At 39.3% G+C, this 288358-nt stretch overlaps 5 protein-coding genes and 1 long non-coding RNA gene across 6 annotated transcripts; 3 read left to right on the top strand and 3 right to left on the bottom strand.

Annotated features, from left to right (window-relative positions):
- The first annotated feature begins 111276 nt into the window (after positions 1 to 111276).
- On the top strand, positions 111277 to 220272 carry LOC115412490 (contactin-associated protein-like 5). The gene is made up of 24 exons (XM_030125023.1): positions 111277 to 111508; positions 155670 to 155780; positions 158204 to 158397; positions 172363 to 172510; positions 176980 to 177183; positions 180112 to 180296; positions 181599 to 181742; positions 182585 to 182858; positions 193328 to 193471; positions 195002 to 195161; positions 199100 to 199206; positions 200673 to 200792; positions 203388 to 203588; positions 204423 to 204579; positions 205139 to 205266; positions 208118 to 208288; positions 208783 to 209001; positions 209203 to 209442; positions 211606 to 211833; positions 212508 to 212641; positions 213393 to 213480; positions 215813 to 216016; positions 216511 to 216585; positions 218210 to 220272. The coding sequence occupies exons 1-24, from the start codon at positions 111445 to 111447 to the stop codon at positions 218431 to 218433; spliced, it is 3924 nt and encodes a 1307-aa protein (XP_029980883.1). The 5' UTR covers positions 111277 to 111444; the 3' UTR covers positions 218434 to 220272.
- On the top strand, positions 188936 to 189155 carry LOC115412524 (uncharacterized). The gene is made up of 2 exons (XR_003934348.1): positions 188936 to 189045; positions 189123 to 189155. It is a non-coding gene; the product is annotated as an uncharacterized LOC115412524 (long non-coding RNA).
- Positions 220273 to 228556: 8284 nt separating the features above from the next.
- Positions 228557 to 243439, top strand: sctr (secretin receptor). The gene is made up of 13 exons (XM_030125069.1): positions 228557 to 228754; positions 228833 to 228947; positions 233450 to 233545; positions 233724 to 233824; positions 234385 to 234494; positions 234568 to 234700; positions 236540 to 236693; positions 236845 to 236905; positions 236985 to 237054; positions 238457 to 238548; positions 240614 to 240752; positions 240884 to 240925; positions 242442 to 243439. Exons 1-13 carry the CDS (start codon positions 228698 to 228700, stop codon positions 242616 to 242618), a joined length of 1347 nt encoding a protein of 448 aa, XP_029980929.1. The 5' UTR covers positions 228557 to 228697; the 3' UTR covers positions 242619 to 243439.
- A 6094-nt stretch (positions 243440 to 249533) lies between these two features.
- LOC115412513 (hereditary hemochromatosis protein homolog) lies at positions 249534 to 254483 on the bottom strand. Its single transcript, XM_030125075.1, has 2 exons — positions 254343 to 254483; positions 249534 to 251560 (listed from the first exon to the last, which is right to left on the bottom strand). Exons 1-2 carry the CDS (start codon positions 254398 to 254400, stop codon positions 250578 to 250580), a joined length of 1041 nt encoding a protein of 346 aa, XP_029980935.1. The 5' UTR covers positions 254401 to 254483; the 3' UTR covers positions 249534 to 250577.
- Positions 254484 to 259761: 5278 nt separating this feature from the next.
- Positions 259762 to 260793, bottom strand: LOC115412822 (hereditary hemochromatosis protein homolog). Its single transcript, XM_030125480.1, has one exon. The coding sequence runs from the start codon at positions 260791 to 260793 to the stop codon at positions 259762 to 259764; it is 1032 nt and encodes a 343-aa protein (XP_029981340.1).
- Positions 260794 to 283562: 22769 nt separating this feature from the next.
- Positions 283563 to 287539, bottom strand: LOC115412514 (hereditary hemochromatosis protein homolog). The gene is made up of 2 exons (XM_030125076.1): positions 287355 to 287539; positions 283563 to 285549 (listed from the first exon to the last, which is right to left on the bottom strand). Exons 1-2 carry the CDS (start codon positions 287410 to 287412, stop codon positions 284573 to 284575), a joined length of 1035 nt encoding a protein of 344 aa, XP_029980936.1. The 5' UTR covers positions 287413 to 287539; the 3' UTR covers positions 283563 to 284572.
- Positions 287540 to 288358: the final 819 nt, after the last annotated feature.

The following is a 288358-nucleotide window of genomic DNA, read 5'->3' as shown; positions in this document are numbered from 1 at the left end:
TGTGTGGATTTTCATCGGTTGGATAAACAGGACGGACCGCCCTGGAGGACGTACACATAACATGGTGTCAGCTGACACAAACATGACAACACAACGGCGCCATTCTGTACTCAGCAGGTCCAAAGAGGCGTCCAGTGTGTCCAGTCCATCTGACGCAGTGTCATGAATGAGGTGTAATGAGCAGCGGTGGAGGAGGCTCACACCTGAAAGTGTCCCATATTATTTAAACAGAGGCTGTCTTTGTGTGTCACGGTGTAAAATTGCTTTTTCTTCTCATTTGCTGGGGTCATGTCTCCCATTTATCCTCCACCTGGAGACACGTCCTCTATTACTTACAACGACTGAAGGAGGACACGATGATTACATCTGAACATTCAGTCACAAGTAAATGATCAGAAATGATAAAAGTGAACAGGACGACGTACGACACAGGTAAACAACACCTGAAAGAAGGAGGAGGAGGAGGAAGAGGAGGAGGAGCAGGGGGAAGAGAGGAGGAAGAGGAGGAGGAGAGGAGGAGGAGAAGAGGAGCAGGGAGAAGAGAGGAGGAGGAGAAAGAGAAAAGGAGGAAGAGGAGGAGGAAGAGGAGGCAGAGGAGGAGAAGAGGAAGACGAAGAGGAGGAGGCAGAGGAGGAGGAGGAATAGGAGGAGGAGAGGAGGAAGAGGCGGAGGCAGAGGAGGAGAGGAAGAGGAGGAGGAGGAGAAGAAGAGGAGGAAGAAGAGAAGGAGGCAGAGGAGGAGGAGGGGGGAGGAGAAAGAGGAGGGGTAGGGGAAGAGGAGGAGTAGAAAAGGAGGAAGATGAGGAGGAGGGAGAGGGGGACATTAACATTAGCCACCATTAGCTCATTAGCTAATTACAGTTGATTGATGAAAACATGCATTTGGTTAAAATAACTTCTATCTAAAGTAACACATTAAGTAAAGAATAAAAACAAACAGAAACTTTAATTTTAAAAACTTTAAACTTTAAAAACTTTATTTAATTCAACATAAATGATGTGAAGAAGAGAAATGTTGAGGGTTTAAAGAGAGAAGGAGAACGATAAACCAGGTGAACAGTTCAGGATCCACACATGGAAGGATGGGAATCCATAAGAAGTTAATGATTCTGGTTCCATTATTGAATCTATTATGGATTTTCATTGGATTATGGAGGAACCTATAGAACAAATGGCTTCATTTGCATGAACCCTTTAATGTCAAATATGCACTAATGTTTAACATTTGATCCAAACTAAACTCATGAAAGGGTTTTAAGGGAAGTGTGACATCAGTTTATCATAAAACTAGTTATTCAATAGTATCTGAGTTAAATATGTTTGAAATGTGCTTAAGTTCAGGACTGAAAATGGGTTGTGGAATTATTTTTATTAATTTTCCAACTACCAGAGTCAAATATATAGAAATAATATGACATTTAAATTAGTTCCTGATCAACAAAGGTGGAAATGTTAATAAATGTTCACCTCAACAAAGCACTGTGAAATAACTACAACAGGCGTCAACTATAAAGACAGAAATGTCATGATCCACTCCAGGTTTTCCCTCCAGCCCAACAACCTGCAACTGGCTCCACACCTGGAACTCATCTGCCATGAAGTCACTCAGAAAAGCAGCTGCTCTTCCCCAGAGCATTACCCTCTCTCAGGAGGACTCATCTGCACCCCTGGAGTACTCTCCTTTTTCCCTGGAACCCTCTGTACCCTGTGAGTACTCTCCTGTTTCCCTGGGACTCTCCTGATTTTTGTGAGTTTGGGTCGTGAGGAGACACCAAATGTCTCTTTTGGTTTCGAGGTGTAAAAGTTAATGAATAAAAGTAAACCGAGGATATTCAGTGTGAAAATCACTCAGGGCTTTAATGAAAACAGAGCCTGGTCGTCATGGAGATTATTCATAAACAATAGTAAAGCAGGTTGACACAGTGAAACGACGCTAACATTAAAAGTACTGATAGAACGCAGACAGAGGACGCCTCGCTGTAGGCTCCGCCCTCAGAGACACCGCCCCCTTCGCTAAACAGCCAATCACAGTGTTCCATTTATGCAGTTTAACTGGATGCTGGGGTTAAATGTTTGTACATGTTGGAGGCGTTTAACCCTTTGCATCTGCTGTAAATGTACCTAGTGTTGTCTTTACTGGTCAAAAACAAACAGACTTTAGAGGAAACTGAACCTAAATACAGAAACGACCTGATGATGTCACAGAATCATTAATCAAACAGACGAACAATTCCAAGGAACCGATCTATTGGAAAGTGGTTCAATCCGATCCTTCCCACCTCCATCCACTGACACTGAAAACTATGTCACAGCTACGTTTTACAGTCTTATCATTAATAAAACATCCCTAATTAAACTGAATCACAAACTTCATTATCCATTAAACTCCTGCAAAATCACCGATGTTCTGTTTAACGCTGAATGCAGCACAAATGAATGCACATACTAATGATAATTATCATCATGTATTAGAATTAATTCTGAATAAATGTCAGTGATTATGTTCCTGGATTAAAGTGGAGTTTGTGGATTTCTGCGTCTTCAACCTGAGGCTTGGATGTGAACTCATTTATAATAAATTCAAATACTGTCCTGATCTCTACTCCCTGCCCTTGAATTAGAGCAGTTTTAATGTCTTCTCTCCTGTGTTTTTGTGGAGGTTTTACTTTATCTTGGTGGTGTCAAATGATTAAAAGTTTTAATCAGATTAATCACAGGGTTGCTGTGGATTAATTTCGATTAATCACAATTAAATATCATTCATTTTTAATCTATGTTAATCGTGTTTCATTTTGCATGAGCAAACAGACTCAAGAAAGAAGGGAATATATATGCACTGAACATGTTTATTAAACACCTTCAACAGTTTCAAAAAAACAACTTGAAACAACTGTTCTGTCTTGTTTTTGTTTTTGTCAGCGTGGCCAATGTGCTGTTTAGTGTCTTCCATCTTTACTTAGTACCAGATCAACTGCCCATTTGTTCATGTACGACATTAACTTTACTGGGACAAACTGCTCCAAATGCGTTGGCAGAGACGTTCAGAGTCATTCTGTGCTGCAGATGGTTTAATTGCATTAAAATTTTTAATCAGATTAATCATGATGATGGATTAATCCACATTAACGCATTTATTTTGACAGCCCTAGTTTATTACAAGAAACTGTGGCTCTGGGAATGAAACTGATTACCAAATGAAGGATTCAGGGTTCGACATCCATGGTTTTATGAGAACATCATCCTGCAAACCTAACTGATGGTGTGTGGAAACATCAGCCTTCGTCGTTGGTTTTAATGGTGGATTTGCCACACACACACACACACACACTGTATTATTATTCAGTGGGAACTATAGACCTGCATGGACTGAATATATTTGAACACAGCCAGTGAAACACACAAAGTTGTCAAACATAGGCCTAGACCTCTACTGTATCCTGTTGTTTCTCATTTTAAATGAAATGGAATTCAATGCCATAACTGAGTCCAACCTTATTAAAGCCATCTCTTTGCTTTGGTTCATAAACTGGTCACATTAGTGAGGTTAAACTGTATTCACTTTATTGGTATATGATAATAAAAAAAATATAGCTTCATGTGATTTGAACCATTTATAATGTTAATTTTGTTTTGCTTCACCCCCTTCAACCCCCACCAGAGCTCTAACCCCCACCCCCACCCCCACCCCACCACCACCACTTCCATTTTTTTCTGGATCCGCCACTGTCTTCTAACTTCCATTGTCTGGTTTCTGGATCTTCTGTGGAAACATCCTGACTCCAGTTTCTGGTGTCATGTCCTGGTTTGTTTGGGTTTAACTAGTGTCTCCAGTCTCTAAAACCTCCTGAAGTTTTACACTTAAATCCTGAAGGTGCAGACGTTCCACAAGCCTGTATTTCTGTGATTTAAACTCTGAAATTCTGCCTCCTCTCAGACCGACCGGGTCCTTGGTTCAACCTGTAAAAGTCATACGAGGTCACCTAAAGATCATCATTTCCATTTCGTAAAGGGAATATGCTCCATCTTGTTTCGTTTTCACTAATGATGCTGAAACTCGGGCGGCCCTCTCCTCTCTAATCACATCATCACCCTGGATTTTCATTGATTTTTTGGACAATAAGTGGGATGAGAAGGTCATTTATCATCAGGCAGTCTAGGTAATGCCATCAGCGGCTGGATCCGGGTTTTAATCACCCAATACTGAAAAGGTAGAGAACGGGTAGGTCCTGGTCCAGAATAAGGTCGGTTAAAGTCCGGTCAGGGACTGTGATAGATCTACAACAGAAAACCTGCAGAACCAGCAGCTCTTTAGACTCTGAATAAAAGCTGGTATTCACATCTCTTTTGGACTGTGGGGCCTTGGAGGAGGTAGTCTACAAGGAGTCCTTCTAGACTAGTTTCTGTTTCTTTTCTATAAGTATCTGATGTTGCACAAGGTGAAACCAGAGACACTTGGACAAAAGCAGCCAGTGCATTTAGACGTGAAATAACTATTAGAAAAAGAAGACGAGAAGATACAGGACTGGAGTGGGAATGAATAGAGGATGAATACAGACCGGTGTACAATAAAATCAGAGCAGCTGAGACCTCATACATTCACACTCTGTATTTTATTTAAAGATTGAACCACATCCTAACTGTCCTTCAGTCTGTTTGTCTGTCCACCAGAAGAAAAAAAGGCTAAAAACAGACGATGTTCAAGGTGAAAATGAGTCTGAAACGTGGGTAAATAAACAGTGAAACACAGCGACAATAGTAATGAACAGTTTAAAGACCTGAACCAGTTAGTTTCACCATCACTTTTGGATCAGACTGTGTCCTGTCGTCATCATCTATATGGAAATCTATTAAAGGTCCCGTATTATGTAAATCTCACTTTGTGAAAGTTTTCTTACAGTAGTGTGTGTTGCAGTAGCCTCATTATGAGGTTCGAATTTGAAAACTGTCTGTTTCCTCCCTGCCTTGCTACACCACATTTTGTGAAAATGCCTGCTCAAATGGCCGAGTTTGAGTTGGGTCCGCTTATGACGACATAAACGGATTTAACTCCTCCCCCTGACTGTGCCCCCACCCTGGCAAAGCGAGCCCCGCCCTGGTAAAGTACCTCTTGGACAACAAACATGGCGAAGGCGAGACACGCAAGTTGTGGTGTTGTTGGCTGCACACACCAACACGATAGTTTATTTTTGCTCCCCACTTCCGAGCCTCTCCGTAAAAAGTGGCTGGATTATATCTTTGATGGTCATGTACCAAACAACATTCCCAAACGCTTGTATGTGTGTGCCCGGCATTTCACGGACGAGTGTTTTTCGAACATAGGCCCATACAGCTCCGGCTTAGCACAAAGACTCCGAATCAAGAAGGACGCAGTACCAACGCTTCGTGACCCAAGTACAAGGGTGGAAGATGTAAGTTCTTATCATTTTTTTGTATTTTTACTGCATAACCCTACATTACGGATAAGCTGGTGGGTGTTGATGTGTACGTCTAACGTTAGCATGGCAGCTAACATAGCTCGGTTACTGCTGCTAACGTTTGCGTCCCCGTTAACATGCAAGAGCTGATAATATCGAGAGACATTCAACAGAACTACTTTGAACACGGGCCTTTTGTGGTTGGCATCAGTATAGTTAGCATCAAGCTTGTTAGTAGCTGCCTGCATTAGTGGCGGCAGGCGTCTTTCCGTGTCAGGTCCACGAACCCGACACAACACCGCCGTTTTCCGTCGGGGCTCAATCACGCTTCAAGGCAAAGAAAGCCAGTGTTTGGAAAGACGTTCTGTCTGAGACATGTGTATTGTAGACGAGAGAGCCATGGCTTCACACTCAACATTAGCGCGTAGTACCGCTAGCGGAAGCCGCGTCCTCTCCCAGAGAGGGGAGGGGGAGTGGGCGTGGACAGATGCGTTCATTTGCATACCCGGAAGCAGGCCCAGAAACAGCCTGTTCTGAGGAGGGCTGGTGAGAGTGACTTTTTCGACCGCTGAAACTCCGAAAAAAGGATGATTTTGGGGCGAACAAATTTAAATACTATGTTTTTGGGCTTCTGAGACCTATATGACGTGACTGAAAAATAGCATAATACGGGACCTTTAAATCACCTCCGTTTTCCCCCCTTTTTTTGCATGTTATTAAGGATACGTTTTACATGTACTTTAGAAAACAGATATTCCCCCCCTCCATTTTTCAAAAAAACCTTATGCACACATGACTATTTTCAGAAAAATCCTGGTTTCCATGGCCCCGTATGTCTACACTGTTAAGAGCCTGTAGATGGCAGTGCAGTGAGACCATCGAGTACAATTAACCAATCAGAATCCTGAGAAGAATCACAGCAAAATGATACTTCTGTTATGAACCAATAGTCGCACATATGATGCAAATGTACTGTAATTTCTGGTCTATAAGCTGCTACTTTTTTCCATACACTGTGAACCCGCGGCTCTAAAATGATGCGGCTAATTATGTTTTCTAACGATCGATCCCGCTGACGAAGAAGGAAATAGAGCTGGTGCGCGTAAGCTTGGCATCAATGAAGCAATGGTGAGATGTTCAAGACGGGGTGAGTGCGGCTTATAGTCCGGAAAGTACAGTATTTCCATTGAAAACTGTGATGTCCGTCCCAGATCTCTGTTTTCCTCTGTTTACACACAAACACCAAAACAGAGATCTGCCAGTTTCTCCAATTTGCCCGGAGTTTTTAGAAACTATAGTTTTTAGTGGGCGTGGCCACCATTGTTGTGTAAACAATAGGCACAAATGCAGAGAAAAATCTGTTTGGACAAATACTGGGTACGTGTCAACGCAGCCTCAGACAATGAATAAAAAAGCATCCAGGAGAATAACACAGATTTACATGTAATACAATACTGTCCCCTATGAGCACAAACACATGCCAATAAATAAATAAAAAAAAAACATTCAAATTAGTCAATAAAAATAGGAAGTGGTTAATGCGGAGACTTCCACAATGACAATAACAAAAAAAACAAACAAAAAAACGTAATTAAACACTGATTAACACGTTACTCGTTGCTAAAATAAATTCCAAGGCGTATGTTCTAAAGACCGTTCTGAGCAGCAGGTCAGTGAAGAATGAAGTAGAATAAAGTTTCATTATGTAAATGTTCTGAGTTCCTTTAACATCTGATAACTTCCACCTTTTTGTAAATTCTGTCTCTGTTATTATCCCGAGGCCTTCTGGGTAAACGGGTTTTTATCTGGACCAAGGCCGGCTTTAATGACGGCTCTGTGTCCACTTAACGAGTAAACAACAGGAGCCGTAACCTTCATTCTGCCGCTGCATCACTTCATAATGAACCATTCATCAGCGCTAATTCACACGGCTAATCTGAGCCCAGAGGAAATGAATGAGCAGGTTAAAGTCTGGAGCAATAACCGATGGAAGAAAGAGCGGACCTGTCAGCTGACGACTAAATGAAGGAGAAGAAACCGCATCCAGACACAATGAGCGGATGAGCTGTGGATACTGGTTGCCATGGAAACGGTGGGTTTCACCTCCAACCTTTCAGATTTAATGAGATTTTATTTTCTGGATGTGACAAAACAGGAATAAAAACACATGTAACAGCAGTAACGGAGTATCTCCTCATCCCTGAAGGTGTCCTGAAGGTCATCCCCAACAGGTGTGACTGCGGCGGAAAGGCCTCAGAGTGAATGCCCGGTGTAAAAATTAGCTGCTGTTAGCTCATTAGCTAACAGTTGGTGTTAGCTTGTGTTACTGTTGACTGTTGTTAGCTGCTGTTATCTCTGTGGCTAATGTTAGCCACTGCTAATAGGTTGTTTGCTAAAGTGGAAGCTCCATTAGATGTAAAGCCGTCAGAATAAAAGCCTTGTTGGAAAGTGAACAGTTTTTATCAACTGAAACATTAGAAGCTTTTAATTTGAAAGAGTTCCAGGAAGTGTTGAGTGTATTTTAGATCAAAATGAGGCTGTGAATATGTCGACCTCTGAGAATATACTGGATCATAAAGACCTGGTTCCGTGTCCTTTTGGGGACCAGTGTCCCGGTCAAACTGCCTCTGATTGGCCGGTCATCTTCCTGGAGGCGTTGACCTGTCCATCATGTGTCTCCATAGATCAGATAAGTGAAATAAAGCAGCCGTCAGTCATTCTCCATCCTGATGAGGCGTTTTGTGTCGACGCTGTTGTTTCAGAGTCAGATAAGAGCCAAGTGAAGGACGACGACAGCGATCCAATCTGCGCTGGCTTTAATTAAAAAAGTCCATCAGATCATTAACGGCTGAAAGTGATGGAGCGCAGAGTTTAATCAGGCCTATGTTTCAGAGCCAGTCAGAAACACTCATAAATCAACGCTTCGCATCGCGTTGTTTTCTGTACGATCAAAGCTGTTTATGAAAACCGTCTGTCAGCTGTTCATCATCACCACGGAGACGCGATTAAGGCGGGAGGACGAGGACCAGCCGGAGAACCAAGACTACAACATGTTCATCTGAGAATCCTGAAGAACCCGTCAACACTTTAAAGACTCAAAATGTTCTGGAGATGAATGAAATGGAACAATAAAACGACAAGAACCTGTTAGTAAAATGCTGAATAAATCAAAAAAAGAAAAACAAGGATCTAGAAATAGACGGAAGGAAATTGATGTGGTGTTATAGTGCCCCCTACAATTTTACTTTTACAAAAACTGCATCACTTCAGACATACGAACAGCGATTTGGTTCAAATTTGAATCGATTGTCATGTTATGTCAAGGCTGTGGGACAATGTCCATCCGAAGCCTGACAGCACATGTCCTCCGTTCACAGGGGTGGGGGGTGGCACCCACCAACATCTTTTGTTCCTATCACATTGTTTGTTTTTCAGACTTATGCCAGAATGTATCCATTTTCTTATTACAATTTGTCAATATTTCTAGCTTTATTTTCCGTATTTTTGTTGACCAAAAATCTTCTGTCCTCAGTAAAATGGAATGTCTGTTTGGTTAAAGGCTTCAATGTCCCATAATAATTTAATCATAAATAAGTGCTAATTCATCTGCCATGATTCATGGTAAAAAATAAATACAGGTACAGTTATTGTCCACATGTAGGCTTTAGAAGGGGAGTTTGACTACTGTAAGTTTGTGGGACTGATAAGTGCATTACCAGTGACTGTAAGTCTAAGTGCGTGAAATTGAATTAACATATAGGTTTTGTAGATGTCTGTGAGAGAATACCATGACAGCACCCCCTTGAAAAGTGGAAATACATCACGCCAATGGGACCTCGTCCCACGTAAAGTTTGTCGTAGAGCCACGAAAATCAGTACACAGCGTTAGGAGACAAACAAAAAATATTATTATGGCCACGCCCCTAAACAACCCGTAATTCAGCCATGTTGGATTGAAAATTCCAAAATGCTGAGTCAGTGTTTTTGCTGACGCTGTAAATTAACTATCTCCTCCTTGAGCGTTTGGCTAAATGAGCTCAAAATTGGTGAACATTATGTAGAGACATGGGCCATCAAAACATAGCCAATTTTTTGGGATAGGTATTACCATTTTTTTTGCGATGAGGTTGCAAAATTTGTGAAGTTTTTCACAAATTTACCATTACATAAATTGCTTCAGTTCGGACATACGAACACCAGTTTGGCTCAAATTTGACTCAGACGTCTAGCTCCCAGACCTACACCCATTAATTAGAAATATGTGAAATTTGGCACTATAGCGCCCCCTACGAATTTAATTTTACTAAAATTGTTCCAGTTTGAACATACAATCACCTATTCGGCTCACATTTAAATCAGATGTCAATCTCCCAGGCCTACACCTATTCATCATAAGACATTAAAATTTGATGCTAGAGCGCCACCTGTTTAATGATGGACATACTTGTACTGGACATGCACGTGGCGAAGGTGTTTCAATGCCGCTTGCGGCTTTAATTTGTTTTTCCTGCTGTGTTCGATCTATTCTCAGGTGAATATTTTTAGTTTGGTGTCATTTATTTGTTTCATAAAGGTTACATGTGATGTTAAGTCTCTGTATTTAATATTAGTGTGTTTTCCATCAGATTTATCCATTTTGTTCATAATTTGTGTTTTGGGTTTTTTTGTATCTTTGTGTTGGTCTTAGTGTCTGTTTTCATGTTAATGAGACGGAAATTTCACCTTTAAAGCTGATTTTTCACATTGCTTCCTCTGTGTTTGTCAGGTTTTTCATGGGATTTGTCTATTTTCATATTTTTGTGGACTTCATAACATTTTTATGGTCCCGTTTACATCTAAAACCATCTGAACTGTTGGTGTTTTGTCGTAAATGTAACTGGACTGGTTCATCCCTTGGTTTATTCTCCTGGTTTTTGTTTGTAAATGTGAAGCCGATAGTTTTCATGCTGATATTTTCCCTCCTCGTGTCGACGGCCAAATGCTCCCAGTGTTTAATGAATAAATTTCAATGTAGATGTGAAATCCAACAAAGCTTTTTGCATCTGAAAACAACTGTCAGTTAAAGCACAGGCTGGTGTTTTATCTCAGATGTCATTGGATGAGTTTATGAGGTTTTACTGAAGCAGCTGCTTCAGATTCTCAGGGAATTAAAGATGAAACATGTGACGGTTTTACCCATTTAACAGAGTCTGGATCTGTTTACAGACATTAAGGCTGATTATTAAACAGTTTCTTGAATTCACTAAAGACAAAACAAATTAAAGCCATTCAGACACGAGGATGATAAATTCAAAGCCTTACATGTCATGACTTTAACTGTTTCATGGGTTTATTAATCAATAGTTTGACGTCTGAGAATCATCTTTATTATTTATGGAAGCGACACATGAAAGAACTGAAGAATAAATGGTGAATTCAGATTATTTTCCTCCTAATCAGCACCGCTGTATAATTATGTGCAATAACCTTCTGTTCTGCAATAACTATGTAACATTTATTCAATATTTATCAAAATATAATATGCACTATTTTTATATAGACCTGGTTCATAGATATACATACTGGTTTTATAGGCATTTCATTTCAGTTTCATATCGGTAATAAATACTGTTAATATTGTTCATAGATACTGTCACATATTGTTAATACTGTAAATTTGTGTCTATTTATATTTTGTTCATTTTTATTTTTTATTCTACTTAGATCTATTGTTATGTTACTTTGTAAAATTGTAAAATTTATATTCTATCTTTTTCTTTATCTAATCTTTAGTTTTTGTAATTTTATATTCACTCTGTTTTAATGGCAGCAGAACGTGGACTAACCGGAACTTTAAATGTGATGATTGACCTCCATTTATTTATAGATTTAAAATATTTTACAACATTTCAGCCTGTGATGAAACATCTTTAAAAAAACTCCAAAAAAAGAGACATTTTAACAATTTACATGATAATTTTATTATGTCTAATTTATTTAATCAATTCACCCACATATTGATGTTGTAAATCATCAGTTGATTGAACTGATGTTTAATATTTACTACATTGACTTAAATTATGAAGCAGAACTTAACGTTCTCTTTTTAATTTAATTATAAAAGTGAAACCGTCATCTGTTCAGTTTGTGATCAGTTCATTAGAATCATCTGTTCTGTTTCTAATTATTTATGGAACATCTGCTCTGATAATCAGCTGATCAGATAAACAACAACAACAACGAGGCTGAAGGTCAAACTGAAGCTGAAGTTGACTTGATTTCCTGCTGGACGTTGTGGTTTTCTCTGCATCCTCGTTCTGGGGTGATTTTCAGTTGGTTAGTTTTGTGTCATAAATCCACCATGTGTTTGTTCTCGTCACATCTGGAACGTTCAGTGATGTCGAGTTGTTTCCAGATGTTTGTGTTTGTGACACATCTGTCCTTAAAACTTCCCTGAGGCGTAAATCTGTTAAAACTGTAGAGTTTATCTGGAGATGGAGACAGATCCGGATGAAGACCAGGACCAGGTCTAGGACCAGGACCAGGATCAGACCAGGTCCAGGACTGGGACCAGAACACGTCCATGATCAAACCAGGTTCAAGACTAGATCAGGTGCAGTACCAGGCCAGGTCCAGGACCAGACCATGTGATGGTTTATCTGTGAACAGGATCTGGGTTTGGGATCAGAACACAACATCTGGACTGGACCAGGACAGGTTTGGATCTGGTTCCTGTTGGACTAACTGGTCCAGGCTGAGTTGAACCCAGTTCTGTTTACACTGGTATAGTTTTAGTGCTTTTATTGGCTGATATTGTTTGTTTTCTAGTCAGGTTTGTATGATTGATGGACAGGTCTGTGGTTGTTCATCTGTTCATGTTCAGCTGTGACAGATTCTGATGGTTTTGTTGTAAATGTGAGGCCGTTAAACCAGGTCTTAGTGGTGTTTTCCTGTCCTCGGTCTGAAGGAGGTCCCTGGTGGATGTGGGTTTAATGCTTTACCTTTCAGAGCTTTCAACTGTGCACGTTCCAGCCACAGAAACTTTATCCTGACGGAACCACAAAGATTATCCATGATTGTTGAAATAGATTCCAATGAAAATTCACTCCAGGTATAATTTAAACTCAACTGCTTTTTCCAACACTTCATTTACATAAAACATAAAATCAGATTTCAACTGGTCCAACGTCCAGGTTCCTTCCTGGTGACGTTCTAAGGATGTGGACCCTCAGGGCTGGTTAACTACCCACAATCCTCTCCACTAGTCATTTAAAACCAGAAATAAATCCTCAAAGAAGAATAAATATGTGATTGTTTAATCATATAAAATGGATTAAATCTAATTATCAGGTTTAAAAAAGATGAGATTGGTTTATTTTTATTAAATAGAAAAATTCATACACAAACACAGAAATACTGAAGAAATTAGGCAGAGAATAAATGAACTCCTAATAAAGACAGAAATGTAATGACAATGTTTAACCACAGAAGAAAATATCTGTTCCAGACATTCAAAAATATAAAATAAAATGTTTTAGTTCAGAAAAAAATAACATTAAACATAAATCTACAAGATCTCTGCTGCATCTGTCAGTATAAAGACATAATAATAATAATGATGATGATAATAACAATAGTATTAATAATAATAATGATAATAGTAGTTTTAGTTGTGTAGATTGTGGTTCCGTGTGGTCCAGGTTCTCCTATAAATCAGAACAGACTGAAGGTTTTACATGAGAACCTTTTAGATTTATCGGTGAATAAAAGTGAGTGGAATGTAATTAATGGAACAGTTGGAGCAGATCATTAAACATTAACGTCAAAGACACGTTCATGATTCATGGGTTCCTCATGGTGGGGCTTCGGTCTGCTCCTAGGTCTGGGGTTTTCCTGGTTCTTTGGTGTGGGTTCCTGCTGTACATCTATGGTTTATAGGTCTGTGTTTCTTCTTGGTTCTATAGGTGAAGGGCCTTTATTTCCTCCTGTAAATCCCTGTGCATGTCTGTGCTTCCTGTTCATCCTGGTTTTTCCTGGTCACCATTCCACCGGTTCCACTGGTTCCACCTCACTGACCCCCTGCCGTCTGAACATGTGCTTCACCTTCTGCCTCCATGAACCTAATGCTCCATTTGAGCTGCTGAGGTGAGTCCAATTCAGTTCAACACGACGCCATCCCTCTGCTGACTTCCAACTACACAAACAACAACTACACAAACACAACAACTACACAAACACGACTCATTAGACCAGAGTACATGATGCCCTTTACACTGATCGCCACTGCTCTGTGGATTTATCACAAGTACACAACGTACAGGTTAAGCCAGTATTTCCACATAGAACGATTCATTCTATTAATGCTCTGTGGTTTATTGTGTCTTTAAATTAGTTTTTTTTTATCTTTAGGACCAAACGTTGATGCTGGATTTTAAAAGGCTGATATTAGAGATAATTTACAATGGAAAGCAGGTGATATTCCACTGTATTGCTCTTAAATATTCACTTCAGATGATTGGAACTTAATCGGAAGAAGAAAAATATTCAGTTTTTTCAGGTATTTTAATGTTCATTCACAGTGACAAAACTGTCTGGATTTTATCCACAAGAAGATCAAATTCACACCTTAAAACATCAGATATTTACAAAATCTCCAGTGCACAAAATGGTAGCAACTTAAATAAAATCTGAAAATAAAACTCAGTTCAGAGAAGAAACAAAGACTGAACAGACATGATAGAAGCTTTTCCTCCAAATGTCTGCCATTTAGTATAAGCAAATATGCTAGAATTGACAAGAAAATACATTTTATCATGAAGCAACGTGTCCTGCACATTCATCGAACTACAACATAAAGAGAAAAAATGTAAAACATTAATAAAACATAATGTGCTGCGCACCTTTAATCCCCCTCGGCCAAATATAGTATAAGATTCTGTTGAAAGTTACTGCCCTATAATTGAGATTAGATTGTCTTTGTGTAAAACTAATTACATATTAATATTTGAAAGTACTCTGATATTATAACTGCACAAGGCCATTTGACCTTCAAAAAGTAGGTCAAGGTCACCTATTTCAATATTCTTCTGCTCCACAACAAAATGCATCCACAGTATAAATTTGGTGCAGATATGTCCATGCACTCTTCAGATAATGCCATTATGTCGTTGAAAGGACAGACAGACGGACAGACGAGAAAACAATTACAATACCCCTTTCAGCCAGAAGTTGGCCGAGGGGTAAAAACTACCCAGAATGCTTAGAATCCTGAAGTATCTGAAGTGCCTTATATGTCTTTGGTTTGATGAGTTCATAAGTTTGCCACGTATATCTGTCCTGAGTTAAAGAGTTCAGTTCAGGAATGTTGGGGGTTGCCAATAGCTGTGAAGAACCGATATCCTTTAAGAGATACCAGATGTTTAGGCATGTAAACAACAGACATGTATAAGGGTATGTCATGTATAGAGGGGGACTTCATATTGGCTGATAGTTCACCAGGCAGACCATGGTGCCTGTATGATGACGGACTTTTTTGAATAAAATCTTTTTTTGTAAACTTAAGACGGCGTCAGCGAAGCCTTCTTCATCATCTCTCTTCTGATAAACGTCAATCCCATTTACATCTGGTTTTCACTCTAACTCTGTACTTTAACATCAAATAGAACTAAAATACTTTTATTTTGCTCCATGATTTATTATAATTCAACAATGTATTAGTTCAAATCTACATTTTGTTGGTGTCCTAGGTTTTAGTTCAGTCCTGTTACCTGAACACCCCCCTGAAGAAAAACTATGGTATGATCCATAATCACCTGTTCAGGAGCTGAAGGCCACGGGGAGGACAGTGAGTTTTTGTTTCCTGTGTTTTCTGTATTCCTTGGCTGTGACCTTCTGTACATGATCACTCATAATGTACAGTCCTGTTAACAGAATACATTTTTCAGTTCATTAGTTTATTATAACGGCACATTTTTTATAAATCACTGAAATGTTCTCAGTGTTCACATAGTGTTAGTGTGGATGCCATGTGGTTATATTTCATGTATTTAGGCAAGGCAAGGCAGGTTTATTTATATAGCACATTTCATGTACAAGACAATTCAAAGTGCTTTACATAAAACATAAAAGCATTACAGCAGGGGGTAGGGGAAGCAATAAAAAGTACTGGCAAAAAACAAACAAACACAGATGAAACAGATAAAAAATCACTTTTATGCTGAAAAACTCACTCATGTTACTCTTTCCATTAGTAACAGGGGTGAGAATCTTCATATAGTTAATTGTTTTACATGAATGAACATTATTTTCTCTTGTACCGTTCACCTGATATTTAATTTTTACAGGTGAAAGTACATATATTAACATTAAGGATTTTTTTTTTTTTGGATGTTTTGTGAATATGATGATCCAACACTATCGCAAATAGAATTAATAATTGCGAAATACTGAATTATATCAGTCACTTTCTGTATTTCTTTACTGTTAATATTGGACCTGCTGTTAATGACACCAGTTATAGTAACAGGACTAACATCGATTCTTCTGTGTTGAAACACTAATGAAGATGCAGGCAATGGAGCATTAGACACCCAAGAGTTAACTACATATGTCATTAGATTCAATGTTGGAAAAAGATAAGTAATGAAGTTTATTTTGGAAAAACAAACAGCATCCTTTCAGTGAAGACACTAATTTACAAAAAAAAATTACCAAGTCTTTGACAGTCATAGACCTCATTTACACAAACCACAAAAGTCACATTTCTGTCAAATCTGTGTTTTATTTAAGGTTTAAACACTGCTGATTTCTGTTGGTTTTAGCTTTTTTTTATGTATCATTGTCTGTTCTGATGAAACAGGTGGATGGATCATGTTCAGTGTTTGTTTAATGTAGTGAAACCAAACAGAAATGTGAGGAAAGTGGTATTCAGCTCTGTGTCTCTAATCCCCCCCCCCCCCCCCTCGGTTCAGTCTGCCTCAGTATTCATTACCTGCTGATGGTGATTATACAGTCTGGTCCAGGTCCCTGGGGGGTTTGTTGGGTCTCAGGGCAGCGACACGTCCTCTGTGGGGATCCAAACCCCCTCCCAAAAGCCCCCGCGGACCAGGTCTGACCCCATGGTGAGACCTGGTCATCATCTCTGTGGTGGGAGAGCATCATGGGACGAGGAGGAGGGATGGAGTGGTTTTATTTCTGCTCCACTCTTCAATCTTCTCTGGGTGAGTTTACTGTGAAACTAAACTGAACATCTGAGGGTCAAACACAGACGAGGGGGCGCTGAACCTGAACGCACCGCAGTGGGACATCTGGACCTCAGAGGAATTAGAAACTGAACAAGAGAGGAATGGAAAGTAGACCGGAGACGAATAACAGTGGTGTGTGATACTGCATATTTTGGTATCAGTCCAATACCTAGTAAATACAGGGCCAGTATCGCCGATATTGCTATGTTTCAATAATTAAGGTAGATGCATAATCAAACTGCTAAATCTCAATTAATTTTCATGACCGTTAAGTGTTTTGTGATGTTTCCTTTTTTATTATTAAAGAGTTAAAACACAGGACAGAATTAAGGCAAAGTTTATAAGTAAATAAAAAATACTTTATCATCAAAATAAGTTTTTTTTTTCAGAAACAACAGAACAGTAACAAAACAAATTTTCCCCATACATTGTCATATCTGGAATTTTTTTCTTAAATTAACAAAGTGCACAAAATGATCACCAGAAAATAAATTAAAAGAAATGATTTTTTTTTGAGGTAGTGTTCAGAAACTGCAAAAATGAAATCAAAATTATCTGTACGTTATAGCCTTTTTTTTTTACAAATTATTCAGCTTGCCGTCGTCTCATTTTCGGCCTGAAAATCTAACCCCATGGCGCTGCTCTTCCATGCCATTCTTCTGCTCCATGTCTCAGTCTGTGCATGTGTTGTGTGTGTGCTGGTGGGCGGGCACACCTGAGCCAGTGGTTTGTTTGCTTTGCGCTGCTGAGTCACATGACGGCACAACGTCGAAACACAAGAGGGGGGAGAAGAAGCAAAGTGTTCCTGCTCCGCACTAAGACAGAAGTGGCGAGTCCGGCGACCTGGCTATTGCCTCTTTGACAAAACCACAGCAATGCGTACAAGAGAAAAACTGAAACTAAAGTATCAATTTCACCACGCTAGTATCAATCTGATACCGGTACCGACTTGGTATAGATGCTATCAATATTTGGATCCATCCGCCCACCACTAACAAATAAAACGTGGACCAAAACAAATAAAAACTGAACCAAAAGAAATAAAAACTGAACCAAAACTAATAAAACCTGGACCAAAGCAAATAAAACTTGGACCAAAATGAAGAAAAACGAGACCAAAACAAGAAAAACTTAACCAAAACAGATAAAAACTGGATCAAAACAAATAAGAATTGCACCAAAATGAATAAAAACTGAACCAAAACAATAAAAACTGAACCAAAATGAATTAAAAACTGGATCAAAATGAATAAAAACTGGACCAAAACAAGAAATTGAAACAAAACAAGAAAAAATGAACCAAAACAGATAAAAACTGGACCAAAATGAATAAAAATTGAACCAAAATCAATAAAAACTGAACCAAAACAATAAAAACTAAACCAAAACAAATTAAAAACTGAACCAAAATGAATAAAAATTCAACCAAAATGATTAAAAAATGGACCAAAGATGAAGAAAAAACTGAACGGTTGACAGACAAGGGGGCGCTGAACCCTGAACACCTCATGGTGGAGAATCTGAACTGGACAGAAATGGAAAATGGACTAAAGACAAAGTAAAACAGGTTGAAGACCTGACACATTCTTCACTGGAACATCTGGATGGTTTTACTGGTTTAATTCCAGGTGTGCAGACTTTTAAATCTTCAGTCCTGAATTCATCCATCAGGTTGAATCTGTGGAAGGAGTTAAAATGGGACAGATGGAAAAATAGGTCAGAAATGTTTCGAAAACGTCTCCAGGAGGATTTGATTTTGGACTTTCAGAGGCTGATGAGAAAATGGAACGATGGAATCTCCTGTTGAGTTTTTTTTTTCCTTTCTTTCTTTTTCTCATCCATCCCCAAAATTTCTGAAACCTAAAATGTTTCATCACATCTGATGTTTTTCATCAGTTAATCCTGTAGAGTTTGGATTTTTTCAGTAAAATCTGATCTGAAACTGAATGTCATTTCCTTCTGCCGTTTCCACGGTGACGACGGTCCAGTCCATTGTGTCTTTTTCAGTCACTTGTTTGTCCCATTTTTCATCTCCTTTGTGCTTTGATGTGAGTGTTGGAGGTGTTTCTAATGATAAGGTGGGATTTCTTCGTGCTGCGTTTGGCCGTCAGACACCTTCAGATGTTTTCAAAGAGGCCGGTCGGTGAGATCAGCAGGAATATGAGGAGGTTAACTCTTCTCAAACTCTCTAAATCCATGTTATCTTCTGTGTAAATGTCAAGACATCCAGCTGTGAGCATCAGCGGCACCGTCAGACCCGTGAACGGCGCCGTCGGCCTCCGTCTGAGCCCAGTGAAGCGTGAAGGTCGACCACGGACGCACCTGTATCCTGTTCCCATCCTTCAGCGTCTGGAATCCATCCAAACCCGGATGAAGCCTTAAACGCTACCGGCTACACAGACCGACATCTGCACAGCATCAGCAATTAATCCAGATTTATCACCACGGCTCCAACTCCCACTGATTCCCCTTTAATCGCGTGTTCGTCGATGGAGAATAAATGGAAGAAGAATCACGGCGGCAGTCGATTGATTTTGATTTAATGCAAAAGTGTCGTGTGTCCGGTGGTCGGAGGCGGTGGACGGGTCAGTGATGGACCACACATAACCAGATTAGAAACTCTGTTCAATTAAATTAGTTCTGCAAGTCAGCGCGAACATAGAGTCGAGGTGATCGACAGCGAACGCCTCGTCACTGTCTGATTTCAGATCACTATCCGGCTTCGTCAAACACGCTTAATGGATGTAGGATTTATTTGAGGCTCAGAGCAGCTTCAGTAAATGAATGTGAAACTAGTTTTACATGTGGATGAACCCTACAGTTCTGTTTCTGCTAATGGGTTTGATAAAAGCATCCGTGGAAATGTTGGTTAATTGGCTGAGATTTGGACGACGATGGGAAGACATGTAAATGATTAATAATAATAATTAACTTGGACTCGGATTGGTCCAATTCAGTTTACATCATATTTAACAGGTTATTACAATAATTCATTAAATTACACCAAATAGTTTATGAGCAATAAGTTAAAGCAGCGTATGAATTTCATCACACATCTGGTCAAAAAAATGATTATGTGAAAACTCGCACAATACATCAGTACAAATACTTATTTATCTGAGAAATGCATTAAGACGTAATGAAACACCCGTTTCAGATATAAACTCACATCATTATCATGGTTTGAAAATCATGCCGTCTTCAATGTTTGTTTGTGAGCTGAAAAAAATCGAGTAGAGATGTGACGTGGTTTTTGAAAACAAGGATGAGATTTGGGGGACAACCAAAACAAACATGGCAACAACAAGCAACGGAGGTGTGTCCACTAACAGGTCAGAAGAGATGGAGGGCATCACTGTAAGTCAGCTGTCCTTTTATAAACTTATAATAATATAATCTGTGTTGCTGCTGCGTGGAATTCCCATTCCCACAATGCACTTCACAACAAAATTTCCGAAAAGGCCCGAGGGACATTTCGGTTTGTAAACAAGTGGACTGTGTTTATGATGGAGTCGTCTTGGAAGTTGTTCACCGTGAGGGAAGTGATTCAGGCGCATAAGCACGGAAAGACTAATGGATTAGTGATAATTAGGATATGACTGAGGTTTACAAATTTGAAAAAAAGAGTCAGTCAGACTTTGAGACCAATCACAGGAGGTTCTTTAAGGTCCATGAGGCCATGGCTAAAAAGAAGAAAGTTAACTGGGAAAGTTTCAGGTTACTGTTAATGGCCTCAGTTTACCGTTAACAGCTTCGGTTTACTGTCAAAGTTTCAGTTTACTATTAATGGCCTCAGTTTACCATTAACAGCCTCAGTTTACCGCTAACAGTTTCAGTTTACCGTTAACAGCCTCAGTTCACCGCTAACAGCTTTGGTTTACAGTGAAAGTTGTCAGTTTACCGTTAATGGCCTCAGTTTACCGTTAACAGCTTCGGTTTACTGTGAAAATTGTCAGTTTACCGTTAAGGATCTCAGTTTACTGCTAACTGTTTCAGTTTACCGTTAACGGCCTCAGTTTACTGCTAACAGTTTCAGTTTACCGTTAACGGCCTCAGTTTACCGCTAACAGTTTCTGTTTACCGTTAACAGCCTCAGTTTGCCGCTAACGGCTTCAGTTTAGCGTTAACAGCCTCAGTTTACTGCTAACGGCTTCGGTCTACTGTGAAAGTTGTCAGTTTACTGTTAACAGCCTCAGTTTACCGCTAACAGTTTCAGTTTACCCTTAACAGCCTCAGTTTACCGTTAACGGCCTCAGTTTACCGCTAATGGCTTCGGTTTACTGTGAAAGTTGTCAGTTTACCGTTAATGGCCTCAGTTTACCATTAACAGTTTCAGTTAACTGTGAAAGTTTCAGTTTACTGTTAATGGCCTCAGTTTACCGCTAACAGTTTCAGTTTACCGTTAACGGCCTCAGTTTACCATTAACAGCCTCAGTTTACCGCTAACAGTTTCAGTTTACTACTAATGGCCTCAGTTTACTGCTAACAGTTTCAGTTTACCGTTAACAGCCTCAGTTTACCGTTAACAGCCTCAGTTTACCGTTAACAGCCTCAGTTTACCGTTAACAGCTTCGGTTTACTGTCAAAGTTTCGGTTTACTGTTAACAGCCTCAGTTTACCGCTAACAGTTTCAATTTACCGTTAACAGCCTCAGTTCACCGCTAACTGCTTCGGTTTACAGTGAAAATTGTCAGTTTACCATTAATGGCCTCAGTTTACCATTAACAGCTTTGGTTTATTGTGAAAATTGTCAGTTTACCGTTAAGGGCCTCAGTTTACCATTAACTTCTTTCAGTTTACCATTAACGGCCTCAGTTTTCCTCTAACAGTTTCAGTTTACTGTTAACAACCTCAGTTTACCACTAACTGTTTCAGTTTACCGCTAACTGTTTCAGTTTACCATTAACGGCCTCAGTTTACCGCTAACAGTTTCAGTTTACCGCTAACGGCTTCGGTTTACAGTGAAAGTTGTCAGTTTACCGTTAACAGCCTCAGTTTACTGTTAACGTTCACTGGAGCCAAAGACGAGGTTATTAAATCCATTTTACTATAACATCTGAGGCTCGTTGTCCTTCCTGTTTGGTGATTAATGCTGAGCTTCGTCTTCTATAATTAATCTGAAATACTGTCCCTTTATGACGGAGGTGACATTTGGTAATCTGGTGTCGATGTCATAAAGTCTGACCTTTGAGCGGCCGTCGTTTATCTGTAAACTGTTTTTGTGTCAGAACGCCGGCGTTAACAGGTGAAGTGTCTCCGTGAGTTGGATCACATTCTGCACAAACATGGACTTGAATGAATCCAAAGCCTGTCAGACCTGGAGTCGACCTCATGTTGACATGGGCCTGGGGCTGAAGGGTTTCATATGTTTCATACAGACAGACAACAAACAGCCTGAGGACGGGATTCACTGTCAGACTTCATCTAATGGATGATCATGGCTGGTGTTAAAGAAAAAGGACAACGAGGCTGGAGCCGGGTTGTTAAAGTGAGTTTCAATGGTTTTCAGACAAAGAAAATAGTTCCAGTGTCCCTGTATGTCAGCGTCATGTTCTGTCTAAATCAATCCCCAGTTGAATTTGTGAGGTTGTCAGGTTCTGTCTCTATGTTCCAGTCCTGTGGTCTGAATGCAGGAGATCAATCTAACAACAGAAGTGGGTGGTACTTTCACTGGAGGAGAACTCAACTAATTCAAAGTCCACATATGGCTTCTATCAGTGATCAGTAGGAGCTATATTGATATCTGTAACCATTTACATGGTATAAACCACCAAAATATGGACCATTAGAAGGAAAGAAATATTCATAATATTCTAAAAAATTCAAAAATCAAAGTTTGTCAAAACTGTGAACAGACTTTGTCCCAAGGAAGATACATATAAAATCTGAAATGAATCCGACCAGTAGTTTTATCGGAGAAGATGTTTAAAGAAATTGCTAATGAAGACAACAATGAAGGCAACACCAGAAACAGCACCTTCTCAGTGGCTCATGGTTGATCGGCCGGTGTGATAATAAACCAGATTATACATCAGAATATCCATGGTAACATCTGGTCACATGACGAGTTTCCACAATGAACAGAAACACGGAGGTAGAAGAAATAAACACTCAATAATTTCTATGTGGAATATATGAAAACTCTTCCAAACTGGAAAAGCCGGTGAGATTTTGAAGATTCAGAAGTTTGTGGAGAAAACTGGGAGTTTATCAAACACTGAATCAGTGATGACGATGAGACATAATATCATTGTTGGTGATATTCTAATATTTCACCCCATTTTATGAAACTGTTATATTTCAGGTTTCTTTTCTTTGCGGTTTCATTTTGATTAAAACCTTTGAAAAGGTAAACATGGCATCATGAATCACTGAGAATTCATCTTCATGCAGATGATTCATTAATGTCTGAATCGGTCAATATCATTTAAAGCTGGTTCTTCATTCTAAGAGAACCACATTTATGATGTTCTGTAGAACTCAGAACAGAGATAAGTGTCATCTGGACCTAGAACCTACTGATGGACTGAAGTCTGATCCAATAAATACTTATGTTTTAGATCCAGACTGAACATCTAGTGAAGAACCTGAAGGTCAAGATGGGTTTGAAAACATACCCTTTATGTTGAAGAACCTGGTAGAACAGCGTTGTCTTGAAATATTCTGATGGTTTTGTCTCCATGGGTGAATTTAATATTTCATTTGTTATAATCTCTACATGTTTTTTTTAAATTTAATTAACCTTGTCTGGTGGTTTTATTCTTTAGGGATGTTCTGGTTAAATGTTAAATTAATAAAAAAAAAAAAAAAAGATCCATATCGTTGAATAACCAGTGTTTTCAGTTCATTTGTTTCTTATTTTTAATGTTTTTGACCTGATTTAACCAAATCTAACAATATAAACCAGATCTGACAATTACTTAATTTTAAAATGTAAAACTGTTAAAATAGGAAGTTTTTATGGGTTGCATTTAATTATTTCTTCCTATAATGTTCCATCTACATGAGATCGTTTTCATTTCTCTCTCAGCTCATGTGGAAGAGGCTGTATTTTTATTTTTCTATTTATAGAAGCTCCATTTTCCTATTTCCAGGTTTTTTTTCCGACTCATCAAACTCCTTCATTACGTCATTTTTCCCATGATCCCTTTATGCTGGTCAATAATTCAGAGGCTTTTCTTTCTTCTCGCTGTTTCTCCTCAGTATCTTTAAACCATGAATAATTAACAGTGATTAATTAATCATAATCACCTCTATTCTCTGCAGAGACTGAACGTCCAGGTTTGACTCAAACAGCTCCAATATAGGGTTTTTAATGTAGACGAGACGATGGTTTACAGCAGAACTGGTCCAGAACTGGTCCAGGTCCAGATGAGTCTGGGTCAGCTGACCCCGTTCTGCTGGTCCTATTGGTTCATCTCCTTCAGGTTCAGAAACAAAACACATTCATGAATCATTCAACTGCTGATGCTGCACTACTACTTCAACTTCATCTTCTTCAACTTCATTTTGTTGCCAATATTATTCATTTTTCTGCTACTTTTGTTCATTTTGTTGCAAATTTGTTCATTTTTCTTTTTCTGTTGCTAGTTTACTTAACTTTTCTTCATTTTGTTGCTGGTTTTATTAATTTTTCTTCATTTAGTTCAACTTCATCATCATCTTCATCTTATTTCAGTGATAGTTGTGTTCAGTTTTCTTCATTTTCTTGCTAGTTTTGTTCATTTCTCCATTTTCTTTCTGGTTTAGTTAATTTCTCTTCATTTTCTTGCTAGTTTTATTCATTTTTTTCCCTAATTTTGTAGGTAGTTTAGCTCATGTCATTGCTAGTGATGACAGTTTTAAGGGTATTTCTGTAGTTTTGTTCACCTGTCCTGGTATCGTCATCTGCTGACCTACAGGTCATTGTGTTTCCGTGTGGTTTAATATTATCTTGGGTGGATGTTTTTTTGTCTCCTCTGATGTATTTCGTCTTATTTCTGCTGCCGTCCTCATCCTTTTGTCGCTGTGGTGTAAATAGATGAATGTGTTGCTGTCGTCCTCAGTCTCTGGTTGTGACTGACGTGGGTTTTTCTCAGTGAAACGAAGCTGCAGCTGCTTTCTCTGTCTCTTCTCATTCATCACAGTAACAGGAGCATCGGTCTCTGAGGACCAGCTTCTCAAAGCACCTTAATAAGCTCCATTTAACCGAATGTGTGAGGACTGTTGGATCCACACTCGTCCCCTGTGGATGGAAGCTTTTCCCGCTCTGGAGGTTTCACCAAACACAAACACCAGGCTGTAAATCCTCCCATCGCCACCGGGTCCACACCCAGGGGAAAATGCCGCCGAGATGGGAACGCCGACCTTGTGGGGACGGCGAGAAGACGCTGGTCCGTGTGACTAAACTCAGAGGAATGATGTCATTTAAATGGAAATGAGCGGTTTGTGTTCGTCAGTCGGCACAGATCTACCTGAAGGACGAAACCCAAGCAATTATACGTCCGCCATCCCAGTAGATAGTTGCAGATACAAGGAGAAGCGACACAGCAGCGGGATGAGCATCGGACTGATGGAGGTGGAGCTAAATCTGTGACCCTGGGACTCCATTACAGGTTCAGAAACCTCCAGGTGAACAGAACACACGGATCCACGTCAAGCAGCGAGTGTTCGAGAATGTCACAGTGAAGGAATAACAACAGCTGGTCAACAACGGAACCACAACAGGTGAACAAAACTATGATTAAAACTACAAATGCTAACAATGACATGAGCAAAACTACAAACAAAATCAGGAAAAATTACCAAAACTAGCAACAAAGAGAAGATAAATGATGAAAACTAGCAAGAAAATGAACAGAAAGTAACTAACTAGCAACAAAATGAAGATAAATGAACAAAATTTGCAACAGAAAGAACAAAATTAGCAAGAACATGTACAAAACTAGCAAGGGAATGAAGAGAAAGTAGCAAAACTGGCAACAAAATGGAGATAAATTTATAAAACTAGCAACAAAATGAAGATAAATGATCAAAACTAGCAACAAAATGAAAAGAAATTAACAAAACTAGCAACAAAATGAAGATAAATTATCAAAATAAGCAACACAATGAACAAAACTAGCAAAAAAAATTTAAATTAATGTACAAAACTGGCAACAAAATGAAAAGAAATTAACAAAACTACCAAGAAAATGAAGATAAATAACCAAAAGTAGGAACAAAATGAACAAAAATAGCAACACGATGCAGTGGCAGGAACCAAAAAGACAACATGGGAACATATGTTACATACAAAGAAGTAAAATATAAGAGATTAAATGCATGATGACAGGGTTTGAAAATTTCATTTGACCTTCTTTCTCAGATTGACAGATTTACACTTTAAACCATGGGTGTCTAACATACGGCCCATGGGCCAAAACCGGCCACCAAAGGGTCCAATCCATCACAAATTACAGTGAAGATACTAACAATGAAGGATGTTAACATTATTTTAGTTCAGTAGTTCAGTTCCGCATTCAATATAATCCTAAGTAAAATACTATGATAATAATCAATAAATAATGACTCATAATTTTCTTTTTGGCTTAATGTGAAAAAAGTACCATTACGTGCAAATGTTTTCATATATAAACTATCCTTTAAGCAAATGCAAATAATCTGATCAACCTGAAATATCTTAATAGAAATAAGTGTAATTTTGATGAATATTCTCCCTGTTATTAAATGTTTTATGTATTCGTAGACATACTTTTCAAAAGAATTTTCAGGTTTTTCATGTTATTAACATTTTGGTAATATAACTTTACCTTTTTCACACTAAAATAAAGAGAAAAAAATGGACTATTATTTCTGATCCATCTGAGCTTAAATTGGGCTGAATGTGTAACCTGAACTAAAATGACTTTGACATCCCTGCGTTTAAGTATTTTCTCAGTGATTTCATGGATTTTCTAGTGTTTTTTCAGGAGTGAAGTGCTTCATTTTCATCTCATTTCTCGTCATCGTAGAATCACACACTGCAGGGTTTGGTCAACATTCCTCAGATTTACATGTTTCATTAGTTTCAGCTGAAACATTAGGATCAGTCGTATTTTATTTATCAGCTGAAACTGGAGAAAAGAAACAGACACAACACATGCAAATGAACAACGACTTCAACAGTTTGACATTGAATTCACTGTGAATATTCACAGCAAAAACGCACTGTAAACAGGACGTGATGACAGACGGTTCCACACAAAACAAAATGATGACGAACCGTCGGAGAACTTCTGTTCAAACGACTGAATCCACTGATGGAAAATGATCCAAAGGTTTTCTTTGTTTTAACATTTTATCATGACAGTTATATGATTGTTTTACAAAACTACGTTCACTAGAAAGTGGTTTCCGATCAGTCTCATTATATTTTTGGTTTGGTGATGGTGGTAAATATTAAAACCTTTGCTTTTTATTTTTCTCTTTATATTCCTATTATATACTATAAAATATACAACTTTAATATTAAACATAAAAATATGTATGATATTTTTTATATGAATATATATTATAATTTTTTCCATTTACTTTATTCAACAGGATGATATTAACCCTTTAGGTGCTGGAGTATTATTATTATTTTTTTTAAATATTCAATTTTGATATCAACATTTCAAAAAGCTGTCAATTTAATTCAGTTGTTTGTACCAATATTGCAATTTGTCACTTAGAGTATTATCAGATTACTGCTGTTATCTGATAAAGCAAATCAGATTATACTGTTTACCTGATCAATAATAATCAGATATTGATCAGAGTATTAGTGTGGATGTAAACAGGGTCAGTGTCATCAGTGTACATCTGTAGATCTACATCTGAAAATACATGAATGTAAACATATAAATGATGGGGCCTAAGACAATGCCTTGAGGGATCCCATTCTCCATTTAATGAAACAGAGATTTATCATCAATAATAATCAGATAACTCCACTAATCAGAGTATTAGTGTAGATGTAAACGGGTTCCGCTACTTATTTTTGACTTTCCCGTCTATTTTTGACAGACGTCTGAATATTTTCTGTTGATGACTTAACTGGCAACCAGATTGTTGTGTCTCCTTCTTCCTCTGATCCTCGTCCTTGTTTGTGCTGTGTTTTTTTTCCTGCTGTTTCGTCTGATTATTTGCGTCCTGTGTGAAGTGACAAAGTCGCCGTGTGCTGATTTTCCGTCAGCTGACACTCAGTCCTGGAAACACAGCGAGGCCCTGCAGCTCCACCTCATTACAAACAGCCCCGTGTTTATTCCCCCCGGTCCAACACTATTATCAACCATGTGCCATATTGTGGCCCTCGTCCACGCCGAGCGCAGTCGACTCCGCCCCCCTGAGGATGGACGCTATGACACGCCATCACTCATTTAACCTCCGCTGACCCGGAGCCACCACGGAGGCAGCTTCATCAAAGATGACAGGTCTGCAGGAGGAGGAGGAGGAAGAGGAAGAGCAGGAAGAGGAGACTGCTGTTCATACCAAAGAGTAAAACAATGCCACAGAGGGTCCAAGAGTACAAGCACACAAAGTCAACATTTAACAAAGCACAGATACACAAAGTCAACATTTAACAAAGTACAGATACACAAAGTCAACATTTAACAAAGTACAGATACACAAAGTCAACATTTAACAAAGTACAGATACACAAAGTCAACATTTAACAAAGTACAGATACACAAAGTCAACATTTAACAAAGTACAGATACACAAAGTCAACATTTAACAAAGTACAGATACACAAAGTCAACATTTAACAAAGTACAGATACACAAAGTCAACATTTAACAAAGTACAGATACACAAAGTCAACATTTAAGATGACCAAAAAAAATCCAATACTAGACAAACAACCAACTATGAACCAAACAAAGACGACTTTTCACAAACATTGACGACCAAACGTCTCCAACGCAGGTGTGTCCAGATGTGTCCACCTGGTCTGACTATGGTCTGACCCTGGTCTGAGACCTGGACCCTGCAGGTAGACCGGTGCATTTGGGGATACTCTGACCTGGTCAACGTGGTCCCTGAGGCCCAGACCTTCATTGTTCTTGTGGATCCACTGACAGGACCCGTTAGAACCACATAGTCCCCTCCAGACCGGCCTGCACCTGGTGTTTTGATTGTTCTAGCTGCTCCTTTGTTCTGTTCTGTTCAAACTGAGGTGGTCTTTTGTGGAACGTGTTGAATACTCGGGTGTTTCTGCCTGAAGCTGGATCAGATCCCGTCCCTGCATGAAGCTGTATTGAAGTTAAAACCCTATTAAACCTTGATCCGTGTGTTCTTTTTGTGTTCCGCAGAACATACGACCGATTTTAATTCACAGTTTCTTTTGATCTGACTAATTCCCATGTTTTATTAATGCAGAGGAGGAGGGATTTCACACATTACTGCGGTTTAATTTGCTCATTAATCAGAGGAACGTTCTCCGTTTGCCTCTTTGTTCCCTTTCATCTGCTTCAGATTAGACCTGAACCGGCGTGTTGGTTTAAAGTAACGGCCGGCGGCAGCGGTCTGATGTGAAATGGAGTCTATTGTTTATTTTAATCTGCCTTTCTCTACTGTGGACATTACTATTAATGAGGACAAACAGAGCCTCTGTCCTCGGGCAGTTGGACTGAAACTATGGACGGGTCTGTCAGTCCGTCAACTCATCAACCAACCGACCAGTCAGACGCAGTGATGATGACATGGACACAACAGTGAAGGTGTCGTTCACCCTGGACGGTCGTACATATATGATATGTACTGTTTTTTGTTCTAATGTTCAGAAACAGTGGCTGTGTTTTCCCTTGTAACATCTCTAAAGTGAGAAATCAGAAATCAGTCAGAAATCTAATGTTTTAATAGCCTTTCATTTGTCGAATTCGTAATGAGCTTAAAGTAAAGTTCCATTTCTTTTTGGAACACAATAAAGCAAGGTTTTTTTTTTATACTTTTACTTTTATGAATACTTTTTTTTTTTTTTTTTTCAAAAAACAAATTTATTTAAAAAATAGCAATTTCCTTCTCTTTTAGTGTAATTATAAAAACCAAAAACAACATTTTCCCAGAGTAAAATAAAATCTTTGGTCAGATGATCAATGATAAATCTGCTGAGGTCTGCCCATAGTTTTTTGTTTTAACAGCAATCCCAAAATAAATGAACAACTGTTTCTGGATGCGAGTTACAAAAAGAGCAGTTAATATTAGTGTCCATTTTAACTTTTCCATATGGTCATTAGCTAGGTCATATTTGTGTATAATTTTGTGAAATACCTCCTTAACCTTATTTGTGATTAAAAACTTGTGGGGGAGCAGCCAAAGTTTTTTCCATTTGATGTTATTGGTGAAGCAACTCCAATAAATAGTGGTATAAGGGGTAGTAACAATGGTTTTTTTGGGATAAAGGACATATTTTTTTATTATTTATTATTTTTGGGTGATGAGGAACATATTTTTCCTTCTAGAGTCAGCTGAATATGGGATAGATACATGTTGAGCTGAGGGCTTAAGACTGTTTTTAAAAAGCATTAAAGTGTCTGATGGAGTGGCGTTAGTGATGAATGAAAACTCCTCTGCAGTCACCTGGAGGTTGTGTCTACATAGAAAGTCTCTTTAACCTCCTGAGACCCAGGAAAGTACAAGTTTTGGCTTTTATTAATTTAATAATTGCCTATATTGGAAACATCATGATGCAACAGTTTTTTCAGATGCATTTTTTAAAAAAATTATGGAATGTCCTTTGCGGTGGACAGTTTTTTTTTTGTTTTGTTTTTGTTTTTGTTTTTTTGTATAGAGCTGTGAAACTCTTGTTCACAAACGTAGACAGAAAACCCTTAGCTGGGTCTTACGAGGATAAGCGAGCAGTACTCCCTCCTCATTTGCTTTCTTACTGAAGAGGCATTTTGACTGTACAGTATTCTCAAACTCAAACCAGATGGAAGGGGCCAAACCACGGATGAGGTAGTTATACACGTCAAGTTTTTTACATTGCAAACTTGCACTCTGTACGCCGCCATTGTTGTGTTGACGTCAATGTTTATTTGCAGTGAGGTGCGGGTAGTTCGATCTGGATCCACTTTGTAACTAGAACCAAAAGCCTCTTCCAATGTTGGACGTCTGAAACTTCCCACCCCCCAACACTTTGTAACGGGACATAAAACCTCCTCAGACCATGGAATGAATGAAGGGATGGTCCTAAAGAGGTGGTCTCAGTCTGGGTCAAACTGAACCATGGTCCAGTTTACGTACAGAGGTTCTGCCCAATCACAAATGAAGACAGAACAACATGTCAACATCAGATGTGTTTATGCACTTCCTCTGGTGTTGAAGATGACATGATGATGCAAGTTTTGGTTCAAACCCATTGAACTCTGACGAACACAGCAACAACACATCACCATGTGGATGATGGGTTTATTGACAGATTCTCCAGAACGGGGTTCGAAGTGTCCATTCCAGAGGCCAAATCCTTAGACATAAACCCGGTGGACATCCACATCTGAAATGACGTAGCCACATTATCTGATGAAGACGATGGGATGGACTCTTAAAAACCTGGACGTTAGTTTGGACAAAGATCAAGCACAACAAATCTGGATCTGGTCCAGACATTCATTGACTGGATTTAGAAGAGTCTCTATAACCTTCCTGTTAAATGGAGTAAAACCTGGACCAGGTTTTACTGAAGACGTAGAACCTTTTAAATCACTCCTGAAAACAGATTCACAAATACTTTTACTAAATATTTTGTTTTATTCTTTTCACTTTTCTTGTTCTGTCACATTTTAACAGATTTTATTCACTTTTATTTTCCTGGTCCTGTTTTCATTCCTCATTATTATTTTTTCTTTTGTGACAACATATGTCGTCACATCACATTTTGCATCTTTTCTTCCCTTATTTTTACCATCATCGTCACCACTTTCTTGTCTTTTATATTTCCTGTCCTTCCTCTGTTCTTCTTTTTTTTAAACTTTTTTTTAGGTATTTCATCAACTTGAGCCATTAACAAAAATACCAAATTCTCAATAATACCCTTTAAACAAAATATGTTTTTTGATGCAAAAACCACCAAAAAAAATTGCATTTTTTTGTTGCTGTTTTTTTTCAATATTGTACATAAAAAATTGGATTAGTTTATATATATATATATATATATATATATATATATATATATATATATATATATATATATATTTATGTATATATTTTCATCCTGGTATATGTCGATGGTTAACACCAACATTGGTTAATATACATTACTATTATTTGTGCTAGGTCAAATGTTAAATGCTGAAATACTCACTTGGTGGAAGGATGTTATTGTAATAATTTAACATTGTTTACAATGTGATGATTTTAGTGGCTGGGTCAGAATTTAAAAATTCACGTAAAAGTTAACTTTTGAATTCTGACCTAAAATAATTAGTGCAAAAGTATATGACATTTTATACAATGAAGTGCAGTGTGTGCATACTATGCTCACCTGGATACCAGAAGGTTAAAATAGAAAATGATGGAAAAAAAGCTAAAACTGAAGGACGTGCAACAGGAGAAAAAAAAAGAAGACGAAAGTGATTTAATAACCAACCCATGCTGATGTGTTCATCCTCCACCGTAATTTGACCTTTTATAACATGAAGTGTAAAGTGTGCATAATATGCTCACCCAGATACTGTAAGGTTAAAAATGCCATTTTCTCATTTATTTCAAGTCTTCTAATTAAGACGCTGCAGCTTCGTTAATGAGCATATCTAGTTTTAGTTTAGTACAGTGGAATTAAAGGAAACCATGGACCCCCCCCATTCTCCGTTACTGTGCCCCCCCCCAGGAAAGCCCTGCCTCCACCCAGGGCTGATGGAGCTGAATAAGTGGACAGACGTTTAACGATGACCAGGAGCACTGCGTATGTGATCCATCTCCTCATTTCCATTTGCTGATGAGTCGCTGACATTCATCACACTGCAGCTAATTGTCTGGAAACCATAATTATCACTGGATATTGTTAATTGCCCATTAATTAGAGCGTCACCTCCTCCTGCTTCGACCTTCACTTCTTCCTGTTTTTCAGATCGGGAAACCAGTCGCTCTTCCTCCCATCCTCGTCTCTCCGGGGGTTTGATCCTTTTCTTAAAAACCCTCAGAACCTCCATCCTGACGAGTCTAAAAATAAGCCCGTTTGCCGCCGCCGCCCTGTGAATACGAGACCGCCACTCACTTCCTCTTCCCATAACAATTAATCACCAGCGTCTGAGCTCCTTGTAAATGAAGTTACCTTTTCCCAGGTATCCCAGCAGCCCCCAGGAAATTACCTTTTGAGAAATGGCTGCACGACTTCTGCAGCATCGGAGCAGCTTGTTTCCCCGTTTCTGTTTTTAATGGATGAAGCTGCAGCGTTTCCTCCAGTCGAGGCCCAAAGAACACAGCGCTGTCATTTTAATGAAGCACTCGGTTAATGACTCCACCGTCACCGATGAATCTGACGCAGTTATTCAGTCAAAAAAACATCAAAATAAGGCAATCAATGGATGCAAAAGCCAAAGAATATCATAATAAACCAGGAATATGTGCATTTAGGGCATGTGTTTAACACTATCCATCCATTTAAGGTCAAACAGCGACTGTTCAGGGACTAAAATATGTTTGATTTATGGGAAATACTGTGGTCGTTTCACTTTCATGAGAACTGAGAAGAATATTCAACCAATAACATGCTCAAAAAGCCACTGACCATCACCAAAAAGCAACAACTTCTAGTCTATATCCAACATATATTGATGCTTAAACCTTTCTAAGACTATGTTGATCCTCTGAAAGCGTCTTAGGTTAAATAATGGACTTCAACTGAAACACTGTTCAACAAAGTTCATGTAAAATGGATGAAGTCTGGGAGCATTATCCTGCAAATAAACTAGAAACAGCATAAAATAAGACACTTAATGCATCAAACAGCTACAGAATATCATTAAAAAAAGTAAAAATGTGTGTTTTTATTGCACACGTTTGACAGATATTGACTGTTATAGACTTTACTTTAAAAATGTAACCTTGGAAAACTTCTAAGCTGCAGTAAAGGACAAAAATGTACTCAAAATGAAAACATTTGTCATAAAATAAGATTCAGTTAAGAATTATAAGATCTGAGATCATTATTATATAAGTAATTTATATAAAAGACAGAAAAAAGACAATCAATACATCAGAAGAAACACAGGATGTTATAAAGGTTCAGTTTCACAAGACAAATCCAACCTATATTAATATTATATAGACTAGAAACAAAGCAGCGTTAAAGGATTTATTTATGTAAAGGAAGTGGGTGGAGTCAAGGAAATGGGCGGAGTCACTGAAGTAGGTGGAGACACCAGGATCTCTCATTGGTTTCAACTCATTTTAAAGCCTGTAGTTTGCATTTCTGTCATTGCCATGTTAGCTTTTTAGTCAAAAGTGACCGTATTTGGTCAACAGGTGTGGCGTTGCAGGTGCTAATGCTAATTGCTAGTTTACTGACTTAGTAAAATGGTAAACATCATCAAACATCTGCATAAAAATAAGCAAGTGGCATTTTGTTGGTGTAACTTGACAACCACTGTCAACATGTTTGAGAAATAAAAAATATTTCGTTCAACAAACAGAAGCTCTGAGTTAACAGGAGAGTGAACTGTCAAGCAAAGCTTTGATACGTGATAAAATCTGATTGATTGATGGATCAGCCATCTATAGATGGACCAGATACTTGTGAGAGGATCTAGAAAAACCAATAACACCAGAATGAGTCCTGGAAAAAGCCTTTATAGAATTAGTATTTTTCGAGTCCATTCAGTGTAAGTCGATTGCAGTCAGGGCTTTATGGAGCCTCTAGTGGCCATCAGTGGTATTACACCTTAAATTACTGTTTAAACTGCTGTTTGAAGCTCTGTTTAGTTGCTGATGTTTCTGTTTTCCCTCTTGTCATCTTCTTTCTTTGTGTCAGATTGGTCTTAAGTGGATGTTGAAGTATCTAAATTGGTCTGGTTCTATCAGATCCAGACGTCGTAGTTTTAACCCTATAAAACCATTTGTATCATATTTGCTGCGCCAGGTTCTGAGACCTCTATCTAATCAACAGGATCAATACTTTCCTTAAAAACCTGTTGTATTTGACCTGATGTGTGTTTTCTGCCCCCTGGTGGATTATCATCCCACTGCAGCCAGTTTTTTTTTTTTTTTTTTTTTGCCTTTTTCAATATGGCAGCTATCATTAAATTACACACTTTTTGCAGGAAAGTCTTTGGTAATTTTCAAAAAGTCACATTAAGAAGAACATTTATATTGTTGTTTTTCATGTTCTGAAACAATGCATGTTATTTAATAATTGATTCTTTATAGTACAGTTAAATGGTGTTAAAAACGTGTGCATCAGGTTTGATACTGCAGCTATTAGGTACCCAATGTATCAAATGTGATACAAAAATATATCATAAACAAAATGATATGGTGAAATGTTTTGTTTGGATATTAAAAGGTCTAATAAACATTTAATCTAATTCCAAAAAAATTAGAAGTCGACTGATGGTGACGCTGAGGTGTGTTACGCCCCGGCCTAGGGGTTCACCAGGGCGAACATAATAGGCTCAACTTTTGTCCCCTCCCAGCTCCCAAGCACACACGTCAGTCAAAAACTAAGATTCACAATATTTATTATTACTACTTTTGTTTTAACAACTAAGGAAGGGTTAGGGGAGGGAGCGGCTAAAACAACAAACAAAATATCTGTAGAGTTTAAACTAACTTTCCTAATCCAAAATAAATGCAAGAAATAAAATACAGAAAACTTACCTAACTATCTAACCAAAAACAGGAGAAAATGGGAAAACAAAAGAGCCGACCTCCCCTACCAGAAAAAGGTTCGATTTAACAAAAACTATTTACAAATACAAACAATCGGAGTTTTCCACGAGCACGAAGACTGACGGTCACACACACGAACACAGGGTTGGGAGCTGACAAGAGGCAAGAGCGAGCAAGGATGGGAGCTCCAGGGCCATCTTTAAAGGGCCGGGCAATCATGCTCCACCAATCAGAAACCTGCAATAGACAGACACAAAAGGGCACAGCACACCTACAGGACGGGGGAGAACACACACACTAAACAGAAAACACATACATATAAATATAAATAGATAAATTATGACCCAGGGTCATCACAGGTGAGTGTGGTTGGCGCTCTTCAAACCATCACATGCCGTTAATCTTACAAACTGAGTGTTGTGGTTGAGATAATGTTGGGCTCAGACGATACCTTTAGTCCCTTTAGTCCCACAGTTGTTTGGTGTGTGTTTCCAGGCCATTTGCAGGTTGTGTTTCTGAGATCTGAGGCGTTATCGACTGTGATGTGGCTCCAAGTCTCTGATCAGACACAAACACAAACCAGGACGGTATCTTGTCATAACAGCAGCGACATGAGGTGTTTTTGTTGTCGTCTGAGTCAGATAACAACGATCTGAGATAAGGACTCCACCACCAATCACATCTGAGCTGCAGGTTTCATCTTCACATAACAAAAGCCAATTAGGTTTCATTAGCGTCGGCCTCAGTCTCCCTCCGTCGCCCTGGCAACCAGTCAGACTTCCACATCCGTGTGACTTGGACGTCTCTGACACGAACATGAGGTGGAGGGTCTGGGTTTGTCTTCAGTTTCTAAACCCACTGAGACGATGCATCATTTTAATGAAGCACTAATTCAGTCAATGAACAGTTCCAAATACAGAAAACAATACATCCAAATCAAAGAATATCATAAAAAAAGGGAATTTGTGCATTTAGGGCATGTTGTTAACACTATATATCCTACAGGTGTCAAACATGTGGCTCGGGGGTCAAATCTGGCCCACCAAAGGGTCCAGTCCAGCCCTATGGATGAATGTGTGAAATGCAAAAATTACACTATGATATTAACAACCATTTTAGTTCAGGTTCTACATTCAGACCAATATAATCTGAAGTGGGTTGGATCAGTAAAATACTATTGTAATAACCTACAAATACTCACAACTCCACTTTTTTTCTTTTTAAATGTAAGCATTTTCATGTATTTACATTAAAACAAAGTATAATTTTGCAAAAACTGTGAATAACCTGAAATGTCTTAAGAGAAGTAAGTGGAATTTTAACAATATTATGTCTGTAAATGATAAACTGAAGCATAATATTGTTAAAATTGCTTATTATTTATTCAGTTTGCTCATGTTATTCACATTGTTTTAAAGGAGAGTTTGTCAATGTAAACATTTTTGTAATGTAATTTTACTTGTTTCACTCTAAAACATAGAGGAAAGTTTGGAGTGGACATTATTTAAATATTATTCTGTTATTATTTCACTGGTCTGGCCCACTTCTGATCAAATTTAGCTGAATGTGGCCCCTGGACTAAAAGGAGTTTGACACCCCTGATCTATCCGATGAAACAGTTTACGATCAGACCATGGCTGTTTGACTTTCACCAGATCTGAGAAGAATATTCTATCAGTAAAATGCAGAGGCGTGTCATGGTTCAGGTGGTTTTGTCGAGGTTGTCTCGTTACATGGGGAGGCGGAGTCTGTGTGTCATCATGTGTTTTATTTGTTTGAATGGTATGTGGTTCAGGTCTGGGACCAGCGGCTCTGTTTGATCCAGATTAAGAGGCTTTTTAATCTGTGTCGTAGCTGAACCAGGGCCAGTTAATGATGTTTCTGACAGAACGGTTCCCAGTGAGACTCGGACAGATGCTGACGCTCCAAAAACCACGGTGGCTGTTGAATTATTTCAGTGCATCTGTCCCCGTCGTCGGTTCCAAACCGGTGAACTCATTAGGCGACGCTGCCACGCCGAAGCTCATTAACCTTGGTGGAGGTGAAGGAGCTGCGGCGTTTTACCTGCTGATGCTCGCAGCAGTGATTAATGAGGGGGGGGGGTCTGTAAACAGGCAGAGGACGCCTGGGGGGCGCTTTGTTCTGCCCTGGGGGGGGCGCGTCCACATTCAGGATCCCGTCTGAAAGTCGGGCAGGGGGGATCGGAGGTATTAATGTGAACATGAGCGCGGGGGCCGTCCCAGGGCGCCGCCATGATGTAATTACATGTTCTGTCATTATTCATATTCACAAGCGTTCATTCACCGCAGGACGACCACAGCGAACAGAAAACGACCAGAAAACACCAGGGACTGGGAAAACACTGTAGGACGCAAGGAAGTAGAAAGAATGACAGAAACAGGAAGTAGGAAGTAGACAGAGGGAAACGATACATGTCCATCAGATATGTAAGATCTGTCAAATGAACAAAATAAGAAACACAAGCACAAAAATTAGGAAAACAAGCATCAAAATGAGCAACATACACAAAAAAACTAAGATAAATGCAACAAAATGAACAAAACACATTTTAGTATTTTCTGTGGTTTTAGTTCTAGTGGTCCTAGAGTCTGGAGGTTATGTTTACATTGATATTAAGAAGATGAGTAAATCACAATGTGCTGAGGCTAAAATTACTGCAGAAAAACCAGGAGTTATTTCCATGTCAACATGGACAGTTAAAAGCCCATTTTTAGTTCCAGGCTGTAAAATAATCCAAATGTTCACTTATATAAGTTAAAGTTACTACATTTGGCCATGTAGCCCATCTGTTTTCACTGTGTTGATCTGACTCGACTGACAGATTCTGGTCTGATCTGGGTCACTGCAGGTGTGTGTAACCACAATGACCCAGTAAAACCTGGGTTCAGTCCTGGATGTGGATTTAAAGGTTTTAGTGATGATGTGGATTCACTGCTGGTGGTTTTACAGTCATTTAAAACATCAACTGAACAAAATGTTTGAGTGGTCAAATATTTTTCATTTGTGAGTGAAAACCTGGTTCTTCAGTCCAACTTTTCCTATTGAATCTAAAAGCGTCTCCATCCTCTGGACCTTTGGTTCCAGATGGTTCTAGGTGGTTCCAGTTGTTCCAGTCATTCCAGTTGTTCTGTTTCTTTGGTACTTCTTCTCCTCAGTTGTGTTTTTTTTTTTTTTTTTTTCTGGATCTAAAAGTGTCTCCGTCCTCAGGACTTTGGTTCCAAGTGGTTCTAGATGGTTCTAGATGGTACCAGTGGCTCCATTTCTTCAGTGCCTCTTCTCTCTAGTTGTTTTCCTGCTGGATCTAAAAGCCTCTTCATCCCTTGGACTTTGGTTCCAGATGGTTCTAGGTGGTTCCAGTTGTTCCAAATGGTTCTAGGTGGTTCCAGATGGTTCCAGTGGTTCTGTCTCCTCAGTGCCTCTTCTATCTGGTTGTTTTCCTGCTGGATCTAAAAGCATCTCCATCCTCTTACCTTGGTTCCAGATGGTTCTTGGTGGTTACAGTTGTTCCAGATGGTTTTAAGTGGTTCCAGATGGTTCCAGTTGTTCCAGATGGTGGTTCCAAGTGTTCCAGATGGTTCCAGATGGTTCCTGTGGTTCCGTCTCCTCAGTGCCTCTTCTCTCCGGTTGTTTTCCTGCTGGATCTGAAAGCCTCTCCATCTTCAGGACTTTGGTTCCAGATGGTTCTAGGTGGTTCCAGTTGTTCCAGATGGTTCTAGGTGGTTCCAGTGGTTCTATCCCTTCGTGCCTCTTCTCTCCAGTTGTTTTCCTGCTGGATCTAAAAGCCTCTCCATCTCCTGGACTTTCCTGGTGTTTTCTTTTTCCTGATGCTTCTAATGAAATGTGACCTTTTCAGTGTCGCAGCCACAGTTTTGAACATTTGTTTCGTTCTCTAAAAGGCATCGCTCTGAATAATTCAGCTGTTGTGTTTATTTCTGGGTAGTTTCTATTATTCAACCGGTGGCAGAGATTGTGAGTTCGTATGAAAGGCTCCTTTTTCCAGTTGTGATGGGTTGTTTTTTCCATTTGATGCTTTTTAAATGGATGTGAGTGAATGAGTGGAGGTCTGTCGAGTGCTCCGAGCAGGTCTTAGATTGGTGTTTCAGAGCTGAGTGCTTTATGGAGACACTGAAAAACAACACGCTCTCAGGTCCATGTTTACGCAGAGAACGTACAGAAAGTTCAGCAGAGTTGGGTTTATGTGGTAAAACTGGACCATGTGGACCATCTACAGAACTTCAGAGTTCTACGTGTCCAATGTGCTCCTATTGTCGTCCACATGGTTTAAGACTCATTTCCAGTTTTCTAACATGCAGTAAAAAGAGAGATTTTCAGTGTTTTCATCGACCAACTCTTGTGTATTTTACCAGCAGAGGCCGATTCAGATTTGAATGCTGTAACGCATTCATTAGAAGTTAACACAGACGTACGTTGAACACTTTTGAGTCATTTTCCATCAGAAGACGCTGATTATTGTACATGTTCAGGTGGAGTTTGTGTCTGTTCTAGGGACAGGTCACATTAATGAACATCTGTATTGAACATCAGATCAGATGGAAATATGACAGATTATGATGAAAATGGACCTTAGACCAGTAACATACAATGTCACATTTAACCCTTTAGCATCTGCCTATAGACGTGTACATGGACGTATACAGTGGGTTTTTAATTTAATTTTTTTTTTACATTTTTTTTAGAATTTCATCAACTTGAGCCATAAACAAAAATACCAAATACTCTATAACTGTCATATTTTTAAGCCTTTAAATAACATGTTTGTAATGTAAACAAACCATATTTTTAATGTTTTTTTTTTTTATTTCAATATTCTACATATAAATTGGATTAGTTGTTTGTGATTTTTATTTCATCCTGGCATATGTCAATAATTAACACCAACATTGGTTAATATGCATTATTATTTCTTGTGCTAGGTCTAATGTTAAATGCTAAAATATGTCAGTGTGCATTTTGTACTCACTTGGTAGAAGGGTGTTAGTGTAGGAATTTAACATTCTTTACAATGTGCTGATTTTAGTGGATGGGTCAAAATTTTAAAAATCATGAAAAAATGAAGAACTTTTGAATTCTGACTTAAAACAAATATCATAAAATAATCATGTAACAACCATATTATCATATTGTTGTGTATTTTGTTGTGTGTGTGTCTGATGGTGTTTATTACAGTCGTTTTGGTGTAAATGTTAAGTGTGGAGGGTGTGACGTGGTTCTAACCTGAGTGTCTGTGATATAACTGTGTATTTATATCAGTGTGAAACGGCCACTTGAACAGATTATGAAACAAACTCCTCATCCTGACCCTGTCGAACCCATCGTCAGACGCTGATGCTCTCTCACCTTTGTGAAGAGCATGTTATGTAACAGATGAAACACCAGGCCAGAGTCTCTAAGAAACACATCACATGCTGCAGCGTTTACACTGAACTTTGCTCCCGTTGCCGTGGAAACGCTGTCATCTTTGTAACCCTGTGTGTGTGAAAGTAATTAACTCTAATTAACACTTCTCATGGGCGGAGCAGAGTTCAGAAAGCAGCGAATCACAAGAGTTTAATCTAGAGTCTGAGCAGGTCACGGCGCCGTTTAACAGAAAAGCTGACGACTCATCAACGCCACAGTAACGAACCGATTCAATGCAGAAATGAAGTTACTACAGCCAGTACACTACTGTTATAAACAGAACATAATACCCTACTGGGTTGGAATTTTACTCTTCTATTTGTATGTTTTATCCTTCCAGTATCCAGATGAGCATATTATACACACTTTGCACTTCATGTTATTAAAGGTTAAATTATTTTTCACAATTTGTTTTAGGTCAGAATTCAAAAGTTGTTCATTTTTTCATGAATTTTAAAATTCTGACCCAGCCACTAAAATCAGCACATTGTAAAGAATGTTACGTTCTTACACTAACACCCTTCAACCAAGTGAGTACTAAATGCACACTGACACATTTTAGCATTTAACATCTGACCTAACACAAAAAATAATAATGTTTAGTAGTTTTAGTTACATAAATAATCAAGCTCATTGAATTGTACTAAATATTCTTTTACCAGAATGATTGTGTTGAATCAGAATGTGCTTAATTGCTCCGTATCGTGATTTGGGTGTGAATCGTATCGTTTCATGAGATGCCACTCATGTATCTATAGTATGTCGAATCGGAGATGCTGTATTGAGATGCGTATCATATTGGCCTAACAACTAAGATTCCCAACCCTAGTTTTTACAACTAGACACAGAATTTTGCCAGTTGAATCTAGTTTTTGTGAGATGTATGTAGTTCATTATTTGAACCCATGTCTTATTTGTTTCATCTGAATAGCAGCTGGCATAACAACTAGCCTCGATGTTCGAGTGCCACGTGTAACATTAGTAACTTTCTCGTATCTCAAAGTCTTGTAAAATGTCCCAAAAACTGGTTGTTCCACAACCAAAGCATTCGGTAGTTTGATTTTCATCGGACCTTTACCCACGTCAGTAGACATCCCTCCAAGGATTACCTTCTCTTCACCAGCTTCTTTCAAAACAAATGCACATGGTCAGAGGGGGAGGGTTAGGCACGGGTTTACCACAGTGAATATGTACTTCCAAACTGTAGGGGGCGCTGCATAGAGAAAAATACAGATACATCAGAGGTGATTGCATTGAGACAGCAAGGAAAGCTGAACTTTCCCTTACGTTTCAGGAAATGAATGGACAGAATTACACTGTTGAATTTACAATAAAGCTACGAATTACATATACATTAAAACTGTGCAAGCATACACTTAATTTTATCGCTATGTCCTTCTGGTCAGCTGTTAATCGTTTGCTTTCTGATACAAATTCCCAGATACATTCTGTTATCAGTACCTACACTGTTGAATTCCACACTGACGTTGAGTGTCAGTAGGTTGTCTATGAGGCAGCACCCAGCTGTTTTTTTCACTGCAGGGAAGCTTGGTGGTCATTACCAAATGCATAAAATCATCCCACCCACAACCCTCCCATGGACGTTCAGCATCTCTGGGGGTGAATGGGTCAGTAGGTGGAGCCAGGCTGCTGGACTTTGGATTGGATGAACTATTCAAAAGAGCAGGTATTGGTCTGAATGGCTGAACCCATTTTGACTGACAGCGATGTTGAAGCATACCGGCATCAGAGCCCGTTGGAGCTCAGTCCCATGTGGATATCAGTGGAGGAGACATCGTTTGACAAAGTGCCGTGACTACATCAGCTGAGGAGGAAAAGGGTCAAGTCATACACATGCAAGTGTGTGGTGCTGTGGTTTTATGGTATGGATGAAGCATAACAGCCTCAATTAAGCATTCATTTTATTTTTTACCCTCAGTCACACTGGCTGCAGGGTATTGTCATCAGTTGGTCGTCCGTCTGTCTGTCCAAAAACTTTGCCATGCACTGATAGGTCTGGCCAGTGGGGGCAGTAGTGCACCTGATAAGTCAGGCCAAGGGTTTTTAAGTGTGTGCAGGTTATGTTAATTGCTTTGCTATAATTCCACATGTTTTATGATGGAGCCATCAGATGAGCTTCCCCTGTTTTAAAGACCAGCAGCCACCACTGATATACATATTTATACAAAAACAGTGAAGAAGAACCAAAACAGTCAGATCTTACATAGTTCCTCTTTAAACCTCTGCAGTGAAGAAGCTTCATGAGTTTGACTGTTGGCTTTGACACATTCTCACAGAATCCCCAGGGTTTATTTGATCTAATTCACCAGAAACACATTCATCCTGTCATTTCAACATGAAGACAACCTCCTGTATCAGATTAAAACCAACAGCTACGTTGAACCGGATCAGAAACAGCGTCTGAAATGATTCATCAGCGATCGGACGTGGACGAGTGTTTCTCTGTGAACTTCACATTTGTCTGATTTGTCAAACAGAAACGTCGGCAGTCGGTGATATTCCACCTAAATGAGTTTGCTCTGGTTTCTGGGAGGACCGATCCATAACAGCAGCTACTTTGGCATTTGGAAAATCCATTTACCATGATTGAAACTATCCAGCTGAATCCGCCGCAGTCAGTCTTTTCTCTCTCAAGTGCCTCCGCTATCTCCGAAATGATTTCAGAGAAAAGACCAGCTTCTCCACATGAAAACACATTTTGCTTTGGCAGCGGCAGAGCTTCCAGGCTGACTTCAGCACTTCACCGTCCACATGCTTCACACCCACTGAAGCCTCTTCTCTGTGTTTTAACTTCACAAACACCGTCTGACCTCATGCTGACCGCTGCCGCCCGCCACAACTCATCATTTTCATTTTCCAGGGTAATTTTCTCTGTAAAATACAGACATTATTCAGACTGGAGGGAAAAGCCTGCAGCCTGGATCTGATGCTCTCCGGACATCAGAGCTGCAGTTTGTTTTTGATGCCAGGAGACAAAGTTCAGCTCAGTTTACTGTCAGAATCTGTTTCCACGGATACGTCAGAGAAATACATGAGTTACTGAGACGTTCAAGCGGAAAGAAGTGGGTTTAACAGATGTGACATCATCAACAGAAGGCCATGTAAAGGTTAAATAACAACTGCATTAGGACGGAAACGATGAAGAGTAGAATAACAAAGCCAGGGTCACAGGGCTGTTTTTATTGGTTTAAACACGTTAGAAGAGTTTGACCTCAGTAAAAACCATATGTAATCTAGAGGATACGATTCAGTCCAATTAGACAAGACAGAATATATAAAGAAAATACAAGATGATACTGACGTAAGAATGAAAACAACAAAACATTTGGAAATGATGGAAAAAAGACAATATAACATAGGATTAAAGGATTAAACAACAAAACAAGATGAAAATAATGTTAAAAGACAAAACAAGACTAAAAGCAGTGTAACGGAATGGATCTGTAACAGGATGGATCTGTAACAGGATGGATCTGTAACAGGATGATCTGTAACAGGATGATCTGTAACAGGATGACCTGTAACAGGTGGATCTGTAACAGGTGGATCTGTAACAGGATGGATCTGTAACAGGTGGATCTGTAACAGGGTGGATCTGTAACAGGTGGATCTGTAACAGGATGGATCTGTAACAGGTGGATCTGTAACAGGGTGGATCTGTAACAGGTGGATCTGTAACAGGATGGATCTGTAACAGGATGATCTGTAACAGGTGGATCTGTAACAGGTGGATCTGTAACAGGATGGATCTGTAACAGGATGGATCTGTAACAGGTGGATCTGTAACAGGATGGATCTGTAACAGGATGATCTGTAACAGGATGGATCTGTAACAGGTGGATCTGTAACAGGATGGATCTGTAACAGGATGGATCTGTAACAGGTGGATCTGTAACAGGATGGATCTGTAACAGGATGGATCTGTAACAGGTGGATCTGTAACAGGATGGATCTGTAACAGGATGTTCAACCCCACCTTGTGGATTTAAAGTGATGCTGATGCAGATGTTCACATACATGGTGCTTTTATCTCATTTGTTTAAACATCATGTTATATTCTTCGTATCCATCATCAGTGTCTTTACCTTTAGAACAGAAACCCTTAAACTGATCCTTAAGTGGATAATGATCATAAACTGCGAACACAGACTCCTTAAAAGTGCAGTTCCTCAGTGATGAATGGACCAGGGTTCAACTCCTTCATCATCCCAGTGATGAGCTTCTATTTGCCCGGTTCCTCATTTCCATACGGTTCCGTTAAAGAACCTGATTAAAGCTGAGGCTCGACTCGACGCCATTAACACTTTAGTGTTGGCGTTGGGCCTGAACGGCACAGTTTTACTTTAATGAGCTTCAAAAAGCAGCAGCTGCTCTGAAGTCGATGAATCTATGTAAATGTTAGAGCTGAATGAGACCGAATTACAGCCGTGTTTGGATAAGACGACGACAGTCGACAGCATTTTACACCAAATCAGAGGAAGAACCGACTGTACAGACGACAGTGAACGTCACTGAATCAGAACAAGAACATCAGATGGGATTCAATAAGAGACCGAAGGATCTGAAGGAAACAGAAGCATCGGTTTGACTCAGATTAAACCGACGGGAAATGAATAAAACACAGAAACTCCATGGAGATTTGATCTAATAATAATAAAAACTCTTCTTCATCTGGAGAAAAATGCAAGAAATGTTCAATATGAACTAAACAGCAAGGATTAACAGCTGAACAGTAGCACAATACACATGACTCCACTGTTAGTTAACTATTATTAGTAGTATTTATGTCATTCAGTCACTTTGACAGATTAGTTTTACATTTTTTTATATTGTCGTTATTTTCCTGTTGTATTTGATGTTTATTGTCTTATGTTGCTGTACATATGAATTCCCCCCTTGGGGGAAAATAAAGTAAGACGAGCAAAAAAAAAAAAAAAAAATGTTTAAAAAAAAAAAAAGTATAAAATAAGCAACAAAATGAACAAAACAAATACAATTACAATAATTCCAAAATACATTTTACAAATTACAAAATAATACGTGCCAAAAACAAAATACGTTTGTAGATGTCGCTGTAAAAGTCTGATTTTCTTCAGTTTTCTGTTTTGATAAAATAACCTTTGAATTTACTCTGAGCTTTAATAAACATCCACATGATCAGTGAATTAAAAATAGAAAAATACAGGATTTACATGGAAAAATACAACATTTTGAGGATAATGTAATACATTTTGATAAATAAGTAATGACTTTTTGTTGCCAGAAAAAAGGTCTAAATAAATGGGTTAAAACGTTTTAGAAAAGACTTGTGTCATAAACATAAAGACACAGAACAGACAAATAAAGACAAAAGTCACACAAAGACCGAAAAAAAAAAAACAATCAAGCTTTTCTTCAGATGTCCTTTTATGGAGGACATTGTGTTGTTGCTAGGCAGACTTGATGAAAACTGACCAATCAGAACAGAGCAGGTGAACACATCCTGTTCCATGTACAAATGAAAAATGTGAATAAACAGGATGGAAACACACAGTGAAAAAGTAATGAGCTTTACGAAAATATATTAAACAAATAAAAAAAAAAAAAAGGTCATGTGATTGTCTGTTCAAACTGTTGCAGAAGGAGTTCATTTCACCTCTATTTGGTCAGTAACAGAAAAAAACATGAGAGATGCCGTGTGAACATGTCAGGAGGTTTTTGCTGTTTTGTCTTTGTAAAATCAGAGCGATTTGGGATTAAAACCCACGGAACTCCAACAGGAAACATCATTTAATCTGCAACAAAACCCAAAGAGGACGAACACAAGTGCCACAAAAATGGATCCAATAAAGGGTTTAATCTGTTTTAAATCCAGGATCAATAGACCGATCCTCCAATAATCGGCCTTTTACCCCCTTTAATGGGTTATTATATGGAGGATGTGCAGATTTAGAACAGGAAACATCTGCATCAACACACGTTCGCCAGGGGGTCAATACAATGAAAGATGTGCAGAATCAGCACAAAAATGCCAACATTAATCACAGACGATAATGGAAACACTGAGATAGAAAAACATCCACAGGATCCGTTTAACCTGCAGGAGTCCAAATGGATTTGGGTTTTCAGTACTTTATATTTGTCATTATAAAACCGTTTCCTTTGCCTGGTTTGGTCTCATTGTTTTCACCTGTGGAACTGGACACTTTTTTTTTTTTTATTGTATTAACAAACTGAACCTAAAATCGCAGAAAATACCAAATCCCAATCGGAAAAAGTTAGAATCTTAACTGTTTTTCACCAAAAACATGTTAAACACACAATTTTTATAACTTAGAATGAACATATAAATTTAACTTAATTTTTTTTTTTTTTTTTTTTACAAATTTAGCAAATAATACATTTATATAAAACTATGTACATGACAATGCAGGTAATGCCTCAGGCATTTTCATGAAAACTATATACAAATATTTACAACTATATATAACTAGTACAACTATGTTGTGAAGCCGGTTACCGGACGTTAGTCTGGGGTTGTCTGTCTTCTATGTTTGTCTGTCATTTCCTGTTTTATTTTGTTAAGTTTTCCTCATGTGTCTTGTCTGCTGTCTTTACTTCCCTTCCTGTTTGGTGTTCACCCTTACCCTGATTTCCTGACTCCGCCCTAATTTGTTCCACCTGTGTCTCGTTGTCTTCCCTCCCTTTTGTGTATTTATACCCTGCCTTTTCCCCTGATCAGACGCCAGTTTGTTCTCTCTTGTAGATTACTTACCAGCATTCTGATCCTGTTTGTTCGTTTGCCTTACCGTGTTCGACCTGTTTTTTGTCATCCGTTTTGCCTGTCTTTTGCCTGCTCCCTGTCGGTTGTTGTCAGCCTCTATCTGCCTTCCTGGTTTTTTGACGCCTTCGCCTGATTATTCGGTACGTGAGTTTTGCCTTTTCCCTATGTCCTGTCGCCTGTCTGATTGCCTTCCTGTGCATGACCTGTTTCCGTCCCTGACCTCCCTCTGCTTTCCCCTAGTCGGCGTTCCGGCGGTAAACCCGGTGCCGAACCGTGGGTTCGTGTCCGAAACCCGGTGGACGGTTCAGACGAGGACTTCCTTGCCCGCTGTCCTCAAGATCCTGTTCTTTATCATTATCATACTAATTGTATTCAATAAACCCTGTAAACTTTTACATCCGTCTCTGCGTTCTGCATTTGGGTTCTGGGTCTGTGCTGAAAGCATTACAGTACAAACTGGCCACAAAATGAACCCAGCAGAACTTAATCAGGTCCGGGAAGCAATACAGTCCCAGGGACAGAGACTAGGGGGACATGATCAAGCCCTCCATACCCTGCTGGATAAGATGAATCAGCTGACTACTCAGGTCTCGCTGCTCACCAGTACCCAGGCTGCGGCCGCGGCCGCCTCAGGCGAATCCAGGGTTACCAATTCCCCGACGAGAGGTTCGGATGAGCCTAACATCCCTCCTCCCTCTAAGTACGCAGGTAACCCTGACACTTGTCGTAATTTTTTCACTCAGCTTCAACTCATTTTTGACTCTCAACCTACTCGTTTTTCTAAAGACTCTGTCAAGATTGCTTACGTTGCTAGTCTGTTGGAAGGCCCTCCCCGAGCTACTTTAATGCGCTATTTGAACAAGGCTCCCCGGCCGTTCAGTCTTTTTCCGGCCTGGTGGCTGAGCTAAAAAGGGTTTATGATCACCCAGTTAGAAACCAACTAGCCAGTCACGAGCTATTGAGGCTGAGACAGGGAGACAGGCCTATCAGGCAGTATGTTAGTGATTTTCGGTCCCTAGCGGTAGAATCGGGCTGGAACAATCAGGCCTTGATTGCTGCCTTCCTAGGCGGCTTATGCCGCGTAGTGGGCCGAGAGATGGCGCTCCGTCAACAGCTCCATTCTCTGGATGACGTCATCGCCGAGGCGATCCGGGTCGCTGACCAGGAGGCAGTTTGGCGGGCAGAAGGATCTGAGAATCACCCATCCGCTTCGTCTGGTACTGTGGTCGCTCGAGAGACTTTTCATTTCCCGGTAAAAGAGACTGGTAGACCGCCTAAGGAGGAACCCATGCAGCTGGGGCGTACCCATTTATCCTCGGAAGAACGACGACGACGCCTTACCGAGGGTCTCTGTTTATACTGTGGTAAGGAGGGCCACAGAGTCGCCAGCTGCCCTACTAAGCCTGAGGGCAAGTCAGGTGAGGGGCCCCTGTTAAGCAGGACTGTATGTTTATCCTCTTCATCTCGTCAGTTTCCACTGGTTCTTCTCTGTTCTGATTCTGTGTCTCTGCAGCTTCCCGTTCTGATCGATTCCGGGTCAGACGCGAATTTAATGGACAGTAGCCTGGCCAAGAGACTGAACCTGGAACTGGTCCCAGTACAGCGTCCGTTGGAGGCCCGGGCCCTGGATGACCATGTTATCTGTCGTGTGACTCATCGCACCCAACCTGTCAACATACAGTTTCCGGATGGGCACACAGAGAATCTTAGTTTTCATGTGTATAAGTCTGATTCACAGCCCCTCATTTTGGGGTTTCCCTGGCTTCAACTACATGACCCTCATATTGACTGGATCACGGGGGAGGTCCAGTCTTGGGGTAAGGGATGTGAGACCCATTGTTTAAGTGTGAATTCTGTTGTGACTGTATCTGAGACTCCACAGATTGCTGTGGCACCGGTCTACCTCCCTAAGAATAGTGAAGAGGAGTTTCCAGCCTTAGAGAAGGTTCCTCCTTGTTACCATGACCTTAAGGAGGTTTTTAGTAAATCCAAGGCCACGTCCCTTCCTCCACATCGGCCGTATGACTGCGCCATTGAACTGCGCCCTGGCACTTCTCCCCCTAAGGGGAGATTGTATTCCCTATCGGGACCTGAAACTACGGCTATGAGGAAGTATATAGACGAGTCGCTGGCGGCCGGCCTTATTAGACCCTCCTCGTCCCCTGCGGGGGCTGGTTTCTTTTTTGTCGACAAGAAAGATAAGTCACTCAGACCATGTATTGATTATCGAGGATTAAATGACATCACTGTGCGTAACAGATATCCTTTACCACTAATGTCTTCTGCTTTTGAACTGCTACATGGGGCTAAGATTTTCACTAAATTGGATCTCCGTAATGCCTATCATTTGGTGAGGATTAGAGAGGGGGATGAGTGGAAGACAGCCTTTAACACCCCTAGCGGCCACTACGAGTATCTCGTAATGCCTTTTGGCCTTACTAATGCCCCTGCTGTGTTTCAAGCTCTGGTGAATGACGTGCTCAGAGACATGTTGAACGTTTTTGTTTTTGTGTATCTGGACGACATTCTAATTTTCTCTCCAGACGAAGAGTCTCATGTGCAGCACGTTCGTCAGGTCCTACAGAGGCTCCTCGAGAATCAGCTGTTTGTCAAAGCGGAGAAGTGTGAGTTTCACCGTTCGACTGTTTCGTTCCTGGGTTTCATCGTCTCCGAGGGAAGGGTTCAAATGGACCCTGAGAAGGTTAGTGCTGTCAAGGATTGGCCCACGCCTTCGTCTCGGAAGGACGTTCAGCGATTTTTAGGGTTTGCTAACTTCTACAGAAAGTTTATCCGGGGGTTCAGCAGAGTGGCTGCCCCCCTGCATAGTCTCACTTCTCCCAAGTCTGTGTTTAGATGGAGCGTGGAGGCGGACAGGGCTTTTAACGCCCTTAAAGGAGCCTTCTCCTCGGCTCCCATCCTGTCTGTGCCGGACCCGTCCCTGCAGTTCGTGGTGGAGGTCGATGCATCTGATCTGGGACTGGGGGCGGTAATCTCCCAGCGGTCTCTGAAGGACAATAAGCTCCACCCATGCGCCTTTCTGTCCAGAAGACTCTCTCAGGCAGAGAGGAACTATGACATCGGCAATCGGGAACTGTTAGCCATCAAGGTGGCCTTGGAGGAGTGGCGACACTGGTTGGAGGGGACGGAGGTTCCGTTCCTGATTTGGACCGACCACAAGAACCTCGAATACCTAAGGTCAGCTAAACGTCTCAATTCCCGTCAGGCTAGATGGGCCCTATTCTTTACTCGTTTCAACTTCACCCTGTCCTACCGTCCCGGATCTAAGAATGGCAAACCGGATGCTCTGTCTAGAGTTTTTCACCCCGATAACTCTGTTGATGTCCCTGAAACCATTTTACCAGGCTCATGTTTTGTGGGGGCTTTTCTGTGGGACATTGAAAGAGCTGTTGCTAATGGACTGGTTAATTATGCTGTCCCGGATGGTGTTCCGCCAGACCGGCTGTTTGTTCCCCATAACCTTCGTTCCCAGGTGATTAGTTGGGCCCATACCACCAAGATGGCCTGTCACCCCGGGGTGAGGAGGACCCTGTTCATCATTAAACAGCGGTTTTGGTGGAGAGGAATGGAAAAGGACGTGACGGAGTATGTGGCTGCCTGTCCCGTGTGCGCCTCCTGTAAGGCGTCAAGCAGATCTCCGTCCGGACTGTTGCGTCCGCTTCCGACCCCTAGGAGGCCCTGGTCGGATATTGCCCTGGATTTTGTGACTGGCCTTCCCTCTTCTGACGGTAACACTGCTGTATTGACTGTGGTGGATAGGTTTTCTAAGATGGTTCACTTCATCCCTATGCCTAAGTTGCCTTCTGCGAAAGAGACTGCGGAGGCGCTGTTGAAACATGTGTGTCGGTTACATGGTTTTCCTAAAGACATTGTCTCGGACAGAGGTCCGCAGTTTACTGCTAGATTTTGGCGTGCCTTCTGCTCCCTGATTGGGGCCTCTGTCAGTCTCTCCTCTGGTTTCCACCCACAGACTAATGGACAGACGGAGCGTTTGAACCAGGTGTTGGAGGTGGGGCTTCGGGTTTTGGCTTCGCAGAACCCCGCCTCTTGGTGTCGTCAGCTGTTGTGGGTGGAGTATGCTCACAACTCTCTACCCTGTGCTTCGTCTGGGCTGTCCCCGTTTCATGTGGTGTACGGCTATCAACCACCTCTGTTCCCATCCTTGGAAAAGGAGGTTAGTGTCCCTTCGGCGCTGGCGCTGATCCGGAGATGTAAGAGGACGTGGTTCCGGGCCAGGCAGGCCCTGTTAAAGGCTTCTGCACGGTACAAGTCGGCTGCTGATCGCCATAGGACTCCGGCTCCAGTCTACCATCCTGACCAGCGGGTGTGGTTATCCACAAAGCACCTCCCCCTGAGAGTGGAGAGCCGCAAGCTGGCACCCAGGTTCGTTGGTCCTTTCCCTATTTCTAAAGTGATTAATCCTGTCTCTGTTCGTTTGAAACTACCAAGGTCTATGAGAATTCACCCTACCTTTCATGTGAGCCAAGTGAAGCCGGCCAAGGAGAGCAGTTTGGTTCCACCCGCCCAACCGCCGCCGCCCCCCCGCCTCATCGATGGAGACCCGGCCTACTCTGTCCGTCGCCTTATGGCAGCTCGTCGCCGTGGGAGAGGTTTTCAATACCTCGTGGACTGGGAGGGGTATGGACCTGAGGAACGATCCTGGGTGCCGGCCTCCTTCATCTTGGACCCAGACCTGATTCGGGACTTCCATAGACGTCATCCTGATGCCCCTGGTCCGTCTGGTGCCGTCCCTAGAGGGGGGGGTACTGTGAAGCCGGTTACCGGACGTTAGTCTGGGGTTGTCTGTCTTCTATGTTTGTCTGTCATTTCCTGTTTTATTTTGTTAAGTTTTCCTCATGTGTCTTGTCTGCTGTCTTTACTTCCCTTCCTGTTTGGTGTTCACCCTTACCCTGATTTCCTGACTCCGCCCTAATTTGTTCCACCTGTGTCTCGTTGTCTTCCCTCCCTTTTGTGTATTTATACCCTGCCTTTTCCCCTGATCAGACGCCAGTTTGTTCTCTCTTGTAGATTACTTACCAGCGTTCTGATCCTGTTTGTTCGTTTGCCTTACCGTGTTCGACCTGTTTTTTGTCATCCGTTTTGCCTGTCTTTTGCCTGCTCCCTGTCGGTTGTTGTCAGCCTCTATCTGCCTTCCTGGTTTTTTGACGCCTTCGCCTGATTATTCGGTACGTGAGTTTTGCCTTTTCCCTATGTCCTGTCGCCTGTCTGATTGCCTTCCTGTGCATGACCTGTTTCCGTCCCTGACCTCCCTCTGCTTTCCCCGAGTCGGCGTTCCGGCGGTAAACCCGGTGCCGAACCGTGGGTTCGTGTCCGAAACCCGGTGGACGGTTCAGACGAGGACTTCCTTGCCCGCTGTCCTCAAGATCCTGTTCTTTATCATTATCATACTAATTGTATTCAATAAACCCTGTAAACTTTTACATCCGTCTCTGCGTTCTGCATTTGGGTTCTGGGTCTGTGCTGAAAGCATTACATATGTACACCTATTACAACTATATACAACTATTGCAACTTTTATAACCATATACAAATAGTGCAACTACATACAACTATATACAACCATTTAGAACTATATACAACTATTACAACAACAGTCAGATGTCACATGATGCCACACATCTGACTGGTTGATGTAGTTTCACTTTTTCACCTTATAATCCTGTTTTCATCGTCTCTTCCTGAACCAAATGAGATGATGATATTGGTGTAAATTGTGTTTTTATTGTGTATCATGTGTCTGGTTTTTCTCGTCCTTTCAACACCATTGACTTCACAGTTTTACTTTGACATGTGAAAACTCAGTGAGGCTCTATCTGCTGATACGTTGTCTTAAATCATTTATGTGATTTGGATATGATGGTGCATTCAGGGACTCTGAAGGGTTAACTCGGATTGTTCTGTCGATGTCTGACGTGGTTGTGTTTGAATCCAATGGATGAATGATGTTACTGTGACGTTTCCCTTCAGATCAGTCAGATGAAGTTCAGCTGTTTCAACAGCATCAGGACGTTTGTTCAGATTCACCTCAGTGTTAATCTGTTTGAACAGGACGGTTGGGATGGAAATGTATTCACCCCTCAGGCCCTGACCGCCGCTGCCGCCTTGGCCTTATCTCATTTTAAAGCCACGGCTTTCAGGGTCACGACGAGCTTTATAGAAATTACCAACATCATCTGTTCAAGGACGGACGGAAAACAGCAAATCCACGCTCACATGACTCCAACAGCAGCGTTGGTGCAAAAATCAATGAGAAGGTCGAAAAGTCAGAGTTGAATTATTAATCAGACTAATTAGAACCAATGGGAGAACGAACCAATACACCACAAAACAAGAACAGACCATTAACCCTCTGGTATCACAGAGGTCCTTCAAATCCCCTAAAGTGTAGAATGTGCACATGGCGTACTAATGTCAGAATACTTTTACAGTTTGTTTTGAACTTTTTACATTTTTTTGTATTTCATCAACTTGAGCCATAAACAAAAAAACAAATATTCAACAACTGTCATGTTTTTAACCCTTTAAATGACATGTTTGTAATGTAAACAATATTTTTTGACACAAAAAAACCCACACTTTTTTTCAGTAGTCTACATAAAAACTGGATTAGGTTTTTGTTTTGTTTTTTTTTTCATCCTGGCATATGTCAGTTATGATATATGTGATTAACACCAACATTGGTTAATATACATTACTAGCACACTGGTCATATTAATACCGATATCTGGGGACTGAAGTTAGTAAATGCACTGTTCCTGTTTTGAACTTAATTTCCCATCATGCAGCATGGTGCTGCACATCCTGTCAACCGAGCAACATGATTATAAGGCTATTGTATTTAAGAATGACTAATATCTCCCAAAATATCGGTCCAATCAATTTGCCGAGATTTTTAATGTGGATAAGGGACTATTCCTCAACTGTAGTTACCCAACTGGCCAGTTAAAAAGGTCTCAATTTGTCAGACCCATACACACACACACACACACACACACACAGACGTTCTGAGACCTTCCAATATTATAATATAAATTATTTTTTGTGTTTGGTCAAATGATCTAAAAGGAAGAGAACGATCATGAAAATGAATAAATAACATAATTTAAAACAAAACAAAACAGGAAATCAATTTTTTTTAAAAAAAGGGAAAAATTAAGAAAATAATGCAGAAATGGAACAAAATTGTGAGAATATGGTGTGCGTGTGTGTGTGCGTGTATGTGCGACAGGCTGTTGATTGCCACGGCTGTTCATCATCCAGTAATCAGAGGGATGGTTTATCTGCACCTCCGACCTACGCTCTTCATCAGATCGTCACGGTAAACTCTGTGATCCTGGATCTCAGTCTGACTGCCTTTTCTACCTCTGACCTTCGTCTTGTCTTATTTTGTTTTTGATCGAGTCTCCTTGCCTCCACCGCATGCCCACAATCCTGAGCGTCGACCCAGAAAACCTCTCCAGCCTTTAGTTCAGAAGACTTGTAGCCCGGTGTTCTCCAAGCTTTGTTATTCTGAAGAGTTTTTTTTTTTTTTCCTGTAGTCATTAAATGGTAAAACCTATCTCTGAGTTTTGTTTCTGCATCTTTTGGAGCCAGTAAAATAGTATTTAAAATGTAACAAAAATGAAGAGAATAATCAAGAAAATGGATGGAAGTGAATAAAATAATGAACAAAAAACCCAAAAAAATTATAAAATAATGAACCAAAGAAAATAATTATCAAGGAAATGAATAAAATCATGAAAACATTGGGGGATATAATTCTTAAAATGAGCAAAAATTAAGAAAAGAATAAACAAAAATCCACAAAATAATGAACAAAATGAACAAAAATAGATAGCCTGCATTAATTCAAAATATGAGGAAAACAAGGTGTGTTTGTGTTGTTTATGTTTTAGTATGAAAAAGTAAAATTACATGATGAAAATGTTTACATTTACAAACTACCCTTTAAAAAATGTGAATAACATGAACAACTTGAAATGTCTTAATACAGGGGTGTCAAACTCAGATCCTCAAGGGCCGGTATTCTGCATGTTTTAGATGTTTCCCTCTTCCAACACACCTGATTCAAATGATAAGCCTATCATCCAACTCTGCAGAAGCCTGATAACGACCGTCTGGTGTGCTGGAAGAGGGAAACATCTAAAACATGCAGGATACCGGCCCTCGAGGACCGGAGTTTGACACCTGTGTCTTAATATAAATAAGTGTAATTTTACCAGTATTCTGCCTCAGTTAATCATTTCCACATCTACATTATAACTTACAGATCACAGTGGATCTGCAAATACACAAAACATTTAATAACAGACAGAATATTGGTACAATTACACTGATTTATATTAAGACATTTCAGGTTGTTCATATTTTTTGTAAAGGATAGTTTGTAAATGTAAATATTTTTATGTAATTTTACTTTTTCACACTAAAACAAAGATGTAAATTTGTATTTGTTATTTATGAATTATTCTGTTATTTTAGGGGTTTTATATTGGTCTGACTGTGGAACTTCAACTATAGTGAGTTTAACTCTGTTTATTATTAATATCATCACTGTTATTTTTGCCAGACTGGACTCTTTGGGATTGGACCGGACCCTTTGGGATGGGACTGGTTTTTGTCTGTGGGCCATATGTTTGACCCCAGTGTTTGTTGGTGTAAATGCAGACGTGTTCCACTGGTTCTGGTGGTTCTGTGGGGGTTCTAATGCTGTTGTTTTGTGATGATGGTTTGATGCTGAGGACGGGGCTCCGCCTCCTGGTGTGAGTTCTGCTTCATTTACCCGTTGATGAATTCATGGCCCATTCAGAGGCTCCGGAGCCTCCGTCTGAATTCCTAAACAGACAACATTAGCATTCATCTGCATAGGAGCTTTAAAGAGCTGCAGCCACCACCGCCAGTACAATCAAACTGACACAGAAGTCAGACAGACGTTGCATCAGCGCTAAAAATAAGAACCATCTGCATTTCAAGCATCCAACGGCCTCGACCAACCACAGTCAGCAGGTCCTGTCAACAACAACAACAATGACCTCGACCACGATGACAACAAGTTCAACCACAAAGACGACCACAATGACCTCGACCACAACAATGACAATGACCTCGAAAACAGCGAAAACAACAACCTCGACCACAGCAACAACTACAACGACCTCCTAGACCATAAGGACGACCACAACGACCTCCTAGACCACAAAGATGACCACAACAACCTTCTAGACCATAAAGATGACCACAACAACCTTGATCACAATGACCACAACAACAACCTTGATGATGACCTGGACCACAAGGACAACCACCGCCATGACCTCAAGCACAACGACCTTGACCACAGTGACAACCATGATGATGACCTTGACCATGATGACCTTGACCATGATGACCTCGACCACGATGACCTCGACCTCAACGCCAACCTTGACCACAACAATCAGCTCCTGTCGGAGTCTGAGGACCAGGCGGATGAGCCTTCCACAACTGCAGATGGAGACCATGGCACCAATGATGACATGGTCTGTAAACATAACAACAGACCTGAATGATGACAACAACAATAAAAGAACAGATTAACAACAACTGAAAGAGTCTGATAGAAATATGATAACATCAGGTCGGACGATAAAATAACAAACAATGAAAAAATGTTTAATCTGGACAATTATTTGAAGGAAATCAGAGTTTAACCAGTGAAAGAGAACTGGATATAAAAACCAGGAATTAGAAAAGATGATATTATAACGGTATAAATGTACAAACACGCTAAAAATGGCTACCTGAGCTCATTAGCGCTGAGCAGACAGACCACAGAATTCAATATATATTAATGCTAACATCAGGTAATGCAGCTACGTTGGTTATTGAATGAATCACAGCAAACTTCATTATTATTATTATTATTTATCATTATTTATCATTCCAAACCGGGACATTTCCAAGTCGAATGAAAATGGCTAAAGTCATATCATTATACAAGAACGGTGACAGACACCACTTCACAAATTACAGGCCTATTTCTCTTCTCCTACAATTCTCCAAAATCCTCGAAAAACTTTTTAATGACCGATTAGACACATTCATAGAAAAATACAAATTACCTTCAGACAGTCAATATGGATTCAGAACCAACCGATCAACATCACTAGCATTAACTGAACTCACTGAAGAAATCACAAATTCCATAGACAATAAAAATTCACAGTTGGAGTTTTCATTGAGTTAAAAAAAAAAAAGCATTTGATACCATAAATCATGACATTTTAATCAATAAACTGAAACAATATGGAATCAGGGGAGTGGTGCTGAATTGGGTTAGAAGCTATTTAGAGAACAGGAAACAGTTTGTGATGATGGAAGACTGTAGTTCTGAGTGTTTGGGTGTGGTGTCCCCCAGGGGTCAGTGTTGGGACCTAAATTGTTTTTAATGATATATGTAAAGCATTTGAACAAATTAAATTTGTCTTATTTGCTGACGACACAAATATTCTGGGAAGCAGTGAGGATTTGCAGCAACTTTTGGACATAATCACTTCAGAGCTAAAAGTAATGGTTCGACAAAAATAAGTTGTCAGTAAATTTGTGTAAAACGAAATTCATGATTTTTGGTAAATGTAAAACCAGTAATGAGGTAAAGGTACAGATAGAGGGTGTAGACATAGAAAGGGTGAATCAAAACAAGTTTCTGGGAGTGATAATTGATAATAAAATTTGCTGGAAACCTCACATAAAACATGTACAAAACAAACTATCTAGAAGCATCTCAATCCTGGCCAGAGCAATGGGGATATTGGATCAAAAATCCCTTCAGATTTTGTATAATTCATTGATCTTACCTTATTTAAGTTACTGTTTGGAGATATGGGGAAATACATATACAAGTTCATTACAAAGACTTTTAATACTGCAAAAAAGAACAATAAAAATCGTTCACAATGTTGGTTTTCGTGAACACACAAATCCACTATTTTTTCATTCTAAAACTTTAAAACTCATTGACCTTGTAGAATTTAAAACTATTCAAATAATGTACAAAGCAAAGAATAACTTACTGCCAGGCAATATTCAACAAATTTTTAGTGAAAGAGAGGGAGGCTATGATTTAAGGGGAAAGTTAAATTTAAACATTCATAAAGTACGCACTACGTTAAAAAGTTTCTGTATCACCATCTGTGGAGTAAAATTGTGGAACAAATTGTGTGTGGAGATAAAACAAATGTCTAACATAATTCAGTTTAAAAAAAGATATAAAAAAATGATTCTTGAGAGGTACAGTATTAAATAATGACAATAAGGACTGTTTGTTTATGGATGATGTTGTACTGATAAATATGCTGTAATTATTGAAGAAAATGGTTGAATTGTAGAGTCTGCTTGTATGACTGTACTGCCATGATCATATTGTTGGGTGTAATTCAGTTACTGCATTATCTATTTGTCGTGGTTTGATGTTAAAATTAGGAAAATATTATTGTTGGACTCTTGTATCGATAAAGGTGTAAAAGCACTGAGGGGTTAGATTAAATAAGTTCATACTTCTTCCTGCTCCTTTTCGACCATGCAAAATTCAGACTTGTATGTGCTTGGAGATAGATTCTGTCCATTTGAATGTTTTATTTTGTTTTTATTTTTTTTATTTATTTATTTTTATTTATTTATTTATTTATTTATTTATTTATTTGCATGTTCGAAATAAATAAATCAATAAATCAAATCAAAATTATTATTATTATTATTAGTAGTAGTAGTAGTATTATAGAGCCAAATGATGATGTGATGCGGCTCTTTTTCATTAAACTGTCAGTATTTTTGTCTGTATTCTGTCCATGTTTTTGGCGGGTTTTTTCCCCCATTTTCTGGTGTTCATTGGGCGTCAGGTTGCCGTGGCCTCTCGCCGTCTTTTCGGTCTGTTTCCAGTGTGTGTCTTTGACTAATGGATCCTCTGGTCCATTACTCCCAGACCCGCCGCTCTCATCTTCCCCTGTTTTGTGAAAGCTAAAGCCAGTGCAGTGCGTTCTGGGAGCGCGGCGAGCCGCAGGGCGACGGATCGGGTGTCGGCGGCGGCTGCAGAGTCGACCCGGTTATCAGGGAGCAGGAGGACGCGCTCCTCCGAGAGGATGTGGCCGCCATTATCTCTGTCACCTGACACAGGGGACGCCGCCACCATACATCAACCAACCCCCCTTACCCCCCACCCCCAACGCCACTGCCGAAGCCCCAACGCCACTGCCTCCAGCTGCAGGAGTCTCCGGAAAACCACATCAGATAGTGGCTGCCACTTAGCCAATCACACACCTTATCAGCCAAGACAAAGAAAACACGCAGGCTTATCTGCAAAAATACATAAAAATGGAAAAAAGCTGTAGTTTTATGTTCGACGTCTTCATTTTCCCGTTCTACATCCGTGTTTACATGAGGTCGGTCTGATACCATCTGAGCGCGCTCAGTACCTCGGTTCAATGTCTTTATCAGTTTGGAGATGAGTTTTACAGCTGGTGGAGGTTAGGCCTCCTCCCCCTCCTCCTCCCCCTCCTCCTCTTCCTCCTCCAAAAAGTAATAAATCAATGTAGTTTGATAAATGACAGTGGATGGAGATACTTAGTTTTTTGATTATATGTTAAATAGTAAATATAATGAACAAAACAATTTACAGAATAAGTAACATGAAAAAAAGTGTAACATGTAATTGTTTATACTATAAATGTGTAAAATGATCTGCTAACAGCAGCAGAACGTTAATAAAACCATCCTTTATCGTTGGCCATGAATCCCTTGTTACTCTCCATCATGTTGAAAAGGTCAAAGGTTATTTCCAGCTCATTTTTTTTCCAGTTCTTCAGTGGAAAATACAATGTGAGGGGGCATTCACGTGCAGTTTCCCAGTTTGTAATTAGTATTTCCCATAAATCCCACAACACGTGAAGGCAGCATAAGTCATGTCCCGTTCTTCTTCTTGAACTTTAAACTACAGTTTGTTTCTGTTCATGTTCTATTTGCTGATAAAGTTCTTATTGAGGTGTCTGAGTTTAGTGACAAATAGAAGTGATGTTTGACCAAATATGGACTTCCTGTCTTTACCTCATCATCCCATTGGTCCAACACAGACCGGTCACCGTACGAAGCGTCTCGTCGTACAGGATGTAAATGTGACGCCGTTTCCATGGTGACTGGGTTGGATCCTGTGTGTTTGAAGTGGATTGGACTCATTACGTGGTGACCATCTGACCTGTGGGCTTCAAACAGCTGCTCTCTGAGACGCTCAGGCTTCGCCACCGCTGCCGCCATCAGGCCTTTGAAGTCCATCTTGTAGCAGCAGAAGAAGAAGTGTGATCCCAGCTGCTCCGGACGCTGCCACTTGAAGGAAACAACGCTTTTGAAATGAAGATGTGACGAACAGACACTGGAGGAGATGGTGGCGTGATGGAGGCTTAAAACCAGCTTCACGTTCCATCCTCTGTTCGTTAAAGGAGTGATATGTTACTTTTTTAAAATGGAATTATGCATTTAAAAACATTCCCCTGTGGTCTACATAAACTGTAAATGTTCTGCTTGGGTCTGAATTCTTCATTGATTCAACTCCACAGGTCCATCTTCAACCCCATTTCTGAGGAATGACATGAGAAAGGTGGTTTGGAGCGCTGGCCCTTTAAATGCACATGAGCCACTTCAGGCCCTGCCCCCTCCAGGTTGTTGGCTGTGCTGCTCTGTCCCATTCAACCAACAACTGAACATTTTAGGTAATCAGCTCCAGGTTTAGACATATTTTCAGTTTTTACTACAACTGCTGCTGCTGATAAACAATTATGTCGTACTCAGAGAAATGTTCGTCAGAAGTCTTGACCTTATATGTGCAAATGTCGTGACGTAACTAGTTATGGACGTAACAAATTAAGCAGGAATTAAAACAGGTTGAAGAAATCCACTTGATTTTTGTCAAAATGAATATAAAGGTAGCTTTGCAGCACCTGGAGGGTTCAAATTCAAACTTTTTTAACTATTAGGGTCCAAATACACAAATAAATGAACCATAGACTAATAAAAGTGGGTTTAGGTAAATATGACCCATTTTAAGGTTTGACTTCCTGGTGTTAAAACGCTGTAGGACTCCACTCACATTCATTTTATTTCACATGGACGTTTCACAATATAACAAAACATGGAAAATGATGATGGACGTACATTGGCAGAAAACACACACTTATTTTTTTAGCATGACTTATTTAGTCTGTATATTTCAGTAGGTGGCAATAGTGTACATCAGCAGTACATAGAATACCTCTTCTGAGCATGTGCAGTAAGGTGTTGTCCTGCAAAAAGAAAACTAGCTGGTTACATCCTCAGGTTGGTCTTTGATGTCTTATTCTTTATCTTTATTTACAGGACATGAGTTCAGCTGTGTAATGGTTCAAACAGTCGTGGAGAAATGTTTTGGGAACAACACAAATGGATGATTTACTGAAATGTGATTTATTTGACAACAAAAGTATTTTAAACAATTAATTACTTCTAATTGTTCTTCAGTCCATTTAGAAACACATGGGAATATTTTAAATGGAAGTCAATGGAAACTTCTGTAAAAAAAAAAACAAAAACAAAAACACAATTTGATGCTAAAATGTTGCTGTCAATTAATCGACGCTGAAGAAAACACCATCTGGGAGTCTTTTAATAAAACATACACAGATGCTGCCTGCCGATAAAACAGAAACATTAGAAAACATGTTAAACAAAGCAACGATAAATGCACATAAGCTGCTATATGTTCAGTATCATTGATGATGTTGTTGCTATGGTTACAGTTGCCAGCGCCTCCATGTTGTCGTTTCCTCCTCCATGTGGATGTAAACAAACGACAGTTTTCTCCATTTTTCGACCCAAAACTCTGTTTTCATGTAGAAAATATCTTTGTTTTTGTGAGTGTAAACCTCCACCTGTGGCCCCTCCCCCAGCTGTCCCTCCTGCCCCGCCCCCTGTGTCGGGGTGTCGCTGTCTGCGCCGAAGCGCCGCCGCTCCTCAGTAAAAGTGCAACCTGAGTCCTTTGACAATTAGCCGAGCTGCAGATGGGTCGATGCTGATACATTATAGATGAGATGTTAATTGATTTGGCTGCAGAGTGTGAGGAGTGTGTCTGGTTACCGCGGACGACTGGCTCAGGACGCACAACGACAAACCCGTCACATTCACACACTGAACGGCGGTTGGCGGCGAGACATACAACAGGGACGTACAACAGGGGCACATGAAAGGATTAAAATGAGCTTTAACAGGTAATGAAACACAATCAAAAACTACAAGAACAGACACGACTCATTAAAGTTTCATTCAGTTTCTAATTGAAAAGTCACTATAGTAACTCTATACATTTAACTCTATACATTTAACTCTCTCTATAAATTATCCCTCTAGTATCATAGAAGTCTTTTAATCACCTGAAGTGTGTATGGTACAGTGCCAAAATAATGTAACATTTTTTTCATACAGTTTGTTTTTAAGTTGTTTTTTTTTTTACATTTTTTTTATTTATTCAAATTGATCCATAAACAAAAACACCAAATACTCCTTTAAATACTATGTTAGTAATTTAAACAAGCTATTTTTTTGATGCAAAAAAAAATAAAAAAACTTTTTTTTTTTTTAAATATTCTACATTAAATGTTATTATTATTATGTTTTTTTTCATCCATCATATGTCTGGTTAGCCCTGCAATGAACTGGCGACTTGTCCAGGGTGTACCCCGCCTTCGCCCCTATGCAGCTGGGATAGGCTCAAGCGACCCCCGTGACCCTAGTGAGGATAAAGCGGGTTCAGAAAATGAATGAATGAATGAATATGTCTGGTTAATATACAGTGCATGATTATTTTTGTGTCAGGTCAAATGTTAGATGTTAAAATGTGTCAGTGTGCATTTTGTACTCACTTGGTAGAAGGGTGTTAGTGTAGGAATTTTAGTGGATGGGTCAGAATTCAAGGACCATCCTGAGTAAATGAGTCCAAGTGTGTCCACAGGTGAACTGATGAGCCTCTGGTGGCTCTGATTGGATGAATGGAGCTCCACCTGTATAAAGGGGGCGGGGTCTTCCACAGGTTTCAGTCTGGTTTTCTGTCATTTCTTTGCACAGTTCAGTTCTGGGTTTGTCTAGTTTTAGTTTTCTGGTCTGTTTTTTCCTCTTCTGGCCCTTGTGGATCTGCTCTGGACTCGTCTTCTCGTCTGTTTCCTCCACATCGACCTGTCAGACTCACATTAAAACACAAACATCAGGTTTGAAGCATCAAATACTCAAAACACTGTGGTTTTTAGGTCACGGTTCAAAACTTAAAACAGAGAAAAACAACCCAAATCCAGACGTGACCTGTGAGTTTATCAGAGTCCAATCCAACCACAGGCAGACAGTGTCGGTTCCAGATGATGTGGGTTTAGATAGAACGTCTTCATCCACAGCAGGATCGCAGACGTTACACTATCACAGTCGTTTTCACACTTCAGTCACTCAATAAAAGACTAAAAACAGACGTCCTTGCATTTAATCAGTGACAGATTTGAGCTGTTTCTTCTTCTTTTATCTAAAACTGCAGTATTATGGCTGAAAATGATGTAAAACTGCAGAGTTTAATGGTCAAATACCAACAAACAGACCCCTACATCATGATAAAATCCTGGTCATGGATTATCAGGTGACCTCGTGTTCTGCTGACTCCGCCCACTTAGAGGAAATGCATAAACTATCAACATCTTAATGAGGTAACAGTGAGGTTTGTGGTCAAATCTATCATATTTAACAGATTGAATCCATGTCTTGGTTCAGGTTTGAGTGACGTTGTCCTCTGAGTCCCGGGGGTCAGATCAGGTGACCTCCCCCCCAGGTCCTGATGGTCAGTTGTGACCTCTGTTTAATGACACCTCCATGTATCTCACCTGGAAACTGTCACCATGACAGTGGGATGACGCAGCGTGAAAACGTCTAAACCTGCTGAATTCACTGGTTCTGGTTCATATTCGTGTCATTTCTGAACATGGAGACGTGGGTTAAGATCAGAAAATGAGCTTAACTCAGGTAAAGGTGCATAAAAAAACTGCTGTGAGTCTGCGCTTGTGTTCCTTTTCTTCAGTGGTTTTGTTTTACTGTGTGTTTTAGGGTCAAAACGGGGTGGAATAACAGAAAAAGAAAAAGAGATTAACTGAACTTAGACAGGTTTGGAAAAAATAAGGCACTCAGAATGTACACCAGTAGGAGAATTAGGATGTTGAACATGATCTGTGAACTGGAACAAACTGAACAACAACAAGGATTTGAATTTGGGTCCAGCAATTTTTGTTTTGGGCTCTTTTTTTTCTGAATCAGTCCAGCTGCTTTTCGGCACCTGGCTGAACTCCAAAAAATAGTGACATGGTCCAAACTTGCTAAAAACACAGTTTAAAAAAAAAAAGAAAAACAAAAGGAAAATCACCACATTAGAGACAACAGTAAAAGCAAACCAAAAACACATACGGAAAATAATGTAAAAAAAAAAAAAAAAAAAAAAAAAGTCTATTTTTGTAGTGAATCGGCCTCACTCACTGCTCTGCTCTATTCTATCAGCACGTTTGACATTTTACCTATTGAGCAAACGGTTGAATCTTTATGAATATTTAAAATAAATCATACATTCAGAGCGCTCACCACAGACACGCCAGGGGTTAAAGGGTTAAATATGAAACAGACGAACCAACAGGAAAAACCATAAATATACAGATACTGTTTCTAGGGAACTGTTTTTGGATCCATCTGACTGTTTTAGTCCATTCAGGTTTAATTCACAGTGAACTTCATGAACCATTCAGATGTGATGGTTCTGTGTTTTTCCATCTCGGACCTCAAAGGGTTAAAGGCGCTGCTCTGCTCCGGCACCTCGACCCAATCCGTCGCCGTCTCATTATGAGGCGTTTTAATCAACATTCTGGAGGCTGGGCGCGTAAACGTCTCAGGTAATTGGACGACACTATCATCTGAAGTCAATTTCAGAGGCAGAAAAACAGAAAAACAAAGCCCTGATTGGAGTCGGAGACGAAAATGGAACTAGCTTTGCCGTCGTTTCCTGTTTCCTCTGGTCTTCAATGATGGCCTTGACATGAAACCAGTGAACACATGAACGACAGGATTCCGCCTCCTGTATCTATAGAAACGGGAATCCTAATTATGAGCCGTCTCATCTGTAAGTCACCTGTTTAACCCAAACATCTACTCTCAACCAAAACCATCTACTTTTACAACATGAAGTTCAAAGTGTGCATAATATGCTCACCCCGATACAGGACGGTTAAAACTCAGTATGCCAGAGTTGTTGCAGAGTTTGGCATTAAAGGTCCCGTATTATGCTATTTTTCAGTCACGTCATATAGGTCTCAGAGGCCCAAAAACATAGTATTTAAGTTTGTTCGCCCCAAAATCATCCTTTTTTCGGAGTTTCAGCGGTCGAAAAAGTCTCTCTCACCAGCCCTCCTCAGAACAGGCCGTTTCTGGGCCTGCTTCCGGGTACGCAAATGAACGCATCTGTCCACGCCCACTCCCCCTCCCCTCTCTGGGAGAGGACGCGGCTTCCGCTAGCGGTACTACGCGCTAATGTTGAGTGTGAAGCCATGGCTCTCTCGTCTACAATACACATGTCTCAGACAGAACGTCTTTCCAAACACTGGCTTTCTTTGCCTTGAGGCGTGATTGAGCCCCGACGGAAAACGGCGGTGTTGTGTCGGGTTCGTGGACCTGACACGGAAAGACGCCTGCCGCCACTAATGCAGGCAGCTTCTAACAAGCTTGATGCTAACTATACTGATGCCAACCACAAAAGGCCCGTGTTCAAAGTAGTTCTGTTGAATGTCTCTCGATATTATCAGCTCTTGCATGTTAACGGGGACGCAAACGTTAGCAGCAGTAACCGAGCTATGTTAGCTGCCATGCTAACGTTAGACGTACACATCAACACCCACCAGCTTATCCGTAATGTAGGGTTATGCAGTAAAGATACAAAAAAATGATAAGAACTTACATCTCCCACACTTGTACTTGGGTCACGAAGCGTTGGTACTGCGTCCTTCTGGATTCGGAGTCTTTGTGCTAAGCCGGAGCTGTATGGGCCTATGTTAAAAAACACTCGTCCGTGAAATGCCGGGGACACACATACAAGCGTTTGGGAATGTTGTTTGGTACATGACCATCACAGATATAATCCAGCCACTTTTTACGGAGAGGCTCGGAAGTGGGGAGCAAAAATAAACTATCGTGTTGGTGTGTGCAGCCAACAACACCACAACTTGCGTGTCTCGCCTTCGCCATGTTTGTTGTCCAAGAGGTACTTTGCCAGGGCGGGGCTCGCTTTGCGAGGGTGGGGGCACAGTCAGGGGGAGGAGTTAAATCCGCTTATGTCGTCATAAACGGAGCCAACTCAAACTCGGCCGTTTGAGCAGGCATTTTCACAAACTGTGGTGTAGCAAGGCAGGGAGGAAACAGACAGTTTTCAAATTCGAACCTCATAATGTGGCTACTGCAACACACACTACTATAAGAAAACTGTCACAAAGTCAGATTTGCATAATACGGGACCTTTAAAGGGCTCATATTTATCTCAACCCACTTTTATTAGTCTTTGGTTCATTTATTTGTGTATTTGGACCCTAATAGTTTGTAAAGTTTAAATTTGAACCCTCCAGGTTCTGCAAAGCTATCTCTATATTCATTTGGGCAAAAATCAAGTTGATTGCCAATTCCTGCTTAATTTGTTACATTTTATAACTAGTTACATCACAACATTTGCACATATAAGGTCAAGACTTCCAACGAACATTTCCCCATGTTCAACATAATTGTTTAGCAGCAGCAGCAGTTGTAGTAAAAACTGAAAACATGTCCAAACTTAGAGCCCATTACCTAAAATGTTCAGTTGTTGGCTGAACGGGACAAAAAGTACAGCCAACAACCTGGAGGGGGCAGGGCCTGAAGTGGCTCATTTGCATTTAAAGGGCCAGTACTCCAAACCACCTTTCTGGTGTCATTACTCAGAAATAGGGTTGAAGATGGACCTGTGGAGTTGAATCAATGAAGAATTCAGACCCAAGCAGAGCATTTACAGTTTATGGAGACCACAGGGAAACGTTTTAAAATGTATAATTCCATTCAAAAAAAAAAAAGCTAAATATCACTCCTTTAACAACTACTTGTCTGTTTTTTTTTCCCTTGTTTAACTCTTTATCGGGTAAGTGACTATTTTTGGTAACTCCTGCAGACATTAAATATGGGGCTACTTCTTTGCCTCAGTGAGGTCAAGAATCATGTTGGTTTTTATAACACTATAAATTCTGAAGCTGTTAATAGTGAATCTGAGTGACTTTATATTAAATAATAGTAATATTATATTATATTATATTATATTATATTATATTATAACAGTTCTTTTATTGCATGTGTTTACTTTTTAACAAGTGCTGTTCAGATGTTTTATGGCAAGAGGAGGGAGACTGTTGTCACGGCAACCCATGAGGCAGTTCATGACAATGTCCAATAACACACTAAGGTTGAAACTTTGAATTTCAGAGTATTTTATTGAGTGCTCTATAAAGGATTAAAAGTGTCTGTTTCTAAATACAGACTTTATGAACTACATGTGATCATGGGACCAGACAGTGTCCATATTTGGTCATTTTATTTCCTGTGTGTTCATTTTGAAGTAAACTGTGGTGGAAACATGTCCTCTGTCGTTCTTGAGGGCGTTTGAGTGTGAGAACAGTTTCAGGTCCAGCTCCAATCAATAAACCCGATCAGAACGAGTTCTGACAGCGTGGTGCGTTCATGTCCTGCTGGGACATCCGATCAACTATTCATTAAAAGATGAGTCCGTAATAAGAGGAATCTGCCCATCAGGATGGCTTTGATTGATCCAGAGCGTTGATTTAGACCAGTGTTTCTCAACGGGGGTGTTGGGAAACCACCAGAGGGCGTTTGGAAAGAGAAAGGTGTGGAGGGGCACTGAGACCGAAATGGGGGGCGTTAGTCTGTAGAAGTATCAATATCAAGCAGCATGTAAATGGAACTGTTATGCTGTTCTTCTGTCCAAGATTGCTATGATTGTTGATATTTGTGTTATTATTTATGTTTGCTTTCTCACATTTATGTTAAATTTCATTGCATGTTCAGAATAAATCACTAACTCAAATCAATGTTATGTCAGTGGTGAATTTCCATGCTGTTTTTGTTCATTTTGTTGGTAATTTATTCATTTATACTTCATTTTAGTCCATTTTTGCTTATATACATATTTTTTTACGATATTTATTATTTAGAATTTTTTATTATACATTTTTATTCATTTTATCTATTAATGTATATAAACCCAGTGTGCCCATCCATTGTCATTGATCCAACTCCATGGGTTTTATTGGTGAATCAATGTTGTAGAAGACGACAGTGTTTCCACAGTAACTACGGAGCCTTTAAATCTCCAAATGGGTCATTTCTGAAGACCATGAAAAAATGAGCAACTGTATTTTACGCCAATTATTTATATGTATTGAAAGGATTAATGGATCAACCAGTATTAAACAGTTGCATCAGTGGATGGTTCAGGTTGATGTTTGAGTCTTTCAGGGTTAAAGGTAGAATAATCATATAACACTGACCTCCATATTTAATATATAAAAGGATGTGAAGACCAGGCCTCTTCTCATTGGTCATGTCTCCGTGTGGTTGTTACCATGGAAACGAGCCTCTCCTCACACCGGTCCACCTCTGGACTTGTCCTCCAGTAAAAAACGGGCTGAGCTGCAGGTTTTATTGGCCGCTGACAAGCCCTGAGGTGCATCATGGGAGTTTGTTCACGGCTGACTGATGCCTTCATCCATCATAGCGTTTATCGGCATCCGGTGGCAAGTGATGGCGGCAGCGGTTGGTGTCCTACAGCTGTCCATTATGTAAAGGACGCTGTTGTCTGCCGATACAGGGACAGAACCCATGACCTTTAACAGCTGAAAACTTCAATGTGGACAGTGTCATGGCAACCGTTATCAACACCTGGATGGTCACGGTGTGATGATGAAGATTACAGGAGCTCATCTTCATCTTCATGTGTGTTACGGTGTTAGTTTTACATCCACTGTTCACTCTGTTGGGTTTAATACACACATAAAACCAGAGTGAACAATGTCCTTCTGCTACTGAGACACCGAGGACTGATGGATCTGGATCTGGATCTGGTTCTGGATGGAGGTTTCCATGGCGTTGTCATGATGATGATGTGATGCTGAGGGTGAACACATGGTTTTATCATGTGAATGAATGATGGAAGTGAAATGGACTGAATGTAGTTGCGATTTCTGTGCGTGGTCTTGATGTTTACGATCTCTGTGCGTAGTCTGGGTGTTTGCGATCTCAGTGCGTGATCTCGGTGTTTGTGATCTCTGTGAATAGTCTCAGTGTTTGTGATCCCTGCGCATGGTCTGGGTGTTTGCGATCTCCATGGTGGTCTCTGTGTTTGCGATTTCTGTGTTTGCGATCTCTGTGCATAGTCTGGGTGTTTGCGATCTCTGTGCGTAGTCTGGGTGTTTGCGATCTCCGTGGTGTTCTCGGTGTTTGCGATCTCTATGCCTGGTCTCGGTGTTTGCGATCTCTGTGTGTAGTCTGGGTGTTTGGGATCTTTGTGATAGTCTCTGTGTTTGTGATCTCTGTGTTTGCGATCTCAGTGCGTGGTCTGGGTGTTTGCGACGTCTCCAGCAGCCCCTGAACAGGCCGAGCCATTGGATTGATGCTCTTTTTGAAGCTGATTATGGAGTCTCTGCAGCCGGACGATAGCAGCTGTAATTATACTATTAATCAATGGTAATGCATTGGTTTCTGGAGCCGAATCGGCCGATGTCAAGATGAATTAGCTCATTCTCTGCAACAAGGGCATCCCTGACTCACTGTGCATTATCCAGACTCTGAGCTGCACAAACTGGGCTCCATCATCACACAAATGGAACCATTATTCATCCACTGGTTCAGCTTTAACGGAAGCTGAGCCGGATCCAGGACGTGGGTGGAGCTTGTACATCTGGGATCATCGGCCTTCTATCATCAGTTACACATGAACTCAAATATCAGATGAAATGAAAGAATACAGGTTTATTTCTGTGGTGGAGAAAAACCTGCAGATGATGATGATGATGATGATGATGATGATGATGATGATGATGATGATGTGCATCAGAGTTCTAAAATATAATAGTCAAACTAGACTGAAATGAACTAAAAACTTTAACAGATGATGATGAAAAAGTAAAAACACCTGGAAATAAACAGATCTAAACCAGACCTGACCCAGATCTAAACCAGACTGGATCCAGATCTAAACCAGAACCAGGTTGGGGGCTCATCTGTTCCAGACCTCCAAGATGTGGGTCATGTGATGTCAGCAGGTGTCATGTGATGGAACATCTTTGTCCTGGTTCAGGTCTGAGGGTCTGCAGCCGCTGTCCACCAACATGTCGACAACATTTACAATCACCTGGAGAATCACTGGTTGCTTCCATAAAATCCCCAAATTCTGCTTCAGATTTACTGGACAAAGTCACAAGTGAATGAATGGTGTGGTGCGGTCAGTAGGTGGCGCTGGTGGACCTTTGGTTTCATCATTAAACCTCCTGGACCGCAGTTTGAACCCGGTCTTTGTTTGAGGTGTTGATGAACTAACGTGGTTTCCAGTGTCTAATTAAAGTGACTCATCAGCTCCGTCTCCAGCTTCCAGCAGCATCTGTTACCATGGAGATGGCAGCATTCGACCCCACCCCCCCCAATCTCAGCTCTGATGTTCAGATAATTGTCGGCAGATTCTCAGACAGACACTGAGAAGAATCTGCAACTTTTACTTCCAGATGATGGCTTTTATTTTTACATTTAATGATGTTGGTGTCAGACGATAAAACCAGATGAACTGAAGAAACACCTGAAGATGTTTTCAAAGATGTGAAGTCAGATCTTTAATGTGGATTTTGTTTGGTTAATTCTCAAATCTACTGAACAAGGTGAATAATCTGAGATATGGTAGTTTTGTTTAACAGAACAGGACAGTAAATGTTAGTGATGGAAAAACCACATGAAATACATCAGATTTCACGTATTAAGATGCATGAAATGAAGCTGTGCTCATTAAAAGCATCAAAAACAGTGACTTAAAGTGTCAATATGTTTTATTTCTACATTCAAATATTTTAAAAATGAACTAAGATGATCATTTCAATGTTCATAAAACAGATCTGTGAACCAGTGAACAGACCTGTGTTTTTCTGTTTCTATAATTGCGCATATAGTTATACAAACGTCTCGACTCTAACACTTTCACAAAGTTACAGCATCCCATAAACCTTCATGAAACAGTAAATTCTATTGAACCCAGTGATAAATACTCTGGTAAACAATCTAAACAAGCATAAAACTAATGACACCTTTTACTTTACACTTGTTAAATAATTAATTATTTCCTCTGACTGTGACGTCTTCATCTCTGTCCTGTTAATCAGTCCTTTGGCACGTTGTTGGAGACCGCTGTCGCCGTCACCGCCGCCGTCACCGCCGCCGTCACCGTTCGCCGTACACTCCTAGTGCGTTCTCTGTTCTCTGTCGGCCTTCCGCTGCCTTCCTTCATGCCTTCATGCTTTGTCGAGCTCAGTTATCATTTTAAGTGATAATAAATCACAGGTAGATCTCTGCTCCACTGATTACCGCAGGGAATTATTCAAGGACTAAATTACAATACTTATGGCAGACAGGTAGACCGCCACCGCCGCTGCACCTCCACCACCTCCACCTCCACCACCACCGCCGCCGCCGCCGCTCCATGTGTTATTATTCAAATCAGATGCTGACGCCATAAATCACAGCTGTGATCAGACGCAGAGAAGACACAGACACTCGCATTAGGGACAGATTAAAGCCTTCAGCATCCTCTACATTCACAACTATGGAACTACAACTACAACCACAAAACTACAAGCACAACTACAACCATTAAACTATAACTACGATCACAAAACTACAACCATTAAACTACAACCACAAAACTACAACCACAACTACAACCATTAAACTACAACTACGATCACAAAACTACAACCACAACGACAACTACAACCATAAAACTGCAACCACAACTACAACCATTAAACTACAGTTACAACCACAACACTGCGACCACAATCATAAAACTAAAACTACAACCACAAAACTACAACTACAAAACTACAACCACAACTACAATCACAAAACTACAACCACAACTACAACCATAAAACTACAACCACAAAACTACAACCACAACTGCAACCATGAAACTACAACTACAATCACAAAACTACAACCACAACTGCAACCATAAAACTACAACTACAGAACTACAACCACAAAACTACAACTACAAAACCACAACCACAACAACAACCATTAAACTACAATTACAACCACAAAACTGCAACCACAATCATAAAACTAAAACTACAACCACAAAACTACAGCTACAACCATAAAACTAAAACTACAACCACAAAACTACAACCGTAAAACTACAACCACAACTACAACCACAAAACTACAACCATAGAACTACAACTACAAAACCACAACTACAACCACAAAACTACAATGACCATAAAACTACAAGTACACAACCACAACTTCAATCACAAAACTACAACCATAAAACTACAACCACAACTACAACCATAAAACTACAACTACAAAACTACAAATACAACCACAAAACTACAACTACAACCACAAACCTACAACTACAGCCACAAAATTACAACCACAACCTCAACTACAACTACAAAACTACAAATACAACCACAAAACTACATCACAACCACAAAACTACAACTACAACCACAAAATTACAACCACAACCTCAACTACAACTACAAAACTACAACCACAGACCTGTGTTTAAATGGACAGACTCATATTAGAGGCAGATTAAAGCCTTAACCATCACCACAACTACAACCACAACTACAACCATAGAACTACAACTACAACCAACTATAAATTGTGCAACAAAAAAAGATCTTCATCATGATTTAACCCTCAGAGACCACGACCAGGGTCTCTGACGGACTTTTCAATCATTAATTCAACCAATATGCTTCTAAATTCAAGGAAATGTGGAGTTTCTCAACTTTCTGGAGTCCCACATGTGCCTTTCCTGGGCTCACTGAGGTTCTGTTGTGAACATGCTTAAGCATTAGCATTGATTTATTAAAATTTCCGCATTTTAGTCAAAAAATGATTGCAATTCACTTCTGACAGTTTAGGAGTGGATAAGAATACATCTGCAGTCAACTTTCTAAACAAGAAAAAACAAACTTTCTAAAGGTTTTGTGGAAGTCATATGAGAAAAACACAACATTTTTACAGCCATTTTGTCTTCATTTCTGGTAAATTCATTTGTTCTAAGATGATGCAAATGCGAAGTTGTGACTTTAAATGAACCAGAATCAGATAATGATAATATTTCCTGATGCTGAAGGTTACAAAAAATAAATAAACTCTTACATATCATGAGTCACAGATGGTAAAAAAAAAAAAAAATATTGATGTGCAAATTATTGTGGAATTATTGCAAGTGGTTGGGGTCATGTAGGTCATGTAGACAGATGTATCTATTTTAATGGTTTACATTTACAAAAATATCCATAGGAGTGTGAACAGGCCTCCATTCAGATGTTTTTACCTTTAAGGTCGACTGTGGTGAACGCTGTCAAAGTGTCTTTTTCCATCTGATTGTTTGGTTTTAGGGCAGTATTACTGTATCTCAGTGTGGTCTCTGTTGCAGTATTAATGCAGTATTCTGTCTGCATGTGTGATAGTGATGCTGTGGCCTTTCCCTCAGCTCCTCCTCCTCCTCCATCTTCAGTGTGATATTACAGCTCAGAGGATGATGGACACTCGGTGAAAACCCTGTAATAATCTTCCTGTGTGGCATCAGCGCTCATTACAGGTTAGAAAAATGTGAGTATTTCCATTTAACAGCCTTAAATGTGCAGTTTAACAGCTGATCTGTGCCTTCACATCACTGATATAAACACTTATTGAAGAGGACAGTTTGATAAATGCTGCAAACTCGGCTGTTTCTCTGCTCATTTACATCCCACAGCTGCTGCTGCTTCTGTTTATCTGATGCTAAAACTCTTGGAAGTATGGAGGATAGCGCCGTCCACTGGGAGACTTAGTCCAATCAGAGTCAAACATCCACGGCCCTCATCTCATACAGCCTCTAATTTACACATTAACTATAAATTCAACATGTGTGGGTTTTATTTAAGGGATTTATTCATCTCTTTCAGGGTTTTCTTCAGATTCTATCAGTTTCCAAATGTCGTCTGGTTCGGCGGCGGCGGCGTTAAAGACCAAGCGGGTTCTTGTTAAAACACAGGAGTCACATCAAGGACTGACTTTACTGCAGGACTCCGCCCTCCATTACCTGACGACAGTAATGACATGGCACCGGGCCACAGCACCCACAGCCTGAGGACAGCAAGTTCAGATTTACACTGAAACGACGGCGAGGGACCAGGAGGGGGCGGGGTTTATGAAGGGAAACAAACACAGGCAGGAGGAGGGGGGAGCAGGTGGAGGAGGGGGGTTGGATGTACCAACAAACACCTCAGTGAACATTTATAGATATAAGATCAAACAGAGAAACAGCAAACATTGGTGTCTGAACCTGCATGAACGACCACTAGAGGCTCCAACAGCAGGTCAATCTGTAAAATACACAAACTTACCTGGAATAAATAACAGTTAAGGTCTTATAGTTCATGCACAACACTGAGTTTACATCTACCCCACCTCTGCTCGGAAAAGTCAGGTAAATTCTAGAGGTTTTTGTTTTTGTTTTGTTTTTTCAAAAATGTATGTTTATGATTTATTTTATATTCCCTTATAAAATAAAAAGATTGATGGTATGGGACATTTTAGAGTCTGTGTAATTTCAATCATGCTGGTTAATTTGGAAGAAATGTCATATATATGATGGGTCAAAGAAGACAGAGTATAAGGGCAATAATAGATTAACTGAAGTGTTTCTAACTCTGCTCAGACGTACAGACCATGACCACTGTCTCTGAAGGACTTTTCCATCATTAATTTGACCAATACGCAAAAGAAAATCAAGACGTGGAGTTTTTTGACTTTCCCAACGTTCCACATGTCTTTCCTGGGCTCACTGAGGTTCAGTAGTCAACATGTTTAAGCATTAGCATTGATTCATTAAAATTTCCGTGTTATATAAATGAGTTTATAATGGTTTGTAACTGAACTAGATGCACATGATTCTATATTCATATATCTCTATCTGTCCAGTCTGCTCTGAGTGATGACCTCATTGTTTCTGCTTTTGTGTTAAAATACAGAAATATTGGAATGGTGTGTTCAATGAAATACAAGAACATCTGAAAATGGAGCTTGAATTTGACCTGGTTTCTCTCCTTCTGTGCCTTCCCACCAGCAGAAAAAAAACTGTTTAAGCTTCTGACATTTTGAGATAGAAGAAATATTCTCCAACAGCGGATGTCAGATAAAAGCCCTTAGCTTAAGGTGGTATTGGACATTAATGGAATATAGACCAAGACTCATTCACTATAAACCAAGGCCTTCGACAGATGGAATCCACATCTATATTAAATTAATATAAACTTATGTGTTATAATGACATGTCATCATTTATTTATCTCCCATTAATGCACACTGTAATAACAGAGCATAATGTGTCTCACATTGACTTCTGCTTTTAATTTTTCTGGTTCTGGTGAATCCATCTGGACCTGATCAGGTTTCAGGGTCCATTTAGGTCTTAATTGTGGCCCTGGTTCTGGTGAATCCATGTGTACCTGATCTGGTTTCCAGGTCCATTTGGGTTTTGAAACACAGGGGAGAGTGGGCCGCTTGAGTTGACTTAAAGGTGGGTCTGGTTCTGGTGAATCCGCATGTACCTGATCCAGTTTTCTGAGGCGGGTGCTGAAGTCTTGACCTGCGGTGAAACCGTGCAGTGGCGTGTTCACAGCGCCGTGGGGCCTGTTACAGTGTTAAAGAAGTGGGCGGGGCTGGGCCATCCCAGGTCCTGTGGGCGGGCCTCCCCTCGCCCTCTGCCTGTGTTCTTAAGTGATAACAGCCACAGCCGATGTTCACGGCTCATTTCATTTCATTACGGCGTCCCGTCCGCCTCATCGCCTCGGTTCCCAGGCTCCCCTTTCATCTCCACATGCAGCCAATCACTCATAGACAGCGAGGGGGGGGAGGGGTCTAATCCAAGGTTTGTGAAACCAATTTTCCATGCTGTAAGAAGAATCCTCCAGAGAGAAAGCACTTGCAAACTAGACGTGAAAACTATGCATAATTCTGTGGCCGCCGCTGCAGTTCTGCTGCGGACTCTGAACCGGCCCATTACACTGTTTATCAGTAAATTGACTGTGATGCATTCACTTCCAGCCTGTTATTTGAGGATGCATGAAGCCGTGATGGGTACGCAGCCTCCTGATTCATAATTTAAGACTAACAGAAGAAAAACAAAGACAAACACAGAGGCTGACATTCAGAACCGGCCCGTAACCTTCACACTGGACTCCCACAATCCCCTCGGGCCGAGCAGCGCCGGGCAGAGCCGTGAAGGTCAGGCTCCTCCAGACGCTCGTGTGTCATCATTTGGAGGCGTCATTGAACATCACCTGGTCAACCAGAATGTGTACGCCTCTGTCTAGAACCAGCCCAGAACTGGCCCAGAACCTCCGACCTGCAGACCCTGACCCGGGTCCACCTGGAAACCCCACCTGAACCCAGTCATAGCCACAGAACCAGCATTTCCCCCACTGTGAAGACCACATTCCAGTCAGGTCCAGTCAGGTCCTTTCAGGTCCAATCAGGTCCAGTCAGGTCCTATCAGGTCCAATCAGGTCCAGTCAGGTCCACTTAGGTTTAATGCGTTGAAGGCAGATGGTTTTGTGTCTGTTACTGTAAATGTAGTTAAATAATGCTTTCCTGTTGTCATTAATGGTTCTGTGATAAACCTGGATGTGATGGTGTTGGCGTCTGTGTTTCTGTTCCTGTGGACGAACATGACACTTTGTTCTCCTCTGATGAGCCTCCTCATGTCTCCAAAACCACATGACACTTTAACACTTTTAACCCCCCCCCCATCTCAGTGACTGTAGGAGATGTCAGGGCCGTTTTGCCGCCACTGACAGCCTCCACGCTTGGATGAACCTCAGACAGTGTCTCGTCACTCAGACATTTGACAGCGTTAAAGACCTCGACCTCAGCGGGAAACGACTGACTGATCATCTTCAACACATGGAACTGATTGACCACAGTCCACAGAGGACTGACTCCAGAGGACACATCTGAGACAGTGTCCATCTGAGACCGCATCCATCTGAGACCATGTCCATCTGAGACTGCGTCCCATGACCCTGTGACCTTTGACGTCTGTCAGTCCTGTACCTGGTGACCTTTGACCTCTGTCTGAGTTCTATCTGTTCTATCTGTTCTCTAATCACGTCATTCCTTCAGTCTTGGTTTTAATCTTACTGTGGATCTTCTTATTAGCCGACAATCATCAGATTTTAACTCCATGGATTAAAATAAAATCACTGCTGTTCAAGGTTAAAGGAGACAATAGATTTTCTCTCCCGCAGTTCGATAAATGTCTTTATCCTGAACCTCATATTACCCAGCGTCCTCTGCAGCCATCCAGACGCTTGTCACAGTGTTAATGCCTGTTTACCTTCAGTTTGGACAGAAAACTGCATTAATGGAGTTCCCAAACTCAACTTTTACAACTTCAACTCCTGCACTTGAACAAAACTTTATACTATTACAGTCACTAAACAGGCTTTAGTTTGAATGAAGAGAACAAAAAGACACAAAAGACAATGAAGTCAGTGAATCCATCAGTGAAAATAACAGAAAAGATGATGTGATGATGTATTTTTTTACATCATCACAAATAATGTAAAATATAAAAGATGAAAAATGACCATGAATACCTAGTTGAAAAGGTCAAAGGTCATTTCCTTCTCATGCTTCTAAATGTTTTTCCCGTTCTCCAGTGGAAAATACAAAGTGAGGGGGCGTTGATGTGAGTAACTAGCATTTTTCATAATTCCCAAAGCACATGAAGGCAACATGAGTCCAACCTGCTGTGCCCCAGTGCATCGTGGGAATCCCAGCCTCCTAATTGCTGTTAAACTGTGTTGGTTATGGTTATGGCCCCGCCCCCCACTGTCTGATGGGTAAATTAAGTGTACTTAGGCGTGGTTCTGAGGTCGAGGCTACAGTTCTGATGGCGCATGAATGATGATCCGGATCCAGGAACGTGGTTCAGGTCTGACTGATGGACTTAAATGGCGCAGAAGTCCGGGCCTCGCCACTTGCCTCTGATTGTCAAAGCCTTGGCGTTTCTCCAGGAGCCTCCGCCCACTTTATAAATCACAGCGTTGTCAGTGTGGACCCGCCCACCGACCCCAGCCATTGGTCATTGTCAGCTGCAGCATCTTCTCCATCCCCCTTCGCCTCATCGCTCAAAACCTAGGTGAGTGTCCTGATGGAATGAACCAAGACCAGCAGAACCTAAACCCATGGAACCATAACACAAACTGGACTAAACTAAGCTAAACTGGACTGGACTGAAGAGCAGAGTCCAATCGGTAAAATGAGTAATTAACTCAAACAGACGTCCACAAAACAACATGTACATGAAAACATGTGCACTGGTTGGTTGGTTGGTTGGTTGGTTGGTTGGTTGGTTGGTTGGTTGGTTGGTTGGTTGGTTGGTTGGTTGGTTGGTTGGTTGGTTGGTTGGTTGGTTGGTTGGTTGGTTGGTTGGTTGGTTGGTTGGTTCTGCCAGATGGTCCACAGGTCATCAGTGTTTATAGGGTCACTTGTCCTGTCCCTCCTCCCTTGACTGTGGTTGGTCAGTGAAATGCTACGTTTCCACTACGTGGAACTGGCTCAACTTGACTCCAGATACTATTCCTGGAGACCGTTTCCATTACAGGATACTACTGACTTTAGAGTTCTTGGACGTCATAGCAACGTGGTGTGTAACTTCTGTGATGTCTGTTCAGAGAGTTGCTGATAAACTCACTTGTCGCATGTTGCCCTGTCAAGCTCACGCTGAATTTTTTCATCGGCCACCAAGAACAGAACTATCTGAACCTCCCTGACCAATGAATACTAATATTCTTATGTGATCTCTTTGTCCTTCCTTTGATCCTGGTCAAACACTGACCATTTACACAACCATATAAAATCCAATAACTGTTAATAATCAGATAATTGTAATAATCAGATGTGATGCATTTACATGCGCTTCAGGAATAGGATAATCCATAAACCCTGGTTTAGACGTTTCAGTCCATTATTGGATTTATTTCAGGGTTTGTACATATGTAGAGACATAGAATCCAACTTCCTGTTATTGTCTTCTATGTCACTTCTGTTTTCTATGATTTAATAGTTTTTCCACATGTTCAGATGTAACAGAAGTAAATAAATCAGATTAACCTGTGTACACGCATGAAGACATGGGAGTATTGGGGACAAATCCAGGTGTGTTAATCTGATTTATTATAATTGTTAGAACCAGTGACACAAGACTTGGACCCAAATGCACAACCAACAGACAGGAATAAAGTTAAAGAGTGTTTATTAAACACAGACAAAATTAACAGTTCACAAAAAGTTTTCGTTAAGGAGTCTTCGCAGGTCAGACTGTGTGAATTCGTCACGGCGTCCGAGACCAGCAAGGGAAACTCTCTGCCCGGGTCGGGAGCACACGAGGGTAACCCGACTAGGAGGAAACAGAGGAGAGTCAGGGGACAGACCAGGTCATACACAGAGGATCCAGAAAACAGGCAACAGTACATGGGGATAAAGCAAAGCACTAACCGTGAGTCCAGGCAAAAGTCGAAAACCAGTGAGGCAGAATCAGGCAGAGGTACAGACAGGGATCAGGCAGGCTCAGAAGACGAGGAACAAACCGGGTCAGGAACGAACAGACAGGCAGACGAACAGGTTCAGAGAATCGCTGGTAAGTATACACAACACAAGGAAGGAATACGAACTGGCACAGGACAGGGGAAAACACAGGGTTTATATACACAGAAGGGAGGGAAGACAATGAGACACAGGTGGAACAAATCAGGGCGGAGACAGGTAATCAACACAGGTGAAACAATCAGGGAGAGGAAGCAAAGACACCAGACATGACACAAGAGGAGGATTAACAAAATAAAACAGGAAATGACACACAAGACAGACAAAACATACAAGAGTCCAAGTACTGATATGACAATAATCAGATTACTGCTGTTATCTGATAACACAAATCAGATTATACTGTTTACATGATCAATAATAATCAGATACTGATCAGAGTATTAGTGTAAACAGGGTCAGTGTCATCAGTGTGCATCTATAGACCCACATCTACAAATACATTAATGTAAACATATAAATGATGGAGTCTAAGACGGTGCCCTGAGGAATCCCATTCTCAATTTAATGAAACACAGATTTTTTATCAATAATAATCCAATAGCTCCACTAATCAGATATTGATTGTGTGTGTAAACAGGGATAGTGTTTACATCTGTTTCTACTGATTAATGGTGAATATGATTCAAACAGTGTTGAGGCTCTGAGTTATCGTCCTCTGGTTCTGATCCGGTCATTTGACAGTTTTTTGTTAATTCTAATATATTCAGCTGTAATTAATCCTTGTTTCTCCACGTGTTTGGCCTCCATGGTGTTGGCAGCACCCTCAATGATGTCATCACTTTCGGACAGTCACATTCATCAGATGTAAAAGCTCCTGTTTGGTCGGGTCGTGCAGCTGCTTCGTGAGCGGTTCTGATTCGCCGCCAGACAATAAGAGCCTCAGCGTCAAAGACCAAGTGAGATAAATGAGTGGAGATGGTCTGGAACTGGGCAACAGCTGGACGGAGGAACAGCAGCTCTGGAAACCTCCGACGGCAACAGACTGGAACACAACGCGCAAACACAACGCACAAACACAACACACAAACATACAACACAATGCTGTATAGACCCAGATGAATGAAAACCAGACGTCTACTGAGGCCACAATAGAGACAGTACCATACAGTGGTTTATTGTCTATCAAACCCTTTAGATAGCCATGTTACATTTAGTGATGTCCCGATTAGATTGGATCGGATTTAGTCACAAGATTGGGCTGATCCAGGCCCGGTCCTGGGGGGGGTAAACACACATCCCACCCCCTCAAATTAAAGTTTCTGAAGGTAGGGATAAGAAAAATGAGCTGCACAACAGTGGGAGCCTTAGAGGAATTAATAAAGCATCTGTAAGTTTCACTTTCACTTTAAGGTCTGTGCGTACTCATGAGGCTTGTAGGGTAGTGATGCGTGAGTCTGTTTTTTTTTCAGCCAGCTGGGTTTTTGTGGAATTATTTGACCCAACCCACTCCCCAAATAAACTGACATTCATTTGACACAACCTGACCAGCGAATAACCCTCTGATCCGCACATCACTAACATACGGCACGGAACGCACCTCCATATAAAACCTGGATGGACCTGTCTATAGATGTGCTACAGCAGTGGCAAACATGCAACATGCCAATTTTTGTTGCACTGACTCTTGAAATTGCAATAAAGAAAATAGTTTCTCAAATATGAAAAAGTGCTGTGTTCATAAGGTTAAAAATCTGTTTAAAAGTCTATAAAATAATTCTATCAGCATTCGTAATGTGCATAGTGAACATTCATTATGTTCTTTTTGTTCTTTTTTCATGTCCTTCTTCTACCTCCACATGCTCTAAATAAATGATCAATCATTCAACCCCCTGTTCTCTGTGAAACTCTCTGAAAGTGTCTAAATATTGGCTCAGATTTATGATAAAATGCATGTTTGTAGGAACAGATTTTCAGGTTTGACGTTTCTCTACCAGTGAAATCACTTCGTTTTGGGTCATAAACAATGATGATATTCTGGTTCTTCCTAAAACAACAAAACTTCAGCTTCCCGATAATGAAACTAATCTGAGTGAAATAACGGAAGAAAAACCCTGATGAACTGATTATTGTTATTTTTATTATTATCAACCATCTGCATCAGAACAACACAAGGAACTGTATTTGAGGTCGGAGTGAAAATAAATGAATAATTCCATGTAAAATGTAAATCTGAATCTGGTTAAAAATGGGGGAAAATACACAGAAGTGTTTCCACTAATGACATTATTCAAATGATGTTTAACATAAAAGATAAAAAACATCCTCACGTTATTTTTACTCTTATCTGTCGTTTCATGAACTGTGTTTCGTTCATACATGTTTTTTTGGGTCAATGAATGTCTCTTGGTGTCATGGAAATGGAGGAGGGGTATGATCATCAGGGTTCAGGTCCAATGTGGGTTCATGAGACCAGAGCCAGTCCAGGTGGTCCAGTAGGTGGTCTGGGGGGGGGTCATAATGTTTACATGATCAATAACAATCAGATACTGATCAGAGTATTAGTGTGGATATAAAGGGGGTCAGTGTCATCAGTGTACATCTGTAGACCTACATCTGAAAATACATTAACATAAACATATAAATGATGGGGTCTAAGACGGTCCCCTGAGGGATCCCATTCTCAATATGAGACAGATTTATGATCAATAATAATCTGATAACTCCACAGATCAGATACTGATCAGACTGTTAGTGTGGATGGAAACCGGGTAATTGATTTATGTCAGAGGTTCATTTCTGTGTTTTTATGTGATGATAAATTCATTAAATCAGACGATTATGAACCAGTTAATCTCAGTTTAATTCTTCTATCTCCTCATACAGATTAAAACCTGAACATGTCTGTGCTTCATCTGCCATGTTTTTGTGCTGAACTCGTCGTCTTGTCCATGTCATGCTCCAGGTGTTAGCGTGTGCAGGTGTTAGCGTGTGCAGGTGTTAGCGTGTGCAGGTGTTAGCTTGTGCAGGTGTTAGCTTGTGCAGGTTAGCGTGCAGCGGCAGTGGTACTGATGTGTGTCGTGGGTAAATAAAGGGTCCGTCTCCTTGGGCTGTGAACAACAGCCTATTAATCATGAGGAGCAGAAGGTAATGGTGTCAGATATTTCAGAGAACGGGAAAGGTCAGCGTCAAGTTTGGAAGCAGCTGCTGTTAATGTCAGCCTCTCCAAACACGCCGCCGCTGCTGCTGCCGCCCGCTGGGTTTCCTCAAGTCCAATAAAAGCAGCTGCTTGGTTGCCTCTGGTGGAAACTCCACTGTTTGACAGACTCCGATTCAGAGAAGGTGCAGTTATTCTCTGCAGACGAACAAACAGACGCTTCCACTGGTGGAATACAAGCATGAGCACGACTGGTACAGAGAAAAAAAGACAAATATACAGGATGAAAGCTGTGTATACTGATGATCAGACACAAACATCAGACTGAAACACTGGGGTTCTCAAAGGACATTGAACTAATGTCACTGTCCTGGAAATGCATAGATTCTAAATTAGTTTTCACACATAATAGTCCAGTAGACTCAGGTTAGAATAGATTTGTATGGAAATGACGAATGTATGAAAGATGTACAAAATCCTTACAACCACATTAAACTTATTTTAGCGTCGATATAACTGAATTTATCAGATCCACTCATTTATATAAACTAAACTCAAATGTTTAGTTTGTGTCTGGTCTGATTGAGACTGGTTTGGTGTGGAGTAGACTGGTTTGGTTGGGTTGGTTTTTGCTGGATATGGATTAGTGTTTTTATAATAATAATAATAACAATAATAATAATAATAACAATAATAATAATTATTATTATTATTATTATTATTATTATCATTATTACGAATTAAACCACCTGCGGTCTGGATTAGACTGGTTTGATCTGGTTTAGACTGGTATGGTCTGGATTAGACTGGTTTGATCTGATTTAGACAGGTTTGGTCTGGTTTAGATTGGGTTGGTCTGGGTTGGTTCCACTGGGACATGTTGGAAATGGAATGTAGACGTTGAACTACAACTGTTTAAATCAATAAACTGGTTTTCCTGTGTCTGCCTGGGATTCTACCCACATCTGAACAGAAATACATGACTCTGACTCAGACAGATAATTTGAATAAACTCATTTTCATGATTAAATCACTACTAACTTGTGAAAAAGGTGCAAAACTGTGAATAAAAATGATCATTTTGTCAAATATCCATATTAATATGGATTAGAGCTGAATTACACCCACACCCACTAAACAAACACTTCATCAGAGGAGGTTAAATTACCCATGAGCCCATGGGCCTGGCTCCAGATGCACCACATGGATGCCATGCTGCCTTCACTGACCCACGTCAACTGCAGTGCAAATATAATTGGATTTGGTCACAGAATCAACATTGGGCGTGTAATTGTGGGGATTAAAGGCAGATAATCAGCTGATGTGGCTGATTATCACATTAGCGTCAGAGCAGATTAAAGCGACGACGACAGCGCTTCATCTGCAGACGTTAAGGCATCATCTTCTATTAAACGCACCGCCGTAGCCCCCATCGTCGCTGATGCTGATGGTTGGTCCTGTTAATATTCCTGTCACACCGTCTCTCCAGATGTGACGCCCGCCGTGTCAGGATTAGCATATGAACCACCGCGCACATCTGAAAAAACATTTCCTGAAAATGTGACAACGCAGTGCTGGCGGAGGTCGCCACAAAAGCCTTGCCGCCCGTAATAGATTACTGAGAGATGACATTTAAGCGTCGGCGCCCGAATAGAGAGATCTCATTGGAAACACACCAATCAGATGCCGATGCCGCTGACAGACATGCATTATTCATGGGCCGCCTCCAAAACACAGATCAAGTGGCGGCGCGTTGACGCCGTCGGTAATGGCTGAAGTCAAGTAGTGGCGGCAGTGAAGAGGCATTCATGTGACACCTGGGCAGGTCGCCGCATATTAATGACGGCGTTTCATTGCACGCGTCGCCTCGGTGTCATCAACAGGCCGCTGTTTTTTTTCTAGTGGGTCATTGGAGGTCACGGGTCTGTTCAGGCAGCATTCAGCAGATGAAGGAATGGCGCTAAATGGAAAAATAAATGTCACCATGACGACAGGAGGCAACACCTGCTTACATCTGAAGATCAACGATCAAAACACCACTTAGCAGCGGCGGCGGACAGGGACAGCTACTTCATGGGTTCATCCAAAGACAGGACAGAGGTGGTGTCACCAGGAGCAACAACAACTGTCAAATCTGAAATTTGAAATCTGAAATATCCAGGACGTGGACGGTCAGGGTTCAATATACAACATACATAACAGAAAACTCCACTGTTTCCTCTTGTTCAGTCACTTCTATTAATGTACAAAAACCCTGTGAATGAGAATTATCTGCAATAATCTTCTGTTCTACAATAACAATGTAAGATTTATTCAATATTTATCGAAATATAAATGCACTATTTTTATTGACTTATTCAATATAGAGGTGTACCGAACAAATACATGAGAAGAATGTAAACACACAGGAAGCAGAACCCATGTGCAGGGTTTCCTCCATACATTCTACAGTGGTGCTGCTGAATTCTCTGCACCACTGCAAAAAACAAAACAAAACACTTTATTCTGAGGCTGGGGCATCGATAATGGGGGGGGTAAACATGACAACAGAGAGAATAACAGAGGCACAGAAGTGGATGTTCGATGTGTGTTAAGTTTCACTTTCGGTTTTCGGTAGATACAGAGTCAGTTAAACCAAACAGTTAAAGCAGCCCCTAAGAATTCCAGGAATCGGAAAAGTCCCCCCCACTAGGAACTTTAATCAGGGGCAGTGTTTTACCACGTAATTTCAGTGGAAACACACCGAAGTTTTTCTGAATCCTGGGTAAATGATAAAAGTACGTAGGATGATGTTTGATCTAAAGGTCAGATCATGGACCTGAAGAAGCCCAGATCCTGACCCTGAACTGGATCTGACCTAGGTCTTCCTGCTGTTTTAAAGTGAAGCTGTCTTTAATTTCTTTGGATTCTATGTTGCTGGTTGATCTAGCCCAAACCTCCGTGGGCTGGGTGGTGTAATAACACACATTTATCACTGTTTCCAGACTCTTTATAGACAAAGTGATTAGCGCTGATGAACGCAGATGAATCCATAATGAATAGAAGTGTTTGGCGGTGGTGGATCGGCTGCAGAGTCGTCTGTGCACATGTTTATGAGGAGTCTTTGTCCTCAGTGCAGATGAGCAGGAGGATCGTCCGCCTGGCCTACATGGAAATAAAAGCCCCTCAGCGCCTTCATCCATATTCATGAGTCGACTGTTGACAGAGTAAGAGGCTCTGACACAGTTAACGTTGACACTAAGGAGCAGCTCAACACTGAGCAACGCAACAAACCTCTTTATTATCCCAGCGCTGCGCACCGTAAACCCTCATCACCGCCACCTTCAGAGGAACCCACCACTGCCACGTTGGGTCGTCCTGGCAGTAGTTCTGGACCAGTTTGTGTTTTACGGCGCTGATGTCCGTCCACCGCTGCCTCGGGTTTATGTGGCGCCACATGATGCCCATAAACATAGATGATGTTTTTACTGTCGACTCTTTGGAGGAAACATCTTCTTGGGAGTGACAAATCTCTGACATGACGTCATTTCAGTGAGTTCTGGATCTGTCTACATCCAGAACATGCACAGAACCAAAAGCCCGGAAATATTAAAACACATAATTTCAACCAGAACCACAGTAAAAAGATGACGTTATTATTCCCCCTCACAAATGAACCAATAACCTTCCATGTATCCAGGTGAACATATGATGCACTTTACACTTCATGTTATAAAAGGTCATAATATTATATTATATGAGATAATAAGTGTTGAACAGAGAGTTAATGAAATACAGCAGTAAAAAGAAAGCTGAATTACACAACAGTGACACATAACAAACACATAAAAGAGGCTCGTCATTAATAAATTATTCTGTTTTTTCCTCTTTTTTTTTATTGCATCACATTTAACCTCCCAGTATCAAGGTGAGCATATTATACACACTTTGCACCTCATGTTATTAAAGGTCATATTATTTTTCACAATTTGTTTTAGGTCTGAATTCAAAAGTTGTCCATTTTTGTATGACTGTTCTCAATTCTGACCCATCCACTAAAATCAGTACATTGTAAACAATGTTAAATTACTACACTAACACCCTTCAACCAAGTGAGTACAAAATGCACACACCAGTGTTGGTGTTACTCATTGACATATGCCAGGTTGAAAAAAAAAAAAAAAACTAATCTAATTTTTATGTAGAATATCAAATAAATCTCCCGTGCCAGGGCTTTTTTTTTTAAAAATGAGTGAGGGCCATGTACAGTAAACAAACAGATCAACACGACCAGAAAGATGTCAAACTGGGGAGACGCCGAGATCCGTTAGCTGTTGTGACTTCTGGTGGAGGACTCTATTCATGCTAACATTTGTGGAACGGTGAAAGACGGGCTGACTCTGGAGAGGTTAGCAACAACGCTATGCTCGGGGTATTTCCGACATGGAAGTTATTCATCACACTATACGCTGTGGTGCGTCACCACCCTTTTGACTCCATAGCGCAGGTCCACTGTATAAAAGTCCAGCCTGTCTCACCTCTGTTCCTCCTCTGTCTTGGCTGTGGAAATAAGTCAATGGTGGAAAAAAGGTGGGATCATCATCTCACCTTTTTCTAGGATTTCTGTGTAAAAGTGGCTACAGAAAACGACTTTTGTTTTTGATATAATGAGTCTTTTAGGTGTAAACTCTGTGTTTGTTCTTGTGTGGTTGAACCCCTTCCACAGACATGACGTGGACATGGACATGGTGCCGTCCAATCCCACTAAAAGTATTAATGTGCGCGTGGCACTATCGCAGCCTGGTGGCGGCGGCGTCCCCAGTGGAAGGGGCCTCCATCCGCTCCAACATTAACATATTGCAGGTGCTTCTATCAGATTAGAGATGTCCTCCGGCAGCCAAAACACACATTAATCCTGTAATGAGCCACCAGGCTGCGGTGGACGCCATTACCGGTCAGGTGACGTGCGGCGGGGGGGCGGTTATCAGCGCCGTGACTGCCTAATGACTTTTTAAGCTTCTCTGCAGAGACAATGGCTCTCATTAATCCAATTCAGAGGCACTTGTGCAAGATTCAGGCTGCGCTGGAATCCACCACAGATGGACCACAACACCCTCCTGACTGATGGAGAACCTGCCCCAAACAACTACAGCTCCCAGGAAACCGAGCAGCGCAGACACAGGCAAAGAATACACACACAGACAGGGCTGGAAGACAAAGGTCTGGGTAGGACTGGTTCTTCTGTAGAGGCTGAGATTATAACAACACTTTGGAGGTGAAAATAGATTATTATTAATGATTATATATTAAATAAATGACTTATTAACCCTGAAAAACCCAAAACCATTTACTGAAATAAACTGTTTCATGGTCATCAGATGTGACCCATTTGGATGTTCAGAAGCTCTGTAGTGAATGTGGAAACACTGTCATCTTCTATAACACTGATTCACCAGTAAAACCCATGGAGTTGGATCAATGACAGTGGATGGACAAACTGGGTTTATGTATATATTAAATGAAATTTTAAAAAATGTATTAAAAAGTTACAAAATAACAAATAATGTGAACAAAATTAGCCAAAAATGTACTAAAATGAAGCAAATAAAAAATAAAAAAAACCATATAAAATAGGCAACAAAATTGATAAAAACAGCCAAAGGTATCAATAAAATCAACAAAAATGAAAATGAAACCAACAAAATAATAAGTGATTGAACACAATAAGCAACAAACTGATTAAAATTGAAGTAAAAATAATGAAATGGGCAATAAAATGTAGAAAAATAAACAAAATAACAATCAAAATGAATAAAAATAAACAAAATATGGTTGTAGACATTTGTTTTTATGATCAGTCAATGATATATGTTACTGTAAAAGTCCCTTTTTCTTCAGTTTTCTCTGTTTTGATGTAAAACCTTTGAATTTACTCTGAGCTTTAATGAACATGATCAGTGAATTAAATATAGGAAATATAGGATTTACACTGAAAAATGTAAAATGTAGAGGATAATATTGTAACAAATGGTTATAGGAATAGTTCAATGTAGAGAAAAATGTATTTGGAAGTCACCACAAAAACCTTTCTAGATCTTTAAGGGTTAATTCAGTCATGATGTTGTGAAGACACACAGTGATGTCAAATAAAAATAATGGATAATTCACCTGAAATCTATTTAAATTTAAGCCTGTTTGGAAAATGTCAAACAATATGAGGGTTCCATTAAATATATGTCTAATACAAAAGGAAATGAACACAAATAAATGGTAATATAATGTTACATAAGGAACAGTATCATCAGCATAAAATGGTAGTTTTATTAATTAATGATGTATTTGACGTAAAAGTCACCTTTTCTTCAGTTTTCTCTGTTTTTATATAATATACTTTGACTTTACTCTGAGTTTTAATGAACATCTAAATGATCAGTGAATGAAATACAGGAAAATGCAAAATTCACACTGAAAGAAGAATGAGGATAGTATTAGAATAAATGGTGATAAATCACTTTGGAAATATTAAATAGAGAGAAAAATTCATTCAGAAGTCGACATAAAAATAGGTCTTTAAGGGTTAAAAGAGAAACTGTCAGTTTAATTAAATATTATGTAAATCATCTAAATACTCTCGGTTTTATTTTCTACTGAGTCATTTTTCTGTCAAACCTGCCATGTCATCATAAAGCAGCAAAAAGATAATATTCTATTAATATGAAAAATAACTGCTGATAAATCACCTCGTAAAGGTCGAATGTAGAGAAAACTTAATTTAGAGGTGAGCTGAATGAATGAATGAACTGATAAATATGTATGTGGGAGTGATTTCTGCCTTTTATTTTCCATTGAAGTCAGTATTTTCATGGATAAACCTGATATTAAGCTCCGCCAGGTTTGTGTTGTGTTCAGTGACCCAATGTCACACTCAGCATTTTTCTTACATTTACTTAATCTCAGATGATACATTTATGACATAATTTTATGGAAAGACAAAGGATGAATACAATGAAAAGGAACAATTAAGACTAATTAAAGGAACTGAAGAAACTATTAAACAATGGTGATAAAAACAACAATAGGAAATAATTTAATAAAGAAACAAAAGCCATCATGAATAATTAAAATAACACGGAGCAAATGAATCAATTAAAACTAAAATATAATGAAAAAATGATTGTATTGTTCCGGTAATAAAAATTAAATAGTTGAAGGTTTTTGATGCTGAAGTTGGAGTTAAAGTAGAATAAGATTGAAGTTGATTTAAAAAAAAACAAACTGAAAACATCATGACAGAGAGCCTCGAACTCACTGTGACACGTTCAGGGAAAATAGGACAAATAAGGTTTTACATGTGTCACTTAATTTATCCACATAGTATTTTGACAGCCTTTGGATTTTATTATCATGTGTATGTGAACACATCACCAAACAGATATTAACTCAACGTACTTCACCTCCTTCCTCTGGACCAGGGGTGTCAAACATACCAAACATACAAACATACCAAAACATGTCCAATCCAGTCCAAGAAATGCAAAAATTAACATATAATTAACAATAAACAGGTCACCTACAGCTCAAAATGATCTAAGGTGGACCAGAGCAGTAAAATAATAACAGAATAACCAATAAATGATGACAAATGCAAGTTTTTCTCTTTTACTTTAAAAATAAATAAATTAAATTAAATGATGAAAGTGTTTACATTTAAGAAACACCAAGAAGAGCACTGGTGCGGGCAAATGAGAACCTACACAGACATTTACAAACAATCCTTTCACAAAAAATATGAATAATATGAACAAATATGAACAACATAGATTGTCTTAAGAAAAAAAAAGTGTACTTTCAACATAATTTTGTTGATGTTTCTCAAGTTTTTGGCCATTTTTGTGCCTGTTTTGTTCTTGTTATTGTTTTATTTGATCATATTTGTTGGCTTTTTGTTATTTTGTTGTTCATTTCTATTCATTTTGTTGTTCTTTCTCAAATTTTGTATGAGTTTTGTTCTTGTTATTTGTTAATTTGTTCAGATTTGCTGTTATTTTGTGATTTTTTCTGTTGATTATGTTCATGTTTCTTAAATTTCTCAAAACGACTAAATGTGTTATGCCTTTGTAGATCCACTGTGATCTGTAAGTTATAATGTTCATGTGTAAATGATAAACTGAGGCAGAATATTGTTAAAATTACACTTATTTTTATTGAGAAGTTTCAGGTTGTTCATGTCGTTCGCATTTTTTTAACGATAGTTTGTAGATGTAAACATTTTCATGTGTAATTTTACTTTTTTTTAGTGTTCGTATTTTACTGGTGTGATCCACTTTAGATCATATTGTTCTGTATTTGAATGAAAATGAGTTCATCATCCCTGTTATTTGATTTTTATTTCTCTGATTCAGACTCATATACTGGGATGAATGTTTAGTTTAGTGTAAACCCAGAGCGTTAACGCTTTAATAAACCTCCTGTTTTCATCTCCTGCTCCAGTGAAAAACCTTCATCCTCCTAAATTGTGCCTCCGTGTAACAAAGTGAAAAAAATGTGTGAAAGAAAATCACCTTTTAATGAGTTCACAGTCCGTCTCCTCCTCCTCTTTCACATTATTGAACCGAGAAGCAGCGAGAGCTTTACATCCTGACACACAGATTTGTCAGAGGGAATTGTACCGATCAATATATGGATCCGAGCTGACGACCTCAGCACAGGCTGAAGTCAACGTCTACATGTATGTTAGCGCCGCTGGTTTCCATCCTGTTTACATCTGGATGGTCTGGACATATATGTACATATGTAATGCATATATGTACAACAGGAACATGTTCATACTGGAGTCTATAGACACAGACAGATTTAGAGAACATGGATGTTAGAACGTCTGCACAGTGAAAGTGGAAAGACCTACATATAAGATAAAAGAATTTATGCATTTTAGCAGATTAAAGTTAGGGTTACACCCAAATGTGGCATGAATTTACTGAAAATACAGGCATAAAAAGTACAATTATTTATATCCATGTTATGTCTAAGTAAAATGTTTAGTCTATTTTGAGTATTTTCTGAGTGTTTTTATTTTTCTGTTAATTTTGTTGATTGTTTGGCTCATTTTTACTCATTTTTTCATGTTGCAGAAGTGTCTGATGTGTTCACTGATCCTGCATCATATGTTTTCATATATATTTTCATGCTGTTCATTGAATCACTAACAACCACAGTTTTTAATTTCATACCTTTATTGTTTATTTTATTGTCAGCCTTGAACTTGTGTCTTTTGTACCAAAGTCTAATCAGTTCATCCTTGAGTTTGTCAGACTTGAAAACATTTCCTTAATTTAAAAAATTAATTAATTAATTAATTAAGTACTATGTTTATTAGACTGGACAGGTGTGAGGACCTTTGACCTCTGACCACCAACACATTTTCATTTTATCCTAGTGTCCCATAAATTATTAATGCCAAATTTTGCATCAAACTATAGCTAAGATTATACAATTTTTAACCTGACATCTCACTGAAGCAGATCTGAACGTCATCTGTTCATATAGTTTCATTACTTAGCAGTAGTTATGGCCAAAAGTCTTTGACCTTTGGCACCAAAAGCTACTCAGTTCATCCTTGATTCCAAGTGAACATCTGGGTCAAATTTGAGGCGTAAGAATGGACAGACATGAGGTCACAGTGACTCTGACCTTTGAACTTTGGCCACCAAAACCTCTTCCTTTCATCCTTTTCTCCCTATGAACATTTCTGCCAAACTTTGTGCTGTTCTGTTGGACCGTTCGTGGGTTATTGTGTTTTCTGTGTGCGATCCATGTGTTGTGGATGTAAAACCTCAGTGGCCCCAGGACCGACTCCTGCAGAAAAACTTTCTGAGCCTCTGAGTCACGATGCAGCTTTTCTCATGTACTTAATGCAAACAGTGTAAGCACCGACCGAGATCTGAACCAGGACATGGTAATGAAGCGTGTTGGATAATGTAAGGGCGCTGCGTCGTTAGTGTACAGCGAGGCGGCGTTTCTGGTCTCGCTGCAGGATCAGTGTTGATGACCGTATGTCTTTGTAAATGAGACGGCGGCGGGGCGCTTCAGAGCGGCCATTGGCGGCGTTCAGCAGGGACGAATTACGCCACTGATGAGAGAGCAGAATGTAGCAGCACTTATAAACTCAGCTGATTTTTGGTCTCAGCAGAAACAGAGCCTCCATTATGAAGAGCTTGTGTGGTTTGGCAGCGTCAGCTGGAATCCCCAGCTGGGAGCTCAGAGACGCTCGCAATTAAACCACCGCAGAGCTCTGATGGCCCAGGATTCGCTCTGATGGTGGAGGATTCACTCTGCATCTGCCGCCGTGTGAGTCCTCTGAAACACCGCCATTGGTCGACAGCACCTGACCTCCATCCTGTCCTCCAGGCGTTCCAACAGCGTGTTGATGGGGTTGTTATAACGTCATCATGAGATTCTTAATGGACGTTTTCGGGTCTGGGCTCCTTTACAGTTAACCTTCTGGTATTCAGATAAGCATATTATGCACAATTTACACTTCATGTTATAACAGGTCACATTAGTTTTCACAATTTGTATGTATTAGGTGAGAATTCAAAAGCTGTTAATTTCTGCATGATTTTTTTTTATCATATCTACCTTTTTATTATTTTTGTTTTCAAGTTTCTTTTTGTTTCAAAAGATGATTTAACAAGATGGTGTGGTTAGAATATGTGCAAATATTTGTGTACAGTTGGTAACATATTGATGCTGCAGGACATGGGTTTGGGTTTTACTGTGACAACAGTCATTAAGGTTATTACCTTCAACCCTCTGGTATCCAGGTGAGCATCTTATGCACAGTTTACCCTTCATGTTATTAAAGGTCATATTATTTTTCACAATTTGTTTTAGGTCAGAAATCAAAAGTTATTCATTTTTGCATGATTTTTTGAATTCTGACCCATCCACTAAAATCAGCACGTTGTAAACAATGTTAAATTCCTACACTAACACCCTTCTACCAAGTGAGAACAAAAAGCACACTGACACATTTTAGCATTTAACATTTGACCTAGAACAAAAAATAATAATGAATATTAACCAATGTTGATGTTAATCACTGACATATGCCAGGATAAAAATTTTTTATAAATAATTAAATGATCCAATTTTTATGTAGAATAATGAAAAAAAAAAATTTTTTTTGTTTTTTGCATTAAAAAAATATGGTTTATTTCCATTACGAACATAACATTTAAAGGGTTAAAAATATGACAGTTTTTGAGTATTCGGCATTTTCGTTGATCAAATACAAAAAAAATTAAAAAGTGTATGAAAAACATTTTGACATTACTACGACGCTGTCCAGATTATGCGCTTTAGGTGGTTAAAGGAACTATGGGTTGGATACCAGAGGGTTAACAGTGAAAATGTCTCTTATTTTGGCGAGCATGAACCTTTAAGTCTAAACTGTCTTTGTTTTGGTTTAGGTTTTTTTTTTGCATGAAAAAATAGTTTGTTTCCATTACAAACATGGCATTTAAGAGGTTAAAATATGACACTTATTGAGTATTTGGAATTTCCGGTTATAGCTCGGAGCTCTGATGGCTGAGGCTTCGCTCTCCGCTGCCTGCCGCCATGTGAGTCCTCTGAAGCGCCGCCATTGGTCGACAGTACCTGACCTCCATCCTGTCCTCGCAGGCATTCTGACGGTGCCGACAGCTGAAGCCGTTACTCCTTCATTATTCCTCTGAATAAAAGAGCAGAAAGAAGTAGAAACCCGGCTGCTGGGCTCTTTTATCAGCTCATAAAGCCACGGTTGTCAGCGGTGATTAATTTTTGGAGCACGCTGCTTTAGCCTCGGTGTTAAATTATGTTAATTAATGTTAGAAGCACCAGGGCACCTCATAATAACTGCACCATATTTGCTAGAAATATAAACTTTTCACATTTTAATGGAAGGAAAAATCCTCCAATCTGTGTTCTGAGAGAGTAAAAGGTATTATTTTACCCTGTACATCCCTCGATTACACACACTTATAAATAATATATGTCCTGCTCCTTGAGCTTTCACACTTTACAGTAAAAGTACATTAACACTGGTGGACATGGAGCAGTTTCTGACTCTGGTATTGATTTGGTTTTTCTAATCTCTTCCAACAGTCTGCATCATGCGTCATTGGACTGTGGAGGAGCTGAAGGTTCATCCTGCTTCATTTCCAGGCCAGTGTTTATATTCACTTTGTCTGAAAACGGATGAATTCATGACGGTTTATACGAACAGCAGAGAGAGTTGGATGGTTATTTTAATGTGAAGTGACTTCAGACAGAACCGTGGAAGTCAGGGGTTTTTAAAGATGGGAGATGTTTGTCTACCTCACATTTTCTCAAACAAGTTGCTTACGTTTTTTCGCATATTCTACTGGGTATTTTTACCAACAAATCCTCACACTGTACAATAGAAGCGGTCGATTTCTACTCTGCACAATATTTCAGATGCAAAATAACAACAAATACTGGAAAAAGTGCAGCTTTGACGCTAAGATTGGACTCGACTTAGGCACAAAAACATCATGTTTAGGGTCAGAAACAGGTTAGTGGACAGACCATCCACAGGCTCCTCCGTCTACGGATCATCCCAGTTTTTAATGATGTGTATGAATGTGTTTGACGACAAGACGACAGGTTGAAAATCAAAAACAAGACTCATCACGCTTCATCTCACACCCTTTGAGGCACAATTTAATTTATTTCCCTCCAGTTTAGTCATGTTTACACTTCACTTAGTTAAGTCAATGAGCGTTTTTTTATCATTCAGGGGTGAGTTTTACCTACAAATACCAAAAAAAGTTGTAGTTGTACCAGGCAAGGTTATAATAGTTTTGGATTTTTAATTATAGTTTAGTTTTAATTAGTTTTGACTTTTTTTTCTCTTATTCAGTTAGTTTTAATTAGTTTTTAGAGCAGGTTTGTTAGTTTTTATTAGTTATCGTTTTTTTCTGAATGCTTAGTTTTAGTTTAGTTTAGTTTAGTTTTAGTATTAGTTTTAGTTATTTCATATATTTTATCTTCCTCATCATCCTATTCAAAGAAATTAGTGAGGCGTGGATATGGGCTACCCTGGACACTTTATTTGGGCGTGGGGTTAGGGCGGCTCATGGACTGAGCAGAGACACAATGTACCGTACAATGTATAAATTCCCTATAGCAGGTTGAGGTGGGGTGCAATCCATACACAACGTCACTTACGTGAAACAATGCGAAGATGTGCAAAGCATGAGAGGAGATGCACAAAGCAGCCAGCAGTTAAACCAGATACAAACATATATAAACCAGCTAACCAGCAGTTAAAGCAGATAGGAACATATTATAAACCAGCTAACCAGCAGTTAAAGCAGATAGAAACATATTATAAACCAGCTAACCAGCAGTTAAAGCAGATAGGAACATATATAAACCAGCTAACCAGCAGTTAAAGCAGATAGAAACATATATAAACCAGCTAACCAGCAGTTAAAGCAGATAGAAACATATATAAACCAGCTAACCAGCAGTTAAAGCAGATAGGAACATATTATAAACCAGCTAACCAGCAGTTAAAGCAGACAGAAACATATATAAACCAGCTAACCAGCAGTTAAAGCAGATAGAAACATATTATAAACCAGCTAACCAGCAGTTAAAGCAGATAGAAACATATATAAACCAGCTAACCAGCAGTTAAAGCAGATAGGAACCTATTATAAACCAGCTAACCAGCAGTTAAAGCAGACAGAAACATATACAAACCACTTATAAACATATATAACCCAGTTCCTCATCAGTAAACCACACCTTAGCAGATATCTCATATCTTAATCATCTCCAGTTCCATTATTAGCCAACTTTGCTTCAGTTCAGTTCAGCTAGCTGTTGCTAGTAACATCAAACGTTTTTTAACATTCTAACAGGTTCCATACCTCTGTAATTGGATTAGTTTTGATCCTCCTCTTTTCTCCTCTTCTAAACTGTGCAGTTCAGGGCTTGGAAGGCCTTTTCATGGTGATAAACTCTCCAGTTTTAACCTGGATGCTAGTCCTGTTTGACTCTGTCCTTTAGCTCAGCTCTGTCTGTCACTCACGCGCACACACACGGTACGCCAAAAAAAAAAAAGAAAAAAAAAAAAAAAAAACCGACCCATGTATCACTACAGTAAACCCCAGACAGGTCTGTGCTGCTGTGTCCCAGCTTTAGTCTGTATGTTCCAGGTAGAGTAGGGACCAGAAGACGACTGGAAACCACAAATGACCAGACATGACAGACTGTGAAGTGTCGTATGGTGTCACCAGCTCAAACTGCTGAAGTGAAATAAATTAATTTCATATCAATCCGACATTGACAGAAACGAAAACGAAGGGAATTGTATCCATAATTTTTATACGTTTTAGTTAGTTTTGTAAGCTCACAATACAGTTTCAGTTAGTTATCGTTTTTTTCTTTTAATTAGAGTTTTTATTTATTTCAGTTAACGAAAATGTTTTTTCAATTTTAGTTTTCGTCATTTCGTTCGTTTTCGTTAACGATAATAACCTTGGTACCAGGTTGTATGAATCATTAACTGGGTCTAATTTCAGTTTGGGCATCGGAAAAAGTTGCTAAAATATAAGTGATTTGTAAAAAATTAATTGTAAGAAAAGTTACATAGAGAGAAAAAAATGCATTTGGGAACTGACACTAAAGTAGAACTAGGTCTGTATGGGTTAAAGTAGTTTATTAGTCATTGTACTATTATCAGACTAGTTAATCTGTCACCTGGACGTCCATGGCATCAGTGATTAGTTGTGTCAATAACGGTTGTCATTGCAGCAGTTCAGGTAAAGTGAATGCAAACCTCCACAGAGCGCCCCATGGTGGCTGTTACTGCCCCCCCCCCCCCCCCCCCGTGGCTGTTACTGCCCCCCCTGTGGCTGTTACCGGCTCCCTGTGGCTGTCTCCGCCCCTTTGTGGCTGTTACCACCCCCCTGTTGCTGTCTTCGCCCCCTGTGGCTGTTACCCCCCCCCGGCTGTTACCGCCCCTCTGTGGACGTGGATCAAACTGAGCGTTGACTATACACATTCAGTAAACGTGTCCCGAGGAGGTTTCTGTGTTTTCCCTGAGTCTCAGTCTTCTTTCTGCTGAACATATAACCTCCGGCTGCTCAAACTGTTTCTGAAAACGGCTTCAGGCCAAATCAGGAGGAAGAACGTCTGAAGAGAACAGAGTTGAAGCTGTGAGGAAACACTGCAGATACGTTAACCTGTGAGTTCAGTCTTCACCGACACCGACCACACATCTGACAATAAACCCCCCTCTGGTTCTGATAAACTCACATCTGAATCTGTGCAGGAGGAGGAAAGCATCAGATTCATGTTCTCTGGTGTTTATACTCCTTCAGTAAACCATCATCATCACATCACAAACCTTGGTTTTACCTCAGAAACACATACCTGAGTCTGTCGGACAGCAAACACACACAGACCAAATACAGTCTTCAGCAGAACACATCTGCAGTTAAATTACTGTTAAACACCTTCATCTGCTACAAATTCCACCGTTTTCTGGCAGAAAAATGAAGGGAAAAGGTCTTTGTTTATTGAATGGGCGACTCAGTCTTGTGCTCATGTCAACACTGTGAGACAAAGACATTACATTTAACGTCCAGTCAAGGTTTAGGCTGAAGGTAAAATCATCATGAGGTTCTTAATGGACGTCTCCTTTTCACAGTTTAACCCTTTGCTATCCAGGGGAGCATATGCACACCTTGTGCTTCATGTTAAAAAAGGTCAAATTATTTCCTAGATCTGTCTGCGTCCAGAATATGGACAGGACACGTACATTGGAAACAGGAAATATTAAAGCACATAATTTCAACCAAAACAAACACGATGCAGAAACGGCTGAAACGCAGAAGCGGAGCAAGTGGAGCAAGCAGAGCTCCGCCTGGCAGTGGCAGCTGCAACAAACATGACGCGGAAATGGCTGGAGCTCCGTTTCTCTCCAACCGTTTCCGCGTTTCAACCGTTTCCGCTTTTCATCCATATATTATCCTATGGTTGCACTGCCGCTGCCAGGTGGCTGCGCGAACTTCCACTTCCCCCAGTGCACGTTGCAACAAAATTCCGAAGATGCCCGCGTTACCTCCCAGCTCTGTTTGTAAATAAAGGGTTTGTTTATGGTGGAGTACACTTAGAAATTGTTCACCGTAAGGGAAAAGATTCAGGTGAGTAATCACAGAAAGACTTACGGATTCATTATACTTAGGCTCTGACTGTCTCCCGCAGCTTTAACTGAGCTCTAATGTGCACCTTCAGACTAAATTTCAGATTTCCTGTTGGTTTGTCCATGTTGACATATTTCATTTGGTGAAACATATATTTTTTAATATTGGTGATTACATTCTTAATAATATATTCACACCATTTGAAGTCATTTAATATCAGTAAATTAACTGTTTAAGACACTGTTTTATTATGATTGTAAACATTTCGGTTTTTATATTTGTTTTTTTAATCTTATGTCCCTGACTCCCATCCAGGTTTTCCATTGGGGAAGATAAAACTGAACTGAAATGAACTGACTTAGTCCTTCTTTATCAACACCTAAATTTATGGAAATAGTAACAGGATGAATATGCAAATGGGGGTGATGTAATCTACTGACATTTAGTGACTTCAACAGAATGCAGATACTTTTTACTGAAAATGTTTGAATGAAGGCGTCACAGTCTGAACCAGATGACATTCAGCTGAAATACGGTTTTCCTTTAATGACCCTCTCTTTCTATTTTGAGGAATTAAAAAGATAAAGAATCTGGTGCTGGTTGTGATCTGTGGTTTGGGTTTTATTGGATTTTTGACACTGCTCTCCACCTTCGCCTGGGGATTTACAGATAATTTGAGTTTTCTTTGGTTGGAGATGGTGGTTATTTCCATCTTAAATATGTTCTGTTATATCTGAAATATGCTTGATATTTGGAAACAGGTTCTGTGGAGTCGGTGTAAGTTTATCAGCTCATGTTTTATCTTCTGTTTTTGTCGAGTAAATGTCTTGAATGCTAAAACGCAGTGTGTGTTTTCTCTTCTTTAACTGAACTAGGCTTCTCTCTAACTAATCTGCGTGTCTTTTTCCTGAAGTGCTGTAATAATAATAACTCTTAGATGGCCTCATCTGCATTAAAAAGGAAACTTCCACGTAATCAGAGCCAACATCAAAACATGACGACGCAGTTAATTGGAAAAAAAAGTGATAGCTTTCAGAGGTTCATCATTTTCTAATCACTCCCAGCAGCCTGCGGTTTCCACTCAAGAGTGTTTTCTTTTTTTTGTAGCCACATATCAGAGCAGTAACGTACGTACAGCAGGCAGTTATTGTAGTGTGATGGCGTTTAATGCGACTTTTATTCTGCAGAATGACTGATGTTATCTCGCAGCCTGAGGAGGTTACAGCCTCACTGCCGCTCCAGCTGAAGTGAAACGATGAATGAACCTGAGAGGCTGCACATCCTGCAGCATCTGCAGCGCTTTACACCGCATACCCTCCACTTCTGACATTTAATATTACCATTTTTATCACATAGACTTACACTGTTCTCAACCATCGTCAGAGTTTACAGGACATGTATTCTGTTTTTTGTTAAGAGTTTAAATCTCAGGTGAATGTCTGTAAAACTAAAATGTGTGATCTCTGAATGCTTCATTTGTGATTCCAGTTCATCACAGGTGTACATAAACAGCCCTCTGGGGTAAGACGCTCGCTTGAAAACAGTATCCTCCTGGAATGCACTGAATGATAATGTCATATAAAAAAAAAACCTACACTTGAGCACAGGTTTGGGTTTTATGTGAACACTGAGTCTCTTTTCTGCATTAAACACATCATTTCCAGTCATCTTCTAAAATTTAATCCATCAATTCACATATTTCCTCGTTTTCCTTTCTGTTATATGAGGACAGGTACAATCAGATATTATCTGTTGCACCTTGAACAATGATTTCATCTTGTTGCGTCATTATTTAAAACCACAAATAACCATCAGTCTTCACCCAGGACCAAAAATCAGCCTCTAAAAGGTAAATAAATAATTATTTTACATTTGTCAACATAGTAATCAATACTGACCAAACAGTTTATCCATGTCTTCACCGTGAACAGACCTAAACATAAGGTTAATTCTTTTAGACAGTTACGTCTCTATTTAACCCACATGCCACTGAAATACAGATAAAGCATTATATCTATAATAAAACAGTGAAATAATTAAATAGATAAAAGTTAAAAGCAGCTTAAACCCGTGACAGTTCAGCTGAAAGTGTTAAAGACAATATTAAATATTTGGATGCACCAACTTTACTTCCTTTTTGATTGGACCAATGAGATTTTTTCTTCCGCCTTTCAAAGAGCCAATCAAAGGCTTTCTTTGTTTACAGGGTAAAGGTCAAAGGTCACTGTGTCAGCTTGGCCTGTCTTTCGGGAAAATTAGCAATAGTTCACCTAAAACAAATGTGTCGTGTCATTAACACAGAGTTCATGCATTAAAGTGTCCACTAAGAGACTGGATGAAGAGCGGATATGGATTTTCCGGTCGTGAGGTCTGAATCCGGTCTCTCCGTTAGTGGTGAGTTAAACTCAATGTAGCCGCATTAGCCGCTATGCTAATGATTTACATTAATGTTTTACTGTAGCATAGCGGCTACAGGAGATGCTAAGTAACGCAATGGGAAATCCCGTTCACTTATGCTACATGTGATAGCTATCTGGAAGCGGGTTTTACTCTGTGTTTTAAGTAAAATATGCCCATGTTTTGTCATGTGGTGTCTTTTACATTGATATTGTTTTCATCAGTTGGGTTTTTGTTCTTGTTTTTGTTCTACTGGTTTACGTATCCAGTTTTTGTCAGTAAGTTTATCTGTAGGTGATAATTTATAGCGTTAAATCATCATTAACTTAATATAACCACTTGATATAAGTTATAATATGCACTATTACCATCACTGAGTTGTTACTAGCAGTACTACCTCTGTTAAACACTAAAGATTTTGTGATTAGTTTGGTTTAATTGTGTACAGTGAATGTTGGTTTTTGCTTCAGTAGTTTATTTGATGGTTTATTTCACAACTATTGCAGATGAGAATGACTTAAAAAAACAAACAAAAAAAAACAGGGTTTACATATGAATACCTGTACACTCTTTACAAGTGACCAATTTTTTTTTATCCTGCCTGTCTGTGTCAGCTTGTGCTTTTCATTCATCTCAGTACTGCATCCTGATCTTTTCTGGGGTTTTCTCTAACATAATAAGGCTTAGACACAGGACAAAAAGACAAGTGCATGTCCAGCCTGACCTTTGTTAATCTGCCACTCTCTCTGTTTCTGATGATCAGGCTTGAGCTTTTGTGGATAAAGTCTTAATTTCAGCATCTGAATCAATAGAATAGGGGTTTAACGTGAACACTGCAGAGCATTAATGCATTAGATGTAAGGTGACATATCTACTGCCCACGGTTCAGGGTTTTTGAGGTGAGTTCAGACACTGATCCTGAGTGCCTGAACATCATCCAGAAATGTGAACTCTTCATTAATGTACTACTTCGTACTGCTTTATTTTTTACTGTCTGTATTTTTACTCGGCTTATAAATAATCAAACACAATTAATTTATTCTTCAAGGATTCAGTTGTGTTTATGGTGATTTATCATTATTCGTTGGTCCTCTGTTCCTAAAACCTAGTGAAACTACTCTCATTCTGTGGTTTATTTTAGTTTTAGTAGTCTGGCTTCTCTTATTACCATCACCTCCTGGTTACATTATTTTGGAGTTGGATGTACTTTAACAGAAATCTACAGCTAACCCTTTACACTTGCCACCTGTTAACAGTGATGAATCACCATTGTGTTCCAGAATAATCAGGTGTAGTGACATGTATTAGTATATTTTAGTTTGCTATTTACTCTTATAATGTATTTTCTTATGTAAACATCTCAACCCAATCTCAGAAACCTGGATAAGTCCCGATCCAAGTTTCTGGAGTTCTGGACTAAAATGACAGAAGAGGTTAATTTCTGTCAATCAATAAAATCTAACAACACAAATACCTTTAATAACTGAGTCACGGTTAAGGGTTAGTTTAGTTTAGACATGCATAAGTTGGTTAGAGTTGGAAAATAATGAGTGGGATTGAACCAGAAGTCCACATGATAAATGTCATGTATTAACCTCCCTCCTCCTTCGAAGGTTCGTCCATATTAAACATGTTAAATCACACAACCATTCTCTCCAAAATTAGATGTTCTGTTAGTGCTTTTAGAATCAAATAGAGAGTATAATTCTATTCTTTTCTCTTCTCTTCTATTAATTTTCTCCAATCTTAGATATTTTATTGGTGCTTTTAGTATAGAGTAGACTAGAATAGAATAGAATAGAATATAGAGTATTATTCTATTCTATTCTGTTCATTCTCTCCAATATTAGATGTTTTATTGGTGCTTTTTGTTGTATATTAACACTAGTGACTTCCATCTCTCCATTCTTCAAGTGCTGTAAGCTGCTAAACAATAGCACTGAAGGGTATTTATTTTACGTCTACAGCGTATTTTGTCATTTGTAGTGTCAGTTTTCTCTTGTATTCCAAAAATCCCTTAATCCCTGTGAAAACAAATATAATTAACAGGATCTGAATGTAAATATAAATGCAGACATGCTCCTCTGTTGAGTATTAGACAAACCACTGTTTTAGTTACTGGTTAAATGTAAGAAAGACAGTTAGATTTCAAGTGGAACACTTGTTTGATTGGTTATTACAACTATTTTCCTTCAAACTTCTCTCTTGCTGTGTATTTTCTTCACATTATTTTCTCCTGTGTGATTAAAAATCTTTTACAAACCCTAGTAACACAAAGAGAAGGAGACTAAACCTGAATGTAAACCCCTCTATGAGCACAAATTAAATAATACATGATGTGATACACCTGAGAATGGCAGCTGAACCCAGTACAGGATTTAAGAGAAAGATGTTTTTGTAATTGTCTAATGAGAACAAGATATTTGAGGATGAGTCGGAGCTGGCGAGCATCTCCTTTATATTCAGCCCCAGCGTCTCTGTTCCTTCTTGATGAATTCGAGGCTGTGATGATAAGCACTTCTGCATTTCCCATTTGGACATTTGCCTCGGAGTAAATGAAAAGAACCACGTGACTGCGATGAAAGAATGAAGGAAATGAATTGGCTTTTCATCAGGAAGAAAAAGCAGAGAGAGCGCAATAAAGCGGGGCGGAACTTGAAAAGGCAATGAAACAAGAAACATTAGCTTTGGAAACGAGCTCCATAATCCGTGCAATTAAAATGAAATGGCTGACAATGACAGCGGGCCTTTTCCGCTCGCAGCAGCTCATGCCTTTCATCTGTTTGTGGAGCTCGAACTGGACCAGACCAACGCATTTACAGACAATTACTGAGACAGCAGCAGCGGTTAGGCCGAGCGGCGAGGTCAGACTCTGTGGGAAAACCTGGTCTTTTCATCCTGGGAGTTCAACGGTGTCCGTCACACCCTCCCGTTTGGTGGCGTTTTGTTCTAACCAATTACTGACGGTCGCCATTTGTGTTACCGCTGGCGAACACATGGCGCTATGGTCATGTGGTCACGGGAAAAGACGAGCCCGTCGCAGCAGTTCCCTCATGTCCGTAGAATCATGTTTGATCTGTTCCTGTTGTATGGAACTTTTCTACAGATGGTTAATGTTCAGAGCTGCTCAGTTCTGTACCTCCGTATTTACTGCTGCCTGTATCTGTACCGAAGAACATAGAACATCCACTGAACAACAGTTATGCTGTAAAAGGATTGATCTGTGAAGTAGTGATAGAAATGATGGCGCATAATATGAAACTGTAGATATTTCACAGTCCTGTTCCAACACAACGTGATATCACGAAATCGTGTAAATATACACACCACTTTTAATTGGCGTGCTATCTGTACACACTATAGGCTTTCTGTGTGTATGTTCATGCTGCATCAAATATCACGCACTGAGGGTTAGAGTTATGATTAGAATTAGGGGTTATGATTAGGTGAACTGGACACCTTGGCGTAAACTGACACGCAACCAAATGGCATTGAATAACATGCAAAAGGACAAAAATGCATATGTACAGCACACCAAATGCCATAAGAACTGGCATGACATGTAACGTGATTTCATGAGATCAGTCTCTCCAACATTAGGTTTGTTAAAGTTCTAATGTCCACACATATGCTTTAGTCTCTGTATTAGATCCAATCTGATATATGTGAAGTATGAACTGCAGATAAAACTAGTTTAAACCTCCTTTAAACATCTGTACACAGTGTCCGTTGTGTTAGTGAGGTCCACACACAGACATCGACGGCCAGGAGGAAGTTTGGCTTTATAACCTGGTTTCAGCCTCTGGGGTCCAGAACAATCTCCTGAGGGGTGGCGTCATCAGAAGAGCTCAGGCCTAAATGTGAGAGTTCTTTGCATCTGAGAAGTGGCGCTCATCCATCATCTCTATGACTGAAACTCTCAGCAGCGTCTCCGTTTCCCAAATTAAATTCTCCACAGTGGCTGCATGGGAGGATGCTTCACTCCAGAGGTTATGTACCAGATAGGAGATGGTGAGGGAACTGCAATCAGAGAGGTGTCACCCATCTAGGTGATCTGTGAGCCTCGGCCGATTGGCCTCCTTTGGCTTTCTTCGCCACCACCGATCGCCTTAGCAACAACATTTCACACCTGTCAGCCTGACCAAAGTGCCGCCAGTCCATGGCGACTAGCATGATACCAAATTAGACTCAGCTTTTTTTGGAGGATACAGACCTCTGAATTACAGCCCACATCTGATATTTAATAAAGAGATGGGGGGGGGGGGTGTTGTTCTGCTTCCCAAGGACACACTGAGCCCGTTCATCAGGATTCAGACTTTACATCTAAATACGACACTGAAAGTTTCACCAGGATCAAAACCTGACAATGAACAACACACAGGAAGGATTGAACAGATATTAACCAATGAATGGTTTAGAATTTGACAAACTTACTCTAAGAATCATAACCATTAATGACAGGCTATATTTATTGTTACAAGAGTTTTCAGATTTTTATTGATCATAAATCTGTGTTTCATTAAATTGAGAATGGGATCCCTCAGGGGACTATCTTATGCCCCATCATTTATGGGTTTACATTAATGAATTTTCAGATGTAGGTCTGGTCACAGCGTCTGGTTCTGGTCTATTTCAGGTCAGATCACAGTATCTCTTAATCAGTGTCAATGATGGTACTAGTTTTGTTGAACACGTACAGGAGGAGTCAGAGTAGCTTTAAAACAATCAAATTCCACGTAAAGAGCTGTGTGTTTGTCAGATCGTATCATATTCAGTGTATTGTTGCTGCTCAGAGGTGGATGTTCTTTCAGTTTGAAAACGTTGACACACTGACAGTAGAAGGTGTAGAATGACGATCCTGACTGTGAAGCTGTAATACTCATCGTCATTCAGTCAGATAGACCCTCAGAACAGACCAGACCTTTAGAAAAGATGACTGAATGAATGTTGGGCTGGTTTTCACTGAATCCACTGACTATAGGATGGTTATAATCATCTGACTGAGCCACTTCAAACCATCAACGCTCTTAAAATCAATTTCATAAATGAGAGATTCATAAAACTCTCTGAGATTAATAAATGACTCTGCTCTGGTGCCATTTATTTGGCTTCTGAACTCGTATTTTGTAAAGCTCATTATAAGTTTGATTGCTGTTTGGATTTTCTGACCCCAAATGTCCAGTAGAAACTCAAAGTTCAGTCATGAAGATGGACTCCCTGGACAGGAAATCTGAAAGTTCAACCAAGGTCCATGTTTCTATGTTTCTGGATCTCATCTGCTTAGTTCCTCTGACACTTAAAGTTCAGGATCTGAGGCTTCAAGGCTCCGTTTGACATTGTGTCATTAATTGGCATCACTTTTATCTCACCGACTGATGGGCCATGAGCTGTTATGAAGGCGCTGTCTCTGGTGTCCGGCGTCATCATTGTCATAGTCTTCGTCATCTTCATTGTTGTTGTGTTCGTTGTTGTGGCCTTTGTCGTTGCCTTCGTTGTCGTCTTCATCGTTGTCTTCATCATCATCTTTGTTTTTGTCATGTTCATCGTTGTCTTCGTCATCATTGTCTTCATTGTCTTCATCGTTGTCGTCTTCATCGTTGTCTTTGTTGTTTTCGTTGTTGTCTTCATTTTTATTAGCAATTTCTTCAAACATCTCTGACTAAACTACTGGTCAGATTCATTTCTAATTTTATATTTTCCTTGAGACAATATCTACAAAATTTGTTCACAGTTTTGAGAAATTTAGATTTTTATTTATTTCTTTTTTTAAATGAATTTTTGAAACATTAAAAATGATTGTTTATAACACATAAATAATTAGAGATATCAATATAGTTACTATTGTTTATTGATAGGAAGTCAAATATGGACTTTGATTGAATTAGTTGAGTCCTCCTCCAGTGAAAGTACCACCCACTTCTATTGGCAGATTGATCTCCTTCATCCAGACCACAGGACTGGAACAGAGACAGAACCTGACAACCTCACAAATTCAGATGGGGATTGATTCAGATAGAACATGACGCTGACATACAGGGACATTAGAACTATTTTTCACAATAACAGCTTTATGTAACTTGTAAATGGTCCAAATGTTGAAACCATCCACAAAGTCAATCAATCATCTTCTGAACCACTTCATCCTCCAGAGGGTCGGGGGCTGAGGCGCTGATAAGGGGGGGTAAACATGACAAATTCATGGGGCCCAGCGTTTATGGGGGGGCCCATAGAGCAGTGGAGGGGGTCCAGTGGGAAACAGGGTAGAAGTTGTGAGAATTTCATGTAAGGTCAATTGTATTAGAGATGCACAGAAGCCAGGATCGAATGTTGAAAAAATGTTGTTTCAGTTTCGTTTTCACGCTAGGGTAAGTGACATTATGCATGGACCCACCCCACCACCACCACCCACAACGTGTACTTGTCATGGGGCCCGTAGATTGGTAGCTGCGCCCCTGGTTGGGGAGGTGCTGGAGCCTGTTTGAGCTACCTATGGGTGAAGGTGGGGTTCACCCTGGACGTGTTGCCAGTTCATCGCAGGGCTGGCATATAGACACGAACAGCCAGTCACTCTCACATTCACACCTATGGGCGATTTAGATTAACCAGTGAACCTATTAGTGCATGACTTTGGATGGTGGGAGGAAGCTGGAGTACCTGGCGAGAACCCATGCAAACACAGGGAGAACATGTAAACTCCACACAGTGCTAACTACTGCACCACCATATCGCCCCATTCACAAAGTGTTTTTAAAAAATCCTGGTTCAGTCTAGATCCTGACTGAGACCAAATTCTGTGGTCTACAGTGTGGTCTGGAGGTCCATTCACATCTGATCATGTGGTTCAGATCAGACCTTAAGTTCTAGTTTTATTTACTATTCCAACCACATCTAGACCAATGACACCCACAAATATAATGGAACAAACTGCATTTCTCAGTATGAAAGTAGAAACACCAGGCATTAGAGCTACCAAGAAAAATGAAATGATCCAGAGTATGTACTTATACTTAATATACTTAAAGTATTTGTACACAATACTTACTGTAAAATAGAAAAGAAGGCTGTTGCATGAAAATGAAGCACTGAAGGGCCAATGGGTCAACAGGCCCATGGTCTTTGGAAAGAAAATATTTATATTAAACTGCAAAGTCTGGACTGGGAATGCATGATTTGTTGTAAAAGTCCTATATATGTGACTCTATTGATTCAGAAATGTCAAATAAACAAACTTAAATCTACATAAAAAAGGCAAAATGTGACTTTGATTTAGCAAGTTCTCCTCTGACCAGCGTCACTGAATCCATATTATTAATAAAAAAAAAACATCTCCCATTTCTGGACCTGTTATATTACAGCCTTGTTTAAGTAATTATATAATAATTACACAGGCTGATACTGTGATGACTATTTGATTGTTTAGTCTAATTAAAGGGGATGTGAATGTGTGTTAAAGCTGTAATAGCACATGGACCTGTTGAACCTGGACTCTAGTGGTTTACAAATGAACCTCTAACCTGACGCTCACACTGTAGCCAATCACACCTTCAATACTTCACATGGAGTATTTGTACCTGTCCAGGAGTATTTGTACATGCCTGTATCACTAGTTTTATTTAAGTAAAGACTCTGAATCCTTTCACCTTTTGTGAATGTAGTTTAACTATAAAACAGATGAGTAATGGTTCAGATTTACCTTCATACATTCAGGTTCCAAACTCTAGTTGTCTACAGGTGACAGAAAAATATAATTCAAAAGCTTCGTTTGTCAAAGCCTGTGACCTTTATGTCTGCAGATCTTCATTCACAGTCGTGTTTTGTTGATGTTTGCATAGAATCTCATTTCTGCTTCTTGTATTAATTCATTGAACATTATAGTCTCTTCATTCAACATATTTTGTTTACATTCACATCATTCACATTAGTAGGGTTAGTAGTTTGAACTGTAGGCACTTTATTTATTGGTTAACCTGTTAGTTAAACTAGTTCTAGGTTAGTAGGTATATTATTCATCAGTTAACCTGGTAGTTAAATTGGTTCCAGGTTGATAAGTACATTATTCGTCAGTTAAACTGGTAGTTAAACTACCTCTGGGGTTGGTAGGTGCATTATATATCAGTTAGTTGTAAATTAACCTGTTAGTTAAACTTGTTCTGGTTTAGTAGGTGCATTATATGTCAGTTAGTTAGTTGTAAATTAACCTGTTAGTTAAACTTGTTCTGGTTTAGTAGGTCCCTTATTTATCAGGTTAAGTTTCAGTTAAACTAGTTGTGGTTCTGGTTTAACTCCTGGTTCAGTGTCTGCAGTGAGGAGCTGTCCAACACTGTGGTGCTGAAACACACACACACACACACACACACACACACACACACACACACACACACAGTGGGTTGTTGATTGTCGAGTCGTTGTGTGTCTATGTGAGTCCTCGGTCCTGTCCGTTGTGTCTCTGTTGTGGTGTCTTCATCCTGTTGGTCCACCGGACCGGGTCTAGTCTGGACCTGGGAGACAGCGGACAAAGACCCGGCTCCAGAACCCCGCAGACAGACGGACGGGCTCGGTGTGGACGCCGTGGATCCGGATACACCCACACTATGAATTGTTGCTGCAGCTGCGGCTCCGTGGATGTTTGTCACGCTCGATTATTTTTCACAGTAAATACAGAGTAAGGAGTGAAATTACGGCTGGAGGACTGAAGGAGAGGAGGAGGAGGAGGAGGAGAGGGGGGTGGTGAAGAGGTGGAGGTGAGGGAGGAGAGAGAGAGAGAGAGAGAGAGAGAGAGAGAGTGAGTGAGTGTGAGGGAGTGTCGACGTGGGAGCGTTTCCCTCCTTCACACCGTCACACTGTTCCGTTCCTCCCGCCGGACCGGAGCCTCGTCGGCACCGGAGGACAGGTTCTTATCCCGGCTCTTTGTGGGGTTTTCCCGCGGCTCTGACGCGCCCTCGGCGGTCACTCGGATTTACATCTCCCGGCTGTGGATCATGGATGTACCGCTGCTGCTGCGCGTCTTTTTGGCGGTGAGCGCCGCGTCCGCCGCCTCTCACTGTGAGTATACGTTCACCTACAGCTCACCTCCAACTTCACCTGCGCTCCGTCCGGCTGCGGAGCCCCGGGCTGCGGACCCCGGGCCGCGGTGCCCCAGGACGTCCGTCCTCTGGGGGACCCGGACCCGCAGATGGAGCGTCGGTACGCAGCGCGGTGCTCCCGGGAGCATCCTCCTGTGTGTCCGTCTCAGTCAAGTTCCAGCTGAAAGTTGAATGATGGTGTTGGTAGAGCAGAGCAGGGCTGAGGCAGGAGATGAAGGTCAACAGCAGCTGTTGTCCTCCTCATCCACATCTGGAACAGCTGGTCGGTGGCGCACGCGAAGCTGCAGCTGCGTGTTTATTAGCGCCACATTTATCACGTTTATTAAAAATGAGTGGGAACATGAGGGATGAGCTGGAGTGGAGTGTGATGTCCAAGTTTACAGGCCGCTAGGGGGCGCATTTGTGTCAGAACTGAAGCTGGAGGACAAATGATGAACAGCAGAATTCTGTAGTAACAAGAAGAAATGGATTAGAGCTTTTACCTGGATATTCCACATCAGTTTTATATTGAACAGCCCAATACTCCCTTAAAAACAGGCTTATTTCAGGAGTACTAACACAATGTCTATGGTTTCATATGATTCAGTTTGGCATATGTTCCTATATTGAACTAATAATGGTTTTTCTTTTGTTGAAGTGTAGAGTTTTTGTGGTTCTGTATTTCCACAAAGGTTTGATTAAAAAACCATATAGTCCATTCTGCAGAACACGGATACATCCATTAAAATATACAGAAATAAATAACATCTTTTATAAAGAACAGTTGGACATATAAGATATATACACACACACACACACACACACACACACACACACACACACACACACACACACACACACAAATAGAATAGTCATAACACTGAATTATTGTTAAAGTATTATTTATGTATTTATTTACAATATAAGTAAATAAACGGTAACAATCTTAGGCACATATTTGTCTTTTCCATTCAGTTAATGCATGTTTATACCAATGAGGCCGTTATGTAATAACAGTGATGATCAGTCAGTCCAAACTAAAGGTGTGAAAACCAGAAGAAAGGAGTCACTGTTTGTGAAAATTGGGTTCTACATGTTTGGAACTTTAAGAAGAGCCTGGGAGGTTCTTCATGTGGAACCAGTTTCACGGTTCAGCGGTTCTGTTTAATGTGGAACCTCTTTGAGAACAGTTGTATGTGGAATCCTAGCAGTTCTTCAGCCGGTGTGATGTCGACCTTTACTGGTGTCTGTTAAATGTATAAGGCACATTTCACCGTAAAAAGAACCGTGTAGGTGTGAAAATGGTTCCTTTGTGAACTGGAGGTCGACTGATGGTGGAGTTTGTAATTCACATACAGATGAAAACAGGACAAAGACCATCGATATTTAACCCAGAAACACACAAGTCTATTTTTGTGGTGACTTCTAAATGAATTTTTCTCTATATTTAACCATTACAGAGTGATGTATCACCATTTATTCTAATATTATCTTCTGTATTTTTCATTTTTCAGTGTAAATCTTATATTTTCTTGTATTTAATTCACTGATCATGTAGGTGTTCATTAAAGCTCAGAGTAAATTCAAAGGTTATGAAATCAAAACAGAGAAAACTGAAGGAAACATGACTTTTTTCAGCAAAATATATCATTAATTCTACATAAAACAAGCATCTGCAAGCACTGTCATTTGTCCATTAAGGGTTAAACATTCAGTGGATAAATACTGAATGATATATTTGGCAGAAAATATCAGTTTTTCTTCTTTTTTTCTGTTTTGGTGTAATAACTTTTACATTTACTCTGAGCTTTGATGAACAAATGATCAGTGAAAAAAAACTGAAGAAAAATAATAAAATACTCAACAAAATGTAGGCTAGAAAATAAAAATTTAAAAAAGTAACTAAATGAACAACAAGTAAAATGAGTAAAATGCATAAAAATTAACAAAAATGAATAAAAAATGAGCTAACTAATAAGTGCCATGAATAAAATAAGGTTGTAGATGTTTGTTTTTATGTTCAGTTAATGATATATTTGACTGTAAAAATCCCTTTTTCTTCAGTTTTCTCTGTTTTTGATATAATAACCTTGAGTTTAATCTGAGCCTTAATAAACATCTATGTGATCAGTGAATTAAATATAGAATTAACAGGATTTACACAAAAAAATGTAAAATACACAGGATAATATAACAATAAATGGTGATAAATTGCTTAAGAAAAGGTTAAATATTGAGAAAAATTTCCATAAAAGCACTGGGTCTTTAAGGGTTAATGAACAGATCTCACCAAAGCCAAAACCCTCCCAAAAAAACTGACACTGACGATGCTTTAGGTCACAGTAATAAACATCTAAATGAATAAATCTGAATCTCATTGTCATTAATCATAAATCTAGATGGGACTTCAATTCATCCTTTTAAATTTGACATTATTTTAGAATATTTCCAGGTCATAAACTCAGTATTGGATCAATGGAAAACCATGTCTTTGTCCCATTCAAACCTTTTTAATGACTGCAGCTGATTGTAATAAACCTGCAGTAAAAGGACAGTATGTTTGGTTTTACATGCAGTAAATGAGTAATGTTAATGAGGCTGTTCTGTTGTATTTATAACAGTGGATTAGAACCATGTACTATTCTCTAAACGCTATTTATATGTCTGACAGTAGAAGAAAAAGAGCCATTTATAGACATAAAATTTCCTAGAAAATACTGAAATATTCACCTAAAATAAAGGATCTACTATGGATAAAAACATATCATAATTAAGAAGTAAAATGTATGTGATATGACTTTAGTATGTAAATCAGAATACTATATTAATCCCAGGGGAAATTATTGTGTTACGGCTACTCTGTGCAAATATAATTAAAGTAGCAGTCGTAGCAATTATCATGTTATGTGTGTGTGTGTGTGTATGTATATATATATATATATATATATATATATATATATATATATATAGTTGTGGAAAAAAGTATTAGACCACCCTTTGTTTTCTTCGATTTCTTGTTCATTGCAATAATGCCTGGTACAACTAAAAGTACATTTGTTTGAACAAATATAATGATAACAACAAAAATAGCTCATAACAGTTTAATTTCAGTGCTGATATCTATCCATTTTCCATGGTTTTCTTGATAACCGAAATTACTTCAGTTCTTACATCAATATCTATGGCATTGTACTGACAAAAACATTGCTTTTAGGCTTTCCATGTTTTCTTTTCTGTCTGTTTTAGTTGCATGATACACACAGGAGTTGGTATTTGATTGCATAACCATTGTTTTTGATGACTTTTGATGGTCTAATAATTTTTTCCATGTCTATTTATGTGTGTATATTCACGTTTATATAAATGTGTGTGTGTGTGTATATGTATGTATATATGTGTGTGTGTTTGTGTATGTGTATAAAGGCAGTAACTGAAATATATAAATTAATTCTCCATTGAAGCAATGCGATAAGGTGACGTCATTAAAAGAAACCAGTCAAACAATGTGAAAATGACAAACTGTTTCCACACAAGTGAATGGAAATGATTATTAGTTATGTCAAATATTCACATTTATTTAGAATAACTGCAGTACATATATTATGTAATAACTGTCACAGGTGTAGTAATAATAACTAAAAATGAGAATACACTGATAACTGAGTATTTAAAGTATATTTAATATATTTAATGGTTAAACGCAACTGTAATAGAAGGCTCTGTATTAGCTTTACCTGTTTTATTTATGTGTTCAAGTATTTGTTCAGGCTGCATCCACACTAATGAGACTTTAAAACCGTCATCCACAGTGTTTTAATAAAGTTTCAGAGATAGAACGTCCTCAGTATCAGGAAAAAATGACACTTTAACTGAGAAACCAGGACAGAATCTGATGGAGTTCAGTGTGCTGTTGGACAGGTCGTCATGTGACAGGAACCAACCAGTCAGAGAGGGAGACGTGGTGACTGATGGAAACCAATCAGATGAGTTGGTGGAGTTGAAACCGTTTGGTCATTTTCACCTTTTGTTGCACCTTTTACATAATTTTCATTTTATTTTTTATGAATAGTTTAAATCCATCTGGTTTGTTCAATGTTTAACCATCATTAACTTATATATTTATCATAATAACTGACATGTATTTATGGATTTATTTCCTCACATCAAACTGTAGCTGTTCTTTATTATTTGTTAATTCGGTATTATTTTGTTTGTCATAATCTCAGGTCAGTCATCATCATAAATACAGTTGTGTAAATATTTAAACATGTTTCTCACATTAATGAAAATGTTCAGTATGTTTTTACTGCAACTGTTGTGGACTGTATTCTGGTCTGAGTCTTTGGTTTAAATGTAAAATGAACAGATTAGTCTGAAAATTAACCTTAAACACTTTTTATGTGGACAGTTACTGCTGAATTTATCCCTACATTTAATTCTTCATATTAAATGGACATTTTTGATCAGTTCTGCCTGAATTATACGTATTTTATGTCTAAATAAATTCTACATGTCATGATTAAATTAATTATAATGAATTAATTAAATACCTTTTAATTTCTGTTACTATGTGAACATATGTGATATTTTTAGACATCCAGGTTGTTCATTTGTGGACCTTTAATCTAACTCATCTGTCAAACTGAGAGTGAATAAATAGAATAAATAATTATAAAACATAAATAGAATTACTGTGTTTTGGAGTATTTTTGCGTAAACATCAGGATGCATCACATCATTATCACTTAACCATCAAATATGATTAATTTAGTTTCTCTATGTTTTGTCACTAATTCTGATAAAATCATTGAAGAACCGTCTTTTTACAGAGTTTATCATAAAAAATCAAGAAAATAATAATAATAATAATAATAATAATAATAATAATAATATTCAGTTTATCATGTGTTGTTTCATAAATACACAGATTTGACCTTCAGATAAAACAATGTTAAAGACAACAGTAACTTTACATTTGACAGTAAAGATTGGACATAAATGTAGGTTGAAATGTAATAATTCTAGTATTTATAGATGATAATTGATAATTTTCTGTATTTCATGGAGTAAATCAGACCTTTGAGATTACGTCATGTCTGTCCTGTTTTATTTCTGTTCTTTTTTATTTTAGTTCTGAGCGGAATTCGCTGATCCATTAATCTGTGATGAGCTGATTGTGCAGATGATCAACCATAAGCTTCTTATGGATGATGTTTATGATTATATTAGAGTCTCCACTAAAACCCCGACGTCTCAGCCTGACTCCACCTTTTCATGTTAATCCACCAGTTTCTGCTCAGATGGTGAATCTGTTTGTCTACTCACACATTTCACCTTTTTTAAATCTAATTCACTGGTTTTATTTATATAATGAATCTGATCGGGATGGTTTCACTCATCGTACACACCAATGACTTTTAATTAACTTCTATAATTAAATGATTTATAAATAAGTAAAAGTTAACGCTTTTAAGACGACTGTCACTGGTGATTCATTTTTTATCCACCATCATTCAAATGACCGTAACTCCTGAACCATTCACGCTATTGACAGAATCCAAACATTGTCTTTTATCTGAGATTGGTTTCTTTCTACTGGTCTATAACATATTAGGGTAGAGGTCTGCATTGGCTGAGGGGGAGGGGTGGAAGTGGGTGGAGCAGAGAGCAGCAGAGTGCAGTCGGTGAGAGAGACATGAAAGATGTTTATTACTTTTAGCAGCATTTTAGTGGTGAATTCTTGTAGATAATCATACATAATAGTGACAGTGCTGTTTTGGAGTGTTCCACAAGTGTGTTTTGAAGTGTTTTTGTAAAGTTTTGCTTTATTTATTTATTTATTTTTTTTTGTGCCTTTTTTTCCACTATGTTATTGGTTTGTACAGTTCATTGATAGTTGTGTTTTATCTGTAAATATTATTTAAATGTATGTATATTTATACATATGTAAATCTATATCAGGGATTAAAGTTCTCCGTCACCACAACGGATTTCCGTCAAATGGAAAAATTGAGGGGGGGGGAAAGTCATATTGAAGTAACTTCCCCATGTGTTTCGCGGAGTCCAGTGGGCACCGTGATCCTGTCCTGGGTCTGCAGGTGTTTAACACAGGTACAGGCACAGGGGGCTGATAGGTTTAACAGTGATGATAATAAAATGACTTCTTTATTTTTATGTCGGGAGGAGAGATTGATGACTATTTATGTTTGGAAGGAAACGCTGCTCATTCTGTGCCTCAGAAACACATGGACAAGTTCAGCTTTACCGAAGTTCAGCCTCCAGACGCTAACTTTAGTTTAGTGCTAACAAGTAGCTTTCATTATGAAAGAACCACAGCGAAAAGGGAAGAAGACAGAACTGATCTACATGTACCTTCATGTTTGGGTTCAGACCTTATCTCCTCTTGCCGGTATATGACTATGTGTGTGTGTGTATGTGCCCTTCCTGTGCGTGCGGCTGTGCACGCCACGGTTACACGCCCGACTGCATAAGTGCTTTATTTGGACCCGTTTAGCATCTTATTTCTATCTGTGTGGTACAGTACGAAGATAAAATTGAATGAATGAGTAACACCCTTGGTATTTGCAAAGCCACTGTATTTTAAATACCCTCAGAGAGTATCTGTAACGGAATATAATTTCTGTTTCAGTTGACGTAATTTCAGCTACATTTACACAGACATTTTCCCCAAAATTCATGTGCTGTTGGAGTTGGAGTTATGTTTTAGGAGTTCCTAAATTGTTAAATAAAAAGTTTTTCACTCATTTTTTGCAGTAAGGTTTTCTTCTAGTTATTATTTTCACTTGCTTCAAAGGTTTTCATACCCTTTAAAATTAACCAGAGAGCACCAAAATTGACCTGAAGCTTTAAAAATTTTCTGGGGGAGGACCCCCAGACCCCCTACCAATACCACTCATGACATTTTTTATATCCATGTTACTAATCTTCTACACCTGTACACTCTCCCATTCAGTGTGTTTTACAGTATTGCCAAATTTGACTATATAAACTTGTACGCTATAGTAGTATTGTATTGCATCATTTTTAATAGTGACCAATGATTTTGACCAGAAGAAAATTTTCAGTCAGATGAAAAATTTTTGCTGTAATCCCTGATCTATATGCAGAGATCTAACCAGGGCATAAAGAGATAGAGTGACTGTATTTGAATCAGATTATGGATGTTTTTGTCAGTGAAATGAGGGGCTCTGTCTACAACTAGACAGAAAATGAACATACATTCTCACACAGGATAAAAATATCTTGAAAAAACTAATGATAAGAAGAACATGGACACAGAATGATCTGGACATACTCAATTGTTTGAACACATGGAAAGCAGTTGCAGGTTTATTTCTACAATCTCATAAAGTTTCATCATGAACATTTACAGTTGTTTTTCATAATAAATGATGAGAAATTCAGTCCGTTTTTTTTTTTGTGTTTTTTTTAAACTATAGATCACTGTTTTAAGCATTTATTACATATAATAATGATAATTAATAGATACTGAAATTTAAGTTCCTCCTGAAAAAAGGTGCAAAAGAATTGGCAAAAAAGACACTTTCTGACACTTTTATAGTAAAAACAACATAAATAAATCTAATCCTGTTATAATGGTAGTTCTTAAAGGGTTATTTCTATAATTAAATGATTTATAAGTAAATAAAAGTTAACACAATTTGCTCATTTTTACTTAGGATTTAATAAAAAGTCAAAAGTGTGCGAATACATTTACAAACAAACTGTCCATGTGAACTGTTTTTGTCAGGTTCATAGTAATAACTGATAAAGTGAATTAGTTTGGGATTGAAATTAGGACAGAATTCAGTAAAACATGAAGCTGTCAACGATAATGAACAGATTTAATGAAATCAACCAGAGCACCTGTTCTTATTTTGAGTTTACATGAAATAAACTCAGAAACAAGACATAAAATCTATAAAATGTACAGACATCAGATTAAACTGGCCTGGAATATAATATAATTTGATATAATATAATATAATATAATAAATAAATATAAACTTTCAGTGTTGCTGTTGCTTAGGGATAGAAATATTAAGTAAAGATTTAAGTAAGAAACATGAAAAGTATAAAAATATTTCTAATAATAATAATTAAATACAGAAGATCAATGTAAAAGGGCCCAGTATACAACAGTGTCACTGGATGATCCCAGAGGTCAAAGGTCATGTGATATTCTGGTTCTGGTTCCCTTGATTCTTCTGGTTCTGGTTCTTTCTGTTCTTCTGGTTCCCCACATCTTTTCATGGACAGAGTGACTGGTTCCACTGGTTTGGTTTTGATCAGTGTTGGACTTAAGGATGTGACTACTTCCCGGACACAGTCCTCTAGACAGACCTTAATGTGGTTCTTACATTAACTGAGGGAACATCTAGAACTTGAATGGACCTCAGGGTTCTGCTGGGTTCTGGACAGTTCATCATCATTGGACTAAAGACTTCATTTTCATAGATTTACTTCAGTTTAAATCCAATCTTTTTCAACGTAGAATCCATAATTTCCCATAATTTGAGGTGATTATTTTGGCTGTAATTCCTATACATGTATGTTGAATCTAGACCAGATGATGAATAAACAGTAAAAAGCTGAAAATCTGAAGTCCATTAGGCACAAACTCTGTTAGTCATTAATTGTCATTGATTTTCTCATTGATTTGACTCCTCAGACTGTTATCGGTACTAAACCCTTCTGTGGGTTCTGTTCATGTCACTGTTGAATGACTCGTGGTGTTGGTTTCAGACCTGGACCTGGAGTTAAACATGGGTCAGATGATCCAGTTAAACTCATACCACTCTGGTTTTTACTGCAGCATTTCACTGTTTCACTGTACACATCATTCAGAAAATACTTTAATGTGATTGTGGTTCCGAAATAATACTGATTTTAACTAACAGAACATTATAGAACATACTCTGATGCTAAAATGTAGTTACATTGTTCAGATCGTTTGTATTTTTATGAACTCAATATAGTTGTAAATAGTGACAACATAAAGAAAAAAAAGCGACTGGAAAATGTTATAATCTAATCTAATAGCCATCATATCATAGTTATTTGAGATCATTATTATTATTTTACATAACAATAACTGTCTCAGTTATTCACCTGAATAAGTAACAGAAATAATATTTTATCATGACGTCTCTTATTGATGTCATTGTGTCTCATTCTTCTTCTACTGTCAGTTTGATGTAGAAACAACACCACTGGTTTATTTTAGTTTTATATTTAGTTTTGTTTTTGTTTTTTTTACTTTTAGCCTTTGTTCATTTAATTATATCATATCTTCCCAATTTGTATATTTAAATGTAATCGTTTAATAACAAAATACAAAATAACTTTTTTCATGAATAAAACTGTATATTAAATAGAATGAATGATCGTATTTATCAGATGTTTTAGATGTAAAAGACAAAAACATAAGGAACAATAGAGTCTTTCCAAGGCCGTGTTCTGACAGTTAAAGTCAGTGTAAATGTAGATTTATGAGCTTTCATTAGTTCTGAGTTTGTGTCCAGAGGAGACACTGAATTTACTGCAATAGTTTATGAACCTTCTGGTATCCAGGTCAACATATTATGCACACTTTGCACTTCATGTTATTAAAGGTCATATTATTTTTCCCAATTTATTTTAGGTCAGAATTCAAAAGTTGTTCATTTTTGTATGATTTTTTAAAATTCTGACCCATCCACTAAAATCAGCACACTGTAAACAATGTTAAATTCCTACACTAACACCCTTCTACCAAGTGAGTACAAAATGCACACTGACATATTTTAGCATTCATCATTTGACCTAGCACAAAAATAATAATACATAAATACATATTAACCAATGTTGGTATTAACTAATTCAATTTTTATGTAGTATATTGGAAAATACTTTTTTTGGTGTTGTTTTCGTGTGTCCAAAAATATGGTTTGTTTACATTACAAACATGGCATTTAAAGGGTTAAAAATATGACAGTTGTTGAGTTTTTGGTATTTTTTTTATTTTTGATTAAATACTAAAAAATGTAAAAAAAAAAATAAAAAAAAAGAAAAAAGTTAAAACAAACTGTCATAGTAATGACTAAATGTTTTTCATACAGTGTGCAGATTATGTGCTTTAGGTGATTAAAGGACCTCTGATACTGGAGGAATAAACAAAAAAGTCCGATAAAGACGGTCTCATCAACACATTTAAGTCAGTGTCAAGTCTATGTTTTCTCATGTCTAAGTGACATTAATGGGGGTCTGACTCAGTACTGCGTCAACTCAGAACTTCACCTAACTCCCAGAATCCTTCTGCTGCTCCTGAATGGGCAGTAGCACCTGATCTGGGTCCAAGCCGTGGCTCCCTGACCCGGCCCCGGTCGATGGTTGACGGATCCGGTTGCATCCAATCGTTGCTGGATACACAGGATGATGGGCTGAGTGGCGTTGGGCTTCTGGATCCAGTTCTGGTGGTCTGTCCAGACTGGAGCAGAGTGATAGTGTCGCTTCTAACAGTCGTGTGGATCAATCTGATGGGTTTGAGGTTCTGGATCTGGTTCTGGTGGTGTGTCCAGACTGGGGCAGACTGGTGGCGTCGGTTCTGACAGTCATGTGGATCAGTCTGGTGGGTTTGGGCTCAGAGGACTGTCAGCTCAGGCCGTGGGTCTGAAATTTCAGATCAGATGTCAAACTGTGTTGAAAACCACTGAAGAGGATCAGAACCAGGCCGACAGAGCGGATCCAGGATGGAGTCTGTTGGGTCTGGGGTTGTTTTTAACAGAACCATACACCCACGGCCTTGACTTTATTCAAGACATTCGGTGCCAGGATGATTTTGATACCGATTGTGTCTAAATAATGCATCGGATCCATAAAAGGGGTAACGTTTATGTTCATCTGGTTGTAAAAGGGAGCTGAGCTGAGCTTTGACTCTATGTCGTGGTTTGTGTTTTTAACTCAGATATTCTATGAGCTACTGTTGAAGGTGTTGTGTCCAGTGTCGTCTTCAGTGCCATCTTCATTAGCAATTTCTTCAAACATCTTCTCTGACCATATGTATCTTCCTTGGGACAATATCTACAAAGTTTGTTGACAGTTTTAAGAAATTTCGACTTCTGAATTTTTTGAATATTAAAAATATTCCTTTCCTTATAATGGACCATATTCTGATGGTTTATAACATGAAAATGGTTAGAAATATCAATATAGTTACTATTGATCACTGATAGGAAGTCATATCTTCTTCTCCGAAAACTACTGGTCAGATTCATTTATAATTTTATATATATCTTCTTTGGAGCAATGTCTACAAAGGTTGTACATAGTTTTAAGAAATTTAGATTTATGCATTTTCGACAAATGTTTCAATATTTCAAATGTTCCTTTACTTATAATGGTTCATATTGTGATGGTTTATAACATGGAAATAGTTAGATATCAAAAGAGTTCCTATTGATCACTGATAGAAGTCATATTAGGACTTCGGTTGAATTAATTGAGTTCTCCTCCAGTGAAAGTACCACCCACTTCTATTGGGAGATTGATCTCCTGCATCCAGACCACAGGACTCTCACATAGAGACTGAACCTGACCACCTCACAAATTCAACTGGGGATTGATTCTGGATGGAACATGATGCTGACGTACAGGGTCACTGGTGTTATTTTTTGTGTTTGCAGCCTGTCTGTGCTTTAGTCCACGCCTCTGCAGATGGAACTCTGAGTGTGAAGCAGCGGCGCCTTCGGTTGCTCTTTGGTCCAGCGCTGCTCTCTGGGGGCGGCCATGACACCCGGCCTGTGTTGGGGGTATATAAGCCGTTTATGTCAGCGCTGTAAGCCAATGAACTGAGCTAAACTGACAGCTGCATTACTCATTTATGACGCTCCTGTGCTTCTCAAATGCATCCGCTGATGAGAATTGACATGCAGCGCCGAGATGAAATGGGGAGATGCTTCTGGAGGACAAGCCGCCGCTCTCATATTTACCTCTGAGAAACAAAAGGGGGGGGGGGTGTTTCACATCCATCATGGCTGCTCGCCGAGGCCTGGGGTCAGGTGACACAGATAATAGCAGCCACTTCCTCTCAGCGGACGCCGTCCTGTTGCTCTTTTCTGCCAGCGTATTGAGGTATTTTATTCCGAGAGTCATCGGATATGTCTGCTCAGGAGCTAACGTGACCTTTCAGGGCAGTGATTGACAGCTGGTCTGCAGGGGTTTGGACCAATCACATGTCAATCACAGTGGGCTAAAGTCCATCGTTCACTCCAGAAGGAGAACAGATACTGAGGTAGAAATAGAAGAAATGGGTCTTTACTGCAGTAAAAGGGATTAGAAGTGTGGAGTCGACCTCTGAAGGACATTTATATGGAGCTCAACCTCACATCATATTAAAATAAACCATCCTAAAATATAAACCACTAACCTCATGTTAATATAAACCACCGTCATATTAATATAAACTATTCTAACTTCATATCACATCATATGAAACTAGTGAATATTAACTGGACTCCACTGTGTTCATAGTGTCCTAAATAAAGTTTGCCCTAAATTAAGTCCTTAATTATCCTTAACACTGATAATTAATCCTTAAATCTGACACTCAAAGGTCTTAAAAATCCCACAGACACAATAAATCATATGACTATATTTTCTTTATTTTAAATCTGCACAGAATTAGTCCAATGTGTAATTAGTGTTGATCATTTTAACGTAGATGGGAATGAGCGGAGCCTCCAGCAGTCATTCAAGGGTGGAGGTTTAATACCTGTTGATTCACAAATCCTATCAGTCCATGTAAATAATTGGTGTAAATACAGTTTGTCATTAGATATAACCCATTTGGACGTTCAGAGGCTCCGTAGTGAACGTGGAAACACTGTCATCTTCTACAACATTGATTCACCAGTAAAACCCATGGAGTTGGATCAATGACAGTGGATGGACACACCGGGTTTATGTTCAGTTAATGATAGATTTGACTGAAAAAGCCACTTTTTTTTCTTATAATAACCTTTGAATTTACTCTGAGTTTAGTGAACATCTATATAATAAGTGAATTAAATATAGAAAAATATGTGATTTACTTTGAAACATGTAAAATACAGAGAATAATGGGATAAATGCTGATACATTGCGTAGGAAGTTGCAACTAAAGTAATTCTAAAGTAATTCTAGGTTTATGTCGCCAACAGTCGCCAGGTTCAAACCTGGCGACTGTTGAACTGATCATCAAATTAACTGGAAAAACTCCAGGTGAGAGTCATTTCTGGCTTTTATCTTCCATTAAAGTCAGTATTTTCATGGATATTAACGATCATCTGGTTAATCTCTGATCTCCTTTTGTGAGATTTGTGTTGCGCTCAACAGCTTGACGTCAGACTCCGTATTTTTCCGACATTTATTTAGTATTGGATGATACTGAGGTACTGACCACATTTATTACATATAACTGAGAAACAGCCATGATCAATACAATAAAAAGGACTCTTGGTTTATGTTCAGTAAATGATGGATTTGACTGAAAAAGTCCCATTTTCATTCAGTTTTCTCTGTTTTGATATAATAACCTTTAAATTAACTCTGAACTTTAATGAACATCTACATGATCAGTGAATTAAATGAAAAATGAAGGATAATATTATGATGAATGGTGATAAATGACCAAGGAATGGTTAAATGTAGTGAAAACTGTATTTGGAAGCCAAAAACAGTTGTAGGTCTTTAAGTGTTAATTCAGTCTTGATGTTGTGACGACGCAAAGTGATGCAAAAATAAAAACAATGACTAATTCACCTGAAATCTGTTTGAATTTAAGCCTGTTTGGAAAATGCCAAAGAATATGAGGGTTTCATTATATATATGACTAATACAAATGAAATGGACAGAAATAAATGGTAATGTAAGGGACAGTATCGTCAGCATAAAAGGGTAGTTTTATTAATTTATGATATATCTTGCTGTAAAAGTCACTTTTTCTTCAATTTTCTGTGTTTTGATCCAATAATTTTTAAATTTACTCTGAGCTTTAATGGACATCTACATGATCAGTGAATTAAATATAGAAAATACAGAATTTACACTGAAAAACACAAAATACAGACTATAATGATTTAATAAATACTGATAAGTCAACCAGGAAAGGTTAAATGCAGATAATAAATAGTTCACGGTCTTTAAGGGTTGATATGTTTGTCATGTTTTTGTTGTTATTTTTGACATTTTCATCTTTTACATCATTTTCATATCTTTTCTATGGGTATGGTTATTAAATAATCTGTATAATTCACTTCAAATTCATTAAAATTAGAATGTAAAAATTAGATACTGATGGGTTGGTTTTTTTTGTTCAGTACTTGAAATCCTGTGTTGAAGTACTGATTCGTGCCATGTGTTGTGATGAGGTGTTTGTACTTCACTGGTTCTTTTGGGCCTGTGTTTATGTCCATCCGGGTTCTGAAACTGACTGAATCCACTGGTCCTTTAACTGTGTGTTTTTATGATCCTCATCCATCGGCCGTCGGTTGAAGGACTCCTGCTCAGATGTGATGCCGTGGTTTATGACGCTCAGCGGGACATAAATTATAGACATGTTTTGTCTTTGTCTGGGTTCTTCTCTGTCTCAGTTTAGATGGTTTATCCTCATCCACCTCAGGGTGTAAATGTCATTAATAGAAACATACGAGAACAGAATCTATCCCAAACATGAGCTTCTACTAATGAATAGAAAACAGAAAAATCTGATCTGAACAATGTCAAAACACCAGGTTAATATCAGATAACAGCAGTAATCAGATTATAATAAATCAGATTAACACACCTGGATTTGTCCCCAGTACTCCCATGTTTTCATGCATATATACAGGTTAATCTGATTTATTTAGTTCTGTTACATCTTAACGTGGAAAAAACTATTAAATCACAGAAAACAGAGGTGATGTAGAAGACAATAACAGGAAGTTTGATTCTATGTCACTAGACTCAAACAAAACCAAACAAAAGTTGAGTAAAAAAATGATTTTTAAAAAGTAAAATAGTAAAATAATGAAAAGTGAACAAAACTGAAGATTGAGTAAAATAATGAAAAATGGACAAAACTGAAGAAAGATTGAGTAAAATAATGAAAAAAGGAACAAAAACTGAGTAAAATAATGAAAAAATGAACAAAACCGAGCACAAATTTTTCAAAATAATAACATAATAATTCAGTAACAGGAAGTTGGATTCTACGTCACTACGTACATACAAACATTGTAATGTATCCAGTAATGGACTGAAATGTCTAAACCAGGGTTTATGGATTATCCTATTCCTGAAGTGACTATAAATTTGTCGTATCTGATTTTTATGGTCATGTAAATGGGGTTCGCTGATGCTGTTTTAAACCCGGTTCCTAAATGTGTTTCTTCCATCGTTTTTTCTTCTATCACATTCATTTTCAACAGTTTCAACCACAGACTCTATAATTATTGGATGGAGGACCCATGATGTCACTCATTCATTTCTGAACGGCTGTTTTAAAGACAGCAGTTTGTGATTTGGCTGTTGGTGTTTTGGAGGCAGAAGTGACCATATTTGGACAAAAAGGGGTGGAGCTGTGAAACTGACTTGATAAAATGGTAAATTTCTCTCACTGGCTGGCGTTTTGTGACGCTGCGCTCTCATTGGCTGATGTTCTGTGATGCTGCGCTCTGATTGGTTGATGTTCTGTGATGCTGCACTCCCATTGGCTGATGCTCTGTGACGCTGCGCTCTCATTGGCTGACGTGCTGTGACGCTATGCTCTTATTGGCTGGCATTCTGTGACGCTCTACTCTCATTGGCTGGTGTTCTGTGACGCTGCGCTCTCATTGGCTGGCGTTCTGTGATGCTCTGCTCTCATTGGCTGGCATTCTGTGACGCTGCGCTCTCATTGGCTGACGTTCTGTGATGCTCCGCTCTGATTGGCTGGCGTTCTGTGACACTGCGCTCTCATTGGATGACGTTCTGTGACGCTCTGATTGGCTGGCATCCTGTGACGCTGCGGTCTCATTGGATGACGTTCTGTGACGCTCAGATTGGCTGGCATCCTGTGACGCTGCTCTCTCATTGGCCGGCGTTCTGTGACGCTCTGCTCTGATTTGCTGGCGTTCTGTGACGCTCTGTTCTGATTGGCTTGCATTCTGTGACGCTCCGTTCTCATTGGCTGGCATTCCGTGACTCTGCACTCTCATTGGCTGATGCTCTGTGACGCTCTGCTCGGATTGGCTGACGTTCCGTGACACTGCGCTCTCATTGGCTGACGTTCTGTGACGCTGCACTCTCATTGGCTGGTGTTCAGTGATGCTGCGCTCTCATTGGCTGGCGTTCTGTGATGCTGCGCTCTCATTGGCTGGCGTTCTGTGATGCTCTGATCTGATTTGGTGGCGTCCTGTGATGCTGCGCTCTCATTGGCTGACATTTTGTGACGCTCTACTCTGATTGGCTGACGTTCCGTGACACTGCACTCTCATTGGCTGACGTTCTGTGACGCTCTGCTCTGATTGGCTGGCGTTCCGTGACACTCTGTTCTCATCGGCTGGCGTTCCGTGATGCTGCACTCTCATTGGCTGATGTTCTGTGATGCTCTGCTCTGATTGGCTGACATTCCATGATGCTGCGCTCTCATTGGCTGACGTTCCGTGACGCTGTGGTCTCATTGGCTGGCGTTCTGTGATGCTGCGCTCTAATTGGCTGACGTTCTGTGATGCTGCGCTCTAATTGGCTGACGTTCTGTGATGTTCCACTCTGATTGGCTGGCGTTCTGTGATGCTCTGCTCTGATTGGCTGGTGTTCTGTGACGCTCTGCTCTCATTGGCTGACGTTCTGTGATGCTGCACGCTACAGGGTGGGGAAGCAAAATTTACAATATTTTGAGGCAGGGATTGAAAGACAGTGTATGACCAATTAGTTTATTGAAAGTCATGAGAATTTATTTGCCACAAGAAAATTTACATAACAGAAAATGTTTTTATTCTATGTGTCCTCCTTCTTTCTCAATAACTGCCTTCACACACTTCCTGAAACTTGCACAAGTGTTCCTCAAATATTCGGGTGACAACTTCTCCCATTCTTCTTTAATAGTATCTTCCAGACTTTCTCGTAATAGTTTTGCTCATAGTCATTCTCTTCTTTCCATTATAAACAGTCTTTATGGACACTCCAACTATTTTTGAAATCTCCTTTGGTGTGACGAGTGCATTCAGCAAATCACACACTCTTTGACGTTTGCTTTCCTGATTACTCATATGGGCAAAAGTTTCTGAAAAGGTATGGATAATAGTGTTAGGTATGATTATGACATCAATATATGTTTGGTTTCAAAACAATTGACATAGTGCCTGCTGAGAAAAAACAACTAAATGTTCATTGTAAATTTTGCTTCCCCACCCTGTAATTGGCTGACGTTCCTTGACGCTGCGCTCTCATTGGCTGGCGTTCTGTGACGCTGCGCTCTGATTGGCTGGCGTTCCGTGACGCTGCACTCTCATTGGCTGGCGTTCTGTGACGCTGAGCTCTCATTGGCTGACGTTCTGTGACGCTCTGCTCTGATTGGCTGGCGTTCCGTGAAGCTGTGCTCTCATTGGCTGCCGTTCTGTGACGCTCCTTTCTCACTGGCTGGCGTTCCATGACACTGCGCTCTCATTGGCTGATGTTCTGTGACGCTCCGCTCTCATTGGCTGGCATTCTGTAACGCTCCGCTCTGATTGGCTGGTGTTCTGTGATGCTATGCTCTTATTGGCTAGCGTTCCATGACGCTGCGCTCTCATTGGCTGGCGCTCCGTGATGCTGCGCTCTCATCGGCTGACGTTCCGTGACGCTGCGCTCTCATTGGCTGGCGTTCTGAGACACTGCGTTCTCATTGGCTGACATTGTGTGACGCTCTGATTGGCTGGCGTTCTGTGATGCTGAGCTCTCATTGGCTGATGTTCTGTAATGCTGCGCTCTGATTGGTTGATGTTCTGTGATGCTGCGCTCTCATTGGCTGACGTGCTGTGACGCTGTAAATAGTATAATAACCTCTAATCCTGTCTGCACTTTATTCGGGCATGGTTTTTGTTTTATTCAGCGTAGTTGTTTTTCTTCTTCATATTATTATTATCTATGTTATAAAAGCCCAGTGGCCTCTGGGTGTGTGTGTCTGGGGATTCAAACAAAATCTGTACAGAGCTGACTGCTGCAGTTTGGCATCGTTAGGTATTTTTGGTCAAGGAACAGACTAGTGAAAATGGCAAGTTGATAGGACCAATATTTTGGGAGATATTAGTAATTTTGGAATACAATAGTCTTACAATCACGTTGCTATGCCCAGAACGCTTTGGACAAATGTGATACAGCATGCACGAATACACAACAGCATAAAAGCTACCACATCTGGAATCTGTGGATCCCGACAGGTCAATGCACTGGTTACTATTATTTATTCTATATCTTTTTCTTTTTTACTTTATTTTTGTTGTTGTATAAAAGTGTTGTATCATCATATTGCTTAGATCAGTGGTTCTTAACCTGGGTTTGATCGAACCCTAAGGGTTTGGTGAGTCAGTCTCAGGGGTTCGGCGGAGGTCAAGACACACACTCGACTCATTAGTCAGGTGTTTGTGTCGGGCTAGGTCCGTGTATGTAAACAAACGGCTTCGGAGACTCTTTCTCTGATTGACATCCAATATACGCGGTGTATTGTTGTTGCTTATATCACTACAACACATCCGGAAGTGTTTATAATCTCTTCCACTCGTCTGACGATGAATTATTTGAGTATTTTCCACATCGTTGTTATGACTTTTGCTACTTCCTGTTAACCACGGAGGCAGCCATGTGTAGCGTTTGTTTACATTTTTCGGTCACCGCACTGGTCAGTTACAATCATGTGATGACCAACGCACCGTCGCGAAGAAAAGGAACAGACTTTGCTGTGAAAATGACATGAGAGTGGCACTTGCCAAGGTGAAGCCACGCATTTCTGAACTGGTCTCTCAAAGGCAACAGCAGAAGTCACACTGATTTGCAGTAAATATTCATTATTATTGTAGCCTGATGGAAATTAGGTGATGGTGTGTGTTAATGTTAAAAATGATAAATAGCATAAATACAATAAGTTCATTATTGGAATACATAAGGTTAAAATTAAAACCATTTCAGTGTGGTAGTATTAAAAAAAGGTCATGTCTTTGTGAAAAGGTATGTAATTTGTTGTGAGTTCATGCACTGTATTGGTTTTGTTCTTTGAACACAGTGATGTTAATGCATGGTTCATTTTGTGCACCAGTAAAACATATGCCTGTGTCTTGAATTTAAAAAAAATCAAATTTTATTTTTTAATAAAGAAGGGTTCGGTGAATGCGCATATGAAACTGGTGGGGTTCAGTACCTCCAACAAGGTTAAGAACCACTGGCTTAGATGTACCTTTAAGTGTCCCCCTGGGGACAAATAGTCTTTTGAATTGAATTGAATTGAATATTTTAACAATATTCTGCTTTTTACTACATGTGTTACATAGTTTTAATGCATATCTAATTAAAAAGTGGAGCGATAATATTGTTAAAATGTACTTAATTTTCAGGTTGTTGTGGTCATTTGTTGTTTGTGAGAAGATAGGATTGACTTTTTTGCATTAAAACAGTGAGAAAATATTTGCATTTGTTCTTATTTTTTGACTATTATGCTAATATTTTACTGGAGATGGAACTGGTTAAATGTGGAACCTGAACTAACATGAATTTGACACCTGTGGACTGGGTGGGTACGGTAGTTGAAGTGCTTGAAAGTGCTTGCAATTACAACTATGTGATTTATTTATTTATTTATTTTTATAACTCAAACCAAAGCTACTTACAGAGAGGTGATACATTTTGAAAAATAAAGTTTTTGTCAAAAAAAATATTACCAGATTGTGTCTGAAGAGTGCCAAGTGGCTTCCCTTGTTTTGGATAAAACTTTGTGTTGTCCTTTAAAATGTACGTTATTGTGATAAAAAGTGAAAAAAAAAATCCTGAGTTTATGTATTCCTGTAGATTAGTATTTGACCCCAACGATAAGATGATTAGATGTGCTTGAATTTGACCTTGAAAAATGTCTGGGAACCCTGTCCATATTAGAGGGTCCAACTAAAATGACTTGTATTTATAATGGATTATGATGGTAAATGTACTGGTGTGTACTGAACAGAAGGACTTTAATGGTGAAACTGTGGCTGTTCTGGGATCAGTCCTCTAAATGTCCATGTTCAAGAGGCTGTTTGCGTTTCTGTTCAGTTTGAAGTGTTAGTCTGTTCACAGCTGTTGTGTGTTTGCGTCCCATGCTTTATTTATCCGTCTGAGTGAATATTCAGATACCGCGGTGGTTGGTGTCGTCACGTCGCTGCTTTCTGCCTCATTTACCTCCTGATAAATTCATCAGCTTCCACCGACACAACGGCGCTGAAATAATCTGCCGTCAAGTGTTCGCTCACCGAGCTAATGTGGAGCATGAAAGTTTAAGTCCATAAAATAACACGTAAAGGTGGGTTCAGAGCGCCACATTCAGCCTCATCAAACATGGATGACGCCGACGCCGCCATCACCACGGCGACCGCATCACAGCCCCACAGCTCCACGGCCTCCATATTTAAAGGAGGGTCAGCTTCTGTTTTAAATCAGCATCTGTGGAAACATTCAGACAAAAAACACAAAAAAAGTCCAAATGGAGACAAAAACAACAGGACACCAGTGTTTTTTACATGGCTTTGTCTTTTCTACTTTTATTATGACATTTGACTGTTCATGTTATTTTGGTGTGAACATCGTACTTTTCATATTAGTATTTTAACAGCTTAGTGTTCAGGGGTTTCTTGTAGCTAATTTCACAACCACTAGTTTTTCAGTTTTTTATAAATGTATTTATTTTTATCACTTTTTACTTAGTTTTGATATTTTTTATGGCTTAACTCATAGTTTTTGTAATATTTTATCATTAACCTCATTGTATTTTGTCGCTGACATTGATTTTATTGTTATTTTGTTGCCAGCATCATAGTTTTTATCACATTATTTTGTCACTATCCTCAAAGTTTTTATTTGCTGTTAATGTTGCTTTTTTCATTTTGTTGCCAAAATCATAATTTTTTTGTAATATTTTATCACTAACCTCACAGTTTGTATAATATTTTATCGTTAACCTCATAGTTTTTAGAATATTTTATCGTTAACCTCATGGTTTTTAGATATTTTATCATTAACTTCATAGTTTTTTAAAATATTTTATTGTTAACCTCATAGTTTTTAGATATTTTATCGTTAACTTCATAGTTTTATAATATTTTATCACTAACCTCGCTTTTTTCATAATATTTTATTGTTAACCTCAGTTTTTATAACATTTCATTGTTAACCTTGTTGTTTTATCATATTTTATCGCTAACCTCATAGTTTTTAAATATTTTATTGTTAACCTCATAGTTTACATAATATTTTGTTGTTAATGTCATTGGTTTTATATTTTAATGTTAACCTCATAGTTTTTATAATACTTTATTGTTAACCGCGTAGTTTTTTGTAATATTTTCAGTGCCCTTTACTTCATGTGTAAAGTGTTTTTTTTCTCATTGTGTGCATCAGGTTTTTAACCAGTAGATTATGTATAATGATAACGGTGGCGTATAAATCAGATTGAACTAATCCTCTGTGTTGGTAATCTTTAAATTGATTGAATATATAGTTAAATAATCCATCAATATTGGAGGTTTTTTCCTCTCATTCCTTTGTGGTTTTTGTTGTTTTTATGGTTATTTCCTGTCCATAACAGCGGATTCGTAGGTGGTTTGTGATGCTTTGGTCTGATTTCTGTTGGGTACTTCCTTCCATCTGTAGTTTTTGCGTCTCCGGGGGGGTCTTTGGTTGGTTATTTCAGACCTTACAGATAGAACAGAACCACATTAAGCCTCCTCTGATCCCTTCGTGTCTTTACATTGTGGACTCATTACTGTTCTTTGGGTTGAATTAGAGCAAATCACACTGAAAACACATACTGCCGTCATTATTTAATTAGAACAGTCGACATCTGGAATAATCTGGAATTTTCACATGAGTCTGAGTCTAGACTGAACCACTTTGGTCTGGGTTGTCTTTAAATACTTGGTTTTCACAATGTTCATTGTGTCTGTAAATGCTTCATTTTAGTCACAAAATATTTAGACATGTAGCCAAACATGTAGATTTATATTGTTTTGTCACTAAATGAGTGGATTTCACATCATTATCTTACTAAAAGTTTAATTTTCTTTTTTTTTGCTAAAAGTTTCATTTTCACGTGGTTTTGTTGTTTAGTTTTTCATTATTTGCTGCTAAATGCTTAAGTTTTTTTACATAATTTTTTCAGTAAATTCTTACATTTCATATTGTATTGTCACTAGTTTGCTTAGTTTTACTGCTAAATAATTAGATTTCATATTGCTTTGTTGCTCCACACTTAGTTTTCCTGTTGTTTTTTGTTTTTTTTTCACTAAATGCTTAGACATCCTATTGTTTTGCATATATTTCTTAGTTTTTCTATTATTTTGTTGCTAAATGCTTCAGTTTTGTATGTTTTTGTCTGTAAATGCATATGTTTCATACTCCCCCTTTATTGCTAAACACAGTTTTCCTGTTTTTTTTTTTTGTTTTTTTGTTTTTTTAATCCAATACTTAGTTTTCTCTTAGCTTTATCACCATATAGTTGGATATTCTTATTCTATATTTAGAACAAATGGCGCCGCCTTTGTCCAATCATCAGCGGCATTTGTGGCCTCGTTTCTTATGGTTTTCAGACTTTTTTTGGTGTGGATGAATCCAACGAGCGGAGTCTGGTGTTTCTTCTGAACCTTACAGTGACTCTGCAGGTCAGAACAAAACGCCGTTCGGCTATAATGAGTAATTTAGCGACGGAAAAGAAAACACGACGGATACACGATATCAGGCTATTTAGAGCAATAATTTCTGCTGGATCTCCCGGGAGTCGAAAAAATCCATGTTGATGAATGTGGCGCCGGTGGAGGCCTTTTCCATTTCCAGATGCTGCACCACTTTCCCATCTATAGAGTGCAATGAATGTGCTTTAAATAGGCGCAGACTTTCACCCTGTGTTTATTTTCAGTGTTACTGGCAGAGGGTTTAGAGGATTATCAACACCCACTTTGTACTGACCGAGCCAATAAAACGACTCTAATCATCAGCAGGGATTGGTCCAGTAATGAAAACTGGCAACACGGCATTTTTTTAATCTTGTGAGAGTGAACAACAGTAAGAAAACACCATAATAGGTTGAATGATGTGGCCTCTATTTCCACTAGATCTGATTGTTAATTATCCCGCGCATAGAGGTCCTTTAATCATCTAAAGCACATAATCAGCACAGTGTTTTAGTAATGTCACAATGTTTTTCATACAGTTGGTTTTTAATGTTTTCATATTTTTTTGTATTTCATCAACTTGAGCCATAAACAAAAATACCACATACTCAATAACTGTCATATTTTTTTAACCCTTGAAATGCCATGTTTTTAATGTAAACAAACCATGTTTGTTTGGCGCAAAAAACACAAGACAACATTTTTTTTCAATATTCTACATAAAAATTGGATTAGTTTTTATATATTTTTTCATCTTAGCATATGTCAATGATCAACACCAACATTAGTTAATATTCGTTATTTTTTTTGTGCTAGGTCAAGTGTTAAATGGAAAAAATGTATGGATGGGTCAGAATTTTTTTTTAAAATCATGCAAAAATAAACAACTTTTGAATTCTGATCTAATACAGATTGTGAAAAATAATATGACCTTTTATAACATGAAGTGTAAAGTGTGCATAATATGCTCACCTGGATACTGAAGTGTTAATAGGATAAGGCGGTGTTTTGGTGTAACTGTTTAGTTCCTCTGATCCACATGTAAATGGATCTGTAACATATTATGAAGTTCAACTGGTGTTTATCTGAATAGATCAGAAATCGATGGCGTCACATGTCAGTTCCCATGTTTTAATGATAAACTTCAAATTCAGGTCAAATATGTATACGTCTGTGTATGGAGATCCAGCGGTGCCAATAAGATGACTGTAATCATCATCAGATTGGTCCAGTTAGGAAAACTGGCAACACCGCATTTTTTTTGTCTTTTTTTTTTACATTTAATCTTCTAAGAGTGAACAACAGGGGAGTTAAAGGGAGGAAACCTGCGCCGCACTGCAGGATTTCACACATTCTGTCTAAATCAATATTTATCATCTGCTGTTTGTTCTCAGAATGGAGGCCAGTCCCATACAGGGTGGTGTGTTGATTGTGATCAATGTGAAGGTCTGAGGGGGACAGATGTGCAGACAGACAGACAGACGGACAGATGTGTAGACAGACAGACAGATGTGCAGATGGACAGACAGACGGACAGACATGCAGATGGACAGATGTGCAGAGAGACATGTATACAGATGTGCAGACAGGCAGGCAGACCTACAGACAAGCAGATGTGCAGATGGACAAGCAGACGGACTGAAGTGCAGACAGACAGGCAGTCATACAGTCAGACAGACGGACAGATGTGCAGACAGACAGGCAGACGTACAGTCAGACAGACGGACAGATGTGCAGACAGACAGGCAGATGTACAGTCAGACAGATGGACAGATGTGAAGACAGACGGGCAGACGTACAGTCAGACAGACGGACAGATGTGCAGACAGACGGGCAGACGTACAGTAGGACAGACCGACAGATGTGCAGGTGGATAGACAGACGTACAGACAGACAGATGTGCAGACAGACAGGCCGTCGTACAGTAGGACAGACGGACAGATGTGCAGACAGACGGGCAAATGTACAGTCAGACAGACGGACAGATGTGCAGGTGGACAGACAGACATGCAGACAGGCAGATGGACAGATGTGCAGACAGACGTTCAAACAGACGTGCAGATAGACAGACGGACGTGCAGGCAGACGGACGTGCAGGCAGACGGACGTGCAGGCAGACGGACGTGCAGGCAGACGGACGTGCAGGCAGACAGACAGACGGATGTGCAGACAGGCAGATGGACAGACGTGCAGACAGACGGACATGCAGACAGACGTGCAGACAGACAGACGTGCAGACAACATGCTTCCTGACCTTCAGACACTCAGTGGTTGTTGTTTTGTCCGATGCCGGAGTAAAGTGAGGTGTTTGTTCAGGACAAAGTGACTCAGCTCTTTTGTGTTTTTGACAGAAATGTGCAGCGGCATCAGAATAATGCAGCGTCATGAAAAAAGCCCTGGATTAATGTCAAAGTTTTAGTTTATTGGTGTAATTACAGCAGGAACGCTTTAATAATTACAGCAAATTAAAGCGGCAGCTCCTTCTGTAAGTCTTCAGATGAGACATTAGGATCAGATCTGCACTGGGTGTTGGATTTAACCCTTTAAGGACACCCATTAGAACAGCTCTAGATTTATGTATGTTGTCTTCACAATAAAAGGATCAGAAAATGTCTTTTTTTCCCATTCTTTTGCACCTTTTTTCAGGAAGAACTTAACTTTCAATATCTGTCTAATAATTATCATTATTATATGTAATAAATGCTTAAAACAGTATGTTATAGTGAAAAAATAAAAAGCCCTTAAATTTTCATATTTATTATGAAAAACAACTGTAAATGTTTATAATGAAACATTGAGTGTATAGAAATAAATGTTCAACTATTTTCCATGTCTTCATACATTTTAGTTTGTCGATCATTCAGTGTCCATGTTCCATGTATAGATTTGTATGTATATATAAATATGCATCTATTTATGTATTTACACATAAAATATAACTATCAATGAACTATGCAAACCAGAAAAATACAGATTAAAAACTGTGAAAAACATGGAAATTTGAGAAAAACACATCAAAATACAGTAGTAGAACACTCCAAAACAACACTATCACTATTATATACAATTATTTGCAAAAATTCATCACTAAATCCTCGCTTATACACTGATTAAAGTAACAAAATTCTTCCATCTCTCTCTCACTGACTCCACTCCGCTGCTCTCTGCTCCGCCCACTTCCACCCCTCCCCCTCAGCCCATGCAGACCTCTACCCTAATGTGTTATAGACCAATAGAAAGAACCCGATCTCAGATAAAAAGATGACAGTTGGATTCTGTCATGAGTCTAGACTGAACTTTGGACTGAGTTGTCTTTAAATACTTGGTTTTCACAATGTTTTGTCACTAAAAATATTCAGACACAGAGCTAAACATGTAGATTTATACTGTTTTGTCACTAAAGGATTAGATTTCATATTGTTATCTCACTAAAAGTTTTATTTTCATATACATTTTTTTTTATCCTGCATATGTCAATGATTAATGCCAACATTTCTTAATATTCATTATTATTTTTTGTGCTAGGTCAAATGTTAAATGCTAAAATGTAGGATAAGGCAGTGTTTTGGTGTAAATCTTTAGTTCCTCTGATCCACATGTAAATGGATCTGTGATGGTTTTTGAAGTTCAGCTGGTGTTTATCTGAATAGATCAGAAATCCGTGTCAGTTCACATGTTTTATGATGAATCTGCAGCTGGAACTTCAAATCCAGGTCAAATATGTGTATGTATACGGAGGTGCACTGGTGTTATGGTCAAATCTGGATCAGTGTCACATCACAGCATTTCTGTCCCAGTATCTGTTGGGAAATGGTTTAGATCAGGGGGTCAAACATACGGCCCATGGGCCAAGACCGGCCCACCAAGGGGTCCAATTCAACCCATGGGAGGAATTTAAGATTTTAATAATAAATAATTCCACATACAGACCAATATGATCTAAAGTGGATCGTATAAAGAATGACAGCTACAAAGTATTCTCTTTGCTTTAGTGTAAAAAAGTTAACTTTCATGAAAATATTTGCATTTACAAACTGTCCTTTCCCAAAAAATGTGAATAACCTGAACAAATATGAACAACCTGAAATGTCTAAATATAAATCAGTGTAACTGTACCAATAGTGTGCCTGTCATTAAATGTTTTGTGTATTTGTAAGTTAGGCTACATTATATTATTCATTACAATCTGTAAGTTGTAATGTTTATGTGTAAATAAGAAGGTGAGCTGTACTGTTGTTAAAATGCACTTTTACTTTTGTTCACGAAAACAGAGGAACTTTGGAGTTGTTATTTATGGGTGTTTATTTTGTTTTTAGTTGACTGGTCTGATCCACTTTAGATCACATATTCACCCCCCCCCCAGTCCTCCAGTCCAGGGTCAGACTCAGACCTGGTGGAAATGTGAGACACCCGCTGAAATTTCTGAAGCAGGGGCTGATGGGAAAGGCCAAGGCGTCACTGTCACTCAGCGTGTTCGGGACATTTAATAGACATTTCTGACATTTCATAGACCTTTAATAGAGATGATGATGACGACGATAATGATGGTGATGACGATAATGATGGTGATGACGATGATAATGATTAAGACGATAATGATGGTGACGACGATGATGAAGATGATGATGGTGACCGCAATGATGATGAAGCTCAATCCGGTTTCTACTAAAGAGAAGAAGGAACAATAACAATTTATTCATTTAACTTTCACATTTAACACTTTTACTAAAGAACATTTTCCATTATCTGTAAAAAGCAGCTTCAGTTTTATTCAAAAGTCCATTTTCAAACTTTTTTTTACTTTAAAGTAAATAAAATAAATCTGTTTCTGATGTTAACCTGATATTAGGCTGAAAAATCTTCCTCAAACACAGATTTAATCTCATTTCAGCCGCAGCGACTTTGTGGATGAGGCTGATTTTTTCATTTTTCACCTGTGATAAAATCATTGAACCTGTCAGGAGGTAAAGTATTCACACAGCAGATGGAAACTGGAAGAATTAAAACACACTCATTAACAATGAACAAATCAGCATCTACATGTTGGAAAACATGAAGAAATTATGTTTTCAGAGTGTTTTAATTAGAATGACTGTGACCAGAATACATAGATTTGTTGTTCCTGGTAAATTCTGAAAGTAGATTTTTCTTATTATATGTTTTTTTTTCCAAATATTGATTAAATGAATCAGTTTTTTTTTTCTATTCAGTTTATTCGCAAATGAAATAGATTCCTTTTCTTCAGACTATTTTCATTTGACTAAACCAGATGAAACATACGCCACTTTTACACAGAGATCTTGGAAAAAAGATGAGACGTTGATCCCACCTTTTTCCACCATTGACATTGGTTTCCAGAGCCAAGCCAAAGGAGGAACAGAGGTGAGACAGGCTGGACTTTTACACAGCGGACAAGCGTTCCGGAATCAAAGGGGTGGTGCAGCATATAGTGTGACGTATAACTTGCACGTCAGAAATACCCATCATCTTCTTAGCTAACCTCTCAAGAGTCTTTCACTCTTCCACAAATGTTAGCATGGATTGAGTCCTCCACCCGAAGTGACAACAGCTCGTGGATCTCAGTGTCTCCCTGTTTCCACATCTTTCTGCTTGTGTTGGTATGTTTGTTTACTGTACACGGCCCGCGCTCATTTTTAAGTCCTCCTGGCGCAGGGATCACACACTCAATACATCATCAAAGCCTTTGTTACGGAACGATAGGTGTTCCTTTTACATAGTGTTCCGGAATCATGATTCCATCTTTATCAGGGCTTTGTTAGTACCTCCAGAGGTGTTACAGAGGTAGGACCAGATGATCCACCATTTCATTTACACAGACGTCGTTACAGAATAAAGGTGAAATATTCCTGGAATAGAAGTGATGTGTAAAAGGGGCTAGTGTTTCTGCTGGTAAGGTTTACTTTTTCTTGCCATCTGATCGGTTTTTATCAGATAATAGCAGTAATCTGATTATAACAAATCAGATTAACACACCTGGATTTGTCCCCAATACTCCCATGTCTTCATGCATGTATACAGGTTCATCTGATTTATTTTGTTCTGTTACATCTGAGCATGTGGAAAAACTATTCAATCATAAAAAACAGAAGTGACGTAGAAGACAATAACAGGAATTTGGATTCTACATCACTACGTATGTACGAACTCTGAAACAAATCCAGTAATGGACTGAAATGTCTAAACCAGGGTTTATGGATTATCCTATTTCTGAAGTGACTGTAAATGTATCACATCTGATTATTACAATTATCTGATTAATCACAGTTATTGGATTTGTATTGTCATGGAAACGGGGTCAGTGACACATTAAAGCTATACCGTATGATGTGGCATTTTTACACTTTTCTTTTGTCATCTTAAAATGCTCCTAATAAGCATGTGTCAAACTAAAATATAAAAGAAATCCACCAGGTTTTGAAACTCAAAAATGTTTAATTCTCATATAGTTCTGATAAAAGTCTGACCAATCAGTTTAGTCGGTCCGAATGAAATAATTGGTCGAACCTGGCTGAGCCTCCTGTCAATCATCCATTACGGCCGTTCAGCATCCGATCCATTATCGCGCTCCGCATCTGATATGCGTACCTCTGAATCTGACGCTTCACTCACGCTGCTCCTCCTGTCACAGACCACAGTCTACTGTCTATGATGTGTATGGATAAAACTCCAATGCACATGTGGAAGGAAAAAAACGGATTTATTAACATCAACAACAACTAAGGGGAACAAACAGGAGTCTGATGAATGACGGATGGAGATAAAAGTCCGGAAGTCAGCTGTACTGGACTGAACAGATAGGTCTGCAGGAAGCTCAGCTTTTATGACCGCAGTACTGATTCAGGTACATGTACTTGGTGTCACACAATGTAGGATTATGTAAGACGATAAATGTATGGACTGTGAAACCTCAAATGTCCACGGAAAATTCGTGGAGGCCGCGCGTTCACAGTGCGCGTGCTGGGCACCTCATCCCCTGAAGACACTGACCCAGCGCTGCACAGACCAGACCCTTAAATTCAGGGTCTGCTGATGGAACAGGAGCTGCGGCAGGTGGATGATGGATCTGATTACTGAGGGAGGGGTCTACGGACACGCTGAAGTGGACCGAACCTCCACTTCCACCTCCGCTTCCATCACACGCATCAGGTCAGAGCTCAATGACACTGAGGGATTTACACGCAGTTCTATCAGGCTGCCCTCCGCGTCGAAATCCGATGCAGAAGGGGTACCCCCTGCGTCAAATAGTGCCGAACGGGGCTCTGACCAAGCGTCCATTTCTGATGACTTGGGATGAGCGGGCGGGGCTTTGGAGGGAGGCGGGTTGTTCATGTTCAAACTTTTACTAAGTGCTGTGAGAAATGCCACATCGGTAGGTATAGCTTTAACGCAGACTATTTACACCAGATCCATCAGGTAAACGTTAAACTCTGACGTCTACGTCCTTGTGTATGTCCTTGGTGACGGATGTTTGAGACCCAGAGGATGTCATCAAAAGCAACAGCAGAAACAGATCGAGAACATCTAACAAGTCAAAGAAACCCTCAGTGGAGGAAATGAAAAGACTGAAACCCACAGAAAACAGACTGGGATTCTGTCATTTCATTCAGTCTGTACAGGTTTGATTTGGATGTTAGGGATTCATCTCTGAGTTTTTTGTGTTCATATTTCTGTTTGGTTTCATCTTTATTTCAGCTTGTTTTTTACTCCGTTTACCTTCTGCTGTCCAGATGAGCATACTATGCACACTTTGCACTTCATGTTATAATAGGTCATATTATTTTTCACAATGAGTTTTAGGTCGGAATTCAAAAGTTGTTCATTTTTGCATGATTTTTAAAATTCTGACCCATCCACTAAAATCAGCACATTACAAAGAATGTTCAATTCCTACACTAACACCCTTCTACCAAGTGAGTACAAAATGCACACTGACACATTTAACATTTGACCTAGCACAAAAAATAATGTATATTAACTCATGTTGGTGTTAATCACTGACATATGCCAGGATGAAAGCAAAAAACTGATCCAGTTATGTAGAATATTGAAAAAACAAAACCTTTTTTTTGTGTTTTTTGCAACAAACAAAGTTTGTTTACATTACAAACATGGCATTTAAATGGTCAAAAATATGACAGTTATTGAGTATTTGGTATTTTTGTTTATGGTTCAAGTTCATGAAATACAAAAAAAACAAACAAAACAAAAAAAAAAGTTAAAACCCGTATGAAAAACGTTTTGACATTACTGCAACACTGTGTACATTATACACTTTAGGTGTTTAGAAGGACCTCTATGGGCGGGATAATGGAGGATAAGAGTTTTAATTAATTAATTAATTAATTAATTAATTGTGTTTGTCCTGGTGGCAAATGAAGGCGTCTTTGAGTAAATACATATTTTAGATCTAGATCTTTGATGACATATGGAAAATAACAGACTATATACTGTGTATCTGAGCACCTGGATGGGGTTCAGATACAGGTCTGTACGTTTGACAGTAAAATTCCACTGAAATGATCAAAACTACACTGTACTTTATTAAAGTATATGTGTGGATTAATGGATGGGAAATGATTGAACATGACCTTGATACCTGCGGGTATACAGGTTCTTTTAGTATTTTGGTCTGGTTCTGGTTCCGTCTGCACCTGTGGGTGTACAGGTTCTTTTAGTATTTTGGTCTGGTTCTGGTTCCGTCTGTACCTGTGGGTGTACAGGTTCTTTAAGTATTTTGGTCTGGTTCTGGTTCCGTCTGTACCTGTGGGTGTACAGGTTCTTTTGGTATTTTGGTCTGGTTCTGGTTCCGTCTGTACCTGTGGGTGTACAGGTTCTTTTAGTATTTTGGTCTGGTTCTGGTTCCGTCTGTACCTGTGGGTGTACAGGTTCTTTTAGTATTTTGGTCTGGTTCTGGTTCCGTCTGCACCTGTGGGTGTACAGGTTCTTTTAGTATTTTGGTCTGGTTCTGGTTCCGTCTGTACCTGTGGGTGTACAGGCTCTTTTAGTATTTTGGTCTGGTTCTGGTTCCGTCTGTACCTGTGGGTGTACAGGTTCTTTTAGTATTTTGGTCTGGTTCTGGTTCCGTCTGCACCTGTGGGCGTACAGGTTCTTTTAGTATTTTGGTCTGGTTCTGGTTCCGTCTGTACCTGTGGGTGTACAGGCTCTTTTAGTATTTTGGTCTGGTTCTGGTTCCGTCTGTACCTGTGGGTGTACAGGTTCTTTTGGTATTTTGGTCTGGTTCTGTTTCTGTCTGTACCTGTGGGTGTACAGGTTCTTTTAGTATTTTGGTCTAGTTCTGGTTCCGTCTGTACCTGTGGGTGTACAGGTTCTTTTGGTATTTTGGTCTGGTTCTGTTTCTGTCTGTACCTGTGGGTGTACAGGTTCTTTTGGTATTTTGGTCTGGTTCTGTTTCTGTCTGTACCTGTGGGTGTACAGGTTCTTTTAGTATTTTGGTCTAGTTCTGGTTCCGTCTGTACCTGTGGGTGTACAGGTTCTTTTGGTATTTTGGTCTGGTTCTGTTTCTGTCTGTACCTGTGGGTGTACAGGTTCTTTTGGTATTTTGGTCTGGTTCTGTTTCTGTCTGTACCTGTGGGTGTACAGGTTCTTTTAGTATTTTGGTCTGGTTCCGGTTCGGTCTGTAACTGTTGGTGTACAGGTTGATGCTCTCCGTGCACACCGTGGATCGGTTCTTGGGGTCTGGTGGCAGTTGGGCTCCAGACCTCCAGGTTCTATTGACAGATCCTCATCCGATCCGTCTCTGCTCATGGATTCATAGACTTTGGGACTGGACGACTTCTGCTGAGCTCAGCCCAGGTATCGGTTGACAATTAGCCCCTAACGCCGGCTGAATTCGAGGAAGATGCCATCGATAGAGCTGATTGAGAAACAGGCCCATTTACTGTAGCGTTCAGAGCTGTGGAAACAGAACCAGGACAGATGGGAGTCGTGGATTTAATAGACCACCTTGTAGACTAGAGGACGTAGACGATAGAGACGAGTTTACAGAGTAAAGGTAAAGAGATGTAATCGTCCACAGAACTGTAATAAAGGTGGGGGGTCCACGTGAACAAAGGCCCATCATCAAATAATGAATAAACTTTAGATAAACCTCAGTTGTTCACTTCTGCTGCTTTAATACATTCAACAATATAAAACTGTTATTTCCGACAGTTTCTGGACATCATCATCTGAAAAGTTATTATCACTGCAGGTGTGTGTGTCTGAATATTTCAACCTTGCATTTATACAAACAATACTTGTGTTTTATTGATTCACTAGTAAAACCCATGGAGTTGGATCAATGACAGAGGATCCGATGGAGACACTTGGTTTATGTTCAGTTCATGATAGATTTGACTGAAAAGGTCACTTTTTTTCCTCACTGATTTATGGGCTGAGTTATTATGAAGGTGCAGTGTTCTTCGTCGTCTTGTCGTCTTCATTAGCAATTTCTTCAAACATCTTCTCTGACTGAACTATTGGTCAAATTCATTTCAAATTTCATTTGTAGTTTCCTTGGACAATGTCTATAAAGTTTTTTTTTTTTTTATATTTTAGTGTATTTTCCAGAGCCTCAGTTTCAGGCTCACTGCTTTGAGCCTGTGTTTGAACATTTTATTATTTTTGTTGTACTTTTTAGTGTATTTTAGTGTATTTTCCAGAGCCTCAGTTTCAGACTCACTGCTTCTTGTCTGTGTTTGATTATTTATTATTTTTGTTATATTTTCCATCTCAGCTTCAGGTGTGAAACTGAAACTAAAAATATCCCAAAGTGAGGATGACAGATTGCAGCCGTTTAGTTTCCACAACACTTTCATTATTACACAGTAAACTCAAATAATAAACAGATTTTACATTAAATCCAACACACGAACCTGCCGATAATGACTTTATCAGCAACTTCACATATGGATAAAACTGACGGAAATGAGACTAGGTGACTAAGTGTAAATAATAATATGGGGATGAGAGAATAAAACAGAGTAATAAATAAATAAATAAATAAGTATATATATATATATATATATATATATATATATATATATATATATATATATATATATGTGTGTGTGTGTGTGTGTGTGTATATATATGTATGTGTGTATATACACACATACACACACACATATATATATATATATATATATATATATATATATATATATATGTATGTTTGTGTGTGTGTGTGTGTGTGTGTAAATGCATGTGATAAACACATTTTTACTACATTCAACTCATTGATAAAGTGTTTTGTGTTTTTCTCTTTTACATATAAAATAAAATAGATAGTTCCAGTTTAGAATGAAGATCCAGTTTTTGTTCATTTTTCTGTCTTATGAGGTTCATATTCTGTGGTTTTATCTTTTCTAATGGTTTAATTCTTTTGTGGATTATCTTCAATAAAATGTTCCAGTGTTTCATCGTCTGATCCTGATGTTTAACATCTTTTCACTTCATCTTTTATGATCCTTGTGCTGCTTTGAATTTCACTCTTTATCTGTTGGATTTAGGTTGAATATAAATGTCTCTCAAAGATTAAAACTAATGAACTAGTTTATAGTTTTAATAGAAAATGTGAAATCAGTGGAATCAATAACTGTCACTGTCAATGAAAGTGGAAAGTATTCATGTTTAAGAAGTTTTTATTTGTGAAATATTCTTCATTAATGATCAGGAGAGTTTTAACTATCTCTGAAACCAACATGAACACATGAATAATCCCTTCATGTGTTTGAAACTCACTGACTCCTCGTTTTCTTTGTGTGTTTCTGAGGGTTTTCTCAGTGTTCACGGTACCATCTTTGTTTTCGTCTGTGATTAGTTTTTATTAGTTTATTTGTGAGGGACCATGTACAGAAAACATTAAACACAGAGTACAGATGCATTCTGGCTGATTTCCATTTGTTGTCTCTGTAACAGAAAAGAAGGAAATGAAAACAAAAAACTACACATTTTAAAGGAATCACATACAGTCAAGGTGTAGAAAAGAGTTCAAAGGAAGTGTCAATACTGACAGGGTTGGATTCCTGAAATCCATTTTTATCTCACCAGCCAGTAGGACAGGAGTTATTGGGAAGGCACTGTGTCCAGGGTCTTTGGTGTCTTCATCTTTGTCGTCATCATTTTTGTCGTTGTCTTCATTGTCGCTGTTGTCTTTGGTGCCATCTTTGTTGTTGCCTTCGTTGTCATCTTCGTTGCTGTTGTCGGCTTAGTTGTTATCTTCATCTTAGTTGTTGTCTTCATTGTCGTTGTCTTAGTTGTCGTCTTCAGTGTTGTCTTCATTGTTGTTGACATCTTTGTTGTCGTCTTCATCCTTGTCTTCATCTTTGCTGTCGTCGTTGTCTTTGCTGTCGCCGTCGTCTTTGTTATCATCTTCGTCGTTGTCTTCGTCTTTGTTGTCGTAGTTGTCTTCATTGTTGCCGTCATCTTCGTCGTCCTCATCTTCATCGACTCTAACATAGCAGCAGAACCTGACAACCTCACAAATTCAGCTTATTGATTCTTGATAGAACATGAGGTACGGGAACATTGGAACTATCTTTTTTAGTCTTAGAGGATAAATCTGTAACTTGTGTCGTGTCTTTCAGTTCAGTGGGAGTTTGTTCCATTCTATTATGTCTTTGTAGTTGAAAGATGATCGTCCAAAAGCAGTTTTTCGTAAGGTGGTGCAGCACTACCACCTAGAGGATGAGGTGGAGGTGCAGACTATGAACAGTTCTTAAAACCAGAGATTTGTATAAATGATCACATTTCCAAAGGTTAAAATCTTCTGCTTAATGAGTATGAGATATATTTTGGATTTTCTCCTATCAGTAAAGTTGATAGTTTTTGTCCTACCAAAGTGAAGTCATGATCAGCCATGCCAGTGATTAAACTGGATGGTTTTGTTTATCTGATCTGATTTGTTTGTAAAAATCAAATCAAGGAGAGTTTGAGATGAGCGAGTTCTTTTGGTTGGGTTATTGATCATATGATCCATATTGAACTTGTTGGTATTGTCCTTTAATGTCTGAGTGTTTTATTAGCTCTATGCTGCTAAACTATTTCAGTGTCTTATAGGAAATTAAAAATATATCCTTAGGAGATGGAGTTTGATGAATGACAATCACAGAAAAAGACACTTCAGATGGTAATAAATTTAAATAAATAAATAAATGTCAATACACTGATAAGTGTCTTTTACATAGACTATGACCCTCCTCCTCTGCCTGTAGATATTAGACCCTGGGACATTAAAAACAGCCTGAGTTATTGGACTTAAAGGTTTCAGAGACAGATAAACAATCAAGATTAGAGTTGGTCAAGAGCTGTATTTGTTCTTTTTTTTAGAGACAATGCTCTTAATATTAAAACCTATTGGCTTAATCTTTGCATGGTTTACTATTTGAAAGGGTCATTGCTGTGGCAATGTTACTAGCGTCCTTAGAAATCTGACTGGTGGGCCTCTGCTGGGTTAGGGTTAGAAGGTTAGAAGGGTTACTATTAACCCCAAACCCAGGGGGGACTGGGTAAATGTTAACGTCCAGCTGCTGCATGCTGCTGTTGTACCAGCAGGTCCAGGTTGGCCAGGCAGATGCCGGGCCAATGCCAACCCCCGACCATTGGACTTCTGAGTTCCCACTGTGTGCTGCCCCCCCGTCCGTGGCTGTTGACAGCAGCCAGGACCACCGGCTGCTGTGGGTGCAGTTGTACCGGCTGCGATGACTGCGTTAACCGTTTACCTGAGGTTGTTGGGCTAACGGTGGTAGCCAGGTTACCCGGTTTGGCTATAGAGGTGGTGCTACTTGTGGTGGTCCAACTGGGCCTGGGCTCACCTCCATGTCACCCGCTATAATATTCTGAACAAACCCCCATTCTGTGGTTCTGGGATGGACTTGGCCTCAGGTGGTGTTGGTTTTCAGTGCTCAGAGCCTTTAGATTTAGTCGCATTGATAGTAAAAGTGGACGGCACCAACTATCGCGTGTTCGGGTGGTAAAAGTTGGTTTTAAAGGTGTAAACACAGGTTTAAATGGTTTAATAGATTTAAGACATATCTGCAGAACCTGCCAGTCTGCATCTTCAAAATATAATATAATTCTGTACGTGTTTGCGTCCTGGCATTTCTCCGCCTCCTGTGTGCATCTACCTATTTAAAGCTTCATTTGTCCACAGTTAATTATGGCGTGTCATCATCGTCTTCACGGAGCTCGTTATTAATTGATGAACATCCGAGAGGCCAAAGAGCGCGGCGAGAGTCACCGCCTGAATCCGAACGCCTCCACGCTCATCCATCTTCGGACGCATCGCTGCTTGCTGCTCCCTGAGGAGACGCATGGGGAACGGGATGGAGGAGGTGGCATCTATTATTTTTATCCCCAACACCATCAGCGATAACCTCTGGATGCCTCGCTGCGGCGGCGGCGCTCATGTTTCTCACATGAATCCACTTTGCATGGAGAGTGTAGAGTAACACAAACGCATCACAAATGGCGGAGGAGGGTTTTAATTATCCACCAACGAGGAGGCGGCGGCAGCAGCCTAATCAGGCCTTGTCCGCAAGTCAGAGTGATTGACAAGCGGCGTTTGGCTGAGGATGAGGATGAAGATGCGCCTGTAAACATCCCCGGCGGCGGCGGCGTTAATAAACCCTCCGTTTGCTGATGGACTGACGCTTGGTCCTGACAGTTATGGCTCCTCATGTCAGTCTGACGGCGCTGTCCGCCGCTGTTAAAATGTTATCGGCTTGTTTTCACTTTCCCTCCACGCCAAGGTCTCATTTGTCGTCACATGTGGGGGCGTAAAGCGCCGATGGGATGGCGAGGGAGAAGGCGTATATTTATATTTATATCCACGAGGCCGGATCGAATTATAGGAGCGCAGTGGCGGTTTGACATGTTTCAGACCTGAGAGACTGAGGCACCATGGGAAATAAACCCAACACACTCCTGTATCGATTCAGACGCTTCACAGACCAGACGACCCCAAATTTAACCAACCTCAGAGTCGACTGCGAAGGTTTAACCACGATTAGAGCAGGGCCGATGGATCGGGTCAAGTCCAGACCTGGACCTGTCAAAACGACGCCTCGGCCCAAACACAGGAACGATCAGATGAACGTCTGGTAGAGTCATTAACGGCTCTGTTTAATGAGTCCGATCCACCCACAGATCACATGACTGGCACTGTATTCTACGTCTAATGTCATAGTTAGCAACTATAGTAAATCTGTTAATGATATTTACAGCTACATTTATGTGCATTTTTATAACAGATTTATTTTTTCTTTTTATATTTCAAGTTTCATTTTTGCATGTTTCTGCTTTTTTCAGCACTTTTTATATTTTTGCTGCTGTTAACAGTGAAATTTCCCCACAGTCGGATCAATACAGTCGTAACTTAACGTAACTTAACTTTACTGATCATATCTTAATGTTACTTAACTTAACTTTACTGATCTTAACTTAATTTAACTGATCGTATCTTAACTTGGATCTTGGACATGGTTTTCTGTTGTCTTGTCCCTTGTATTTTAATTTGTTTTATTTTATTTGTATCATTTTGTCGTTTCATGCAGTTTTCGTTTCCTTATCTTTTATCCGACTGACCTGGTTTGAAGATATAGTTTGGTCCTGTTTTTGTTTTTTGTTTTTTTTGTTTTTCCCAGCTGTTTTGCGTCATCAAACTCCTGCAGAATTAACCCAGACATTGTCTAAAACTCCTAATAACAAGTCAAACATGTGGGATTTATGTGTATTTTTTCCAGTCATTGTACCTTAACATTAATATTATTGTTCTTTTCATCTATTTATTTAGTTATTGTGAACATATTGTACACATTTTATTGACATTTGTAATATAAGGGTTATTATTATTATTATTATTATTATTATTATTATTATTTAGTATTCTAATGTGATTATAGCTGTAATCATGTACTCATCTGTTCTGGAGGACTGGTTTGATTCTGTCCATTTTTTTGTTTCTTTTACATCATTTTCTCTTCATTTCATCTAATTATATTTATTAATTACTTATTCATCTTTTACATAATTTATCATCGTCTTTCATAAACTCCACATCTTTTCATTTAATTTCATCTTTAATCTGTTTTATTCTACATCTTCCATCGTTTCCTTTTGTCTTTTTTGCCGTTTTCATTATTCTGCATCATCTGTATTTTTTATCCTGGACGTCATTTTACATTTTTGACGTAATTTTTCAGTTTCGTCTTTTACAGTTTCATTTATTTTTATCATCCGTCTTCTACATCTGTCTTTCTATGATGTCTTTTTATGATGTTTTCCTTTTCCTCTATTTCAACCTCTTTCCATTTTCTTTCATCCTGTTTCTTTTACATCATTTTTTCCTTTTCTTTTTTTTAACTCATCTCTGTCTATTAAATTGTCATGTTTTATTCATCTTTTCCATTTGTCTTTTTTCTGTTTTCTACAGTTTTTTGTCATCTTGCATCTTGTTTTAATCTATTTTATATTCTCATTCTGCTTCTTCCATATTTTACAGCATTGTCGACTTGTTTTGTTGCACATTTATTTATTTACATAATTTCTTTCTTGTACATGTTTTGTCTTTTTACATCTTTATATCATTTTAATCTTTTATGCTGTTTTCATCTCCTGGCGTCTTTTTGTGCATTTTCCATCTTTTTCAACCTCAGGTTTGTGTGTAAGACGGTAATAATTGATTAAATTACTAATGCTTCAGGCAGTTTATAAGAAAAAAAAGAAAAAAAACATGGATTCAATTGATTTAAATGTGGCTGTTTCCTCCTTTCTTTTCTCTTCTGTGACAATAAACTGGAATTGGACACTTTTTCATCATTTTCTGACATTTTTAAAGCCAAATAATGAGTTTATTATTGCAGAAAATGGCCATAGTGTAATAAAATAGGACAAATGTGTATAGTACTAATAAATAGTAATGATATAAAGTAATCATCAGTCTATCTTTGGTTCATTTTGATCTGAACAGGATTTTTGCATCTTAAATCCACTTGCTCATTTTCATTTACTACATTTTACTTCATCATCACTTTAACATCAAAAACCGATCACATATATTAAACAGGATCTGTTTTATTGATTCTGATTCAAGTGCAAATGTTCAGTCATTAATATTGGGTGATTTTAAACCTAATGTGGATGAAAACGTCTATGTTTTTATCGACAGTTTAACTGAACATTGTCAGATTTGGTGCAAACTTTTGAGTCAAACATGAACTGAACTGAAAGTCGAAGCTGCTGTCATCATTTTATTTTATTTAACCCTTTCATGCATGAATTGTAACAACCGCAGTCCAGATTTTTTTCCGGAGGGTTTTTATTCCTCTTTAGTCATGAAAAAAACAAGGCACTTGATTGTTATTTATTTTCATTTCTTATTAACCTTTTTTTCATGTAGTTCCATAAATGTCTACTCATCTGGACCATGAAAAATGTGTTTAACAAACCAATATCACAAAATGATGAAAACTGTGAAATAAAAACATTTTAATGCTGATAATCTGAAGTTTTCTCACATTTTAACATATTTTAATACTAGTTGTGATTCAGTTTATGGAGATAATGTACAAAAAAAAAAAGCTTTTCATTTAAAAAAAATACTGTTAACCCTCTGGTGTCCGGCCTGTAGAGGTTCTTCTAATCACAAAAAGCGCATAATAACACAACAAAAATGTTTTTCATACAGTTTTTATTGTTATTTTTTCCACTTTTTTTGTGTTTCATCAACTTCAGCCATAAACAAAAATACTAAATACTCAATAGCTGTTATATTTTTAACCCTTTAAATGCCATGTTTGTAATGGAAACAAGCCATATGTTTTATGCAAAAACACAAAAAAACTTTTTTCTCCAATATACGAGATATCAATATAGTTGCTATTGATCACTGATAGGAAGTCACATATGGTCTTTCATTGAATTAGTTAAGTTCTCCTCCAGTGAAAGTACCACCCACTTTTTTTTGATTGATCTCCTGCATCCAGACCACAGGACTCTGGACTGTGATTTGAGTTTGTGACCTTTAATCTTGAAGGGTTTCAACAATCATCCGCTCTGAAACTACTGGTTGGATTCATTTCTAATTTTATATCTTCTTTGCAACAATGTCTATAAGATTTGTTCAGTTTTGAGAAATTTAGATTTTTAAATTTTTAATGAGCTTTTGGATATTAAAAATGTGCTTTTACTTGTAATGGTCCATATTTTGATGCTTTATAACATGTAAATGGTTGGAGATATCTATATAGTTCCTATTGATCACTGATATAAGTCATTTATGGACTTTGATTGAATTAGTTGAGTTCTCCTCCAGTTAAAGTACCACCCACTTCTATTGTTAGATTGATCTCCTGCATCCAGACCACAGGATTGGAACGTAGAGACAGAACCAGACAACCTCACAAATTCAACTGGGGATGATTCAGATAGAACATGACGCTGACATACAGGGACACTGGTTGTATGTTTTGTGTTAATAAAAGTGGTTGTGAACAGATGAAGGGGAGGAGGATGAATGTGGTCCTCAGTCTTCCTCACCAGGGAAACTCATTTTTACATCGTCATTAAGTTTTGACCTATTTTTACTGAGTTCAACCGGAGGAAACAGGAGGGAATCCATCACTGTCATCATGAACTCCTTTAAAAGCACAAACATCCCTGTTAATAATACAGAGAACATCCCAACAAACACAGAATCAGGAGGAAATGGACTGGATTCACCTCAAACACACATGGAAACAGGTTCAGTTGGAAATCAACATGTTTCACTACAGATAAGGATAGAAATCAGGGGCATCAAACATATGGTGTGTGGACCAAAACTAGTCCACCATAGGTTTCAATCTGGGCCATGAGATGAATTTATGCAAAAAATGACACTTGATATTAACAATCAAGTGTGTCAAACGCATTTTAATTTTGCTTAATTTTAATGTACTTGTGGAAATGATAAACTGAGGCAGAATATTGGTAAAACTACACTTATTTTTGAAAGGAAGTTTCAGGTTTTTTGGGTTATTCACATTTTTTAAAAAGATAGTTTGTAGAAGTAAAAACTTTCATAATTTAATTTTAATTTTTGCACTAAATTACAGAAAAAAATGTGTTTGTCATTATTTCCATGTTATTGTGTTAGTATTTTACTGGTCTGACCCACTTTAGATGATACTGGTCTAAATGTGGAACCTGAACTAAGTTTGGCGTTCCTGGTGTAAATGTAACCTGTCACATGGTTTTACTACCATAGAAAACCCAGTAAACATCAGTCGACTATGCTGAATTTAATGACCAACTAATCACTAGTCGCAAGTGTTTGCTCCTGGAGGATTCTGTTGGGTTTCTGTAAATTGGCTTAGAGTCTAGTTTCAACCAACTCGATATGTAAAGCGTCATGAGATAACTTTTGTTATGATTCGGCACTATGTAAATAAAATTTTGATTTGATTTTTTAACTAATCGATTATTCATAATGTGTATTAGTTTGTCACAGTTTAGATCTGGATCAATATCAAATGAAATACCTGAAAAGGACTGATGGAGGGCAGGGCAGTGGGCGGGGCAGTGGGTGTCATCCATTCCAGGGTTTAAATGTGGTTTGTTGGATTAAGAGGTCGCTGTCATCGTGGTGTTAATCATCCAGACATGTTTCCTGTGTTGAACATCTGTGGTCTCAGAGCTGATCGGCCGTAATTTAGGCTTTGGACTGAAAACACACATAACACCACAACAACACAACTACACAACAACGCAACTACACAACCCATCACTCTGCCTGAACCACTTTTCTTCACTTTCCCCTTGAAATCAGCCTCAGAGGAAACCAGTGCAGAGGAGATTTGAGTTCATGTGGATGTTCTGGTCCAATCAGGACGGTTTTATTAACCCTTCAGTATTCGACTCATAGAGGTCCTTTAATCACCTAAAGCACATAATCTGCTCAGTACAGTGGTAATGTCAAAATGTTTTTCATAGTTTGTTTTTGCCGCCGCCTTTTTTTTTTAACTTTTTTTTTTTTTTTTCATCAAATGGAGCCATAAACAAAAATACCAAATTCTCAGTAACTGTCATATTTTTAACTCTTTAAAGGCCATGTTTGAAAATGTTTTGATGCAAAAAACACAAAAAAAATTTGTTTTTTCAGTATTCTACATACAAATTCGATTATATATGTTCTTGATTTTTTTTTTTTTTTTTGTCATTCTGGTATATGTCAATGATTAACACCAACATTGGTTAATATGCGTTATTATTTTTTGAACTAGGTCAAATGTTAAATGCTAAAATGTGTCTGTGTGCGTTTTGTACTCACTTGGTGAAAGGGTGTTAGTGTAGGAATTTAACATGTTTATAATGTGCTGATTTTAGTGGATGGGTCAGAATTTAAAAAAAAAAAAAAAAATTACACAAAAATGAACAACTTTTGAATTCTGACCTAAAATAATATAAATGTTATAAAATAACATGGCCTTTTATAAGTGTGCATGATACGCTTGCCCACATACCAGAAGGTTAAACTACTATGGATGCTCATCAGTGTTCACAGTCGTGGTGTTAGTATCAGGGTTCAGTGTTTTATCTTAACCCTGTTCCTTCAGGTTCTTCTGAGACGTGCCTGACCTTCACATTCCATTCTACTGTTTGACCTTTGACCTCTGTGGTGTTTTGGGAAGTGTTCCCTGATGTAGGCTGTGTCATAGTTTTAACATTTCAAAATGCATCTGATGAAGGATAAAGGACAGGTTTGTGAATCTTTTTGGTTCAGATGGTGTTTGGAAGAATCTGAGGCAGAAAATCAGCTGGTTTCAGATGTTTCAGTGACTGAAACATCCGACAAAATTGTCTGTTAACATTGACTCCTCCACCACAGTTCTGACCCGGTCTTGGTTGTGTTCAAGTGTTTGTGTGTTTACATTATGGTTGTGTTCTGGAGTCTGTTGGATTTCAGGTGGGGTTTTTTTCTGTTTTGGTCCAAACTGAAAACTCCAAATGTTGTTTTTCATAAGCAAAAATGCACAAATACAAGGATCTGGACAATCACAAGAACAGCTCTAAGAAGTTTTTTCTTCTTTTAGTGCTTTATTTATTGGACAGGGACTTTGTACATTAACTCACATTTTTGTAAATAAACAAACCCAAACACTTGCAGCGTCCTGTTTGTAAAGGGTTAATTCACTGTTTGAGGCGTCGTTTTCCATCATAAACTCAGACGTGTCCTGTGTGTCCTTTATTTTCCAGATACCTGTAACGGCCCGTTAGCGTCCACATTACCGCAGTCGTCCTTCCAGAGCTCGTCACAGTCGTCCGCCAGTTATGCCGCTCACAACGCCAAGGTCAATAGGCGAGACGGTGAGTACCAATGTTAACAGTAACGCTAACACCAACGCTAATACCAATGTAAACACTAATACTAATGCAAACTCTAACACCAATGCTAGCACTAACGGCAACACAAACACGAACGTCAACACAAACGCCATCGCTAATACCAATGCCAGCACTAATATCAATGCTAACACTAATGCCTTCCCTACCACTAACACCAGTGCCAACACTAATTCCAATCCTAACACCAACGCCAACACAAACACCAATGTCAACACTAATGCCAACACTAATACCAATGCCAGCATTAATACCAATGCCAGCACTGACGCTAATGCCAGTGCTAACATCAATGCCAACACTTATACCAATGCTAACACCAATGCCATCACTAACACTAACGCCAACACTAAGACCAATGCCAGCACTAATACCAAAGATAACACCAATGCCAACACTAACTCTCATGCTAATACCAGTGCTAACACCAATGCCAACACCAATCCCAACACTAACACCAATGCTAACGCTAACACAAAGGAACCCGTGACACTCAGGGAAATGAACATTGACAAATTTAACACAAAAAGACGATGGTTGAACCCATTTTAATGAGGTTATTGGATGTTTTGTGTCAGACTCTGATTATTATTTAATGCAGGGTGTTTTTGTGTGTTTTATTATTTTGTGACTGGAGGGATTTGAACTGAGCACAGTGATAGAAATAAAGGCTTTAGCTACAGTTTGGAGGAATTTAAGGATCTGACCTACAAATAAACCAGTTCTCACCGGTTTGTCTCATGATCATATGATACTGGCTTTAACGTATTAATATTATTGTGTTTTATCAGGATGTTTCAGGACTTTTCAGCTTCATCGTCTGCTTTAAAACAACTTTTACATGTTTAACTAGTCATTTTCGTTCACAAAACTGACACTAATGTTCTGTTAAACTTAGATTGATCAATTATTTGACAAATATTTGACCATCAATTATTACTTTTACGAATATTTTAAGAATAAAACGCTCCAAATTGCAAGAGTCCACCTTTTTAAATGTGATATTTCCCATTTTATTTCCTCTTCTGTGACAATAAACTGAAACTCTTTGGATTGTGGATCAAATACGAAATATGGTTTGATGATTTTCTGATTTTATAAGCTAAATGTTTAGCTTTAGTCGAGGTTCAGTCCAGTTCAGGAGGTTTTAAGGAGGTTCCAGGTGGACTTCAGGATCTAGGTCTATGTACCTGCTCCTCTACCTGACAATCTCAGCCTTTTTATCATCTATTATTCATTGAAACACTCGTAAAATGAATTAAAATCCAACCTCCTGCAGATGTTTTTGCATCTGATCCAGGTTTAGTTTTAACTAAACAACATGATGCATGTTTAATCACATAAAAGTCATATTAGATCCAATTATTGTAACATTTCATTAGGTTTAAACACATCATAACATCACAAATAGACTCATATGGACTGAAAGAAAACTAGATCATCACTGTCAAACTCATGTTGGTTCAGGTTCCACTTTCGGACAAATATGATATAAAACCCATAAAACGATAAGACAATCTATAAATAATGACAAATACAAATTTATCTCTCTGTTTTAGAGTAAAAAAGTAAAATTAAATTATGAAAATTTTGCATCTACAAACTATCCTTTAAAATATTTGAATGAAATGAACAACCTGCAATTTCTTTGACCAGTATTCTGCCGCAGTTTATCATTTCCACGTGTATGTTATAACTTACAGATCACAGTGGGTCTACTAATGCACAAAACATTAAGTAATTTTAAGAAAATTAAGAAACATCAGCACAAGTAACAAAAAAAATAATAAAAAACAACACTTAAGAACAAAATAAAGAATAACAGGAATAAAACTTGTGCACAAATGAACAACATTTTGATAAACAAGACCAAAATCAACAGGAACAAACACAAAAATAACAAAAAGCCACCAAATATGATCAAATTAAGCAATAACAAGAACAAAACAGGCACAAAAATTAACAAAACATTAACAAAAAGTTAAAATGACACTTATTTCTCTTTACACATTTCAGTTTGTTCATATTTGTTCATGTTATTCACATTTTATCGTTAAAGAATAGTTTGTAAATGTAAATATATTCTTGTAATTTTAATTTTTACACTAAAATAAACAGATAAATGTGTATTTGTCATTATTTATAGGTTATTCTGTTTTTATTTTACTGTCTGATCTACTTTAGATCATATTGGTCTGAATGTGCAACCTAAACTAACATGATTTCATCTTCATTTATTGTTAATATATTTTCAGTGTGATTGTGTTTCATAAATCCATCCCATAGGCGGGATTGGACTCTTTGGCAGCTGGTTTTGGCCCACAGACCGTATGTTTGACACCCCTGGGTTAAAGCATTCGTCCTCAGTGTGTCCTCTGTGTCCCCAGAGTCCGGCGGCTGGTCTCCCATGGTAACGGACAGGGAGCCCTGGCTGCAGGTGGACCTGCGGGACCGTGTGGAGGTGACGGCGGTGGCCACACAGGGACGCCACCACAGCTCGGACTGGGTCAGCAGGTATATGCTGCTGTACAGCGACACGGGCCAGGCCTGGAAACAGTACCGGCAGGACGACGGCCTCGGGGTGAGTGGACGCATACACTGTAGGCATTTACACTGATGGGGGCAGGACTTAAGGTGGCCTGGGACGTCAATCACACTCACAGTTGATGTGTTTTTATATCATACATCAGCTCATTATCTGTTAAAGGTTAAAGGAAAAACTCTCAGTGCTGTCGCATTAGTCCAGGTGATAAGTTCTGACCTGTAGTTTTGTTGTGAAAGCGGTGATGGAAGTGGCGGCGTTGGCGGCAGCGTGCACAGACATATGGACATGGGAACAGTTTCCAGCTGGAATCAGCAGTTTGAGGCTGATTCTCACCTCGTCACAGAACGCTGGAGCCCAAATGTCCTGTTTGTTCTCATTTTATCAACGATCAGCACCAGATCAGCAGCGTTTGGGGCTGATTCAGCGAGGTTTTACTGCCCGAACACGGACCAACGTGAACATCCACCTCACCAGACCAGACCCCCACCACCCCCCTCTGCTGTTTATGCCCCTCACTTTGTACTTTGTACTTCCTCTGCCTAATGTTTTCTTAGCGTATTCATTAATGTTTTAGCGTGTGCCGCGCTCGCCCCAGTTCTGTTGAACACAAAGCGTCAACACTCGCCAAAAACACCCACGGAGTCATTATTCACAGATAAAAACAGGTGGACCGGGAAGTTTGTGGGTTTTGGGCTGATCGGTCCCGTGTGCTCGAATTAAAGGTGCCCCAGAGGATGATGGGAGTTTGAACCAACGCCACATGGAGGCTGTGTGAGGTCTGAATTATTCATTGGCCTCAATGTGTCTTTAAATATGTATTGTACAGTACGAAGGCAAGAGAGTGGATCAAACAGAGGAAAACAGAGGGAATAATCAGCTCTTAAAGGCACAGGAAAAAAAGAAGTGTGTGGAACCCCCTCGACCAGCACGAAGCAATAAATACATCAAAACTCAATATGAGATCATTTACTTCATCACTTTGACATTTTAGAGTGATGAAAACCCAACTATTTTCTGCTAAAATGTTGATATTCCTCCATCCATCAGGTCTGTGAACACAATGAAAGACACAAGGTTCAGTTTGGACAAAAACAGCAGTTTACAATGGCAAAAATATATATATAAAACATGAATAAATCTTTTTTTCCTATGTTGTTCAAAGGAGTTGGTGCTACCTTAAATAAGCCCATAAAACCTAGTTTATGGAGAACAGATGAACCATGACATTAACCCTTAAAGGACCATTAGAACAGGCCTAGATTTATTTATGATGTTTTTGCAATAAAAGTGTCAGAAATGTCTTTTGCACCTGTTTTCAGGAAGAACTTAACTTTTTAATATCTGTCCATTAATTATCATTATTATATGCAATGAATGCCTTAAACAGTGTGTTACAGTAAAAAAACAAAAAATAAATAAAAACAGAACTGAATATTTATGATATTATGAAAAACAATTGTAAATGTTCATAATGAGATTATAGAAATAAATAATTTTGCATGTGATCAAATATTGTCTTTGTCTAGATCATTCTGCTTCCATGTTCTCCTTATTTTTAGTTCTATCTAGTCGTTTTTATCCTGTGTGATAGTCTGTGTTCACTTTCTCTCAAGTTGTAGGCAGCCCCTCATTTCGATGGCCAAAACATCCATCATCTGATTCTTTTAGACACTGCATCTCTTTCTGCCCTGGATAGATCTGCATATGGATTTACACACACATATATAGAAATCTACATACATTTCTATAATATTTACAGATAAAATACAACTATTAATGAGCTGTACAAACCAGAAAAATACAGATTAAAAACTGAGAAAAAAAGGCAGAAAAAAAAACCTGAGAAACTCAACAAAAACACGTCAAAACATACTAGTAGAACACTCCAAAACAGTACTATCACTATAATATACAATTATTTATAAGAATTCACCACTCAAATCTCGCTAAAACACTGCTAAAAGTAATAAAACTCTTCCATCTCTCTCTCTCACCAACTGCGCTCTGCCGCTTTAAGCCCCGCCCACTTCTACCCCTCCCCCTCCGTCAATGCAAACCTCTAACCCTAATGTGTTATAGACCAATAGAAAGAACCCAATCTCAGATAAAAGATAACAGTTGGATTCTGTCCATAGTTTAAACAGTTCAGGAGTTAATTTGAAGGACATAAAATACTAAATGTGTCACCAGAGACACAATTGTCTTAAAAGGGTTTTAAAACCACATCCAGAGGTTTGACAAATGACGCCATCAGTCGGTTGATTCACACTGAAACCGTAACGTAGATGTAGACGTAAAGAAACAGGTTCATGTCTTGGTCTGAATATTTTTTAGTGAATCCTTAGATTCTTTTTTTACATAAGTTAAAGTGTGACCATTTCCATCTGATCCCAGTGATGATACTACAGCTGTCGTCTGGACATAAAACCCACTCGTCTTTGTCTGAAACTCAGGCTGATTTGTGTAAATTAAGGTCTTCGGTGAGTTGAAGCCTTCAGAAAGTCCGGCGCTGAGTCGTACGACACTGGTGGTTGCCATAGTGACGCGGGAGCCCCGTCTCCACTCATGTGTGCATTAAAACGGCACGGCGGCCGGATGAGTGGCAGCTCATTAGCGGGCCGTCTGTGATGAGGCCTGCACCGGGGCAGCCGACCACAGCTTTCACCCCGACCTTTGGCTCAGACTAATTGACGTCCGTCTGGCATTTGAACAGGCGAGGTTCAAAGGTAATGGCTCGGCGCTGCTACCTGAGCCGAGGGGACTAATGAGGGAGCGGCAGCTGCTCCCAGAGCCTCCACCTGCCAAATTACACCCAACCTTTAGCTCCGAAAATGAAAAACCCAAACAGGAATATGGCCCTCGCTTTGACAAACTATTGGCACAGTAAACAGCTGTTGACCGCCGCCGCCGCCGGGTTAAAAAAACACCACGGGAGCATTTAAAGTTTCAGCTAATTAAGGACTCATCCACTGTGAGGATGACTTCAAAGCTGACCTCAGATCAGGGGTTAATTTCACCTTCAAATCATTAAAGCTTCCAGTTGGATGGTGTTTCCACAGCCTGATGTGATGATTAATTATCAGGAAATTAATGACGTAGAGACAACAGTGTTTCTGTTTGTGTCCACTTTAATATTCAGTCATGTTTCAGAAAGACTCAGGTTCAGGTTCCACATTCAGCCCAGTACGACCTGAACTGGATCAGAGCAGTAAAGTAATAGAATAATAACTGATAAATGATGACAACAGAACGTCCATATAGTGTATGTGGGCATACACTACATGGATAAAAGTATGTGGACACGTTGAGTTCAGGTGTTTCTTTTCTAACAGGGGTCTGTGATACAAAACAGTTGACGAATTTCATAATATAGTTTTATATTGGGATAAATACATTGATTATTAATATTGATGTTTATATATCAAATCATCATGAACAGGACATCTTACAGCTGTAGACATGATGTGTCCCATATTTATGTCCATATAGTTTATAAACATCAATATTTCCTTAAAGTTTAATGTTAGATTTTTCTTCCTTAGTGACATGTGAAGAAAGTAGATTAGAAAGTAGAGGGTTAGATGTGGTAGAAAATTATTATTTACTGTCAGAGCATGAAAAATATTGTTGAAATTTAGAGGTAGAACATTTAACACTTTCAGTGCCATGGGCCGATTAAATCGGCTTTACGAAAACAACCTGTAAAGTGCCACGGGCTGATCAGATCGGCTTTGGAGAACACGCCATATTTGTGTACAAACAAACCATCCACCCCCATTTCTTTCTCACATTTCGATGACGTTCTTTCTGTGTCCCCCTTTTGAGACCAAGCAGACGGGAATTTGAGGTCACGCGACCGAATAATATTTTTATATCTTTTTAATGTTTCTTATTCTCCGGTGTTTCATCAGAGGGAGCCCTCCATGCCGGGGGGCGGCTGTGGACTCCGGGGGCTGTGGCACCTTCTCTCACTGGGGTCCGCTCCTTTCTGGTGGGTGGGGGTCCCAGTCGGCCCTCTCCCACTAGTTGGGATGCGGGGCTGTGTTGCTGGTGCCTGGTCGCCGGGGTCGGCGGCTGCCTCCTGGTGCGGATGGCTCCCTGAGACAGCGCCTCCTAAATTGATGTTTTACTTTTACTTGTACATTTTTGTTCTGGTCTACCCGTGCTCAGTCAGTCTTCTTAAGTATGTGTGAGCTTGTGGGTTTGCATGTATATGTGGGTTTGCATGTATATGTGTGTGTGTGCGGGTGAGTGGGTGGGTGTGGGTGGGGGGCGGTACTGATTTTTAAACTGATATGTAAAGCACTTAGTGCTACAGTTTTTAATGTATGAAAAGTGCTATATTGATAAAGATTATTATTATTATTATTATTATTATTATTATGAATTATGCAAATTACGATCAATAATGAATCGGCTGCGTCCGGTGCGTTTTGGATCTAATCAGCAATCGGTCGGATGTTACCGAGCGGTTTCCTGCAGGATTCTTCAAATATTATGAAAACGACGCGAAATACTGAAAAACGGCCAAATTCTGTGGCACTTTTAAGGCTTATTATCCCCTTAACTGTCTGGCACTTAAAGAGTTAAAATCAGTCATGGATTAAAAAAAAACAAAAAACAAAGTCAGTGTTGAGAGAAATTTAGTAAAAACCATCTATGAGGCATTTTGGACGCAAAAATAACAATTCAAACCAAACTAACCAATGCAATGATATTTATCCCAATATAAAACTATATTATGACATTTATCATTATTGTTTTGTATCCCAGACCCCTGTTAGAAAAAAATCACCTGAATTCAACAGGTCCACATACTTTTGTCCATATAGTGTAAGTGCATCCATCGTTTCGTCTGTAGCAGCAGAAAAGGGATAAAACAGGATGAAAGTTCCTCATTCAGACCAAAGTATTACTCTTCCTGTTGGGTTTAGGGTTCTGGTCCAGAGGGTTTTATAAACATTTGGACCTTGTTCATGTTTCCAGGTCAAACCTGATGTGGAGACTCAATATTTGATGCTCTGAATGAGGCTGCTTCTGTTATTTTTGGCAAAATGTTGATATTTTCTCCATCACTACCACAGTCACTGCTTTGGTAAATGTCATAGATGAAACTGACCTGCATCTTTAAACTTTAGTAGGTGGTGCCATGGAACTATTTCTGTTGAAATGTTGAAAGGAGATGCATCACAACAGTAACACCATTTAATACAAACTCAGTGTTTTCATCAGTTTTTATGGAAAAAGTTTGTGGATGAAACCATCTGTATTTGACGTCAGTTTGGTTAATTCTCTGGTTGGAACTTGTTGAAATAAAACCACTGGAAAAAATAAGACAATGACAGTTGGATTTGATCAGTTTTGCCATAATTGCCCATTTTCTCCACATCTGTGCAGAGTTTGGTTTAGGATCGTGTTTAACCCTTCAGATGTAACAACAGTAATATGAAGGAGCATTAGCACCACAGTTCTTATTAAAATGATAATGATTTAGTGGGACCCTCCTTTGACCTTAACATGTCTTTAACCTTTTAGTTCAGACAATGTGAGATTTATAGCATTCATTTACTGAGGTTTTACACAAGGAACAAATTTAACTAAAATAAGCAACATGGAAGGATATATGAACAGGAAAAAAATAACAAAAGGAACAAACAAAAGGAACAAATTAGTAACAAAATTATCAACAAATTCAACAAAAATGAACAAAATGATCAACAACATATACAAAATGTACAAAATAATCATAAAATGAGCTAAATAATCGACCAATTGAGCAAAAATTATCAAAATGATCAACAAAATACACAAAAACGAAAAGAAAATAATCGACAAATTTAACAAAAATGAGTAAAATAGTCAATTAAATGGACAAACTAATCAACAAATTTAACAAAATTGTAAAAATTAGCCAATGAGTGACTCATGTATTGCTTGGATTTGATCAGTTTTCCCGTAATCGCCCATTTTCTCCATGCCTGTGCAATGTCTGGTTGGTTTGGGATCATGTTTAACCCTTCAGATGTAATAACAGTAATATGCAGGATCATCCCATTAGTGGTTCTTATTAAACTGATAATGATGGAGGTCAGCACCAATAATTACCATCAATAACACCAGTCGTCTTCATCTGAAATAATTTGCCTCCAAATGAACCCTCAGATGTTTCCCTCCATGTTAGAAGACATTATAAAACACTCATTTCACATAGAACTCGATTAAATGAACCTCATTGTACCAGTTAAATCTCCTCCTCACGAACACGTCCAGAATGTGTGAGTGTGTTAATATGGTCTGACATGGATTCACATCTGAACATCCCACTAGGAAAAGGTGATTGGCTATAAAGTCACATTCATATTCCTTTATTATCATTCAAACATGTAAAAAAAAAAAAAAAAAAACACACATGGAATGAAAAGTGTCTCCCACGACCAGAGTAATAATAAATTGATTTGATGTCATTAGTGTTTTTTCTGGAGTGTCAGATAAATGTCCCATTGACTTCCATTATAACCACATTTTTTAATCTCAATGTCATTACACTATATTTTCATAATTCTCTAATGTTAATATTTTATTTAAAAGAAAACTAGTAATATGTGACATTTTTACTGCATTCCACCAGTTTAAACCGTTTTCCCATTGTAGGCTGATGCATTAAATTCTTTTGTTTTTTATTCTTTTTTTTTTAATATTATGTTGGGTGGTTATGTATTTTTTGTTATATGACCGCCAGAGGGCCCAATGTGATATAGTTTGTGTGTGTGTGTGTGCGCGCACGTGCGCGATATGTGATTCATCAGTTTGAATATTTATTGTGCAAACTGTAGCATCTTTGAAAGCGTCAACACAAAGCTCCCAGTTCTTTTTTTGGTCACCGATTTGTTTTATTTTTCTACTTCCTGTTCATTTCGCCTCAAACACAAGGTCATGATTTGACTGAAACGTCTCAGTTCTGCTTCATCATTCGTGACATTTGTTAGATTATGTTTAACTGGTTTAATCAAAATTCAAGGACATTCTCTATCCAACGCAAACACACACTTATTAAAAATAGGACGTGGTGTTTTAGGTGAGAAAATGCAGCAAGGGCTTGTGGGTAAAACAATATGAAGTGAACCCGCAGAGAATTCACGAACCTGCAGAATTCAACTGTTCATAAAAGCGCAAACAGACATAAAAACCGGTCATTAATTCAGTAAAAGTCCATCAGGATGAGCAGAACTCTAATGAAACGATGAATTCATTATCAGTTGGAGTTTGTCCTTCATTATATTCAACTGTAAACTGTTTCAAATGTACCTTCAAAAACGATGATTACAGTCCCATCAATGACTGAATGTAATTACTTTAGGTTCTTTTGTCCACAGACTTTTGGACATATTGAGTCAATAACATTTGTAGTGTTGTGTTAAGTGGAAAAAATGAACTAGTTGTATTCTGATAAATCCACCTCAGATTTAAGACTAAAACAAATACACAAACAAATGTTCAGATCTGCTGCATTTGTTCCAGTTGAATCGATCGATGCAGTCAATGAAACGGCAGATTAAATAAATGTAGATTAATGTAAATGTAGCTTCAGTTACACATGGATTTGGACTTTATTTAATGTTTAGGCTCCATTTAGTGTTTTTCTGTTGTTTTACTTTGAGATTTCAGCTTTTATGAGCAAAGAGAAACGATGGCCGATATCAGATGTGTGTTTTTATGTGTCCGTCATCATCTTCATTAGCAATTTCTTCAAACACCTTCTCTAATAAAACCACTTATATGTATCCTCCTTTGGACAACGTCTGTAAAGTTTGTTCCTAGTCTTGAAAAATTTGGAGTTTTGAATTTTCGAAAAACTGGTCCCTTCCTTATAATGGTCCATATTTTGATGGTTCATAACATGTAAATGGTTAGAGGTATCAATATAGTTCCTATTGATCACTGATAGGAAGTTATATATGAACTTTGATTTGGGTCCATGATCTGTGACCTAGAGTGACCTTGAGGGGTCAAACTCAAGGTCACCAATGTCTAGATTTCAACAGTCAGATTAATTTGAAATTTAATATGTATCTTCCTTCATCAACAAAATGAACAAAAATGAACAAAACAATCAACAAAAATGAATAAAATCATCAATAAGATTAATAGCATCTTATCTTCCATGGGGACAATGTCTACAAAGTTTGTTCACAGTTTTGAGAAATTTAGATTTTTCAATTTTGAATGAGTTTTTGAAATATTCTGAATATTCCTTTCCTTGTAATGGTCCATATTTTAATGCTTTATAACATATAAATGGTTATCAATATAGTTCCTAGTGATCACTGATAGAAGTCATTTATGGACTTTGATTGAATTAGTTGAGTTCTCCTCCAGTTAAAGTACCACCCACTTCTATTGTTAGATTGGTCTCCTGCATCCAGACCACAGGATTGGAACATAGAGACAGAACCTGACAACCTCACAAATTCAACTGGGGATGATTCAGATAGAACATGACGCTGACATACAGGAACACTGGTTGTATTTTTTGTGTTAATAAAAGTGGTTGTGAACAGATGAAGGGGATGAGGATGAATGTGGTCCTCGGTCTTCCTCACCAGGGAAACTCATTTTTACATCGTCATTAAGTTTTGACCTATTTTTACTGAGTTCAACCGGAGGAAACGGGAGGGAATCCATCACTGTCATCATGAACTCCTTTAAAAGCACAAACATCCCTGTTAATAATACAGAGAACATCCCAACAAACACAGAATCAGGAGGAAATGGACTGGATTCACCTCAAACACACATGGAAACAGGTTCAACTGGAAATCTACACATTTCACTACAAGTAAGGATAGAAATCAGGGGTGTCAAACATGCGGCCCGTGGACCAAAAAGTAGTCCGCCAAAGGTTTCAATCTGGCTCATGGGATGAATTTATGCAAAAAATGACACTTGATATTGACAGTCAAGTGTGTAGTTTAGTTCCAAACTCCTAATGCTATATCCATTGGTCGTATGTTAGAAGTTTTGTTTACAAACCTTATAAAATATCCCTTTTTTTACCTACAGTCATGAATTTTCCAGAAGAAAATCAGACTTTTGGTGCATGTTTAGGTCATCAGAAATGCAGAGGAGTGTCTAATGGAAAATAATAATAATAATGAAGAAACTGAACTAATTACATGTCCAGTTCTGTGTGGTTTTCCGTCTTCGTCGTGTCCATGGCCTCTGCAGCTTCGTCCTCCAGGGTTGAATTTGAAGTTCATTGTAGTTCTTGTGAAGACGCGAGGGGGCGGGGCTGGTAATGACTTCATTATCTGTACAAAAGCCCAGGAAATGAGCGTCGTCTGCGGCCCACTGCTCCCACTGATGAAACTACCACTCAGGAGGAGAAATATCTGGCGCCGTCCCAGAACGAGAGCCGTTAGACCAATGTCAGCGGCGCCGTTAGCAAACGGACCGAGCCTTGACTGTAACAGCAATGGCAGCGGCGTTGTGGAGGTAAATGCAGCTGGTGCTCAGTTCATGTGCAGCCCCGCTGAGAGTCATCCTGGTGGGTGTTCAGATTATCACCGTCATCATCCTTGAAGAGCGCTGTGTAAAGAGCTGTTTGATCCTGCGGGCGATCCCAGCGTGAAGCCGCATCAGCCCCCATACGTTCCAACGGTTCCTTTACAGCCTTTAATCACATCATTACAGGATCCAACTGCAAATACTGGGCCCAGAAAACTTCCACCAGAATAGAACCTCTGAGACCAGAAGCCACCAATAAACCACAGAAGAACAGGACGGAAACCAAGGAAACTGAAGATGAACTCAAATGAAACACAGAAGCTAAATATGGTTATGCTCATATCATAACTGCCTAACTCATACACAAATGAACAAAAGTATGTGGACACGTTGAATTCAGGTTTTTCTTCTCTAACAGGGGTCTGGGATACAAAACAATAATGACATAATATAGTTTTATATTGGGATAAATATTATTGCATTGGTTAGTTTGGTTTAAATTGTTATCTTTGCTTCCAAAATGCCTCAGAGATGGTTTTTATTGGTTATGACCTGAACCAAGCCGAACCAGTACAATAATAACATAATAACCTATAAATAATGACGACTACAAAGTTTTATCTTTAAATCTACAAAACCAGGAAAAAAATCAATGTAAGTCAATGAACAGAAGCTGTGAGTCATTAAATGTAATAAATAGAGGTGTGATCCCAGTGAATAGAATCAACTGAACCAACCAGGTCCAGTTTCCAGTATTTTCCAGTCATTTTAAGGGTTAGGCTGAAGTGGTTTCCGTCGTAATGAACAACGTTTTTCCTCTGTTGTACGTGTTAATGAGTCGTTAACAAGTTCAAGTGTCGTTTGCCTTTTTCAGAAGCAGCTGTAGATCTGACAGAAACATCAACACTTTACAAAGAACCAAAGAGAAAAGAACAAGAAACAAGATAAGACCTGGATCAGACTACTGCACAAACAAAACCAAACCAGAAAATACATCTTCTTCTTCTTCTTCTTCTTCTTCTTCTTCTTCTTCTTCTTCTTCTTATTCTTATTCTTATTCTTATTCTTATTCTTATTATTATTATTATTATTCTTAGTATTATTAGTATTAGTATTAGTATTAGTATTAGTATTAGTATTGCTGCTATCACTTATTATAACTTTTGTCCTGTGGTTATCTATCTATCTAGCTATCTATCTATCTATTGTGATTTTTGCATCAAAAAATATGGTTTGTTTTGAGTATTTGGTATTTTTGTTTATGGCTGAAGTTGATGAAATACAAAAAATGTAGAAAAAAAAGTTAAACTGCATGAAAAACATTTAGACATTACTATGACAGTGTGCATATTATGTGCTTTAGGTGAGTAAAGGCCTTCTATGATTATGGAGCGTTAATTTTCCTGGTTACAAGTTGAAGTGGTTTGATAAATCCTGGACTAGATCCACATACTGATCCACACCAGGATGGTCTGGGGTGAGCGGGGCTTGATGCTTCTGTGTCATCGTGTTAATTCCATCCTTTCTCTGTCGTTTCTTCATCTTTAATGAGTCATTTCTCTCCTGTTTCTTATTATTCATCCAATCCAGTGGCAGTGGCGGCAGTAGTAGTGGTGGCGGACTGACAGGTTCCTGCCGTATGAGTCACGACCACATGAGACTCTGTGAGGCGTGACAGAGGGCTTGTAACCCCTGAGGACGGGCTGACAGGAGCAGAGTGTCTCCTGGTGCAGTGCCGTATCCCAGCAGGCCGAGGGTCAGAGCGTGTAAACATCCCCCCCTCCCGCCGTCACTTCATTATTTCTATTCTGGCATCGACCGCCGCCTCATTAGGCCTCTCGTCTTCCTTTCCCACCTCCGCCGCCACCTCCCATTACGTCAGCGCCGTGTTGCTCGTTTTAGCTGCGATCAATCCCAGTGGCGGATTTTCCAGAGGTTATTGTAGCGAACAGTTAATGAGAAGCAGGAAACAAGCAGAAACACGCCGCGTCCCCTGGCGCCGGGTCACATGACCTGCATGGCCAACCGGCATGGACCACCCTTAATCGAACAGTTTCAGTGATAACGGTGGCTTTACTGAGACTACCAACCAGCTCCTCCACAACATGTTTGTTTATTTAGCACACTTAGTGCAGTGTTCTTATGACGTGTTCTTTATAACGCATGTAATATTTTTACAGTTATAACATGAGTCTCTGGAGAGGTACACATTTGAGCTGGTTACGTCCGCCAAGGAGGTTGTGTTTGCATCGGGGTTTGCCTGTTTGTTTGTCTGCTATCAAGATAACTCAAAAAGTTATGGCAGGATTTTAATGAAATTTTCAGGAAATGTTGATACTGGCACAAGGAACAAATTAAATGTAAAGTAAATTTTGGTGGTGATTGTGGGGGGGGCAACACTGATCTGCTGTGGTGGAGGGCTGCACTCCCCGATTGCTTTTCTACATTTTAATGAGATGGGTGGGTTTTTTTACATTGGATTTGGGCTGGAAACTGTCAGTCACATCTGACAACACTGGTTGCGACCTGTATTCTCTGTAGTTGTTTTTCGGTGCTGTGACCTCGTGTCGACCTGTTTTCTGTGATTTTCTGTGTTTTTTTTTAAATCTCTGTGGTCGGTGTGAACAATAATAAACCCTGACTCTTCTGTTTGTGAATATTCATGTGCTGTGTTTCTTCTTCTCTGATCTCATTTGCCACAGCGCTGTGAGTTATGGCGTAGTCGTCGTGGTAACGTGGCGGTCGGCGTCCTATGCAGCACGGTGGAAGTGCTGAGTTTGCATCTCCTCCGACATACTCCACTTAAACGGCTCTGAGAGGAAACCACGGCGCATAAATCACAGTAACAGCCCGCCGTTAGCTCGCCACTCGCCGCCTTCATTATCTGCACAGAGGCGGTGCGTTCACGGGAGGCGCTGGATATTCCTCCGCCACCGCCACCATGCGATCCAGGGCGGGACGCTGAGTTATGAGCCTTGTTCGACTCTGTTGAACTATTCACAAAAGCCCGGAGCGGCGCCGTCCTCCATCCGTCTGGGTGATAGTTTCTAATAGCACTCGTATCGATCTGGAGCGTCACCTGCCTGGAAAACCACCGCCAAACCAACGCTAATCAGTCATTTAGCGGCAGCACCAGCCGTTTGTCTCTCTGTTCGGCCCTCTTCATTTTTCTGTTCGACGCCTTCAGGCTTTTTTTAAACCATTTTTTTCCAGAGTCAGACGGTGATTTATAGAACAGCCTTTACAGCTGATATAAATATTAGTGTTTTATACGGAGACGGGTTTCACTTTTAATGAGGCTTTAATTAGGTCAAGTGTTTCTGTAAGTGAACATCTTCCTCCACCTCTGTTAGGATTTAACCCTTAAACACCCAAAACCATCTACTGTTATAACTGTTTAATACCTGCTGATCCACTAATCCTATCAATACATGTAAATAATTGGTGTAAAATACAGATTTACCTCAATTATTCATTGGATAACATGTACAAACACTTGTAAAATGAGAATAAAATTAGCAAAATACTTGAAAAATAAGGAAAACATGAACTAGAAATCTTTGATATATGGCATAAAAGTGAACAAATCTTTCTAAAGTGAGGAGATAATGAGCGAAATACTTCAAAAATGAAGAGAGTTCATGGATTCATAACATCCAGAACCATGTATTTAGTCTGTTAACCCTCAAAAAACCAAAACCATCTACTGATGTAACTGTTTAATACCTGTTGATCCATTAATCCTATCAATACACAAATAATTGGTGTAAAATGCAGTTTGTCATCTTTTCATGGTCATCAGGTATGACCCATTTGGACGTTCAGAGGCTCCATAATGAACGTGGAAACACCGTCATCTTCTACAACATTGATTCACCAGTAAAACCCATGGAGTTGGATCAATGACAGTGGATAGAAACACTGGGTTTGTATAGATTAATAAATAAAATGAAGAAAAATGAATAAAAAATGTACAAAATAATGTGGGAAAAAATAATTTAAAAAAAATTTACTATATGAAGTTAAAAAAAAAGGATAAAATGGGCAACAAAATGAACAAAAACAAATAAAATAAGTAAAATAATAAAAATGAACAAAATGAAGTTGTAGACGTTTGTTTTTATGTTTAGTTAATGATATATTTGACTGGAAAAGTCACTTTTTTCAGTTTTCTCTGTTTTGATAATAACCTTTGAATTTACTCCAAGCTTTAATGAACATCTACATGATCAGTGAATTAAATCTAAGAAAATACAGGATTTACACTGAAAAATGTAAAATACTGAAGATAATATTCTAATAAATGATAATAAATCACTTGGGAAAGTGTATCTACAGACCACAGAGGGGTCTGACTCATGTAGACCACATCAGACCACATCAGGCCTTTGTTCTGTCAGTGTGTTGTCATCCACAGGTTTTAGTTGTTTTCTTCTGTTGGACTCAGTGGGGTCCGGTTTTGAACCCTTAACTGTACTGATGTGGTCTCTGTTGCAGAGGTTTGTGGGGAACGTGGACTCAGAGGCCCTGGTCCAGAACCGGCTAACCCACTCGGTGAGGACTCGCTTCCTGAGGTTCGTCCCATTGGACTGGAACCCCAGCGGATGGATCGGACTCAGGGTGGAGGTCTATGGATGCTCCTACAGTGAGTCCACCGCACTGACACCACACACTGATGGGGGTAGACCAGGACCATGACCAGGACCAAGACCAGGGGTAGACCAGGATCAGGACTGGGAGCTAGACAGGGATTGGGATCAGGAGGTAGACCGGGACCAGGACCAGGGGTAGACAGGGATCAGGACCAGGACCAGGAGGTAGACTGGGACCAGGTCCAGGACTGGGGGTAGACCAGGACCAGAGTTCAGTTTAATAGATTTTACATCATTTTCATCCTTTTAAATAACAACAAATTCATAAAATCAAAGTCTCAGGTTCTCCGTCAAACCTAATGTTTTCTTGTTTTTTGGTTCATATTTGTAGGTTATTTTCAGTCCAGTATTTATTTATTTGTGTGATTTTTGTGTATATTTACATGTATTTACAGGTTGACTTAGAGTTTATTTATTTATATGCTATTTTTTGTGTATATTTACAGGTTGACTTAGTGTTTATTTATTTATTTCTGTTATTTTCATGTATATTTACATGTATTTACAGGTTGACTTAGTGTTTATTTATTTATTTATATGCTATTTTCCTGTATTTTTACATGTATTTACAGGTTGGCTTAGCGTTTATTTATTTCTGTGCTATTTTTGTTTATATTTACAGGTTTATTCTGTGTTTATTTATTTATTAGATGTTATTTTTGTGTATATGTACATGTATTTACAGGTTGACTTAGTGTTTCTTTATTTCTGTTTTTTTTGTGTATATGTACATGCATTTACAAGTTGACTTAGTGTTTATTTATTTCTTAGATGTTATTTTTGTGTATATGTACATGTATTTACAGGTTGACTTACTGTTTATTTATTTCTGTTATTTTTGTGTATATGTACATGTATTTACAGGTTGACTTAGTGTTTATTTATTTAGATGTTATTTTTGTGTATATGTACATGTGTTTACAGGTTGACTTAGTGTTTATTTATTTAGATGCTATTTTTGTGTATATGTACATGTGTTTACAGGTTGACTTACTGTTTATTTATTTAGACGTTATTTTTATGTATATGTACATGTATTTACAGATTGACTTAGTGTGTGTTTGTTCTTTCCAGATGGTAGTTGGTGTTTTCTGGTTGGTATGGACAGTCTTCGTGTTATTTTTGGGTGGTATTCCCAGGTTGCCGTGGCGATGTGTGGTATATTTGGGCTGTACGTCCACAGATGGTGGTATTGTTTGTTTGTCGTCTGGTTTTTGCGACTATAAGGCGAACAGACAGCGCTGAGCTCTGTTCGTCTCAGACACTCAGAGGAGATGGAACATTGCTATGCAGCTCATTCTGCAGCATTTCAGCCTGAAAATCCATAAATTCATGAACGGCTGCAGGAGAGTCTCTGGAGAACACAAATATATAAAAGGTAGAAAAACCCCCAGTGTTAATAACGGGGCGGTAGTGGAGGACGACCACGGTAATAATCAGAACAGGTGAGAGGACGAGGCTGATGTACAGATATTACACCTTTATCTGTTCGGTCACAGGACGTTGGCTTTAATAAACCTCCACAGACGCCGAGAATCTGCGGACGTCGGCACTTAACGCAGAATGATGTGTCCGACGGCGCCGTTCATTTACTGTACCTATCATTACACAAATTCATCTGGGATATGAACGCTTTATAAACAACAGCGGCTTCAGTACAACCACAGATATACAGTCAGAAAGACAGAAGACGGACGAGTAACACCAAAAATAAAGCTGTAATAGAAGGAAAAGCACATAATGAGACTGAAGTGATATGGAACATTTATTTATTTAAGCCTTTAAGGATGACCATTAGAACAGGGTCAGATTTATTACCTCCATCAGGAGGTATTGTGATCGCTTTGCTTTGTGTGTTTGCTCGCGTGCGTGTTTGTTTGTTTGCGTGTTTGTTTGTTAGCAAGATAACTCAAAAAGTTATGGACGGATTTTCATGAAATTTTCAGGAAATGTGGATACTGGCACAAGGAAGAAATGATTAAATTTTCGTGGTGATCGAGGGTGGGGGGGCCATGGAGGTCCACTGATCTGCCTTGGCGGAGGTCTGGGCTTTTCTTGTTAATGTTGTTTTGGCAATAAAAGTGTCAGAAATTGTCTTTTTTTCTTCTGTCTTTTTGTCTTTTTTTCTAGTTGAAAATTGGTTGTTTTTTTGTGATTTTTCCTCATTTTTCATCGTTCTTCATCATTCTTCACTGCTCTTCACCATTCTTTGTCATTCTTCAGTGTTCTTTGTTGTTCTTCACCATTCTTTGCTGTTCTTGGTCGTTCTTCACCGTTCCTCATCGTTCTTTGTTGTTCTACATTGTTCTTCACTGTTTTTCATTGTTCTTCATTGGTCTTTGTTCTTTGTTGTTCTTCATTGTTCTTCATTGTTCTACATTGTTCTTCATTTTTCTACGTTCTTCATTTTTCTGTTGTTCTTCACCATTCTTCATTGTTCTTCATTGTTTGTCGTTCTTCATACTTCTGTGTTCTTCACCATTCTTTGTTCTTTTATTGTTCTTTGTCGTTCTTCATTGTTCTTTGTCTTTCTTCATTGTTCTATGCTGTTCTTCACCATTCTTTGTTCTTTTGTTGTTCTTTGTCGTTCTTCATTGTTCCATGTTGTTCTTCACAGTTCTTCTTTGCCGTTCTTTGTCATTAATCATTTTTTTCTTGTTTTTCCTCGTTTCTCACCGTTCATCGTTTTTTCTTGTTTTTCATCATCTTTGCTTCTTCTTCACCATTCTTACTGGTTCTTTGCCATTCTTTGTCATTCTTCATCGTTCTGCATCGTTTTTTCTTGTTTTTAATCGTCCTTCCTTGTTCTTCATGGTCCTGTTTTCCTGTTTTTCCAGTCATGTTTTTCCAAAGTTGTGTTCGTATATGTGATATCTGACGTACAGGTTCCATCACAGAACATATAAATATATAAATAAATGAATGAATGTATAACATCATCTATTCCATAATGACTGGAGCTAGTGATAAAATGTAATGTTTCTAGATGAAAATTCCTTCAGCCTTTACTTGTTTTTAAAAGCTTGACCGGATTCCTGTCCTTAGTAATGGTTGATAACACAGGATTGGACAGCAGCTGTTTGTGGGAGGGGCTTATTGAAGTGTTATTTGGTACTTATGATGAACAGAACAGATCTATGTCTTGTATCTCTATGATCGCTGCACGTATATGATGTGATGTGTTTAATGACTTCTTTTTTCCCTAACACGAGCTTTATTCTGCAGTTTGACGTGTTGGAAGTCCGACTTCAGCATCATTAAAAATAATGAGGATAAAGCTTTACATTCACGGCCTGTTGGTTTAATATAGTGTCTTTCACAATGGATAGAAAAGAAAAACACCCGAGAAAATAAGAAAGGCTGACTCCCACAGAGCACAAGATAATCTACTGTCATCTTTATGGAAAAACACCAGATGTTGATTATGTCAGATTATCTATCGCTGCCCTTCTTTTTCATTTTATTGTAAACTCTATTCTAAATATTGTATGTATATAGTCTGTTTAGTTCTTATTACTATTACTGTTATTATTATTATTATTGTTATTATTATTATTATTGTTATTATATTTCTTTTTTTTCACACTATCTTTATGCATGTACACATTTTCTTGGACTTTATTCTGTTGCTGCCTTGACCGTTGAATTTCCTCGTGGGATCAATAAACTCATTTCTTTCAGGTTCCACATTCAACCCAATTTGACCTCAAATGAATCAGACCAGTAAATTAATAACACAATAACCTATAAATAATGACGACTACAAACTTTTCTCTTTATTTTAGTGCAAAAAAAAACAACTTTAAATTATGAAAATATTTACAAACTTTCCAAACAGAGAGATGTGAATAACCTGAAAAAACAGACGTTTCTTAAGGAAAATAAATGCAGTTTTAACAATATTCTGCCTCAGTTTATCATTTATACATGTGCATCACAGATGAGATCTACAAAGGCACAAAACTTTTAATAACAGGCAGAATATTGGTCAGGTTCATATTGTTTTTTTAGGTTATTCACGATTTATTGTTAAAGGATAGTTTGTTAATGTAAATATTTTCATAATTTAACGTTATTTTTTGCACTGAAACCAAGAGAAAAAATTGGAGTTGTCATTATTTCTAGGTTGTTATTCTATTATTTTACTTTAGATCATTTTATTCTTAATGTGGAACCTGAACTAAAACCAGTTTGACATCATTGATTGTTGATATCTTCAGTGTAATTTTTGATCTTTGTAGATTCATCCCATGGGGCTGGATTGGCCCCTTTGGTGGGCTGGTTTTGGCCCACGGGCCCACGTTAGACACCTCTGGTCTACATATTTTAACTGGTCTTCAGGTCCTGTTGTTCTCCTTCTGAACCTGACATGACTTCAGACTTTCTTGCTCACAGTCGCCTTGGTCATCGTTCTTTGTTGGTCTTCATTGTTCTTCACCGTCCTGTTTTTCTGTCTTTCCAGAGTCAGACGTGGCGGACTTTGACGGCAGAAGTGCTCTGTTGTACCGGTTCAACCAGAAGTCCATGTCGACGGTGAAGGACGTGATCTCTCTGAGGTTTAAGAGTCGACAGGCGGAGGGAGTTTTACTGCACGGAGAAGGTCAGCGAGGAGACTACATCACCCTGGAACTGCACCGAGGAAAACTGGCCCTGTACCTGAACCTGGGTGAGTCCACCTGACCTGGTCCCAACAGGGTGGCCCAGGTCACACCACCAAAAGTACCTGAATCTGGATGAGTCCACCTGATCCAGACCAACAGGGTGGCCCAGATCACACCACCAAAAGTACCTGTGCCTAGGTTAGTCCACCTGGCCTGGTCCCAACAGGGTGGCCCAGATCAGATCACCAAAAGTATCTGAACTTGAGTGAGTCCACCTGACCCAGACGAACAGGGTGGCCCAGGCCAGACCACCAGAAGTACCTGCACCTGGATGAGTACACCTGACCCAGACCAACAGGGTGGCCCAGGTCAGACCATCAAAAGTACTTGAACCTAGGTTAGTCCACCTGACCTGGTCCCAACAGGGTTGCCCACGTCAGACCACCAAAAGACCACCAAAAGTACCCAAACCTTGGTGAGTCCACCTGACCCAGACTAACAGAGTGGCTCAGGTCAGACTACCGTAAGTACCTGAACCTGGGTGAGTCCACCTGACCCAGTCCCAAATCTTGACCTCTTGGTTTTGTTGTAGAGAATGTTTTATTGAAGTCAGCAGAAGGTTAAAGCTCATCATATTCTATAGGAAGATGGTCTTACATATTTTAAACCAAAGCAAAACTCAATGTTTATCTTTATATCTGCACCTTTTTTTATATAGCTGTCAGACAGTTAAAAACAATGCATGGGTTTAATAAATCAGATAAATGTCGTAAGATTTTTAGTAGTCTAAATGTCCTGAGGTTTTGGTCAACTATGCATTTTAAGATTTTTGTGGCTAAAATATCCTGAGGTTTTGTCAGGTTGTTCATATTTGTTCAGATTTTTCAAATGTTTTGTTAAAGGATAGTTTGTAAATGTAAATTTTTTCATCTAATTTAAATTTTTTTACACAAAAACAAAGAGGAAAAAATTGTATTTGTCTTTATTTCTAGGTTATTCTGTAATTATTTTACTGGTCTGATCCACTTTAGATCATATTGGTCTGAATGTGGAACCTGAAGTAAAATGATTTGAATATTTATTAATAATATCTTCATTGTAATTTTTGCATTTCATGGATTGGACCCTTCGGTGGGGCCATTTTGGCCCACGGGCCGTATGTTTAACACCCCTGACCCAAATTGACTGCAGACTTTCATCACCTTCTGTTAAACACTGAAGTTCAAACTCTAAAACTTCTGTAAAAACTGTTGTTCTGTTGTCAGTAATTCCCAGGTTCTTAAACATCTCCATAGTTTCTCCATCCGGATGGTTCACTTTATCCTCTGTGTTGTTTATAGAAGCTGAATTAAATGAGGGACTGAAGATGATAAAACTATATCAGGTTTTTATGCTCCTGTTATTAAATCTGCTCTGTTCTATTGGAAAACTGTAACTGGAGCTGAACGACTGTAAATGTTTGAGTCTAATCTGATTCTTGGGTTCCTCCAACCATTGTGAGTTTATGGAACATTCCCAGCATCTCATTGTGGTTTTTTTTGTTTTTACAGTTTTTTTTCCTCCGTGTTTTGACGTCTTATTATTGTCATAACTCTGCTGCTGTATTAACTCTGGCTCAGGTCGAGTCGGGGATAATTACCAGAGTCGTCCTGTAATTACTAAATAATTATGACATTTACAAGAAAAAGGATCTCATTATTAGCAGATCTGTTTCTGCCTGCTAATTAAACTCATTATTTCTACACTTTAATTCCATTTATTCTGTAAATTAAATTTATTAACCTAACGATTGTGTCTCCAGCACCAGTTTTACATCCACCGTCACTGAAATGACTGTAACTCCTGAAGCGTTTACACTATTGACGACATTCAAACGTCATCTTTCATCTGACATTGGGATCTTTCTATTGGTCTGTAACACATTAGGGTAGAGGTCTGCATTGGCTGAGGGGGAGGAGTGGAATTGGACAGAGCAGAGAGCAGCAGAGTGCAGTCAGTGAGAGAGAGATTGAAGATTTTTATTACTTTTAGCAGCGTTTTAGTGGTGAATTACTACTAAATACTGCAAATAATTGTATATAATAGTGATAGTGTTCTTTTGGAGTGTTCTACTAGTGTATGTGTTTTTCTACTCTTTTATCTGTATTTTTGTGATTTGAATAGTTGATTGATACTTGTATTTCATATGTAAATATTATGTAAATGCATATATAATATGTAAATCTATATGCAGACCTAACCAGGGCATAAACTGATGCAGTGTTCGTAAAACAATCAGATCATGGATGTTTTTGTCAGTGAAATGAGGGGCTCTGTCTACAACTAGACAGAAAGTGAACACAGACTATCACATAGGATAAAATAGCATGTGTGCACTTGAAAACCCTCGGCCTGACTTATCAGGTGCACTACTGCCCCCAGTGGTCTGACTTATCAGTGCATGCCAAAGTTTTTTGACAGATGGACGGATGGACAACCAACCGATGACAATATCCTGTGGCCAGTGTGGCTGAGGGTAAAAATGACTAGAAAGAACTAAAAATTAGAAGAAGAACATGGACACAATGATCTAGACAATCTCAAATGTTTGAACACATGGAAAGTAGAGTAAAGTTTATTTCTATAATCTCATAAAGTTTCATTGTGAACATTTACAGTTGTTTTTCATAATAAATGATAAAAAAAAAAAAAAAATTCAGTCTGTTTAACCCTATTTTTTACTATAACACACTGTTTTAAGCATTTATTCCATATAATAATGATACTTAATGGATAGATATTGAAAGTTAAGTTCTTCCTGAAAAAAGGTGCAAAAGAAATGACAAAAAAAAGACATTTTCTGTCACTTCTGTAGCAAAAACCCATAAATAAATCTCACCCTGTTCTAATGGTCCTTACAGGGTCAAAGTTCATTCTGTTGTTTTTTTACTTCATGTTAAGTCTCGGTTGTTTGTCTCGACTGTGGTTGATGGTTTTTCTTTGTTTTCCCGTAGACGACACCAGGCTGCGGTTCAGTAGCGGTTGGGTGGCGGTCACCGTGGGCAGCCTCCTGGACGACCAGCACTGGCACTCGGTGGTCATCGAACGCTTCAACAAACAGGTCAACCTGACGGTGGATGCCCACAGCCAGCACTTCACCACCAAGGGGGAGGGCGACTCGCTGGAGGTCGACTACGAGGTCAGCGCCACTGCCGCCGACGCAGGCTTTACTACTAATACAACTGTCTGCACGTCACAGTCAACATGTTTACTGTGTTTCATTTAGTTTTCATCATTTTATCTCAACTTTCACATCACTTTCACCTCTTTGTCTTTAACTTTTTTTCATGTCGATGCGTCTTTTATTCATTTTTATTGTGTATTTTACTTCATCTTCACCTTGTTTTTTATCTCACTGGTCAATAGAAGCTGTGTCTGGCGTCATCTTCATCGTCTTGGTTAGCAATTTCTCTGACTAAAGTACTGGTCAAATTCATTTCCTTGGGACAATGTCTGTAAAGTTTGTTCACAGTTTTGAGAAATTTACATTTTTTAATTTTTGGAATTTTTGAAATATTAACCTAAAGACCCAAACATCCACTTTTAACCAAAACCATCTACTTATCTAAACTGTTCAATACCTGTTGATCCACTAATCCTATTAATACATGTAAATAATTGGTGTGAAATACAGTTGGTCATCTTTTCATGGTCATCAGATATGACCCATTTGGACGTTCAGAGGCTTCATCGTTACCGTGGAAACACCGTCATCTTCTACAACATTGAGTCACCAGTAAAACCCATGGAGTTGGATCAATGGATGGACACACTGGGTTTATATATTTTAATAAATAAAATGAACAAAAGTGAATGAAAGAAATGTACAAAATAATGAATAATATAAAAATACAAACAAAAATGGACTAAAATGAAGTAAAAATTAATCAAATAAGCAACAAAATGAACAAAATAGCCAGTGATCAATAAAATGAACCAAAAATTCAATAGAATTACTAAAATTTGATTGTTTTTTTTCTTTGACATTTCGTTAGTTTTTATCTTTTTGCGTCTTGTGTTCTGTTGGTTTTTGTTACAACTTTAACCATTTTCTGTTGTGTTGTCTTTTTTTTAAAATTCCATTTTCATCATTTTATATCGTTTTTTAAAACCAGGAGAAGATGTGTTTTTTTCTTTGCCTTGAGTATTTTTTCAGTTTACTTTAGTTAATATCATATATTAATATAATATTACTGTCTTTAATACACACTGTTATTCATACTACTAATGTAAATATATATATATATAACCTGTGTAGTTTTGTTCCTACTTTCTGTTGTCTGTTTTTTTTCTCTATCTTTATGCACATTTTTCTTCACTCTTTTTTTTTTCCTGTTGCTGTTAAGTGAATTTGCACATTGTCAGATCCATAAAGTCTCATCTTTTCATTTATGGACTTGTAAAGACATTAACTCCAGATGTTTCGTCCTGCCTGTTTCAGCTAAGTTTTGGAGGAATCCCACTGCCTGGAAAACCTGGAACATTCCTCAGGAAGAACTTCCATGGCTGCATCGAGAACCTGTACTACAACGGAATCAACATCATCGACCTGGCGAAGAGACGTAAACCTCAGATCTACAGCGTGGTGAGTACGAGGTTTTAACCACAAACTCAAACATGTTGAACCTGTTAATGTTCTGGACCTAAAAGTTGAATATTGTTTAACAGGCGATAAAGTGATGTTTGTGTTGGAATCTGTTTTGTTCTGGATCTGGTTAATTATTCAGAATGTCATAAATTTTATAAAAACACATGAACTTTAATGTTTTATATGTTTATTTGTAAAGTAGTCAGAACAGAATGATGCATATTTTATGAAAAAATGATGTAAAAGATGAAAAAACAAGACAAGAATGATGGAAATCTCATCATTTAATGCTGAAGGTTAGTACGTTAACCACCTTTACTGATGTTGTGTTCACTGACACTTTCCTGTTTTAGTAAATCATCATTTTTATCTTTATTTTCCCCTGGTTTTATTTTTTCTGGTTTTTGTTATTTTCTAAATTCTGGGCTCATTGTGACTTTTACATCATGTTTATCTCTTTTACTCTTCTTCATCTTTTATGTAGATTTTGTCTTCTTTTTCATTCTTTTTTGTTAGTTTTTGTCTTGGTGCGTCTTTCTTTTTTGTTTCATTGTGTATTGAGCACAGTTTCTGTTTTATTATAATATTATTATATTTATTTTATATTTTATGTCAGTTTCATTTTGCTTCATAATTTTTCAGGAGTTTTTCTACAGTTTCCCTCAGTTAAATAGGTTTATTTCTCTGTTGTGAAGCTGCTTCGGTTGAATTCAGCGCCTGTTTAGTGTAAAGTGCAGCTGAGTGTTCGTCTGTGGGTCAAAGCGGGGACGTTCTGATCCAGTTCTAACCCCATTCCAGTCTAATCCTGGTTGATGTACGATTCCGTGTTCCGTCCTCAGGGTAACGTGACCTTCTCGTGTTCGCGGCCTCAGCTTGCCGCCTGCACCTTCCTGAGCTCTGGCAGCAGCTTCCTGTCACTGCCGGCCGCCGCCCCCTCCTCCATCATGGGTGGGTTCTCAGTCAGGTTCCAATTCAGGACGTGGAACCCCGACGGCCTCCTGCTCTCCGCCCGGCTGAGTCCAGAACCCCAGAGACTGGATCTGCAGATCAGCAACAGCCGACTGCTGCTCAACCTCCACGGGTTGGCCCAGCAGAGGGCGGAGGCCTGGGCAGGTCAGGACACACGCCAGATACACGCTAAATACACGCTAAATACACAAAAATACACGCTAAATATACACAGAAATACACACTAAATATGCACTAAAAATACACAAAAATACACACTACATATGCACTAAATATACACAGAAATGCACACTAAATATGTACTAAAAATACACAGAAATACACACTACATATGTACTAAATATACACAGAAATGCACACTAAATATGTACTAAAAATACACAGAAATACACACTACATATGCACTAAATATACACAGAAATGCACACTAAATATGTACTAAAAATACACAGAAATACACACTACATATGTACTAAATATACACAGAAATAAACACTAAATATGCACCAAAAATACACAGAAATACACACTACATATGCACTAAAAATACACAGAAATACACACTACATATGCACTAAAATACACACTACATATGCACTAAATATACACAGAAATATACCCTAAATATGCACTAAAAATACACAGAAATACACACTAAATATGCACCAAAAATACACAGAAATACACACTACATATGCACTAAAAATACACAGAAATACACACTAAATATGCACTAAAAATACACAGAAATACACACTACATATGCACTAAAATACACACTACATATGCACTAAATATACACAGAAATATACCCTAAATATGCACTAAAAAATACACAGAAATACACACTAAATATGCACTAAATATACACAGAAATACACACTAAATATGCACTAAAAAATACACAGAAATGCACACTACATATGCACTAAATATACACAGAAATATACCCTAAATATGCACTAAAAATACACAGAAATACACACTAAATATGCACTAAATATACACAGAAATGCACACTACATATGCACTAAATATACACAGAAATATACACTAAATATGCACTAAAAATACATAGAAATACACACTACATATGCACTAAAAATACACAGAAATACACACTATACATGGAAATACACAATAAATGTGCATTAAAAATACTGTCTAAAAATACACAGAAATACACACTACATATGCACCAAAAATACACAGAAATACACACTAAATATGCACTAAAAACACACAGAAATACACACTAAATATACACAAAAATACACACTAAATATGCACTAAAAATACACAGAAATAAACACTAAATATACACAGAAATGCATACTAATTACACACTCAAAATACAAACACGCTAAATATGCACTAAATATGCATAAATAAAATAAAAATACACATAAATACACAGTAAATTCACGCTAAAACACACCACTTGATAGAATTCAGACCAAGCAGATTTATTTCTCTAGTTCAGTTCATACATAAATATTCTTCACATGTAGAAAATGAATATTCAGATGGAAATAATCAATAAAACATTAAATGAATCAGGTTTTACTTCATGACCAGATGGTGGTTACAGTTGGACCTGTTCATTTCATGTCATATATATCAAATGTGAATGTGTTTGTAAATGAACCATAAAACCATCAGTTCAGTCCAAAACTGATCCATAACCAGGTTAAATCTTCTTATTTATTCAGTTTTTCCTTAATGTTTGATCACTCAGATGTCAAATCTGACCGTTTTCCTTTAATAATGTTGGATATTTTCAGTCTGTTCTTTCTTATTCAGCCTCAGTTTGCTGACATAAATGTGGGTAAAAGTGTTCTTTTTGTCGTTCATTGACCTGAATCCTCGGTTGTGAATCTTCCGCTTGACTCCTCGTCTCCTTCTCCTCCTGTTTTTCTTGTTGTATTTGTAATATTTCACTCCGTTCGCAGCCGCCACCACCGCCACCCTCATCCATCATGTTGAAACAAATCAAGACGCCGCTCCGCCCGTAATTTCATCCTTTGTATTTTTAGCGCCTTGTCCTCAATAAAACCCTCATTTCCTCGGAGTGGCATCAAGAAAAATGTCAGGACTGGTGTGTTTTTGGAGCCGTGACGGGATCACGGACTCATGCACACGACAGCATCTGATTGGACGAAGCCTTGGATGGAAATACATGAGTAGGAAACCACTGATCTGTTCATAGAACCTCTGATTTAAGACAAAGAACCCAGTAGAACTCAGTCTGTTCATAGAACCTCTGATTTAATCCTTAAGTATCACAGAGGTCCTTTAATCAGTTAAAGCGTATAGTATGCACAGAGTTGTAATTTTGTCAAAATATTTTTCATACACTTTGTTTTTAACTTACATTTTTTTGTATTTCATCAACTTGAACCATAAACAAAAATACCAAATACTCAATAACTGTTATATTTTAATCTTTTAAAGGCCATGTTTGTAATGGAAACAAACCAAATTTTTTGATGGAAAAAACACCAAAAAAATGTTTTGCCCCAAAATTCTACTTACAAATTTATTTTTATTTTTTCATCCTGGCATATGTCAAAGATTAACACCAACACTGGTTAATAATTTTTTTGTCACCTGTCTGTCTGTCTGTCCATTCAATGACGCAATTTCACTTTCTGAAGAATGCATGGACATATCTGCACCAAATTTATACTGTGGATGCATCTTGGCATGGAGCAGAAGAATATTGAAAATAGGTGACCTTGACCTACTTTTTCAAGGTTAAATATCCTTTTGCAGTTATAATATCTGAGTTCTTTCAAATCTAAATATGTATATAATAAATTTTACACAAAGACAATCTAATTTAAATGATAGGGCAGAAACTTTCAACAGGACCTTACACTATATTTGGCTGAGGGGGATTAAAATTGCACAGCACGTTATGTTCCAACATGAAGTGCAAAGTGTGCATAACATGCTCACCCAGATACTGGAATGTTAAGAAAGAATCACACAAAACAGCAAAGGCTGAATGCCGTAACCTCTGATCCTCATGGATTTAAAGTCCTGTCACATCTTGAGAACCCAGTAGAACCCAGTGGAACTCAGTAGAACCCAGTGGAACTCAGTAGAACCCAGTAGAAATGTGAACATGAAGCAGGCTTTGTCCTCAGTGACAGTTTGAACACAAACAGAATCAGAAATGATCTGATCGTGTTTGATGAATGGATAAATCCAACTGGGTCAGTTTCAGATGGAAAAACACAGATTATCTGTGCATGTTTTTCATTTCTTCATTATTTTTAATGACATTCACCAGAATAACATCAGACTTCTGGATGTTTTCTGTGTGTTTGAGTCACGTACAATCTAAATTTATCTGTATTTTTGTTTAGATTTGACTCAAAGTTGCATGAATTTTAACGCTGTTAAACTGTGATTAGTCGAAGGAGTTCCTGTCTGCTCTGTGATTGGTCGAAGGAGTTCCTGTCTGCTCTGTGATTGGTCGAAGGAGTTCCTGTCTGCTCTGTGATTGGTTGAAGGAGTTCCTGTCTGCTGTGTGATTGGTTGAAGGAGTTCCTGTCTGCTGTGTGATTGGTCGATGGAGTTTCTGTCTGTTCTGTGATTGGTCAGTAGAGTTGCAGTCTGTTCTGTGATTGGTCAGAGGAGTTGCAGTCTGCTCTGTGATTGGTTATCATGGTGAATCTGAGCTGAATGATGCGTCATCATCTCATGGACGTACAGACCAATAACAGTGCATTAATGTCCTGATAGAACAGGTCATACAGGTGTAAACCTCCCATTGACAGACGTTAAAGGGTTAAAGTCCTGGTGAATATCTATGTGTAAGGACAGTTTTAGGTCAGATTTATGAGCAGATAACAGACATCTGAGATCAGTTTGATAGCATCACAGATGATATTTCAGACCAAATCTAAAAATATGTGCATCATATTCAGTCTGAGTCGATGTCAGACGAGGAGGAGGAGGTTTGGACTTTTACACCTGAGTTTGAGTTTTATATTGTTAGAACTTTGGTCTTTTTTCATTTTCTCGTCAGTTTCAGAAACTCTTCCTCCTGTTTTCATCTAATTCTGACCCAATAAATCCAGCCTCTGACATCTGTGGCTTTTCTTTATTTCCTGGCAGTTTTCCACACAGTAAAACACACATGAATACACAGTAAAACACAGCTAAATACACACTAAAATACACACATAAATACACAGTAAAACACACATAAATACACACTTAATACACAGTAAAACACAGATAAATACACTCTTAATACACAGTAAAACACAGATAAATACACTGTAAAACACAGATAAATACACACTTAATACACAGTAAAACACAGATAAATACACTGTAAAACACATAAATACACAGTAAAACACACATAAATACACTTAATACACAGTAAAACACACATAAATACACACTTAATACACAGTAAAACACACATAAATGCACTGTAAAACACATAAATACACACTTAATACACAGTAAAACACACATAAATACACACTTAATACACAGTAAAACACACATAAATACACACTTAATACACAGTAAAACACACATAAATACACACTTAATACACAGTAAGTCAGATAAATACACTGTAAAACACATAAATACACGCTTAATACACAGTAAAACACAGATAAATACTCAGTAAAACACATAAATACACAGTAAAACATACATAAATACACACTTAATACACAGTAAAACACTTAATACACAGTAAAACACAGATAAATACACAGTGAAACACACTTAATATACAGAAAAGCACACATAAATAGACAGTAAAAATACACACTAAAATACACAGTAAAACACAGCTAAATACAGTGTAAAAATACACACTAAATACATACTCAAAATGCACGCTAAATACACAGTAAAACACATAAATAAATGTTTTTCTGCCTTTTCGTCGTCATGTCAGATACTGACTTGTCTTTTATCCATTAGTTGTGTCTGTGATGATCTTTGGATTTGGTTTATACATTTGTTTCTTCAGTTTTAACCATACGTACCTGCCAGGTTTCAACGTTTACGGCTGAAATAACGATGGCCTGGAGCTCCGACTCCAACAGGAACCCGTTAATTCATCCATAAAACGGGTTCTGTAACCAGACGGTTCTGTAGAGAAGCCGTTTATCTGCAGAATTATGGCTCATTATTAATAGAACTAAAGACATAAAGACCATCCCTGCACAATCTGTGGAGAAAAGGAAGGCTTTAACTTTAATGCACATTAATGCATTTTATTCACATCATTGTCATAAACAACAAGTCGATTAGAGTCGAAGAATGTGATGAAAAAGTTAAATTTAGATGAGATAAAATGACATAATCCCTATTTAGTCCCACAATTATTCAGTGTTGCAGCAGCGTAGGAGTCATATTAAGAGTAAGGATTAAACTAAGAAAGTATCCAAAAATACACAAAAACATATAAATTAGTACTTAGTAGAAACAGTAATATTATATATGAACAGAAAATATAAGTACAACAGGTTTGTTTTTTCATCAGTAAAGTTACAGTTTTATATAAACTAGGTAAAAAAAAAAACTGTTGTATACAGTATTTATGTCAGTGTTGGGTTTCTGTAAATCTAAATGTACACAGCTGGGCTAGGCTCAGGTAGTTGTAATGGTTTGTTGGGTTTTTTTTTGTTTTTTGTTTTTGTTTTTTTTAGAGTAAATGTACATTGATGGGATGCAGCGACACCTTTTTAATTTAAATGTTATCAGATCATGTGACTGATCAGCTGTTGTCGTTTTCACATGAAGTGTGAAATGTGTGAAATGATTAGGTGAATTATCCATTTGACTGAAACAACATCAGACACTTGACATTAACAGTGACAGACTGTGAACAGTCACATTAACCCTCTGGTATCATACAGGTCCTTTAATCACCCAAAGCGCATCATCTGCAGTTTCGTAGTAATGTCAATGTTTTTCATACAGATCGTTTTCAACATTTTTTAAATTTTTTGTATTGTTTTGTATTTCATCAACTTGAGCCATATACAAAAATACCAAATAGTCAATAACTGTCATATTTTTAACCCTTTAAATGCCATGTTTGTAATGGAGAAAAAACATATTTTTGATGCAAAAAACATTTTTCCCTCGATATACTACATAAAAATTTAGTTATTTTTTGATTTTTTCATTCTGGCATATGTCAATGATTAGCACCAACACTGGTTAATATGCATAATTATTTTTTGTGTTAGGTCAATTGTTAAATGCTAAAATGTGTCAGTGTGCATTTTGTATTTAATTGGTAGAAGGGCGTTAGTGTAGGAATTTGACATTGTTTACAGTGTCTGTGTTGGTTCTCATTTGCCGAGGTCATTGTGCTTCTTGGTAGTTGTTCTACCAAGAAAATATTGTTTACAGTGTGCTGGTTTTAGTGGATGGCTCAGAATTTTAGAAATCAAATAAAAATGAACTTTTAAATTTTGACATAAAACAAATTGTATAAACTGATATGACCTTTTTTAACATGGAGTGCAAACTGTATATAATATGTTCACCTGGATACTGAAAGGTTACAAGAGGAGGAAAATTATGAAAAAAAGATAAAAATGAAGAAGGCGCAACATAAAAAAAAAATATGAAAGTGTTGTAAAAACCAACCAGTGCTGATGTGTTCATCCTCCACCGTAATACGACCTCTTACAACATGAAGTGCACAGTGTGCATTATATGCTCACCCAGATACCTGATGGTTAAATTCACATTATTTTACTGAAACAAAACAAACAACTGAACATTTACACACTTTACTTTTTACACTCTGAGGTCTGGTTGTGGTTTCCATATAAATCTGCTCTAAGCCATGGTCTGATCTTCACATAAATCCTAAAACTGGATGAACCTTCGACAGTGTCTCCACCCCCATCAATTACTTTGCCCCCTCGTTGTCTTCGCCCCCTCAGTGTCTCCGCCTGAACCATCTGTGTTTTCCAGCCTTCATTGTCGTCTTGCAGGTTTTCCGTCTCGTCTTCTCCATGGATCAGCGTCAGATCTCAGAGCTCAGTTTCCTCCTGTGAACGTCTTCTTCTTCTGTCTCAGTATTTGTGCAGGATTAACGTCAGGATTCGGTCTTGGCTGTTCCAGAACGTTCCATTCCCTCTGCTTCAGCCTGAGTTCAGAGTCGTCATCTATCAGTTTCTATTGGGCTTCAGCTCACAGATGGACGTTTTTCTGCATAATGTTCAGGTTTCTCACATTCCAGATTCTCTACTTTATTTTGCTGTAGTTTTGGAGAAACCTCAGCATCAATTTACTGCCAGTTTGGATAAAAACTCATTTCTTCAGATATTGACCCTTTATGGACAGTTGTGTCTCTGGTGCCACAATTTCACATCCACTGCCATTTAAGTTATTGACCAAATCCAACCGTCATGTTATATCTGAGATTGGGTTCTTTCTATTGGTCTATAACACATTACGGTAGAGGTCTGCATTGGCTGAGGGGGAGGGGTGGAAGTGGGTGGAGCAGAGAGCAGCAGAGTGTAGTTGGAGAGAGAGAGGTGGAAGATTTGTATTACTTATAGCAGCATTTTAGCGAGGTTTTAGTGGTGACTTCTTGTTGGTAATTGTATATAATAGTGTTAGTGCTGTTTTGGAGTGTTCTGTTGGTGTGTTTTGACATGTTTTTTTGCCTTTTTTCATTATTTTCATTGACAGAGTTCATTGATAGTTGTATTTTATCTGTAAATATTATATAAATTATATATGCAGAGCTATCCAGGGCACATAGAGATGCAGTGTCTGTATTCGAATCAGATGATGGATGTTTTTGTCAGTGAAATGAGGGGCTCTGTCTACAACTAGACAGAAAGTCAACAGAGACTATCACACAGGATAAAAATGACTAGAAAGAACTAAAAGGAAGCAGAAGAACATGGACACAGAATGATCTAGACAAACTAAAATATTCGAACACATGGAAAATAGTTGAAAGTTTATTTCTATAATCTCATAAAGATTTGTTATGAACATTTACAGTTGTTTTTCATAATAAATATGATTATAATTAATGGCCAGATATTGAAAGTTAAGTTCCTCCTGAAAAAAGGTGCAAAAGAATTGGCAAAAAACGCTGTTTTCTGATGCAAAACAACCATAAACAAATGTGTTCTAATGGTGATCCTGATGGGGTTAATCCTCATTTGGGTGATTCTCAGAGACGATGCTTATGCAGAAACATAATGAAGATGAAGGAAAAGAACTAAACCCACTTTAACTCCATCACATTGAGGTGGAGTTTAAGCTTGAAAAGAGAATATTGAGTTTTCCTCGGAGCTGTAACCCTCTGAGGGTCCATTTGCCTCCAGAACCCCCTGAAGCAGGTTGTAGTCTGGTGGAGGAACACAGCGGTCCAGACCCGGATCTGCCTTGGTGCCACCTGAAGCCCAGGAGGACGGTTTGAGCGAAGGCCAGCAGTCAAGACCAGGACGGTCTGAGCTGGAACAGGAACTGGTTTAGGGACATGGTCTTTATTTTACCATAAAATGAGTTTCAAGTTCAGGAAACAGGTTAAAAAAAGACCTGTTTATCATGCGTCAGAATCTGAGATAATTCAGTTCAGTTTCAACACAAACACACAATTTAAGGATCAGAAAAAAACATATTAAGCTGTATTATATAAAATAAATACAGTGTTTACCTCTGACAGCTGATGTTTCTTTCACATGTACCTCCTCTGTCTCCATCCATATTTGTGACGTTAACCTGCTGACGTGTAGAAGATGTCACTACACGACCACCAGAGGGCGCTGACTGAACCATCAGTCATTCCTGAATAAACCTCACCTCAGTGGTCATGGGAGTTGTAGTTTCCTGCTGTGAATGTTTTGTCAGTTTTTTCATGATGAAAAAGCAGCTTCTACACAGACAACGACAACAGAATCAAATGAAACTCAACATCGCGTTGCCTTGACGACGTAACAACATCACATCGATGTTTGTCCATGTTCCGTCCCATCCTCCATTTTACAAACCATAACACACTCATCAGAGTTAAAACGGAAGACACGTTTAAGATAACACCATGTCAGAATGGAAGAAGACGATTATTCACGTCAGATAATTCACATTTTTTGTGAAAGGATAGTTTGTAAATGTAAAAATTTTCATGTAATTTAACTTTTTTTTTTATGCTAAAACAGAGAGAAAGTTTGTATTTGTCATTATTTCTAGGTTATTCTGTTGTTATTTTACTGATCCACTTGAGATCATATTGGTCTGAATGTGGAACCTGAATTAAATGATTTTTACATCATTAATTGTTGACATGTTCAGTGTAATTTTTCATTCCATGGGCTGGATTGGACCTTGTAGTGGCCGGTTTTGGCCCATGGGCCGTATGTTTGACACCCCTGGTGTATAAAGTATCTAAAATAGAAATAACAGACTGAACTGGTGTAAAAGCCGTCGGACTGAGTCATGTTTGTGAACTCTTCTTCTCTTTGTTCTGACTCTGTGTCTGACACGGCGGCGTCTGGAGGCGGTGCTCGGCGAAAAGCCCCCGTTGATAAACGAGTGAACATCAGGACACTTTGACAGGTGAGCGGCGTCATTAAAGGCCCGATCTCGCCTCTGATGGGAATCTGAGACACCGCCGCCACGGGGAACACAGCGGCATGATGGGAAACCTCTGCAGGGGTTTTTCAACGCCGCCATTTCATTTCTCAGATAGTTGAGCAACAGAAACACGGGGGGGTGGGGGTGAAGGGGGCCGGGGGGGTGGGGTTTGGATCCGACAGGTTCACTCTGTTTTGTTACTTCAAGCTCGGTTTGACGTCAATGGAGCTGGAGGAGCTGGCCGTCCCCCGCCGCCGCTCGCTGTGTTCCATGAAACAACCAATGGAGTGGAGAGAACGACGGCCCCGCGGCCTTCTGGGAAGACGACAGGCTTCACTGGACTTTGATAGAGTTTGTAAGAGCGGATGGGGGAGGGGGTCGGAGTGTCCTCAGGAGTCTGGACTCACCTGATGAAACAGCACTGAGAGGAAAACAACAGAAGAAGAAGAAGAGGAGGAGGATGGTTGGTTGGTTGGTTGGTTGGTCGGTCGGTTGGTCGATTAGTCTGTCGGTTGGTCGGTCAGTCAATCGGTCAGTCAGTTGGTTGGTTGGTTGGTTGGTCGGTCAGTCAGTTGATTGTGTAATTGGAAAGATAAAATCACATATGAACAAACCGCAGGAATAAATCAGTTGTGGATGTAAAGGCAAGTTTCAGACAAAAAAACTGTGGAAAAATAAGTGAAAACCACTGATATTAAATTAAACATGAAATAAAATAAAGACCAGAAAAATGAAAGACATTAAACTGATAAAAGCTTTAAAGTATGAAAGTAGAATAATAATGACAACAAGCAAGTAAATACAGAATAAACCTGGTTCATGTAACATCCAATCATTAACAAACGTCAGTACTGATTCCACTGATGTTCCACCAGTAAACAGAACCCGTCCGTTCATCCAGACCCAAAAGAACTGATGTTTCAGTGTCACGTTCATTCTGTGGTTTGTTGGATGTAAACCCTGACAGTGGTCTGGGTCCGACTGAACCAGGTCACTGCATCTGTTTCCAGGTCACCGGGTCAATGACGGACTGTGGCACTCTGTGAGCGTGGACACCAGGAGTCTGCAGATCAGTCTGACCCTGGACAACGAACCTGCCGCCACCGTCGACCAATGGGAGCAGCTCCAGCCCAGAGGGAACTTCTACTTCGGAGGTAAGAGGGTGGGTCCATCTGGTTCTGGTTCTTTTCAGACCCACTTTTATCTCCTGTTTTTTGTCTTGTTTCTTCTTGTAGAACAGGAATGTTAAACTCATTTACGTTCAGGCATCTGATCCCATCCAGACCTCCAGGACCCTTAACCTGAAATTTCAATCACAGACGCATAACTAACATCCTTTTTTTTCTAAACAGATCCAACTGAATCCGATCATCCATGTAAATACAGTCTATTCTTGTCCAACAGGTGGTTGTCGTCCTCTGGGATCCGTTCAACTTGTGTTTGTGCAGCATTTTCAATAATTCAACACTGACATCTGATCTAATATGCATGTGTTCTTAGCCACCGCTGTCCCGTCATTTAACTCGTCTGTTGAACATCCACTGGGTTATTTTAGTCCAGAAGTATTTGGACAGTGACTGAAAACAGAGGAACTCACTAGAACCGCCATCGGGTCATTTAGACCTGGAACCACGGCAGGGTTAGAACTGTAAATTACAAGTCTGTTACGGGAATATTTGGTAGTTTCTTTTCAAAATACCACATAAAAATAGATCAAGTAACATAATAGGAGAATTGTGTAATTTTGTCATGGTAGGATTTATTTTACTTTAGCAGCATAACAATGTAAAGTCACTTCAGTTGAACTATCAATGGAAAAATACATGTAATAAAATATGAGAAAGTCCCTTTACAGAACAGGATGAATAGAATAGAAATATAGAATAATATAGAATACAACAGGGTTTTTACGAGGTTCACACTTTTTAAGAGGTCAAAATGACCTCATGGTGGTTCTAGTGTTAAAATAGTTGTAATTCCTAAATGTTTAGTGTAATATTTGTGTTAAACCAGTTGAATCAAAGTCCAGGATTGGTTCATTCCAGATTCACTGTGAACAGAGGAAACATTTATAAACTGTGTTACTGTCCAAATACTTATAAACCTGTTGTAATAATTTTACAGTTGATGAACCTGCTTTAAATCCAATCATTATCCTCATTTTCCAGGTTCAGTGTCCTTCATAATGAATCACAAGCACTTCATTGTTTTTATTGATGAAGTAAAGCTAAAACATTCTGACACACAAACCCTGGGTTTTGTCTTCAGAAAAAAAAAAAAAAAAAAACTTCAGAAAAAGTTTGTTCAGGATGAGTTCAGCCTGTTTGTCTGGAGATTTTTAACTCTGTACAGTCAACTGTTTTCACCTCAGAATTATAATTACAATTACATATATATATATATATATATATATATATAAATAAATAAAGAGAGAGAGATGAATATATATATATGTATAGATAGTATGTGTATAGATAGATACGTAAATATAGTATGCATATATGTGTGTGTGTGTATATATATATATATATATATATATATAATATATGTACACACACACACACACAATAATTTCTCCTGGGCTTATAATAAAGTATTCTGCCTCTGGTTCTGTTTCTTATTTTCATCCATTTTGACTCTTTCGTCCTGTTTCTTCCTGTATTTTTTTGTATCTCGCTGTCCAGGTTGCCCCCCCAATGGCTGCCGTAACCCCACCCAGTCCTTCCAGGGCTGCATGCGTCTCATCTCCATCAATGGCCAGCCAATCAGCCTGGGTCATGTCCAGCAGGGGCTGCTGGGAAACTACAACGAGCTGCAGTTTGACACCTGCAGCATAAGAGACAGGTAAGGCCCTGGGCTGATGCATCATGGGTAATGTGAGCGGACAGCAGAACCGTGTTTACTTTGTTAATTCATTGGTGGGGGGATGTTTCCTTGACATGTCCAATCGAGACAGGCCAAGTGACAGGACCGTCCAATTAACCAGCAGCGGTGGAGGCTCAGAACAGCGTCCTGGCAGAGGACGGCACCATGACAGCTAACTAACTTTGGTCTAATCCAGACCAAACCAGTCTAATCCACACCAAACTAGTCTAAACCAGACCAAACCAGTCTAATCCACACCAAACCAGTCTAAGACAGGCCAAACCAGTCCAGTCCAGACCACAGGTGGTTTATAGATCTGATCCAATCACCTTCTATCACCAACTATCCTTAGGTTTACTTTACTTGTTTACACCACAACAGGAAGTGACATCATTTCACCAGGACTTGTCATCATTGTTGGTGTTTATCCTTGATGATCCAGGTCTGGTTTATCCAGGTCTGGTTTAGCTTTGATGAGCCAGGTCTTATTTATCCTTGTCTGGTCTATCCGGGTCTTGCTTATCCTGGTCTGGTTTATCTGGGTCTGGTCTATCCGGGTCTGGTTTATTCAGGTCTGGTTCTTCTGGGTCTGGTCTATCTGGGTTTGGTCTATCTGGGTCTGCTCTATCTGGGTCTGGTTTATCTGGGTCTGGTCTATCTGGGTCTGGTCTGTCTGGGTCTGGTCTATGGTTGAGCCTCATTATCACCGTCCTCCGTCGACCACATAAACCTGTATGAGTGTGCATGTGTCTTTTGTCTCAGCATCCAATCAGATTTCATGACCGGGTTTATGTCCGGCGTACACTCTTCTGTAATTTCATGACCTGTGAGAGCAGCCGTGGACACGATGGCAGAAAGAGCTCGGTGTTAATTAAAGCGGCGGCCGTAACCTTATCCGGCTGCGGCGGCAAGTTCGGCTGCAATTAATGGGTGAGAGATGAAAGTGTATGAAATTATAGATGCACGCTCGAAAGGACGGCAATTATGTGAAAGTGGAGGAGGCTGGAGGAAGGACTATTAATCACAGAGTGCGGTTTGGAGTTTCCTTGAAGTGCTTATTGTGTTCACATCCCGTAAACACGAACGGCGCTCTGACGGTAATGCATCGGCGCGTCTCCGACTTCATCCGATGTGAACAAACAGCCGCGTTGCTGCTGATGGTTTTATTCCACTTTTAATAAAGCCTTTGTCATAACGAAGCCACGTGGCGTTACCTGTGTTTTATGTACGACGTTAACGCCTCTGGGACGTCTGCCACCTTTTGTTTTCCCTTCACAAATGCCTCCTTCATCGCTGTGTTTCTGCTAAAAGCTTTATTTATGCTTTAAATGTTGCGCTGACACGTTTCACTCAGATCAAAGCGCTGCAGAATCGCCTTCAGCAGGAGTTTGTCATGAGCAGAACAACACAAACAGGCTTTAAGCTTCTGCAGAGGCAACGGCAGCAAAATACCGATGAGCTGAAGGAAGGCAATGTTTAATGAATGTGGCAGAGAAGGAAACTCACCTGACACACTCAGGATTTCAACTCCACTTCTGCTGATTTCTAGCATTCTGGGAAATATAAGCAAAAAAATATCAGGAAATAGTTGTAAAATACACACATTTTAATCCAACACTGCAATGTAAAGCTCCTAAACACTTTAGAATTGGATAACATACACTTTACAATAAAAACAGTAAAACTCAAACCAATCACATCCTTTTATTGGATGAATACTGCAACCATTCATATGTTTGATCGGTACTTTAACCTTTTAACTCATGCTCAAGCAGAAGAAAAGATGGAAGTGATTCAAAGAGTCAAATTATTGGAAGGAAACAAGTAAAAAAACAAAAAAATAGAGATGAAACGACTAAAATTGGGTTAAAAATGTCAAACACATTATTAAAACCTGAAGGACAAGAAGAACCGTCATCTACTGAAAAGAAATATGGACAAAAACACATTCTCCTCAGAAGAAAAGACCTGGATTTGTACAGATCATATTATGTACAGTCCTCCTCAAAATTCTTCATACCCCTGCCATTTTTTGTGACTTTTTGTTTTGTGATGAAATGAATGAGTTTCCTCAAGTTTGTTTGAGACTTACATAAGATACACAAGTGAGGGAATAACAACAAATGATACTTAGAAATACTTTATTTGAGGAGTAGTTTATTAGTGGATTTCCAAAAAACACCATGTTCAAAATCATTCATACCCTAGGTTTACTTGGTCCAGTGTCTGTTCTTAATAGTCAGTAGAGTAGCCTTTGGTCTTGATGATGGTTCCTGTTAGTGTCCACAGGTTCTCTTATGTCTCCTGTGGGATGTTGGCCCACTCTTCCTTGGCCAAAGCCTCCAGCTGAATCCAGTTGGAAGATCTCCTACCCATCACTTTGGTCTTCGGCTCCCTCCACAGATTGGGGGGGGGGGGGGGGTAGCAGTCCGTGATTGTCAAAGTGAAACTGAACACACTTTACTTTTCCTCTAACTCTCCAGGCAGCACAGACACACAGGAGCAGACAGAATCTCTGTGCAGCAAAAAGTTAATACATCGGTTACATATTGACCGATGTTGATTAATCGGTGATATGCTATTATCAGCCTGATTAATTGACGGGCCCTAGTAGTGATAGATGTAGCAATCCCAAGTGATAGCAACATCACAAAGAAAGAAAGAATACGAGAAGCTCGAGAAATACCAAGGGCTGAAAGAGGAGATAGAGAAAATGTGGGGTGTGAAGGCAACAGTGGTACCAGTGGTGTTGGGGGCACTGGGGGCAGTGACCCCCAAGCTGAGAGGATGGAACCAGCAGATACCAGGAACAACATCAGAGATCTGTGTCCAAAAGAGAACAGTCCTAGGAACAGCTAAGATCCTGCACAGAACCCTCAGGCTCCAAGGCCTCTGGTAGAGGACCTGAGTCTGAAGGAGACAGTGCCCAGGTATATATACAGGCTCTCCCAACAAACTTAACATCATTTCATCAACTAATAATTTGTTTAAAATTAGTTTGCTCTTTTTGCTCAAAAAAGTGTAATAATTTTTATTGTTCTGCTTTCAGGAATAGACATGCCATTTACTGTGACAGAAAAGGTGTTCTGTGTATTGAAGTATACCCAAACTCAGTCAAATGTGAATGCGCAATGTGAATTTGTTAGAAAATTTCATAAACACAGACAGACAGACAGACAGACAGATCGGACTGAGTTTAAGGGGAAAAGGTCACATGGTCTGATGAGTCCAGACTAACCTTGATCCAGAGGGACGGACACATCAAAACTAAAATAAAACTAGACCAAAGTATCGTAAAACCAAACTAGGAGATGATTTCAACAGACTGAAAGTTGGTAAAACTAGTATAAAAAATGGTTTAAACAAACTATGTGAAGGTTAAACCAGACTTAAAGATGGTTAAACTAGACTAAAGTATGGTGAAGCCAAACTAAGACATTCATTTATGTTAATTACTGAACATTTTCACGGTGGTGTCCTGGAGTGTCTGAAAACGGTTCAGTTTTCTGTTTCCTTTTCGGATCCACTTCAGCTCATATGTGTGCATTGATCTGTGATGGCGAACACGGCCCATCCATACACCACAATACCCAGGAGTCTCAGCTGCTGTTGCCATGGAGACAAGGTCCCAAACTCTTCAGCGACAGTCGACACTTTTTAGAAACAGAGGAGAAGCTCTGGGACTGAAAAGCACCTGGACCGACATCAATGCCTCCATGAATAAATGAAGAATCACAGCTAATGAGTCGCTGTTTTACCTTTTTCATCGACTTTTACCCAAATGATCCAAACCCAAACATATCGAAGTGTTTCTGTTACAAACCCAGCTTAAAAACACTCCACTCATGACACAGAAAACCAGGAAATTCAGCACAGTTTGTTTAAAGTTCATATCGGGGCTGTGTGGTGTTTTTCAGGTGTTTACCGAACCTGTGTGAACATGGAGGTCGATGTCGTCAGTCCTGGAGCTCGTTTTCCTGCGACTGTTCAGGAACCGGATACTCTGGAGCTACATGCCACAACTGTGAGTATTCATGGTTCTGGTTCCATTATAAAATCCTCTGCACCACGTTTGGGGTAAATATAGTTGAACTGACAGAGGACAGTGTTAATAGGGTTCTAATCGGCAGACATTCAGGTCTTCAGTTTACTACTTACAATTTAAATTTTACATCTCATCATTTTTTTCAGTTTTTAATTTTTCATTTCTCTGCATTGTTTTAGTGTTTGATTTTACGTCTCTAATCTTTTTGTAGTGTTTCCTGTTCCATCTCTAATTGTGTTTTTAACGTTTCCATTGGTCTTTATCGTCCCTCTGGTGTCATAGTTGTGTTTTTTCCTTAAGTCTTTCCACTCGTCGTTCATCATTAAACGTGTAATAAACGGTATCCGTTGGGATGATGAAAACAGCATAAGTGTCCTTTAAAGGACCGAGGCTCCAGTCAGTCTGTGTTTCTATGCATCTGCCGTCCTCACATGTCAAGAAGAAGAAGAAATGACTGTAACGTCTCCTGAATCACTGATAAACTGGACCAAACACAGACTGACTTCATTTAACACCACAGAAGAAGAAACCACCTTCAGTCAACAAGAGGAAGCATCTGTTAAGTTCTAATACAGGAAGAAGAAATGAAAAATAAATGTTCAATTAGACACCAGTTTCAGAGAGTTTGTTTAATGACAGAATCATGAATGTCCCTGTTATTAAAAAAAGAAAATAGGTCAGTATTTCATCAAACAATCATCAAAGTTTTTACAAAATTCATGCAAGGGTTCAAGGGTTTTTATTTTAGATTTAGTTATTTACTCATTACTTTATTCATTTTTGTTGATTTTATGGAGTATTTTCTTCATTTTCCTGCTTATTTTGATCACTTTTTGCTCATTTTGGTTTTTATTTCATTGTTTTTCTGCTCATTTCATTGATCATTCATTTCATTTTCTTCATTTTCTTGATTATTTCTGCTAGTTTGTCATTTGTTTTCTTGTCCTGTTCATTATTTTCCTGATTGTTCTCGATTTTTCTGGAGTATTTTGTTCTTTTTTTTTTTTTTTTACTTATTTTGTTCATTCTTGTTGATTTTCTTGGGTTTTTTGTTCATTTAATTGCTTTTTTTTGTTTCATTTTCTTATTTTGTTCAGTAGGTTTTTTTGCTGTCATTTTATTTGTCATTTTATTAATTTCTGTTGATTATTGAGATGTTTTTTCTCCTCATTTTCTTGCCTATTTTCTGCATTTTTGTCCAGTTTGTTCATTCTTTGTTAATTTAGTTCATTATTTTGTTCATTTGGGTTGATGTTGTTTCTTATTGTATCGACTGTTTTGTTGATTTTTATTTAACTCCTGTCTGTCTGTAGGGTTTGTTTTACTTTTGTACAGTAATGGTCTATTTCCTGTTGAATTCTTGTGCTGGTTTTATTTATTTGTGTTGAATTCTTTCCATGCAGTGGTCATATTGACCTTGTCTTCTCTTATGTTTCTGCCTCCAGCCATCTACGAGTCGTCGTGCGAGGCCTACAAGCTGATTGGCAGCTCGTCAGGTTTCTACTCCATTGATCCAGATGGTAGCGGCCCCCTGGGGCCCACACAGGTCTACTGCAACATGACAGGTGAGCACCGCCACCACCAGGGCATCCTCTGTCCAATCAGAAACCGTCACACACATTCACATGATCCACCAGGAAAACAGGCTTTAACAGGAAGGTGAACGGGGTCTACTAGAACCTGTGGAATCAGATCCGGTTCAGGTTCAGTTTCTTTAATTGTCAATCAAACATGTTGAAAATATCATAGAGCAGGGGTTCCCAAAGTGGGGTACGCTTACCCCCAGGGGTACTTGGAAGAAGCCCAGGGGGTACTTGAAATTAATATTTTTATTTTTTTATTTTTATTTTTTATTGGACTGTCTTTCCTCTGTAGCACTTTGAGATTCTGCTGAATGAAAAGTGCTTTATAAATGCAATTTTTATTATTATTATTACTATTATCATTATCATTATTATTATTATTATTATTATTATTATTATTAAATTTTGGGGGGAAAATACATTCAATAAGTCATCATGACCTGAATACAAAATAAATAATGAGAATTAATGCTGAAATATAAAACACAATAAATACATTCATATAATAGTTTTATTGTCAATCATCTTTTTTAAGCTTTGGTAACATTTTCTGAACATTGCTATTTTATATTATTCAAAGTGAGTTTATTTGAGTAGCTAAGTAATTATTTTTTGTTGATGAATGGTTCATTTATTAATTAATGACCAATTTATTTATTTTTCTTATCAATGAAAGAGGGCACTTTTTAGCTTATATTTTTTACACAAAATTTCCTTTTAAAAAATTTGTTATTTTTTATATATTACAGCTAAATATTTGTGGTTTGTTTACAAAGTTTTTCAAATATAAACGGACACCTTTGGCACAGAAATAAATTTTGCCTCATTTTCAATAAAAAATTCTGAAGCGAGAGTTGGGTGTATTTGGCTAAAAAAGTGTATTTCAGGGGTTCTCCTCTGTAAAAAGTTTGAGAATCACTGTCATAGAGAAACCAAAAGTGTCTCCCAGGACCAGTGTAATAATAAATACATAATAAATAATACAAAAACAGGACTTAGAAAAAAAAAAAAATCAATGTACAAAACGTGCAATGTTGGTTTTTTTGTTGTTAATTTACCTTTCTTATTGCTTATTATTATTGTTGTTATTATTACTATTGTTGTAATTATTAGTTTTTTATTGTGTTTTATTCTTGTTATTGTATGTGTTGTTCTTATTTGTCAATTTTTAACATTATTTGTAGGTTATTCTGTTACTGTTTTACTGGTCTGATCCACTTTAGATCATATTGATCTGAATGTGGAACGTGAACTAAAATGATTTTAACATCATTTACTGTTAATATCTTTAATGTAATTTTTGTATTTCACACATTTATCCCATGGGAGGGATTGGACTCTTTGGTGGGCTGGTTTTGGCCCATGGGCCATATGTTGGACACCCCTGTTATTGAGGGTCTGGTCCTTATCGTCGTTGTCCACCTCTACTGTGTCCTTCTGTACATACATGTGGACCGTTTATCGTGAGGATGAGGCGGTATCTCAGGTTCTCTGTGTTCTCCGTCCTGGACTCACTAATCCTAGCGGTTGGGAAGCGGCGCCGCCTCAGGTCGACCTCAATTACAGAATCCATTAGACATGTAAATAAGGCCGCCTGGAAGGGATTTCCTCTTAAGGCTGGGTAAATATGAGCTGCACATCATGCATAATAAGTGGAGGAGAATGTCTGAGCCGCTCAGGACCGATTATTATATAGGCCTGATGGAACCGACCGACGTCTGGAACCCTCAGCGTTCAGGTTCCAGGTCGTCATTACAGACTCTGTTGGATAAAAGTGGAGTTAAGCACCGTTAAACTCAGCCGTCCTCTGATACTTTACACATCTGCAACAGGAAACACTGGATTATGTTGTAATGAGTCTAATTAACAAACAGCAGCACTTCATTAAAGCCTGATGTCGGACATTTGTTTTCCTGAAATATTAAATCACAGTAACACGTTTGCTTCTGTGTATTTATAGACTCAGATTGTAATTAAAGTTAGTTTGCATTCTTCAAGTGTTTGAGGTAATTATCCTTCACAAACCGACACCATTATTACACCTCCTACAACAGATGATGGGTCAGGTTATTGAGCAAGTTTGGTGCTTTATGTGTCAATTGTCTCAATGGAGAAGGTTAAGCTGTGGTTGAAGTTTGGTGGGTTGGAATAGACGGGGAAAAAAATCCTTTTTCTTTCCTGAACCTTCTTATAAGTCATATTGTTCATCTGGAAATGTTTTCTGCTTTAATAAGATCACAGATACCTATAGAAGCAAAACACCTCTGTATAGTTAATATATAGTTAACACTGAGCTAGCATTTAGCATTAGCTTACCCATGACCCCTCAACTGCCACAGCTCCACCCCTTTTGTCTAAATATGGTCACTTATAGTTCCAAAAAGCCAAAGTGGCGACAACAAAATCACAAACTACTGGTTTTAAGACAAGGTAGACATACTGGACCTTTACTACAATGACAGACATAACATGTGTATTTGTACGTGTGTATTTATGTGTGTACTCTGATACACAGTAAATAAACCTAGACCATTTGTGTGTATGTGTGCGTGTTACCTTCTGTGTGTCTGTTTTCAGAGGAGCGGGTTTGGACCGTTGTGACCCATAACAGCACCGACCCAGTCCGAGTCCAGGGCTCGTCTCTGCAGAAACCCCACATCATGAATTTCAACTACAGCGCGTCAGCTGAGCAGCTCCGGGCCATCGTCACTGGGTCAGAACAGTGTCAACAGGAAGTGGTCTACACCTGCAGGAAGTCCCGCCTCTTCAACACCAAAGGTCAGACTCTGTCATGGTCTGGTCTAACCTGGTCTGGTCCGTCCTGGTCTTGTCTGTCCCAGTTCATACTGGTCTTGTTTGGACATGGGTCCTTGTCCTCCGTGTCCAGATTGACTGGTATCGATGATGACCCGGTTCAGACCAGATCAGCTTCAGCTCCTTCAGTTTTGACCAAACCAACGTCCACTCGTCCGTTGAATCTATTGAATGAAAGCACTGTCCAGACAAACAGATGTCAGTTCTGGACTACATGTGCTCAGACAGAACCCAGGTCTGAGTCCGTCTGTCGATGCCAAAACAGAACTGGGTCGTCCAGAACCAGAACCATCAGACCAATATGATGGCGATGGGATAGACTGAAACATGAATGAATGTCTGGACGATGGAACGTTACAGAAGAACTAGAAACACGTTTATTACAAACAGAGACAGTCATTTCAGATGCAACATTCACGTGTCTGTGGTAAAAAAGGGAAATAGTTTTGTGTTGATACTGAAGTTGAGTTTTAAATTTTTTTCTTGTAAATGTAACTCTTTAACCTCCGAGAGTCTGAGTTTAATCGACCATGGACCCTCATTTACTCCCATGATCCTTATCCAGTGGGTCGGTTTTTTCCACAGACGTAGTTCAAAGGTGAAAGGTGAAGAGGTAATTTTTCAGTGGTTGTCATTAAACACATTGTCATCAATGAAGACGTATCAGATCAAACCATTCCCTGTTTTCACTGACAGGGCTTTGGTCGTTGAATTCCTTCTGTGTGTTTCCATCTCTGTGTCTGTTGGATGTGTTCACTGTGGCAATGCACTGATCTGCTCTGTGATTGGCTGTTGCAGATGGCCGGCCCCTGTCATGGTGGTTGGACCAGGGGGGAGAGAGGCGGAGCTACTGGGGTGGGTTCCTGCCCGGTGTCCAGCAGTGTTCCTGTAGTCTGGAGGAAAACTGCGTTGACATGAACTACTTCTGCAACTGCGACGCCGACAGAGACGCGTGGTACGTGAACGCAACACTAACTTGACCACGAACACATCTGCAGCCGTTGAGTCACATGACCGTCATTAAACCTGGTCATGTGATGAGGGTCGGGTCTGTCATCGTCTTTATCTAATGTTCAGACGTGAACCCTTTAAGGCCTAGATTTATTTATGGGGGGTTTTGTAATAAAATGTCAGAGAGTGTCTTTTTTTGCACCTTTTATTCTTTTCTTTAACTTAACTTTAAATATGTCCATTAATTATCATTATTGTATTTAATAAATTCTTAAATATCATCATCTTATGTAGCGAATTGGTGAGTTAGTTTTTTCCCAGAATGCACCTCCACCTGTTCGTTCCTCCTCTGAGACCAAACACTCTGGGAAACATTAGAACTGATTTTAAAGCTTCTGTTTCCTTTCAGGTGATTAATTACAGCCGTTAATGAACTAAATATAGGATCAAACACTGTGTATGTGTGTGTCTGCTCTGGGGTTTCCCTCCATTTTGTGTGCGTTTGTGTGTGTGCGTTTGTGTGCATGTGTGTGTGTTTTTCACGCCGTCTCTGTCTGTCTCAGGGCCAATGACAGCGGCGTCCTGTCCTACAAAGACCACCTCCCCCTCAGCCGCATCGTGGTCGGAGACACCAACAGGTCTGGATCTGAGGCCGTGTACCGTGTCGGCCCACTGCGTTGTTATGGAGACAGTAGGTGATCACGGCAACTGTGTGATGATCAGAGATAAACTGGGTCATAGTTTATAAAAGAAAATGTGGACTAGAAACATGAAAGATGGAGTTTATGTTTCTGTTTTTGTTTCATCTGATTCATCTTTAGTTTTCTTTTATTTGTTCTTTTTCCTAATTCTCACTCATTAATCATTATTTCTGTCTTATTTCTTCAGTGTTTAGTTTTTAATTCAGTAGATGCAGAAAAGTGCCAAAACGACATGAAAATTATTTAAGATGAAACCACAACTTCACCACAACACGACACTCAACACTCAAAGCAAGTATAAAACCTTATAAATATTTAAAGTATATGAACTAAAGCCTCATCTCACAGATCTGAAACACGTTAAATCTTAGGGTTGTTTTTTTTTTTTTTTTTTTTTTTACAGATAATAGGTTTATTTTGTTGTGAATCCATCATATCCTAAAACTTACCGCAGGAGTTAAAGGTTTTATATGATGTATTTCTACTGTTTCTATGAGTGTCTGGACATAAATGAGTCAAAATGACCCAGGTTCAAATCAATAGGTTTTAGGACTCTCATGTTAAAAATAATCATTTGTATTATATTTTGGTCTAAAAAAATATTTCATGTTTTTATTTTTCATTTTGTAACATTTTAAACAATTTTTTTTTACTTTTTTTTTTTTCTTTTTTTTTGGAAAATTAGAAAAGCAAAGTTTATATAGTATATACTGTATAACGTAAATAGATAAAAAATAAACAAAGCAAAATAAATAAATAAATAAATATATATATACATATGTCAGGGTAGAGACCGCGATCTGGTAGGATCAGCGATTCTACCAGTAGAAACTCCGATCAGAGTCTCTACTGGTAGAAACTCCGATCGGAGTCTCTACTGGTAGAAACTCTGATCCTACCAAACATTTAGTAGGATCCTACTGGTAGAAACTTCGATCGGAGTCTCTACTGATAGAAACTCCGATCTTACCAATAGAATTGCCAAATGCAAAGTTAATGTTGAAATTCCAAAGGTTTTGAGAAAATTGTTGTCATTTTATATTTCACAAATGGTTTTAATATTTGGTGCTTTCCATAAATTATTTATATATTATGTGAGCGTGCTGAGACTAACTAAAAAGTCCAGATGTGGTCATTGTACATGTCAGGGTAGAGACTGCGATCTGGTAGGATGGCTTGAAATTGTTTTCATTTATTAATTTAGTTATTTTCAGCAACCTCATATAAAGCACAAAATATTCAAACTATATGTGTACAATGACCACATCTGGACTTTTTAGTTAGTCTCAGCACGCTCACATAATATATAAATAATTTATGGAAAGCACCAAATATTAAAACCATTTGTGAAATATAAAATGACAACAATTTTCTCAAAACCTTTGGAATTTCAACATTAACTTTGCATTTGGCAATTCTATTGGTAAGATCAGAGTTTCTACCAGTAGAGACTCCGATCTGAGTTTCTACTGGTAGAATTGCCGATCCTACCAGATCGCAGTCTCTACCCTGACATATATATATATATATATATATATATGTGCTTAAAAATATACATAAAAGCACATGAAACCCAATGACACATTAAAAATAAGTTACCAGTAAGTGAAAATAAATCACAGACCAATTAAAAGAATGCAAACCAAAGCATCATATGATACAGAGACTGAACCCGGATCAGTTTGGACCACGACGGTTTGATCTGAAGTTTGGATTCGCTCTAAAAACTCAGATCAAATGAACCAAACGAACATCGGAGAAGACGGACAGTTTTACCTCTGGTTCATATCGACATGAATATTCACTTTTGTCTCCAACATGTGATAAGGGTTCTTCTTCTTCCATAAATAATCAGGACACGTGGTAGAAAAACAGTCCTTCAGTTGTGTCCATAAGTATTTGGAAAGAGACACAGGGTTTGGATCGGAAATGAATCAGTGAAGATGTGACTAAAGCGTAGACGTTTAGCTTTAATTAACTAAAATATGACGTTAACAACGACCAACAACCAAAATAATGAACTAATGAAGTGTCAGGTCACATGACCACCATCCATATGGGGTCAAACATATGGCCCGTGGACCAAAACTGGACCAGTAAAATAATAACATAATAGCTTAAAAGTAATGTCAAAAATGGACAAAAATTTGAGAAACATGAACAAAAATAAACAAATTGCCAAATATGAGTAAAATGAACAATAATAAGAATAAAACACATAAAACAAGAACAAAAAGTTCAAAAATTACAAAAAATAACAAATATTAAAACAAACCATGTACAAAAATGAACAAAAATTTGAGAAACATTAATAAAAAGATGTTCAAATTAGTCTTATTTCTCCTTAGATATTTGCTGTTGTTCTTAGTTGTTCATGTTTCTCATCTTTTTTGTTAAAGGACAGTTTGTAAATGTAATATTTTCATGTAATTTAACTTTTTTTTACACTAGAACCAAGATATAAATGTGTATTTGTCATTCTTCATATGTTATTCTGTTATTCATTTCCTGGTTCTGATCCACTTAAGCTCGTTTTGTTCTGAATGTGGAACCTAACCCTTTGCTCCAGTTTAAGTCTTCCCTCCTTCTTAAACGTTTCATCCTATTTCTTCATTTCCTGCTGTTTTACTTTAGTATGATGTAATATTTTCCCTTTGACATTGCAGACGATGGTTGGTTTCTGTTATTGTTTCTGCTATTTTTGTTCCTGGTTTTGGGTTTTGTTCTGTGAGTCCAGTCCTGTTTGTTTTTGAACCAGTGTGTTGAGTTTCTGTCGTGTGATTGGCTGGTTTAACGGTGTGAAGCCTTGCCCTCCACCGCCGTCTCTCCATTTCCTTTCAGAGTCGGTGTGGAACGCAGCGTCCTTCTACCAGGAGGCGTCCTACCTCCATTTCCCCACTCTCCAGGCGGAGCTGGGCGTCGACATCTCCTTTTACTTCAAGACCAGCGCCGCATCGGGGGTTTTCCTGGAGAATCTGGGTCCGACCCACTTCATCCGAGTAGAGCTGAGCTGTGAGTCCACCCCAAACAGAGGCTTTTCCGTGGGCGTCCGAACGCCGACGCACGAACACTGTTGTCACCGTTAGATTCACTGGGATTTACCCACAATGCACCAGCTCCTCTGAGGTCTGAGGCAGATAAACGACCACAGATCAGACCACGATGGGCTCAGTTAGAACTACCGGCTTTAATACAGTTACTGATCATTTACAACAAGGTCCAGAACTAGAATCAGAACAAGAATCAGACCCAGAATTAGAACTACAATAAGAATCAGAACCAGAATAAGAAAAAGAAACAGAATCAGAATATGAACCAGAATCAGAACCTGTGTTGGTATAATTTCCGTCCAGTCCTGACGTTCCTTCCTTTTATTGTTGGACTTAAATCTTCATATTTAATTAAAACCGTCCCAGTGACTGAACATGTTTGAAATCCATTTGTTTGGGTTGAATTCTGTAAAACGTCCTGACCCCGCCCAACGCCGTCTTTGTCTCCTCCCCCAGCTCCCTCTGTGGTCACCTTCTCCTTCGACGTGGGTGACGGTCCGGCCATTCTCGCTGTTAAGTCCCACCTCCCCCTGAACGACCGCCAGTGGCACCACGTCCGGGCCGAGCGGAACGTGAAGGAGGCGCTGCTACAGGTGGACCAGCTGCCCGTGCGCTTCCTGGAGGCGGAGCCTGATGGACACCTGCGCCTGCGCCTCAACAGCCAGCTGTTCGTAGGTAAAGACCCATCGAGCATGCTCAGATCAGACTAGGGGAGCAGGGGGCGGAGTCAGTTAACAACACATCACCAGAGCATCACAGATGGAAGTCCAGGTCTGAACCTGATCCCAAACCAGGTCTCCACGTGGTCTGAGCCTGATCCCAGACCAGGTCTTCATATGGTTCTAACTCCTGTGGTTCTGGTTCTGTTGGTCTCAGGGGGGACAGCGTCACGGCAGAGGGGTTTTCTGGGATGCATCCGAACCCTAACAGTCAATGGCATGACCTTTGACCTGGAGGAGAGGGCCAAGATGGCACCGGGCGTCAGCTCCGGTTGCCCCGGTTACTGTAGCGGCTCCAGTAGTTTGTGTCACAACCGAGGACGATGCATTGAGAAGAGCAGTGGGTACGCCTGCGACTGTTCGCAGTCAGCATACGGAGGTCCAAACTGTAAAGAAGGTAAGAAATATTGAATATATAATATAAAATATATAAAATATAAACCATTATCTATCATTATGGGGTTCCCAACTGTAAAGAATGTAAGGAAATATTAAAAATATTAAATATTATAAGAAAATAGACTACTGGGGTCCCAACTGTGAAGAAGATAAAGAAAAAAAAATTTAAAATTTTATAAGAAAATCTAAAAATATGTAACATTATAATCAGTCTACAGAGGTCTGAACTGTAATGAAGGTAAAGAAACATATAAATGTTAAATATTATAAGAATATATGAAATAATAAATATGACCTAAGGTAATAGAATATAAACATATTTATTATTATTATAAATGTAAACTTATCAAATGTCCTGTATCATGTTGGGATTTAATAAACTAAATCCATACATTGTATTATTATATTATTAATATATTATATTATAAATAAAGTCCATTTATCATCTATTGTCATGTACATTAATCTGTGACCTGATATAAACAACACCACGGCCTCTGTGGGACCACGACCCTCAGATTTAGACACAGTGAGTTTATTGAATAACATGTATTGGTTCAGTTGAATAAAGTAAACATGGACTGATGTTTTTCATCTGGATATAAATGAATGTTTATATGTGTGTATTTTTGATCTGACTGTGACGATTTATTTATTCATCCAGTGCATGTTATACATAAACCAAAGGATGATTCAGAGGAGATGAAACCATGATGAACACAAACACACAGACTATGTAAACCCTGGTTGATCTGATAGAAACATATTTCTAATCAGATCCATCTTTATGTGAGGACAGAGACCAGGAGGACACGGATTTATTCATGTATCACTGAGGACATTCATCTGTGTTTCTATGGATCAAAACCACAACAAAAGAAGACAAACATGAATAAAATAAGACAACATGTCGCAATGAGAGGCAACAATCAACACAAATACAGTTGCACAATCCAATGTCTGCAGATGGAGAAGGAAAAAAAGCCAGAGAAAACTGAAAATATATATACAGAATATAAACAATTTATAAAAGAGATAAACCAAGGACATCAAACTCAGGTTAGTTCAGTCCAATATGATCTAAAACAGGTCAAACCAGTAAAATAATAATTGATAAATAATGACAAACACAAACTTTTCTCTATGTTTTACAATGAAAAAAGGAAAATTACACTGTGAAAATGTTTACATTTACAAACTATCCTTTAAAAAATCTGAACATGAAATACCTGAAATTTGTTAAGAAAAATACGTCCCATTTTAACAATATTCTGCCTCAGTTTATCATTTACACATGTAATTATAACTTACAGATCACAGTGGATCTATAAATACACAAAACATTTAGTAACAGGCAGAATATTGGTACAATTGCACTTATTTATCTGAAAGTATTTCATGTTCTTATTTGTTCAGATTATTCATATTTTGGATTCACAGCCCAATATGATCTAAAGTGGGACCACTGAAACGATAACATAAACCTATAAATAACAGTATGAATGAAATGAACAGAAATAAGTAAAAATAACCAAAACAATTAAGAAATATGAAAAGAAAACATGCACAAAAATGAACAAAAATTTGAGCAACATCAATAAAATTATGTTAAAATTGTACTTATTTCTCTTAAGATATTTCTGTTTGTTCAAATTTTTTCCCATTTTTTTAAAGGATTGTTTGTAGGTGGAAATATTTTTGTGTAATTAAATTTTTTTTATATGTAATGTTAAATTTTTTTGTCTTTTTTTTTTTTTTTTTAGAATAAAAGTACAGTTTAATCTGAGTCCAGTTTTATGTTGTTAAATGTGAAGTCCAGTATTTCACCTCTGGTCCAGATTCCATTCATCAACACATGCATCATTAATAGAACCAGTTAATGTGTTTTCAGTAGGTGAAGATGCAGAGGTGTCTTCTGCTTCTTCTGTTTTTTTTTTTCTGTTCTGTTTTTTCTGTCTGATAGTGATGCCTCCCGTCTGGGGAAATCCTGCCGTTTCCTCCCGTAAACAGGATGCAGATCTCTGAGTGTTGATATGAACCGTGACAGCCTCTTCATTTTATCTTTTGGTTTGTAACCCGACCTGCGTATATGTGTGTGTGTGTTTGTGTGTGTGTGTGTGTGTGTGTCTGTGTCTGTGTCTGTGTGTGTGTGCGTGTCCAGAGGTGTCGGTGTCCTTCGACAGGGAGTCCTCGGTCACCTTCACCTTCCAGGAGCCCTTCTCAGTGATGCAGAACCGGAGCTCTCAGGCCTCCAGCGTCTCCAGAGAGAGCAGCAGCCGGGCCAGAGAGGACGTGGCCTTCAGCTTCGTCACCTCCAGCAGCCCGGCCATGCTGCTGAGCGTCAGCACCTTCAGCCGCCAGCACATCGCTGTCATCCTGGCCAAAAATGGTATGGACACACAGAAAATGGTATGAGCGCACAGAAAATGGACAGAAAACGGAACAAACGCACAGAAAACAGACAAAAAACGGTAGAAACGCAGCCAAAAAAAGGCCAAAAATGGTACAGATACACAGAAAACGGCTTCAATCGGAGGCCGAGGAGACAGACACAGATTTACAAAGAGTCCAGTAAAACACTCAGACTGTTGAAGAAGACGTAAGGTAAGCTTTAACAGTCGACAACAGAGAGAAAGAAACAATGAGCCAAAAAGAGTTAACAAACATTATAGTATAATAAATAAAAATCACAGTAAAAAAACAATTTGGAACATGTTAATTTATCAGCAGTGATATTAACATAATAATAATGATAATAGTAATGTTACAGTAGCACAGGACAAGAGGCATCAAATACAATAGAAAAATAGATAGATAAAACATAAGTTTTAATTTAAAAGTGACAAGTCTTGGTAGTTTTGAACAGGGCTGAATTTAGGGGGAAAAAAATTAATGTATGATGACTTTATATCAGTTTTTTAGTGCATGTACATTTTTTCCATGAAGGAGGAACGCAAGGGTTAAACTGACATTAAAACTACTAATGTAGTTATATCAGTGTTACTGATAGTGTAATTGCCCACTGACCCTGAACTCACCAAGAGTCATATGATGCGTTTGCAGGTAGTCTTCAGATCTGGTACCAGCTCCAGACCGATAGGAGTCCAGACGTGTTCAGCCCAGTGGTCGGCAGCTTCTCCGACGGACGCCTCCACCGGGTCCGATTGCACCGCGAGGGACGAGACCTGTACGTCCAGGTGAGGTCACATGACCCAGGATACCGTTCACACCACTAAGGTGGACCTGTTACATCCTACAGCTGAAAAACATGTCAACAAACCCATCCATCACACAGATTACAGTTAATATGAGAAGAAGAAGAAGAAAAGATTATATAGTAGAACCTGTCAGGACCAGTTTGTTTGGGTGGGTTTTAGATGTTTTTGGGGAATTTTTGGGTGGTTTTGGGGGCTGGAATGGATTAATTATATTTCAGTTCATTTCAGTGGGGAAAACTGATTTATAAAATGAGTAAATCGCAAAACGAGCACGGTCACAGGGTAGGACTTCAACAGGAATTTGTGGTAACTGATGTTTTCTATGTAATTTGTCATTGTAATCGTTCAGGTGTGAACACATGTACCTCCTCTGTTGGCCTGTAGGGGGACACAGTGACTCAATGGCACCCCCTACATCATATTTATTAAGTTCGACATAGATAAAACAGATGTATTAGGTCCAGATGCACAGACCGTCCACCATCCGGGTCCTGTTTCTAAATCAGACATCTTTAACGGGTATGTTTTCTGAATGAACGTGGTCCGCTGCCACCGCCCTGGGCCTTAATGTTTCTGCTGTTTCTGGTGTCTGTGGTGGGCGGGGCGGGCTGTGGCCGATAGTGGTTTGTGTTGGTCGGTCAACAACACAATCTGCAGCCGATCGCGCCGTGTTATGGTGTTGGCGAGGGCTTGGGTTTCCCGTAACCCGGTTCTGTCTGATTGCTTTCAGATCGACCAGGACGTCCACAGAAAGTACAGTCTGTCATCGGATGCAGAGCTGATCCTAATCAGATCGCTGACATTGGGCAAAGTCATCAGTAAGTGTCTCATGGCCTTAATGTTTGTCTGACTCCACACTATCGGTGGCTTCCTGCACCGTTTCCTCTGCTCTTCACTCCTCAGCTTCAGTAATTAGACTTCAGCGTCGATACCACACAGCTTCCATTTCACTGAGGCTCAGATCACATCACACAGCACACTTAGACCGGCTTTATGTTATTACAGTCGCCAGATCGGCAATCAGCACAGATTAGAGCAGAGGACGGGGTTAAGTCAGAGGCAGGCCTGGACTGGGACAAAAATACGGCCCTGGACTTTTTGGTCCAGACTGACCCACCATAACCAGGTGGTCTACTGACTCACCCCGTTAATGTAGATACACACAAGCCCTTAATACCACCACCTTTACTGAACAATGTCCCTGTTTTCTGTTACAATAATATTGTAACAGTAGTTAATCAGTGCTTGATTGATGTGAACTGTATAACACGAGAATGTTGAAAGTAAAGCGTACATGTGTTCTTCAGCTGACCACAACATCACCACCTCCTTCACATTTTCAACTCCAGTCTTCGGCTGGTGTACCATGTTACTGGTGGTTTCACCGTCTCCATCCTCATCAGACTGGTCCCATAACACCTGCTGTTGCTGTGATGGACCCGGTGAAGCAGCAGCCACCTTGCTACTAGCCCCGCCCCCTGCAGCAAACATCATCAGAATGTTTTTACTCGTTGCAGCCTCAGCTGTTAGTGCTTCTCTTTTCTTCTCCCTCAATTTTGTGGCACCGTCTTTGCATCTTTTTGTCGCCTTCTCCATTTTATTAATTTCTTTTTGTTGGTAAGATGATACCACTCTCTCTAGGATGACTCTCTTTCTCTCTACGTCTTCTTTCATTAAGGCGATTGGATGAGGGGGTGGGATTTCTGGGCCACTGTAGCCTCTTTCATAGGGCCACTGGGCCAAGTATTTTGAAAATGGACAAGCCAGTGGACCAATCTGCAGCTGTGTGGGCCGATGCTACTGAAGGTCAAGGATTGACCATTTAGATCAGGGGTCTCAAACTCAGATCCTCGAGGGCCGGTATCCTGCATGTTTTAGATGTTTCCCTCTTCCAGCACACCTGACGGTCGTTATCAGGCTTCTGCAGAGCTTGATGGTAGGCTTATCATTTGAATCAGGTGTGTTGGAAGAGGGATACATCTAAAACATGCAGGATAGTGGCCCTCGAGGACCGGAGTTTGAGACCCCTGATTTAGATGAAAGACAAACAGCTGGGCCAATTACATGTCTATCTCCCTGGGCTGGGAGGGTTACCGTAGTTACAAAAAAAAAAAAAACAGCCGTCCATTCAGCCCCAATATTGATCGGCCCACCGAGAAAACGACCGGTACTCCATATGGTCGGTCCAACCCTGGTCAGAAGAACAGACTAGATTTAATTTAGTTTTACTGTAGTCTGTACTGAAGCTCATCTCATCCAACGAAGTGGACGAGATGGACCCTGAAAATCACAATAATGACCTTGAAAATCACAATAATGACCCTGAAAATCACAATAATGACCCTGAAAATCACAATGATACATGCTCATTATTTTGACTTGGACCTCAGTTAAAATAAAACATCAGTTTATCTGTTAAAATTTACCTTTGAATTTACTCTGAGCTTTAATGAACATCATGATCAGTGAATTAAATATAGGAAAATACAGGATTTACACTGAAAAAATGAGGATAATAGAATAAATGGTGATAAGTCACTTAGGGAAGGGTAAATGAAGAAAAAAATTAGCCACAAAACCAGTTCTACTAATCAGTTTGATTTGTCTTTTATTTGTATTAATTTCAGTTTATTTTAGTCTTTCTGTGAAATGGAGTATTTAATTATATTTACTTGGTTTGAATTGTTACAGTTCAATAAAAAGTAGAAAAACTGCATGAAACACGAACCCTGAAAAAACAGGGCTGTTTTATTGATCAAACCTGTTTCAGTTTAATCTAATCCTGTTGTTTATTGAGTTGGAAAAATTCACAGTGAGAATCTGTATCAAACTAAATATTCTCATAAAACCATCAGTGGAATGGAAGTAAAGCTTTAAACCTCTATGTTTCACAGACAAATACTGGACATTTAAGTCCAGGTTTGACTGTTTTATTTTCTTTTGTACATGAAGATTATTATCCACCATCTAAAATAATGTAATAAAAGACTTGAATGTCAAAAATGTTGAAATTAAACCCAGTTTTAGCTTCAGTCTGGGTTCAGACCGGTACTGACCGTGTCCAGACCAGGTCCAGACCGGTACTAACTGTGTCCAGACCAGGTGCAGACCTGATCCAGGATGGTACTGACCCGTCCCGTGTCTCCTCAGGGACCGAGGGCTTCCAGGACGAGGTGGTCCAGGCGAGTTCTAAGGGCTTCGTAGGCTGCCTGTCTTCGGTCCAGTTCAACCACGTGGCTCCTCTGAAGGCGGCGCTGCTCAACCGAGGAAGCTCATTGGTCACCATCCGAGGCCCCGTCGTCCAATCAAACTGTGGTGCTTTGGCCGACTCTATCACATGGCACAACCTGCAAGGTTAGTCTGGGTCCAGGTGTGGGTCCAGGTCTAAGTCCAGGTCCAGGTCTGTGTCCAGGTCTGGGTCTGGGTTTAGGTCTTTGTACGTTACCATCTTTGCCATAATATAAATGGTCTTTTGCGTCTTTAGTCTAAACTAAAGGGTTTAATTCTTCTGAATGAATTTGAATCTGAATGAATGTGATGAATGTGTTTTTTCTGTTTGATGTGAAAATGTAAACATGGACGTGTGTGTTTTTCAGAATAACAGCTGTTGTGTAGATTTGGATGAACTGAAGCTCCTCCTCTTTTGTGTGAGGTTCATGGACCTCCTGTGTTCGCTGTAGTTTGTTGGTCTGTTTGGACTCGTCCGTCTAAACCGGTCTCTGTGAGGCTGTGTTGTCGTCTTCCTGCTGTTGTTTTGTGTGTTTTGTGTATTTCCTGTCAATAACAGACCAGCGCTGTGTTTTCCCTCATTATATGAAGCCAATGAATGTCTCACTCTGCGTCCTCAGATCAGTCTGCGACGGCAAGTAAAGATAAGGAGCATCTGGGCGCCGACTCTCAGAGCGATGTGGCTGTAATCGCAGGTCTGTTCCACGCCTGTGTGTGGTTGTGTGTATTGTGTAGATGATTCCACTGTGTGATTATAACTCATCACTCAATGGCTTTATGTACGACAACAATAAGGAAATGAATCAACTGTCAACTGTTGCTGACTGTGTCAATTTCAGCTCCAAAAACTCCAGAAAACTGACTCAGAACATTATATTAATGAATCTCCAGAACTTTAGACTCAGGAAGAACCAGAAAATGATCTGTACTTGAACAATCACAGGAACATCAGGCATGAAAACCAAAGGAAACAGAAGGAACTGATACAAGAATAAAAATACAATCAGTTCATTTAATCCATGTCAGATAAAAGTAATTTTAACCTTCCAGTATCTAGATGAGCATATTATGGACACTTTGCATTTCATGTTGTTAAAGGTCATATTATTTTTCACAATTCGTTTTAGGTCAGAATTCAAAAGTTGTTCATTTTTGCATAATTTTTAAAATTCTGACCCAACCACTAAAATCAGCACATTGTAAACAATGTTAAATTCCTCCTTGAACACCCTTCTACCAAGGTAATACAAAATGCACACTGACACATTTTAGCATTTAACATTTGAGTACAAAAAATGATAATGTATATTAACCAATGTTGGTGCTAATCATTGACGCATGCCAGGTTGAAAAAAAATTTAACTAATCCAGTTTTTTATGTAGTAAATTGAAGAAAAAAGAAAAAAAAATGTGTTTTTTGCATTACAAAATGTTTTTTTTTTTACATTATAAACATGGCATTTGAAGGGTTAAAAATGACTGTTATTTACAGTTGTCAGTCACTTGTTTCTTTGTGTGTTTTTATGAGAGTATCTTGTAACGGCACAAGTTTTTAAGACAGTGAACACAAATAGAACACAAAGAGACAGATCCAGCTGAAAATGAGTGAACACCACATCCAGATTAATCTGCAGTAACAGATCAAGGACACAACTGGGAAATTTCTGAAAAACTAAATTTAGGAGGCATCACAATCACCATAAGAACTTTTTTTTTTTTTACCCTTTAAAACGGACTTAAATTCCCCCAAAGTAATCGGTAGTGACAGTTTCAGGTCCTTCTGTACATTATTCTAGAAGAACAGCTAGTGTATTTAAAGCTGTTTGGCCTAATTCTGTTCTAACTCTGGGGATCAACATTTGTGGAATATTTTGAGACTTCAGATCATATTTTACAGAGCAGATCAGATTCCAATAAAGCAGTGATTAAAGGATGAAGAAACGAGAACTTATGATCAGTAATAAGAACTCATCATTTTGATTTCAATCCCAAGAACAGTTGAAGTATTAGGACAAGCAGATGTTCGGAAACAGCATGAAGTTAATTGGTTTATTTTCAACACCAACTTATTCTGAGTCAAATGAATGATAAACTGTAGGAAACAAGGACTGGGCAATAGAAAACAGTGTCATCTGCATAAAGTAGAACAGCGTATTTAATAAATACCACATATTATTTACATACATATGGAAACTTCAGTGGTCCAAGTATCGACTCCTGAGGGACACCATTAACCCTGTGTACTATACAGCTGCAACCACAATCAGATAGTTTTACAGGAATATTTTATCTTTTGTCTGTGTCTTCCTCCACCTTCAGGGGTGGTGACGGCAGTGGTCTTCATCATGGTGTGCGTTGTCGCCGTGGTAACCCGCCTCCTATATCGACGGCGCATCCAAAGAGGAGGTGGTGGTGGTGGTGGTGGTGGTGGTGGTGGCGGCGTGAAGGAAAAGGAACATAGACATAGTGTGGAGACAGAATACAGGACAGAACTACATCTACACAACTCAGTCAGAGACAATGTCAAAGAGTACTACATCTGAGTACACACTGTACTACATCTGTGTGTACAGTGTACTACATCTACACAACTCAGTCAGAGACAATATGAAGGAGTACTGCATCTGAGTATTCGCTCACTACAACTGAGTGTATACTATACTACATCTGAGTACACAGTGTACTACATCTGTGTGTACAGTGTACTGTATCCGAGTACACATTGTACGGCATCTGAGTACACATTGTACTGAATCTGAGCACACACTGTACTACTTCCAAATATACATTGGACTATATCTGAGTACACAAAGTACTGCATCTGAGTACATAGTGTACTGCATCCAAGTACACTATACTACATCTGAGTACATAGTGCACCACATCAGAGTGTACACATTGTACTAGATCCAAGTACATATCATACTCTGTGTGAATACACACTGTACTACATGTGAGTACACACTGTACTGCAGCCGAGTACACACTACGCTACATCCAAGTACACACTGTGCTATATGTGAGTACACAAAATATTGACTGACTGTCAGTGTTGGGGTTGTTACTGTATAAAAATACTGTAATACACATTACTCATGTTTTTAAAAGTATTGTTTTTTTACTCCCTGATTAGAGTACTTTATTAATCTACTCAGGTCATTTTTTCTCATGCATACAATGATACTCGTCTGTTCAACCAGTGTTGTCACTACATCACATATACGATACCAACTAAACTACAAACATAGTACACACAGTACACAGTACTATGTGTGACTGCTGAGTGTATTCATGTCCAGTACTACACTGTCTGCATGAAGAGTACTACACCTCATGTCCTGCATGAGACTGCATTTACAGTACTATGTCCTGAGTACTACTACTACTACACCAAAATGAAGTTTATTCATTTCAACTGTTCTCATGATAGAACATAATGAACAATAAATAAATAAATAAATAACCCTAGAACAGTGTTCACACCAACAAAAAAGAACAAAATATATAAATATATAAATATAAAGAACGTAAATCACTGCAAAGAACTTTAAATAAAACCCAGAATGAACCTGTCAGACTATTTCAGTTGAAGTTTGTGTAGTACTGTTCACATTTAGAAACTAATAATAATTAAAAGATTATCACATATTTTTTTAATCTATGGAAGCCTCCGCCCCCGCTTGCTCTGATTGGTTGACGCCATCCGAGGCCACCTAATGGCCCCCAACGGTATTACACATCCTATAGAGAAGAGGAGCTTCAGAATTTTGTAGTTTTATAGAAAATGACAGATTCTGAAAAAAAAACTATAATAATCATAGGTTCAGATTATGATGTAAATGTATTTAAAATGTTACAGATGAACGACATGAGGACGTTTCCTACTGAGATAATGTTGGACATTTGTCTTTACATGTTCATCAAATACACATCTGACCTTCACTACATCAGTATCGATAAAATACTGTCGATGGAAAATAATAATAATAATAATAATAATAACTGCACTCATTAGTACTGAGGTGATTACAGTAACGCAGTAACCCCAACACTGTACACAGTACTACACAGATACACACAGTACTACACCTGACTACATAATACTACACCTGACTACATAGTACTACACCTGACTACACAGTACTACACAGTACTACACCTGATACATAATACTACACAGTGCTACACAGGAAAAACTACAAAACAACAAAGAAAACACTTCCCTCTGGTTTAAAACTCAACAACACTAAGAAATACTACATCTGTCTGTAAACTGCAGTACATCTACTGCAGTGTACTGCATCTGGACGTTACTGTACTGGACCGTCCACAGGAGGAGTACTGCGTCCGTCTACTTGAACGAGTACTACATGTGGATACAGAAAAAAAAAGTCCCACATGAGACTACACTTAGGAGTACTAGGTTTGACTACACAAAGTAGTACTGCATCTGAATACTTGTTGAAGAACTGCATTTAACCATGTGAATACTATGGGAAACTGCATCAGTACTGCACAGAATACTGCATCTAACAGTAGACAGAGAGGATTTTTACAGCATTGGACTACAAGGAGTACTACACCTGAATACATGAAGGAGTAATTCAAGGGAAAACAGACAGGAGTACTACATCTGGATGCATGTTGGAGTACTAAACCTGAACTAGATCCCAACACACGAAGTACTCGGTCTGAACCCATGTAGGAGTATTACGTCTGAATACATACTGTATACGAGTCCTACGCTGAACTTTGCAGGAGGATTACATCCCAGCAGATGGAGTACATTTTGGAATACTACACTGAGGGTTACTTCTCATCTGATCAAGTGCTAGGTTTAACCACATGTTAGAGTACTACATCTGAATACATGTACAAGTACTCTCCTGAGAACATGGGTTGACTACATCTGAGTACATGTGGGAGTACTACATTTAACTTTTACAGGAGAATTACATGCCAGCAGATGAAGTACTGCGTTGTACTACGCATCAGAGAACTTCTCCTGAATACATGTAGTATTAGATCTGAGCATATGTAGTAGTACTACGTCTGAGTACACGTGGAAGTACTGCACCTGTGCATGTGGGAATACTACACTGAGCATGACAGGAAATGGAGTACTGCATCGGAGTACATGTGGGAGTACCAGTGGATACTCTGTCACAGTGCCCCATACTGTCTGAACAATAAACCCACTAAGGGGGCGGAGACTCCCTGGCTCCTCCTCCTGAATATGCACCGCATTGTCAGAAATCCTCCTGACTGGTTCCCCATCGGGTGGAACCTGCTGAAGTCCAGAGCTGTGGGTGTGGCCTGTTAGATGGCCATGGGTGTGGCCTACTGGATGGGTGTGGGCGTGGCCTGTTTTCTTCGTGCCAGTGAATGTTGCGCTGTCGGAGGCCAAGGACCGCCTACTGTACGAGTGCCTAATCTGGACTTTTTATTTGTACCTGTTTTTGTTTCCATGTTCGTTTTTTAATCACATGACACTCTGGGCCTGTTCGCTGCCAACATTGTCTGTGGGCGGAGCTTATGTCACAGTGTCCAGAGGATGGACAATGGACATGGCCGCTGTTGACATTAGCTCATGTAGCTAAATTTAACATGGTTCGGTAAACTTTGCGTCAGATAAACTGAATAAATAACCTCATGAGTTTTATTTAGTTCAGAACCAGCAGAGTCACTTCCTGTTTCAGTGTCACATGGTTTCTGTTCACACCAAACTCAAAGCCCGCTCTGCCCTCCAGTTACTCACACACTTTTATGGATGTTTTGGATTATTTCATAATTTACCTTTAAAAAGTGGTGGGAGCTAACGCTACAGTAGTAACACCAGCGCTAACTCTGTTCATAGTAAATTATAAACAGGTACATGTATGCTAGGTTTATTCTCCTGACCACAGTGCTGGTGAAGAACTGGAGTTGGTCCCAATGGCAGCTCACTGTGCTAAACAGTGCTAATGCTAATGCTAGGTGTGTTTGTATTCTGGGTAAAAGACTAAATACAGTTCCTGTTAACCTTAACCTTAGTGAAGTCCAACCATCAGCTGGGTCCAGGTCTCACACGTGGACTTTCAGAACAAACCAGGTTGTTTCCTCCATGGTTTTCAGGAGGTTTGCCTGTTGAACAGTGACAGAGTTGTGTTTACAGTTCAGTTATTCACCATATGTTCCATTAGTGATGCTGGTTCCAGGTTCTATGTTCCCGAGTACAGAACCATGTAAATCCAAACAGAAGCAGATGGAGGTCGGATCTAGTTCTGACAACACACATCTGAGGTTTCTACATAAGCATCTTCTGAAAAAGGTGTATTTTATTATTTTATCAAGGCCATACTGACCATACATGTGTACTTGACAGTTTCTGCATCAAGATACGACTGGAATTTACAGCAAATATGTGAAAGGAATTTAAAAAAAAGTGTAGGGGGTGATGTGGGCAGAGAAAACCAGGGAATATAAGTTTATCTGATGTTTTCTACACATCTCATTTATCTCATTTGAAACTCTTGGTTTGGTTTGATGTTCACATATTAAATATTTTCTAAATAGAAGAACTGAAATATTTAACCCATAAAGACCCAGTGGTACTTTTGTGTCAGTTCCCAAATTCATTTTTCTCTCTATTTAATCTTTCTTAAGTGATTTATCACCATTTATCATAATACAATCTTCTGTATTTTGCGTTTTTTTTTTTCAGTAAATTCAGGTATTTTTCCTATATTTAATTTTCTGATCATGTACTTTAGTCATCAGTCTGATTTTACATTTGAGGGTTATTATATCAGAAACAGAGAAGACTTGAGAAAAAGTGTATTTTTTCAGTCAGATCTCTCATTAACTGAACACAAACCCAGTGTGTCCATCCACTGTCATTGATCCAACTCCATGGTTTTACTGGTGAATCAATGTTGTAGAAGATGATGGTGTTTCCACAGTAACTACAGAGCCTCTGAACGTCTAAATGTGTCATATCTGATGACCATGAAAAGACAAACTAAATTTCACACAATTTCTTTGCATGTATTGATAGGATTAGTGGATCAGCAGGTGTTCAACACTGGTGTGTATCTGGGTCTTTATGGGTTAAATAAGCTCCTTTTCCACTGGTTTGTACGTGTCTGTACATGTGAATGATTCCATTCTCGTTTGTTTTCACGTCCACATATTCTCGTTCTTCAGACTAAATTCTGTCTAATATCAGATTCAAACTCCATCTGCTTCACACATTTCATCTGAACCTTCAACACATTCACAACCTGAGGTCTGACGTTCATGTTCTTCATATTTTCACTCCTGTCTCATTAGTTTTAATCTGCCTTTAGAACATCATTTCCATCATGTCTACTGTTTCCTCCCACTGAGTAAAAACGAAGCCAAAATATTTCATATGAGACATAATGAGGAGCTGAGTCCACCTGATTGGTTCCCTCCTGTACATCACATGACAGTGATTGGTTTTCAGAGCTGTCAATCACCTGTTTTAATTTCATCAAATGCCTTAAATTAATACAAACTGATCTGAGACTGTGATTTGAGCATAAATCTGAATGACTGAAACAATTGGGCGTGTACTTCATATAGTGTCATGCATTAGCATAAAAGGGGCGGGGCTTGTGAGCGATACCTCAGCCGACCACCGGGGGGAGGTGAAGACGCTTTGATCCGCCCTCATGACGTCCATGTTGTGTTTCCGTCTCTGTTTGTTGGTCTGAAGGACGTTCAGACCAGAGGCTCTAAACTTTATGGAACGGTGGCCGTGAACGTGGCGCCGCGGTGTCATGTGACCGTGTGAAAGGTCAGCTGATGTGTGAGACGTTTTGCACTGAACTGTTTAAAGTAGCATGAAAATCAACCAACCCAGAGGTCAGAGGTCATCTGGACCGACACGTGTGTTCTATTGGTCTGTTTGGGTTTTTCTTCTAATGGTGTAAAATCCTGACTCCCATGATGCCGTTCTCCGTCTGGGACGTAAGACCCTCCTCGTATGTTCTTCTGTTTCTGTCTGATGCAACGACTTCCTCTGAATAATTTGTACAACTGCAGTTTTATTAGGGGTATATTGTACAGATGTATACTTTAATAATAAAAGTGGATATATTCTTAAAGCTGTGGCATCAGGTTGGACTGAGTTTGTGTTTTTCAGATGAGCTGGTGCAGGTTCTACAGTGTAACAGTGCCCCCTGGTGGCGGCAGAATGAACAGCAGCTCCACACACTGGTTCACACTTTGACAGGTTTTAAATGTTTATCCCAAACTGGGAAATTACAGTTTAGAACAGGGGTGTCAAACATACGGCCCATGGGCCAAAACCGGCCACCAGAGGGTCCAGTCCATTTATGAAATGCAAAAGTGACACTGAAGATATTAACAATAAATGGTGTTAAAATCATGTTCGTTCAGGTTCCACATTCAGACCAATATGATCTGAAGTGGATCAGAGCAGTATAATAATAACAATAACCTATAAATAATGACAAATACACATTTATCTGTTTTAGTGCAAAAAGTAAATTACACGAAATGCTTACATTTACAAACAATCCTTTTAAAAAAAAGGAATTTTATTTATTTATTTATTTATTTCGAACATGCAAAGAAAAAACAAAAAGCAAATTAAGACATAAACAAAATAACATTTAAATGGACAGAATCTATCTTCAGGCACACACAAGTCTGAATATTGCATGGTCGAAAAGGAGTAGGAAGAAGTATGAACTTATTTAATCCTACCCCTCAGTGCTTTTACACCTTTATCATTAACTTAATACAACAATCAAACAATACTATTTCCCTAATTTTAGCATCGAACCACAACAATCCATAATGCAGTAACTGAATTATTCATAACAAAATGTTGATGGCAGTACAGTCATACAGACTCAACAATTCAACCATTTTCTTCAATAATTACAGAATATTTATTAGTACAACATTATTCATAAACAAACAGGCCTCATTGTTATTATTAAATACTGTACCTCTCAAGAATCAATTCTTTATATTTTTGTTTATTTATTTATTTTCAAGAATAACATGAACAACCTAACATTTCCAGGTCCAGATAAAACCATTTCACAGCTTTAACAGGAAACATGACAAATCACATCAAACTGAATAAACGTGATTTATACTGAAACAGTTCAAATACAGACCATAATATTATAATAAATGGACATAAATAACTTAGAGGAAAAACAAACCATAAAACCAGTTCTTGGTTTTTAAGGGTGAAATCAGATTCGTTTTGTATTTTTTAGAAAATGTTCCGTTTTAATATTTAATTATATAAAACAGAATTAGAACAAGATCAATGTCATAAAACTCTAATAATATGCTCAAAAAATACAAGATTAAACACAAATAAGAGGATTAATGTAATAAATCAAGTAAAAGTAGGATTTCTGGTCTAAGGGGATGATGTTTTTTTTTTTTTTTTACACTTTTCATTAGTTTTTTCTGTTAATTTGAACCGTTGTATTTTAATTGTGCATTTATGTTCCTCTGCTGCCCCCTGCTGCTGTTAAACTGATAACACTGATTTGTCCATGAAATTAATTGATCAAAGGTGAACATTACATCTCCTCACAGTCTGAGTATGTGCGTTTTTTATTTTTCTGTCCTAGGATGTAAAACCCTCTTTAACATTTCAGATTCTCTGATGATTTAGGGTTAAACTTGATTTCTAACTCATCCCTTCATCAGATGCTGGTGCAGTTCCAGACTCAACCACCAGATGGAGACATTTTCACTCACTCACTTCTGTTTCTTCTTGTTTTAATGTGATTCTGTTTTTTATCCAGTACTTGAACTGCTGTTTGTCTGATTCTCAGCAGGTTCATCTGTTCACTTTGATGAATATTTGGATGATTTTTCCTCATTTTTTATTATTTATTCTGGTCATTTTATTAATTATTTTGTTCTTTTTTTTGGTCCATTTTCTTCATTTCATCCTTTATGATTTCCTTTTTTTTTTTAACTTTATTATTTCTTAGATTTTTCTTCATTCTGTCCATTTTTTCTTCATTTTTTAATTAATTAGGTTAATTTTTGTTCGTTTTGTTGATTATTCAGTCTGTTGTTAGTGTTTGCTTTTTGTTTGTTTCTTCACTTTTGTCGACTTTAACTCTTTTTTATTAACTTTGTTCTTAATATTGATCAGTTTTGTTCATGTTAATTATTTTTAATTTGTGTTTTTATGCATTTATTTAATTTTATTTTCTATTTATTTTCATTTCTTCTTTTTTTTTTTTTTTTTTTTTTTTTTTTTTTTTTAACATTAGTGATTATAGGAAAGACTAGGACAGAACAGACCGGACCAAATCAGACCAGAACAAACCAGAATGGACCAGAACAGAACCGTTCATTTGAGCGTCAAAGGCAGAAAATGTATGTCAAAGGTCATGCTGAGGGAAGTCCATCCCTGTGAGTCTGGACCTGGTGGATGTTCCTGCCTTAAGGTTCTGGATCAGATGTTCACCTGGAGAGTCACCGCTGCCATCTCTGGTCATGTGACCCACATTGGTCTGAGGAACATTTACCGGATCATTAACATGGTGTTGATACGTTCAACAACCCTCATATGGACACCAGGTCCGACCTGGACCAGGACCAGGACCAGGACCAGGAGGTCATCGGTGGACCGTGAACTGTTTATCAAGGGACGATTTGAATCTCGGGACGACGTGAGTCACGCATGCGTAGAAGCATTTATCTCTGTCGGCCATCTTTTACGAGTCTTTTTGTTTTTTTTAATTTGAACTTTTGAAAAAAAAAATACAAACTCTCACTGAGGACAATAACATAGTAATACAAATGAACATAAATCTAATAAAGTACAAAAATCATAGGGAGATGGATGGCAAGAACAAAAAAATACATTCAAATACAATACAGTGTAAATAATCAGGCAATTTAAAGTAAAGTAAAGGAGCAGAGATGCAACATAGAAGATTTTTTTTAAAAATTAAAATAAGTAATGATCAATGTTCTGGTTTATTTTCATTGCAATTTTGTTTTGTTTTTTTCCAATTTTCTTAGGGCCAAAACAAACATTTTAAATTCGTTTGTAAAACCAAAAAAGGAGGGCTTGTTATTTTTCCATTTTGCACAATGGATGTGATATTTGCCTCATAATAAATCTTTTACGAGTCACTACAGGACAAATCATACCATTTTGTAAAAGTCCTGAATCTCTCAAAAACGAACAAAATCTGCAAATTTTTTAGTATGACTGAAAAATATGACTTACAAAAAAGCCCTAGTCTCTGTTTAACTTTATTATGTGGAGGTGTTATGAATTGTTTGGTTTGGGTTTTTTTGTTTGTTTTTTATCTCTTCTATGCCCTTCGTACCCCCTCCTATTCTGATCTGTCAAAGAATGTATGCCATGAATGTTTTGTACATTAAACTTGATGATAAGAATAATTTAAAAAAAAAAAAAAAAAAAAAAAAAAGATAAATCATACCCTCCACTGCTCAGTTTCCTCTAGTTTTAGATCACAGTGTTCGTCAGCTGGATAAGCTCTCAGCTGTGAAACAAACCCATGATGGGCATATGAACTGTCAGAAGGACTTCTGATCACTAGAAACATACTTTTAGAAGCTAAAGTCTCTGTACTTTGAACAAAAGAGGCTGAAATAATTCATTCTGTCTTTAACGAGTTTTAAATTAATGAATAAATGAACTTTTGTACGATATTCAGATTTTTTAAAATTTATTAATTTATTTTTTTACATTTAGTTTGCTGCAACAGTCGCTGTAAAATGTAAATGTGTCGAAACTCAACTTAAATCATGACAAAAATCATTTCCAAACCACAAACGTCTCATAAAGTCACAGAACGCTTATTGGCCACGCCCCCTCCTGGGTGGGCTTTACAGTTTGGACCAATCAGGGCCATATTTGGAATAAATTTGACAAAAAAAAACAAAAAAAAAAAACAGAAAATCCAGCTGTTTAGTCTGAGTCTACCACTGAATGTAAAAATACAGATGAACCAGACTGTTTCATCAGCTCATATTTAAGCCCCGCCTGTCTGCACACACCTGGGACAGGAGGGGGAGGAGTCACAACTGGATGCAAAGGATTATGGGAATTCAAACCAAAGACCACATAGAAACGAACTGAGGCTTTATCTGATGAATGATGGTCCAGGTCTTCAAGAGGTCCAGGTCTCTGGGAGATCCAGGTTTTCAGGAAGTCCAGGTCCTCAGGAGATCCAGGTCTCTGGGAGGTCCACCAGGTCTTCAAGAGGTCCAGGTCCTCAGGATATCCAGGTCTCTGGGAGGTCCACCAGGTCTTCAGGAGGACCAGGTCTTATCCAGAATGAACCCTGCACCACCAGGGGCTGATCCATTTGTCATTTTTCCAGCCTGGTTCTGGTCTTGGTGGTTTCATCTGGACCTTCTAAGCCGTGATCTGGTCCATCTCAAAGTCCAAATGAACCCAGAATGAGACCAGGATCAGGCAGACCCCCAGGGGCTGTCGGTGGTCTTACACCTGGTCTTCATCAGGTTCTGGTTCTAAAAACATCCCCATGAAGGTGGATCCAGTGAGGATGAAGACCACCTGAACCGGTCGGACCAGGTCTGGGTTGAACCGGGACATGGTTTGTGTGTTTTCACAACACGGTCCGGGTCTGAGGAGGAGGGGGAGGGGGAGGACCTCAGACCGGGTCCTGGATGCGCGCGGCAGAGCGCGTCTCCTCTGGATCTGGACCCAGATATGCGCACATGAACCGGATCACCTCTAATCCCGGACCGGGTCGTTTCTGACACAGTGGATCCTCTGGTTCTGGTCTGATGCTGATTCACGGAAAACTGGCTCTGTTGGCACTGGTTCTGCTCCGATGGACCCGGGTAAGTCCAGATCCGTTAGACCCGGACGGACCGGGATGAGGGTTTATGTGAGCTCATGTAGAACCGGGTCTTCTGCAGGTGGACGCGGGTCCTCCTGAATGTGACCCGGACCAGGTTCTGCTGCAGGAGGAGAAGGACTGTGAGGAGCAGCTGAGGAGCAACAGAACCCCGACCGGACCCGAACCCGAACCAGGTGAGTCCAGAACCAGAACCTGAACCAGGTGAGTCCGAGAAGAAGAAAATGTTCAGTGAAACTGTTTAGTCTTTAAGTGTTTTTTTTTTTTTTTTTTTTTCATCTGATCCAAACTGAAAACACATTAAAGTCCATGTTGTGTCTGAACCCTCACAGACCCACTGTGTCTTTTATATCAGGTCCCAAATTATTTTTTTCTGTTCTATTTAACCTTTTCTTAAGTGATTTATCTCCATTTATTATAATATTATTTTCTGTATTTAGCTTTTTCCAGTGAAAATCATGTATTTTCTTCTACTTCATGTACTGATCATAGATGTTCATTAAAAAAATCAGATTTCAATTGAAGTTTTTTTGTTTTTGTTTTTTAATCAGAAACAGAGAAAACTGAAATGAGGTGACAAAGATATCATAAACTTCAGAACTTTCACTACAGAGCCTCTGAACATCCAAAGGGTCACACCTGATGACCATGAAAAGATCAATAATTGCATTTTACACCAAGTATGGACATGGATTGATCAGATCAATAGATCAGCAGGTGTTAGTTCCATCAGTAGATGGTTTTGGTCTCCAGTGGATGTTTGGGCGTTTATGGGTTAATATATCATAGATTGATACAGATTAATACAGATTATTACAGATGAATACAAATGATTACATATTATTATAGATTAATACAGATTATTACATATTATTGCACATTAATACAGATTATAACAGATTAATACATATTATTAAAGATTAATACAAATTATTACATGTTAATACAGATCAATACCATTTATACAGATTATACATATTATTGCAGAATACGATTTATTACAGATTAATACCATTTATACAAATTAATAAAGATTAATAAAGATTATTGCATATTAATACAGTTTATTACAGACTGATACAGTTTATTACAGATTAATAGTTTATTATAATTTCATACAGTTTATTACAGATCAATACAGTTTGTTACAGATTCATTCAGATTCATTCAGATTATTGCAGATTAATAAATATCATTACAGATTAATACAGATTATTACATATTAATACACATTATTACAGATTAATACAGTTTATTACAGTTGATTACAGATTAATAGAGATAATTACAGATTAATATCATTTACACAGATTAATAAATATTATTACAGATTATTACAATTTATTACAGATTAATACAGATTATTACAGATTACCTCCAGACCTGCAGCAGTGGTAAACATAGACTCCACTCCATAGTTTTGTTCTTTGTTTTGTCTGTTTTATTTCAGGTGTTTCAGTTCTAAATAGTTGACCGCAGATTCTTTCATTATCGACCAACAGTGTTTGATCATTTTGTTTTGTGTTTTTAGGATGTAAGCTGCTTTTGTGTGGTTGGTCTGTTGTGGATGTTTGACTCATACTTTCATACGTTGGTGTTAAAAGCGTGGATGGTTCAGGTAAACGTTCCGCTGTGAGGAAACGCCGTCGCTCAGCTAATTCCATTTGCAGTGCAGTAAAGCGTGCTGTTGCCGTGGTTACCGCTGTCAGGTCGGTCGTACCGATGACGGAGCTGAGGAGGAATTGCATTAACGTGTGCAGATGATGTTGACGCCGTCCTCCTTAAGTTTGGATTAGATGGAGGGAAACGGAGGCAGGAGATCACAGTCTAAATCTAATCTGGATAACTCTTCATCATCTTCCTTTTCTTTGTCGTTGTCCTCTTCTTCGTCCCCGTTGTCATGGTCACCTTCATCTTCATCATGTCGGGTCCTGATCATCTGTTGACTTTTGTAAAGTTTCTCCATTTAAAGCTTTAAAAACCACTTAACAGTTTCAGAAAGGGTTACATTTACAGTTTTAGTTCAATATCCACCATGAACATGAGGAACCAATAAACGGTCACAACCAGAAGAATCATCAGCTTCATCTTCTTCTTCTTTGGTAAAACTTCATAAAACATTGGTTCAGTGTACGATTACAACCAGAGGAACCTGCTCATCTTCTCATTTCATGATTTGTCACCAGTTATTAAAATATTATCCACTGTATTTTACATTTTTCAGTTTAAATCATTTATTTTCTATATTTAATTCACTGATCATGTAGATGTTCATTAAAGCTCAAAGGTTATTAGATCAGAAACAGAGAAAACTGAAGAAAAAGGGACTTTTTCAGTAAAATATATCATTAACTGCACATAAAAACAAGTTTCGACAACCCTATTCTGTTCATTTTTCATTCACTTATGTTATTTTGTTCATTTTGTTGCCTATTTTATAACTTTTTCTTCAATTTTGTTCAGTTTGTGGCTCTGTTCATATTATTTTGTTGATTTTTGTTCATTTTGTTGCTTATTTTTTACTTCATTTTAGTCAATTTTTTTTCTCATTTGCTTCACATTACTTATTGTTTTGTTGATTTATTATTAATTTTGGTTAATTTTACTGATCACTTTCGCTGTTTTTTTTTTCCATTTTGTTACTTATTTTATTCTTTTTTTTTTACTTCATTTCATCCTTTTTTTTTTTGCTTTTTTGTTTTACATTATTTACTATTTTACACATTTTTTGTAAATTTTTAAAATTCTATTTATTATTTAATATAAACCCAGTGTGTCCATCCACTGTCATTGATCCAACTCCATGGGTTTTACTGGTGAATCAATGTTGTAGAAGATGGCGACGTTTCCATGGTGACTACAGAGCCTCTGATGGGTCATATCTGACCATGAACAGACCGTTTATTATTGTTGTTGGTGGATGTTCAGGTGCGGAACAGTGGATCTGTGGATGTTCAGGTGTGGAACAGTGGATCTGTGGATGTTCGGGTGTGGAACAGTGGATCTGTGGATGTTCGGGTGTGGAACAGTGGATCTGTGGATGTTCTGGTATCAGAAGGTTAACAGATCATGCAGAGGTCGTTGAGTTCTTCAGCCGTCGTTTACGTCCAGACTTCGGGTAAAAGCCTTCACATCAGCAGCAGCTTTGTTTTACATGACATCATTTAGATAAAAGCATGTGATTGGCTGAGGGCCAGACTGTGATGATGATGTTCACGTCTTCTATAAACAGGTTCAAGTGCAGCCTCGTCGTGGTCATTTTTCACCCTCTTGGTTTCACAGTGTGTTTTTGTCTGTGATGAAGTGGCTGTGAGTGAATCTGAACTGGACACAGTGTCATTAACACTGTGGACGCATGATTCTGCCATAAATGGACACGTCAGGACGATATTTTTACCGAAGTCTGAGGGCCAGAGGCCACCGTCGATCTGTTACTTTAAAAACACAAGGATCCATGAAACTGAGTCTGATGGAAACTGGAACCATATCGCTTTCAACATCATGTAGAAGAGGAGAAGCATCTGTGACTGGACCTGGACCTGCTTCAGCACCAGCTCCTTCAGCACCTTCAGCTTCACCTTCAGCTTGACCTTCAGCACCAGCTCCTCCACCCACAGCAAATCCTCCACCCACAGCAGATCCATCAGGACAGTCAATGAGTCAAAACATGGAATTCCACGTCATTAATCAGGCCTCGGACCACAGCAGTCACTGGTGAAACCCTCCTCACATCTCCATCCTGTGTCCTTCTTACACTTCCACACATTCTTAGAGTGTTTTCATCTTCTCTTCACTGGTGGAAAATGCTTTTGTTCCCTCATGCATTTGTACTGCGTTACATTAACCCTATCCAGGCACATTATGTACACTGCATTCCATGTAATAAAAGGTCATATTAGTTTTCACAATATGTATTAGGGGCTGGTTCTGGTCCTGGTCCTTGTCCTGGTCTTGTTTCTGTTCCAGGGTGCCAGGGCCGGTCTTGATCCTGGTCCTGGTTTTGATCGTGGTTAGGGTTGTTGTGCCGGGGCTGGTTCTGATCGTGGTTCTGGTCTTGTCTCTCTTCCAGGGTGCCGGGGCTGGTTCTGATCCTGGTTCTGGTCTTGTTTCTGTTCCAGGGTGCCGGGCTGGTTCTGATCCTGGTTCTGGTCTTGTTTCTGTTCCAGGGTGCCGGGCTGGTTCTGATCCTGGTTCTGGTCTTGTTTCTGTTCCAGGGTGCCGGGGATGGTCCTAGTTCCAATCCTGGTTCTGGTCTTGTTTCTATTCCAGGGTGCCGGGGATGGTCCTAGTTCCAATCCTGGTTCTGGTCTTGTTTCTGTTCCAGGGTGCCGGGGCTGGCTCTGATCCTGGTTCTGGTCTTGTTTCTGTTCCAGGGTGCCAAGGATGGTCCTAGTTCTGATCGTGGTTCTGGTCTTGTTTCTGTTCCAGGGTGCCGGGGCTGGTTCTGATCCTGGTTCTGGTCTTGTTTCTGTTCCAGGGTGCCGGGCTGGTTCTGATCCTGGTTCTGGTCTTGTTTCTGTTCCAGGGTGCCGGGGCTGGTTCTGATCCTGGTTCTGGTCTTGTTTCTGTTCCAGGGTGCCAAGGATGGTCCTAGTTCTGATCGTGGTTCTGGTCTTGTTTCTGTTCCAGGGTGCCGGGGCTGGTTCTGATCCTGGTTCTGGTCTTGTTTCTGTTCCAGGGTGCTGGGGCTGGTGGGATCAGATCCACTGTTGGCCAAACGCTGCCGTCGGAGCCGTCGTTTCTCAGTCGTGTCCACGGTTCCTCCTTTCATCAGGTTCGTTCAGTAGAACAGGTTCACAAACACCAGCACCAACACTGGACCAGAACCAGACTCAGAGCCAAGGAACTGAAATAAGACAGAATGAATATGATAAGAAGTAAATAACTCTGATGGTCATGGTTGTGTTGTCATGGTAACCACAGATGAATGACTGACAGATGTGTTTTTGTAGGGAGGGTCTTCAGGAACTGCACAGACCAGGGTTGGACCGACATCTACCCTCCACACGACGAAGCCTGTGAATATGGACTGAACATCAGCCTCCCAGTGGACGTACGAACCACCAAAGCTCCAACACCACCATCACCTCCATCACCACCATCACCTCCAACACCTCCATCACTTCCGTCACCTCCATCACCTCCAAACCTCCACCTCCAACACCTCCATCACCACCAACACCTCCAATACTTCCAACACCTCCATCACCACCAACACCACCATCACCTCCGTCACCTCCAATACTTCCAACACCTCCATCACCTCCAACACCACCAACACCTCCATCACCTCCAACACCTCCATCACCTCCAATACTTCCAACACCTCCAACACCTTCAATACTTCCAACACCTCCAACACCATCAACACCTCCATCACCTCCAACACCACCATCACGTCCAACACCTCCAATACTTACAACACCTCCATCAACTCCATCACCTCCAATACTTCCAACACCTCCATCATCTCCAACCCCTCCAACACCTCTAACACTTCCAACACCTCCATCCCCTCCATCACCTCCAACACCACCATCACTTCCATCACTTCCATCACCTTGAAAACATGTTGCTGAACCTGTTTGTGACCTGGGTGCTGGTGTTGTTCAGGTGTTCCAGGCTCACAGGTACTTCCTGTTGGTCCGGGTCGTGTACTCTGTGGGTTACGCCATTTCCCTGACGTCGCTCAGCATCGCCATTTCTGTCCTCTGTCTGCTCAGGTCAGTGAACAGACACCATTTCTGCACCATTTGGTCCACGTCCACATGTGTCACTGTGTGTTCTGTCCATCAGGAGACTTCACTGCACCAGGAACCGCATCCACATCCAGCTCTTCCTGTCCTTCATCCTCAGGGCAGCGCTCATCTTGATCAGGGACTCGGTTCTGTTCTCCTCAGAGGAACACTTCCACTGTGGCGTCCAGCCGGTGAGACCTACAGCAGAACTTTGTCCACTTTGTATCTTGGTGTTTGTGTTTGTGGATGTTTCAGTCCTGAACCCTGTGCTTGAACCTGTGTAGATGGGCTGTAAACTGGTGACGGCTCTGTCTAATTACTGCATCCTAAATATGATGTGAACTGGTGATGGCTCTGTCTAATTACTGCATCCTAGATATGCTGTAAACTGGTGATGGCTCTGTCTAAATACTGCATTCTAAATGGGCAGTAAACTGGTTATGGCTCTGTCTAATGCATCCTAGATATACTGTTACCTGATATCAACTCTATCTAACTACTGCATCATAGATATGGAGTAAATTGGTAATGGCTCTGTCTAATTACTGCATCCTGGATATGCTGTAAACTGGTTACGGCTCTGTCTACATGCTGCAGTCTAGATGGGCTGTAAACTGGTTATGGTTCTGTCTAAAACAGTGGTTCCCAACTTCTTTTGGCTCGTGACCCCATTTTTACATCACAAATTTCTGATGACCCCAGCCATTCAAAACAGACTTTTGCTTTTTCAATTTTTCCGAAAATGAACTTGTTTTTGATCGTGTAATAGTTTCCTATATATGTTGCAAATAAACGTTAATTTTAGACTACATTTAGTCCATATAATGTATATTATTATGGACAGAGGCAGTAAAGCCAGGTGTAGATTACTGCACAAAGTAAGAATTTTCTTTTCCTTGGTCAGGATATGTACAGTCTGTCCAGCTTGGATTTACAAGGCTGACAATTAATACTGAACAAACAAGAACTCAAACTATGAATTATGAAAGAGCTGCAGCATCTGAAACTGACCACAATGAACATTTGACAGATAAACAGAACCACAGTGCTTCAGTTTCAGCTTCACAGTTTGTCATGTCTTTTATGGATTGTGATTGTCTCTGTCAACTCACCATAGATTTTTTATTAGTAAATTTTTTTTTTTTTTTTTTTTTTTATCAATTACTAGAAATTTCAGGCGACTCCATTTGAATTCCAGGTGACCCCACGTGGGGTCCCGACCCCAAGGTTGAAAAACACTGGTCTAAATACTTCGGTTTAGATGGGCTGTAAACTGGTGATGGCTCTGTCTAATTAAAGCATCCTGGATATGCTGTAAAGTGGTTACAGCTGTCTAATTACTGCACCCTAGATGGACTGTAATCTGGTAACAGCTGTATGTAATTACTGCATCCTAGATGGACTGTAATCTGGTAACGGCTCTGTCTAATTACTGCATCCTAGATGGACTGTAATCTGGTAACGGCTCTGTCTAATTACTGCATCCTAGACGGACTGTAATCTGGTAACGGCTCTGTCTAATTACTGCATCCTAGATGGACTGTAATCTGGTAACGGCTCTGTCCGTTCCAGATTACAGTATGATTAGAATATGAACAACCTGTTCCAGGTTGTTCATATTGTTCAAACTGGTACTGGCTCTGTCTAATTATTTCATCCTAGATGGACTGTAATCTGGTAATGGCTCTGTCTAATTACTGCATCCTAGATGGACTGTAATCTGGTAACGGCTCTGTCTAATTACTGCATCCTAGACGGACTGTAATCTGGTAACGGCTCTGTCTAATTACTGCATCCTAGACGGACTGTAATCTGGTAACGGCTCTGTCTAATTACTGCATCCTAGACGGACTGTAATCTGGTAACGGCTATGTCTAATTACTGCATCCTAGACGGACTGTAATCTGGTAACGGCTCTGTCTAATTACTGCATCCTAGATGGGCTGTAAACTGGTGACGGCTATGTCTAATTACTGCATCCTAGACGGACTGTAATCTGGTAACGGCTCTGTCTAATTACTGCATCCTAGATGGGCTGTAAACTGGTGACGGCTCTGTCTAATTACTGCATCCTGGTGAACTACAGCTGGCTGTTGGCTGAAGGTCACTACCTCTACAGTCTGGTCGCTGTGTCCATGTTCTCTCAGAGGAGGCGTCTGCTGTGGTACATCGTCTTCTGCTGGGGTACGACTTCCTCTGCCTTTTCTTCTTCTGTGGTACCGATCACACATCCTGTTTCAGGTCACATTTTATTGAACCTTTATTTTACCAGGAAGTCCCTTGAGATTGGGTTTGTTTTTCTACTTCATGTTCTGTGTTTTCTGTCCATGTTCAGGTTCTCCTCTGATCATCATGATGTCGTGGAGCTTAGCCCGGTATCTTTATGAGGACGACAGGTGGGACACCCCATTGATCCATCATGTCTGGTCGTCGTTCATGTGTCTAAGTTGTATTTCCTGTGTTTGTTTGCTGAAGCTGCTGGGAGACGAGGAGGATGGAGTGGATCTGGTGGATCCTCAGACTTCCTGTCCTGGTTTTCATCACGGTCAGTGTCTCCGTCTGATGTGAAGTCCATGTAACGATAGAACACATTCATACGGCGGCCATTTTCCTCTGATGTCACGCTGAAGGCGGGAAACTGAAAGGATAACGTCTAAATGATTCTGTCCATCGATCAGACGGTGAAGACGTGGACAGACATGAGAATATAAATAACATATTAAAACCAAAATTCAGCAGCCAACGTTAGCATCCATTCTGTCTGATAGAGTCACATGATTCAACAGGAAAAGTGTGGATCCGACTCTTTAAACCAGATCTGTCAAACTACTGGGACGGATTTATGAAATACAAAAATTACACTGAAGATATTAACCTTCAGTGACGTTCAGGTTCCATATTCAGACCAATATGATCTGCAGTGCACCAGACCAGTAACATAACTGGATAAAAACCTATAAATAATGACAAATTTTTTCTTTGTTTTAATGTGAAAAATTGCAAAAGTAAAATTAAATTATGAAAATGTTAACATTTACAAACTACCCCTTCATGCCTTAAATAGAATTAAGTGTAATTTGACCAATATTCAGCTTGTTTAGTGTGTAGATCTACTGTGACCTGTATGTTGTGATAAACATGTGTAAATTATTTTTTACTCATGTGAATTTAAGAAATGAAATAATGACACTGACATTAACAGTCAATAATGTTAAACTCATTTTAGTTCAGGTTCCACATTCAGACCAATATGATCTAAATTGGATCAGAACCAATAGAATAATAACAGAATAACCTATAAATAATGACAACTATAAAATTTTCTTTATTTTAGAGTAAAAAAAGTAAAATTACTTGAAAATAGTTGCATTTACAAACTGTCCTTTCACAAAAAATGTGAATAACCTGAACAAATATGAACAACATGAAATATCTTATAAATAAATGTAATTTTACCAATATTCTGTCTGTTGTTAAATGTTTTGTGTATTTGTTGATCTACTGTGATCTGTAAGTTGTAATATACATGTGGAAAAGACAAAACTGAGGCAGAATATTGGTAAAATTACATGTATTTGTCTTAAATTCCAGGTTGTTCATATTGTTCAAGTTATTCACATTTATTATGGAAGGACAGTTTGATCTGGTTCAACACTTTGATTCGTTTGAATTAATTTTCTCCTTCCCATATGTATCATATATTAGTTGAGAAGTGTGTGAATGCTAAGGTTAGCTGGTGCCTGATGTTCCTGGTCTGTAAAACATGTTTTAATATGAAATGAGGTCCAACATCCGTTTGCAGTGAGGTTTTAGCAGTTCATCAGATTTTCTAACGTTTTTTTGACGCAGTACGTTAAGAACAGTGTTTCAACTTCACGTCATGGAGGAAAATGGCGATGTGTGAATCTGGTCATGTGACACTGATCATGTGACTGCCGTGTGTCCAGGTGAACCTGCTGTTCTTCATGGGTATCGTCAGGATCCTGGTGAACAAACTGAGGACGCAGGACACGCCTGGTACTGAGTTCAGCCGCTACAGGTCAGGATGAAACACACAGGAAAATATGACAAATATACGATGGATTTAACACCAAACACATTAAACCACCATCAGGTGTGGATTCAGGGTCATGTCCCGTCCACACTAATGTAATAAACTGAAGGCTGACAGAAAAGAACTGTTTAGAAAAATACCCAGAGGTCTTTTAAAGTTCCTCTTCTTCTTCTTCACTCACAAACACCAGCAGATAAACAAGAAAAGCACTCAGAGAGCACAGACCTCCACCATGACAGATCTGCCCCCCCGATCACCACCAAAATTTAATCATTTCTTCCTTGTGCCAGTATCAACATTTCCTGAAAATTTCATGAAAATCCATCCATAACTTTTTGAGTTATTTTGCTAACAAACTAACATGCACGCAAAGCAAAGTGATCACAATACCTCCTGGCAGAGGTAATGACACCCACCAGGAGCTTTTATGAAAAAACAGATGAATTATCTGCAGTCCTTTTCTATTGTGTTGGATGAATTATCAAAAATGGTACAAAAGTTGATTTGTCAGAGGATGAACTTACATCTTTAAAGGTTCATTTTCACTAAACAAAGATTCTATGAGACAAAGGAAGGAGCAGATGAAGCAAAACAGCAGCGATTTATCATTTAATCCAGAACTGTCAAACTCATTTTAGCTCAGGTTCTACATACAGCATACAAATATGATCTCAGCTGGGCCGGATCAGTCAAATAATAGAACAGGAAAAGCACTCAGAGTGCAGACCTCTGCCAAGACAGATCTGCCCCCCGTGCACGTTTGTTTGTTTGTTTGTTAGCAAGATACGTCAAAAAGTTATGGAGGGATTTTCATGAAATTTTCATGAAATGCCCCCCCCCCCCCCCCCCCCCCCCCCCCCCCCCATCACCACCAAAATTTAATCAGTTCTTCCTTGAGCCAGTATCAACATTTCCTGACAGGTAATAATAGCCCATAAACAAAGTCAACTCCAAAGTTTAGTCTATCTTTTAGTGTGAAATTTTTTTAAATTACATTATGAAAATGTTTACATCAACAAACTACCCTTTAAATAATGTGAACAACCTGAATTTTCTCAAGAAAAATAATTTGATTTTAACAATATTCTGCCTCAGTTTATCATTTCCACATGTACATTATAACTCACAGATCACAGTGGATCTACAAATACACAAAACATTTAATAACAGGCAGAATATTGGATAATTACACAGATTGTTCCAAGGACATTTCATGTTGTTCATATTTGTTCAGATTATTCACATTTTTTGTGAAAGGATAAGTTGTAAATAAACATTTTCATGTAATTTAACTTTTTTTACACTAAAACAAAGAGAATAATTTGTATTTGTCATTATTTCTAGGTTCTTCAGTTATTATTTTACTGGTCTGATCCACTTTAGATCATATTGGTCTGAATGTGGAACTTGAACTAAAAGGATTTTAACATCATTGATTGTCAATATCTTCAGTGTAATTTTTGCATTTCATTAATACATTCCATGGGCCGGATTGGACCTTTTGGTGGGCCAGTTTTGGCCCATGGGCCGTATGTTTGATACCCCTGATTTAATCCCATTGTCAGCTGAAAAAATACTCATGTGTTGGTTGTGATGATGGATGAATGATTTCACTGATAAACAGTGGTTTGTAAAACATGCAGATTTGTCAGATTTGTGTCATTTTTGTCTCCAGAGTCCATGAAATATGTTAAAATTGTACTTTTCATCTAATTAGTGTTCATTTTCACCTGTTTACCAAGTTCCAAAGCCAGTTTGAAGGGTAATAACCTGTAGTTTCAGACTATTTCCTTTAGTGGATAAAATCCAACTTGAACTACATCCATTAGTCTCATTGTCTTCAATCACCATTCAGGTGATTCTGTCTCTAATTCTGTTGTGATGTCGTGAATAATCTAAATTAAACTCAGTGACACATTAAACCTGACTGTGAAGAGAATGTCTGACCTTTTCTTCATCCATAAAACAACATTCACATGAATCCAGACTGATCAGATTGGACCTGAACGCCTCCATCACCGTCTGAAACGTGTCTGTTTTAATCCAACAGGAAACTGGCCAAGTCCTCCTTCCTCCTGGTGGCGCTGTTAGGTTTGCATTACATCATCTTCGCTTTCCTTCCTCGCACAGTCAGCGATAGAACATACGAGGTGTGGAACTCCGTGGAACTGGCTTTTGCGTCCACTCAGGTACATTAGAACATTGGACTGTCTGTCACACTGACACCTACAGGACGTTACTAGAAGTGCATGTGCATGGTTGGCAGATTTCCTGGTTTGTTGCTGTCATGGAAACACTTTGTGTGTGTTCTGTGTTTCAGGGTTTCATTGTGGCAGTTTTGTACTGTTTCCTGAACGGAGAGGTGAGGACGTAAACTGACTGATGTCCGTCTTTCTGTAAAGTTCATCGGTTTCATCAGTCCTGTGGGTCCAGTGGGTCAATAGATGTGTCTCCACTGTTACCAGGAAGACCCTTAAGAATCACCAGTTCAGACAGAATGAATAAAATCAAACACTGACACACAGAAATACAGCCGAAAATACCAGTTACACTCTTCAGTCACACATTGTTCATATTCTGAAGGTTCTTTAAAGAACAGGGATCGATATAAGAGAACACCAGTCTACAACGTTATGTATAAAACCTCAGAACATCAAATAGAGGGCTACAAGATGAGCAGAAGTTACAACAGCTACTGACAGAGGATAGAAAATGACACAAATACAATGGAATTCATGGTCTGTTCAAGCTCATGAAGACCACACTGATAGATCTGGACCAGAACCCAAAGAACTAAGATGTAAAGACTCCAGTTGATACTGTTGACCAGAGGCAGTGTTCCTGGAAATAATGTCTCCATCATCTACAACAGTTAAAATGTGGCCTATACAAGCCTTTTCAAAGCTGACAAACCAAAGCAGAATGTGTTTCAGTGGTAAAACCCATTGTGACCTTCAGGTTCGTGACCAGGTGTTCAGTCTGGATCTAAAGCACATCTCATCATCCACCCAGAACAACAAGTATTTATAGGATCAAACTTCTAACCATCAATTGCGTCCCTTCTAAGATACAAATGACAGTATTCTCTGACATCTGAGCGCCACAGAACTTCATAAATCTGGGTTTGTCAGCATGAAGAACCAGCTTTCATAGAACCAGGCCTTCATCCTGGAACTCATCAACTGATTCAGAAATGAGTGCATCATCAGCATAAAAACGCAGTTTAGCTTTAACATTCTCCTTTCTAATGGTATTTATGAATAGAAAAAAACAGGAACTTAACTGGAGCCTTGAGGGACATCCATAGAGATCTCCAAGAAACCTGATCCTGTCCACCTGCAGAAATATACTGGATTGAGTCAATAAAGACATGACCTTAACTATAACCCTCACATTCATTTTGATCTTGTCATCTGTCACATGAAGAACAAGACCAGTTTTGTCCCAAAAATATCTGAGCATTTTTTAAGCCATGATTTTACCAAACACTGGTAGCTGTACTTTTCCATCCAGTTTTCAAGTTTCAACATTTTGGTCAAAATGAACCTTTTTATCCAGTTTTTAGTCTTTATTTTACCACACACTTTAAAATCTTCTTACAGTTCTATTATTTTATGCAGTTGTCACATCTTGAACAAGTTGGTAAAAAAAAAAAATCATGTTTATAATGTTCATAGTTTTTTAACCTCAGAACCTTAAGATCCTGGTTTTACATCCAGTTTTGAAGGCCATAACACTTTTACATCCTAGTCTTTAACAGTTATTAGTTTCACATGATAGTATTTAATGTTAATCTTGTCTCATGAAGCTGCAATTTTACATGTAAGCTCCTCCAGAAATCAGCCCAGCTATGTTTGAAGGACCTGTTTAATCCTCAGGTGCAGAATGAGATCCAGAGGAGGTGGAGGAGGTGGAGGCTGATGCAGCGTCTTCCATCCAGGAGACAGTGTGGATCCATGAGTCAGAGTGGAGGAGGAGCCAGCAACTCCACCAACACCATCAACGCTGCCAACACCACTCTGCTACTGAAGACACAGCTGAGTGTCCCAGTGTAAACAACAAAACAACACAATGAAATGACACCAGGTGTGAAATGTGGGGTGAAGACACAAACTGAACCTCATCTCTGGCATTAAGCTTAAGAACAGACTGTTGGAAAAATGTATTGTTCACTTTGTTTGTGTCAAATAAACTTCATGAGTTGTATCTGTAGTTTAACTCCAGAAATAAAGACGACCAGATATTTGACTTCATACAGTAAATGTAACGTAAATGAATCTGAAAAAAAAAAAAATCATTTTTGGATCAAAGAATTCAGAATGCCAGTACTTTTATTTGACTATTTTCGTTTCTTGTCATTGTCTTGAAGATTTATTTTAATGTCTTATGATTTAGTTATGTGACTTGCAGTTCCCTAATAACCTAGTCCAGATTTAAATAGTCTAGTGCAGTGATTTTAGATCTACACATTAGACCTGGTCTAATGTGGTCCAGATGTGAAAAAACAGGAAACCTTTCTGTATTTGCAAATATAATAAAGGTTTTGTACATTTCAGACCCACCAAGCCTTTAGCTCAACACTCTTAGAGCATTCAGAGGTGGAAGGAAGAGAAGAAGTTGATTAGTCTCTGCAACTTCAGTTTCCATCACTTCCTCTTTAACTTCGACTCTTGATGTTGACGTCGGCATCAGCGTCGTCTTCAGTTCTGCAGTGTTTCAGTATCTGCTGCAGTCGATGTGTTTCTGTTGTTATGTTTTCTTGTTGCTAATCTGTCCGGGACAAACAGGAAGTGAATTGATGCTTTCAGTTGGATCCAGACCAGCTGAGTCAGGACCTGATGACCGCTGTCACCCATTTATACACAAATGAACCAACAAGATGTTGAACAACCAGTGTTGTTCACCTGTTCAACCTGTTGGCTGAATATCTGAATTACAGGATGAAAAGAAGTTTGTGTTCTTCTTGATTACTTAGGGTTCTCTTTTATGTAATCCACCATTAAGTTGACAGTCAGATCACAGAATGTCTTTATATGGCTTTATTCTTCAGTATTCTTGGTTGTTACATTGGATGAAACATAGGATGAGTGATGAGTGGTTTCTACAATAACATAAAACAGCAATCACTAACAGAGGTCTGATACACTATGTTAAGCTAAACTCTACATGGGCATCTGCCATACACATGGAAAATTATTACTGTAATTATAACATCATCATAACGTTGTACTTGACAGATACACATACATCCAAACACTTAAACTCTATATATTACATTGGTCTAGCACTAACTTTGTCACCTCATAGTTGTATGCTAACATCAGCAACTTAACAGACTTAGTATTAGAGCCCGACCGATATGGGATTTTTGGGGTCGATGCCGATACCGATACTGGGGGCTAAAAAAAGCCGATATCCAAGATATTGGCCGATAACCGATATATTGGCTGATATATGAAATAAGAACACTGATCTACACAGGATATATTAAACTTTTATCCAATAATTGTGGATGTGGAAAAGATGGCGCCGGGTGTTGTGGCAAGCCGTCTCCCTGTCTCGTATTCACTGGTTATTGTTCTACTAGTGGTGTCTTTGCTTGTGACTGAAACACAGACCTTGTTGGTCTATGAGCGACAGACTCTTTATAACATCCGTGATACGATCGGAAAGTTTTATCATGCCGATTATGATCAGAGGACTACGACGCTTCCTCCGTTTCTGGCTTCGGTGCCTGCTGAGCTGCTCCGCCGAGAGTCGGCCTTCTGTCCTCGGAGAGCGACCCGTAGGAAACGGGGTCGGGCTCATGGCACATGCGCAGGCATGCGTGTGAAGCTTCGGATCTGGTTTCTGGAGAAAAATCGACATCGTCGTGGTGATTTGTCACTTGTTCGAAATGATCCATTCTGCCGCCAGCGGTGCCTTCTTCCTGTTTACCCGGTGTCTGTGGAGCTCGATCAGCTGACGCAGTGCTGCTCGTCACGGAGGAGGCGGGGCTGGAGAGCCGGAGTGAACCCCGACAACCTGCATCGGGTGTATTGCACTACTTTCCCTCCAGATCAAGATCAAAGGGTCCAGATGGCATTGATAAATGCCAGGTCTCTTCCTAATAAAACATTTGTCCTCCGTGATTTTATGAGACTCATCAGCTGGATGCCATGTTTATCACGGAGAGTTGGCTGCGTGATGGTGAAGTGGCCCCCCTGCCAAGGTTATAATAGTTTTGGGTTTTTAATTATAGTTTAGTTTTAATTAGTTATGACTTTTTTTCCCTCTTATTCAGTTAGTTTTAATTATTTTTTAGAGCAGGTTTGTTAGTTTTTATTAGTTATCGTTTTTTTCTGAATGCTTAGTTTTAGTTTAGTTTAGTTTTAGTATTAGTTTTAGTTATTTCATATATTTTATCTTCCTCATCATCCTATTCAAAGAAATTAGTGAGGCGCGGATATGGGTTACCCTGGACACTTTATTTGGGGGTAGGGTTAGGGCGGCTCATGGACTGAGCACAGACACAATGTACTGTACAATGTATAAATTCCCTATAGCAGGTTGGGGGGGGTGCAATCCATACACAACGTCACTTACGTGAAACATTGCGAAGATGTGCAAAGCATGAGAGGAGATGCACAAAGCAGCCAGCAGTTAAACCAGATAGAAACATATTATAAACCAGCTAACCAGCAGTTAAAGCAGATAGGAACATATTATAAACCAGCTAACCAGCAGTTAAAGCAGATAGGAACATATTATAAACCAGCTAACCAGCAGTTAAAGCAGATAGAAACATATATAAACCACTTATAAACATATATAACCCACTTCCTCATCAGTAAACCACACCTTAGCAGATCTCTCATATCTTAATCATCTCCAGTTCCATTATTAGCCAACTTTGCTTCAGTTCAGTTCAGCTAGCTGTAGCTAGTAACATCAAACGTTTTTTACCATTCTAACAGGTTCCATACCTCTGTAATTGGATTAGTTTTCATCCTCCTCTTTTCTCCTCTTCTAAACTGTGCAGTTCAGGGCTTGGAAGGCCTTTTCATGGTGATAAACTCTCCAGTTTTAACCTGGATGCTAGTTCAACACTGACTGTCCTTTAGCTCTGCTCTGTCTCTGTCACTCACGCGCGCACACACGGTACGCCAAAAAAAAAAAAAAAAAAAAAACCCAACCCCACTCATCACTAAAGTAAATCCCAGACAGGACTGTGCTGCTTTGTCCCAGCTTTAGTCTGTATGTTCCAGGTAGAGTGGGGACCAGAAGACGACTGGAAACCACCAGTGACCAGACATGACAGACTGTTAAGTGTTGTATGGTGTCACCAGCTCAAACTGCTGGAGCGAAATAAATTAATTTCATATCAATCCGACATTGACAAAGACGAAAACGAAGGGAATTGTATCCATAATTTTTATACGTTTTAGTTAGTTTTGTAAGCTCACGATACAGTTTCAGTTAGTTATCTTTTTTTTTCTTTTAATTAGAGTTTTTATTAATTTCAGTTAACGAAAATGTTTTTTCAATTTTAGTTTTCGTCATTTCATTCATTTTCGTTAATGATAATAACCTTGCCCCCTGCTGGAACTCTGTCCTCCTGATACCAGCTTCTTCAGCTCCCCCAGACTGACAGGGAGGGGAGGAGGGGTGGCTTCAGTTTTTAAAAACTCTCTTAAATGCAGACAGTCTGTGAACTCTGCTGCATTTACCTCTTTTGAGTCACTGCTCTTCACTATTACTCATCCCTGTGTGGTCTTAGTTGCTGTTATTTATCGTCCTCCCAAGTATAATGAACAATTCATTTCTGATTTTGCCAACTTTTTAACTAGTTTTATTGTTCATTATGATAGGATTTTAATTGTGGGTGATTTTAATATTCATTTATGCTGTGAGGATAAGCCACTGGTCACAGACTTTTTAAATATAATTAATTCCTTTAATTTTACACAGTTTGTGTCTGGTCCAACTCATTGCCGTGGACATACTCTGGATCTCATCTTAGGCTTTGGGTTGTCTGTTTCAGTTAAGAATCTCTGCATCTTACCAGTGTTAGACCATTTATTAATTTTATTTGATATTTTAATTCCTATCTCATCAACCTCAGGAGGTGGAACGGTGACATCAAGGTCATCTAGGTACATCAGCCCAAGTGCCTTACATGATTTTAACTCAAGGCTGCCTGAATTGGCTGATTCTGTTTTTAACATTGATTGTTCAGTAGATGACCTGACTGAGCATTTTAACCTTGTCCTTCGGAACCTGCTGGATTCGGTGGCCCCAGCAAAGGTTAGGAAGAGTCTTAAAAAGAGCCCTACTCCTTGGCTGAATGACAATGTTTTACTTCTTAAAAAACATTGCAGGAAGGCTGAGCGTCAGTGGCGTAAATCCAGGCTAGACGTTTTTTATCAATCCTGGAAGGACAGTCTAGTGACATATCAGTCTGCCATGTCAGCTACAATGTCCGCATTTTACTCACATCTCATTGATAGCAATAGACATAATTCTAAGTTGTTGTTTGATACTGTGTCTAAACTCACCCAGATCAATCAGGTGGTCAGCTGTCCACAACTGACAGCACAAGACTTTCTTTTATTCTTTAATGATAAGGTTATGGACATCAGGTTGCAAATTCCACAGTCTTTGCAGTCTGATTCATTATGTGCTGCTGCGCCTTCTTTTAGCAATGGACAAGGATTAAGTGTTTTTGAGCTTCCTACATTGTCTGAACTATCTAAGATTGTCAGTTCATCACGCTCAACAACCTGTCCATTGGATCCTCTCCCTTCTTGGGTCATAAAGGAGCTCTGGTCTACACTTGGCCCGTATGTTTTATCCATTTTAAATTACTCCCTGTCTTCAGGGGTTTTTCCAGCATGTTTTAAATCAGCTGTGGTAAAACCACTGTTAAAGAAGCCTGGACTCGATGCTGAAGCACCATCTAACTACAGACCCGTCTCAAACCTTGCTTTTTTATCAAAAGTGTTTGAGAAAGTGGTGTCAAAGCAGCTGGTCCATTACCTGACAGAAAATAATCTCTTTGAGCCTCTTCAGTCTGCTTTTAGGGCAAACCACTCCACTGAGACTGCACTGACAAAGGTGGTTAATGACTTGTTGTTGAACGCTGACTCTGATTGTGCTTCAGTATTATTGTTGTTGGACCTCAGTGCTGTCTTCGATACGGTTGATCACTGTATTTTAATTGAAAGACTTGAATACCATTTTGGCATCTCTGGCAAGGTGCTATCATGGTTAAAGTCTTATCTGTCAGAGAGATCTCAGTGTGTTTTATTTAATAATGTCTTGTCTGAGCCTTGCATGGTGAAGCATGGGGTTCCTCAGGGTTCCGTTCTGGGCCCTCTGCTTTTCTCACTGTATCTTGCACCACTTGGTAAATTGTTACATTCTTTGGAAATTGATTTTCACTGTTATGCTGACGATTTGCAATTGTACATGCCTTTAACATGTGAAAATAGGCCTAATCTGTCAAAAATCGAGGCTTGTCTTTCAGCTGTTAGGGATTGGCTCTCTGAAAATTTCCTTTTCCTGAACTCTGCAAAGACTGAAATGATGATCATTGGACCACAGAAATTGCATAATTTATTCAATAATGTTTCTTTATCTCTTGATGACTGTGTTGTTCTTGGCAGAGACAAGTTGAAAAACCTTGGTGTCATTTTTGACAAGTCACTTGCTTTTGATAAGCATATCAAGGAGGTGACTCGATTATCATTTTTTCATCTTCGAAGGATCGCTAAGATCAGGCCAATTCTAAGTGATAAGGATGCTGAAGTCCTCATTCATGCCTTCGTAACATCTCGGTTGGACAATTGCAACGCTCTTCTTTCAGGACTACCCAAAAAAAGTTTCAGAGTCCTGCCGATGGTGCAAAATGCTGCAGCTCGGGTCCTGACTGGAGCTGGGAAATTTGAACACATTACCCCAGTGCTGGCCTCTTTGCACTGGCTTCCATGTCAGGTTCGTGCTGATTTTAAGGTGCTTTTATTGACTTATAAAATTTTAAATGGAGCGGCACCTTCATACCTGACAGAGCTGGTTACACTATATGCACCTTCTCGTGCCCTTCGCTCTCAAGGATCTGGCCTCCTGACGATGCCTAAAGTCAGGAAAAAGACTGTCGGTGAGCGAGCCTTTTCCTTCCGTGCGCCAACACTCTAGAACAGTCTTCCTCTGGACATAAGGCAGGCATGCTCTGTGGATGTTTTTAAAGCAAAGCTCAAGACCCACTTGTTCACTTTGTGTTATAAGTCATGATGTGTTTTTACGGTTAATGTTTTTAGCTTTTATGTTTTATTGTTTTATTGTGATTGATTTTATATCTGTACAGCACTTTGACTGAAAGCGCTTTACAAATAAATTATTATTATTATTATTATTATTAATTGTGGACAGGTGGATAAACAGTTGCATAAATCTGTGTTTATCTGACAAATATAATTTACACAACTTTCAAATGCAAACTATGCAATCACAAAAATGATTAGAGCAAAAAATGTTAGTTACCACACAATTATGTTTTCACTCACAAATTCTGATGTGTCTGCCTCACGGCACTACAACTTCTTATGTGGACTAAGGACTAAACTGAGCATGTGCAGAGCGAATTAGGTGAGTCCTAAGTTGTTCCTGATTGGAGCAATAGCAAGAGTTACAACTGACCTGTGTTACAACTGTCCCCAGTCTCCCCTACACTATTAACACCCAGGCCTGCTGGCAGAATGAAACTGTGAGGGAGACAGGAAGTGCACGGACATGGGTATGTGTAGGGGAGTGAATACTTCATAAGATGGGGGGGGGTTGGCGGTCCATTCTTGTCAGAGGTAGCGGTCTATGATTTTTGCCGGGGGGGGGGGGCAGTAGCTCCATGTCTATGTGATTGTGTGTGGGGTGATAGCATCATTGTCCGAGCAGGACTGAAAGTGAAACTAACTCGCTTTACTGTTTGTCTGACTCTCCGTGACACACACACACACACACACACACAGGAGGAGCGAGCGACAGAATCTCCGCACAGCAAAAAAGTTAATATATCGGCCACATATTGACCGATGTTGATTAATTGGTGAAATGCTATAATTTGCCCGATTAATCAGTCGGGCGATTAATCAGTCGGGCTCTACTTAGTATATAAGTTATGCACAACAGGTAGAACTATCATTAAGGTAACTCACGAGTAAATACAAATGAATATATATTCCACACATTACATGAGAACAAAGGACTTACAGTCAATGGACGCACTCTTGAAATTGTGAAAACACTGGAAAACCATCTGCAAAACCATCTGTGAACAGTTATGCTTCTAAGCCTGAACTATAGCGGAGTGAACTGGCTGTGCAGTGTGGATCGAACCAATCTCAGGGGAGCTGGAACAGATCGTTCATAGCGGGGGTGGTACAGTCCAAGTTCAATTGGCCTTTTCAACAAAGGAAGTCATTTTCTATCATGTCCATCAGATGAAGAAATTCACTAAACAAATGCAACAATCTCACTCTTTCTGAAAAACCAACACCAGCACCACTTGTACCACAGCACCATCAGTAAAACCCTTAAACTAAAAACCTTCAAAGCTTCTGTTTATTGAATTAAACATATTTTACATGTGTTGGTTCATATCTATAAGAAGATGTGTCTCCATTATGTCTAAAATTCAACATCTCACAAACAGTTAGGCAGAATGTCACAAAACTTGGATCCAAGGATGAACTGAAGAAATTTTGGTGGCAGAGGGTCAAAGGTCACGCTTGTTGCGTCACTTAAGAACACTATTCCGTGGTATTGAGCGAAAGTATGAGATAAACTGGTGGTGAAAGAAGGATAATGAATCTGTGTGACTGGATTTACTGCTGCTGATTCATGACAAACGGCTCCACTGTCGTCGTTAACGAGTCTCATTGACATAATGAATTCTGTGTAATTTACAGTTTTCGTTTAATTCAGGTTCTGCTCTGGACTTCGGTATGTTCACTTTCTCAGATCGCCTGAACATCCTTCATTCACAGCTCTGGCTCTACTTGCTGCTCCTGTGTTTCCACGGCGATTCCCTTTGACCTCCTCCTCCTCCTCCACCACAGTAGCACCACCAGCAGACCGGCAGCGAGCGCCACGCTGGCAGGAACTGAGATGATGGGGATCCTGTGAGAGCGGGAGAACTCCGCCCTCCAGCTCACCTGCAGCCGGTTGTCCAGGCTCAGGTGAGACGCCACACAGGTGTAGTTGTGTTTCAGCCTCAGCTCTTCGACGCTGACCATCAGAGTCTTCCTCACCTGGTACAGACCGTTACCGTTGGGCAGCACAGTGCCACCCGTCAGCTGGTCCTCATCCACCGCTTGGCCGTTCCGCAGAAGTGTCAGGTTGATGTGGCGGGGGTAAAAGTCTGTAGCCAGGCAGGTGAGCTGAGCCCCGCCCACCACCTGCTTCATGAGGAAGTGAACACGAGGTCGAACCCGACGCGTCACAAGGCGTTTTTCTCGATCCAACAGGATCTTCAGAGTCTGTGCACAGACCGGCAGGTAGATGTTAGAGTACAGTGTCTGGACGAACACCCTCTTCATGTTGTCCCATTGGATCACCCAGTCCGGCCGTCTGGATGCAGTGAAGTGCGTCATGTTGTACATCAGGCTGTCGGCGTCCTGGCCGTTGGCGGCGTCCTTGTACATGATGAGCACCGGTTGTCCATCCATCACCTCACAGCCCGTCAGCCTCTGCTGGACATGAACTCCTGTCGTCAAGTTAAAACGGAGTTTGACCAGGTTCAGCCTCTTCTTCATGCTTTCCCAAATGTCCCGCAGGATGAACACTTTGTCCTGCAACAGGTCCATTTTCACCTCGGTGGCAGCGGTCCTCCTTATCCCATCCACATGTGAGTCAAAGTAGCCCACCTGGATGTCGTCCAGCATCAGGACCACCGAGAACTCTGGGAACATGGTGGACCCTGAGATGTAGGAGGCCAACACCCACAGGGAGTGTCTACGTGACGCTGTGAGAAGAAAAGCATTTTGGTCAAACATCCCTGGGATATGAAGCCCCCTAGTGGCTGACAAGAAATAAAACTAAAAGCTCAAGAAATTTGTGGTTTAAGAAAACCCCAAACACCTGACCCAAAGATAATTTTGGTCCAGTGTTTAGTGCGGTGACTTCGTGTTCACTTCTCCCATTGGACAGAATGAGACAGGATCTGCAGGTAGGGGCGGGGTATGGAGAGACCATGTGACACTGAAACAGGAAATTACTGTCCTCTACACTGTCGTGTTCATGGATGTATTATTAGAATACCCTCAGTATGAATGTGTACAAATGCAGACAGACGTCTATGAGCCATTTCACCAGGACTTTAATGAACAGTGGGTTTGTTAAATAATCTGAGGTCATCCTCTGACCTGGACTACAAACACAGACTCTACATACTACAGTACCCATGAATCTCAGCTGAGAAGAAACCGTAAACTCTTTCCACAGATGCCGCGTTTCCACTACATGGAACAGATGTCCTGTTGAGCCACCCTACCTGTTGAGTTGAGCTATCTAGTGCTACTGAGCATGTGCACGCATGAATTAAGTTATGATTCCATACACGCTGAGGAAGAGTAGGCTAGGTTTGGAAAACAAAAGAAATGCCTTATTGTACAAATACCTACATACCTAGTTCCCCAGTCTTCCTTATTTGTCATTTATCATATGCAAATCTCCAACTTGTGTGAGTGTATGTGTATAAAAATGTCTGAATGTGGCTTTTACCAAAAATGTGTTTTGTTGTGTGTTTTATAGTTTTTACATTTGTGAAGGCTTATAGGTTTGGAGCAGAGGTCCAAGGAGAATCTACATGACCTGTCTGGGAGGAAATACCCAGACGGGTAAAATAAATCTAAAAAATTAAGCTTAAGGAGATATGCTGAGAAGTTTAGACTAAAGGGTGAGTAGGCAAAGGTGTATTCAAATATATCTATGTTTTGGTAAAATGTCTTTTTGTTTATATGTACTTTATGAATGTTCACTGCAGTAGGACAGCTCTTCTATGGGAACACAAAGATGATCCAGTCCCCAAGAGAAGCCAGATCACTAGCTGGCTGATGACGTAAGTGGTGACAATTCAAAGTATTATCAAACCACAAAGTGTTTTTTTTTTCCCTATTACTAATTTTTGGGGGGAATGTTTGTTTTTTGCAATACAGGTAATTGATGCATACATTCATATCCTTGCTGAAAAAAGGCAGGCAAATGCTGGACGTAAAATTATAATGTTCTCAATGCATTTGTTTAATGTTCCCTGGAGTACAGTTTAGTGTTACACACTTAACTTTTTTAACAGGAACCCATTCGTCAGCTCTGCGCTGTGGTAGCTGGAAGTTTGTTTTCCAGAAGATTTCAGCCTCTTAGAAAAGTAATCTATTTGTTTGTTATTATCTAGCCATATCACCTAACACCAGTAACCTGAATTAACAATAATTTGGTATGAAACCCATTCTTCAGATGAAATTTCCAGTGTTAGAAAGGTGGATTTGTCCTGTCAATGTAGATGCTCACTGGATTTTAGTGGTTTTCTTATATTTTGTTCAGACCAATTTCTGGCATGTATTGTGTGTGTGTGTGTGTGTGTGTGTATATATATATATATATATATATATATATATATATATATATATATATATATATATATTTATATGCATTTCAGTTGACCCGATGCAATAGAAGTCAATTTTCATAAAAGGGTTCATCACATCACAAGCCTCCAGACACATCCTGCACAGGTTTTAAAGACTCAATGGGACGCAGCATGTGCCCTCCTACAGGTTGGAGGTCTGTGGAAAGAAACATGAAGCCATCTTGGATGGGATAAATAAGGAGACCAAATTTCCTTCACAAGATCAAAATAGTGTATATCCTCCTGAGGCCCAGTAAGTAAACATTTTCACCATTTTACATTAAACAATTGCCTTAATTGGAAACAACATGATGCAACAGTTTTTTCAGATACATTTTTTTTTATATAATGTCCTTTTCAGTGGACATTTTTATTTTATTTTATTTTTATTTTAAAGTAAAGTTGTGAAACTCTTGTCCACTACAGAGGACAAAAATGCATTGCTGGGTCTCAGGGGGATATAGTGTATATATCAAATAAAGTTGACTTGATTTGAATGTAATGTTTCTTCTGTTGTCCCATGTTCAATGTGTTGAGTATCACAAAGGTGAGGTGTGTTACCTGTAGTGGGAGCTTTATTTGATAGAAGTTATAAGTCTGTCTAACTGAGCTACCTTTATCCATATTCATATGAAGAAGTAAATAACAGTGTTTTTCTACAGTAGAAGCATTATTTCATTTTCAAATAGGAGTATCGAAACATAAGGTTGCATGTTTTGACGGGGTCTGTAATGGAAACAGTCTCCAGGAATAGGACCTGGTACCCGAGCCGAGTCGAGTCGGTTCCACGTAGTGGAAAAGCGGCATTTTAGTAAAACAGGTGAAACTAAAGCTCTGATTGGACGTTACTGAAATGCATCCTGGACATTGTAGTCTGTTATAGTTCCAACAAAACTGAAAGAAAGTGTTCTGGAAATAAAACTCAAACCCTTTAATAGAAGGAAATCTAACAAACACTAACTAAATGGAAGTCAACAAACTAAACTAAACTAAACTAAAGTCAACAAACTGATATCAACAAAGTCAGCAAAAAAAACAAACAAACCCTAAAGTCAACAAATTTTAGCTACGTTCATGACTGTTTCAGTTCAGTTAAAGATGACAGACAGTCGGTGTTTACCTGAGCTGATCACATGACCACACAGCAGAGACACACACATCAGCTGGATCACCAGCATATTGATCTGATCGGCTGCTGATCGGTAATCTGTCTGTCCGTCTGCTTCTGTCTCTGCCTCTTTACTTTCGCTTTCAATGAGAAGGTGCTCGCTGCAGAACCACCCAGGATCAGTGACGCCCATTGAACCAGGTTTAATCCCTCCCCCGGTTCAGTCCTTTGGTAGACTTCCAGAGACGGCATGCTCAGGGCAGTGGTAGATCTGATCATCCGGAGGCTGTGTTGATGAACATACCAACTATGCCTTACTCTAATGAAGTGTATTTTTCTTAATAAAATAAAATAAAACATAAATAAAATTGGTTGAGCTCTGCAGACTGCGAAGGCCATAGCACTTGATTCACGTCATTTTCATATTCATCAAACAGTTCACCAACCCCTTGTGCCTCATGAATGCGGTCTTGGAGGAGACCGCTCAGAATATGATGATGAGGAACAATTATGCCACAAGATACAAGGTTACAAAATTACTTAAATTGTCATTTCTCTTTCACAAATACCATTTCCAAAACAAGTACCAGTGTCTCAGAAATACTAAATCAAGAATACTAATAAAATAAACATAAACACAGTTATTATTATTAGTTCAACTATAATATTGATTGCTTAAAACTATTTCAATACCCTACTATATCTGGAGTGGGGGTTATGATAGTTATTCCCAGACGACATAAGGGGAACGAGACCATGGGAAGAAGGGTGATGAAGGCCTTATAATGTTGACAGCTCTGGAGGACACCGGTGGTTGGAGATCTCCATCAGAGAGGGGACAGGGACATTCAGGATTTTACTGATGATGCTGTAAATGTTAGGCCCTAAGTAATTCTTTTTGGATAAATATGCTATTCTAAGGCTAATTTGTCTACAAAATCTCTTCGTCCATCTGTCCTACTGAGTGTATAAATACAAAATGGAAAATGCAAAAATCAAGTTTTGAATCATACCTCGGTCACCTGCATCAGCACCTAACATCTTTACTAACTACACTATATCTGTCCTGCTCCACTGGAGAACAACACAAAATACTGGAGGAGGGACTGGATCACTAAACACCTACTTCATACATTAATACATACTACACTGTCTCACTGACTGATGAATAGAGTGTGCATTTATTGGAACTATCAACATGGGACAGTGATGAGAGCCAGAGGAGACTAATGTCCTTTAACACTGTGGATTGTGTGATTGTGTTTAATGTGCATACAATAATCCCATATGAACAGTTAACGGACTAGGAATCTGTACACTTCCATATATTTAACTGGGTAACTTAGGCCAGATGTTATAAAAGTAATTAATGTGATGTAATTGAAATTAATTCACTAACAGCCTGTATCACAGTCTTTCACAAATAGCCTATATCTTAATGCAGCTGTGGCACCGAAGATGTACAAACTAGAGGGCGCTTGACTCTGGTCAAGTCCTGTTTTACCTGAACAGGTGAAAGAGGTGTAGCCTCCTTTTAGCTCAGTGGGTTCTGGATCAGGTCTGGAACTCAAAGGTTATGAGTTCTGTTTCATATTTTTATTGATGTGCATACAAGAAAACAAAAAGTACATGCCAACACCATGGCACTCTGATGTCAACATTAACCAGGTTTGTAAACATCATTACTTTCGGATTTGCATTTGGGGTTTTTTGGGGGGGGGTTTTGTAACAAATAACAATGAAACCAGACAAACAATACAATGAAAAGAAAACTAAGACATAGTCTGGATAAGATAATTAAGCAACTGACATAAACATAAGAAAATAAATAAATAAATAAATAAGAAAAATTAAAAAAAAAAAAAAAAATAAGAAAAAAAGAGGGAGGGGGTAGGGAATTGCATTTTCTCAACAAAAAAAAATCCATAAACACTAGCCATTTATTATAGAATTTGTTCAAGTTTCCTCGCTTCGAATATCTACTTTTCTCTACTTTTAAAAAAGACATTACTTCATTAATCCATTGTGTACTGGAAGGGGCTATTGTAGATTTCCAGTTAAGGAGGAGGTGGCGTTTAGCAGTCAGGGAGGTTAAAGCTATTACTTCTAACTCTTTTACAGAGTATTGAGTATACTCATCCGGGAGACCAAAAATAGCAATGTGTGGTGAAATGTCAATAGTTTTTGAAAATACCTTGGACATGGTGTTGAAATAAATTAAGTGCAACAATTGACCACCAGGGGGCGCCAAGAGTGATGAAGTAAATGTTTGAAACTCCTCCAGACGGTCATTGTTAATGGTCTGAAACACAAAGAGGCATCTGCAGGTGTTTTAAACATTTATTTCAGTATCCATCGGTGCTCTTTAGTCATTTGAAACACTGAACGGATCCAAGACGACAACGTTCACAGGCCGGTCTCAAATAAAACACAGAACTGATCCCCCTGGACTGAAACTACACAACAGATACACAACACATACAACACACTGCTGAAGGTCACTTTAATCAGACGTTTCCCTCAGATTTACTGATCAGAACGGTTACTTCTAACTCAGTTTGGATGTTTTCATATATTAGAGACAAAACATAGACTCCTAACCCTCTGGTATGAGACCGGTCCTTCTAATCAGCTACAGTGTATAATCTGCACCTTACACACACACACACACACACACACACATGCAGACAGACAGACAGACAGATACTTTATTAATCCCAAGGGAAATTCAAGTATTCAGCAGCTTTACATACAGCACAAGAAGACAAAAAACAGACAGACCAAAACACAACACAACAGTGGGTTAGTAGCCAGGTTGACATTCAGGTTAGTATATATATTCTAACAGACACCTGCTAAAGTGTGTGAAAAGAAGTGTGTGAATGCTATTGTTAGCTGGTGCCTGATGTTCCTGGTCTGTAAAACATGTTTTGATATGAAATGAGGTCCAACATCCGTTTGCAGTGAGGTTTTAACAGGTCATCGGATTTTCTAACATTTATTTGATGCAGTACGTTGAGAACAGTGTTTCAACTTCACGTCATGGAGGAAAATGGCGATGTGTGAATCTGGTCATGTGACGCTGATCATGTGACTGCCATGTGTCTAGGTGAACCTGCTGTTCTTCATGGGTTTTGTCAGGATCCTGATGAACAAACTGAGGACGCAGGACACGCCTGGTACTGAGTTCAGCCGCTACAGGTCAGGATGAAACATACGAGAAAATATGACAAATATATGATGGATTTAACACCAAACATGTTAAATGTCAGGGTCATGTCCCATCCACACTAATGTACATATGTAATAAACTGAAGGCTGACAGAAAAGAACTGTTTAGAAAAATACCCAGAGGTCTTTTACAGTTCCTCTTCTTCTTCTTCACTCACAAACACCAGCAGATAATTGACACCCACCAGAAGCTTTTATGAAAAAATAGATGAATTATTTTCAGTCCGTTTCTATTGTGTTAGATGAATCATCAAAAATGGTACAAAAGTTCAGAGGTGGAAGGAAGAAAAGAAGCTGATTAGTCTCTGCAACTTCAGTTTCCATCACTTTCTCTTTAACTTTGACTCTTGACATCGATGTCGGCATCAGCGTCGTCTTCAGTTCTGCAGTGTTTCAGTATCTGCTGCAGTCGATGTGTTTCTGTTGTCACGTTTTCTTGCTGCTAATCTGTCTGGGACAAACAGGAAGTGAATTGATGCTTTCAGTTGAATCCAGACCAGCTGAATCTGGACCTGATGACCACTGTCACCCATTTATACACAAATGAACCAACAGGATGTTGAACAACCAGTGTTGTTCACCTGTTCAACCTGTTGGCTGAATATCTGAGTTACAGGAAGTCATTTTATATCATGTCCATCAGATGAAGAAATTCACTAAACAAATGCAACAGTCTCACTCTTTCTGAAAAACCAAAACCAGCACCACTTGTACCACAGCACCATCAGTAAAACCCTTAAACTAAAAACCTTCAAAGATTCTGTTTATTGAATTATACATATTTTTACATGTGTTGGCTCATCTCTATAAGAAGATGTGTCTCCATTATGTCTAAAATTCAGCATCTCACAAACAGTTTCACAGAATGTCTCAAAACTTGGATCCAAGGATGAACTAAAGAGATTTTGGTGGCAGAAGGTCAAAGGTCACGCTTGTTGCATCACTTAAAAACACTATTTAATAGTATTGAGTTGTTGACACACAGCACAGTAATCACTAAGATTTTTTTTTTTTATTAAGGTACTATCCCAGGTCTCTGATTACTGCCCCAGATACTTTTATCTTTTACCACCAAGTAACTATCTTTGCTACGCCCTAGGCTACGTCTGCGTGCCTGCAAAGTGCATGACCATTGGTGGCCTCTAACCTACTCCAGTACCCAATAAGTAGGGTCCAGCGATCCGGGCTACTACCAGAGGGGGGTCACTTATTTTAAATTATCAACTTACCACTTGGGTTTCAGATGGAAGTACCAACACAGGAGAAATGAAGAAATTCACCAAAAAGAAGGGTCGAGGTTTAAAAAGTTCAGAAAAAAAGCTTGATTTATTGATTCCATCAAAAATGGGAAAAAAAACCAAAATTGTGAACATCAAAGAGAAGTCAGTTATCCATTAGTATCTCTTATGACGAACTCTCAAACTTTGAAAAATTTTCCATCTCTTTTTATAGTCTTTAGTGACTTTGGAAAACTCTCCTTTACCAGTTATGTTAATTCCATACATACACATTATTGGTTAACTTTTGTTACCAGGCAAAAACACATTTGCCCCACGTGGGGGTAACCAATCACAAACAAAGCTTAAACCACTCCACGTGGGGTGCTATGAATCCCACATGGGGTAGAACAGCTGTATGTGAGAGCAAGCATGTATACATATGAAAGTCCAGTCCTAGGTTATGCACCTGCCTTGTGCACCTGCACAGTTCAAGTTCAGCACCCAGCCATAGAAAGTCCCCAAAGTTTCCATGCACCCCAGACATGCTGACCCAGACCTGACTTCTCAAAACAGTCTAAAACAATATTTCAAAGTAAACATCATTTTATGCAACAATATAGCAATTCTTTTAAAGCAAAGCTGTTTTGATAGATATAGAATAATAAGACTTAGCATCGAGCATCAATCGTTAATCCATCATGGAGCCTTTGCTTGGTGCAAGACAGAGTCCAAAGATACCCTGTCACTGATCATCTGTCAATCGTACCAGGGTGCCGTGCCAAACAGAGTTAGAGAGTGAGATAAACTGGTGGTGAAAGAAAGATAATGAATCCATGTGACTGGATTTACTGCTGCTGATTCATGACAAACGGCTCTACTGTCATTGTTGTTAACGAGTCTCATTGACATAACGAATTCTGCGTAATTTACAGTTTTAGTTTAATTCAGGTTCTGCTCTGGACTCTGGTGTGTTCCCTTTCTCAGATCGCCTGAACATCCTTCATGCACAGCTTTGACTCTACTTGCTGCTCCTGTGTTTCCATGGCAACGCCCTTTGACCTCCTCCTCCACCACAGTAGCACCACCAGCAGACCGGCAGCGAGCGCCACGCTGGCAGGAACTGAGATGATGGGGATCCTGTGAGAGCGGGAGAACTCCACCCTCCAGCTCACCTGCAGCCGGTTGTCCAGGCTCAGGTGAGACGCCACACAGGTGTAGTTGTGTTTCAGCCTCAGCTCTTCAACGCTGACCGTCAGAGTCTTCTTCACCTGGTACAGACCGTTACCGTTGGGCAGCACAGTGCCACCCGTCAGCTGGTCCTCATCCACCGCTTGGCCGTTCCGCAGAAGTGTCAGGTTGATGTGGCGGGGGTAAAAGTCTGTAGCCAGGCAGGTGAGCTGAGCCCCGCCCACCACCTGCTTCATGAGGAAGTGAACACGAGGTCGAACCCGACGCATCACAAGGCGTTTTTCTCGATCCAACAGGATCTTCAGAGTGTGTGCACAGACCGGCAGGTAGACGTTGGAGTACAGCGCCTGGATGAACGCCCACTTCATGTTGTCCCAGTGGATCACCCAGTCCTGCTGTCTGGACAGAGTGAAGTGTGTCATATTGTACATCAGGCTGAAGGCGTCCTGGCCGTTGGCGGCGTTCTTGGACATGATGAGCACTGGTTGTCCATCCATCACCTCACAGCCCGCCAGCCTCTGCTGGACATGAACTCCTGTCGTCAAGTTAAAGTGGAGTTTGGCCAGGTTCAGCCTCTTCTTCATGTCTTCCCACATGTCCCGCAGGATGAACACATTGTCCTGCAACAGGTCCATTTCCACCTTGGTGGCAGCGGTCGTCCTTATCCTATCCAAATCAGAGTCTAAGTAGGCCATCTGGATGTCGTCCAGCATCAGGACCATCGTGAACTCTGGGAACATGGTGGACCCTGAGATGTAGGAGGCCAACACCCACAGGGAGTGTCTACCTGAGGCTGTGAGAAGAAAAGCATTTTGGTCAAACATCCCTGGGATATGAAGCCCCCTAGTGGCTGACAAAAAATAAAAATTAAAGCTCAAGAAATTTGTGTTTCAAGAAAACCCAAAACACTTGACCCAAAGATAATTTTGGTCCAATGTTTAGTGCGGTGACTTTGTGTTCACTGCTCCCATTGGACGGAATGAGACAGGATCTGCAGGTAGGGGCGGGGCATGGAGAGACCATGTGATACTGAAACAGGAAATTACTGTCCTCTACACTTTCATGTTCATGGATGTATTATTAGAATACCCTCAGTATGAATGTGTACAAATGCAGACAGACGTCTATGAGCCATTTCACCAGGACTTTAAAGGTCCCGTACTATGCAAATCTCACTTTGTGAAAGTTTTCTTATAGTAGTGTGTGTTGCAGTAGCCTCATTATGAGGTTCGAATTTGAAAACTGTCTGTTTCCTCCCTGCCTTGCTACACCACATTTTGTGAAAATGCCTGCTCAAACGGCTGAGTTTGAGTTGGGTCCGCTTATGACGACATAAACGGATTTAACTCCTCCCCCTGACTGTGCCCCCACCCTGGCAAAGCGAGCCCCGCCCTGGCAAAGTACCTCTTGGACAACAAACATGGCGAAGGCGAGACACGCAAGTTGTGGTGTTGTTGGCTGCACACACCAACACGATAGTTTATTTTTGCTCCCCACTTCCGAGCCTCTCCGTAAAAAGTGGCTGGATTATATCTTTGATGGTCATGTACCAAACAACATTCCCAAACGCTTGTATGTGTGTGCCCGGCATTTCACGGACGAGTGTTTTTTTAACATAGGCCCATACAGCTCCGGCTTAGCACAAAGACTCCGAATCAAGAAGGACGCAGTACCAACGCTTCGTGACCCAAGTACAAGTGTGGGAGATGTCAGTTCTTATCATTTTTTTGTATCTTTACTGCATAACCCTACATTACGGATAAGCTGGTGGGTGTTGATGTGTACGTCTAACGTTAGCATGGCAGCTAACATAGCTCGGTTACTGCTGCTAACGTTTGCGTCCCCGTTAACATGCAAGAGCTGATAATATCAAGAGACATTCAACAGAACTACTTTGAACACGGGCCTTTTGTGGTTGGCATCAGTATAGTTAGCATCAAGCTTGTTAGTAGCTGCCTGCATTAGTGGCGGCAGGCATCTTTCCGTGTCAGGGCCACGAACCCGACACAACACCGCCGTTTTCCGTCGGGGTTCAATCATGCTTCAAGGCAAAGAAAGCCAGTGTTTGGAAAGACGTTCTGTCTGAGACATGTGTATTGTAGACGAGAGAGCCATGGCTTCACAGTCAACATTAGCGCGTAGTACCGCTAGCGGAAGCCGCGTCCTCTCCCAGAGAGGGGAGGGGGAGGGGCGTGGACAGATGCGTTCATTTGCATACCCGGAAGCAGGCCCAGAAACAACCTGTTCTGAGGAGGGCTGGTGAGAGTGACTTTTTCGACCGCTGAAACTCCGAAAAAAGGATGATTTTGGGGCGAACAAATTTAAATACTATGTTTTTGGGCTTCTGAGACCTATATGACGTGACTGAAAAATAGCATAATACGGGACCTTTAATAAACAGTGGGTTTGTTAAATAATCTGAGGTCATCCTCTGACCTGGACTACAAACACAGACTCTACATACTGCAGTACCCATGAATCTCAGCTGAGAAGAAGCCTTAAACTCTTTCCACAGATGCCGCGTTTCCACTACGTGGAACAGATGTCCTGTCGAGCCACCCTACCTGTTGAGTTGAGCTTCCTAGTGTTACTGAGCATGTGCACGCATGCGCATGACCCCCAAGCGTTTTCACAGTTTAAATGCCCATCGATATGTCCTACCCCAGGCAGAAGTGAGTCATATTCTGTAAGTATTAGGGTTGGGAAACTTAGTTGTAAGGCCGATACGATACGCATCTTGATATAGCATCTCTGATCCGGTATATTAAAGATACGTGTATGGCATCTCACGATGCGATGTGGTACGATTCACACCCAAATCACGATACTACAGATGAATTAAGCACATTCTGATTGAACAAATTCATTCTGGTAAAAAAAACAAAACAAAATATGCAGTGCAGTTCAATGAGCTTGATTATTTATTTATGAAATACGACCATGACTTTTTACAAAGTGGCTTTAGTTCAATTTCAGAACACTCAGTCAGGTGAAAAAGTTAGCACTTTGTTTCCAACGTCGTTTCTCTGTATGTTTCTAACACTCAACTTCTTGCTCCCTCACCGAATCCATTTGTAATGTAATGTATTTGTAATGTAGGTAAAACAGAAAAAGGTTCTGACACTTTAAGAGACACCTGTGTAAGATATTATGGGATGCACTGTTGGATATGTATGTGGCAGTTTAAAGCTATACCTACCGATGTGGCATTTCTCACAGCACTTAGTAAAAGTTTGAACATGAACAACCCGCCTCCCTCCAAAGCCCCGCCCCCTTCCCTCTGCCTGAGCTCTGAGGCTCCTCCTCCTCTAATCTGATGCGCGATGAAAACAGAGGAGGAAGCAGAGGTGGAGGTCCGATCCGTTTTGGCGTGTCCGCGGATCCCTCCCTCAGTAATCAGATACATCATCCACCTGCCGTGGGCCCGCGGCTCCTGTTCCATCAGTAGACCTGGTCTGTGCAGTACTGGGTCAGTGTCTTCACTGCGGTGCCCAGGGGATGGGCGCACGCACTGTGAACGCGCGGCCTCCGCGAATTTTCCGCGGACATTTGAGGTTTCATAGTCCATACATTTATCATCCTACATCATCTTACAGTGTGTGACACCATGTACATGTACCTGTATGAGTCCCACCGTCATAAAAGCTGAGCTTTATGCAGACCTGTTCAGTCCAGTACAGCTGACTTCTGGACTTTTATCTCCATCCTTCATTCATCAGACTCCCGTTTGTGCCCCTCAGTTGTTGTTTCTGTTCATAAATCAGTTTTTTCCCTTCCACATGTGCATGTCAGTTCTATCCAAACACATCCTAGACAGTAGACTGTGGTCAGTAACAGGAGAAGCAGCGCCAGTGAAGCGTCAGATTCAGAGGGACACATATCGGATGTGAGACGGAGATAATGGATCGGATGCTGGACGGCCGTAATGGATGATTGACAGGAGGTTCAGTCAGGTTCGGCCAATTATTTTATTCGGACCGACTAAAATGATTGGTCAGACTTTTATTAGAAATATATGAGAATTAAACATTTTTGAGTTTCAGTACCTGGTGGATTTCTTTTCCATTTTAGTTTGACACACACTTATTAAGAGCATTTTCAGATGACAAAAGAAAAATGTCAAAATGCCACATCATACGGTATAGCTTTAAGGAAGTATCTCCGGTTTGTACGGCAGTATTCAGTACAGCTGATCTAGTAAAAAAGTAGACATTCATTAACCTCATGTGGTCTCCTCCTTCTATTTCCTGGTCGTCCGTCCACATGTTGTAGCTTCTCTTTTGGTCCATTTTCCGAATTATCAAAATACAAAGCTTGTGGAAATTAAATGAGTTAAATATTGGCGGTGAACAGAATGCGGAAATGCTGGCAGTCTAGTCCACCACTAAGCCTTCTCCAGCACACAGCTCCACCCCTTAAAGTTCCTGGTAATCTGGAAAGTATTACCTCTGTACCAGGAACTTCTTCGGGGTAACTTTGGGGCCAGTGGAGAGTCAGTTACCAGGGTAATTTTCGGTGGAAACGCACCAGGAACTTTGAAAGTTCAGGATAATACAGAAAGTTCCTGCAAAAGTTCCTGCGGTGGGAAAGAGGCCTTATGTCTGTCAGATTCAGATACAGATGCTACAGTATTCATCCGCGGCACTCGAGCCACAGTGCATGAGTGGAGCTCAGACTGTCGTGCACAGTGTACACATCCGTGAATCCATGGCGCACGTCAACGTGGGTCTGAAGAAAAGAAAAACTTTACCCAATTGAAGAGTAACACTTTTAAATGAGAGTGAAAATGTATTCTGTAGAACGGATCGAATTTTATTGATATGTCCCATTGAGTCTTTAAAACCTGTGCAGGATGTGTCTGGAGGCTTGTGATGTGATGAACCCTTTTATGAAAATTGACTTCTATTGCATCAGGTCAACTGAAATGCCTATATACACACACACACACACACACACACACACACACACACACACACACACAATACATGCCAGAAATTGGTCTGAACAAAATACAAGAAAACCACTAAAATCCAGTGACCATCTACATTGACAGGACAAATCCACCTTTCTAACACTGGAAATTGCATGTGCCCTCCTACAGGTTGGAGGTCTGTGGAAAGAAACATGAAGCCATCTCTGATGGGATAAATAAGGAGACCAAATTTCCTTCACAAGATCAAAATAGTGTATATCCTCCTGAGGCCCAGTAAGTAAACATTTTCGCCGTTTTACATTAAACAATTGCCTTAATTGGAAACAGCATGATGCAACAGTTTTTACATATCGATCTATCTATCTATCTATCTATCTATATATATATATATATATATATATATATATATATATATATGTATATATATATATCTCAGAGGCAATTTCTCAAAGACTTCAAGGGAAGCTCAGCTTCCCCTAAAATTACGAAAATTAAATGGTCAAATATGTTCGGTTGTGTTGACATTTCATTGACTACAAATGTGTTAGAACACGTTCATCTCAAAGATGAGTTTGTTCAGAATCAGCTTTATCACAAATCAACAAATTCGATGTTGTTCACTTCTCATACATTCCCGTTGCGCTGTTTTTTCATACGATCTATGGTCAATGCATTTGCCTGTAGACGCTCAGCATCCATGCACTTCAATGGGACTGAGTGGAACAGTTTTTTTCATTGCCTCAAAACTGGACGGTAATTGAATAAATGCCACAATGTTGTCCCGCCCCCAGACGCTCTGGGGGTGAATGGAGCTGTGGGCGGAGCTCGGCCAGGCTGGACGCTGGGCTTCCACGTGCTGATTGGAGGATCGGTCGAAAGGCTGAATCCCATTTGATTGACAGCTATTTTGAGATCTACTCCTTCACTGACACAGTTCAGTTTAATACCGTTGCGCATTCTGCTGTGAAATCAAGAGAAACCACTACAAAATTACTCCTTCATTTCTTGCACTGTAAATAAAACACACTCATTGTACTTCTTTGTTTCAATTTAACATAATTTCAACATTTTCTTGTTTCAGTTACATAATTTAATCATTTCTTGTTCAAGTTTAATATCGTTTTGTAGATAGTTAAATCAATCATACTGTTGGCTAGGTCAGAATGAAAGGAGCATCTCTTGTTTAAAAAGGCTGAAATCCTACACCCACAACACAATGGGCCAAGGCTGTCTAAGTAGCCTAGCTCTGCTGGCTGTTGAGAGGACACTGGTCAAGTCCCTGGAAAAGATGCCTACATGGTACGATAGGGTCACTGACCATTTTCTTAAAAAGGAATGGAGGGCCGAATTTATGTTTAAATAAGTTGACAATTTTTTAGATGTAAGCCGACAATGAGCTTCCCCTCTATGAAAGACGAGTGGCCACCACTGAGATATATATATATATATATATATATATATATATATATATATATATATATATATATATATGTATATATGTATATATATATGTAAGGGTAGAGACTGCGATCTGGTAGGATCGGCGATTCTACCAGTAGAAACTCCGATCAGAGTCTCTACTGGTAGAAACTCCGATCCTGCCAGTAGAAGGGTTAGGGGTTAGGGTTAGGGTTCGGATCGGAGTTTCTCCCAGTAGAGACTACGATCGGAGTCTCTACTGGTAGAATCGCCGATCCTACCAGATCGCAGTCTCTACCCTGACATATATATACATATATATATATATATATATATATATATATATGTGTGTGTGTGTGTGTGTACATATATACATATATATATATATATATATATATATATATATATATATATATATATATATATATATATATCTATCTGTGGACATTTTTAATTTTATTTTTTTTTTTATTTTAAAGTAAAGCTGTGAAACTCTTGTCCACTACAGAGGACAAAAATGCATTGCTGGGTTTCAGGGGGATATAGTGTATATATCAAATAAAGTTGACTTGATTTGAATGTAATGTTTCTTCTGTTGTCCCATGTTCAATGTGTTGAGTATCACAAAGGTGAGGTGTGTTACCTGTAGTGGGAGCTTTATTTTGATAGAAGTTATAAGTCTGTCTAAATGAGCTCCCTTTATCCATATTCATATGAAGAAGTAAATAACAGTGTTTTTCTACAGTAGAAGCATTATTTCATTTTCAAACAGGCGTGTCGAAACATAAGATAGCATGTTTTAACGGGGTAGTGTCAATTGATAGACATCGCTTTCAATTCACGCTGCTGGTAGTTTACTTTGACGGAGCAGCTCAACTCGACAGAACACTGGCTCAACTCGGTCTTTTTGCATTTCCATTATGAAAAAGGACCTGGAATCTGGTACCCGGTACTAGTTTTTTGGTATCACCTCTGCCAAGGTTCCAAGACTGGGGAACAGATACTAAAACGGGATGTGTAAACACTGGTCAGACAGTTGTTCCTGTAACCCGCTGTTTTACAAAAAAGAGATGCTGAAGTTTACAGTAAATATAGTGGTAGGTTAATCCACATGATGACAGCCCACAAAACTACACCATGGTCGGTCCAGGACATTAGGTGGCTGACGTAAAAATTCAGCATGAGCTTGATGAGACAACGAGTGAGTTTATCAGCAACTCTGAGCAGACGACATGGAAGTAATGCACCACATCACTATGATGTCCAGGTACTGTAAAGTCAGAAGTATCTTGTAATGGAAACGGTCTCCAGGAATAGGACCTGGTACCAGTAGGACCTGGTCCACGTAGTGGAAACGCTCCAAGAGTAAAACAGGTGAAACTAAAGCTCTGATTGGACGTTGCTGAAATGCATCCTGGACATTGTAGTCTGTTATAGTTCCAACAAAACTGAAAGAAAGTGTTCTGGAACTAAAACTCAAACCCTTTAATAGAAGGAAATCTAACAAACACTAACTAAATGAAAGTCAACAAACTAAACTAAAGTCAACAAACAAACTGACATCAACTAAGTCAGCAAAAAAAAAACTACTTCATGGATGTATTATTAGAATACCCTCAGTATGAATGTGTACAAATGCAGACAGATGTCTATGAGCCATTTCACCAGGACTTTAATGAACAGTGGGTTTGTTAAATAATCTGAGGTCATCCTCTGACCTGGACTACAAACACAGACTCTACATACTGCAGTAACCATGAATCTCAGCTGAGAAGAAGCCTCAAACTCTTGCCACAGAAAACAGGTGAAACTGAAGCTCTGATTGGACGTTACTGAAATGCACCCTGGACATTGCAGTCTGTCATAGTTCCAACAAAAAAGAAAGAAAGTCTTCTGGAAATAAAACTCAAACCCTTTAAATAAGTAAATCTAAGAAACACTAACTAAATGGAAGCCAACAAACAAACTTAAGTTAAAGAAACTGAAGTCAACAAAGTCAGCCAAAAAAAACCTAGTCAACAAATTTTAGCCTCATTCATGACTGTTTCAGTTCAGTGAAAGATGACAAACGGTCTGTGTTTACCTGAGCTGATCACATGACCCCACAGCAGAGACACACTCATCAGCTGGATCACCAACATATTGATCTGATCGGCTGGTGATCGGTAATCTGTCCGTCCGCTTCTGTCTCTGCCTCTTTACTTTCTCTTTGACTTGATAAAGCACACAATAGCAGATTAAAGGACTTTGAACAGACCAGCCACACCTGGAAATAGTGTCTGATAACAGGACTCAGGTTTCACATCAAGGTTATGAGTCCTTTCCTGAACAAAATGTGTGTGAACACTAAGGAAAAAGTGAGTAAATAACACTAGTACTGATACGCTTGAATGAGAAAGACGCTTATGAGAGAAGAGAAAAAGGCAGAGTAAGTTATATTTCACTGTAAAAAGGATTATTGGTGTAGTAGTAGTAGTATTGGTAGTGGTAGTAGTAATGGTAGTACTGATAGTGGTAGTAGAATTGGTAGTAATAGTAGAAGATTGTAGTGGCAGTATTGGTAGTAGTAGTAGTAGTAGTAGTAGTAGTAGTAGTAGCAGTAGTAGTAGCAGTAGTAGTGGTAGTATTGTTAGTAATAGTAGAAGGTTGTAGTGATGGTAGTAGTAGTAGTATTGGTGGTAGTAGTAGTAGTGGTAGTATTGTTACTAGTGGTAGTAGTAGTAGTAGTAGAAGAAGGTTGTAGTAGTAATACTGGCAGTGCCATCCTAATTACAGACTCTGTTCTGTTCTATGCTATTCTGTTTGGTTCTTTTCTATTTGGTTCCATTCTTATGTTTTCTTCTCTTCTGTTCAGTTCTGTTGTCCTGAGAGGAACTGATTCCCACTGAACCAGGTGAGAACAGATTGAAGCAGGTCAGGATCAGGACTGACTCTGGTCAAGTCCTGTTTTACCTGAACAGCTGGAAGGGGGTGTGGTCTCCTTGTAGCTCCGCGGGGTCTGGAACTGAATGAATGAATGAATGAATGAATGTTTATTTCAGTTAAATACAAAATACAAAACATATACATATTAAAAAAAAACAACAACAAAACAAAACACATACATATTAAAAAACAAGCAAACATAAAATTAACACATTTTGTAACTGAAAAAGGCAGAAGCTGAAGCCGGAGGCTTATTTCTGCTTCTCCTATTCACATCCTTAATTCACGTTTACACCCGTAGTTGCAGCAGGTAAATACTTAAACACAAATTATACTACATTCAGTGTTATAAATCATTTTGTTATCATATTACTTTCATAGCCCTTCAGAATTTGACAAATTAAAGTCTTTTTGAAACTCAACAGTGAGCTACACAATTTCACTTCATCCTTCAACTTGTTCCATAGCTTGACACCAATAACTGAAACACTGTGATATTTAACGTTTGTTCTTACTTTACCTTTTTCAAACACAAACATCCCTCTTAAATTATAATGTCCTTCTCTTAACTCAAAAATTTTCTGAATACAAAAAGGAAGGTTTTTACTTTTAACGCGAAACATAAATTCCATTGTTTTTAAATATACAATATCAAAAAATTTTAGTAAACCAGATTCTACAAAAAGTGGATTACTTGATTGGAGATAACCAGCTTTGTTTATGACTCTAATAGCTTTTTTTTGGAGTTTAATTATCGGGTCTAAATTAGTTTTATACACATTGCCCCATATTTCCACACAGTATGACATATATGGCATTACAAGTGAACAGTACAACATATGCAAACATTTTTTGCTTAACAAGTCGCGAGTTTTATAAAGAATCGCAACAGCCTTGGACATTTTGCATCTGATATATTCTATTTGTGGTTTCCAACAGAGTTTATGGTCAATAATCACTCCCAAAAATTTTGTTTCATACACCCTTTCAATTTCAATTTCATTAATTTTCAGTTTTATATCAAAATTTCTCCTAGCACCACCAAAAACCATAAATTTTGTTTTATCTTCATTAAGTGATAACTTATTTACATCAAACCATTTTTTTTAACTTGATCAATTCCTTTTCCACAGTTTCTAATATTTGTTTCATATTTGCTCCCGAATAAAGCAAATTAGTATCATCTGCAAATATTGTAAATTTTAACTCGCTAGATGCCATAAAAATATCATTTAAATAAAGTATAAATAACTTGGGTCCCAGAACTGAACCTTGTGGGACCCCACATGTTACTTTTCTAAGTTGTGAATTTGTATTTCCAATTGATACATACTGAGACCTATTTTGTGAATAACTTTTCAACCAGTTTTGTGCCACACCTCTTATACCATACATTTCACTTTTCCGGAGTAATATTGAGTGATCAATTGTGACAAATGCCTTCCTTAAATCAATAAAAACACCAACAGTATATTGTTTCTGATCCACCGCTGCTGCAATATTTTCTGCAAATTCCATTACTAATAGAGATGTTGATCGGTTTTTCCTAAATCCGTACTGATGATCATTTAATATCCTATATTTGTCTATGTAGTCATCTAACCTCTTTACAAATAGTTTCTCAATAATTTTAGAAAATTGTGGTAACAGTGACACCGGTCTATAATTTGACACCATGTGCTTATCACCATTTTTATAAATTGGAATTACTTTAGCTATTTTCAAGTTTTCTGGAAAAGTGCCTGTTTGAAATGATTTGTTACATACATAAGTGAATGGTTGAAGGATACTGTTTATCACTTGTTTTATGAGTGACATATCAATGGAATTTCTATCAGTAGATTTTTTATTTTTAAACTTCCTGACCACTTCCAACACTTCACTTTCACAAACTCCAAGAAGAAACATTGAATTATTGTTTTCAATAGCAAAATCAAAGTTTTTATCATCCTTTTCCCACTGGGTAATATCTTTTGCCAAATTTGGACCGACATTAACAAAAAAGTCATTAAATATGTTCGCGATGTCCTCTGTATTTTCCACCACAGTGTCACCGGTTTTAACAACATATGTAGCAACATCCTTTTTATTACTTTTTTTAATCATATCATTTAACACTCTCCAAGTACCTTTAATATCATTTTTGTGTATTTCTAACAACTGATCATAATAAGCTTTTTTATGTGTTCTTATGATTGTTGTCAATCTGTTTTTGTATCTTTTATATTTATTCTCTTTTTCTTTCGTTCTGTGCTTCAGAAATTCCCTATAGAGCCAGTTTTTCTTCTTACAAGCCCTTTCCAATCCCTTAGTTAACCATGGTTTCTTATTCTTTTTAAAATTTTGCCTATATTCTTTCACAGGACAATGTCTGTTGTACAATGTCAGGAATATTTCTAAGAAAGTATTATATGAATCATTAACATCATCTACATAAACGTCATGCCAGCCAGAATTTATGAGTTCCTCCTTTAAGGCCATAATTGCTTCTGGTGACTTTGTTCTAACCAGAAAAGGTTTTTTCATATAGTTGGTTAAAGATAATTTGTTGTTCACTTCCAGTTCTATAAAAACTGGTAAATGATCACTTATGTCAGTCAGAAATAGACCACTCGTTATTTCACCATCAATAATGTTTGTAAAAATATTATCAATCAATGTTGCTCTTTCCAATGTGATTCTACTTGGTTTTGTAATTACAGGATGAAAACTCAAACTAAACATAGTATTTACAAATTCTGCCGTTTTTGCATGTTCATTCCATTTCAGTAAATCAATGTTAAAGTCACCACAAACCAAAATCACCTTATCACAATATTGTTCATATAACTCAGTAATCTCCTTATTGAATTTTTCAATACATGACCCTGGTGTCCTGTAAATACAACTAAGAAATATGTTTTTGTGTTTTTCCATCTTAATTTCAACCGTTACACATTCCATCAGATTGTCTATAGCAGTTGTCAAGTCACCATTTATCTTACATTTCAAATCATTTAACACAAATAGGGCCACGCCCCCTCCTCTTTTATTGGCTCTGTTTTGCCAAAACATTTCATATCCTTCTAATTCATCATGTAACTCTTTCTCATCACTCAGCCAAGTCTCTGAAATTGCTATTACACTAAATTTATGCTGAAATTGTTGCAAATAATCTTTAATTGTATCAAAATTACTATAGAGACTCCTGCTATTAAAGTGAATCACTGAAAAACCCTTCATTTTAGACTTATACTTGTCTTCTGAATAATATTCACATGTTGTTTTAATGCTGTGATAGAAGTGGGTCTCTGAGTCAATATCATTCTCTAAAACATAGGGTTTGTGATCTTGAAAGTCAAAAGACTTAAATTCAGTGTATTCACACATTCTCATATTTCAGTCCCCAACAGTAACTGACCTCATAGCTCCATCACAACAAAAATCTGATATGACATATGTTCATTGGTCCACCTCTGTACTTTGTTCTTCATTTTCATTTGTATTAATCAAGCTCAGTTATGTCTCTAATAACAACAACTTTGGCCAGTTCAGGAGTACCATTCAGTCTTATCATTACCTTACAATTTCTTACTCACGTGTCTTGGATTTTTTTTTCCTTTTTCAAGATTCTTGCTTGTCTTGCAATTGCAGCATTTCTCTTTGTTAAATTTTCATTTATGTACACCCCTGTACCCTTAAGTTTTTTTGCATGCTTAAGCACTTCAATCTTCTGTTTTCTACTCACCAAACAAATAATAATGTTTGGCCTCTTACTCTGTTTTTGGGGTAAGGTGTGACAAACAGCTATATCTTTATGGTGTAAAGGAATCTCTTTGCTGTTTAAAAACTTAATAACTTGTTCCTCCACAGAGTGTAATTCAGTGTTTGATGCATCCTCACCATCCTTGTCACCTGCTGTGATGCTTGCATAAGTGCGATGGTTTGTCTTTAATCCTGTTATCATCAGATCATCCATCCTTATGCACTGCTCCAGATCTTCAACTCTTCTTTCCAGTTCGTCTATTTTCTTGTCTTTTTCCCTGATCACCTCCTTCAATTTCCGCATTTCCTCAATTAAATCCAGTAGTCCCGTCTGTTGTTTTGCCACCTTGCTTAGTTCCTCAGACATAAAGTTCAAAGACTTCTTAACTTCTTCCATGTCTTCTGCAAGCTTTTTAGTTGCCATGTCTGCTGTATTAGCTTGGCTCCTGGCCTAGCCTGGTAGCTGGCTACTAGTGATGGTGGCTCCTGGCCCGGTAGCTTACCTCTGGTGGTTGTGGCTCCTGGCCCGGTAGCTGGCCGATAGTGGTGGTGACTCCTGGCCCGCTAGTGGTGGTGGCTCCTGGCCTGTTAGCTGGCCCTTAGTGGTGGTGACTCCTGGCCCGGTAGCTGGCTGCTAGTGGTGGTGGCTCCTGGCCCGGTAGCTGGCCCTTAGTGGTGGTGACTCCTGGCCTGTTAGCTGGCCACTAGTGGTGGTGACTCCTGGCCCGGTAGCTGGCCCTTAGTGGTGGTGACTCCTGGCCTGTTAGCTGGCCGCTAGTGGTGGTGACTCCTGGCCCGGTAGCTGGCCCTTAGTGGTGGTGGCTCCTGGCCCGGTAGCTGGCCGCTAGTGGTGGCCCCTCACAGTCCTCCCATGTCCAAACACTAATGACAAACTCGGGTTATTAGTGGACTGAATCTGAACTAAAAGGTTATGAGTTCAATTCCCACCTGCACTGTTGTGATTAGTTGAATAGATACATATATAACACTGTATAAATAACCTGAGTTTACTGTTCAGGTTAGTGTGAATGTTTTAAACACCTCAGGGTGGTCATTTTAAATGGTTTGAAACACTTGATTAGAAAATTTTCAAAATTCTTTTTAAGAATGCTCGAGACGCACAGATTGTAGGTATGTGCAACAATTGACCACCTGGGGGCGCCAATGAGTGATGAAGTAAATGTTTGAAACTCCTCTGGACGGTCATTTTTAATGGTCTGAAACACAAAAAGGCATCTACAGGTGTTTTAAACATTAATTTCAATATCCATCGGCACGCCACAGTCATTTGAAGAATTTTAAGTACCCGAGTTAAATCCAGGTGCAGACTTTCAGCTCAGGTGTGTATTATAAGGCCCTTTCCCACCGCAGGAACTTTTGCAGGAACTTCCTGTATTACTCTGAACTTTCAAAGTTCCTGGTGCGTTTCCACCGAAAATTACCCTGGTAATTGACCCTCCCCCGGCCCCGAATTTACCCCAAAGAAGTTCCTGGTACAGAGGTAGTACTTTCCAGATTACCAGGAACTTTAAGGGGCGGGGCTGTGTGCTGGAGAAGGCTGAGTGGTGGACTAGACTCGCAGCATTTCCGCATTCTGTTCACCGCCAATATTTAACTCATTTAATTTCCACAAGCTTTGTATTTTGATAATTCGAAAAATGGACCAAAAGAGAAGCTACAACAAGTGGACGGACGACGAGGAAATTCAGATGGACTGTGAATCGCAGACACGAAACAAGCGAGTAAAAGCTGTTGGAGCCAAAAATAAGACACAAGCCTAAAGAAATACGAGGAAAGAAGAAGAAATTTATGCAGGATTAAAAGAAACTAAAAGACCACAACGGTCGCAGTGGATCCGACTGTCGAAAAAACCAATGGTCTGTATATGACAGAAATATTCCCTGTTTAGTTCATTCCATGTTGTAACAGTAGTCAGTGGAACATCAGCTGTTTAGTCAGAAGTGAAGTCCAGTTAACCTAATGCTAATGCTAATACTAACTGGTCAACAGTCTGACACTAAACCTAAATCACAGAACTGGATGTATTTGTGTTGTCGGCGTGAGCTGAACACTGATTTATTCTGTATGTTTGTGATTTCCACCTGAAATGGACCGGATGGACTCACCTCTTTTTCTGAACCTGTGGCTCGTTTGTGTCCTGGTCCATCATCTCCTGCTGTTTACAACAGCCCAGGTAAGAGATCTGACATGTCACATCACACTGGTAGGAATCTGTCATCATTTGTTCTGTTGTTCATTTTAACATTTTTATTACTTTTCCTGTAGGAAAGCGAAAAAGGGACTGGGACCATGGAGTTCCAGACCGGCTGTCCTGGACTAGTTGGACCAGACCCTGGTCCAAAAGCCTGAACCTTTTACACGTGTTTATTTCCCTTTTAATCTCAAGGCACCTTGTTTTCTTTCAAATTTTAATTAAAAAAAATCTAACCTAATACTGTCTATTCATTTACAAGGCATCAAAATATGAGTATTAGTACTTTTACCAGTCATTTGCAGTTGAATTAAATGCAGGCATTTGAGTAAATCTGTCTGACTTTAGGGTTGAACCTGGACTATATCTGTAAAACAATAGAAATGAAACAGAACCATCCATCACACATAAAGTTAGATGTGATTTAGTTTAAAGCTGTACCGTATGATGTGGCATTTTTACACTTTTCTTTTGTCATCTTAAAATGCTCCTAATAAACGTGTGTCAAACTAAAATGTAAAAGAAATCCACCAGGTATTGAAACTCAAAAATGTTTAATTCTCATATATTTCTGATAAAAGTCTGACCAATCATTTTATTTGGTCCGAATGAAATAATTGGCCGAACCTGACTGAGCCTCCTGTCAATCATCTATTATGGCCGTCCAGCATCCGATCCATTATCGCTGTCCCCGCATCCAATATGTGTACCTCTGAATCTGAGGCTTCACTCGCGCTGCTTCTCTTGTCACTGACCACAGTCTACTGTCTAGGATGTGTATGGATAGAACTCAAATGCATATGTGGAAGGAAAAAAATGGATTTATGTACAGAAACAACAACCAAGGGGAACAAACAGGAGTCTGATGAATGAAGGATGGAGATAAAAGTCCGGAAGTCTGGTGTACTGGACTGAACAGGTCTGCACAAAGCTCAGCTTTTATGACCGTGGGATTCAAACACGTACATGTACATGGTGTCACACAATGTAGGATGATAAATGTATGGACTATGAAACCTCAAATGTCCACGGAAAAATTTGCGGAGGCCACGTGTTCACAGTGCGCGCGCCCGTCACCGGGGCACCTCATCTCCGTGGTGCAGTGAAGACACTGACCCAGTACTGCACAGACCACACCTTTAAATACAGAGTCTACTGATGGAACAGGGGCCACGGGCCCGCGGCAGGTGGATGATGTATCTGATTACTGAGGGAGGGGTCCGCGGACACACCGAAGCGGACCAGACCTCTGCCTCTGCTTCCTCTGTGTGCATCAGGTGAGAGGAGGAGAGCCTCAGAGCTCGGGCAGAGGGAAGTGGGCGGGGCTTTGGAGGGAGGCGGGTTGTTCATGTTCAAACTTCTACTAAGTGCTGTGAGAAATGCCACATCGGTAGGTATAGCTTTAAGGAATGAGAAGTTGAAAATACATGCTCTACCATTTTTAAATACAAATTAAGGATATGTAATGATGGTTCATTTAAAATGTATTCCAGATGGATTAAGTGATTCAACAACCAGTAAAATGTTAAACCCAATCCGTCCCCTTAAAGTAGCGTGTCATTTTATTGTGCTAGAGGTTAGTTTGTGAATGGACATGAACAGGACTACAGTTTCTTTTACTGCTCCCTCATACATCATCAACCTGATTTGAATAAATTACCCTGAACTTTCGGGTGCGGTGGAAACGCAGTTACCAGGAACTTTTTTACCCCAAAAAGTTCCTGGTAAATAAGTTCCTGGTAATAAAGTTCCTGGGCCTTTTGGTGGGAAAGGGCCTATAGTCACAGATTATTCTTCATACATGGTTCATTATAAACAGAACAGTTGATACTTTTATTACCTCCGCCAGGAGGTATTGTGATTGCTTTGCATTGTGTGCATGCGTGTTTGTTTGATTGTTTGTTTGTTTGTTTGTTTGTTAGTGTAGCATGGCTCATTCAGTCACCATCATACAAGTATGAAGACACCAGACAAGACTGTAGTACTCACAGCTTTTAATGCCTTTAAACACCTTAAAACAGATCAGCGGAGGCATGTATTAGTGACACAACTCTGATAGGGCTCCCAGCACGCAGGCTGCTCAGCTCTAACTCGGAGGTACATTGTTATAAAAGCTTACGAATTTAACGATTCTGATTCCATTATCGATTTTGCTTATCGATCCGATTACTTATTGATTCTCTTATCGATTCTCATTGGGTGAGGGAATAAAAGAGAACAAACGGGTGTGTTTGCATTAACTGCCTTTTATATTTCCATCTCTGCACAGAAAATATAACATATACAGCAGTGGCGGCTGCTCGTCTATCAGACAGGGGAAGCTCATTGTCGGCTTACATCACAAAAAAAAAAAAAAAAAAAAAAGTTGTCAAGTTATTTAAGCATACATTCAGCCCTCCGTTCCTTTTTAAGAAAATGCTCAGTGATCTTATCGTACCAAGTAGGCATCTTTTCCAGGGACTTGACCAGTGTCCTCTCAATGTCCAGCAGAGCTGGGCTGCTTAGATTGCCTTGGCCCATTGTGTTGCGAGTGTAAGACTTCAGCCTTTTTAAACAAGAGATGCTCCTTTCACTCCGACCTAGCCGACAGTTTGATTGATTTAACTGTCTACAAAACGATATTAAACTCGAACAAGAAACGATTGAATTATGTAAGTGAAACAAGAAAACACTGAAATTGTTAAATTGAAAGAAGGAAGTACAATGAGTGTGTTTTATTTACAGTGCAGGAAATGAACAAGTAATTTCGTAGTGGTTTCTCTCTTGATTTCACAGCAGAATGCGCGACAGTATTAAATTGAACTGTGTCAGTGAAGGAGTAGATCTCAAACTAGCTGTCAATCAAACGGGATTCAGCCTTTCGACTGATCCTCCAATCAGCACGTGGGATTCTGGCGTCCAGCTCGGCCGAGCTCCGCCCACAGCTCCATTCACCCCCAGAAACGCCCGGCGTCCGGGGGCGGGACAACATCGTGGCATTTATCCAATTACCGTCCAGTTTTGAGGCAATGAAAAAAACTGTTTCACTCAGTCCCATTGAAGCCCAGAGACGCCCGGTGTCTACGGACAAATGCACTGAGCAGAGATCGACTGAGAAAACAGCGCAACGGGAATGTATGAGAAGTGAACAACATCAAGTCCGTTGATTTGTGATAAAGCTGATTCTGAACGAACTCGTCTTTGAGATGAACGTGTTCTAACACATTTGTAGTCAATAAAATGTCAACACAACCGAACATATTTAACCATTTAATTTTCATAATTTTAGGGGAAGCCGGGCTTCCCTTGCAGTCTATGAGAAATCACCACTGATATACAGTATGTACAAATAATAATAACAGATGACGCCGGGCCCTAATTGGGGGGGCGGGGTCGGTGGCATGCAGTGAAAGTGAAACTACAGACGCATTACTAATTCCTCTATTGCTGCATTTACGTGGAACCGGTTCGACTCAGCTTGTCTCCCGTTGTTGTGCACCTCATTTCCTTTCCTCTACCTTCGGAAACTTGTATTTGGATACGGCGTTTGTTGCCCGCACCGGAACCGGAACTGGGCCCTGCGTTCACTCTGCTGCCACATTCACTAGCGCTAAGTATCGTATCAAATACGTGACATCCCTGTAAATGAGTCACATGCTGTGGACAAATGTTTGAGGATATTGGAGGGATTCCACCCTTTTGAAGACATGGAAGCTTAGCAAGTGTTACAAGTAAGTGGACCTGGTGTCGTCTGTTTAGACCATTTCTGCCTCAACACCATGTTGGCTACATTCTGACCAAAATAATGAAGTATGCGTGCGTGTGACGTCATTGCGCATGTGCAACGATGGCGGAATCGATAAGCAGAATCATTAAGCAGGCAGACAAACGATTCCAAGGAATCAACCTACTGGGAGCTGGTTCTCAAAAAGAACCAGTTCTTGATTCCCATCCCTAATATTAGTACATTTAATTTTCAAGCAAACAAAACGACATAATGACAATAAAACCAGCATTAAAAGTACAGTACTATTTTATATATGATTTCATAAATAAAAGAAAAGAACATGTACAGACAATCCTTAAAACAGATCAGCAGAGGCATGTATTAGTGACACAACTCTTGACACAGCTCCCTATATGAGCAAAATGGGGGGAAACAGAAATAAAAACAACCCTTAATACAATTACATTACTATATTTTTACTTGTTATAAGTTTATTTTCGTATTTTTAACTCTCATTTAGAGCTAGCTTAACTTTAAAAACCGCTAGCTTAGCAAGTTAAACGTGACTCACCAGCATGCAGGCTGCTCAGTTCCAACTGAGGAGGAGAGAGAGAGCTGCGCACATGGAGGAGGGGGTGTGTCTCACTAATTACTACCCCCGCGCAACAAGTGAAAAGTGGAACCAAACAACCGATGGTTTGAAAATATTACAGAAAAATAAAATACGTGTCAAACTGAACTGTTTTGAGAATGTTCAAAAAATATATATTTATTATAAAATCATCTTGCTACATTAGCAAGATAACTCAAAAAGTTATGGACAGATTTTCAAGAAATTTTCAGGAAATGTTGATACTGGCACAAGGAAGAAATTAATAAATTTTGGTGGTGATCGGGGGTGGGGGGCAGGGCTTCCCTGCCCGATCACCACTAAAATTTAATCATGTCTTCCTTGTGCCATTATCAACATTTCCACAGAAGTTTTGTCAGCATGAAGAACCAGCTTTATTGAACCAGGCCTTCATCCTGGATTTCGGTTGCATTGTATATGGAGCAATAGATATATTGTTTTTGTTTGTTGTTTAAAGTAATTAATGAGCAAATAAACTACTGCTACTACAATTCATGAACAGAAAAAAACAGGAACTAAACTGGAGCCTTGAGGGAAACCCAGAGAGATCTCCAAGAAACCTGATCCTGTCCACCTGCAGAAATACACTGGATTGAGTCAGTAAAGACATGACCTTAACTATAACCCTCACATTCATTTTGATCTTGTCATCTGTCACATGAAGAACAAGACCAATTTTGTCCCAAAAATATATGAGCATTTTTTAAGCCATGATTTTACCAAACACTGGTAATTGTACTTTTTTATCCAGTTTTCAAGTTTCAACATTTTGGTCAAAAATGGTCAAAATGAACCTTTTTATCCAGTTTTTAGCCTTTATTTTACCACACACTTTAAAATCTTCTTACAGTTCTATTATTTTATGCAGTTGTCACATCTTGAACAATTTGGTAAAAAAAAAAAAAAAAAAAATCATCTTTATAATGTTCATAGTTTTTTAACCTCAGACCTTAACCTTAAGATACTGGTTTTACATCCAGTTTTAAAGGCTATAACACTTTTACATGCTAGTCTTTAACAGTTATTAGTTTCACATGATAGTATTTAGTTCTTAGTCTTGTCTCATGAAGCTGCAAGTTTATGTGTAAGCTCCTCAAGAAATCAGTCCAGCTATGGTTGAAGGAGCTGTTTAATCCTCAGGTGCAGAATGAGATCCGGTGGAGGAGGTGGAGGCTGATGCAGTGTCTTCCATCCAGGAGACAGTGTGGATCCATGAGTCAGAGTGGAGGAGGAGCCAGCAACTCCACCAACATCACCAATGCCACCAACACCATCAACGCTGCTAATTCCACCAACGCCAGAAACTCCACCAGTGCCACCAACTCCACCATCACCAACGCTACCAACTCCCCCAATGCCGCCAACACCACTCTGCTACTGAAGACACAAACTGAACCTCATTTCTGGCATTAAGCTTAAGAACAGACTGTTGGAAAAACATATTATTCACTTTCTGTTTGTGTCAAATAAACTTCATGAGTTGTATCTGTAGTTTAACACCAGAAATAAAGATGACCAGATGTTTGACTTCATACAGTAAATGTAACGTAAGTGAATCTGAAAAACAGTAATCATTTTTGAATCAAAGAATTCAAAATGCCAGTACTTTCATTTGACAATTTTTGTTTCTTGTCATTGTCTTGAAGGTTTATTTTAATGTCTTATTTATGTGACTTGCAGTTCTCTAATAACCTAGTCCAGATTTAAATAGTCTAGTACCAATGATTTTAAATCTACACATTAGACCTGGTGTAATGTGGTCCAGATGTGAAAAAACAGGAAACCTTTCTGTATTTGCAAATATAATAAAGGTTTTGTACATTTCACACCCACTAAGTCTTTAGCTCAACACTCTTAGAGCATTCACAGGTGGAAGGAAGAAAAGAAGTTGATTAGTCTCTGCAACTTCAGTTTCCATCACTTTCTCTTTAACTTCGACTCTTGACGTTGACGTCGGCATCAGCGTCGTCTTCAGTTCTGCAGTGTTTCAGTATCTGCTGCAGTCGATGTGTTTCTGTTGTTATGTTTTCTTGCTGCTAATCTGTCCGGGACAAACAGGAAGTGAATTGATGCTTTCAGTTGGATCCAGACCAGCTGAGTCAGGACCTGATGACCGCTGTCACCCATTTATACACAAATGAACCAACAAGATGTTGAACAACCAGTGTTGTTCACCTGTTGGCTGAATATCTGAGTTACAGGATGAAAAGAAGTTTGTGTTCTTCTTGATTACTTAGGGTTCTCTTTTATGAAATCCACCATTAAGTGACGGTCAGATCACAGAATGTCTTTATATGGCTTTATTCTTCAATATTCTTGGTTGTTACATTGGATGAAACATAGGACGAGTGATGAGTGGTTTCTACAATAACATAAAACAACAATCACTAACAGAGGTCTGATACACAATGTTATGCTGAAGTCTATATGGGCATCTGCTGTACACATGGAAAGTTACTACAGTCTACCCTCGTTATACCGCCAACTTCCGTTCACGGCCAAATTGGCGGTATAGCGAAAATGGCGTTACAACGGGTTGCGTCCATAATGTGCATGTCTTTACTATATGATGTCTATGCTGCCTCCGTTAACCCGTTCTAATTACGTTTCTAAATAAATCTTGATTCTGTTATGTTGTAAGGCAGGGATCGGCAACCTTTAACACTCAAAGAGCCATTTCGACCCGGTTTCCACGGAAAAGACAACACTGGGAGCCGCACCTCGGAGGTGCCACGGCGGCGCACCTCGGAGGTGCCGCGCCGCTGGCGGTATAACGGTCGGGAAATCAATGGTATAAGTGTTGTTTGTGCATGGAACTGGGCTGGCGGATGGCGATAAGCGGAAATGGCGGTATAACGGCAGGCGGTTTAACGAGAGTAGACTGTACTATAATTATAACATCATCATAACGTTGTACTTGACAGATACACATACATCCAAACACTTACACTCTATATATTACATTGGTCTAGCACTAACTTTGTCACCTCATAGCTGTATGCTAACATCAGCAACTTAACAGACTTAGTATATAAGTTATGCACAGCAGGTAGAACTATCATTAAGGTAACTCATTATTAAATACAAATAAATATATATTCCACACATTATATGAGAACAAAGGACTTACAGTCAATGGATGCACTCTTGAAATTGTGAAAACACTGGAACAAGCAAAACCATCTGTGAACAGTTATGCTTCTAAGCCTGAACTATTCAGGACTTGCAGCTGACGTCACTGGTCATGTGATTGTTGTTTACACCGCCATATTGGTAGGCACGTTATCTGGATCCAGAAAGTCAGAACTGTTGCCTTATATCATGTTTTTCTTTGGACTCGTGTTTGCGTGTTTTGTTATTTGCGAGTATGTCTGCTTGTCATAAAGGCACCATAGATGAGTTTCAATGGTTACTAACAACAGTGATGCATGCGCAACTTGGAGGGAAAAACACGAGTACCAGCTACCAGCCGGCTCACATCAGCTGTACACCTCCAGGCTCTCCCCCGGAACTCATGAACGAGCCAATATGTTAGCTCTAAAACGGTCCATTAACTGTCTCTGTCCAAAAGCCAATCCCATCTTCTCTTTCACTGCCGCATAATTTGACTTGAGCGCATCGGGAAGGCTGTCCCATAGTAGAAAAGCAGACTTGCACAGACGGGTGGGGAGTATTGTCACCAGCTCCCCACTGAACTCACCAGTGTCACCCGCTGTAGCTCTGACTGCCACTTCCAGCTGAGGAAACTCTGGCTGCCATCGCCAGCAAAGGGAGCAGGTAGATCCACAATCACTCTGTCTCTATAGGGTGATAGGTCAGGGGAAGCCCTCCTGGTAGGTTTAAAGGGGTCTTCATCACCGTACCACATGATGACAATTCTTTTTTTCCACGCTGCTAAGCGCAACAGGCACACAGGCTAACTATACTGAGAAGCTACGGTAACCACGGTAATAACTATAAACAGCGATCGGCAGAACAGAACCACCGCTGCCACCAATGGAACCGAGCGGTCTGTATGCCTAACTTATACTTGGTGAAAGCTAAGGAATAAACGGCACACAGGAGTTTAGCAGGTCCATCATTTAACACACTACGAACTCGGTGTGACTTCCGCCTCCTAGACTTAATGTATGCATACGTCACATGAAACTCATCTATTGCAACCAATCGCAACACATGTGGTTACCATGATCACACTGCTTAAAGCTTTATGTTATTGTAGATCTACACAGGAGAAAGATAAATATCACCAACAATGGGCAATTGTACGATCCAAGGAAAGCTTGCCTGCCAGTATGGCATCATAAACAGAAAACCATGTGATCATGTGACATATGTGCAAAACCTGAACAGCGGCGTGAACTGGCTGTGCAGTGTGGATCGAACCAATCATGGGGGACCTGGAACAGTCCATTCATAGCAAGGGTGGTACAGTCCAAGTTCAATTGACCTTTTCAACACAGGAAGTCATTTTATATCATGTCCATCAGATGAAGAAATTCACTAAACAAATGCAACAGCCTCACTCTTTCTGAAAAATCAAAACCAGCACCACTTGTACCACAGCACCATCAGTAAAACCCTTAAACTAAAAACCTTCAAAGCTTCTGTTTATTGAACTAAACATATTTTACATGTGTTGGTTCATTTCTATGACAAGATGTGTCTCCATTATGTCTAAAATTCAACATCTCACAAACAGTTTGACAGAATGTCGCAAAACTTGGATCCAAGGATGAACTGAAGAAATTTTGGTGGCAGAAGGTCAAAGGTCACGCTTGTTGCATCACTTAAAAACACTATTTAATGGTATTGAGTGAGAGAGTGAGATAAACTGGTGGTGAAAGAAGGATAATGAATCCATGTGACTAGATTTACTGCTGCTGATTCATGACAAACGGCTCTACTGTCGTTGTCGTTAACGAGTCTCACTGACATAACGAATTCTGCGTAATTTACACTTTTAGTTTAATTCAGGTTCTGCCCTGGACTTCGGTGTGTTCACTTTCTCAGATCGCCTGAACATCCTTCATTCACAGCTCTGGCTCTACTTGCTGCTCCTGTGTTTCCATGGCGATTCCCTTTGACCTCCTCCTCCTCCACCACAGTAGCACCACCAGCAGACCGGCAGTGAGCGCCACACTGGCAGGAACTGAGATGATGGGGATCTTGTGAGAGCGGGAGAACTCCGCCCTCCAGCTCACCTGCAGCCGGTTGTCCAGGCTCAGGTGAGACGCCACACAGGTGTAGTTGTGTTTCAGCTTCAGCTCTTCAACGCTGACCGTCAGAGTCTTCCTCACTTGGTACAGACCGTTACCATTGGGCAGCACAGCACCACCCGTCAGCTGCTCCTCATCTATCGCTCGGCCGTTCCGCAGAAGTGTCAGGTTGATGTGGCGGGGGTAAAAGTCTGTAGCCAGGCAGGTGAGCTGAGCCCCGCCCACCACCTGCTTCATGAGGAAGTGAACATGAGGTCGAACCCGACGCATCACAAGGCGTTTTTCTCGATTCAACAGGATCTTCAGAGTCTGTGCACAGGCCGGCAGGTAGATGTTAGAGTACAGTGTCTGGATGAATGCCCACTCCATGTCGTCCCAGTGGATCACCCAGTTCGGTCGTCTGAACAGAGCGAAGTGCGTCATATTGAACATCACACCGTCGACGTCCTGGCCGTTGACGGCGTTGTTCATGATGAGCACCGGTTGCCCATCCATCACCTCGCAGCCTGCCAGCCTCTGCAGGACATGAACTCCTGTCGTCAAGTTAAGGTGGAGTTTGGCCAGGTTCATCCTCTTCCTCATGCTTTTCCACATGTCCCGCAGAACAAACACTTTGTCCTGCAACAGGTCCACTTCCACCTCGGTGGCAGCGGTCCTCCTTATCCCATCCACTTCTGAGTCAAAGTAGGCTACCTGGATGTCGTCCAGCATTAGGACCACCGTGAACTCTGGGAACATGGTGGACCCAGAGATGTAGGAGGCCAACGCCCACAGGGAGTGTCTACCTGAGGCTGTGAGAAGAAAAACATTTTGATCAAACATCCCTGGGATATGAAGCCCCCTAGTGGCTGACAAAAAATAAAAATAAAAGCTCAAGAAATTTGTGTTTCAAGAAAACCCAAAACACCTGACCCAAAGATAATTTTGGTCCAGTGTTTAGTTCGATGACTTTGTGTTCACTTCTCCCATTGGACGGAATGAGACAGGATCTGCAGGTAGGGGCGGGGCATGGAGAGACCATGTGACACTGAAACAGGAAATTACTGTCTTCTACACTGTCGTGTTCATGGATGTATTATTAGAATACCCTCAGTATGAATGTGTACAAATGCAGACAGACGTCTATGAGCCATTTCACCAGGACTTTAATAAACAGTGGGTTTGTTAAATAATCTGAGGTCATCCTCTGACCTGGACTACAAACACAGACTCTACATACTACAGTACCCATGAATCTAAGAGGCTTTAAACTGAGTAAAACAGGTGAAACTGAAGCTCTGATTGGACATTACTGAAATGCTTCCTGGACATAGTAGTCTGTCATAGTTCCAACAAAACAGAAATAAAGTGTTCTGGAAATAAAACTCAAACCCTTTAATACCGGGGTGTCAAACTCATTTTGGTTCATATTCAGCCCAATTTGATCTCCAGTGGGCCGGACCAATCAAATAATAGCATAATAACCTATAAATAATGACAACTCCAAATTTTTTAGTGCAAAAAAATAAGATTAGATGATGAAACTATTTCTATCCAAAACAAAAAAGACGTGAACAACTGGGAAAAAACTGAAATTTCTGAAGAAAAACAAGTGCAATTTTATCAATATTCTGTCTCAACTTATGACTCTACATGTACATTACAGATCAGATCTACCAAGGCACAAAACAGGCAGAATATTGTCAAAATTGCACTTATTTTTCTTTAGACATTCCAGGTTGTTCATTTTCAGGTTATTGACATTTTATTATTAAAGGATATCAGAATGTAATGTTATTTGCAAAAAATCAAAGAGAAAAAAATTGGTGTTGTCATTCTTTAGAGGCATAATATCATTTTATTTTTCTCACATTAAACTAAGAAGAAAATTAGGAGTCACTATTTCTAGGTTATTATGCTGTTATTTTTGAGTTTGATGCCCTTGACTGTTAATATCTTAAGGGTAATTTTTGCATTTTGCACTTTCTAAATTCATCTCATGGGCCAGATTGGAACCTTTGGCGGGACGGTTTTGGTCCCCGGGCCGCATGTTTGACACCTGTGCTTTAATAGAAGTAAATCACTAACTAAAAGGAAGTAAATAAACAAACTAAACTAAAGTTAACAAACAAACTGAAGTCAACACATTACTAACGTAAACTTGGCAGTAGGAGGTATAAATACACAACAGGAGGTGTCCTTGTCATGGGCTGTGAATATGGAGGCTCCTCCCCCTCTGTGGGCGGAGCGATTGAGGAAGAATTACTTAAAATGTCCCTCCTTCAGCAAAAGCGTATTTCCCACTATTTGCGTTTGAGCACTTTGTAGACGGTCCCTAAACGTCTGTGCATAACGGTCCTGTTGACGAAAGCAAATACTTTGTGATGTAACGAAATGCGGGTGAAATTTCTGCTGAAATGATGTTGTAGTATGCTGCCAGCATAACCAAGATCACAACAGGGTAACATATGTGCTTTGTGGTCCTTTTGTTTGTTCGCTATTAACGGACAAAGTCTGAATCTGCCAATCTACTGCCAACCTGACCTTAGTAAACACAGTTTAGCCTCGTTCATGACTGTTTCAGTTCAGTTAAAGATGACAAACGGTCGGTGTTTACCTGAGCTGATCACATGACCACACAGCAGAGACACACACATCAGCTGGATCACCAACATATTGATCTGATCGGCTGCTGATCGGTAATCTGTCCGTCTGCTTCTGTCTGCCTCTTTACTTTCGCTTTGACTTGATGTAGCACATAAGAGCAGATTAAAGAACTTTGAACAGACCAGCCACAACTGGGAACAGTGTTTAATAACAGAGGAGTCCAGTTTCACATGAAGGTTTCAGGTCATTTCCTGAACAAAATGTGTGTGAACACGAAGGCGGAAGTGTGTAAATAACACTAGTACTGATACACATGATAAGAAAGATGCTTATGAGAGAAGAGAAAAAGGCAGTGAGTTGGATTTCACCGTAGAAAGGATTATTAGTGTAGTAGTAGTAGTAGTAGTAGTAGTAGTAGTAGTAGAAGTAGAAGGTTGTAGTAGTAGTAATACTGGCAGTGCCATCTTGAGAAGAGACTCTGTTCTGTTCTATGCTATCCTGTTTGGTTCTGTTCTATGTGGTTCTATTCTGTTGTTCCGTTCTCTTCTGTTCGGTTCTGTGGTTTTCGGTTTTGTTTTCTTCTCTTCTGTTCAGTTCTGTTGTCCGGAGGGGAACTGATTCCCACTGAACCAGGTGAGAACAGACTGAAGCAGGTCAGGATCAGGACTGACTCTGGTCAAGTCCTGTTTTACCTGAACAGCTGGAAGGGGGCGTGGTCTCCTTGTAGCTCCATGGGTTCTGGATCAGGTCTGGAACTTAAAGGTTATGAGTTCAATTCCCACCTGTTCTGTAGTGATTAGTTGAATAGATACATATTTAATACTGTATAAACAACCTGAGTTTACTGTTCAGGTTAGTGTGAATGTTTCAAACACCTCAGGATGGTCATTTTAAATGGTTTGAAACACTTTTTTAGAAGATTTTGCAAAATTTTTTGTAAAGATGCACTATAGGCACATATTATAGATCTGTGCAACGATTGACCACCAGGGGGTGCCAATGAATGGTTAAGTA

The sequence above is a fragment of the Sphaeramia orbicularis genome, chromosome 21 (genome assembly GCF_902148855.1).
Source record: "Sphaeramia orbicularis chromosome 21, fSphaOr1.1, whole genome shotgun sequence".
NCBI lineage: Eukaryota > Metazoa > Chordata > Actinopteri > Kurtiformes > Apogonidae > Sphaeramia > Sphaeramia orbicularis.
Note: the sequence above shows the minus strand (reverse complement) of the source record. Positions and strands in the feature narration are given on the sequence as shown.

Bases quoted from the DNA above. Each gene is read 5' to 3' on its own strand.
- LOC115412490 (XM_030125023.1), top strand. From the start codon at position 111,445: ATGGATGTACCGCTGCTGCTGCGCGTCTTTTTGGCGGTGAGCGCCGCG. The intron at 208,289-208,782 runs GTGAGTCCACCC...CTCCTCCCCCAG, and splicing joins CATCCGAGTAGAGCTGAGCT to CTCCCTCTGTGGTCACCTTC. The intron at 216,586-218,209 runs GTCTGTTCCACG...CTCCACCTTCAG, and splicing joins CGATGTGGCTGTAATCGCAG to GGGTGGTGACGGCAGTGGTC.
- LOC115412822 (XM_030125480.1), bottom strand. From the start codon at position 260,793: ATGTTTGACCAAAATGCTTTTCTTCTCACAGCCTCAGGTAGACACTCC.
- LOC115412513 (XM_030125075.1), bottom strand. From the start codon at position 254,400: ATGCTGGTGATCCAGCTGATGTGTGTGTCTCTGCTGTGTGGTCATGTG. The intron at 251,561-254,342 runs GTAAACACCGAC...TTCTTCTCACAG, and splicing joins TGGTCATGTGATCAGCTCAG to CGTCACGTAGACACTCCCTG.
- sctr (XM_030125069.1), top strand. From the start codon at position 228,698: ATGCTGATTCACGGAAAACTGGCTCTGTTGGCACTGGTTCTGCTCCGA. The intron at 234,495-234,567 runs GTCAGTGAACAG...TCTGTCCATCAG, and splicing joins TCTGTCCTCTGTCTGCTCAG to GAGACTTCACTGCACCAGGA. The intron at 236,694-236,844 runs GTACGACTTCCT...GTCCATGTTCAG, and splicing joins GTACATCGTCTTCTGCTGGG to GTTCTCCTCTGATCATCATG.
- LOC115412514 (XM_030125076.1), bottom strand. From the start codon at position 287,412: ATGTTGGTGATCCAGCTGATGTGTGTGTCTCTGCTGTGTGGTCATGTG. The intron at 285,550-287,354 runs GTAAACACCGAC...TTCTTCTCACAG, and splicing joins TGGTCATGTGATCAGCTCAG to CCTCAGGTAGACACTCCCTG.